At 39.2% G+C, this 288,358-nt stretch overlaps 16 protein-coding genes, 1 long non-coding RNA gene and 1 other non-coding gene across 22 annotated transcripts in view; 8 read left to right on the top strand and 10 right to left on the bottom strand.

The window, feature by feature from the left end:
• rab32b (RAB32b, member RAS oncogene family) overlaps positions 1–1,552 on the bottom strand; it is a 6,435-nt gene extending 4,883 nt beyond the window's left edge. Inside the window, exon 1 of the mRNA XM_036593806.1 lies at positions 1,175–1,552. Within this exon, the coding sequence (XP_036449699.1) occupies positions 1,175–1,391 (217 nt within the window). The 5' untranslated portion in view covers positions 1,392–1,552. The remainder of the gene's footprint in view (positions 1–1,174) is intronic.
• Positions 1,553–4,888: 3,336 nt separating this feature from the next.
• On the bottom strand, positions 4,889–25,919 carry grm1b (glutamate receptor, metabotropic 1b). Of its 2 annotated transcripts, none has more exons than XM_036593952.1 (8): positions 25,211–25,919; positions 23,150–23,399; positions 19,767–20,002; positions 13,350–13,596; positions 12,355–12,523; positions 11,015–11,141; positions 7,132–8,062; positions 4,889–5,793 (listed from the first exon to the last, which is right to left on the bottom strand). In XM_036593952.1, exons 1-8 carry the CDS (start codon positions 25,917–25,919, stop codon positions 4,959–4,961), a joined length of 3,504 nt encoding a protein of 1,167 aa, XP_036449845.1. In that variant the 3' UTR covers positions 4,889–4,958. The 2 variants fall into 2 exon arrangements, with proteins under 2 accessions (XP_036449845.1, XP_036449846.1); XM_036593953.1 differs by having other exon boundaries at positions 5,454–5,758.
• A 1,402-nt stretch (positions 25,920–27,321) lies between these two features.
• Positions 27,322–44,079, top strand: shprh (SNF2 histone linker PHD RING helicase). 2 transcript variants are annotated; one of them, XM_036592936.1, is made up of 30 exons: positions 27,322–27,434; positions 28,348–28,905; positions 29,947–30,076; positions 30,213–30,431; positions 30,535–30,613; positions 30,788–30,938; positions 31,086–31,182; positions 31,365–31,615; positions 32,132–32,818; positions 33,219–33,470; positions 33,594–33,672; positions 34,164–34,327; positions 34,538–34,794; positions 35,711–35,832; positions 35,926–36,014; positions 36,131–36,223; positions 36,562–36,669; positions 36,753–36,895; positions 36,987–37,160; positions 37,327–37,389; positions 37,478–37,703; positions 38,531–38,668; positions 38,766–38,867; positions 39,429–39,500; positions 40,278–40,466; positions 40,578–40,670; positions 40,756–40,842; positions 41,052–41,230; positions 42,373–42,453; positions 42,595–44,079. In XM_036592936.1, the coding sequence occupies exons 2-30, from the start codon at positions 28,357–28,359 to the stop codon at positions 42,689–42,691; spliced, it is 4,971 nt and encodes a 1,656-aa protein (XP_036448829.1). In that variant the 5' UTR covers positions 27,322–27,434; positions 28,348–28,356; the 3' UTR covers positions 42,692–44,079. The 2 variants fall into 2 exon arrangements, with proteins under 2 accessions (XP_036448829.1, XP_036448830.1); XM_036592937.1 differs by lacking the exon at positions 40,578–40,670.
• LOC118823382 lies at positions 40,355–55,557 on the bottom strand. Of its 2 annotated transcripts, none has more exons than XR_005008526.1 (5): positions 55,503–55,557; positions 53,638–53,878; positions 50,267–50,356; positions 41,535–41,675; positions 40,355–40,458 (listed from the first exon to the last, which is right to left on the bottom strand). It is a non-coding gene; the product is annotated as an uncharacterized LOC118823382 (long non-coding RNA). The 2 variants fall into 2 exon arrangements; XR_005008525.1 differs by lacking the exon at positions 55,503–55,557 and adding an exon at positions 55,003–55,060.
• On the top strand, positions 46,403–53,984 carry si:dkeyp-110a12.4 (pancreatic secretory granule membrane major glycoprotein GP2). Its single transcript, XM_036592940.1, has 9 exons — positions 46,403–46,624; positions 47,178–47,266; positions 47,421–47,525; positions 48,837–48,997; positions 49,308–49,443; positions 50,920–51,014; positions 52,721–52,889; positions 53,439–53,553; positions 53,705–53,984. The coding sequence occupies exons 1-9, from the start codon at positions 46,543–46,545 to the stop codon at positions 53,875–53,877; spliced, it is 1,125 nt and encodes a 374-aa protein (XP_036448833.1). The 5' UTR covers positions 46,403–46,542; the 3' UTR covers positions 53,878–53,984.
• Positions 55,097–60,653, top strand: fbxo30a (F-box protein 30a). Its single transcript, XM_036592938.1, has 3 exons — positions 55,097–55,250; positions 56,614–58,752; positions 58,874–60,653. Exons 2-3 carry the CDS (start codon positions 56,671–56,673, stop codon positions 59,075–59,077), a joined length of 2,286 nt encoding a protein of 761 aa, XP_036448831.1. The 5' UTR covers positions 55,097–55,250; positions 56,614–56,670; the 3' UTR covers positions 59,078–60,653.
• A 6,085-nt stretch (positions 60,654–66,738) lies between these two features.
• Positions 66,739–81,171, bottom strand: LOC118823197 (utrophin-like). Its single transcript, XM_036592633.1, has 12 exons — positions 81,020–81,171; positions 80,794–80,854; positions 80,570–80,631; positions 80,318–80,392; positions 79,551–79,752; positions 77,782–77,867; positions 77,412–77,569; positions 72,612–72,772; positions 72,357–72,474; positions 71,383–71,516; positions 69,928–69,966; positions 66,739–66,895 (listed from the first exon to the last, which is right to left on the bottom strand). Exons 1-12 carry the CDS (start codon positions 81,090–81,092, stop codon positions 66,739–66,741), a joined length of 1,326 nt encoding a protein of 441 aa, XP_036448526.1. The 5' UTR covers positions 81,093–81,171.
• A 1,561-nt stretch (positions 81,172–82,732) lies between these two features.
• LOC118823743 (utrophin-like) lies at positions 82,733–94,691 on the bottom strand. Its single transcript, XM_036593529.1, has 8 exons — positions 94,221–94,691; positions 89,696–89,829; positions 88,089–88,245; positions 86,120–86,243; positions 84,316–84,560; positions 83,191–83,331; positions 82,958–83,010; positions 82,733–82,850 (listed from the first exon to the last, which is right to left on the bottom strand). The coding sequence occupies exons 1-7, from the start codon at positions 94,464–94,466 to the stop codon at positions 83,008–83,010; spliced, it is 1,050 nt and encodes a 349-aa protein (XP_036449422.1). The 5' UTR covers positions 94,467–94,691; the 3' UTR covers positions 82,733–82,850; positions 82,958–83,007.
• A 3,642-nt stretch (positions 94,692–98,333) lies between these two features.
• trnal-uaa lies at positions 98,334–98,416 on the bottom strand. Its single transcript has one exon. It is a non-coding gene; the product is annotated as a tRNA-Leu (tRNA).
• Positions 98,417–100,220: 1,804 nt separating this feature from the next.
• On the bottom strand, positions 100,221–103,443 carry stx11a (syntaxin 11a). The gene is made up of 2 exons (XM_036593295.1): positions 103,084–103,443; positions 100,221–102,129 (listed from the first exon to the last, which is right to left on the bottom strand). Exon 2 carries the CDS (start codon positions 102,120–102,122, stop codon positions 101,238–101,240), a length of 885 nt encoding a protein of 294 aa, XP_036449188.1. The 5' UTR covers positions 102,123–102,129; positions 103,084–103,443; the 3' UTR covers positions 100,221–101,237.
• A 16,572-nt stretch (positions 103,444–120,015) lies between these two features.
• akap12a (A kinase (PRKA) anchor protein 12a) lies at positions 120,016–132,631 on the top strand. Its single transcript, XM_036592632.1, has 4 exons — positions 120,016–120,250; positions 124,329–124,428; positions 124,540–131,962; positions 132,132–132,631. Exons 1-3 carry the CDS (start codon positions 120,143–120,145, stop codon positions 131,928–131,930), a joined length of 7,599 nt encoding a protein of 2,532 aa, XP_036448525.1. The 5' UTR covers positions 120,016–120,142; the 3' UTR covers positions 131,931–131,962; positions 132,132–132,631.
• Positions 132,632–133,902: 1,271 nt separating this feature from the next.
• zbtb2a (zinc finger and BTB domain containing 2a) lies at positions 133,903–138,053 on the bottom strand. Its single transcript, XM_036592822.1, has 3 exons — positions 137,336–138,053; positions 136,353–136,541; positions 133,903–135,532 (listed from the first exon to the last, which is right to left on the bottom strand). The coding sequence occupies exons 2-3, from the start codon at positions 136,523–136,525 to the stop codon at positions 134,347–134,349; spliced, it is 1,359 nt and encodes a 452-aa protein (XP_036448715.1). The 5' UTR covers positions 136,526–136,541; positions 137,336–138,053; the 3' UTR covers positions 133,903–134,346.
• Positions 138,054–138,265: 212 nt separating this feature from the next.
• On the bottom strand, positions 138,266–142,663 carry rmnd1 (required for meiotic nuclear division 1 homolog). Its single transcript, XM_036592823.1, has 12 exons — positions 142,477–142,663; positions 141,588–142,050; positions 141,332–141,440; positions 140,883–140,958; positions 140,742–140,781; positions 140,431–140,531; positions 140,192–140,298; positions 140,025–140,089; positions 139,544–139,620; positions 139,322–139,442; positions 139,003–139,119; positions 138,266–138,553 (listed from the first exon to the last, which is right to left on the bottom strand). Exons 2-12 carry the CDS (start codon positions 142,038–142,040, stop codon positions 138,521–138,523), a joined length of 1,299 nt encoding a protein of 432 aa, XP_036448716.1. The 5' UTR covers positions 142,041–142,050; positions 142,477–142,663; the 3' UTR covers positions 138,266–138,520.
• Positions 142,664–143,944: 1,281 nt separating this feature from the next.
• ccdc170 (coiled-coil domain containing 170) lies at positions 143,945–150,709 on the top strand. 2 transcript variants are annotated; one of them, XM_036593961.1, is made up of 11 exons: positions 143,945–144,047; positions 144,735–144,858; positions 144,948–145,204; positions 145,301–145,445; positions 145,516–145,701; positions 146,429–146,746; positions 147,695–147,874; positions 148,549–148,722; positions 148,828–149,070; positions 150,078–150,293; positions 150,422–150,709. In XM_036593961.1, exons 2-11 carry the CDS (start codon positions 144,748–144,750, stop codon positions 150,671–150,673), a joined length of 2,082 nt encoding a protein of 693 aa, XP_036449854.1. In that variant the 5' UTR covers positions 143,945–144,047; positions 144,735–144,747; the 3' UTR covers positions 150,674–150,709. The 2 variants fall into 2 exon arrangements, with proteins under 2 accessions (XP_036449854.1, XP_036449855.1); XM_036593962.1 differs by lacking the exon at positions 143,945–144,047 and having other exon boundaries at positions 144,644–144,858.
• A 585-nt stretch (positions 150,710–151,294) lies between these two features.
• On the bottom strand, positions 151,295–245,076 carry syne1b (spectrin repeat containing, nuclear envelope 1b). The gene is given in 147 exon segments (XM_036593960.1): positions 151,295–152,323; positions 153,961–154,019; positions 154,776–154,868; positions 155,634–155,846; positions 155,958–156,086; positions 156,605–156,805; positions 156,988–157,199; positions 157,444–157,570; positions 157,765–157,907; positions 158,605–158,673; positions 159,253–159,589; positions 160,066–160,257; positions 160,347–160,484; positions 160,741–160,923; positions 161,026–161,176; positions 161,638–161,825; positions 161,931–162,093; positions 163,922–164,088; positions 164,340–164,498; positions 165,570–165,725; positions 166,340–166,465; positions 166,603–166,797; positions 167,763–167,997; positions 168,128–168,222; positions 168,323–168,470; positions 168,696–168,850; positions 169,012–169,158; positions 169,252–169,434; positions 170,363–170,567; positions 170,670–170,803; positions 171,747–171,917; positions 172,021–172,176; positions 172,484–172,639; positions 173,231–173,407; positions 173,551–173,700; positions 173,875–174,057; positions 174,342–174,474; positions 174,571–174,767; positions 175,284–175,415; positions 175,536–175,709; positions 175,838–176,038; positions 176,313–176,432; positions 176,520–176,621; positions 176,726–176,935; positions 178,520–178,678; positions 178,794–178,928; positions 179,051–179,198; positions 179,975–180,075; positions 180,222–180,353; positions 181,095–181,286; positions 182,083–182,244; positions 182,433–182,627; positions 182,799–182,960; positions 183,049–183,168; positions 183,984–184,124; positions 184,371–184,550; positions 184,705–184,848; positions 186,148–186,330; positions 186,431–186,553; positions 187,077–187,262; positions 187,370–187,507; positions 187,692–187,874; positions 187,983–188,135; positions 188,398–188,553; positions 188,690–188,855; positions 188,982–189,250; positions 189,603–189,821; positions 189,926–190,070; positions 190,456–190,793; positions 190,909–193,069; positions 193,154–193,419; positions 194,083–194,259; positions 194,366–194,491; positions 194,686–194,832; positions 194,932–195,108; positions 195,245–195,412; positions 196,101–196,253; positions 197,129–197,455; positions 197,615–197,785; positions 197,892–198,047; positions 198,206–198,523; positions 199,043–199,207; positions 199,305–199,448; positions 199,710–199,863; positions 200,067–200,239; positions 200,332–200,496; positions 201,761–201,916; positions 202,564–202,707; positions 202,855–203,037; positions 203,190–203,367; positions 203,909–204,045; positions 204,230–204,586; positions 205,618–205,782; positions 206,040–206,349; positions 206,730–206,902; positions 207,043–207,334; positions 207,481–207,630; positions 209,247–209,452; positions 209,621–209,733; positions 209,845–210,052; positions 210,580–210,783; positions 210,875–210,976; positions 211,060–211,242; positions 211,343–211,372; positions 211,374–211,502; positions 211,684–211,834; positions 211,926–212,105; positions 212,691–213,316; positions 213,931–214,084; positions 214,193–214,359; positions 214,466–214,589; positions 214,894–215,081; positions 215,210–215,308; positions 215,686–215,913; positions 216,064–216,214; positions 216,458–216,618; positions 216,786–216,926; positions 217,255–217,431; positions 217,544–217,711; positions 217,989–218,153; positions 218,241–218,349; positions 218,569–218,777; positions 218,924–219,082; positions 221,065–221,199; positions 221,341–221,505; positions 221,676–221,834; positions 222,852–223,019; positions 223,126–223,269; positions 223,374–223,526; positions 225,058–225,222; positions 226,029–226,231; positions 226,562–226,582; positions 226,911–227,007; positions 227,105–227,273; positions 228,672–228,784; positions 228,936–229,100; positions 229,541–229,678; positions 231,110–231,217; positions 231,458–231,490; positions 231,972–232,081; positions 232,571–232,767; positions 233,984–234,162; positions 234,264–234,356; positions 236,543–236,626; positions 236,824–236,919; positions 243,851–243,912; positions 244,925–245,076. Coding segments are annotated over 147 exon segments (26,403 nt in total). The 5' UTR covers positions 245,004–245,076; the 3' UTR covers positions 151,295–152,076.
• Positions 245,077–260,261: 15,185 nt separating this feature from the next.
• On the top strand, positions 260,262–262,044 carry myct1b (myc target 1b). The gene is made up of 2 exons (XM_036592935.1): positions 260,262–260,455; positions 260,601–262,044. Exons 1-2 carry the CDS (start codon positions 260,398–260,400, stop codon positions 261,125–261,127), a joined length of 585 nt encoding a protein of 194 aa, XP_036448828.1. The 5' UTR covers positions 260,262–260,397; the 3' UTR covers positions 261,128–262,044.
• A 278-nt stretch (positions 262,045–262,322) lies between these two features.
• tulp4b (TUB like protein 4b) lies at positions 262,323–279,974 on the top strand. Its single transcript, XM_036592933.1, has 16 exons — positions 262,323–262,432; positions 263,400–263,692; positions 264,733–265,002; positions 265,708–265,836; positions 266,039–266,200; positions 266,289–266,469; positions 266,634–266,741; positions 266,940–267,106; positions 268,716–268,940; positions 269,028–269,262; positions 269,375–269,519; positions 272,268–272,409; positions 272,496–272,589; positions 272,705–272,848; positions 272,967–276,391; positions 277,929–279,974. Exons 2-16 carry the CDS (start codon positions 263,672–263,674, stop codon positions 278,043–278,045), a joined length of 5,565 nt encoding a protein of 1,854 aa, XP_036448826.1. The 5' UTR covers positions 262,323–262,432; positions 263,400–263,671; the 3' UTR covers positions 278,046–279,974.
• A 1,825-nt stretch (positions 279,975–281,799) lies between these two features.
• On the top strand, positions 281,800–287,856 carry slc18b1 (solute carrier family 18 member B1). The gene is made up of 14 exons (XM_036592934.1): positions 281,800–281,920; positions 282,234–282,379; positions 282,575–282,670; positions 282,769–282,842; positions 283,322–283,469; positions 283,729–283,885; positions 284,175–284,311; positions 285,076–285,177; positions 285,364–285,455; positions 285,575–285,670; positions 285,898–285,972; positions 286,065–286,158; positions 286,250–286,299; positions 286,530–287,856. The coding sequence occupies exons 1-14, from the start codon at positions 281,893–281,895 to the stop codon at positions 286,609–286,611; spliced, it is 1,377 nt and encodes a 458-aa protein (XP_036448827.1). The 5' UTR covers positions 281,800–281,892; the 3' UTR covers positions 286,612–287,856.
• The last annotated feature ends 502 nt before the right edge of the window (positions 287,857–288,358 follow it).

Raw genomic sequence — 288,358 nt, 5'->3', positions numbered from 1 at the left:
AACAGTGAATATTTTATAGGCTTTGAACATTCTCAAGTGAAATCCTTAATGCAGCTTAATAATGTACTCAAATTGATATAATTGCAAACAACGTCTCAAAATTATAAGAAAACATTCAGAGAGAGTACGCTGGCTCTTGTATTGAGAATGTAGTTGGGAGCTCATAAGTGAAACCAAAACCTTTTACTGGCAAAGGCAATGTCATGATCCTTAAAATCTGTTAAATCTATAAAATCTATAAAAAAAAATACTACATTTTTTTTATTGGTGCTTAAATCACACACAAGCATGATATGTGTGATATATGTCAGGAAAAAAAGCAGAAAAAGAGAAAATGGCACAAAAGTCTCAACAACTAAACATAATATCACTATATAAATGGACTTTAATAAATATCAAAGTATTTAGTAAGTCCATTTTTGCCTTTATTACAGCTTTCATTCTTTTCAGGAGACTTAACTCAAGTTGATAGCATTTTCTGCTTCTCACAGTCCAAGTAATTCCACTGACAAATTTGACTCATCAGTCTGTAAAACTTTACTGCACATCTCAAATTTCTAGTGTCAGTGCTGTAGTGCAAATTGTCTTCTTTTTTTTCCTTTCCTTTTCTCAGAAATGGCTTCTTGAAAGCTACATGTCCTTTCAGAGCCATAGCATCAGCCATAGCATCAGCCATAGCGTCATTTCTGTCATTTCCTACTCATGTGCATTTTAGACGCACATGAGAAAGAAATCTGAATGCAGCTAAAGTGTATTAAGGTAGTTGCTTGTGTGAGAGTTAGTGTCTAGTGAGAGCTTTGGGAACAACTTTTGTTGGGAGGACACAGCTGTAACTAGTTGGTTTTAAGATATTAAATAGACATGATATATTTCATGTTGGAGACATCTGTGTAATTTTCTGTTTTATGCTTTTTCATCACTCTGAAAAATGAATAGTTTGTACTTAATGGCTGTTTTGACTGGAAATGAAATGAAAGATGAAAGGGTGGTCTTTGACTTTTGCACAGCACTGTATATTTGATTAGAAGTTTGCCAATAATTATATGAATTAATTAATACCCATAGCTGAAGGACTGTTCTCATATTGAGATGAAGCATTAATTAATTTACATGAAGCATTAATTAATTTACAGTTTATAAAGCATGTATGCACATTAGTGAATCAGTGAGTTACCTGATATGTCCCACAGTTGTAATCTCACCAGCGTCTTACTGTCCCATTCAATCATCTTCATTGAGAAATCCACTCCAACTGTTAATTTCAGTTGATTTGAGAAATGATTTCTGATGTAACGATGGACAAAACTAGTTTTTCCAACACCAGAATCTCCAATCACCAGAATTTTGAAAACATGTTCAGTAAAAGATCCTTGTTTTAAGCCGCCTGACATTTTCCCTTAAGTGTGATTTCCATAAGTGATAAAATGTGAAGATAAACTCCTGCGTCCTGTTTCTTTATCCAGCCTGCTTTCCATAATCTGGACACCTTTACATGTGGACACTGTGTTCTACTAATGAAAAACAGTAAAACAGAGAATTTACAAGCCCGATGTGGATGACTGATATGGATGAGGCCCAAAGTCCATTGCTGAGGAAAATACGGGACATTATGGCCCAATGTTATCATGTAAAGTGTGCAGACTAGCCTATTTATAGGTGTTGTAAAGTAAACGTAACTTGTTTTGCAAGTGAACTGCTGTAGGTGCGGGGCTGTGCCCTTGACTGGGACAGTACGACAGAAGAAAAGAAGCAAAATGTACATGTTCTTTGTGCACATGGGGTTTCTGTGATTGCTGTACTCAACCAGTAACATGGAATGTATTTAGAAATGACTGCAATTTATGAATGTACAATAACAACAATGAGAACATATTTACAAAAACATACAGTATTTAATTTATCGTAACTAAGAAAACATGTTCTTAAACGTGTGCAAACTAAACAACTCTCAAACATACAGTACTTATGTTAACTATTTAAAGAAATACAAAGTTTCTCATAGCTTATAGCTTCAGTACATCTACTTAACAGTGCAGTAGGAAATGGGAGGATAAGCTATACTGTAAAGCTGGATTTATGGGTTGTGAGCTAACTTTGGTTTAAACCAAAGTTAGGTCAGGTCAGAGTTACCTTAAATAGAAGCTGAAGTTAGTTTGCTAACCCATTAATCCAACATAATAGTACAGTGTAAAAATAAAAGTCAGGTGAACTTGAAAGTTTAAGTCCTTCTGCACAGCTTTTTCTTTTTCTTTTTTCAGCTTAGTTCTTGGTTCAACTTACTTTTGTAGTACTGCAGTTAGGTCCGTAAAAACAGTTTAATTTGAGCTTACTCAGAAAATTCACTGTGTTGTCTCTTTATCTGCTGAAATTGCTTCACTTTTTTTGATGGATTTTAGGATTTCAGATTTTAGTCAATGCCAGTTCCCACCCACAGACCATAACTTCCCCCTATCACAGAGTTTTCCCAGCCTGGGGGGGAAGAGAGTGACCGCAGAGAGTCGATGTTTCAGAGGGATTTGAACTCACAATCTCTGGCTGTCTGACCACAGATTCTTTAGGGCACACAGTGCTCTCTGTCTGAGCATAAGCAACTTTACAAGCACAGCTCATGCTGTTCTAAGTTAATTCACCTTTGCATTCTGTCTTGGACACACAAATAGAAGCAGTTTTGAAGCTCTTGAACAGCACAACTGTCCAACTGCCTAATCATCAAGCGGTCATGAGTTCACATCCCAGCGATCCTTCTGCCTTCCATGACAGGAAGTCTGAGACAGGAGAGGTCTTTGTATTAGGCAAAGGTAGGCAGCTAGGACAGCATGAAAATACATTCTGGGTATACTTGAACTAATTTACGATTGTAGTGATTATATTCTGTAATGTCAATGCAGTCTCACACACCCATTCCTGGTTATAATGTACTATTCCATGTTGTTAATGTACTATTCCCTGTAGTGTTACTGTTAGTACACATAGCTTTGGTGTTGGGGTAATTACTCAAACAAATTCATTACTGATTACTTCTCTCAAAATGTAATGGCTGTGTGTTATATCCCAGAAAAAGTCATCTTCTTACTCATTACTGTACTTCTGTGTTACTCTGTACCAGATTATCTCACTATATTGGCAGATAATTGTGTTTCAAGTATTTTTTTTTCTTAAAACAAGCAAAAACAAGCAAAATTATCTGCCAATATAATGAGATTATTTCATTTACTAAAATTACTAGTAAAAAATTCCAGATTCAAGCCCCACAGTCACTAAATACACCCTCGGCCTGAGAGGAGGGAGCCTTTATCCCCTCTGCCAGGCTGGGTGCACTGTATGACAGGGAGAGTTACAGACTGTGGGTGGAAGTTGGCAATGACTAAACTGGGGGAAGAACTGAGTAAAAATCCACCCAGTTCAAGCAATTTCATCTTATAAGGAGGCAGCTACATCTTTCTGAGATCTTTTGACTAAACTAGGTCTTCAGGTGTTGAGAGCATTTAAAATTTTTGCATTTAAAATTTCATGTTGACCTGACGTTTCACTTTTTACAGTGTATAGTGCACTGCACAGCTCTTTGTTACAGCTATGAATGTTCTAGCCTACTGAATGCTGCTGGCAATATTAGAATATTGTACTTAAATAGAAAATAATTACACACCAATAATAAGTATTTATCTAAAATTTACCCAAATACAACACAATATTGCATATTCACTTAACACTTTAGAACAAATTTTAAATCATTACAAGTACAACGTAAATGGCCATAACTTATACGTTATTTCTGTCTATGTTCTGAAACACATGACATGCTGCTAAGGCTGAATCTTTACCATATATTTTTGATTAAAGCTACATTCTGGAGAAATTGCCGTCGGTGGCCCTGCTGAGCAGAAGTGCTTCCTTAAATACTATAATACTATAATTTATTGACTGTATGTAGAGCACATCACAGATAACAAAGCCCACAGTCCAACAGCGGAAAACTTTGTTATTTATAAGAAAGAACGAAAAAAGAAAAAAGAAGAAAACAAGAAGCAATCTGTGAACACAATGTAATGTTTGAGATTATCAAAATGTGGGTTTTGTACTGAGGTTATGACCATTTAAATCTATGTTTTTTGCCTTTTTTAAAATTCTGACATGATTTTTTGGCTAAATGTATTCATTAAAAACAATAAATAGGTTGGAAAATCCAAGTTACTATGTACAGGGTTGTCATTATATTGTAAACACGCACACATCTCACATAAAAATGTTGATTAAAAAAATCTACAAAAATGCATTGACAAATGAGGATGTCGTATCACTGACACATTGGCACTTAAACATCATCTGCTTTGCTACATTTTAATAAGCATCTGCTATGTATATATATATATATATATATATATATATATATACATATATAATTTCTTAATACCTATGTTACTGCATATATTATTATTAACACTAAAATGTTCAATATGTGCTGCCTGAAGAATATAATGGCAACATATCTAATATTGGTACATTTCCTTATTTCAGTTTTAATGTTGAATTTGAAAAAAAATGGCATTGATAATGTTAATCATGTTTCATCCACATATTCTACTGGCTAGAGTTTCAGCATTTCAAAATTAACATCTATATCCTCATTTACTGCTACATTGGTACATATCCATGAAACTCTTGATGATCTGATGAAATCCAACACAAGCAAACAATGTAAAATAATTAGGCTGATGATCTACATACTGAAAAATCCCTCATTCACAAGCATATATTCCAAATGTGTTCAAGTATGCTTAGTCAATGTTTAAAGTTGATTTAAATGGACACAACGAAATAAAAACCTCTTTTTTACAGGATGATGAGTTTTTTTTGCACAGATTTTTGGCTGTTATTTTACATTCCAAAGACAAATATGATAACAGGTGGAATGATATTGTAATGAGGCCCACATTTAAGGGGTTTTTCATAAAGCTTCTTCACAGAGTAGAGGAGCTTTGTTTGTAGTCTCTGAGGATAACTGACGCATACGTTACGCTGGGTGGGGTGCACAGGATGGATTCAGACACAGGGGAGTTGGGAATGTGACTTCTTGAGCCCATAGGGTCCCGAAAAGGAGAGGGCGGCATAAGAGCCAGCGAGTCCTCCATGGCTAGCTTGATCTGCACCAGCTCCTCCTCATCATGGATTTGCGCATTGTCGTACATGTAGCCATGGAGGAGACCAAACTGCTCATTCTCCATTTCCATCTCCTCCTCCAGTGGAGAGATGGGCTCCTTAGAGTAAGTGCCCAGATGCATGGGCAGAGGGGACGGCTGGGTCTGCAGGATGAGGGGCTGATACGGAGGCCTCAGCCCACTGTCTGGCTCAGGCAAGTTAATGATATCATCCAGATCAGTCACGCTGGAACTGAACGTGCTCACCACCTCCTGAAAGTGGTCTGCAATAACATGCTGGGTAGGAATGCTTTTCTGCGGTTCAGGGTTATAAAACTCCGGCTCCAAAGCCACTTCCTTCAAAGACTCGTGGACAGGCGACTGCCTGTGAGTAATCAAAGCAGGGCTGACCGGGGGGTTGTACCTGACCGGGTCCCCCTCGTCCTCCTCAGCCACATTGTACAGAGTCTTGGTGCTCAGGTCTGAAAACTCCAGGCCTGTGTTATGGTAGGTATTAGTTAGAGGTTTGATGACAGCCGTCTGATTGGAGCCGGCCTCCTGTCTCTTCACATGCACAGACAGTCTGTGCCACATGTGTTCTCCTTTCGGAGGATGTCTTGAACCTGGTTCAGACCATGACACAGACTTTCCATTAGAACTATGAACAAAATAAAGATGGCTGTTATTTCACAGGAACCGAGAAAAGTGGACACAAGAACAACATTTCTGGTTCATGTAAAAAATTGCTGTTCATCTTGAGCAAATATCACTGAATCTATAAACAAATATTTGCTAAATATTTGTTTTCTGATATTATAATATTGCATCTAAGCATACTATGATTGTTTCTTTATGCATTCAGTACTGTGCAAAAGTCAAAGACCAATTTCCACTTAAAACAGCCATAAAGTCATTCAATTTTCAGTGTCAGGAAAAAAGGAGAAAACATGTATTTATCAGACAATTACATAGCAATTCTCAACAACTAAATATTATATATTTTTTACTCAGTATTACAAGTCTCCACACTTTGCCTTTATTTACTTCCATTCTTTTCAGGAGACTTGCTTTCAGTTTTTCAAAGAAATCTGCAAGGAAAGTTCAGTCTTAGAAGTTGGTTGCACTTTAAGCTTTTCACAGTCCAAGAAAGGTCAGGGCTCTGGGGTGTCAGTCCATTGTTCTGAGAACACCAGACACTTCTTTGTTTGATTTGCAAATTTTCATCCTTTTTCTCTGTTTTGTTTTCTAATTGATGGCTACACATCTTTCCAGACTAGCATTGAGTTGTCATCTCACAGTGGAAGGATGGAAAGAAACATCTATGATTTGTTTCAGATCTGAAGCAAGAGAGGAAGGATTTTCGCCTCTCTCTCAAAGATGAAATCTTTGAGTACTGTTTATCTAATGGTGACAGTTTTGGTGGTCTACCAGGTCTTGCACCGTTGTAAGGAGTCCCATTTTCTCTACATCTTTAATAGTTTTTCAACTCCAGTTTTGAAAATTCCTATTTCTTCCACTTATTTTCCTTTGACTTTCCCCTTCATTTAGCAAGTGGACTGTTTTATATCTAATCTCCTCTGAAATATCTCCTGAATAATGAATAATTTGTATTTAATTTGTACTTAATATGCCTGGAAATTAAATAAATGAAGGACAGTCTTTTGAACTGTTTTTGGACTTTTGCACAGCACTGTGATGCTATTTCAGCCATGATTCATGTCATTGGTGATTAAGCATCTATATAGCAGCATATATGGAGCAGAGCCTCTCTCGGCCCTGTTGCTGAGACACCCCTGGGTGTGCGGCTTTTAATTGCAACCGACCTGCAAAATCAGAGATGTCTGCAGAAGCTGTTAATTGAAAGGTGCCCTGGAAATGGCATGACCTAGAGGTCTGAAGTGAAGCATGAATTAAGGGATTGGGCCCATGGGTGCTGGTACTCACGCAACAGGATGGAGAGAGGCTATCCTGCTGCTGCTGAGTAAAGCAGACTTACTTTGCGTTTCCAGGGGCATTTTTCTTGCGTTTGAACATGTTGAGCAGGCTGTTGCTCCTGCAGGCAATTTTGCCATCGCCCACATGCATGCGCACCACGTCAGAGGTGGTGAAGGCGCTGCGCACGTTGCGCTCCGGCTTAGCGATGATGATGTACATCTTGGGCGTGAACATGCAGCCCAGGGCCACAGTCACGCTCAGGCTGACCGAGAAGGAGGTGGTGATGATTTTGTAGTTGGAACCAAAGTAGATGGGCACGAAGGCCAGCCAGATGATGCAGGTGGTGTACATAGTGAAGGCGATGTATTTGGCTTCGTTGAAGTTGGCCGGAACGTTGCGGGTTTTGAAGGCGTAGTAGGTGCAGCTGAGGATGAGCAGGCCGTTGTAGCCCAGTGGTGCCACCATGCCCATATTGCTGGTGTTGCAGATCAGAAAGACCTCCCTGATGCTGGGGTAGGATTTGATGGGCTCTGGCGGCTCCAGGATGATGAGCGTGATCTCTAGCGTGAGCTGCACACTGATGAGGATGAAGGCGATGACCACCTGAGCCCAGGCGCTCATGAAGCGTGGCTTTCGCGTGCAGATTTTCTTCTTGCTGCCTGCAAGGATGCGGGCAATGCGGTTGGTCTTTGTGACCAAGGCTGAGTAGCACATGGAAGCTGAGAGGCCCACCAGCAGGCGCTGCAGATAACAAGAGGCTATCGTGGGCCGGGCTATGAGTGTGAAGGGGCAGATGTAACCAAGGAAGATCCCAGCCAGGATGATGTAGCAGAGCTCTCGGCTGGAGGACTTGACCACAGGTGTGTCTCTGTACAGGATGAAGACAAAGGTGACAAAACTGGTCACCAGGATGCCAAGGCAAGAGAAGACCACCGCCACAATGGACTCAGCATGACTCCACTCCAGATAACGCAGGGGAATAGGCTCGCAGCCTGTAAACACAAGGTCAAACAAAATCTTTAAAAAAGCAGTTTTCTTATTTTGTAGTGCCTACTGTTTATAATACAGGAAACAGATGTGGTAGAGCTGGGCTAGCTACAAAATGTTGCTCTGTCATTAGCTTAGCAGAGGTTTAGTCTCAGTTTAACAAAGGTCCAGCTAAACCACACTCTTCTGGGGTTTAATGCCCAGCTGCACGTTAAATTAAACCTGATCAAAACCAGTATGAGTCTAACTGATCTGTGACTAAACCGCTGCTAAATTGGATGTACTATCAAATTACATCAGAGACTGTCAAACTAAAACAAAACACTCAATAATAATGTACTGTATCTGAAAACACATTAATAAATCCATGTGACCTTAATGAAAACCTGAATGTGGTTTGAAGGGGTTGAAAGATGTTTTGCAGATATATTTTTTACAGAAATAATTTAGCCTAAATGGGTGACTATTGAGGTGTAGTGTTGGTTAGCAATATTAGCCTTGTAGTTCCAGTTCAAGACTAAAGAAGCAAAATTTAGAATACAAACATCTTGGCTAATCAAATACTTTTGGGGTAAGTGCAAACCTAGCTAAATTAGATTTTTCATCACACAATTTTTAAAATATGGAATACTAGAATATCTGAGCTGAAAATGTGCTTCAGCTACAGTATTCCTGGCTTAACCCTTAGTAAAACCATGTTTGTAGCAGTTTTAAGACAAACCTCAGTTAAAACACAGATACAGTGACATCTACAGGCAGATGTGTGATTGTTAAATGAGTTTAGTTTGAACCCCTGAGGCCTCTTTAATAAAACATACTTCTTAAAACATATTTATTTCTGAATTTGTTCTTAAGTTGTCAGCATTTGTGTACAATTGATTTATAAAAACACAATGTTCACAAATCACATACCCTAATGTCTGTAGCGTGTGCACATTTTCACATCAAATTCACTTTTTATAAATCACTACTCAAATGTGAATTTTCCATTCGATCATTTTAAGACCAATTTTGTGCGTACAAATGTTTTATAAATGAGGCCCCACATTCACTTTAAACCACAAACCTGCAAGGTCACAGCAATGTAATAAAAATCTACATGATTCATTTAAGTTCTAACTTCGCTATTGATTTTTGTATGACCGAAGACTTTTGATGCCATAAAAACAGCATCATAATGTGCCATAATTTCTAAATGATTAATCTTTTATAGAAGAAAAACCTTGCTGCACTTTTACTCCTAAAGTCTGTGTATAATTTAAAGTCTAAATCATTGCAGTATGGAGCCAACATACATTTGGAACCCTCAGCACAGGAACTAAATCATTAACAATTTATACCAGTACATAAATATGTAAATATACTCCAGCAGTGTTACTGATTTGAACATACACTGTTATATGAATTTATGAATGCAAAGGATATAAATGAAAAATGGCACAGACGTTTTCCTTGGTTTTGCCTCTTTTTGCTGTAATATTGGCCATCGAAGTGTGACCAGCTCTCAAATGCACCAAGTGCTAAAGTAGGTTTCCAGTTCAACTAAAAATAAACAGACTCTCCACTAAGGGACCGGCCGAAAGACAGAGCCAGGCCAGAGGAAGGAGAAGAAACTGCGACAAGAGAGAGGATACAGTGTCCAGCAAACGCTCTAAAGGTACTGAATCTTGCCACGGTAATAAAGCCTACATATATCATCTTTATGTTGCTTCATATAAACATGTTTATGAGATTTAAAATGGTTCATGTGGTTAAAGTATTTATTATAAGTATATATTATTTTTTTTATTTGGGTAAAAATCTGAAATTTAAACAACAACGTAATTTTGTGAAATTTTTCACATTGGGCACATGATTTATATACATAAACGACTAAGCCATCTATATTCAAATTTGTATGAAAAATTTTCTTGCACCCCTGGTCAAAAAAAACATTTTGTTGATTTTCTAAGTGAGAGTAAGTCAACATATCCTCTGCAGAGAACACACTTCTGCACACTTTAATACAAATTTACTGTTTACTTGCTGAATTTAACATATTGGGGAAAATAAAAGATGTAGCCTGTGCAGTAGTTATGGCACGTTGAGTTGTATGTTTATTTTTTTCCAAGAAATTGTGCACTAACATCTGCAGAAAAATACTACACATAAATTTATTCCCTGTAGTGTTCACTTATTTTCACTTCAATAAAACATGTAATTTGACCAGGGATGTCCAAACTTTGGCATACGACTGTATAATTAAAAACATCTCTAAAAGCATAAATGCTGTTCATCATGTGTTTAACTAACATGTATATACATATAGCTAAGACAAAATGAACTAGCGTTGCTTTGACATTGAACATCAGTGAAGACCTTTGAAAACAGGCCAGAGAAGTAGGAAGTGAAGTAGGTCTGTCACAAGTGCACTTCGAGAGCAATCTGTAAAAATGATAAATGGCCTTCAGGTGTCACGGGAAACCTTTTGAAAATAGGACAAAGCAGCCTCCCTAAAAGCCAAGTCACAATATGAGGCTGTGTGTTTGTGTTTTTTTCGGCTGGATCATCTTTTGTTATTAGGAATTAGGACTAAAGTCCAAACCACTTTAGATTTTACCTTCAAGTAGAATGTCAGTTTGCTAAAACTGGCCAGACTGACTATAATCGTCCAATAACGCTTATCTTTGATGAAGAAGTAAGTGACCCAATTGCTCCACTCTTCTATACACATAGAAAATGCATTAAAAATGTATATACATGTAAATGTAGTGATTGGTATTATTAACGGACACATTCATTTTTATGCAGTGTCATGCAACTTGCAGTCAATGGCTATCACTGGGCAACAGCTATTCAAATAATAACTTTATTGTTGCACTTTAGGTTTTGTTATCACTCAAACTATTGAAGTTTACAGGAAGTTGACTTTGCCCCAAGGTGTGAAAGGCATGGAGAATGAGATGAAGTTTCTCTACCATGTAGCTCTTCATCAGGCCACCAGCCCAGCTCACACGCCTTGCAGGTGAACTCGTCCTGGACGTACTCATTATCCTTACAGGCAGTGCAGATCCAGCAGCAGCTCACCTCCCCTTTCCTGATCACCTGCAGGGACACATTGAAGGAAGGAAACACACCTGCCAATCCCATTTAAATGCAGCAGAAGCACAATTATTGTCATTCAGTTGCACATCAACAAACTGATTAACAGGTCCATGACAGTGTGGACATCCATACATATGTAAATAAAGCCATTTTTACTTAGATCAAGCAGATGTTTCCATCGGTTAATGAAGATGACTTTCAAAACCACTTGAAAGCTTGTAAATCTTAATATTTATGTCATTTACTGTTGGCTGTATAGCTAGGACAGGGAACATGCCCATTAGAGTGTCCTTCAGTGGATAGAAAATCCAGTGTTGGGAATGCTGTTCTGATTCTAACTGTTCTTATTGTGACTGCTAAAGGGGAATCACACAGACTTTTCAAAACTTCTGCATTATTAAATGGCAAAATTATACACAAAGTCATTTGGAGTGGTTTGATGTGAAATGTTATGTTCTAGAGAAACTCAAGAGACAGAATTGTTCACAGTGGTGGTGATGAGAACCTGACATGTCTACCTCACGGCCAGTTATTACATAAAATGGTTATGAATGTGCCGCCTGATGCCTGAGACATTGTTTTACAGTAGTTTTGAGTTCAGATTTTGGCCTTAAACTTTTTCAATTTTAAAGATTTTTAAATTCTTTCATGGTGGAGAGGTACAATTGTTTATGAAAGTTTGGATGCCTTTGGTCAAATGACACGTTTTGTTGACTTTCTAGGTAAAAATATGTACACAGCCTCTACAGAGAACACATTTCTGCACACATAATAAGGACTGCGCAAAAGTTATGACACCTTTTGTAATTTCAGAATATTTTAAATTCAGCAAATAAATAGAAATTATATGCACTAAAATTTGCAGTTTTAAATTTGAAAATGCTACATTTAAGTGTTTTCTCTGTAGAACTTTTTTCACTTAGAAAATTAACAGAACATGTGATTTGACCAGGAGTCTTCAAACTTTTGCATATTTATATATATATATATATATATATATATATACACACACACACATATATATATATATATATATATATATATATATATATATATATATATTTAGAGAGAGAGAGAGAGAGACAGAGAGAGACACTTTTTTCAGTGTCATCCATATGAATACTATGACTATTAGGTAATATTTCTTTTTCCTATTTCCAACCAAATAAACATAGATAGGACATTAAGGCTGTATAATAAATGCCATCCTTACCTTGATCTCTCCTTTAGAGCAGGGCTCACTGCAGACAGAGCGGACCATTTCACTCCGGTTCATCTGGATCATATAATCATCAATGCTCAGCACGCCCTCATGCCAGGAGCCCACATTAATGTAGTCATACACACCAGACTCCACATACTGCAGGTTCATTATGTCGTACCTGATAGAGAAGAAGAGAGCGCTGCATTTCCTTCAAAAGAAAAGCTCCACAATACAGTTCTTTTTGCAACAGACCACAGTCACTGAGAAGCTCTGTAGAAAAACGTCTTTGATCACAAAATAAATGAGTGAACCTTCTATGTTCCCCATGGTGCACAGGACATGAAACGTTCTGCTTGCATTTCATTTAAATATTTCTTACTCGTAGCAGATATTTCTGAGGAGATTAGATATTAAAATAACCCACTTGCATAAGGAAGCAGAGAAATTCTTTCAAAAGGTCTATCGGTAACAAATTTGTGTTCATAAGCAAAATAGGAGACATTTTATTATACTTTGAATTTCCTGAAAACTTAATGTTGTCCCCAAAGTATGTTTTACAGAAAAACTGTCATGTTACAAATAGGAAAAAAAGCTGATTTAACCCCATGGATACAGAATGCAAAGCTTTTCATTATGTAACTCACTATGTAATTAATTGCATATATACTGTATGTGCAGCATAAATAGTACTTTGTAAAATTCTAAAAACACCTTTCATATATTTAACTTCCAGTTAAATCAGCCAAGCACATTTTTCAGCATCAGAAAATGCACAATAAAAAGAAAATTACACATGAGCCTCAATAACTAAATATAATACCAAATTTTTTTCAGTGTTTATTGTGTCTACCCTCTGCCTTTATTGCAGTTTCCATTCTTTTTGGGAGAATGGGAGATGTCTAGGTTTATAGAGTAAAATGGTTAAACAGCTCTTGTCCACATATATTTTAAATGTTATTAATAATTACTTTGGTTGTTTGTGTAAATACTTCAATAAGACTGACCTGCCAGGTGAATCTCCATTCTCGTCAAACCACACGTCCTCCCCAGACACTCCAGCGAATGAAGTCTTGAGCAGGAAGTCCAGCAGTTTGCTGCCATCAATGGGGTCCATGGCCTCGCACAGGCCCACGTAGCCTGGACAAAGGTGCTGATGCATGTCGTGCAGGCCGTGAGCCATGGCATAGATGGCATTTATGACAAAACCCATCTTACTGTCTTGAACGTAGTTGTCCTCCAGACTCTCATAACCTGCCAATACAGTCAAACCAGACAGATGGAAAATTACCACTTGTGATCCTCCACTTTTCAGGGTTATTTATATTACATCATAATTTTCATTGGACTCTTTGGCAGCACAAGGCACATAATTTCAATGAGCATTTTAATCAAATTTACTTAACTAGCATAAACCTGTGCTTTAAAGCATTCATATGGCCACACAATTCAGCAATGGTATATTATGCTACAGTTCAAGACACAGTGTAGTGCAGAGTAAAGGTAATGATAGGGTGTCCAAAGACCCGAGCTATAGGCAACAGGACACAAAGTTCTTTTCTTTCTGTGGGAACATGAATCAAAGGACAGTATTAACACAGACTGTCAAAAGCATGCTTGTTGCCATGGAGAGGCAATCCATTTCTGCAATCCCACTCAGAATTTAATTAGTAATGAACATTATTATTATTAATTGAGCAAGGAAATTAATAATTTACTCTCGTTCTCATTCTTCCTGTCTCTCACATGAATCAGAATGGATCTACCACATGACTATTGCCAACCATAAAAATCACTATGGCTCAGGAGCGAGTACAAATTCAAAGAAACAGAGAATGTCCAAGGACACCCTATCACTGCTTGTGATCTTGTGATCTTTACCAAGCCAGCGGGAAGCAGTGTCAGGCATTATAGCTGATGGTTTTGCAGATAGAGAAAAAAATATATTGAAATAAGTAGGCTCTCATTAAGACATGGCTTTCACTTTCCTCTGTGTCCTCTGTTCATATTTAAGTGGGCTGCAGCAAGCAGTGTGCAACAGACTAAACCAAGACATGCTTGTAAGAAACGCTGCCTTTGTCTGAGCTCCAAACTTATAAACCCCATTAAATAAAACATGCAGAAACTACATACAGTAATAGAAAAGATTACATATATTGTAGTATGTAGTATTGTTAGCACTTATCAAACCTTTGTACTTATATTTATAATGTTTCCCCTACTCTAATTGGTGTTAGTCAGGTGTGTTGTAGAGCAAGGAAAATGCACAAGAATGCTGGGACCAGATTTGGGAGACGCTATTTCAATGTATTTTTTATTATGGGACAAATGGAGGGCAAGGTAGGTCTTCACTTTGTCATTATGTTATTTACAGTGCAAAGACTGCTTGATGGAGTCAAGCTCCTAGTTTTCTCCTTTAAGTATACTGAGGTGACTTTGAAGCATGTTGTGGTTGGGTGAATGTATCCAAAGGGGAATTAGTGGCTGTTGTGGGCTAATAACAAAACCTATTATATGTACAGTACTATGCAAAAGTCAGAGACCACTGTATCATTTATTTAATTTCCAGTCAAAAAGACCAAGTACATGTTATTCATTTTTCAGAAATTCTGAAATTTTCAGAAAATCATAGAAAAGCAGAAAACATATATTTAACAGAAAATTCCAGAAGTGTGTGTCCTTTTTGGGGAACACTGCTTTAGTTTTTTAAAGAAGTTTGCAGGGATATTTTTCTACACCTCCAAAGTTCAGTCTTATTTCAGTTACGTCAAACACGTTGAGGTCTGGGCTCTGGTGTGGACATTGTTCTAAGAACACCAGCAGCTTCTTTATTTGATTTCCTTTTCTCAGTAAGGGTTCTTGACAGCTACACTTCCTTTCTGACAAACAGTCTCAGTCTGAAAAGTCACAGACCTTTTTTTCACTGATTTTTTTTCACTTATTTCCCTTTGATTTTCTCCTTCCTTATGCAAGTGGGTTATTTTATATCTAATCTCCTCAGAAATATCTCCAGAAAAATGCAACAAACTTCTAAGACTGTACTTTGGATATATGGAAAAAAATATCCCTGCAGATTTTTTTGAAAACCTGAAAGCAATCTACAGAAAAGAACAAAGTTATTAAAGATAAAGGATGGATAAAATTGATATTATATTTAATATTATACTTTCATGTAATTTTCATTTTCTGTTAAATGTATGTTTTCTAATGCTGAAAAATGAATATCTTGTACTTATGCTTAATGGCTTATTTTTGGTCATCACTGTACACAAACTGTACTTCTAAGCTAGTAGAAAAACAACTATTATATTGGAACTTATGTATGAAAAACACAAAAGAGCCCAAAAACATTAGTTGCTGAAGCTGCTCTTTGATTTTCTTGTATAATGACATGCAAAGGAAGACAGCAGGTATTGCGATCCCATTGGTAGTCGGTAAAAATATGATACTGTTATTCTGTTGTATGCAGAGTGGGGTAATCCAGGTCCCTCCCCCAGGTGCCTGAACCACCTTTGCTGCAGGTTTGAGCAATCAAATCAGAGAAGCCAATCTTGGGGGGGGGGGATTGCCCATCTGTTGTTTTATGCCAAACTGCATAGTAGGATATTTTTCTAGCTGATATTCTTGTATATTTACAGTATCATGTCAATATACCTTTGTGGTCAAGTTTAAATAGTAAGGAGATATATGGATTAGGGTCAGCATTACCTACAGAAATTCTAAAAATACATTCACACTTAACGTTTTTATTCTGAACTCTATAATTTCGGTCTCAATCTGTGCACAAGCAACCAAAGGTGCATGGTGGCCTGAAACGTTCCCTCAGTGGAACATGCAGCAAAGCCAGTAGGTGTGTGATAAAGAAAGAGAATGTTATTGGGATCTAAAAATCAAATACTACAATACAAAGTGCCCACTGATTATTATCGCAGTCCATAAAACATCCCAATAACTTTATATATATTAGAGGTCTACCGATACACTGCGTTTGTTCCGTTTCGTGCTGTATTATTAATATTATGATTATCAGCATCAACAATCAACAGTAATGACAGGCACGTACTTGCACACCTTAATGACCATGATGATATAATGATTTAAAGATATAGTACATGATTGTGTGATATCAGTTGACCTCTATCTATATTGCTGAAGGTGCCTCCAAGCTATCCATTCAGAAATATTTACTTACCATCTCGTAGCTCTAGACAAAAAAATAATAGAGGTAACAGAACAGCAGACTATGACTATTTCTCTGTGTAAGCATTCATAAAAGGTATTTGTTAATGTGCTTTAAGTTCCTATCCTTTAGGGAAGGTTTACAAGTACAAGTGCATGATATTTGATGGAGAGAAGATGTTGGAGACGATGTTAAACTCTTGACAGGAGAAAAAACAAGAGAATGAAAACATTATGACTTGAGCTCAGCGCTTACACAAAGTAATGAAAAATAAACATATAGGAAATAAATGTAAATACCAACATAAAAACCAGTCAAATCAGATCAGACAGTAACAGTTGCATGCTTCTCATTATATATATTTACGTTTGCCTTCAATATATCTTCAGCTCACTCGTTTGTTTTTTAGCTACCTTAAATTGAAACGTAAATATATTTTGCAGTTTGTGAAGTTGCAGATGGAACAAAATATTTGTGACTTTGAAACCATGCTTGAGCACTGTTTAACATAATCTAATGCATAAGCTAATGTTTGCGAGTAGAAATTAATAGTGTAATTCATTAAGCTGAAGAACCAAAAGAACAAAACAAAAACAATTTACCTAGGTCACCTTTTCAGTCAGCAGAGAAAATGTTTCAAAATATGAAAAGAGCAAAGAAGAAAAAATTGTGTAATGAAAACATTTAAAAGATGTATTCAGACTTTCTATCCAAAGATTTCTTTGGAGCGATGCCATTGAGGAACTACTTTTGGTTCTTTATAGAGCTTTTCAATGGAAAATGTATAACTCAATTGAAAACACTCAACTGAAAGGTTCTTTAGGGAATCAAGAGCACTTCTACTATGGCATCGCTCTAAAAAAGGCTTTTTGGTACCTTTTATTGTATCATTACTAGTATTAATCAGGTTGCTAACACTTTGTTGTACACATTAAAATGATGGTTCTTTAAGGGTTCTTTAGTAAAGAAAATGGTTCTATATAGAACCATGAACACCCTTTACACAATTAATGGGTTCCTGGTATCATTAAAGAGCTCCTCAGATTGATGGAGAATGTACTGTAGATGGTTCTATATAGAACCTTTTTGAACAGGGCTCTACATAGCACAAAAAAGGGTTCTTCTATTGTAACAAGCCTGACATCGTAACAATAGAAGAACTCTTTTTGGTGTTATATGGAACCCTTTTCCAAAAGGTTCTATATAGAACCATCTGCACATTCTCTATCAATCTGAAGAGCCCTTTCTGGATGCAAAGGACCCTTTAATCATTCAAAGGGTTCTTTGAGTGTTCATGGTTCTATATAGAACCATTTTCGTTTCTAAAGAACCCTTGAAGAACCATAATTTTTACATGTGTTGTGCAGTGTTCATAAGGCTACATGACATTTAACATACACATAACATAACACATAACATCACTGTCGGAACATAAACTTGTGTCTCTAACACCTTTCAAACCTTTCTAACCTATAATGGAAATAGATTAACAAAAATGGAGATTGCACAACAACAATGATAAGCTGTAATCATTACAGCTAACATAAACCCGCATAAACTTTTATAAAGGCTTATTTCAACTGGCTGTCATAAAGGCTGCTTTTGTCAACTCTGAAGACAAGTTGACACAATACCTATGATCATATGCAAAAGTTATGGCACATTTTATATTTTATATATTTTTTTGCCAATATTTTAAAACAAAACAGAAACTGTGCACTCAAATCTAAAATTTTGATCCCTGTAGAGAATGTGTACTTATTCACTTAGAAAATCAACAAAACATGAAATTTGACCTAAAGTGTTCAAACTTCAGCATACAGCTGTATGTGAAGCGACCCTTAATTTTTTTCTGATGTTGGCTGGTGTCATGATACTTTTTTGGCCAGAATGACATACAGTGAATAAAACAGTGCTTTTAACTGACATGATTAAAATGTGTAAAAAGGTTGCACATAAATAAGGTGTAATACATTCTCACAATAATTGCCAGAACAAGTACATTTAAAGAAAGCAATAGTGTTCACATAGCAATATGTTCTTTGTGTGCAACCACATGACACAATAAAATCATGTACCATTTTTTTAGAGTAGGATGCTATAACAAATAACGGTAACACTTTCTATGAATGTCACATTTGTAAGCATTTATAAACATGTTTATAAATATTTATAAAAAAGAATTACACTGAATTACACTTTATAGCCATGTTTATTATACATTATGAATTGATAATATAATGCATTATAAATAGTGTTAATAACATGTTATAATGTCAGGGCCAAAGAAGTCAGTCCCAGCTTGGAGAGCGTAAAGACAAATACCAAGCTAACGCTTTTGTACATTACCTTTCCCACACTGGGTAAAACCCTGATGGCATCACTAGTTTAAAATCTGACATTTGAAGCCTGTAATGTGGTTTATTATGTATGTTTTACTGTTTCAGTAAATCCTTCAGTAAATACTTCAACTCGAAGCCTCACTCTTAACACTGGAGGAGGCTTTAGTACAGTACACTTCACTTTACTTAGAGCGGACAAATACGGCTTATGAGCTCTTATAATTTGTTATGATCAGTACTTATAATGTATTATGTTAACAATTCATAATGTATAATAAACATGGCTATAACGTATAATGCATTTTAATAAATATTTATAGCTATGTTTTAATGCCTTATGAATGCATTATAACATGTCATGAATGTGTTTATAGATGCTTACAAAGGTGACATTCATAGAAAGTGTTACCCAAATAACTTTGCAACTTTATACACTATGCATGTATGCATTACATTTGCAACTGCATACATTATGTGACATAAACTCACTTTAGCTATGGGCAACAGGAAATTTTCACTTTTGTTCAACCAGCTTGACTTGGCAAACCATGTCATATTATTGGTATTATGTCACTGTGATATACACTGAGCTACAAAAAAGTGTCATGACACAACTTAATAAAAAAAAAATCCACCTGATATGGTTGTTGAGTCAACTTGACATTAAAGCTGGAAAATGCAACATTTATGACAAATGACACGTATTGAAATAATGAGTTTTATAACTGTTTAGGTCTATGTCAGTTGTTATGAGGGATTTATGTAGGTGTCATGTAGCCTTATGAACCCTGCTAGTAAAGTGTTTCCATGAGGTTTACTGCTAGATCTCTTATTTTCACATGTATACTCATACTTTAATGGCTTGCAGTGAAAACACGTTCCTGTCTCCTCATCGCCCTCACCTGTGCAGTTCTTCTTGTAGTTCATGTTCTCCTGAGAGTGTCCTGGGATGCGGCACTGGAAGCGATGTTGCCAGAACTCAGCAAACCACGGGTTCCTCGTGTTTGTATTTAGGCGCAGCTTCAAGAAATAGTCATCGAAAGACGTGACCTCCTCGGTCTGAAGCTTCACAGTGATGCCTCCTACAGCTTCCTGTTCATAGCCCTCCACCACCTCGTCTCTGTCTGCCCAGCCGTCACTAAAGGAAGCAGGTCGAACAGAGTCTAATTAGCCTCCCAATTACTGTCAGCTTCCTTTTCAGACTCTCACCTGCAACGCCTGAGCAACATGAGCAAAAACACTGACACCCTTGAGTGAAATGACCTAGTTTAGCACAAGCTTATGAACAAACTCAGCACGCACTCCTTTCTTTTGAAACCATGGAACTTCACCTGAGAATGCTCTTTCTCAGAGCTTTTGAGGCACAAGGCCATGGATTATTATGAGAAATAGGCCTTGAACAAGTTTTCAATCCAACCACCTACTGTACTCTTAAAAGGTGGAAATGAATTTATTCTAAAACATTATGTAAATAATGTTTTAGAATAAGTATGTTCTTGATCATTTAGCTTGGTTTAGAAAGGTTTCTGTGAAGAGGAACTTATGTGTTGAACAACAAAAGATTGTACTCAAATGAATAACAGGGGACCTTGGGTAGAAAAAGGCTTTCAATGTTGTAAAATGGTTATATGCATATATTCTCAAAGAGCAAGGGTGTCCAATCTTATCCGCAAAGGGCCAGTGTGGCTGCAGGTTTTCAGTCCTTCAAGGCAGGAGCTCACATGATCACTTACCTCATGAGTAATTAATTAAACGAGTAGAATCAGGCATGCTGCTGCTTGTTTGGAATGAAAACCTGCAACCATACCGGCTTTTGAGGATAAGATTGGACACCTTTGTCATAGAGGATCCATCTTTGATATTAAATTTTGTCAGGGCTTTGATATTAACATCCAAAGCCTTTATGAAGTGGCCTTGAAGCATGATTTAAACTAGGTGCGAAACTATTGGGGTTCTTTCAGAAGTCCTTCCTTCTCAGGATTCAACTTAGCTGTACAGGTGCTCCTTATTCAATGCACACTAAACAATACTTTAATCGGTGTGTTTCCCACACAGCAGATGTGAAGCCTTCTCAGGGTCTCCTTGTACTGTATAGAGACTTTTTAATAGATGAAACTGGACATCATTAGTCATCACTGTAGCTCACCTCTATGATCTGTAGTGATCATGAGTGGAAAGTTCAGGCATTAGTTCAGTATGGGTGAAGGTTTTGGTTTTGTAAGGAAGGAATATTTCAGTGGCTATTCTGTGCCACCAGAGCCATCTGTCTCCCAGCATCCTTTCTGTAATGCATGCCAAGAATGGCCTATTCTTAGGTGCCTGTTCATAGCATGCAGGCAACAATTCACCTCATACAACTGATGCTGTTGTGTTCCAGCTAATTACAAGTTTAAAGTGCCATGAATTCAACCTTCCAGGGTGTTTTTAGGAAAATCTGGACCCTTGTGCACTCAAAATGAATAAGACCTGGGGAGCTCATTTCAGATTCTGGAAGTCCAGCACACGTTAATCCAACTCTAATACACCAACCAGGTCATCAACTGATGACTTGAATTAGGTGTGTTTGAGCAGAGAAATAACCAAAGTGAGCTGGATTCTGGCCCTCCAGAACCTGAGCTGGACACCCCATACACTCTGTAGATCTAGACTCTTCTGAAGACAGTAGTCACCATCCTATTTACCTTTTTGTTGCTGTCACTTCAAAACCACTCAACTCGATTTTTTTAACCTGCTCTTACCATTGCATGACCACTTCATGATGAATAGGCCAAAAGAAATGGTCCAAAATTAAGTAAAATCTTTTACAGTTCTGTGCAAAAGTCAGAGACCATTTTTTCCAGTGATTAGATATAAAACAATCCACTTGCAGAAGAAAGGGAAAGTCAAAGAAAAATAAGTGAAAAAAAAACAGGAGGTTCAAAAAATTATTAAAATATATTAAAAGATACAGAGAAAACAACTGTGCAAGACTTTGTAGACCACCAAAAACTGCCACCATCAGATAAACAGTACTTAAATCTTTGAGAGAGAGAGGATAAAATGAAAATCCACAGGTGGATTCAAATAAGGATTGTGAGAAGCATAAAATGCAACCAACTTCCAAGACTGAAATTTTAAGGTGATTCAAGGTTTGTTTAGACATTGATGATATGTAAAACAAAAACAATACCTGGTTGGTTTAAGTCACTTTTATAGCTAATCTAATTAACCACTGGTGTCACTGGTGCTTTTACTGCACAGCTTTGAGTTAGCCTCTTTTGAAACACTCTCCTTGACCCAGAATAGAACAGCCTTGGCCAATTGATGTTCTCTTTTTCAGTCCACAGAGACTCCACAGGCAGCAAGCGAGAAGAAAAAGAATACTTCGTCTCAACAAGAGGGGTAGCCGACTCATCAGTGAGACGAGTCTGTCAAAGAACAATATTCCATTTACTTCAGAAGCTCGTGAATGTGAAACCACCTGCATCACTGCACTGAAATTACTGTCATTTCTTTATCATTTAATTTCTCTCTCTAGTGGTCTGTAATTTAAGAAAGTATCAAGGCTTAAATTCATGTCTCTCGAGGAGCGTTTCTCTGTATCTCTGAACTGTGAAATAATGAAAAGAGGAAAAGCTTAGAACAGCTTCGGATTCCATTTCCTCGTCCAGCAGACAGGTTATTGCCTTCCACAAGCATCCTTCACTATGATCTGACACAGGACGACAGCTAAGGGTGGATGTATTATGCATGAGAGAATGTTTAAAAAAGGATGTTGGAATATTCTGTTTACCCTCAGGAGGTAAAGATTATTGTATTCAATCTTGTGCTGGGCTACTGCAGTGAATTTTAGAGTGGACGGACATTCACTTAACTAACTTATTGACTTAACCAGTGCTAATGAACCCTTAATTACTACTGAATATTGCATGAATCCTAATAAAACAACTGAATGCACTTCAAAAAATGATATCCTAGCAAGTGAAACCATGATAAATGTCATATTATAAGATTGTTTGACCTATTAAGAATTCAGCTAGAGATGTTTTACTTATTTTAAGTAGTGTTTTCGATAAAATTCGATAAAATCAAAAGGTGGACATAATAAATACTGAAAAATGTTAAATGTAGTTATTGAAGCTTCTGTGTAATTTTTTCCATTAAAATATGTTGCCTGTGTTGTTTCCTGACCCTGGAAAATAAAAAACTTGGACTTAATGGATGTTTTAATTAAATAAATTAAGGGTGTCTCTGATTTTTGCACAATACTGTATGTAGTCTATTAGTAGAGTGAAACGATAGTCACCTTCCGATAAGGAGGAATTCTCCTGCCACACCCAATCGTCTCATCGCCATAAGTAGGCCGCGCACAGTCATGCCTTCACAGAAACACACCACGACACGGGCTTTAGGCAGCCGCTCCCTCAGCTTCCTCAGCAGCCTGTCAAAGTGCTTCTCTCCGGCATTGCTGTAGATCTTGTCAGAGTGGGCAATGCACAGACCCTCCTGAGATGCCAGCTCCTTAAAGGCCTCCATACCACTCTCCCCATAGTTGCCTAAGAGAAATAAACCAATACCAGAGACTCTGAAACATGTGGTCCATCAAAATTAGTACTCTTTATTAACCTTTAAAAGTCAAGAGTTTTGCTGTACTATTCAAATGTAATTGTTGACAGGTTCAAGTCTGCACCTGCAGGAACGTCAAAAACATGGCAAAATTGTAAGAGATGTTTTTTCTTTCCACAAAACAAGACGCTCAACGCTCACTTCTAACAAATTCACATCATAATAAATATATCTTCTTGTCTGCTTACAAACACAAAATGAAAGCTAATAAACTGCACTTTTAACAGAATTTTGCCCATCATTTCAATGAGCTACAAGTGAGAAATAAATAACATCAAGCTACACCATACTTTTGTCATTGCTGGCAACAACTGCATATTCTAAGGGTTTAATTCCTATCAGCTGACCTAAAGCACATTGGAGAAAGCAGTGGCCTTTACATTTTAGCCTGCCCTCAAGTATCCATAGTAATATTTTGATTTTCTGAAAGACTCTTCAGCAAATTAGTTAGTCTTAAGTGACATAAAACCTTAGTACAATTATCATTAACCTTGAGAAAAGCTGGTGTACAACAAGACATCACAGCCTATCAAAAAATCTACCAGCTAATGATGAGAGCAGTGCTGATATAGAAAATAAAAAGTAAACAAACACCTACTATTAATTTTATATGAATCAATTATGTAATAAGAATTATGTCTAAAACTCCTTTCTCTGAAGCAGCTTTAAGCTCATACGTTCAGTTATTTCCCATGCTTTGGGATTCAGCACATTCTTTACTCATTAAAATCAGCATTTATGATCAACCCAATGAACAGGGAAAAGTGAATGAAAGCGATTTTAGTCTGGTTATTTAACTGAGATGATGACTGTTGTCTGCATAGCTCCAACACAATGAAGACAGAAGAGAGTGGTATTTTTAAATGTCCTCTTAAATGCAGCTGTTTACTAAGAGACCCCTCTTTGGGCAGTTCTGACAGGCTGATGCATTACCTGCCAAGCTGTCTGCATCACTATGTAGGGCACTTTTGGAAGTACTAGCACAAAATGACTCACATCAATTCGTTCATCTCTCTGCAATAGTAGTCCCAGAGAATTTGAGGAAAAAAAGACTACAGCACTCCATAAAACTTAGTTAATAGACATGAATATGATAATTGTACTGATCTAGGGTGATACTGTATATAGAAGGCATACTTCATGGAACAATCCCCAGAGTTAAATTAGCACCTACACTGTTGCTTTATGATCTATAAGTCCAGCTTGACCCAAAGTGTAAGTGCTAGTTTAAACCACAATAAAAAAAGTAATGCACTGAATCTACTTGATTCAAATGTGTAAAGCATGAATAAATTATATTTTGTCAACATAGCTGTGTTGATATAATATATGCTAGTATGCATGTTTTCATTCTCTAGAGGAAACACATTTCCAGATATTTTAATGTGCAATTACTGTTTACTTGCTGAATTTAATATATTGGAAATAAAACATAAAATGTGGCTTACGGCAAAAGTTATGTCACATTTAAATGTATTTATTCATATTTATTTCCAATATGTTGAACTGAAGTACATAGAAATTGTGCACTGGAACTTGCAGAAAAATACTATATTTATATATGTTCCTTCTATTGGAACTTACTTTGAATTATAAAATCAACAAAACATGTCATTTGACCATGGGTGTTCATTTTTGCATACAACTGTATGTGGAAATTACACACTTGAACTTGATACATACAAAGCATTACGTTTTTTTCGGTGTGATTTTCAGATAAGGCATGCAGTTGCTTACTCACCTTCAGTGTGAACAGCCGATACATAAGTCCAGTTGTACCGTTTAACAATGTCCAAGATGGCCCTGGCTTGAAGAGTATCAGATGGCACAACCCTGAGGAAATACTTATAGAGAGTTTTATCACTCAGGTCAATGCTAGTGGCAGAGTAGGCGATTTGAGGGATGTTAAAAAGTTGCAACAGGTTTTGCACCTGGATTGCCACTGAGCTGGAGCCAGGTCCAATCACACCTGCAATGGGTTTCTTAGTGGCAGGTGGCTGACTGGATGGAGTCCCATCAATGCACCACTTTGATCCATCCCTTTCATCACGTATTGAAATAAGTGAGTCCCTTATAAACTCAATACTTTGCTCCAAGGCCACTGAGGAGTGCCAGCAAGAGTCCCTGATCTCACAGCCCAGAGTGATGTTGGGTAGAAGGTTGGGATCAGAGTTAATTCTGTCCAGTGTGTGGAACATTGCCTCCACCCTTTGAATCCCATACTGCTCTCTGATCTCTCCACACGTTCTTTCTGCCACGTTCTCTGCCGACGGCTGATGATGGACAGAAAACAGGGCTCCAATAATTATATCACCGTCCATTCGGGCCACTGAGCGGGACGCAGCTCTGGGCACCAGTGACCTCTCATATATGTTACTGGCTGATGCACAAAGCAATAACAGAGACAGGAATAAAACGCTGATCAAATTCATTCTCATCATACTCCACATGGTCTTAAATGCTTCGGTTGCTGAATCATATCTGTAGCCAGGCCTGTAGGTGAGAAGAAGCGACGCAGGGATCTGTCACGTCCATGTCTAATGTATCAGCCATTGTTCAAGATCAACTCAAGATCATCAAATATCCTGCGAACACAGGAGAACAATCAACTATACAAATGTATAAGAAACTTTTCACTAATCTGAATTCTGCATTGCACATTTTTGTGTTATCGCTGATCTAACAGATTATGAGCTTATGAAGGGCTTGATAATGAGTGTGTTCAATTAAGTGTGTTTAAGCACAGAAATCACAAAAATGTGTAGTGCATAAAGACTATCATTTACAACCCATTTAAAATTTATTAAGAACGTATTAAAGCAAGTAAATCAGCACCATGGACAGCATCCAGTCTCAAACTATCCAGGTGAAAATAACTTTTTTATGCATCTAAGTTGGACCATTCTTGTACTTGTAATGTTTATCATATAGTCCTCTTCTAACGTTAAATGTTGCCTGAAAACCACAGATGGAAACATGTTTTATGAAATGGCTCAATTAAACACCAAAAAATCCGTAACACACAGGTTGCGAAAGATCCACGCCAGTAACCCAAAAACCAAAATCAAAGCATCCGACCACTGAGGACATGCACCGCCTTCTCGTTGATCTAAATGATCAACGCACGGCATTATACACGTATAAAGCTTACCTGGAGTAGCAGAAGAAGTCATCTCGTATCGTCCTCTGAAACCTTCCAGTCCCAAACTGCAGTTCACTCTTCACTGCGCGATGCCCCCCTCCTGTTCATCTCATCACTGCATCTGAAAACGGGTCACATCAGCCGCAGTGTGAGAGTCCCACTGAAACACACTGAGCCCCCCGTGAAAATCTCTACTATGGTGAACTATTTCGAAACAAATATTCTTCAAAAACTCCAAAATACATGATGTATGAAATTCTTTTTGATATATTCATTTATTTATTTATCATCTTCATTACCTTACATTGTATTCGAGTCTACTTGGTGCTTAGTATTCTTAGTACTAAGTATTTTTTCTGTCCCAGGTCGGAGAAACAGTCCTTGTCAAATCTGGCCACTCTGATGCTGTGAGAGGGAGGATTCGACACTCACTGGGTGTGATTCCTGATTCCCTTCACAGGAACATAAAACAAATTAGAAGACAAATGGCGACATGTTTTACTACACATTTTAAATCAGAGCTGCAACCGGCAAAAACGCGCGTTTTAAGAAGTAATGTGCTGAGCTGACCCATAAACTAAGCTAATCTCCGAGTATCTTGGTGCGGAGCTGCTGTAAAAGTTGTCCTGCGGCGACATCTAGCGGCCAAAGTATGAACATCTCCGCTCTTTGTTTCGGTCCCTAAACACATCATTTCCTGTTTTTTTAAACATGGCGGATTGCTGGAGGGAATTGGACCACAATAAAGACTCTGGAGCCGCAAGATAGTGATTTTCTGACATTTGTTCTGTTTCTGCAAGGAGGACAGTTGCCCAGCAATTGAGTAAATATTGGCCCATGCTTATTTTATATCGTAAGGCGTTAGTATCTGTTTACCGGTGTCTAACACAGCAGCTAACTGTGGAAAGCTTCTCTAATATTGATTGAATGCTTTGAACCACATTCAGTCAAGTTTCACCTCAGTTTCCCTGAACGGATACAGGAAGCCTCTTCAGGTTTTTGTGTCGGACTTTGTGTGTACACGTTTTGTGTCAGAATGTGTATTTAGATGTGAAATTTGATTATCACGTGTGTCCTATAACGTGTCACGTTGTAATGTAACTACAGACGATGTGACCTGGTAATATATTTAGGTAGGGTTGCCACCTCAGATCCTGTAAAATACCTGGACAGTAAATCGGCGGCTTGATTTGTTTGGCTTACGCTGTAGCCTAAAGGAGACAGACGTCAGTTAAGCTACAGAATCTAATCTTCTCAGTTATCACACTGAAGTACTGCTTAGTGCCTAAACATGTCACCAAACAGTGCAACTTTAAAAACAATTGTTCACACGTTGGGGGTAATCTGCACTAATCAAATCTATTCTTTGTGTACAAATGGCTTGACTGGACAAAAAGAAGAAGAAGAAATATTAACGTGTGAAAATGCTTGGATTCCAGGAATGAAATATTTTTTTTGCCTGGACAGGCAGCCAAAAACCTGGACAATCCAGAGAAATCTTGAACAGGTGGCAACCATAGCCGTAATTGATAAACCAGATTGTTATTGATTGATATGAGAGTTATAAAAATGTATTAACAATGAATAGTTGATTTAAAGATAACGGCATTAACAGTGTTACCAAGGTAAACAGGGAGTGATTACAAATATTCTGTTGTGTACATGTAGTAATACCTGTAAACAGCAGGAGCAGTGAAGGCTTTATTCTTGAATCCCATTTGCCCCCATCTCTGTAGGCTTCCACCATGAGCAGCAGAAGGAAACGCGCGCCACCCGTCCGTATGGACGAGGAGGCCAAGAAGAAGCTGAATTGGAACATGCACGAGGACAGAAGGAACGAGGGTGATATTGAGGGTGATGAGATCTTTTCTGAGCCGTCTGTCAGCTTCCAGCCTAACCCTGTGCTTGAGCAGCCCAGTCGAGATGTGGCTGGCGAATTCTTCCCACCACCTGTGGAGAAAGAGGAGGAACCAGAGTGCTCCTTCCAGGATTCATCCCCAGACACCACTGAGCTTAATGTGGTGCCCTTGTCTACCCTGGACCTCGTGTGGAAAGCCTTGATTGGAGAATTTAATCTGTATCCAAACGTTCCCATTGAGCTTGCAGACATTACCTTTTGCCTGCAGCAAACTGGTAATGTACTGTCACTAAAAATACCCAGTACAACACTGGATGAGCCGAGAAACTGTCCTGTTGAATGTTCCTTTGGTGGATTATCACTGGAGGATCTGGACTGGCTACAGAAAAGGAAGGTCATACAGCTATGCTACTTGTCTGGAGATGGAGCAGTAAAGGTATTTGTTTGCTAAGTTTGTAATGTACACCACGGCTGTGGAACTGTATGTATGGGCATAACGTGTGTTTAAAGGAACACTTCGGCCAAACTGAAAAATGTGACCATTGCTACATCTATTGTAAACATGCCTCCGTGCCTCCTACTATGGTGAAACAAGAGACTTGAGAGTGCAGATTGTTGTTTTAAACCCAACAAAAATCTGTGGGGGTTTCAGATAGCTGCATGATGCATTTACATAATGCATGGTGGGTTTTGTAGTTTAAAAAAATCATTGATGTATAACAACATAGAAAGCATAGAAATCTTTAATTCTGTCCTTAGTTTTGATGAGGCTGAGAGACGCAATGCTGTGCTACAAAATATTACATGTTATGACAAGTAACATATTAAATGCCTGTTTTAGGCCAGATTACCCTTAAAAGGAAGAGTGCACTGAAAAATGAGGTTTACATGATTTTCTTATTACTCCTCAAATAGACTTGCCTATGTAGGTTTGTTGCGCTGTGTGTAATATTGTTATCTATAAAATGGATAAAAGTACAGAAAAATGCAGATCGTACTATTTTTAGCTATGTGACACACTGTTGTCCATTTGTAAAGATATAAAACATTTTATAAACAGCATGTTAAAGTATGACAGCAAGCCTATTAAAGATCACTTAAAACTCGACTCAGTTCAAGGCAAAATGTGTGACGATTTAGCTATGCAGTTTGCACAGTGCTAATTATTTGGGTACAAGCTTCCATTACTTGTTACTTATGTTAGTCTCATAACTTTGGGCTTTGGCTGATGGACTACATTCACAACTATTCCTTTAAGGTTTAAGTTTCATCTACGTATGAGTACTGGTTGTTCGGTCTTTAGTAGATTACAGATTACTTTTTTGATTTAGCTAGACTTTTTATTCATTGTTTAATAGCTGAGGACAAAAGTTTGGTCTGGATTCAGGTAAATGTCTTTATATGCATAGAACTACTTACTATAACAATGGAAGTCACTCAGAAGGCTTATATGTGAATGTTTATGTTTCTGGTGCAGCTGAAGATTTTTCTTTTGGAGTCTGGGTTGGGACGGCCGGAATTTCTCAGTGAAGGAAATGGGCGTATAAGAAGAGCCAATCAGCTCCTGCAGAAACTGATGGAATTGTTCTATGACTTCATTATCCCTGGTAGCCTTTCTTCCCTATTCATATTAGGCACAGTTTTTATTGCCTTTGCAGTCTGTGCTTCAGCATCCCTTTATGCTCTAGCATTAGAGACGTTTTCATGTTCGTATGAAAACAAATGTCACATTTCCCGTTGCAGAGATCATGGAAAATGAAGAGGAAGAGTGTGACACTGATCTCGAGCGGCAGAATGTGGAGGAACTCTATGATTATGTCAGGCACCTTCACCAGAGAGAAGTTCAGGGCCAGAGCTTTGACGTACAGCATCCAGCCCTCATCCCAGTGTTGCGGCCTTACCAGAGCCAGGCTGTCAACTGGATGCTGAGGAGAGAAAGATACAAGACTGAAGCCTCACAAGGTAAAGTTGTCACACCTGCCAGTCTGCTTTATATTTTCTGAGCCTATATCTTGACAGGATTAGGTCAAATTAAATGTTATGCTCTTCTGTCTTTCACAAACAGAACAAACTCTGCATTTCCTTTGGAGGGAGGTGATTACAATGTGTGGAAAGAAACTGTTTTATAACCCGTACACTGGCTGGTAAGAAAGTTGTAATAGATGCTTTATTAAGCATTAGGCTTATTGGCATTGAATGCTGACATCTGTGCATCTCCATCAAGAACACTATAGAAATGCCTGAATAAGGCAGTTAACTGTTAGACTGTGTAGTTTTGTGTACTAAAATTATGTTCTGATTGTTTTATATCTCTGCAGTCTAATCAGGGAGTTTCCTCTGGCTGGGGTGGACTGGCCTGGAGGAATACTTGCTGATGAGATGGGGCTAGGGAAGACTGTGGAAGTGCTGGCTCTTATTCTGTGCAACACTCGTGAAGGTTTGAAGCAGGGCGCTCTCACTTTACCTGTGGTGAGTGGGCTACAGTATGGGTAACATATAAACATTATATTTATTCGTTTGAGCTAAAAAGGTATGTAATGGGTCGTCTTCAAACATAAGTTTAGAGAAATAGGAAAATGATCTCCTGTTCACTGGCTGTGTCTTTGTCTTCTCCAGGGAAAATCAGTGAACTACTACATTCCCCCACCACCATTAGAACGGCAAAGGACCAAGCACTGTGAGGTTAAGCCCAGAGAGAAAATCAACTACCCTGGTAAGGCATCACAGTGCAATTTTTTCTCAGGAATATATATATATATATAGGAGTATATACTATAAATATATAAATAACCAATATGTAAAGGTATGTAAAAGTGTGTGATTATGTGACCAATAAAGCGAAATGTGGTCTTGCCGTTAAGACTGTAACTATGTTCATGTTCTTGTTCTTTACAGCTGTCCGTGTGATGCTTCTGACTGCCATTAAGGAAATGAAGGTTGGGAAAGGAGCTTCAGTCAATGCTGTTTTCACATACCTCCGGAGTATGTACAAGTATGACTGTCTGAAAAACCGCAACCACATTAAGAAGGCACTGGCGAAGCTCATATCTGCAGGATTAGTGGAACAGATCAAAGGCCGGGGATTAGCTGGATCATTCAAGCTGGGAAAAAATTACAAAGAAAAGAAGAAAAAACCTGTTACTCCGGTATGTATTTTCATATTTTTAGCACCACCTAATACATATTGTTGAAAAAATAATGGAAAACCCAACAGATTCATCTATATAACAAAATTGGGCTTTGCCTGCCTTTCATATCAGTCTTTCCTGGAATGCTTAGACATGTTTTGAATCGACTTTCAGGCATTGTTTCTCTTTTCCAGGGCCAGCTTTTCCTGTTTTAAAATAGTTTGCATTTTGGACAGCTATTTTTGCCTCTGCTTATATACTCAATTAGTCAATTTTTTTGCAATCTTTGCAAGTGTAATTTTCAGTGTGCTTCTTGTATAAAAACAAAACGGTATTATTAGGTAAAATCATAAGCAGAGATGTGTATGATGCTTTTAATTGATATTTTAGTTCAGTTCATGTGGTGTTTCTATAATTTTGTCCACCTACTCTCAGAATTTGGGAGGATCTTTTATTAAAAAATTAAAGTTTAGAATGAAGTGTTATAAATTTAAAATGAATGTTGTGTTTTCTGTATTTTATTTTTTTATTTAGCAGAAGTCACCTGGAGAAACAGCTTGCAGGAGAACATCTCGGCGGTCTGCTGGCCAGGACAAAGAAGCCATAATGAACTCATACAGCACAGCTTCTGACTCAGAGGACACACTGAGCAGCATGGATCCTCCACCACTTACAGAAGAACCAAAACAAGAGTATGGGTCTTTATCAGAGCCAGAGATGCTCAGTGACAAACCCAGCACTGACACTAAGCCAAAGAACGTTCATCCCTGTGCTACTTCAGCTGATGATGAGAAAGAGACAGAATGCCCTGTGGCTAATATTAAGCCAGAGCAAATGGAGCATAATGATTGTCTCCAGCTAGAGAGTCCTGAATCAGATGTTGTCCAGAGTTCTCAGCCAGACCCTCCACCCCCAACCAGAGCATCTGTGGTCCCCTTTAACACACCAGATTACCGCTTTGAATGTATCTGTGGAGAGCTGGGCCTGGTGGACTATAAGGCTCGCGTACAGTGTATGAACTGCCTGCTATGGCAACATGCAGAGTGTGTCAACTATAAGGAAGAGAACCTGGAGACTACACCGTTCTACTGCCCACATTGCTTGGTGGCCATGACGCCTGTGCCCACTGGTGCCACTCTCATCATTTCCCCCAGCTCCATCTGCCATCAGTGGGTAGAGGAGATCAACCACCACATCCGCTCTGCTTCTCTCAGAGTACTGGTAAGCTGGTTAGTATAGCGTAATAGGTAATGCTGCTGTCCTCCAGTTCGCAGACTGGGATTCGCTTGAGCAAGCACATCACTTTATACCTACAAGAGTCCTTGGCAAAGACTCCTGTTATATAATAACATATATATTCATATTTGGACATTTTGTTATGCGTTGGAATTTGGAGCTAATTGTAGATATATTCCATATAGCATATATGTACATTTTTAATTCAGGACACATACAGTAGGATATATTTACTTTAGAATATACACAACATAACACCAGTAGTGGCCTCTTAGTACAAATTCAGGGGAAAGAATCTTTGCTCAATGCTATTTTCACATACCTCTGGATTTTGTACAGATATGATCCTCTCTAAAATTAAGAAGGCTCTTTGTTTGTTACTTAGGTGTACCAGGGTGTGAAGAGGCACGGTTTTATCCAGCCCCACATCCTAGCTGAACAGGATGTGGTCATCACCACTTATGATGTGCTGCGTACTGAACTGAACTATGTGGACCTCCCTCATAGCAACAGCAAAGACGGCCGACGATTCCGCAACCAGAAACGCTACATGGCTGTCCCCAGCCCACTAGTGGCCGTGGAGTGGTGGCGCGTGTGTCTGGATGAGGCTCAGATGGTGGAGTGCACCACAGCCAAGGTAACTTGACTGGATAGATCTTAACATTTCTCACCAGACAGTGGAGTAGGAGTAGATTTGGTTGAATTGCGAGGTTTTGGGACTTATGATCCAGAATTTTTTCACGCTCTCTCTTCTCTTTAGGCTGCTGAGATGGCTTTAAGACTCACATCCATTAATCGCTGGTGTGTAAGTGGAACTCCTGTACAGAGAGGTTTAGAAGGTGAGCTATCTCATTATGCTGATACATAGAATTAACTTTTGGGGGTGTATTATTTTGTGCCAGCTGATCTGATATACAGTTGTATGCAAATGTTTGGGCACTATGGTCAAATGACACGTTTTGTTGATTTTCTAAGTGAAATTAAGTAAACATATCCTCCAGAGAGAACACACTTCTGCACATCTTAATGAACAATTACTATTTATCTGCTTAATTAACATATTGTAAATAAATAAAGCATAAAATGTGGCCTGTGCAAATATATGCAACCTTTTTTATATTTGATGTTTAATTTTTTTCAATACGTTAAACTCGGTAAATAAATCAACACTGTGCACTAAAATTAGCAGACAAATGCCATATTTAAGTTTGTTCTCTGGGGACATGTAAGCTTATTTTTACTTAGAAAATCAACAAAATATGTAATTTGACCAGGGGTGTTCAAACATTTGCATACCACTGTGACAGTAACTGATGTTACTGCTCGACAGATTTGTATGGCCTTGTGCTGTTTCTTGGAGTTGATCCATACTGGGTGAAGTATTGGTGGGACCAGCTGCTCTATAGGCCATACCGACGTGGAAACACAGGGCCGCTGTACAATGTCATTGGCCTGCTTCTATGGCGATCAGCAAAAAAAGATGTCATCGACCAGGTTGGCTGTCTGCAATCTTAATCCAATGTCTTCACATACAGGAGCATTTAAACATTCTTTTGCCATGTAGTTTAAGATCATTGATGCATGTGATCATTCATTGTTTTTGAATTGATTTTCCTCAAATGTACAATTGTGATATCTTATGGGTCGATTTCCTGGACAGTTGTGCTACAAACAAAAACTTTTGAATATTTGTGTTGATTTTAGATCCAGATTCCCCCACAGACAGAAGAGATCCACTGGCTCCACTTTTCTCCAGTGGAGGGCCACTTCTACCACCGCCAGCATGAGGTCTGCTCTCAGGATGCCCTGGTGAAACTGAGGAAGATCTCTGACTGGTCACTGAAGTTGGGCAGCCTGGACCGACGCACGGTCAACACCATCCTGTACCCGCTCCTGCGTCTGCGTCAGGCCTGCTGCCATCCTCAGGCTGTCAGGGGAGAGTTTCTGCCCTTCCAGAAGAGGTGAGGAATATGCTGATTGCCAGAAAAGGCCTCTATGTCTCAAACAATTAAAAACAGAGAGTCATTTGAGCAAGTGATGTGACATATACTATCACTAACTCTTAGACATCTAGAGTAACACTGTTTTAGTGTTTACATAATTATTACATCAAACGTTTAGTGTCTGCACTGAAACTCTAGTTTATGCACTTTATATATTATATATAGTACTATATTATTTATTATACATTTATTATAAAAACATTAAAGCAGAATTCGTAATTGCATAAAATTGCACAAGAACGTCTGTATAGTGAAACTGTTAAAATGTAAACAAAGTCACTCTGAGAGAAATTGCTATGAAATAGTGTTCAAGAGAAACTTACCAAGTCAAAATTGTTCACAGTAGTGGTGATATGCCTCTAAAAATTCCTCTTTAAGATTCCTCAAAGGAGGCTATTACAAGAAATTATGATAAACATGTTGCCTCATGCCTGAGACCCTGTTTTCTGATAGTTTAAAAAAAAAAAAAAGGTTTTGGCCTAAAATGTATTTTCTTTAATTACACTCCTGGTGGTGAGGTACATGCAAGGCTTTGTGATGCAAAATAGAACCCAAAGAAAATGTATTTTCTCTGATTTACCACTATTTCTATATATATCACAGTCAATATTACTTATGAAATCAAGAATATGTGTAAGTTCACTGGTCATTTTGTATAGCAAAAAGTGTTGAACATTTGCTGTAGACTTTGCAACCCCTGGTTCCTCTCACCACCACTGTAAAGAAATCCGAGTGCTTGGGTTTCTCCACAATAAACCATTTGCAGCAAAACACTCTGAACGACTTTGTTTACATCTCAAATATTGAATTATGTATAATCTTTGTATATGTTTAGCTTGTATATGATACCGAAAGTACTTTCTGTGTTATTTAGTACAATGACAATGGAGGAGCTGCTGAAGTCTCTGCAGAAGAAGTGTCGTGTTGAGTGTGAGGAGGCTCACAGGCAGCTAGTGTGTGCTCTCAATGGTCTGGCAGGAATCCACATCATCAGAGGTAGCGTCTACATAAACAGCATACTACTCCTGTGCAGAGTTTAGTAGGTTCCGGTTCACAATGTTTAAATGTGCATGATTGTGACTCTGCTAGGTGAGTTTGTGGAGGCAGCAGAGATGTACAGAGAAGTTCTTCGGTCATCAGAGGAGCACAAGGACCGCCTTAAAACAGACTCTCTGCAGGTACAGCACTGCCCACTACCTCTCTGCAGACATATCTGTGCTTCACAGTCATGGCAAAAATAAGTGTTTTTCCAGTGTGCCATACATGACTGTGATGTCCTTCATTCTAAATATAGAGACTTCATGCCACACACAATTTGATGGAGCTGCTAAACGCAAAGCATCCTGGTATACCCCCTACTCTTCGAGATGACCGCCTAAAAGAGGAGGTTAGTTCAGTAATTTATGCCGTCTGAGTTTTAGATGACAGGGATCATTCCTATGTCTGAGATTAAAAGTCTACTATGCTACCAAATGACATTAGTCCAGAACATTAGATTGTACAATTTCAAAGATGCTTATAACATTAAAAAAAAGTGTCAGTTGCCAGTCTGTAGAACGAACACTACACAGGATTGTTGTATTCAATAAAATACTGGAAGTTCAGTGGAAAATCTTACAAATTCCACTGGAAAGGCTGAAAAGAAGGAGCATAAAATGAATAAAAATGCTTTGTAATGAAATTTTCAGAATGGGTTCATCCACTGAAACTGTGTTCTCTAATTAGGCAGAGCAGCTGAAACAGCATTACATGACCAAGGTCAGCTCTGAAGTGTCCGAGGCTCAGCAGAACCTACTGCCCGTCCTTCAGAACATCAGAGAGCTCAAACGCAAGGTAGAATTCCTTGCGAGAACCTCACAGTAGTTTGGTTCAAGATGCATAAACAACCACACGTCACTATGTCTGCTCTGTTTTAGGTTAACCTGCGCTCCCCCTGGTGGTTGGACGTCATCCAGCAGGCCATTCAGTACTCCATGGATGATGACTTGGTCAGCCGCATCCAGAACGAGCTCACCTGCAGCTACAAACAGCAAGCAAACAAACTCTCAATGGCAGACAAGTACAGCAGTTGAAGTTCTTTGGGAATTCTACTTTATATCATCTCAGTCTGGTTGAACATATTTTGAAATGTTCGTTCTGTTTCTTCCAAGGTTCCGGGATGCACGTGGACTCCAGTTTTTACTCAGTACTCAGATGGATGAGCTGATGAAATCCCAGAAAACTGTTCAGGATGCTGTGAAAAAGCTAGAAGCTCAGCCTTCTCAGGAAATCATTGAAGAGGCAACCGCTTGTCACCTCAGGCCTGTTCGCCTTCCACTCAACAAGTAAGTACTTTTCAGTTAACATGTTCACTTATTTCACTTGTCTTTTTTAAGTTTTAGTTATTTTTGGACTTTGTCTTACATTATATCTAAAATCTAATCTATCTTAAAAATCTAGCAAAATACTACAATGTTAAATTTCTGGGTTTGATTCTGTTTCATTTTATAGCTGTGTGTTTTGCAAAGCTGATGAACTCTTCACAGAATACGAGTCAAAATTATTCTCACACACGTAAGTAAAAGGAAAAAAAACACTTCTTTGACTTAATTTAAAAAACAAGAATACTGTTCTGAAAGAATTTTGTCTGCGTCACTGGCAGAGTTAAAGGCCAAACAGCCATATTCGAGGAAATGATTGAGGATGAGGATGGGCTGGTGGACGATAGACTGCCCACTACCAGCCGTGGTCTGTGGGCAGCCAGTGAAACGGAGCGTACTTTGAAGGCCATCTTGTCTTTTGCCAAGATCCGCCGCATGGAGTCCGACCTCATAGAGGAGGGCAATACCTTTATGGAACTGTTTGAGTCCTGGAAAAAAGAGTACAAGGTCTGTGATCATGCACCCAGTATAGCGTGTAGAAACATAAACTGCAAACATAAATCTGAGAGGCTGAACTTTTTCTTTTTGTCTCTTGGAAGGCAGCATGCGAAGTATGTAAAATTAAAAAGTAACGCAGTATTTACATTGCTCTAGAGCAGCAGTGCACCACAACAGATTCTATTTATTTTCTGTCACAAGTGTCGGTTTAGTCAAATATGGCCATGTGACGCATGATGGGTCTGACGTCAAATTTAGGGATTGCTGTGCATGATCCCAGGCAATGTGATGATAAACAGTCAGATACCAGGTTCATTCTGCCTTTCAAACGTCCCTGTGTGATATGTAAGAACGGCAGAAGAACAGATATTGCAACACAACCGATTTATCTCTTGAAATCATGGATGTTGACTGCAAGTGATAATCAACCATCTCTGCTCCCCAAACCCAAATCTGTCCAGTTTTAATCTAATCAATATTTTGAAAATTATGAGCTTAATGATACACACTGTGTTGGCTTTTTGATTATTCAGAACAATCAAAGCATTAATTACATAAACATTGATTTAGCGAGACCATTTCAATTGGATTTCACAGGTGACCCTTCACTGCCCTCGTAACACCCATATGCAGACAGTGGAAGAGTGGGGCTGCATTCACATCCATTGCTGTGCTGGACCAATGTAAATGCAGTGTAAAGCTGGATTGGGCCCATTGATACACCTTGAATGATTTCTGCTTGATCACTGACAATATTTTAAATATAAATATGTATTTCTTAAACTTTTTTCAGTGCCTGTTATACAACATAAACAAATATGATGTGGCTCTTTCAGGTGTTGCATGAGTACTGGATGACGCTGAGGGATCGTGTGTCAGCAATAGATGAGCTGGGTATGGCTACAGAAAGGCTGCGTGTGCGTCTTCCTGATGAGCCCAAACCTAAAGTACTGCACATCATAGAGCCACATGAGGTGAGCAGAACAAAGCCTAGACAGTGGCACTCTGATAGCACACTATATCTGTGTGTTAACTGTTTATGTCTGTGTTTGCCCATTTGTTTTTGTTCAGGTGGAGCAGAACAGAGTGAAACTTTTGAACGACAGAGCTGTGGCAAAATCTCAGCTGCAGAAGAAACTTGGACAATTGCTGTACCTCAACAACCTGGAGAAGGTAACCACTAAACATTTGTAGTATTGACTAAGCTTTTCTGAGTTGGTGACACAGTAGAGTTCTGGAATTTTGAAAATACGTAACTGTTAACTGTATTGAATTTAAACGTAAAGAGTATGAGAATGCACTGTGAAAGGTAGTAGATGTGGAACAGACCGTGATAATGTCCATGTGAGCTTACAGCAGTCCAGTTTTCTTTCTATGCCATTGTATGACAAGTAAGATGTAAATCATGTGTCAGGCTCCAGTCCTTGCAGGCCAAAACACTGCAGACTGCAGCACACTGCCTCATAAAAGGCACCTGATTTAGCTCATCACCCAATTAGCAAAGTCTTTATGAACTGAATTCAAAGCGATAGATGAGGGAAAATGCTAATCTCGATAATCTATTCATGTTTGTAATATAAGTGCAATTTGAATGGGTCACTTATTTTATCTTTATATTAATTGCATTTTATTTAAATTCACTTTCAAAAGTTATAATTTGAATATAGTTGGTAGGTTTGACTGGCTTTATGGATAGAGAATTATACTAATATCTTTGCTAAACAATTGTTTCAGTCTCAGGATAAATCCACAGGGGGTCTGAACCCAGAGCCATGTCCTATCTGTGCCCGCTCCCTGGGTCAGGAGGTAAGATGACCTCCTACATATGAAGATTTAAATGGAGGGGAAATAACATTTTTTATGTCTTTTAAAATTATTTGTCAACATTGAATCTAAGAGAATATTAATTTAATCATTCGAAAAATGTGTCAGCCCAGCACAGGAAGAGTGTCACAATTTTTTTTCTTTGCTGATAGTGCTTAAAAGAGTACCACAATGGAATGTGACAAGGTTGTGTTTTAGCAGACTTAGTAAATACACAAAATGGTGGTTAACTAGCATTACTGCTAATTGAATGAGAACATTTAAGGACATTCTAATTATTTACTTAAAATTAGTTTTTTTTTATTAATAATTTACATTTAATCCGTAATGTGGAAAATATGGTCATACTTTGAGTGACCTCATCAGTCAAAATTACAATATCACTACTTGTCATGACCAAGGAGGTTTGGATGATGCAAATTCCTGTTGAATATGTGACTTGTGGAATATTCTAAACATTTCATGGGGGTGAATGTGTTCAGGTAACAGGGCTAAGTAAACTAAAACGTACATTTTCTTAATCTAAAATTGATCACTCATAAGTAGGGACACAGGTTGTTGTAACGGACACTTTATGTTTAAAATGTCTTTTACCGTTACATTCATGTTTGTAAATGTGATATCAGTGAGACCCAAAGGGTATCCCATTTTTGGAATCACCATTTTTAAATTTAATATTTTCATACTTCATAAGACTGTTTGGAAAGCAGTCATGTCTTTGTATGGCACTGTGTGAGTTAATGTGTTTGTGTTTAACAGTGGGCCGTGCTCACCTGTGGACACTGCTTCTGCAACGAATGTATTGCGATCATTGTGGAGCAGTACAGCGTTGGCAATCGAAAGAGAGCTATAAAGTGTGCCATCTGCAGGCAAACCACGTCCCACACTGAAATTTCCTACGTCTTCACCACCCAAGCTGCAGACCAGGGCGAGGAAATCCCTGTCAAAGTGAGAGCAATACAGAGTCAATTACTGGAAAAGTACAAACCTGCCGTTATTTAAAACTATGAAAATGTCAGGTATGTTAGGTTGTTTCTCTGGAATCTTGACCCATTGTAGGGAAGTCACTCTACTAAAGTAGAAGCTGTTGTCCGAGCCCTCAAGAAAATCCAGATGATTGACCCTGGAGCTAAATCCCTTGTGTTCTCCACGGTAACTGTTTTTGAGAGGTTTTAATGCACCTTTATGAGTTTATGAAGAGAATTTTACCATGTTTAAATTTCCATTTGTCTCTCAGTGGCAAGGAGTTCTGGACATCATTGCAAAAGCGCTCTTTGACAACAATATGGAGTTCGCACAGATCAATGGAATTCATAAATTTCAGGTTTGTAAAACTATCACACTAGACTATTATGCCTTTGCTGCAATTCAGAATGGAAATATGGAGGCCAGTATGAGTTTTATATTGCTCATGTATATTGCTCATATGAACAAGTTTTTGATGTACCTGTGAGCACAGACAGAAACATATATCATACCAAGCCTGTAACAGCAGCTCCCGCTTGATAATATATTCATGATTCCCTTTTTTAGGAGAACCTGAGTTCTTTCAAATATGAAGAGAAGATTAACATCCTGCTATTGCCTTTGCACACCGGCTCAAACGGCCTGAATATCATTGAGGCTACCCATGTCCTGCTTGTGGAGCCCATTCTCAACCCAGCCCACGAGCTGCAGGCCATCGGCAGAGTGCACCGCATTGGCCAAACAAAGTGAGCCAGTTAGGAATTCATATTGCACTAGGGTTTGCATAGATTAGCTGTTTAGTTGACTAATTTATCCACTAGCTGGTACAGTAAGCAGTTGTCAACTAATTAGAGACAGTAACCAATTGTTGCATGAAAACTATCAGTAGCTGTAATCAGCATGCAGGAGGGGCCCGAAGGCAGATAACTTTGTTAATCTGGAAATACAGCATAAGAGATTAAACCAGTTCCACTGTCAACTGCAAGTTGTGTAAGACACTCTGCCTGTTTAAATACCAGTTTTAACAAGCCTTCGTCCACTCGTCCTCACCGTTTCCCCTCATGGGAAGAACACCACCATATTAAGCTCAGGTGAAGGGTGTTAGGTAAGGCCTCAGAGGGTCATTGGATTGCGTGAACTTGTGTCATCTTCAGCAGCAGAACTTGCCCTGTTGTAGATCCCTTTTCAAACCTAAAAAAAAACACAGCAATAAAATACTTTAAAATGTGCAGTGTTTCAAAACATTCAATTTGCTGGGCTTAAGGTTGCAAACTACTTTGTTATATGTTACTTCACTTCAAGCCAAAAGCTACATGGCTAACAACAACAAAAAGAAAGGTACTGCACCACATTTATAGTCAGACAAAGCAATCGTTCACAAATTTTATGTACATTATCTTTGCTTTTTTCAAAGTTTGCGTGGCCAGCTGATTAGCTCGCAACCTGTCGAAGATGAGCTTATTCCAACTGAAAAATCGGTGCCTTGTATCATGTAGTAATGTAGGAGCGGTGAATTGAGGTTGGCGAGGGCACATTTAAAAAAAAAGTGTTGAACTGGGGCCAGTGAAATACAGCAAACTTCTGCTATGTATAACTACCTTAAAAGTTGTGCAAGATCATTCTGAAATATAGCAAAATACTTTTGCAAAGCATGAACACTTTAAAATGAACATAAACCACCACTAACAAGGTACAATACCCTGGACATAGGCAGGCTAGCATCACTGAGTTTAAAAATGCCCAGTTGTCCAAATGAAATACTTTCCTTGTTTTTCTATGGTAAATGACAACTAGCTGACTAGTGAAACTTAATAGTTGTGTAACCCCTATATTGCACAAGAGGATGTGTAATTTTCAAGAATAAACCATTAATCTTGTCTCTCCCTAGACCCACTTTTGTGCACCGGTTCCTGATTAAGTCCACTATTGAGGAACGCATGCAGGCTATGCTAAAAACAGCAGAAAAAAGGTGAGTATGTGTTACAGAAGCAGAGAAATACTTTTAATGAGTTACTTCATAATAATGCTTTTGTTTAATTTTCCTCATCATAATGGTTTATGTCTGCCAAAAATCTCTAATAATCACCTGGTTCTTCCTGTCTTCTTCCAGTCATGGTGCCACAGCCATGAAACACTCTGAGGCCTCTGTGTTCACAGTGGCAGACCTGGCTGAGCTTTTCACTGAGGATACAGACACACTGGAGTGAGACTCTGCAATCTCTGCCACACATACTGACCAGTGAGCATCAGGGCCAGCAAGGACGAGGGGAGCACAGAGGACCACTATTATAACAACCAGCACACAGGCTCTCCACTACTCTCAGTTATTTTGCTTTGCACTTTGTATGGCAATTAATTATGGTAATTCAAGTGGTGTAGTTAATTTATCATCTTAATGTCAAGTTATGTTCTCATCATACTGATTATGTTGAAACTGCTTTCTGATATCTGACATTAGATCCACTGCTACCCCATAAGTTGCCAGCTTAAAAAATGATGTCAGTGACTGACACAGATTTTATGGGTGCTAAACAATGAGCTTCATCCTTGCAAACTCCAGTGCAGATTGCACTTCACAGTGTGATTAGTTGCATCAGCTAAAAGCTTTTTAGCAGTGTGGGGGGGTTAGTCCTACCGCTGAGATTTGGAATCAGTGGCTGCATATGGGTCCTCAGGAACCCAGCTGACCCCAAACAAAGGTCACAGCTGTCAGAGAGCTGGTTCTTACAGCAGTAGTAGGCCTTAGGCATTTCTAAGGCTTGGCCCCTGCTAGTTTTAATTGACCAACAGAATAGTAACCCTTTTTATAAAGCAGTGCTTTTATAAACAAGTATTTTAAATGGCCTCTTAGAGGTAGCCTCTATTGAAAATGGAAAAACCAAATATTTGTGAACATAAATGGAGATGCACCTTCTAGGAGGAATGGCCACGATTATGTTTTCCCTACTGGAAAGGTGTGGAAGTCTTGGGACCAGTCACATTACATTTCATTCTTTTCCAACCTAGTAAGATTTCACACCTATCAATACAAAACCTGAATGGCCTCAGTAAATGAACTTAAGTTAGTTTCTGGCTAACTTTACATATGGCATTTTAGTACAGATTTGCACTATTTCACTGTTTATTCCAGAGAGGTGTTAGTTACATTTTTTGTCAGTTTCAAAACAGTTAGTAAGGATCGCTGCATTCTTTGTTGGGAAATGATGGCACAGAATGCTAAGGGAGATAACAGCACTTGCTGAAGTGAGAACAAGAAAGATTAAAAAATTAATAACAAAATGCTTAAGCCAAAAAAAAGGAAAACCAATTTGATTTTTTGCTGGCAAAAGAAATTCTCATGTGTCTCATGAAATTGTCTTTTTTTTGGTTGAATAAAAAGTGATGTATTTTGATGTAAAGTTGTAAAATGTAAATGTTTAATAAGAAACCATTGGTCTTTACAGCACTGGTCTTTGCTAATCCTTTTTTCTTATTTCTGATTGGATCATGATAGAATTTGGTGGTGAAAAATCATGCAAACCTTTTAGCTATTTGTATGACAAAAGACACGTTATTCATATGTCCATAAATGTTTTCCTATAAAGCTAAAAAAGTAGAAAAATGTGTGTTCTTTCTTTCAAGCTCATCTGGAATTTTTAGATCATAGAAATTTTCTGTAATCTATCAGATTATTTATAATATAGGAGAAAAAAATCAGTTGTGAACAAGCCAAAAATGTCTTTATAAATCATGAAAATACTACTGCCATTTTACATAGTTATTGAAGAAATAGTCAGTTCTGGCTTATAGTTCTAGCAAAATTATATAGTTACATTTCCATTTAAACTTCATTAAATAAAATCATTTTTTAGCTATTGATACAGTATAAAAGCCCTTAATAAGCCTACCTAACCAAATATGCCCACTTGCACTTTTACTGTGAAATATTTTTAACAAGTTTAGTTGAGATATTTGTGTGAACATTCCTGATCACAAGACAAAATCACCATGAAGCTTTGCTTTAAAATGTGCTCTTCTCAGAATTGTGTGGGACAGTTGAAGGTTAGTAATAATGACAAAATAGAGATTAAAGAGTAAATTATTTATATAATCGTGTTGCTCAAGACTTACATATGTTAGTTCCCATTTTGAAAGATGGCTTTATTGAGTTAGTTGCTAAAGTCAAAAGTCAAGTGACCAACAGCAGTCTGGACAGTTTGAGTTATTACTTAAAAACCAAAAACTCAACATTGCGGTTTAAAAACACTTCCATTCCATTCCAGCTCTATACTTTTTGAAACACAAACATTCAGACAAACCCTTTGACTAATGCAAGTCTGTTTGTTTTTAATATAGGCAACCAGTATCATTTTGTTAATTACTGAATTTGTGTGCAAAATATAAAATGCTTGAATTCCTACTTGGCACTGCAGGCTCTGATCAGCACACTAACCTCTTTGCATTTGATTTTGAATGTAAGCCAAATATCTATAAGCAACAAAAGGACACATCATAAATCGAGAGAAAAGGAATTACACCAAGAAGTACATCATTTTTGACAGACCTACATCATATTTGTGGCTGTGCTGTAAAAAAAACCATCATCTGCAGAATTCCACCTTTGACGTGTGGCCACATGAACTATTTTTAATGTCCTTTTTCATGCTGCATCTGCTTTGCTCTCCAGTGTTATGAATAAACTTGCACAAACACTCACTAGCTACATGACTCAAAGATCCATTTACAGAAATATACACAGCTTTATAAGAAGGAACAATAAGTGAATACATAAAAAACAAAATAAATGTCATTGACATGGCAGATTGACGGTCTTAACTAAAAATGGCATGATTAGTTAACTTACAGCTTACAGCTCCAAATTAAGTGTAATTGTTTTCTTTTTTTTTCTTAATGGTTTCCAATTTTAACTGGTTGTTATTAATCACTCTTAAAAGAGAGTCTCTGTTGTTCATAACCTTTTCAAGTATTAAAATAAATACTTGAATGAATGAAATAATAGAGTAAGTAGGCTTATTAGAAACACAAGTGGGCTTCAATGGTACAAGGGGCCTATTTAAGCCCAGTCCCGACTTTTCATCTTTTCTGTTTTTAAATTTTTTTTTTTTTAAATAATTCATATAAAAAATACCTGCTCATGTTGAAAGGGGGATTAATCTTCATGTTATTATAAGATATATCACTAAAAATGTAAAACTTTCGCTTTTTAGTACTACATGAATAATTCTGGAAATCCTTCAGGTTAATGAATCCCTACAAGAGAAATGTTTAATTATCAATTGGCATTACTTGAACTGAAATACGACAACCTGTTCATAAATGTGTGAGCTTAAGCAAGACATGTTTTACACTGAAATACTTTCAGGATTTTTGCACTGTGTGGTGAAATGTCATTTACATGATTCAAGTTTTATCAGGGTTCTATTTTTTGTTGCTTCAGCTGGATTACTGGAACATCCACATTCTCTGTGTCCACATAATTTTATAGTCAGACACCAGCTCCTCAGCCAGTGTGTCAGTGAACTGCCCTTGACTCAATGGTAGGGCTTCTTTTCATGCGAGTGATTGGAGTTCCCGAAACAGTAAAGCGTTAGCTGTGCCCTTTAAAAAACTTACAAACAAAAGAGTCAGACAAAACAGGATACCACCCTGCAACTCTCCATTCCTTTTACATGATAAACAGGCAGCTTATTGGCCAATGTATTGGGACATCGTTGTAAGGTGTCTAAGTGGGCTGTCTGTAGTATTTTTTACTCTTATTACCCCAAATCTACTCAGCATGCGTTACCTTGGACTCCCCCCAGCTTGCCCTATTCATGTGTGGAATCTCATTGTTGAGGTGGACATCATTCAAGCTGGTGTTTTAAGGCCTGAGGGAGGCTCCTACTTCATTAGAGCCGTGTTTCGAGGGCTGGGGTGAGTGCAAGCACGACGTCTGGGGCTGGCGGCCAGTCGGGGTGAATAGTGGAGAAGATTCACCGATTTGAGGGAAACGGCCAAAGAGGAGCTTAGGAGCAAAGTTTCAACCGTTGAGAAGCCAGAGCGAGTGAAGCCTTTCAAGATGCCACCTGCCCCACTGGCACTGACTTTGTGTCTGCTCACACTATGGACAGTTACCTCAGCTGCATATCTGGAGGAGGATGGTGAGTCTGCTTTCAGCCAACTAAATCTGAATCACTTAGAGGCTCATGCCACGTCTCTGATGGCAGACTAATAGTCTCCAATTAATCTGTAAATTTATGAAAGTTTAAGGGGTGGTCACAGATTAACACTGAAGGTTTTCTATTAAGAACACTTTTAAGAACACTCTTAAGAACAGTTTTAAGAACTCTTAAGAGTTTGCATTTTGGTATTATTGCTTATTTCTTATTACATAAATTTTGCAAAATAAGTTTCCCTTTACTTTTAATATGGTCTTTTATAATGAGGATGTGAGCAGGTTCTGGAACTGAGTTACTGTCTAATAAACATATAGCTACTGATCAGTATGCAAAATCAGATAACTACATTAAGAGTAGTCTAAGTGATGATATGAACTGGTGTACTGAATAATATTAGTGTAGATATGTAGGTATATAGTAATGGTATGTGCTATACTAACATCTTACTGCTAACTAATAGCTTTGGTCTGACACTCCAGATAATATCATATATTTGTTTTATGTTTTTATGTTTTATTTCCGTCTTTTCCCACAGAGCTCAATGAAACTGTTATCTGTACCAATGACCAGATGCAAGTTATCATTCCCAGTGCTTTCTTTCTCAGCAAGGAACCTCCTGTTTATGTATGTTTGTATTAGACCCAAAAAGCTAATAAGCAAATAAGTTATTTTTGTGATGAATATGTGTTTATATGTATTAATATATTCAGTCATTTCTATTCTCAAATTGGGAAGGAGCCATATTATGTGACGCACTAATCTTTACTTGTCTATTTAGATTTGGGATTTGCACCTAAATGACCCAGAGTGTCGTGGTGTTGAGATTGGGGATGATTATGTCTTCAGTATCAAGACTAATCTTACAGATTGTGGCACCATCACAGTAAGTTCAATGACTGTCATTTTATGCAGAACACTTTTAACTGAGTATATTCCTTATGATCAAAGGAATCTGTAAAACAATACAAATAGTTAAAACTAGACTTTGGTTCCTTTCTTCATATCTGAAATCATTTGTGGTTATTACACTGTATCTTTGTTGGTTAAAACGTTCCATTCATTTCATAAAACTCCTGTGGGAATTTTGTGACAAATATCCTAATTCAGTGAATTGAATAATACTTCTGCGGAAAATTGAAATGAAATGCAGCTACACTGATTGATGATTATGCGCATGACAAACACTAATCTGGGGGCTTTGTTTGCCTCAGGATAATTGTTTTATAATATGCAGAGAGGGAGAGGCAGAGAGGGAATGAGCAAGTGTTGCTTCTTTCCCTCCAAATTGGATGGCCTGAGCGCTTTCAGAGCTCAGAGGGGAGGGCCAGTAGCCACGCTGCTTTAAATTACCTTGATTTATATGGAAATGATGACTGTGTTTTCAACAGTAGTGAATAGGCTAACCATAATTCAGTGTCACAGTTTGTAGTCCCTCTTTTATTCAGCCCTGCAGCCTATCTCATACAGTCGTAACATTGCCCAGAGGACAAGTTTCACTCTGGCAGGGTATAAATCTGTACTTGAGACCATGAGGATCATTGAGAGGCTCACTCAGAATGCACAGAGGCATTTCTTGTAAAGCCAGCAAAAGGTTAACGCAGCTTTAGGGGGGTAAAATCCCTCCTGCCCCCCTCTGGTCGTTTAAGAAGGCTTTTTTCATACTGCTTTGTTGAAAGTAGGCCCGCTTTGGATTACACGTTGTTTCCAAAGGGTCAAAAAAGCTTTAGTTGCTGCTTTCATTTCCATGATATAGCAATTTCTGTTCGAAACACATCTCTACTTAAACATACAAATGAACTAATTTAGCATGGTGTAGCACAAATAGCTATTTTCATTAAGTATATAGATTTGCACTGATGTACCATACATTTAGTGCCACTCCAGCTATCTTTAGCATTAACCTAAAACAAATAACAACATTCTAGAGGTGGCCCCTTTCTCTTGAATACAGACTGGCCCTGTGTGATTTGGGGTTTGTCGTTATGGTGAAGGAACAGTTTACTGACATGCAATAAAGCCTCCCCGGATGGGGTGGAGAGCAGTTTGTCCTTTTCAAAAGCATAAAGGCCATTTCCAATGTCTTTTAATCTATTGCATTCACTGCCTCTTCAGCAGTGTTTGGGTTGGAATTATTCATATTTTAGCAAGAGAAATGGCATCTAAAGTCTAATTTTTTGCATTTTTTTCCCTTCAGGCATCTGATGACACTTACATCATGTTCACCAACACCATCCGCAACAATGAAACGGACGTCATCACAAGAAGCTTTGTCAACATTACATTTGGATGTCGCTACCCTGTAAACTACATGGTCCAGCAGCCTAATGGAGAAAACATGATCCGAGTGGACGTCAGGTAAGATTCTGCTTTGCATTATATAGCCAGTTCATTAAGGACTCAGTCATGCCGACCAAGCTATCTTGTTTAGTGTGAAGCTAATTGTGTAGGGAGAACGTATATAATAATGGGTTTAATTACCTCTATTTGTCCAAGCTTAAAAGGGGCTGAGCCTCAGACTAATTATTTGTTTTGCTGTTCAACAATAGCGGTAACCAATGGTAACTAAAGTGCGCCCTGAGGTTTATCTGAAGTGTCTGCTACAATATTCATTGAGAGTGCCCTTGAGCCTCCTTCAGAAGGTCTTTTAACATTCTCTGCCCCGCAGGACCATCACTCTGAACACAGAGGATGGAAATTTCTCAGTGTCCATGCTGCTCTATAAAGATGAGGACTTTGAGGACAAATGGACCACTGTTCCTTCTCTGACACTTGAAGACAACATCTATGTGAAAGTTTACATGGTTTGTATGAAGCAGAATAGATGGCATGACCTAAATTGTAAGCTATTATGGACCAATTCGTTTTCACATGACCACTTTTCAACCTCTCTTTATGCCCTTTAAACAGGCTGTTTTTGTGACTGTGCCTTTTCGACTGACACATGTTAATTACCTCTGTTCTGATTGGCTATACTGCATTGTGCCTCAGTTAAAAAGCAGACCATGCTGAAACAATCCTTATGACTTCAGCAGGAATGGGCTGCAAACTAAATAGATGGATGTATGCGATTACGTCAGTTTTCATGACCTCACAAAAACAGTACATTCAAAATAGGCTGTTTCTGCAGCTTGGTTTCCATTATTTAACTGAATGGTCTGAGGAATGTAAAGTAAATTTTCAACAGTGTTTACATACTATAGCAAACTCCCATAGACATTCTGTAGTCAGTGTCATGGCAAGAAACGGAGGGTCTAAGCTGGTTTTGCTGTAGGAAAAATGAATGGTGCTTCTAAAATCGCTGCAACCTCACCAAAAAACCCCAAACAAAGCAGCAAGGTTTGTCAAACGTGGTAAAGTTGGCAGTGGTAGAGTACAGCAGGAGTAACTGATGTTATTATATAATAGTATTTAAACATAGACTTACATTCAGGCAACATCATTGTAATGCCCAGAAGTGTTAGCTTGCTTGTGACATGTATATAGCATTACATATATTTCAACGTCTAAAGGACCTTGCAATTCAGAGGATCCATAGACATTCTGGGGGAAAATGTCCCAAAACGTATCCAGTTTGGAACCGTTTTGTTTACCACAGAGCAAAATAGCACTGATTTTTGTACCCACCTTTAATTTCTCCCATAGAGAAATCTGCTGGCGCAGAGTTCCTAATATGTGCAGAATGCTGGCTACAGAATGATGCATGACTTCCGAGGTCTATTAAAACAAGACAAGAAAAAAAATCAGTTTTCCATGATATGGGCCCTTTTAACTATAGAAGGAATTTTATAGGGATGGTCCTGTAAGTAATAAAACACTGTTTGTGAAGGTCAAAGGGAGCCTTTGTGTCTACTTCCAGGCTTTTTAATAGTGGCTGCTATGATTTTAGATGTTTAAAGGTTATCAACATCTGCCTTAAGCTATGAACCTCAGATCTATCCCTGCGTAGAGACCTGAAGAACAAGTCCTCATAAATATTTTGAGGGGTTATTTACAGGACCTAACTAAAGTCACAGATCACTAAATACATTTATAATTCAAAACAAAGTTAAGTTCCCTGTAGATGAGATTAATTCATCCAATAAGTCACAATCTCACATGATCTAGGGGCAAATCATTGATTCCATTTCTCCTTTATCAGACCCTTGGCACACACTCTTATTTACTCTCATCCTCCTTCTACATCTGCTGACTGCTTGGAACACTGTTTGCTCAATAAGTTGCTCCATTGTGTATATCTGCTGGTTATTGACAAGCCTGTCTGGACTCTCCTTGCGCAGATACCAGCTAATCTTATGCTCCGAGTGGAGAGATGCTGGGCCACACCAAACAATGATCCATACAGCAACATTCAGTACACTTTCATCAAAGACAGGTTTGTGCACATTCATATTCAGCTTGTGTTAATTTGGCTCTAAAGGAAGTATAGTATTCATGAATGTAAATGCCTTTTAAAAATGTGGCTTACCAGTTTGAAGTAGAAGCCAAAGCACTTTGTACATTTGTACATTTAATCCATTAGTAAACAAACCTTTATTGTACTGCTAATGGTTATTTTTATTCTTCTTCTAATGGTATCAAAATATTTACAGAAAACTTATTTTTATACTCTATTTATATGTATACTTTTACATGTATGACAACTTATAGCTCATTTTTCTAGATTTATCTCTCAATACTTCACTACTTCATGGATGTCACCTAAAAGGATGTTGTTGAGACACACTGAACAGTTGCTAAGAGAGCTGATGACAAAACAGCTTATATGACCCGTGTTCATGTGACCCCACTCTCAGGCAGTATGCATTTCACCACGACAGCTGTGCTCACCCATGACAACACAGACGTATTTCTCTTCTTTCAGCAACAGCAAAGCTTTTGAAATGTGCTGCGTGCCAAGAAAAAATACCTCTTTCAACATATGTATATCGCTGTTGTCGGAGCAAAACCTCATATCTCCAAAATGATAATTTTACAGGAGAAGGAAAAAACCTACTTTACTTATTTCCAATTCATTTTGGGTCATTTTTGTTGGTTTACCCATCATGAAATTTACACACAATGTAAAGGGTAACAGGTATTTTCAAATTATGTCAAAAACTAAAAAAACTTCAAAAATGAAGATACAAGCTTTTGTTCCAACAACAGCGATATGTATTGATTCTGCTTTTGTAAGCTAAAACATGGTATGGAATATGTTATCATTATCACATTAGCATCATTATTTTAATTAGTACTAGTTATTAGTACTATGTAAGATTCGTATAACATTTTCATTATTAAAATGTATCCCATCATAAATAAATACCAGTTGTCAAGTTTCTTTAGGTCCTCAAGCCTTTCCTGTATGTTAAACCCACTATCTATACCACCCTTTGAAAATTTCTGATGTCGCTCCAAGACACCTACGTACATTAACTTTCTGAGAAGGCTTCATTTAATGATCGCTTTCTATCACTGTGTTTCATATGGTCAAAATGTTAATTGAATGTTACAAGATTTAACTTTTAATTGATAAAACCATTTAGACTTTTAATTTTAAAAAATCCCAAATTGATAAAGTACGGTGCAAAAATCTTAGACACAAGGACATTATTTAAAACCATTTACTTTGACAATAAATGTGTTTGTGCTTGTAAAAAACAACATATACCATTAGAATAAATGCAGATCAACATAAATACAGTAAAAAGTGACAAGAATATCTTGTTTGATTTCTTGTGTGCTAGTTTGAAAAAGTCTCTCATTGAAGTTTGTCTCTTCAGTGCCTCCAGCCATCCCATGGATTTGTTAAATTCCGTCAGCAGCACATTTGATTTAACATAATGAAGCACTGATTAAACACACCAGGGATTGGACGACAGCTACAAATAATACTAGGAATACTAGGAATTTAGGAAATAGTTAAACAAACGCTTTAACATGATAAAATCACTATTCACTGTATTGATATTATTTATATTCATTGTAATATTAGTCTTGTTCTGAGCAAATAAACACTTACTACCCAGATAAACAGCTTTTTTAATTCTAATTTTCTTAAGTGCCTAAAACCTTTGCACAACCTTTGTCTCTCTTTAGTTGTCCAGTGCTGGAAAATGACCAGACGCTGGCTGTGATGAAGAATGGACGAGGTCCAGAGGCTCTGTTCCGGATCCAAATGTTCAAGTTTGTGGGCAGCTCGTACACAGACGTTTTTCTCCACTGCAATGTCCAGATCTGTCACAGCACTGCAGGAGTGTGCCAGCCTGTGAGATTATCCTGCCTCTACAACTCTTATACCGATGCACATTCCATCATCACTAAAAATGTTTTAATACCAATAATGATAACTTAGGGAATACTTTTCTGCTACCTTTTCTTTTTTTAATATAAACTGATGATGTGGACTAGTGGACTAATCAAGAAGTACTGACCTCAGTAACTTTCATGCAGAGCACAATGTAGACAGCCAATCACATGTCTAGATTTTGGAACAAGCATGCTTATTGGCTCACAGATGCTGATGACAGTGACCTCTTAGGTACTGTAATTTGGTCCCAAATGACACAGAATCATCTGTAGTACTGAATTAATTCAGTCCGTACCATCAAAGTAGCCCTAGGTACAGACCCTGAAATGCACAGTTTATGAAATGTAAGACCTAGTGGAATGGTGAAAAGCCCACACACTACACTACAATTATATGTAAGGTCTCTATTTCAGTCTAATTGAAATTCCTTTGTATTCTGTTCTTCTGTCCTGATTTTTCTGATTTTCCTCAATTTGCTCTTTCATTACCACCTTCAACAAATGCCAGAACTGCTCGAGTGAGGATGCGTTAGCACGAACACGAAGAGACGTTGCACTGTCCCACACAGTGTCTTATGGACCAATAAGAAGACTCCCACTGAACTCTGACCATACCAGCCTAAGTAAGTTTCCTCTGCTCTTCTGTGTGTTGGCTTTACCAAATGTTTCAATCTTATCTGTGTATGAGCACATGTGATTTGACTAACCTGTCAATACCTCTCTCTTCTCCTCTATGTGAAATACTCCATTTCTCTATGTATGTCTCTATTCCAGATGCAGGTATGCCCCCCGTTGAAACCTTTGTGCTGGGTGGTCTGCTGGTGGTTCTGCTGCTCATCACTGGTGTGTTTGGAAGGCTGTGGCTCAACAGCAGACGGTCCTATCCCACTCAAGAGGCCCAGCTCACCCTGTCCAACATCCACCACATCTCAGAAGTGGCCACCTAGCCTGGAAGACACATCTCTCATATACATACATACACATACACCATGAAATATATATTCTGTACAGAGGGCATCTGGTAAACTTTAGTGTGTTGTTTTAAAGAAATAGAGATCGAATTTAGGTCACACTGAGAAAACTTTGTTTTAAATGTGTACAAATGTCATTTTTATGATTATTTGTTTTATTATTTTATGGTTGTTGGTTGTAAAACACAAGGTTAGGAAGAAGGAGGAATGTTTTAAAATAAAAGAACTTTCACATCACTCTTTCCTTGACTACTGTTAATTTACTGGGTTTCTTGTTAATTTACTGGGGTGAAATTATGCAGTAAAGGTTAGAATACAAGGTTTATGACCCAGCAATATTGAAGGAGAATTCCACCATATATTTCAAAATTTCTTCATAATTTAATGGTTAAGATGTAAACAAAGTCATTCAGAGTGGTCTGATGTGAAATGCGCTGTTGAGGAGAAACTTACCAAGTCAGACTTGTTCACAGTGGTGGTGATAGGAACCAGACATCAGAGATGTTTAATGCCTCTAAAAGCTACCTCACACAAAGCCTTTACATAAAATGGTACAAACATGCAGATTAATGTCTGAGACTTTGTTTTACGATAGTTTTGCAATAAGATTTGTCCTAAAATGATTTTTTTTTTTTAAATCCGCTGATGTTGAAGAGGTATATGCCAGACAAAACAGAATTTTTTTTTCTGATCTACCACTACTTTACCATTATCAACATTTTACATTACTTATCTAAATAAATGTGTTGTTGTAGACATTGTGTCCCCTGGTTCCTATCACCACCACTGTAAAGAAATCAGAGTCGGTAAGTTACTCTACAATGAATCACTTAACATCAGACTACTCTGACTGACTTTGTCTACATCTCAATGATTAAATTATGTGGCAATTTTGAAAAATCAGTAGAATTTCCTTTTAATTATCCCACTTTGCAATCAGTGTAGCACAGTTTTTTTACAGGCCTAGAATGAACTGTTATGTACTGTAGGGTTGGTATACTGGTCCCAAAACAAACACATAACATTAAGTCTGATTTAAAGTTTAGTCAAATGCTTGTGTCAGTCTGTTGATGCTCTATAGCAGGTGTATTAGTTGAAGACCGTTTATTTGCAGAGCTTTATCGTGGGTTTGGTCTGTACATGTCAAATCTCCGCCCATGCGATGCAGGCAGGCCTGTTGAAACAGCGTGTCGTTACTCAGTCAGACAACGTAAATAAACACAAGGAGCAGACTGCATTAGTAAAGTGGGTAACGTTAAAACATTACTGACTAAATAAGTTTGACATTTACGTAAGCCTGTGAACAACAACAGAGCCACAATCAAAAGTACGCCTACAAGACTGCCACGGTAAGTGAGGTTAACTTTGTTTGTTGTTAACGTAACTAACGTTAGCTAGCTAACCTAGCTTTTAGATCTAACCACAGTTAGCCTGGCTAGCTTAGCTCGGCAGCAGCATCTTATCCTGTCAGACCGCAGAACAAGCCAAGTAAAATATACCGGTACATTAGCAGTTTGTTGGTTGAATAACCAGATATTACCAGTGTCCGCACCATTAAAAGTAGCTTTAATTAAGTCAGCTAAGAGGGGTAGCTAACTCACCTAGGTTGGTTAGCTGATTAGCCAGCTGGCTTCCTTACTGAGTGCCGTAAGCCGGTCTGTGTGAGCAGACTTCTGTTCTAAAATTAGGTCTACTGCCTCCTTTGTTAGCTTTGTTAGCTAATAACGTACGATGTAAGTAACATTTAATATCAGCAGAAAATTGTTTGGGCTGGTTTAATTATGTGTATTAAGTCAGTGGCTTGTCTTGAGACAGGTAGCTTAGTTAGCTGTTAAATGTTTGTTTAATTCCTCCTGGAGAAGTAGCTACATAAGCAACAGTTAGCTAGCAAGCTAGCTACCGAAATCGCTTAGTCAGATTTGGCTCACCTGCCTATAATAATATGCATTTAGGCATCGAGCAACGTGGTAAAACATGATAGTTCGGCGTTTAGCGTGCAATCATAGCTCAAATGGTTGACTGAAGATAAAGCCATTTATTCGTAACGTATGTTATGAAATGTCACTAAGTTAACGTTAGATGGATATAAACTGCTTTCGAAATCAGGACTACCTAACAAGGTGTTTTCATCTGCTGTGAGTTTCGCAATGTTTATGCCCTGCTGCAATCACGTGTGGTCTGTTGAAAGTCTCGCTGGCATTCATAAATAACTATCACAAAGCCGGCTTAATGTAGGTACTGGAAGTTTGTGAAACCACGGTCTTGGGCCATTGGGAATAAAACACAAGGACAAACATAAAAGATCCAGTATCTCTTGTTTCCTATTACTGCAGCGCACATTCACCTGCTCAGTCAGTCAGGCCCTGTCATGGGTTTCAGTCATTTTTCCTGAATGCATATGCATGGAGAGGTTTTAGTTTTTCATTGAAAGCTGTGATTGCTTTTCAGTAACAGATTGTTCAGAAATGAAAGGTCAGTTTTCCATTTGACCTTCCACTTGTCTTGGAAGAAGCAGTGTGACCATGCAATTTAAGAGGTGTTGTGAAATGACATGCAATAGCATGGACATTCAGTAAGCATACTGTGGACCTGTAACATGGTCAGGGTTTTTATACAACACAAATAACAAATGTGGTTAACAGCTGCATTTTTTGAAGACAAGATGGGAAGTTTCTGTCTTTAATCATGTACTCTCTTTCCCTCATTTTGCAGGAAGATCCTGTGGCATAGCCCTACTGAAATAAGATCAGCTTCAAGTTAACATTTATAATGGAGGAGCTGCATGTCCATTGCCAAAACTGTGTGAACAGAAGGTGCATGGTAAGGCCAGAGACTGGTATTTCCTGTGACCTCATGGGCTGCCCACTTGTTTGTGGGGCAGTTTTCCACTCATGTAAAGTGGACGAGCACCGTTTACTGTGCCCATATGAAAGAGTGCCTTGCCTAAATAGTGGTTTTGGATGCCCCTTTTTGATTGCCAGAATCAAAATGGCACAGCACTTGGGAATATGCCCAGCCAGTGTTGTGTGCTGCACCATGGAATGGAACCGATGGCCTGTGAGCTACGCTGATCGAAAGTCCTATGAGAACTTAAGTAAAGAGGTTTATGATGTTGAACAGCTAGATATGGCATTGGCCCTACAAGATCAGCGTATGCTACTTGAGTCTCTCAAAGTAACGACCACTGTGACAAAAACAGTAGATGAGAAAAATGAAGAGAATGAAAAGATGAACTCAAGCATCCAGGAGGTAGAAATGACAAGTGGCCTCATTGAAATGGATGGGGAGTCATACAATGAACTTTACAAGGCTTCAGTAGAGACAAGCAGAAACTTAGCAGCTGCTTTGGACATTCTGAGCAGTGCAAACAAAGGTATTGACTTGATCATGGAAAACCTCAGTGGTGCAAAAGCTGACAGAAATGGAGCTTGTCACGGTAATCTAAATGGGGATCTTTGTTCAGAGGAATGTAAGAATGTGGTAATGAAGGAAAGTGACACAGACTCTGAGTGTGAGTTGGGAGCTGTAGGTGGAGTAGACTGTGCTTTTCCTGCAGCTTATGAAGGAGAGTGGATGGAGGAAAATGGATTTGATGTATGTTCTGATGAAGAGGAGGAAATAATTGGTAAAGTGGAACTTGATGGACTGCTGCTGTGTAATGAGTTTAGAGATGTGGAGGATCACAAGAATGGTGATCTTGAAATGCATGTGGAGAGAGCTGAGGTTAGGGTCAATGGTTCCTCAGACATGAGGCCAGAGGTGCCTTATCATTCCATGCCTGTTGTAGCTGAAGAGCCAGAAATGGCCCACCCACCACAGTTACCACTACCTCTGCCCATACCCCTACCTGATTTGGTACAGAACAATGTTTTGCAGCAACTGCCTGTTGAAATCGAGGACCGGTGGCTGGAGCGCAAATTGCAGAACCTTCAAGTGCTCAGAGGTATGAGTGTGTTTACGTTCAATGGACGGCGAACTCTTCTGTCTAATCCTTATTTACTCCGGGCTAAGATGGAAGATAAGGCGGTGGACACGTCTGATCTAGAGGTTGCAGATGATCCAATAGGCCTTCATGGTATTGACCTCATCACTGCTGCTTTGCTCTTCTGCCTTGGAGACTCACCAGGGGGCAGGGGGATTTCAGACAGCCGTTTTGTAGATGGCTATCGGATTGATTTTGGCACACAGACTTTTTCCTTTCCATCTGCTATACTAGCCACCAGCACTATGGTGGGCGATATCGCCTCAGCATCTGCTTGTGACCACGCTAGTCCTCAGCTGTCCAACCCGAGCCCCTTCCACACCCTCAGACTGGACCTAGTTCTGGAGTGTGTGGCTCGGTACCAGACCAAGCAGCGCTCCATGTTCACTTTTGTGTGTGGTCAGTTGTTTCGCAGGGATGAGTTCTCTTCCCATTTTAAGAATGTTCATGGAGACATCCACGCTGGCCTTAATGGCTGGATGGAACAGAGGTGCCCTTTGGCATTCTACGGCTGCACCTACTCCCAGAGGAGGTTCTGCCCCTCCGTGCAGGGCTCTAAAATCATCCATGACCGATACTTGGGCTCATTTGGTGTGCAGTCTGGTTTAGCTGCACGTCCAGGCGAGCCTCTCTCTCGAAACACCTGCCAGTATGGCTCCCACTGTGACCACCTCAGCAGCTTACCCTTTGAGCTGCTGCAGCACGTTGCAAGCTTTCTGGATGGCTTCAGTCTCTGCCAGCTGTCTCGAGTGTCTCGTACCATGAGGGATGTTTGTGCTAGTCTGCTGCAATCACGTGGTATGGTGGTCTTGCTCTGGGCGAAGACGAGATGTGCCAATGGATCCTCCTCTTGGCAAATTAAAGACAAGGCAAGTTATTATTTGTAGCATAAATTAGCTTAATTAATGTGATATTTACAAACAGTTATTCCCAGAACATTGTGTTCTACAAATGACTAATAAACTGCTGCCTCTCATATTTGGCTCTTAGGTCTGGAGATTCAGCACAGCCTTTGGAACAGTGAATGAGTGGAAATTTGCCAACATTTCCAGCATGGCTGATCACTTAAAGACGTGCAAGTTCAACACAGTAGCTCGCCGAGAGGAGGCCATTCCCCTGCCTTGCATGTGTTACACAAGAGAGCTTACTAAAGAAGGACGTTCACTACGCTCGGTGCTCAAACCGGTGTTATAGGCCAAGCTCAAATGCAAATAAATGTGCTGCTCTAGAAGCTTCCAGTTTTTTGGTTTGACAGACGAGTCATTTGACAATACTTCAGATATTCTGACAAAATACCTTTTGATTAGTTTTTTTGTTTTTTTTTTCTTTTTCAAAACACTGTGCAGTGGAGCCTTAATTATTGGCACTTGACTTATTAATGTGTTTTCTTAATAAAAACAAGCTAGGTTTATTGCTTATATTCATATTTTCTATTTATTATTATTGATATTCTTTTGCACAGCTAGGCCCTAAACATATTGTGGCATGCATTGAAGTGTCATTGCTTTGATGTGTGTACTCTTACTCCAGAAATACTGCATAGTCAAATGTTGATGACCAAAATTAGGTTATCTTGCTTATCATTCTGCTTAGAATGAAACTGTTAAGTCAGTTTGTCTTCAGCTCTTTGTCTCTAATTTTGTGACTCACAAGGTTGTATACTGTAATTTTTCATTCGCGTCAGTTAAACAAGCAGTCTGATTTTGGTTTTAATATACAATATGTAGCACTTTACTTTGTACTGCTGATGTTTACTTTTCACAAACAGATATTGAACTGAAACTGAATTGTTATGTCAGTTGAAATATCTTGATGCTAACTCAGCACTGTCATCATTCATTGTTGTTTTAGTAATGAGCACCAACGATGCTCGTCTGCTGTTCTAGCTGTTAAATTTGTTTTGCTTTCTTATAGTTAGACATGTCTGCCAATGCTTTTTGGTCTTTTGCCGTTGACAACGCTACAACCGCTATTTTCTCTTGACAAAATGAGCCATTAATGAAAGCCTGCAGGACAGGTATGGGCTCCTGGTGTTCAGATAGCACAAAATGGCTTATATGTTGGACAAGTCACTTCATGACATTTTCTACAGCTCTGCATGACACATTTCCAGAAGTATCTTGTATGCCTCTCAGGGTTCTAAAGATAAAAAGCTGACTAAGAATGGACATTACAATCTACAGAAAGAAACTTGATAGAAACTCTTAATTGTACTTGAGTATTTGAGTTGTTGGTAATGTTCATGATTAGAAGATAAGAAGGGTGTTATTCTGTTTTTGATATATTTTGGTAAGCTAATTTCAGCAGTTCAGGGCCCTAGAATTGTTTTTGGAAATCCCTACTCATAAATACGTTCATTTTCATTGTGCAGAGTTTTCAGGAATTTAACATTAAACTGCATGTTGGAGAGTTCAAGTATAATTGTTTATGACTTGTAGATTTGAAGAACTGTAATTCTGCTGGACTTGGAGTGAATGTCAGTAGATTTGCATGGAGTCTCATTACTCCATTGTTGAAAAATGTTTTGAATATTGACCTTTTTTTGATAAGGATAAATGAGTCTTTTTCAGTTATTTTATACCTGAAGATTTAGCATTAATGCATTGTGATGAACCACCAGCAAAATGACTGTACTGTTGTGGAGAAATGCTTGTTTCTCTTATTCCTGATGCATGGGATGCTTATTGTTGAAAACCTTGGTTGCCCTTAAATGGTTGTCCTGTGTGTATCATTTAATGCATTTTGACTACATTTATTTAATAAACAATTATGAAATCCACAGCTCTACAGATTTATTGGAGCTTTGAAACAGGACAGTTTTGTGGGCTGATGTGCAGGAAAGAAAATCTTGTTTTCATGTTCTAAAATGATGACGTGTCTCAAAAATACACATGTATTTATTGTTTAAGTGCATTTGGCTATATACTTAAATATTAAAAATGGCCAGCTTTCCTAGTATGTAAGACGCTCGAAATAGATCTTGTCAATTATGTAATATTTCTCAATATGATATTTTTGTAATATTCTAAAATTATTTTATTTATTTAGCCCCAGCACTATGTGTATGTGAGTTTATTTTTATTATTATGTATTTTTTATTTATATTTCTTTTTTATAGCTTTTGACTGATACTGTATTTCATCTAGATTTAAGAAGATTTCACTCACAAAGATATTTTGCAGTGGAGGCCTTCATAGTCAGGTGTTAAGCTGAATCAGCTTTGTTAAAGTAGAGGAAACACCAAGGACCAGTTTCCCAGACCCAAGTTAAGCCTAAACCTAGACTAAAAAGAATTTTCAGTGGTGATTCTTTGTTGGTTTGGCAGTTTAGTCTGACCCATTCTGGGAGGCCAGGCCTACATTCTGCATGGATAATACAGGACTAGACCAGGGAAGAGTTTATTTTCTACCACAAGGTGGTACTAGTAGCTTGTGATGTGTTAAGAGACATGATGAACTTCATCTTGGTGGGCCACAGCTCTAGCTGATGTAGGGTTTTGGTCTGATCATATACACCAGATTTAACTGGTCAGTTAACAAGTTATTCAGGAGCTGATGCAGTGCTGTGGTCTTTCAGGACTGGTGCTTGACCACTGCAATAAACAGCAATGTTTGGCTTCACACACAAAACATTGTTAATATGGATGTGATCCTAGAAAGCAATCTGCAAATCAGAGGATATCACATTTGATATGTAAGGTAAACAGGACAAAATTGGTAATTAGGCTGTTTTAATTAAGCAAGCATTAACTTGTAAAATAGCGTAGTGTGATTTTTAGCTCTACCATGAAGTTTGAATCCTAAATAACAAAACTTTTGTTGATTGTAAGCTCAAAAAGGTATTGTGTTTGTACGAGTGGAGTGCTCACACTTTTCTAGAGAATTTGAGTGGAATTATTAAAGTATTATATTAATACTTCTCTGAATGACATTAATAAGCCAGCTTCCGTTTAAAAAGGGCCATGTTTTAAGAATATTTCAGCAGAAATTTCTCAAGGGGCTTCAGACCTTTCATATATTAAACTGAGCTGACACCATATACAAAGTGCCCTGATATTCAGCATTTTAATCATACATTTCTGAGTCATCTTACCTGTGAGCCTGCAAAAAGGGGAAGGAGAGGGAACATAATAGGCCAATAAATCTTCTGGACAGACCCAGAGGATGGGGGGGATGTATGGTGAGGCCTGACAAGCTCATATGCTCAAGTGAATCTCACTGAAATTAGCTCCTGGAGCATGGTGGCTCAGACATGGTTCCACTCCCTCATTCAGAAAGCTGAAGAAAAAACTGCACTGAATTGGATTCTGAACTTCTCCCAAAGAACTTGGAGGACACAACTTGTTTGTCTAAAAAACACACGACATGCACTTTCCTAATGGATTGTTCTCTAGCAATGTTGTAAGGGTTATGATCATGTTGGGTTAGGGTCTTTTCTTCTCTTTGATGGACTTTCAGCATCACCCAAACAAATGTATCCTCCAAATGACTGTGCCAAGGAGTAATTACCTTTAATGTGGCACTGCCTGACAACCTTTATCTGCTGAGTGATGAGGGCTTCTTAAATACTGGCTTTGGCTCAGCAAACATTTGCACTTTAGCCCTGCAGATTCAGGGAAAAACTTTGGAGAACTTCTAAGTGTTACTTAGAAAATACTGATATATGAGTTAAAAATGATTTTATGCCCATTTGCTCTGTGTCACATACTTTCTGACAATGAGTACTGGCACTGATTCTACAGTGAAAGCGGACAGGCTGAGTTTGAGCTAGTCACTTACGTAGAAGGGGTCACATGCTGTCAGGTTTCGATTTTGCATCTCTTAAATTGCTTTCTCATAAGAGCCCACTTATGGCTAGAAGACTAAGACAGGCTTTAATCTCACTCAATCAGTGTTTTTAATGGATGTGAAATTGATGAAGAAAGTTGTTCCTCAGTAATATGACCGAGAGGCTGCCAGGAACCAGAGAGAAAATTAAATGAATGAATCGCTGGTATGAGCATAAACAGGCCGAAGGAACAAATCATATAATAAGGAATAAAAGCGTACGACTCATTCCCCGCGACCCAGAAGGATAAGCGGTTGAGATGATGGATGGATGGATGGATGGATGGACTCATTCCTGACAAAAAATCTCACAATGGTGAAGAAAAAGTGCCATTAAATCTGGTTTATTCTCAAAGCAGCATAAAAGTATGGAGCTATAACTTTTTGACTGTATTACAAACAGTGACAAACACATCCAGTACACAGACCATTATCAAAAAATCTAAATAGCTTTGTGGCTTTGTGTTCTATTTTCAAGCTTATCTGAGGCCTACACAAGCATGACAAGCACAATCATAGAAGAGACGTGTACAATACTGTAAGGCAGAAATAAAACATTTTAGATAACTTAAGGAAAGAAAACACAAAAATGTCAGTGCACAGCTGCAGCACCACACATTCAGAACAGATTCAGAGAGAAGTCACAGTTCCTGTCCTTTTCACTAATACAGACATCTGTTAACATGGAGAAATCTAATTAACAGGACACAGATACTCCAGTGCGACATTATTCATATAAAGTACTAAAAATTACAAATATATGGTACTTTGTTTTGGTCAGAGTACTTACATCACAACACCTGCCTGGTTAGCTATTGACAGTCTGTGACAGCAAAAGATATTTTCAGATGTTTTATTTTATTTTTTTCTTTTTATTAGAGACATTTTTTATATATTTTTTTCCACGCTTCAAAGGTTGTGATGACTTATTGGAGCAATTAAGGATGGGAAAAATAGGGATGTCAGAGGTATTACAGCATTAAATGGCCATGTGTGGATGATCCTTGCTGTGAGCTTCTGCATAGCCAAACACTGTCCAGCTCTTCTTAAGTCAGCGATACTACATATATGTTTATATATGTTTACAAATTCTTCCAATTTCATTGGAGCAAATGCTCCAAAAAATGCTTTCCTGAATTCAGCAAACACAATTTCACTCAGCTCTGCCATGTGGGACAACACATGTTTTTTTATTCCTGCAAACCCACCTAAATTGGCCACCAGCTACCTCGTCTTTGTTCATAACAAAGACACTTGACTTGTTTACCAAATGCTGTGTCACAAATAATGCATGCACAAAATAACTACCCACCCAAAACAGGTAATTAAGACTCTGTGCTTGTCAGAATGTATGAGAAACCTGCAGCGGTCTTAGGTACATGCTGGTTATCATCTGGTGAGAAGCTCAAGGATAAATGAAGGCAGACTGACTCATAAAGAGCTGGGGGGAACTCTTACCAGGAAGGGGTGATGAGATGACAGCACTGATGAAAGTTCTGCCAAGGCTGTAACAGCATTATCTCGCTGGTTTGAGAAATTGTATTCACAAAAACAATATTACAAGAAAAACATGCAGAGACACGGATGATGCCTCTGGCAATAAGGTGAAAAATATGTTCTCTGCAGAATCTTTGTCATATCGGAGGTTCATTTTTAATTCTAGACAGCTGACATTTTATGCCACCGGATTTTTTAATGGAAGCTGAGATTGTCATTCAAAATCAGGCTTTCAGTGGCAGTAAACTGAGCTCTGTGAGAGTTTTACCCTGCTACTGTGGACGCTCGGCCAACACAAACAGCACTATCAGTGTCTGCATATCAGAGGCCAACAGTATTTTACTAGATGTGGGCTCCTACTGTGCTGATAGCCAGTGGGATTGCTGTGTTTTCTGTCAGGGGATGCTTTTTAGCATATGATCTCTCCTGATTGGCCTGTGGCAGATGACTTCTGTGTACGGTCAGACAGGTCTGGAGGAATGCTCTTCTCTTATTTCTCTCTCTCTCTGTCTCTGTCTATCTGATAGTATTCAAGACGTTTTCTCCATGCTCTATTTGTTATTTACAATAGGTCTTATACAGCCCCATCAAATTATTTTCTTACTCATGACATGTAATGATACCATTTGCATACAATTTGCCAAATCCCAAGATGGGATTTCTAACACTGCCTAATGTGGCTAAATGCTAATCCACTGCAGTAATGTAAATCACAGATTTTTTAATGTGTTCTCACATTGATTACTGGCTTCCCTTTTACAGTGCTGGTTAAAAGTTTGTGAACCCTTTATCATTTTATAAATTTCTGCATAAACTTTAAAATACGATCATATCTTTATTTAAGTCATAACAATAGATAAAGAGATTCCAATAAAACAAATAACACAAACAGTTATACCGATCCTACTAAAAAACATCAACCTCAGTCTTCACCATCAAATTCTGGTCTTTACCACTTATTAGTGTATGTCATTTTCAGTCAAAGGAGATTTCTGATGACGTAGTAAAATTATTTGCTAATGCTCATTGGGCTGGAAGAGGTTCTAAAACCTTTCTTATGAGTTTGGACTTCACCAATCCAACACCATTGTACCCTTCTTTGGAGTAGTCATCCAAGACTCCAAGACTAAGGTGGAGAATATTCTAGGAGATCACAAAGAACCTCTAAGGATCTGCAGGCCTCTCTTACACTGACTACTGTCAGTGTTCAAGAGGCCACAATCAGGCAAACACTGAACAAGAACAGTATGTATGGAATGCTAGTGTTGAGAGAGCTCTCCAGGAATAACATTTCTGCCTGTTTAAAGACCACCTGGATGAGCCAGAAGACTGCCAAAATAATGTTATGTGGATAGATAAGGGGAAAATCTTTTAATCTTTATCTTTTTGGCTTAAATAAGAGATGTTTTGTTAGGCAAAATTGAACACTGCATTCCAGCATAAGAACCTCATCCCAACTTTGAAACATGGTGGTGGCAGTATCACGATTTGGGGCTGGTTTGCTGCTACTGGACCAGGACAGCTTGCCATCATTTAATGGAGCTATGAATTCTGGATTGTATTAAGTAATTCTCCAGGACAATGTTAGGCCATCCATCAACTAAACAACCTCAACAGAAGGTGGGTCCTGCAGAAAGACAAAAACCCTAAAAAGTCTACAAAGAATAGTTAAAGCAAAAGAAATGTTGTGTTTTGGAATGGCTTAGTCAAAGTCCAGACCTTAATCTAATAGAAATGTTGAGACAGAACCTAAATTGTGGTGTTCACACATGAAAGCCCACCAACAAAATAAAATCAATGCACAGGGCTGATCAACAGTTACAGGAACTGTTTGGTAGAAGTCATTGCTGCTCAAGGGCATCACACCAGTTACTGAAAGCAGAGGTTCACATACTTTTGCCAACAAAGACATTAAACGTTAGATTACTTAGTTCAATAAAATAAAGAAAGATTACATCATTATTTGTGTTAATTGTTTTATTGGGTTCTCTTTATCTATTGTTAAATTAAGATCTGCTCATGTTTTAAGCCACATTTATGTGGAAATTCACAAAATGATAAAGGGTTCATAAACTTTTAAGCAGTACTGTATTGGTAGACTGAATTCACCGAGTTGTCCTTCAGATACAGGCACATTTAAGAGGTGTCCTTCAGGAACAGGGCATAAAGTAAACCCGCCTCAACAAGTACAATATCACAAAATCTAAAGGGAAAAATGAGGATAATAAAATGAATGCTCTTTATTTGTAGACCTGTTAAAGTGACCTTGTTTAAAGAGATCTAATGCATATGTATTTCAACAGTTTACATGGAAATAAAATACACCATGTAAAACTAGTCCATTGCTAATTCCGACAAAGTCCATTTCTACTTTATCTGGGTCACTTTGCAGTCAGCAGATGTTCACATCTTTTCTTGTTTGTTTAAGCATTACAGCCTTCTGCCCAAACACAGGCCCGCGGTTATTCTTGCAAGCAAATGAAAAGTGGGAAATGGCTGTTGTTATGGGAGTTGTTAGGAGGCAGTGACTGGCTACCTGCTCGTTTCTTCCTCCTGAGAGGTCACATTGATGGGCAGAGCTTCTCCCTGTTTGTCCACTGCATCCAGTGTTTGGCAACTACTCTGCTGCGTGCATATTGACCAGTGAGGGGATTTCAGATACGCTTGACTGTGTGTGTGTTGTTCTTTCCTGTAGGCATAAGTTCAGTTATTTTAAGACTTTTGCCTATTTTTGAAATACATCATAACAATTGAAACAAAATGGCATCTTCAGGTTCACATTCAATGCCAACTACTTTTTGTTCAAGTTTAAATGAAATTTAAAGAGCCCATGTCATGGAAATCAAACATTTTTTTAAATAAAATAGTTTGATGTAGTAGATTTACTCCTCATGTCATACAGTCCACTGGTTAAAAGCAGTGTTTCAGCCTGGAGTGTGTTTTGAATGAAGATCCAATGCAGGATAGCCAATCAGAACTTTTTTTCATTTACATACAGTCTTATGCAAAAAGTTTGAACATCCTGTTCAAATGACATGTTTTGTTGATTTTATTTTATTTAAGTTAACTCATTTTCTATAGGAAATGCACTTAAATATGGTTTCCCATAACTTTTATACAGGTCACATTGTGTTTTAGTTTTTTCCAATATGTTAAATTCAGTAAATAAGCAGTAATTGTGCAATTGTATGTGCAGAAATGTGTTCTCAATAGAGGATGTGTTAACTTATTTTTGTTTAGAAAATCAAAAAAACATGCAATTTGACCAGGGGTGCACAAACCTTTGCATACAACTGTATATCAGTCTTAAAGGCACAGAAGCACAATTAACTTATTTAATTCTAAGAAAATTGTCATGTAAGAATTTAAACAATTACAAAAACATCATAAGTGGACCCCAAAAAACAATAAAATACAAGAACAATGTAGGATATGGACCCTTTAAATAATCATTCAGCATCTACACAGTGTATTAGAATAGAATAGAATAGAATAGTATAGAATAGTATAGAATAGAATAAGATTTCCTTATTCTATTCTAAGTTTCCTCTTTAACAATCAAAACCCGATTATATATGCTGAGAGGTTAGAGATTTGCGGCAGGCAGTCTCATTGTCACCGCAAGAGACAGACTGACATGCTGTCATTGACCACGAACAGAACTGACAAGAATGACTCATTCTTTCCTGTTGACATGCTAGAGTTTGGTATGGACAAAGCATCGTCAGATTCATTTTTCATCTGGGTGAAACTAGGCCAGCTGAACAAGAATAGCCATTAGCATGAAAACATGCTCTAATACATAAGCTTGATTAGTACATGCAATGATATTTAAAATGCAGAAAGTTTATGGACAAAATTAGACAAGTTTCAGTTACTTACAAAAAGTAATGTTGGTATCTTTACAATAAAAAAAAATAATAAGGCAAATGCACTGGGCAGGCTTTTGTCACACAGACATATAGCTTTGTGCCACCTCAAACCATAGCCTTTACATGCACAGTTTCAAACGTAATGAAAAGTTAATCCCAGTGTGTTGTAGTCACAGTTTCATCCTCCTGGTGATCAACAGTTAGACCACTCTGTTCTCTGCTCCACCCTGGAGACCTCCTAATTTTTGTTTCCCCGCTCATTAGTGGACTGTTTGTGGCAAAGCTTTTCATTTTCCCCATGTGGATGTTTGCCTAGCTGCTTTCCTTTTATTTGTGTATCTTGTTTTGTCCTTAGCTATTGTCTTGCCTAGCCTTAGTTCTTTGTTGCTGCCTAGTCTAGGCCCTTTGTCCTGTGAGGCCTTAGCCTATTTTCCAGCTAAGCCATGTGCCTGCTCTTCACCATTTTCCTCCTTAATTTTCCTTTGTGTTCATGTTTGAATGCATTATATTTTGCCTTGTCTTGCCACTAGCCTAGCCCACAGTATTAGTTTGCCGTTAATTTCCCTATTATTGCCTGTCCTCTTTATCTTGTTAGCATTTGTATTAGCTTAGTTTAGCTTAGCCAAGCCTTAGTTTTCTGGGCCTCAGTTTCTTGTAAATGTTTTTCCCTCTTACTCGGTCTTCAACTTCTTTGTTGATCAGTAAACCCTACTGCACAGTTCCCTGTCCAGCCTTAATTGTTATAAATCCCTTGGATCAGACTATTAATTAGTAATATTTTATGGAATTAATTTTGAAAAAATCTAATGGCAGATGAGTGTACAAAATGATTCAAATATGATGCTTATATTCTAAAGGTCTCAAGCTGTAATAAATAAGACATTATTCATGATGAACGGAGCTGTAGGTGATTCATTACTAATTGAGAAAACTGAACATTGGGCCTTATTCTCCAACATATTTAAAAGGTTATGAATCTGATGTAGACTTTATCTTAGGACCTTTCTTAAGAACACATTCAAGAACAAACTTAGGAAGATATTGGAGAATAAGGCCCATTGAGAATGAATTTATAATAAAATTAATGTTCAGAATGTCTCATATTCAAAACGCAGTGACCAAAACTCACTGATCAAATAGCTATTGACAGTTATTTTGTTAAAAGTAATTACTATATTGTTTTTTACCATCTTACAACTTCTTATTGTTCAAATATAGATTAGATTGTGAATACAACATCAGTCAATGTTTAGGTGTCTAGTTTTGTAGCATTTTAAATTACACTGTGTAAGTTATTATTGAGTAACAATTGTTAATATGACAGAAAGATTCCAAACTTTTGAATGGTAGTGAATAACTATAAGTGTAAACTGCATGTGGAAACAGCAGTGGCATTGTTTCATTTTTCAGTGGCTGTCATAGCTGAGCTTACGGAGAGGAAGCAGATGCAGTTGTCAGGGAAAAACCCAAAGTCTTGAGAAACACTGTTAAGAGCAAATTTAGAATTTCCCTGAGAAACACTGAGTGTTTGTAAAGCTTTGTTTGTTACAATGCAGAGTACCGTAGACTAGAACTTGCTTACAGGCACATGCAGATTGCAGGCACAGCAACAAAAACAATAATGGCATCAGCAATTCAAATTAAAATACAGCCTTCTCTACTGTACAGCCTGCTAAAAATTGAATAATCCACTATAAGATCATAGGAGACTCTTATAAGAGCCTTTATTAAATATGGCTCTTCGACCTTTTCAAATATTGGATGATTCATACAGGTTGTTTATTCAGCACTAAATGGTGGGATGAGCGGAGGAGTAGTGTGAGGAACAGCTGTGGGTGTGGATACTCACTCATAGTGCTCTGGACACATGCTCAGCAGTGTGACTGGGCTGCAGGAAAAGTCGGCAGTGCAGGAAAACATCATTAGGTAAGATTCAGGTTATTGGCATGAGAAAAAGCTAGAGAAGGCTAATCAGCTCAGTCAACAAACACATTTATTGAGCCATTCTGCTCGGCATACAGAGCGGTGTTTCTAACAAGAGCTCCTGCTGTAAAAAATGTTTATAAAAACAAGTGAAGGTTGAAAGACAGAATGTTGAGAAGGGCAGAATGATGAGAGCAGAATTGGACCAGTGTGGAGAGAGCCAGAGAGAGCAGCTGGTGTATTTCACGATTAAAGACAGCTGAGCAAGTGATGAATGCCCTGTCCTTTCATTTCCCTACTGATGTCACTAAACACAGACCAGAGATTGCTTTTGTAATTAAATACAAAGCCATAAGAGGGGGGCACTGCATCTTTGTTGACATGAAAACATAGGAATGTAGGAATCAGGCTGACGTGAATTGATGTGTGCTTGTATCTACCAGTGCAAGACATCACCTCTAAAAAAATGTGATTAATCATCTCACCAACATACAGGTAACCAACAGTATAGAAAATAATCTTACAGCTGATTACATCTGGTTTGTTCATATATAATTGTTCATTTATATATAACCAAAAATGGATTTCTGACTTGTACAACAGGAGAACTTTTGGTGCTACATAGAACAATTTTTCTGCCTTTAAATAACTGTATACAACAGGTTCTCCATCATATAAATTACACATAATAATAATAATAATAATAATAATAATAATTATAATAAAATGATAATAATAATAATAATAATAATAATAATAATAATAATAATTGATGCAAGAGAGCATCTGTATTCTTGTGGAGGCAAGAATGTGGCACACTCCAAAGAACCATTTAAGCATTCATGATTCTATATACAGTACTGTGCAAAAGTCAGAGACAACTCCTCCTTCATTAATTTCCAGTAAAAAAAAACACAATTAACTTAAGACAATGCTAAAAGACAAAAGATAAAAGACGAAAAAGAAGAAAATTTGCAAATCAATTAAAGAAGCTGCTGGTGCTTTCAGAACAATGGACTGACCACCCCCAGAGGTCAGACCTCAACATCACTGAATGTGTTTGAGGTTGCGGAAGATGCAACCAGCCCCTAAGACTGAACTTTATCCCTGCAGATTTGAAAATTGAAAATATGACACTTTGTTGTTGAGGCTTCTGTGTAATTTCTTGTTAAATATATATGTTTTCTGCTGAAAAATGAATAACTTGTACTTAATAGCTGTTTAGAATGGAAGGTAAATAAATCAAGGTGCTCTCTGACTTTACACAGTCAATACCTTTTCTAAAGAGCCCTTGAGAAAAAAGAGTGTATATCTGAAATTCATATAATGTATTTAGTGCGAAGCTGAGTCCACAATAAAATGCATTAGCCTTAATACTTACACGTCTAGATCACTTTCTAGGATGGCCTGGACTGGCAGGTATCCAAGGCGTGGGTGTTTGGTGAAATACTTCTTTGACCGGAACTTGTTCTTCAGCACCTTGGTGAAGTCACGCACATCTTCCCCAGAGGTCGTCTGAAACAGAATGTTGTCGGAGTGATGCTCGGTTCCGTTCGGGTGGTAAACACATGCTGCAGCATATGTCTGGACTGCCTCTGTTTACTGGTGTTCAAACCTGATCTGCTGCTGTTCACATGTTGTAGTTGTGTCTTTACAGAATTTAGTATTGTTAGAGCACTGAAATTGTATTATCTACTCTTTTAACCCCACTCTTGTTTTGGTCTAAAGTGATCTAAAATGACTGTAGCCATTTAGAACAGTAAAACAGATGAAACATACACTATATGGACAAAAGTATTGGGACACACTTCTTAATTACCGAATTCAGGTGTTTCATTCAGTCTCATTGCCACAGGTGTATAAAATCAAGCACCTACCCATGCAGTCTGCCTTTACAAACATTTGTGAAAGAATGGGTTGTTCTAACGAGCTCACTGAGTTTGAGTGTGGTACTGTAAAAGGATGATGAATAATTAAATATAAACCTGAATGATTTAGTTGATTTTAAATTGATTTTATGTAACATTTTCCAATTTAAGTGATAAAATTCTCATTACCCCAATGCAGTAAGATCTGAAGATAAATCTGTAAACTGTTGTCAGACTACTTTAAAGATTATTAACAAGACATACAGTATTGTGCAAAGGTTTTATATACGTGAGAAAATTGGATTTAAAAAGCTGTTTTTTTGGGCAGCTTTTTAAAAGTTTTTTTTTAAGTATTTATTTGCAAAGATAAAGCAAGCGTATTTGTGATGTCCAGGTATAAGTGAAAATAAGTTTATGTATATATATATAAAACTGCATGTGCTTAAATAAGAGAGCAGCACTGAGACTGAGAGTACAGGATACTCACAGGGGTGCAGTATTCCACCATTGGATAGTTCAGTTTGTGACCCTTAGTGGTTCTTCCAGAGAAAAAACACCTCTGGCACACATCATAGTTAAAATGCTTTAGACTACGATACCTGAAATATAAACAAATCATTTTTATTCAGTACTGGTCCCTTATCTATATGCAGTGGAGCTGACATAACAATATAACATACAGCAATGTAAAAAGAACCATGATCTATAGGATTAAATATAAGCTCCATGCTTTACCTGAAGCCCACCATAGGGGCACTCTTTACAGATGTTACATTTGGCCTGATGCTTGGCGGTCTCAGCTGCAGCCACTCTGTGCAGCACTGGTAACCACACCATCGACTGGGGCTCCAGATGCATCCACTCTACAAACTGATCCAGCTCAATCGTCTGCTTACAGCCCACCTGGAGCACAGCAGCACAGACAGATCACTGATTCATTATGGCAATGGGGGAGACAAGGGAGAAGTCATTCAGTGTTTTGACGTGGAATGTTCTATTTCAGAAAAACTTGCAGAGTCAAAAGAGTTGAATGCCTTTAAAAGCTACACCACAAAAAGTAACTGCAAGAAATGCTTACAAATATCCTGCCTGATACCTGAAATTGTTCAATGATACTTTTGTGATAAAGTTTTGGCCTAAAATATCTTTAAAAAATACAATTATTTTGGAGAGGTACATGCAGGGTGTTGTGAAGCAAAATAGTATCCAAGGAAAACATTTTTTTTTTCAGATTTACTACTATTTTACAATTATCAATATCACATAAAAACTCAGAAGGCACATGCAGTTTCACTGGTCATTTTGGACAGCAAATAAAATAGCTATACTTGTGTTACAGACAATGTGAGCCTCGGTTCCCATCACCACCATTGTGAAGAAATGTGAGTTGGTACGTTTATCTACAATGAACTGTTAAACATCAAACCACTCTGACTGACTTTGTTCACACCTGATTCAATTATATAGCAATTTTGAAAAATCTGTAGAATTTCCCTATAATAATCCTTTTTTGCAATTATTGTAGCAATGGCCTTTTACAGGCCTAGAATAAACTGGTCATAGGCACCAGAGCAGGAGTCTCAATTGTCAACAAAAAAAAAACAGTTTTGTGCGTAAACCTTTGTATGTTTATGCACAGAATATGATTTATTAATTTTCCCCTCAAAATAAAGTCACATGAGTTTTCGCATGTAAAAAACACATGTGGTTTTTAAAATGTAATGTTCAAATGTGAAAAACGTATATATATGTATATAATGTATATAACATTTCTAACACGGGTCATGTGCATATATACAGAACTACTCCTAACCATGCATATGCAGAAACCCTTACTACTAGAGAAGTGCATTCACAGGTAAACTGGTTATGAGACTCACAAACTCCCATTCATTTTTCAGCCATTCACTGGTGATGTCCTAATAAAGTTGTAGCCTACTCTGCAGAAAAAACAATATAAAAATGACTTTGCTGTAGATTATTTATCATTTCAGAGACATATTCATCTATTACGAATGTCTGTGATATTCGTCCACAACTTCATCAAAAAAGGCATGATGTATTGTTGGTTATGTGGCCTAAGGGAGCAGTACTGGTCATTCTAGTTTTCCCTGTGGCATTGGACCTGTTACTACATTTATGGATCAATTAGATCAGGCCAGTAAAGAGCAGGGCTATCAACAGCACCTCTTTCATTACATGGAACATTAAATAAAATGGCTTCAGTGAGGCAGACAGGGGACAGTAAAGAGAGATGGTAGTTCAGTGGCAGCAGAAAGAATGGACTGGATTTAGAAATCCATTATATCTGTAGATGCATTTGATGTCATAAGCACTCCATCATAATGCATTACAGGCACAGATGCCCATAAATCAAATGGATTCACTTCAGTCCTTTCAGAACTTTTGACAACAAATGTATGCAAGAAATGTTTTACCATGTTTTTCATCAAAAAATGCAAATGTTATACGTGATTCAGCTTCCACAGTTACATTTGAGTCTGCACTCATTTCAGTTCATTATTAGAGTGGAGGAGGAGCCCCATGGCAACCCTGAAAGTTATAATCAACATTTCCTTCTTATTGATACAAAAAACAAAATACAGATGATAATGATAAACTCCTTTGGCTAAAGAAACAAGTCTAAGCTCTCGCTCAAGAACGGTTATGTCTATAAGCATTTTTAAAAAAAAATGTATAGGTGGGTGAATATGCAGTGCAGTCTGAACTAGGGCTGCACAATATATTGTTTGTTGATCATTATTGCAACATTGGCTTTTGCAATACTGATATCATAAAAGGCTGCAACATGCAAATGAGCTCTTGCAGAGGTGGAATGTAACCACTGTTCTTGTTACAGTACTTGAGTACATTTTCTTCTGTAATGGTCATTTTAGTACAATTAAATCACAGTATGTTTGCATATCAAATGCTAAAACACACATCTTCTACACACATCTTCTAAGCCGCTTATCCTTCTGGGTCGCGGAGGATGCTGGAGCCTATCCGAGCAGTCATTGGGCGGAAGGGCAGGATACACGCTGGACAGGTCACCAGTCCGTCACATACTCTTTTTTTACCCAGTGATGTTACTGACCTGTTGCCTATTAACCTTCAGATGTTTTTTAGCATTACACAACTTTACCAGTCTTTTGTTGCCCTGTCCCAACTTTTTTGGAAAGTGTTGCTGCCATCAAATTCAAAATGAGTATACATTTTTCAAAAAACTTTATTAAATTTCTCAGTTTCAACATTGGATATGTTGTCTTTGTACAATTTTCAAATGAATATAGGGTTTAAATGATTTGCACATCATTGCATTTTATTTTCATTTACATTTTGCACATCATCTCAACTTTTTTGGAAATGGGGGGCTATTTAATTTACAATAACCATCACAGAGAAAAAAAATGTGTATTTCAGCTTGTAAACCAATGAGAAGAAACTATGGATAAAACTGAAAAGATTCAGTTTTGGAAGCCAATCATAGCAAAGTAGGCAATACTAGCACATGCAGGCCATCCAAATCGACTCAATATTTTTAATTAATATAAAAAATATATATTTTCCCTAATTCATTTTTGGCTCTGTGTGGGTGAAATATTGTGATTCTGTGTTGAGCTGCTAGTGAGCAATGAGGGGTGAAAGCAGAGGGGTAAAAACAACTGACACCTCTCCACACAGACATAAAATGTGATAAAATGGTCAGCACGACTGCAGCTTTCCTGATATCACAAAATGGTACACAACTGGCAAAATAAGAAATATAACATTCAAACACAATAAAAACACTTTTATAAATGTTCACTTGCTTATCCAAGAAGACGAAATTCCAGTTTGGATCCAGTTTTGTAAATCACACAATAAATAAATAAAAAAATTAAATATTTTCGCTATTTTTCCCAATTTTCTCCCGAATTTATTTGTGTCCAGTTCCACCACACAGCTAGGTCTCCCCATCTAAATACTTCCACTGCTTGGAGGGTAAAGGCTATAGCATGTTTTCAAATGGCCAATTCTGTTCTGTCAGCAAACAGCTAGCATTGGCTAGCATTGCACTAAGTGATGGGTGGAAAAAGAGGGCAAAGTAATTATAGGAAAGTCTGTCCACTCTGTGGCCATCTTGGCAATGCTGCCGGGCAGTTATTTCCAGTTATACAAGGCCAGATTCTTATCTCTTTATGATAGATCTCTCTCTAATGGGGAAACTTAAGGCCAAATTACCATTTCAAGAACATATTTGAAATCACCAGTAAAATCTAACAAAAATCTCATAAACTGAGGGGAGCTTTTCCCACTTGCAGCTTTACCAGCAGGCCGACTGGCTCTTTTTAGTGAAGGGCAGGACTTTCTCTGTAAACAGATGCCCTGTTGAGCGTTACAAGCTTTCCCATTCATTTTCCAACCAGTGACCTGTCTCCTCCCTTTATAATGTCTCTGGGGAGGGCCACCCTACCAACCCAGACTGAGCAAGCGCTTTTTCGAACTGCTGCTAACGCCACTAATGTCACTGGACAGCTCAGTGTGCTTGGAGCATGTCAGCTAACATCAGCTATGCCAGCTAACATTTAGCATTTGCTAGCATTGCCCTAGGTGAACTGTCACTAAAATATTTGTGCCCTTACTTAAGCAGGATTTTTTTTGTACTCTTTTCATGCTTTTTTGTGAGTTGAAACAATCCCAAAAAAATTCTGGACCTTCTGGATGACTGAGTGTGTGTGTTTGGGAATGAATCATCACATTTACATGAAAAAAAAATATTTTGGTCAGAACAATGAAGACAAATATTTAACCACACCATATTCAAGGATCCACCACCGTCTTTTTAAGATATAGCACAGCATATCACAATATGTAGCAGCAGAGGTGGATTTAGTGATTCTGGGGCCCTAGACAAAAGACCGGAATGGGGCCCACTGGATGTATATTTTTATATTACCTCACTAATATAGAAAGGTGTGGCTTTATGTACCAAAAACAGTCATTATTAATTTCTACATGACCATTTTCCAACCTCTCTTTATTCCTTAGAATAAATCAGGCTTTTTTTACTGTGCCCTTAAAACTGATATATGTAAATGAGCTCTGTTCTGATTGGTTTCCCTGAACTGTGTCTCATTTAAAAAGCAGTGTGGTTTAAAACACACCATATAACTTCAGCGTGAATGGGCGGGGCTAATTTTAAATAATTTTATTAAGTGAAATTCTCTCACTATATTGGCAGATAATTGAACTTGTTTTAATACATATGCGAAAGTATCTGCCAATATACTAAAAATTAAAATAATAATAATAACGTCTACAAATAACAGCTATTTCTAAAATGTATACATATTTCAGAATAGGTTATTTAACATCAAGATGTACAGTACATCTCATTTTATTTTCATGGGACCCTTGGCTCATGGGTGCCCTAAGCAGCAACAGTCCTAGCGCAAAGACCACCCCTGTGCAGCAACAGCAGTGTAACATGGTATTTTGTGCATATTGTGCAGCCCTAGATGAAGTGAGTCCGAGTGGTGGCTGACAGTGCTGCACTCACATGCCTAAAGCAGCTGCGGACACTGGGCTCCACGTTGCTCCCTCCGAAGGCGGCAGCCTCACCCAGCTGGTGGGGGATTTGCATGGTGGTGTGCAGCAGCACAGCCAGCTGCCGTGGGTTACACACTCCAGCAGAGCCAGCCACCTGACTGAACAGGTCTGAGGAGAGCACTGTGAATCAGGACTATTAGTGATATTTGACTGCAATCACAGCCTATTACTCCTGAGGCCATGTGAGTAAGAGCTCAGAGGAAACAAATTAAGGCAACTTAATTCTCTAATATGTCAAACATCTCTCAGCCTCCAGTTAGGGACACCTTAATAACCTGAATGTGAAGCACCACAATCACTGAGGAAAACAAAATACTTGCATTTATACTTGTCCTCAAGGTGTCCTTTCGAAAGAGAAAGCAGTCCAATCTTCATGCTCAGGACTTGAACCTTCCCACTTCTGCCACTATCACACAGGAAAACAGAGGTGCTTAGATTAAAAGAGCATTGGCTGTAAATCTCATCTTAAACTTTTGGAATCAATGTGGGAAGCAACCATGTAATATCCTCATGAAAAGATTGCATCGAAAATGTTCTCTGGGGCAAAATCAAAAAGAATTCTTTCAGACTTGAAGAAATTAGCATATTTTAATATGTATAAGAATTGTGATTACAACCTAGAGCTCATCTTTATGAATTTTTGGGATACTTTAATAGTCACAGTCCAATATGTATTAAAGCGATAGCTCAGCAAAAAAATCTAATTTACACAAATTTCCCTTTACCATAAATGTAGTTGAATAGCCAAGACATGTTTGCTGAGCTTTGCTTCTTTAGTTTTGCACTGGAACTACAAGGCTAATGTGGCTAACAAATAATGGAAGCTTATGTAACCACCAGTTAGCACTGTGAAAACTGCAAATAGACTTGCGTACAGACAAAAGTAAAGAGAAAATTGTTTTTAGCATTGCAACATATCTTTGTGCATTTTTTCATATGACAGTATGTCGTTCAGGATCAGAAACCACATAAACAAGTCCTAAAGTCTATTATGTTTTATCATTTGGGATAGGGGAAAAACTGGACAGTACGACTAGTTAATATTAATAAAGTTGATAAACTTGCTGCTACTCTGTTCTAAATGAATGTCTTGCTAACCTGACATGGTTTGTTTTGATTGGACTGTTTTCTTTAGTTTTCGTTCCTTTTAAAGTACACCAAGGGGAACCTTATGAATTATTGTACATGTTAAACAGACACAAATGACATTTTCAGGAATCAAAATAGCTATTTATTTGCATTTTATGGATTTCAATCTACTGTTTCAAAACAATCTGTAGCACCCAATGAACGACATGCACAGCAGTTGCAACTGTCAGATCCTCGATACCAAGAGAAAGTGCACAAAATACAATTAAAAACTAAAAAAAGGATCATGGTATTAAGCTCATTATCAAACATAGTACTGTACAAAAGTCAGAGACCGTACTTCATTTATTTAAATGTTGAGGTCTGGACTCTGGAGTGGTCAGTCTATTGTTCTGAGAACTCCAGCAGCGTCTTTGTTTGATTTAATTTTTTTCTTTTTTATTTTTCTATTTTCTTTTCTAGTAAGTGCCTCTTGGCAGCTACACATCCTTTTAGACTCATAGTGTTGAGTTGTCTTCTCACAGCAGAAGGATGGACAGAAACACCTGTGGGTTTTTTCAGATCTAAGGCAAAGGTGGAGCTTGATTTTCTCCTCTCTCAAAGACGAAAGTACCGTTTATCTGATGGTCACAGTTTTGGGGGTCTACCAGGTTGTCAGGCGTCTCATGTTCTCTACATCTTTGAATCATTTTTGACACTCCAGTTTTAGTTTGCTTTGACTTTCTCCTTCCTTATGGATTATTTTATGTATAATCTCCTTGGGAATACCTGCTGAAAAAATAATAACTTGTGCCTAAATTCTTAATGCAAACTAAATAAAGTAAGGAAAATAAAGGAAGGGTGCTTTTGCACAGTGCTGTATATTGCTAAAATATTGCCAAAACTGAAAAAAAAAATCATAGTATGACCAGTATAGACAATCTATCACCTAGCCCTATTGTGCAGGGTTTTTTTTTCCCCAAACAACCACCATAAGTCCTTCATCAAAACCCATACACACCTGTCATAGACATTTAGAAGCCAGTTGAGACACAGGTCCACACACAGGGGGATATTGATCAGATCTGGATACGCCTGCTGAAGTTCAGTGTAGATTGTGAATAAACAGGTTATGATGGCTGGAACCTCCAAAAGCCGTCCATTATGAGTTAGCCGATGTTGGTCAAAGACACCCTGAGCCACGGCCAACTCCAAAAGGTCCACTGAAAGAGACAGACGGTGTTCACTTACGATTTCATCTCCACTCATTCTTCGGCCCACAAGGGACACATCTTTAATGAAATCCATTCAGTGCATATTAATGGAAAGCAGCAGAGCATAACTCATTTGCTGGCGTGTAATGAAAGTTCCAAACTCCAAAGGCTGGGGAAAAATTACACTAATTTCCTATCCAGACTCATCAGATTTGCAACCAATTATATGTTCCATCAGCTTCTTCCCAACCCTGTAAGGTCCATTACTACAAACATTCGCCTTCCAACTCACTTGACAGAACACCATTTCTGTACAGCTTGTGCTACACTAATGTTGTCATTAGTTGCATTTTGGCCCCAAAGCACTTTACACCCCTACTGTGACTGAGAGATACTTACAGATGGTGTTCAATAAAGACCCCCAGTACACGCAAATAAAACGGCCTACGGAAAGCTGCCTTCATCTTCTACATTAATCACTCTACTGTATGAGCTTTGTAGAACACCTTCATAGGGTTAGCATTCAGATGAGTGATCAGAAGCAGACAGCTGCAGAAAGTGAGGAGGCACTCACAGCACAGGGCTTTCTGCACTCGGCGGCCCTTCATAGCTGTGCGGTAGGCAGAAAAGCGGACGTGTCCCAGTTCAGCTGCAGGGAAAAGGGGAAAATGTTCTTACTACATACAAAACACACAGCCGTCTCCCACTTAGCGGGGCATTCTCTTACATGTCAATAGTCCAATAGTGCAAATTGTCCACTTTTTGTAGAATGACCCACACACTATGTTTCTCAGTGTCATCTAGAGAAATTAGGGCTGGAACTCACCCAGTGACTGAAAAAGCTGAGTCATTTGTGGATGATCCCATGACGTAGTCTGCCACTCATGACTGAAAGTTCAGGGTATTTAACAAATCCAGTGCAAACAAAAACCAAAAATAACAGTGCATTAGCAATGCTGCATGATTTGACTGTAGTATGTTAAGAGATAAAGAATGAGACTGAGGACACAGTGTGATTAGAAAGGTTAAGGTATGAAAAATAAAACTCACTTGATGTAGTAAGGAACACCGTTATGAAAAACTGCCCTCTGCCACGGAGACTGAACAGAGGCTGTTGAGGTGACATGAACTTCTTTATATCTTGTGGTGTAGCTGTATCTTTAACTTACTATTGTACTTTGCAGCACTACTGCTGCGATTAAGATGAGAATAATGCAAAATAGCCTGAGCACCAACAGGATATAATAAATGCTCATGTTTTCCGTTCCCACTTTACCAGATAAGAAGTCCTGGGAGAATGGTCTGTTATCATCTCGAGCATCTAGGAGCTGTCTGTGCTGATTCATCATTGCCCCCTGCGAAGAATTGATAAAAGGCAACAGAGCAATCTCGGCGCTTTAAGGCTTTGACTGTGCAACATAACAAAGGAACAGAGAAGTCTTAAATCTCACAGCGCTTTCAAGTCACAGAGTGCCATAATGCAGTGATTGAAAGTCCAAAATAGACAACTACAGTGGGGATACAGCATCAACCTGGATCCCTGAGAAACAACAATGCTTTGAAGGTTCTTTTATCTAAGGAGAGGCGCAGTACAAGGAGCAGAGCATGGAATAATGAAGACTGTATGCTCTGGAAAAGAAGGACCAGTTTCAGTTGGTAAAGTCCTGAAATGACCAGACAAGATTATCATTTAGATTCTCTGAAGAGTCTACTGAGAAACACGATGGATCTACTGCACTTATCGCTGCCCGCTGGCTTCAACAGACACGTTTCATCAGACATTTAGTGATGCAACCTTTTTTGTTCTTAATAGTAGTGTTGTACACTCTTAAAAACGATGGTTCTTCAAGGGTTCTTCGGTAAAGAAAATAGTTCTATAAATAACCATGAACACTCAAAGAACCTTTTGCTTTTGATTGAAGTGTTCTTTGCATCATGAAAGAGTTCTTCAGATTGATGGAGAATGTGCTGTAGATGGTTCTATATAGAACCTTTCTAAAAAGGGTTCTATATAGCACCCAAACAGGTTCTTCTGTTGTTACACGCTTGACATCGTAACAATGGAAGAACTCATTTGGGTGCTATATAGAACCCTTTTCAAAAAGGTTCTACATTGAACCATCTACAGCACATTCTGAAGAACCCTGTCATGATGCAAAGAACCCTTTAATCATGCATAGGGTTTTTTGAGTGTTCATGGTTCTATTTAAACATTTTCTTAGACATTAAACATTTGGCAGCTACTGAGTGCTGGTTGTCAAGCTGAAGAGAGGAAAGCTCCAAAAAGTTCTGGCTCAGTTCGACAGGTTTAGATACATATTATAAAAAAACAAAAACTTCAGTTCCACTACAGCCCGCTGGGGCTCTGCAGCCACCAGGTTGAAAACAACTTTTGTTTAAATAAGATCTGTTGGTTAGAATCTAATTGATCTTTTTCAGGATAGATTAACTGAGTATTATTTGTTTGTTGATGTTCATTGGTTTGAAAATTCAAACATCCCTTGAGGGCAGATTGGAATGTTATCATTACTATGTTTTCATTTTAGAATAAAAATGGATGTATTTTAGTTTATGTACACTTGACTTAAGCTGGTGATTTTGAATAAGCTTTAGAGAAGAACGACAGAGAATAACTTCATCACCGCTTCCAGTTACAACACGAAGTTTGACTAAGACTATAATAACAATAATTACTAATGTTTTTGGCTACATATTATTTAATTATATGTATTACATTACATGACTCAGACTCGACTACTAAAAGACTTGAGGTTGACTCGGACTCATGTGTTCCAGTCCTAGTTTTGACTCCGACACTACTTAATAGTGTTATGATGAAATCCCCAGACACTCTGAAAATTCCTTTTGGTTACAGGTTTTCGTTTAAGTCTTGCATTGTTTTCGAAATGGACAAATACAGTTTTTTGTCTGAGAGCTTTTTGTCTGACAAACAATACAAGAATGTCACGCTGAAAGCAGAAGCTTAATTATCAATGTCCTCCATCGGCCCAGATCAATAAAGAAGGTCAGTATTGTGGTCCAGCGGATCCCATGTGTGTGTGTAGTCACATACTCATACTCATCAAAAGGCAGGACAAGGACACAAACTGCAAACAAAGCAAGGGGTGATGTGAGTGCTATTATTTTAACTTTAAAAACAATCAATTCTGCCATACTGAAATATGAATGCAATGAAAATGTCAATTTGGTGTACCTTAATGTCCGGCTGACTTATTGTCCATGCAGCCCATGTTAACGTCTGAATCACTGCTATGTGGACAAGCAGAATTATTTTACATGACATTTGGTTGGCAGGCCACCGTGTACTGCTGATTTGGCATTTAGACGTTTGATTTTCTACTATACTTGCTTGTGACCTTTCACTAGCAAATTCATATTTGCAGCATCATTCAGCTTTGAGTGATGGAGCCCCGCAGAGTCTCTCACCTCTGAGACGTTTATTTGTGTACCGAGGCTGTGAGGTGGTGCTGATGAAACCGGAGTCAGCTGAATGTCAGGAGGTGGAACCAAACTGGCGTTGACATCCGTCGCTCTCAGGTGGTGTCCTACTGTCCCATCAATAAAGCTCTGGTGAACAAACAATAAGGGATGGGTGATATGCCAAAAACGTAATATTGAAGACATCTTCATGATACACAATACTAGGGTTGTATCAATACAACTTAGGGTATCATGTATTGAGTCAATGTATCATCACTAACATATGAGCTTGTGGCTAACATATTAGCTTGTGGGTACAGCAATAGATTGGGGCACTATTAAGAACAACTTTGTATTTGTTTATTTCAAACACTGTACTTTTGCAATGTTGAATGCTCTACTAAACTGAAAATTGAAACATAACATAATAATGCAAGACACATTTTCAGCCACTGCTCTTGTATCGAAAAATGCTTAATGCGTTGCTGCCATCAAGTTCTAAATGAGTTAATATTTTTCATGAAATGGTAAAATGTCTCGCTTTCAACATCTGATATGTGTTCTATGTTCTATTGTGAATGAAATATGGGTCTATGAGATTTGCAAATCATCACATTCTGTTTTTATTTACATTTATTTACATTTTACACAGCGACCCAACTTATTTGGGATTGGGGTTGTATTTATTTATGTATTTATTTATTTATCATATCATATGATATATATCATATGATATGATATATATTGTCATATTACCCACCCTTAGATATATAGTCGTACACAAAAGTTTTGCTGCCTCTGGTCAACTGATATGCTTTGTTGATTTATATGCTTATGCACATTTTAATGTACAATTACTGTTTCTTTGCAGAATTTAACAAAACATAAGATGTAGCTGGTGCAAGAGTCATGGCACATTTTAGACTGTATATTTTATTTGTTTCTTGGCTGAGGTTGTGTATGTTTGCATACAACTGTAAGTTAAGGCATGTAGTACATATTCTCCACAGTCAGCCCAGCCACTTAGAAGGCTTATTTAAGGCAGGTTTGTTTTTAACCTGGTCTGTTTGAGGCCATTTAAAAATACTTATATAATAAAGTTTAGAAAATAAACACCCTGCACCCACACACCTTATCCAGCATACAGTTGACCAAAGTGCGTCCATCTGGGTGCCAGCCTTGCCCATTACTATCCATCTCTGTCAAGCTTAACTCCTCTTGATGCATGGAGTCCTGGAGCTTCCCCAGTGCCCAGCTGACCTGCTGCTGCCAACTGGCCGCATGAGCACGGAACTGTTCCCAGTGCTGTTGGACCTCCACTGCCTGATCCTGCATGACTCGGGCCAGCCACATTATCCTCTCTGGCACAGCATGCCCTGGGTTTGAGTGACAATTCAAAGTTCAGAGAAGATCCAGTTAAGAGGAGATGACCCATACCAGAGAACACTGAATGAAAGGTACAAATGCACGTTAGTAGTTACACGAATTCAAAGTCCATGTGTCTGGAAATAATCTGTGAAGTTGGAAACCTTTAAAGTAGGACAATCACTGTCAATCTGATACTTGAATGAAAGTAATGTTCCGTTTCTCTTTCATCTCATCTTCCTTTTCTCCTTTTAAATTTTTTGTCATTTGTACTGATGTATCACTAGTGCAATCTCTAGAGCTAAATTACTCAGACTGAACCTCCTCAATATCTCAGGCGATTTGAGGCAAGAAGCATAATAAATCTAATCTCATCCTGCCTGCATGTCCCTGGCCAACCTTAGACTCGTCACAAAGGCTGGAATATACACTGCCGGTCAAAAGTTTAGGGACACATTGTCTTCTTTTGAATTGATTTTCATGGCTCCTTTTCAATAGTCCAAAAAAATACTTGCAGAGGTTTTGTTAACACAAAACAGCTATTTGCTAATCCTTTGGCTATGTTTAACCATCCTCAGCTTCATGTCGACACTTCAAGTGTCTTCCTTGGTATGAAGAACAAGTTTTGCCTAAATGTTTTGACAGAATTTCCCCAAACTATTAATTGTTAAATCTGTTATTCCTGAAAATCTTTTGGTTCAAAGGTGGTGAGTGAGTGAGTGAGTGAGTGAGTGAGTGAGTGAGTGAGTGAGTGAGTGAATGAATGAGTGAAATCATTAATTAGTTATTCAGTTAGTTGCAAGCCAGGTCATGAGGTGCTTTGCATCTGAAAACACACTGAAAAGCTAAGAGTCCTCAAACATTTGATAAACGTTGTACAACTTAAACGTCACACATGGACATATATGAGGTTCAGTTCTATGAGGTTTGAAACAACTTTCATGTGAGACGAACCTGAACAGTTCATAAGCAAGTGTAAGAAATTCAAGATCCAAAACTTCCAAAACGACATGTTTAACAAATTCACAGCACAGAAGGACAATGGGAAGATACGGTCATGAATTTCAGATCAATAATTCTTCTGAAGAGGACCTCATATGACACCTCTCTCCAGGCCAGTACCTGCCTATGTGCTGCTTGCATAATAATGTGATCTATCCTCTGTAAGCAGTTATAAATCCAGCTGAGATTTACACCTATCCCTTTCATCACTTTCTCACTCAGGGTCCTATCAGCTTTACTGTCTCCACTCAGCCATAAAAGTGATATATATATTTCAACTCTCAACGATGCCATTGGCTTGCAATAAGAGACAAATCCAGAAAAGGAAAATGCAGTATAAAAAGCAGTAAGTGACAGGTGCAAGCCAATGATTTACCTTAAAAAGATAAAAGATATGTTTTTCACTGGGTAACATAAAATGTTGACAGCTATTAAGGTTGCATCGCAGTTGCTGAGCGACAGCCGAAATGGCGAAATTGTAGAAGAACACTGAGTAAAAACCACCTCTCCAGCTGTTATAAGAAACAATTTTGGGGGTATTTGAGGGTATGGGGAGGTGTCCTCTGACCTGCTGCTGATTCCATGCTGACTTCACTCAGAGAATCCACAGGCTGTAGAGCCAAAGACAAGCACACCTGCTTCAGTGTGTGGTCAAAATCCTGTCTTCTACTGGTCAGCTCGCTCTGCAGAGCCTGTGTCAAACAATAAATTGGTATACTGCATTATAGAATAAGGGTGGATCCAGCTCCCTCAGAGCTGGACCCACTGACCTTGAAGAGTACATGAGACAATTCTAAGAAATTGAACTATATTCAGAATTGAACTTTTAAGTAATTCACAAAACAGGTATTCTGGCGCTTTTTAAATAAAACTGGAGTAGATCTGTTGTGGGTTATTTGCTCTTAGAGGACACATAAACATCTTGGTCATAACACCAAACAATGTTTGTAATTAATATATAATGTAACAGTACTACGCGAAAGTCAGAAATAACCTTTCATTTATTCAATTTTCAGCCAAAACTACCATTTACTACAAGTTAGTGATTTTTCATGAGACATTTCTGAGGAGACTAGATATAAGAAAATCCATTTGCATAAAGAAGGGGAAATTCAAAGTAAAATTCCAAATGAAAGTTTAAAAGAAAATGATCAAAAGATACAGAGAAGATGTGACTCTAACAATGGTGCAAGACCTGGTAGACCACCAGCACTGTCACCATCAGATAAACCTTTCATCTTTGAGAGAGAGGAAAAAAATCAAACTCCATTCTCGCTTCAGATCCGAAAAAATCCACAGGTGTTTCTGTCCATCCTTCCACTGTGAGAAGACAACTCAACACAATGAGTCTGAAAGGATGTGTAGCTGTCTAGAAACCCTCGCTGAGTAAAAGAAATGGATAAAAAAGAAGAACTTTTGCAAATCAAGCAAAGAAGCCTCTTGTGTTCTCAGAACAATTGACTGACCACCCCAGAGTCCAGACCTCAACATCACTAAACGTGTTTGAATTTACTTTGGAAGTGTGGAAAAATATCCCTGCAGATTTCTTTGAAAAACTAAAAGCAATTTTTCTGAAAAGAAGGCTTTGGGAGCTGTAATTAAGACAAAGAGTGGACACACTAAAAATACTAAATAATGAAAAACATGATATTATATTTTGTTATTGAGGCTTCTGTGTAACTTTCTGTTAAATAAGTTTTCTGCTTTTTTCTTGATGCTAAAAAAGGAGTAACTTGTACTTAGTGGCCATTTTGGCTTGAAATTAAATAAATTAAGAGTGATCTCTGGCTTTAGTACAGGACTGTATTTTCTCAGTTTAGTTGAAAGTCACCTTGAGCACCCACTCTTTCAAGCAATGAGAAATTTAATTTTCAATATTAGTAGCAAAGCTCTTGTATCATTCACTGTGTGTTCTCTACTGATAAAGCCAGATGGCCGATAATATCGCAGTTTGACGTGGCTATTTTTAACCTTTAGTATCATTACACTAAATCACTTCATAAAGATGGCTCACTGGCTGCAAGCTGGGACTGCAGATGTGATTGGATTGAAAGTCTGAAGGACAGATTTTGGTTTATGTCAAAGCAATTAATTAACAAAATAGAGTTGAACTGCATTTTTGCTTTGCAATATATCACTAATTTATACTGCCACTGAAATCATGATCATAAATCAGTGAGCAAAGCATTAAGCACACAGCACCTGATGTGGAATTAGCCAAACAAAAATTACAAACATAGCATAACATGGGTTTTGTTAGCTTCTTGTTTATTGAACTGGAAACGTAGAGTCTTACTAACAGAGAATCCCAAATATGGATCTGCTTTATGAACAGTAACACTGATCTGAGAAAGGCAGAACATCAAGATAAAACCAAGATATGAGAAACAAAAGTGGGGCTAAAACCTTCCAAGGAAAAATTCTGTTTTGAGCTTTATTAAAGCGTATGTTTAAAGTTTTATTCCTACTATCATATGATGAGGTAAAGATTACGTCTCTGTATCTATCCCTATTGATGAAAATAGATTGTAACTGACCATACAGTAGCCTTGTTGCTGCAGTAAAGTATGAACATCCTCGCCAATGGGACTTTGGCTGGTCAGCTCCTCATCCTTCATCTTCACCCAGAACCAGAGCTCCTCCAGCAGAGCTATCAGCCCAGCCCACCTCTCACTGTGAAGCTCCACACGCTCCCTGATGGAACAAAACATCTCTTTATGCTGCATGATCCCCAGAGCTTACAGTGTTCATCTATGTCTAGCTAATGAGAAGCCGTTTCAGCTGTTATACCACAATTTCTTAATGTCAGAAATTCAGAAAGTTGAATATACTAGTAAAAACTAAATCTGACATGCGAGCATTTCACATTTCAACCTTTACTGCTAGGAATAGGAATTTTATTAAGCAATCTGTTTTATTAAGTATTCGATTACCACTAGTAAGAACCCTTAAACTGGCTTTTCCCATTTCATTTTAAAGCAAGAAACAATTTGTACCAGCATTACTTAATTTTTAATAAGTGCTAATTCAGTTTTTACCACTAAAAAAACATGAAAAACTGACATTTAAACTTACAGACTTAAAAAATATGATTATTTAGTAACCATGGTTCTTTAGTAAAGGCAATGGTTCTATGTAGAACCATGAGTTCTAAATAGAACCATTAAATGGTCATGCTTAAAGGATTCTTTGCATGGTGAAATGGTTCTAAGATAAGATAAGATAAGATAAGATAAGATAATCCTTTATTGGTCCCACAATGGGGAATTTCACAGCACTACATCAGCAAAGTGATAGCAAGGCACACAAAAAAAGAAGTAACAATTACTTAGAATTACTTAACAAGGTTACGGTTTGTTACTTATTACTGTATAGACCATATATATAATACTAAAGATATAAACATTTGATAAAAATATAAACTTTAACCTTCACATAAACTCTATTCACAAATATTAACAAAATATAAACATTACGAATAAAAAAGCAAAAAAAATCTTTACACAGTAAGGATATTTTACCCGAATTGCACATGGAATATTGATTATATTGCACATGGGAATTGTGATGAATTAATTCCCATGTGCAATATAAGATTATATTATACGTTCTTTACATTGATGTATAGAAGCTTTTTGAAAATGGTTCTACATAGCACCAAAAAGTGTTCTTCAGTTGTTACAAGCTTCTATATAGAACCACATCCAACACATTCTCTATCAGTCTTAAGAATGATTTCACCATGCAAGAAAAACATTTAAGCTTGAAATGGTTCTACATTGAATCTGTGGTTCTAAATAGAACCATTGCCTTTACTAAAGAACAATTTTTGTATTTGTGTAGAATTGTTACTTGTCACTTGAAATTAAACTTGTCACTTATAATTAAATTGTCACTTAAAATTAAACTGAGCAATTGTAGCATATGGCAAATTTGTCAAAATGTAGAGAGGAAATGTAGAGTTATTCATTTCAAACGTATGGGTCACTAGTATAAAGTTTCCAACCGGAATTCATTTAGCTTGATGGGATTTTGCCAACATTCTGTAAAGTTGCTCTGAAGGAACGCATTTGTGGACCAAGCACCAATATAGGTCCGAGAGTGAGGTGCAGCATGCTTGGACGTGTCTGCACATGCACAGTACCTGTTGGGAAAGGCAGTGGTCCGACAGTTTTGGTCCATATTCTCATCATGGCCGATTGCCATGACAGCCTGTGATTGGTCTCTGGAGCCCGCTCTGTAGGGATCACTGTGGGCATCAATCTCCGCCTGAATATCCTAAAGACAGAACGCAGAAACAAGGACAAGCAGAATGTAAAATGACATCAATTCATACAAGCTCAGTGGTCTCTGATTATGTGAACTTACCCTGATCAGTGCTGTCAATGTCTAGGACTGAAGCCAAAGCACACAGTCTGAATAGCCGGCTGATGAAAATGTTAGAGGCGAGAAAGGCACAGAAGTACATTCTATAGAGATGGAAATTTCAACTTTTTATCAGGCCATACCACATAAATATGTAAATGATTGGCTCCCTATGTGCTCAGTGTAACAGAACTATTTTACCCATTTCTACATCAAACACTTTCATTTCTTCGCTAAAGTGCAATTCATTATAATACAAAGTGTAAGATTCTCATTTATTCAAACTTGCTGCTGCTACTAAATGGCAACACCATTGCTTTTCATCATGGCTCATTGCCTTGATGTAAGGACACATGAATAGTGCCACAGGTCCATTGAGTCAAAGCCCCTTCTGCAGTTTAAATTGAAAAGATCTGGTTGAAGGATTTTTTTTCTGTTTGAACTTTTAAGATGTAAGCATGTGGAATGACCAAGTCCACCTACATCAAAAATCCAACCTTGCCCAAGTTTGACAGCAGCCATTAGTATTTCAGAAATATTTAAATCCTTAAAAGACATGGAGCTCTAACTATTGTGTTGCCCAGCATCATTCTGACTAGCCACACTGTGGCATTTTCCTTTACAATAAAAGACCCTGAATGAATCAAACAAGTCTGCAGCCTCATTTTATATGCCTGATTTATAATGACACATTCTCAGTAAAACCTCAGACTTTTTTTCTATCAGCACCAACTCATTAGGTGGTGAGAGGAATGGCCTCTCTCTCTCTCTCCCTCTCTCTCCCTCTCTCTCTCTCTCTCTCTCTCTCTCTTATCATTTACAATGGCTAATATGAGACCGGACAATGATATACAGCCTCAGCAGAAGCCTTCTCACACATACTTTCTAAATCTCTGAGGGAGAGAGATGATCCTCCAGCCACACATACTTGACCAGAGACAACCCATACTGTCTGTGCTCTGTATAAGCTGAGCTAAGTCCATTAAACTGCCAATACAATCTTCCATTCATTGACATGAGTATATGGACAATGCACTTAATGCTGGGGAGGCTGAAGCTAATTTACCTGTGCCAGAATAGCCATCGTCTTTTAAGCTAATAAGGAAATGCAGTAAGAAGAACACTGCTGCTAAAAAATAAAAAAACTTTGTGGTCCATTATTGTCCTATCATAAAAATGAAAATATGCTATTTTCGATTTTCATGATATGCTACCAAAAGCACAAAACCCCTCCTGGACACAAAAGGTTTCTTATCTTGGCTCCTCAGATTTTGTAATCAAGACAAATTACAAGCAGTGGAGCGGCTTCTGCTTATTGTTAATCTATGAGAGTAATTACAGTCTTGTTGTTGCTGGAGGGCTAAATCATTAGGAGCCCGTTACAAGCATAATTAAGGTTATGAAATTAAAACTGTGTCATTCCTTCCAAACATGCATTCAGCAAGAAATACTGTGGGCACTGAGTTCGCCAGGCATAATCCATTTTGAAATAAAATTAGAACTTGATGTTCTAAGGTCTACACTGCTTAATTGTTTTTGAATTGGTGTCATAATTTCCTTGCATGGACATTAATCAGTTTACCTAAAAGTCATGACAAACACCGCACAGGAGAAATTACACAGCGGAAGGCAGTGAAGAATGTGCAGTTGACATTTATGGGCTGGCTTTCTTGCTTTTTATTTTTCGTTGAAGCTTGTACAGAGACAAATGAGATTGCTCAGCTTTGGCCTTTTTAAAACTACAATAGCCAGACATGTGGAATCATTGGATTAAACCAGTAGCATTGTAAAGCAAACTTCTACAACAGAAAGCAGAATGTGCAATGCACTATTATCTTCACATCATCTGCAGCTCACGGCTGCTGAATGGATTCATAATCATTACTGATTATTCAAGGTAATAACAGTAATTTACTACAGATATCTCAAAAAAAGGTTTAGAATATGTGCATGGGCATAATGCTTTATTCACCGGGTCTTTAATATCAAAATATGGGCACATTTTCTGTGTGACTAGATTATTCAGAAGACAATTTTCTCCATTTCTATCCAGGCAGATGATGAAAGGCTGATCAGATGGCTGAGGGGTGTCACTGCAGGCAGTTTTTCTTGCTGCTGGGCTAAAACGTATGACTTTCCCGGTTGGCATGCTTCCTTCCCAAAGAGTAATGAAAGCTCAGAGTCCGCAGCCACACTGACTGACAGCGTCACTAAACAGTTCAATGAGGATTTACATGCATGCACCGTTAAAAGCCAGGACTCTCTTTTGTTTTTGTTTCACTGTGCGGACTTGGCTTCTCTTCATCTGATTAAGAAATAAATTATACTGTATCATGTCATCAATACATCCACCACTGGAATGGAGCTCCTTGAGTAAATTGCTCTGTCACTATAAGGGCTGAATAAAACCATGATTTGCAGTAGAGCAGCTTTTTGCTAATTGTTTGTTCTTCAGCACAGATGCATTTTCAACCCTTCTACAGGTTAATGAAGAATACTTAAATAAATTAACGTTCCAAGCCAAGGGTCTCCCTGCTGCAAGTTACATGCACAGTCTTATGTAAAAGTTTGGGCACCTGTGGTCAAATGACATGTTTTGTTGATTTGTTCTAATCACAACTAAGACTACTTTTTTTTTTTGAAAATTCAATCAGATGTAAACAAAGTCATATAGAGTGGTTTGATGTGAAATGTTTCAATGTAGAGAAACTTACTCGAATTTCTTTACAGTGGTGGTGATAGGCACATCTTTAGAGTTTTTATGTTTAGTGTTGATAATGATAAACTAGTGGTAAATCTGAGTAAGTTTCTTTGTGTATTATTTTGCCATTCAGTGCCTCGCAGCATGAATGAATTTCAGAAATATGTTTTAGGCCAAAATCAATATTCAAAACTATTGTAAAACATTGTCACAGGCATCAGGTAACATATTCATGATCATTTCAAGTAATAGCTTTCTATGAGCTTTTAGAGGCATTGAACACTTTGGACGTCTGCTTCCTATCAAAACCACTGAGGCATGGTTTACCATCAAATCACTCTGAATGACTTTATCTTAATCCTTGAATTATCCAGAAAATGAAAAAAATTGGTGGAATTCCCCTGTAACACTGTACAGGGAAAACATAGTAAATTTATGCACATTGTAGTGCGCAATTTCTATTTATATGCTGAATTTAACACACTACAGGGCACAAGCCATGTTTTATGCTTTTGTTTTTCCAATATGTAAGATTCAGCAATAAAGAGTAATTGTGCATTAAAATTTGCAGAAGTGGTTTCCCTGTAAAAAATATGTCATCTTATTTTCACTTCGACAAAACATTTGTGGTTTTAAACTTTTGCATAACACTGTAACAAGAATTTAATAAACAAACCAAAACTCTAAGTTGTAACCTTGTACTTAGTGTGAAAAATGCTCAACAGGTTAGTCAAGCAAGTTTTTTTGTATCTGATCTTCAATATAACATCAAAAACTAATTAGTTATTTCTTTTATGTGATTGAAAATAGACATAGTATCCAATTATAATAAACAGTAAAGTGGTATATGTACATATATAAAGAAACTGTCCTACTGTCACCATGCATAGTAAATTATGCCCTGGATACAGCTTATATCTCAATTACATCCCAATCTTTCCTAAGCTCATATCTCAGAACACCAGCAGGCAATGCTTTCATTTAAATTAAACTAATATAGTTTAATGAAATTCATAAGCATTATGATTTTGTTAATCTCATTAAAGTTAATTCAAGTGAGATGAATGCATTTCATTTGCGTGAGAAACTCCAATAACAGTGCAATGAGAGTGTGTCATGTTTATGACAAATGATACACAAGAGGATTTCTTACAACTTAATGCCTTCATGTTACTGGAATCTAACTCACATCCCAGCTGGCTGTAACTCCCATAATGAGGCTGACTGTCCATAACTCTAAGAGGGGATAGCAGGGAAGGCAGTAATCAATTCTGGCTTTATTTCTCCAGCAGGTGTCTGCTAGCAGGGAGTTCCCATTATAGCTTTCAAAACTGCTATATCAAAGTCTCCAACTAGAACAACATGGCATAGAATGAAGGAGGGAAATCTTTAAGATATTATTTGTGATAATATGTCAGTTTTTAGATTTCACATGCATGCCAAGTACCTGGCCTATTTGAATTTGATCTAAAGAAAGTGTTCTTCAGCAACTTGAGATGACAATCAAAACACAACAAACTGTACAGAGACCATAGTAAGGCTTACTGCCTACACCATTAGATCAAAATAATAGATCATTCAAAATAAAGTCATCACACCTTACCTTACACAGTTTCTGATATCTTGGTGATGTGAAAGCAACCCTTTGGACTCTGTGCAGAAAGAACATCAATTTCTGTAATGAGGACCTCATCATAGCCATTATCCTCCAGCTGCTGGAACTTTGGAAGCTCCTCAGGATTCTCATCCTACAGATGGAAGAGCCACCCTGATCTCTCACAATGTGCAGTGAGTATGCAATCCCCAAAGTGTCTGTACTAGTCCACTTCCACGCCTCTGAACAGTCCATCTCTGGAGCTGAAGGTCATAGGTGAGTGTAAAAGGTGGCGGAGAGGCAGAATCCAAATCCAGAGCACAGACAAATGGAGAAATCCAGCTCAGCAGCAGTCTTCAGCCATGAACGCTTACTGTGTACAGAAGACCATTTAAAATTTAATGGAATACCATTACCACAAGAATCTGAGGAACGGATATGATGCCTCTATAGTGCAACAGCCGGTTCCCTTGTCAGCTAGTCTCTCTGCTTGAGGATGAAATGTGAATGAGGGAGAGACTGAGAAAGGGAGGGGTGAGGAAAGCACATGGCAAGGCACTCCAGACATCCAGCCTTATGAGAACTGTGTCCTCAACTTGCCCTTTCTGTCTAGTAATTGAGTTTAGTGGAGTCATCCTTACTGGAGTGATTGGGGACATTTAATGACCTGTATAAACTTCATTATTAACTTCATTACTCTGTGCTTACCCTCCAACACCACCCTCTAAACTTGTTTCTGTAAACGTCAGAGACTGTATTGTAGTGGCTGTCGTACTGCATGGCTTGTTGTGACAACTGGCAACTTTACAGTGTGCATACAGTGTACATTCAGAATATGCAAAAAGTGTATGGATATTATGCTATAATTAATTTGGCTACTGCGCTGAAACATTACACTTGCCTGACTGTTCATCTTCATTATAAGACAAGCACCAAAAACCTTTTTCCTATTTGACACTGTTAGAAGTGTAAAGCCTGGCCTCTAGTGGAAAAACAATGCAACACCATAGTTAGTGACAAACTGAAGACAAAATGAGATCTTTGTTAACTTGACAAACGCATTAAACATTATATAGATTTTGTCTTCAAGGCCGCAATGTTGTTGACACATGAGATAGCAATGGCATTGTGAATGAGAGTAAAAGAAAAAGTGAATGAGATCATTTATGGTCATTTCAGGTCAGACAAGTCACAGAGTATGGCTTCTTCTAAACTCTTCTAAGCTCTTTTCTGGACGCACCACTCCCCAGAGAAATAATGTTGCAAGTGTGTCAGTTAGGCTTTCTGTGTGTGAACTCTACTCATTAAGCTGCTTAGAATGTAGAGTTCCTTTCAAAGACGTCTGTACTCTGCTAACATCTCTAATATCTTGTGTGGAAATTATCCTATTGCAATGGAATAGAACTCTGAAGTCACGTAGTCATTCTGTAGTCACTGTCATGCCCACATTAGGAATTACAGGTCTAAGCTGGTTATCGCTATGGGAAAAATTAATGGCGGTTTCACCGTGGTGCCCTGTGGTACACAAAAATTGCTCAAACATTTTGTAGTATGCATTGTAGTGTGTTCAAGAAATTAATTGTTGTTATACAAGTTATTGACATGTTAATTCTGGGTTATTTGCTCTAGCATACATGTATTATTCATATTTTAACTGCTAAATGATCTCTAATCAATATTCCTATGTAAACTATTCAAGCAGGTGTGTAAGCCACATTTTGTAAAGACACTACAGAATGATGATTACTGTGGGCGGTTTCCACTCTAAGTGCCCTATATAGGTTCTATTTCTCAGGCTTAGAGTGCATTTCTGCCTATAACCTTTCCCATGGCATGATAACAGGGCATATTTTGCTTAAATATAGGCCTTTTACATCAATATGCCTTCACCCCTTAAGCAGAGAAAACACTTAACAAACCATTCAGAAACACTTACTAAGTTACCCTCAAAAATCACTGCTTATTACCAGGAGCGGGGTTGGAAGCCACAGGGGCATATGTCAAGTCAAGTCAAGAGGCTTTTATTGTCATTCCATCTATGTACAAGTACACAGTGGAGCGAAATTACGTTCCTCCAGGAACAGGGTCCAACAAGGAACAAAAAGTACAAAAGCACAAAATTACAAAGTGTGAACGTGCAGTCATAGTGTGCAAACAAAAAAAGCTAGAAACAATACAATAAATACAATAAATTAAACAGTCCATTGGATCGTACAACACCTGAACCATTGCTCGGCCATCCTGAGTCCTAGACAGCAGTACAAGAGGAGGACAAAATAATGGAAACACACAACAAAGACTTTTAATTTTAAAGTAACAAAATCACAATTATACAAGTGAATCCTATAGGCTGAATGCATTTAGGAGAGACACTCAGTTCTTCAATTCAAGTTTCGATCAGGGTCAAACAGCAAATACACATGCACCTTTCAGTGAAACTGTGAAGTTATTTCATTTGAGCAGTTCCATAAGCATGACAGCTTCACCATTATTCTCAACAGAAAAAGTGGAAAGAGGACAGTGGTGTTAACAAGATGTTTATTAATAAAACACGAACGTTAAATCAGCACCTCTATGACTCAGCAACAACTGCCTAAGTCATGAAAGCTGGATTCTGGCCCAGGCCATTGCAGACTCCACATAATCTCTATTGCCCCCCTGATAAATGGAAAAGGCATTACGAGACCGTCTTAATTTTCCTGTTGGTTGGAGAAAGCCGAAATATTCCTTTGAACCACAACGTCAGCTAATGTTTCTTTGTGATGCTACCAGTTTGTGTGAACTCTTTTCAGACCGCTCGATATTTTATTTGTTCCATTCATAAGTGATCGTGAATATAGTCCAGCCCGCTGTTCTTGTCCATGTAACATCACAGCCCTGATGAGAAAATATCATAACCGTAATGGTTAAAACCCAATGGTTTTGCTTTCTGATGGGAATTGGCTTAATTAGAGACCGCGATAGTGTCCTGTAGGCCACTTTTGGATCCCTTTAGGATGTCAACAACCTGATGAAAATCTCTGTTTACATGCACACTACAAGTAATCACGGCCATAATTACGCGCATGCGTAGAGTACCACCTATGCTCGGGCGTTCGGGGGTTCGTCGGAAGGTTGATGGCTAACCAGTCAATGCAGCTTCACCCCGTTTGGCTGCTTGTTCGTAAATACGCCCGTTACACAAGAAAGAAAGCATGTAGATCTGGAAAATACATATTCTCATGTTTCTTTGCTGTGTTAAAAAACGCATACATCTAATAGACGTGCGTCAGTTATATGTTTTCGCACATTCACTGCAAGTTTAGCATTTTTAACTCACGTAAAAGGGGAAAGGTCGCGTTATACGTCACATCTCGTAAACTCGTGCTTTACAGCCATTCATTCTGCGAACTTCTTTTAAGTCCTTTAAAGTTTGAAGAATAAACTTCGTCTGCAGACCAGCTTCTGGCTCTCACCATGATGAACGTTACAAACTTACGTTGCGACGCACTTAAAGTTTCCAATTGGGAGTGGTATCAGATACAGGCTCATTCAATTGGTTACAAATTATATTCGGAATAGCCTCGATCAGGTCAGTCTATTCCGATTGAGGTGTCTACATGGACGTATTCTATTCCGACTGAGCTGTGGTGGGATTATTAACAGATTGTCAGGCTGCACGTAAATGTGATTCAGTGACTTCAACCCGTCAGGAAAACACAAAATGCCATTAGTGAATACTGGACACCATAAGGAACCAAAAGAAACCTTCCATGATTTGTATGATTTTTTTTCAGCAGGGAGGTTTTTCAGGCTAAGTATCCCACTGAGGATTTACTTCTCATTATGACCTTACCAGAGCAGAAGAGTCTGAGAGACCTGTTATTGCAATGCCACTACAAGATGTTGACTGGGGGCGTTTTTCACTCGATCTGTCCTGCGTCTTCATTTATTCCTTTTGGCTTACATTGCAATTGTCCAGATACTGCTTATGACCTTTCCTCGGGCCCAGATTAAGTTAACTTTTTGCTGCTGTAGGCTATAGCTGTTTTGATCCTCATGCTCAGGGTGCAGATAGCGCCCCTTATCGAAACGTATGTCGAACTCCTCGTTTAAATATTCTCCTTAAAAGGCACGGTCCATTACCAGGAGTGGGGTTCGAACCCACGCAGACATACGTCCATTGGATCTTAAGTCCAACGCCTTAACCACTCGGCCATCCTGGTTCCTACGCTTAGCGTTTCAGTGCACATCGTCCAACAACACTTGGCTCATGAGCGTCAATCGCTCCAATACTTTTCCCAGTTGTCCACAGATAGTAGAGGACAAAATAATGGAAACACAAAAACAGACCTTTTACTCAACAAAATCACAGTTATAAAGCTGTACTAGTGACTCCTCTGGCTGAATTCCACCTAGCCGTACTTGGCAAATATAAAATAAGCCCGAAGCATCAAACACATTTTAAAAAACTGATTACATAGATGGCTGAAATATTGCAGTGCTCATCATTCACAAAAACTGCAAAGTTATGAAATTTGAAAAGAATGGCAAACAGACAAACTGCATCAGCATGGTTCTGCTTAAGAAATAAGATATTTGTCAGATGCAACAAAACCAAGGCCTCAAATGGAATCAGTATGTCATTAGCTTCAGAACGTTCAATTTTATGGCCTAGGTCAACACACTAGTCCCAAATCCACATAACCTGGTGTTAGGTACAAAAAAACATTCACCCCTGACCCCTGTCTTTCTGGTACCTGTTTTCCTGTTTTGTCTGGACTACTCCACAGGACCCACAATGTCTCATGGACATCACAATTAAGTTGAATGTTTTCTCTGGACTCTCCAGTCACCAGATCTAGCTAAACATCATTGAACATGATGGGTGAGTAGAGTGCTAAGTTCACTTACACCTCTTTCACACCTGAATTGGAGACTGTTTCTCTTTAATTAGAATAGACCATTATTCCACTGTGCACTCAGGACTTGTATGACAGCATTTAAACTTGTTTAAAGGCAAGCTTCTTATTAGCTACTTATGCTTAGAGGGTTCAGTTTGACAAAAGTATAGCTCTGATTTAGTGCCCTCCAAATTAACAACACACTTAGTCCTGGGAACCTTGTTACATTATGAACATTTTTATAGAAAAATCTGACTGCTTCTGCTAGAAGGCTTAAACTAGGTAAGAAATAGATCTTCCAGGAAGACAAGGACCCAAAGCACCCCCCGATATGCAGAAATATCTCACTTGACTATAGAGTCAAGTTTATACAATGGCCCTTACAATCTCATGATTTAACAAGCAGTTAACATCTGTGAGACGAGCTGAAGTGAGAACTTTAGGGTTATTAGAAAACGTTTCAGTTCCATTTTTTGTCCTGTAAGTTGAAACAGACACCACATATATAACATGTGGTTGTTTGAGCATTTCGTACTTTGTAAGGTCTCTGTATGACCTTAGCCATTGTCATGCAATTTCTGTACTTTTTGCTGGTTTGTGTAACTATCACCATAATTTATACTCATTCTACTGTACAGGTTGTCACAACAGGCCATACAAGCATTTAAAATTAATATTCTGCTAATTAGAAAGGAGGCTTGTATTAGATCAAACGCAACAAAAAAGTATTTAGATATAAATTGTGTCCTGTGTTAACCTGAAATAGAGACATGATTATAGTGCGTTTCCCACATGCAGTGTACAATGCAATATGCTTGGTCAGTGTGTCATCTTAATGCCAAATGTGGCAGTATCAGTATAAGGTCCAATAACTATGCTGTAGCCACACCCAAAACAAAGGAGAAGTACACAGAGTATTTATATTTATGCAGACTAACTCAAGATATGTATTTCTAGGGGTGAGCGATACACAATATGTCCCACAATACAGAATACAGTAGTAATTTTCACAATATGTATCACAATATTTAGTTTTTTGAGATTGGATAAGATGGAACAGACAGAATGCACCAGCACTGCCACATTAAAAAAACACTATCAGAAAGTATGAATACAGTGCTCTTTATTCAACATTTCACATACTGTGCTGAACTAAATTAAAATAATTATGCTCTCTTTGTAATGAAACATGCAGCTGATCAGCGCTCTGTAAGTATTGACGATAACCGAGATATGCAGAGTAAAGCATATTGTGGTGTATTTCGATGTTATTTAACAGAATACGATAAAATACTGTCATATTATCCACTCTATGTATTACTTATTGTATTAGCAGTTAGGAATTTATTGGGAAAATATTTGTATAGTGCATTTTTCAGGATCTGCTACAGCTACCATTGCTGATGTAAGACTGTAAAGTACTGCATTCTCCTCTACTATCAGTTATGTAACAGAAACTAGAATAGAGAAGTTAAAAGAAACCAGTAAAAGTAACTTCTTCCAAGACATAACACTAAAACTACAAAGTAAAATTATTTATTAAATTAATGATAACAGTGAATATTAACAACAGGTATTATTAATTGGCTGCACAATGTGCCCACTTGACATAAGACATAAAGCTTTCTTGCTCTGCAGACATAATACCCTTTAGATACTTTTAAAATACACGGACACAAGTATGAATACTTTTTTTTACATTACTACAATTCATGAGAACTGTTCACTGTTCAACAACTCATCTCCACATGCACCAAATAAATGTTCTCTAACATCTACCCAGCACAAACAGTGACAGAACTGTATGAAGATAATATGCACTGCTATTTTTGTGGTTAACAACACAGTGAGCTTGGTCACACCTATCACGCTCAGGCCACTGGCCTACAGCACTCTCTATATGCCAAGCATGAGGAAGTAAATCAAAATGCAAGAAAGAGGTGAAAGAGGTTAAATGTGCCTGCCTGTTAATCATGGGACCCTCATGCAACAACAGCACGCTGCTTTGCATCCGAGTGATCAACCGCACAGTTAACTTTATTGTTCTTTAAAGCCACTATGCCTTTAGTAAACAGGCCTATTATTGTGAAAGGCATGATTGTGAAAGGGTGAGACATGGGCGTGCATTAACGCATGTTATTCATCACTTATTGCAACACGGGAAACAGCAGCAGAAGAGCTGTCTGCATGGGTTTTTCTTCTTGTATTTCACAGCTTTCTTTATCTCTGTAGTAGCTCTGCCTACAAATTCCTGTGTCGCACACACATTGGCCTCAATGTTGTCCACCATAGCCCCTTGCTGCTCTACTAGCAGAGCCAGCTGGAAAAAGAGATCGTGAATGTCCCGTATGCGGCTCTCCAGTTCCAGAAGCTCCTTGTGACGGTTCTCAATCTCATTGAGCGCTGAGCGGAATGTTCTTCCATCTGTGACCAGGTCATCAGAGAACACGTTCCACTTCCCAGTCTCAATCATCTCTTCAATCTGGTCCCCAGTCACCTCCTTGCCCATGATCTCCGCCTGCCTCTGGATGCGCATCTTGCAGCTTTCCTTCTGTGCCATCTCAGCCTCATTATATTCAGACATAGCCTCATGGAAGGCGCTGGTCAAAGAAATGTACTGGGAGCGAGCCATGCGGACCACCGCAGAATGAGCTCCATGTTTTTCCTCCAGATTTTTGCACTGCGCATCCATCTGCTGTAGCTTCGCATACAGCTTCTCTCCTTCGGCTTTGATGTTGCGTGCAATGGCATTAGAGTCACGTTTGATGCTGCTGATGCGTCGGACGGAGGTGAGGAAACGAGTGTTCTGCTTGCCCAGCCTCTTCACCTCCATCCTGAGGTGAGCTATTTTTTTGTGCATCGACTGGACCTCCCTGAACACGTCGTCCATGACGTCCTCACCCTCGAACACCACCGCATGCTGCTCCAGCTCGCCATTGTCTATGTTCTCTCCATTTTCTGCTGAAAGATGCTCTTCCTGCGAGAGTTTGGTTTGAACATCACTAAGGTCACACAGTCTGTCCTTCATATTTCTCCTAGAAGATAACAAAAGGACAAAATTAGTTTGAAATCTGACTTGATTTCACAGGTTGTGGCTCAGGGTTTGCTGAGACACATACCCAGATCATGTTAAACCTCAGTGATGCTGAGAGATGACATATTCCAATGCAACCAGCTACAGATTCTTGTGACTTTTGAATTGAGAACATAGGCCTCTTGACATTATTCCTGCGTAGGAGTAGAGTTTTTGTTCAGTCACCAAAACCCCCTTCTTGTGAAACCCCTTGCATTATAAAGCCATGCCAGTACTATTGTGTGACAGTTATGACTTGTATTTTTTTCCGAGTGATGGAAATCATGCACAAATCATGATGCTTACTTCCTATAAGACCAAGTATAACCAAACAGAGAACCACCGGGTGGGGACTTCCCTTTACTTAGTAACAAGGACACCAGTAAAAAAAGTAATATGCTCAAATCTGTATTTGAATCTCTACAGAAATCCTTCAATATTAGTGGATAAAAGGAACTAAATATAAAACTGTGTAATCATGGGGTCTGTTTGGTTAAAGCAGAAGTGAGATATTTGAGTGAGGTATATATACAATGTCAGTTAAATACACCTCTGTACAACGGCATCTACACTTTGACATTAACTTTGACAAGCAGCCCATATTTAAGCTCAGTCACTAAAAACAGAGAAGATGGCTTCCACATGAATCAAACATGTTGTCGTTGAGCAGGTTTCACAGTCTAATTAGCCCTTACATACTGCTAACTCGGTAAACACGACAAGCATCAAACTTCATGGTCGAGAACATCTCATTTCTTGTGTTTTCTCTGACCACCTGCCAGCGACTCAAAGCTTTAGATGCAACCACTAAAAATTTAAATGAAATAAGGTACAAACCCAAAGAAACCTGACGCTGTAAAACTGTAATAAAGAACTCTTACCTTAACAGAACAGAACACCTTAAAGAACAGCTTACCTTATTTCATGATCTGTCGGCTATCCAGAATTTGTTGGTTTAAAACACAACTGAACAAAGCTTTTAAACTTGCTCTTCCTTCATCTCACATCGTTGCAGGAAACAGCAGAGAAGCGACTTAGTGGGAGTTTCCGAAAGTAGCAGTGGTCGAGCTTTCTACACTCAGCCTCGATATGGCTGAGCTCATCGAGACCAGACTTTGCTCAGCATTACAACAAACTCTGAGCTCTGACTGAGGGAAATGTAAAGGCGGACTAAACGTCGTGATCATCTGTGGTCACAGAAGGGTAAGTCGTCGGTGAGGTAATAATGGAACCGCACTAGTTAGCCAAGCAGGCGCTTTCCTAAAGCACAAAGATTTAAAATGTTGAATCTTTTGAATTCTGTACCTGCCCATGCCAGGTTGCCAGATCCCGCCAGCAATATCCCATACTATCAATTAGATTTATGTTCATCTGAGTCAACTTTTGGAATGAACTGTAGTCATTATATGTACTCTCTAATTAATCCAATACCAGTGTGGTTTAGTAAAATTTAATTAAAAAAGCACCTGATACATATGGTTAGAGGAATGTGTAGTTGATCCAGTGGCCTGATTTTGCCATAATGATATACAGAGGGAGATATAGAGTTTTATTAGATTTTATTAGATAGACAGGGGGTCCAAAAGAGACCACTTTGACCACATGACTCTTTTTGCTTTTAAACCTGGAAATATACAACATAAACAAAAGTGTGAAATTGACCATGTTGGGGCCTTTGCACAAAAAAGGTCAGATTTTGACTGCAGTGCTGTGAATGATCTACCACCCAAATAATACCTGCTCAGCTGTGGTCCTGAGAGAGTTCTCATCACTAAGCAGGATAAAGAAAGCCCAATACATTATGCAGAGAAACAGATGAACTACAATCTGTAATTGTAGAACTACAAAGTGCACCAGTATGTTAGGTGGAGCTCATAAAATGGACAATGAGTATAGATACAATATAGGTGTACCTAATAATGTGGCCAGTGAGTGTACAATACTGTACAAAAATCTGAGCCAAGAAAATTGTTTATTTATCTTGACAGTATGTGTGTTATTGCCAAAAATCAAAAATGCTGTGTAACGGAAGTATAAGTACAAATAAACAAAAAATATAATACAATGTAACAAGAACATTTTGTTTTGTATTTATCTCGATTAGAAAAATACAATTAGAAGAACATGTTTGGTTCCTGACCTCTTGCTGCACTCCAGCCATTGCATGGATTTGTAAATTCCACCAGCAGCGCAGGTGATTACATTTAATGAAAGATGTAAAGACATGCAATCACAGTGTGTGATTTACATGTTTATATTTATTTATTTTAAAGTTAGTTTTTTGGATAAATAAATGTTTTCTTCTCCTCTAAACAGCTTTATATATAATGTTCTGTTATGCACAGCACTGTAGGTTTAAAGTGTGATTCCACATCTGTACATGTATTGCGATAGATACTGTCTGACCTCATGTTATTGGGTCATCCATGTTCCTCATTAATTTAAAACCGAAGTGTTGTTGGTATATCATGCCCCTGTCTCCTCCAGTTTCACCACATGTGATTTTACACTAAGCTTCTTCTTTTTTCACATCTTTAGCCACAAAATCCAGCAACCCATTTTAATGGAATTCATTTTAGTCATTATATGTACTATATATATATATATATATATATATATATATATATATATATATATATATATATATATTATTTTTCAGAAATATTATTTTTAGGGTACTTGTAAATAAGTGTAATTTGAATTCAATATTCCACTAATTTGGTTATCTTTAGATCAATACATGGTTTCAGAATCAGTTTTATAAACATTTCAGGTTATATGTGCAGATCTAGTAAGTGGAGGCAGTTACCTCATAGTTGGCCTGCAGAAATTGACTGCACAAGGATGGCTTTACTCTTTCCTCCCCTGCTAAAACAGTAGTACATTCAGTATAATGTTCTGTGGAGGTCATCATAGCATTTAAGCAGTTCCTTATTTGGGCTTATATCTATTAGCACAATGAACAAAGGACAGTTTCATGTACAGATATCAGTCATAGGTTGTAAAGTGTAATCAGTGTGACCGAGACTGAGACAAGGCCTGTCTGTAGTGGTTGGCTGTTATGCCTGAGAGGTGAGTGCTGTGATGATGTGAATGGAACGGGTCAAAAACAAGTTCAAAGCAGCGTTTGAAGATCCAACATCACCTAATTAAATATCTACAGTAATTGACTGAATCCTATAAGGAGAAGTGGAGTGTCCTTTCTAGAAGTGAAATGAACAGTATGGTATTTTTACATGAATACATACATAGAATAACTAAATTTGTAAATAAATATTTTCAGATAAAGAGGTTATGTGTACATGCTGCTATGGAAAGTACAAAAGGGAATAAGTCTGGAAGGTCTACAGATGAAAGCCTTTTTAGCCAAAATATGTGACACATTGCTGGAAAGAGTTCTAAGAAATTGTTCTTGTACTGAAGCAAATAATTAGTTCTATTAGAGTACAATACTAATTTGAGAAAATAAAGTACTGACATATCTATCCATGGATTTTTCAGAACCTAATTTTCTCACTTATAGCTTGTTGCACTACTGCCTTGTACCTAAACATGTCACCATCAGGGCACCTTTCCAAGATAAGTACTCCTCAAGGTACTTTTCATTGATATTTTGTATAGTTCTGTTGTTTATACTTACACCAACGTATACAACACAATGAACTACTATGTACAAGGTAACTTGGATTGTACGGGAATGTGTGGTGCTGGCCAGTAGAAAATCACCAATGCATGATTTTATGTGATTATATGATGCAGTGCAAATTGATACAGAGTTTAAAATCAAGCAGGCCTGACTGCGCCATTGCACTCAGTAATCGCCTGCTTTGCAGACTGCAATCCACCCCATTAAATATCCTAGTGGGTGTGAACCATCAAAGCCCTGAAAAGATCACATAGCCTAGGCCTTAGCAACTCCTCTGAGTTTGTTTACGTCATTCAAAAAAACACACTGGTCTTCTATTCAGTCAGAAACCTGGCCGTTAAAAGTTGCCACACAGGATTGAGACGCAAGTAGCTGCATGCAGTGTGTGATCATCTGTATTAGTACAGACTTGTTTCTTGGATATATTTTAAATGCTTTATTATAACCTCACCACATGGTGGCAGTAGAGCTGAGAGTAGGTTTTACCTCACTATGGGTTGGTTTCCCAGACAGGGATTAAGCCTAGTCCTGGACTACACTTTCCGTTCAGTGGAATCTCCAGTGAATCTACATTCAGACACAGAACTATGTTTAATGCCTGTCCTGGAAACCAACCATATAAGTCCAAAAGTTTGTAGACACCTGCTCATCAAACGTTTCTTCCAAAATCAAGGGTATTAATAGGGAGGTTGTTCTCCCTTTGCTGCCCTAACAACCTCTACTCTTCTGAGATGGTTTTCACTTCATATTGGATCATTGCTGTGAGGATTTGATTGCATTCAGCCACAGGAGCATTAGTGAGGCCAGGTACTGATGTTGAGAGATCTTTTCACAAACAGCACTCTAAACCATCCCAAAGTTATCGGATGGAGCTCCATCACAACTGAGAACACAGTTCTGCTGCCCCACAGCCCAGTGCTGGAGGCTTTATACCCATCTAGCTGATGCTTAGCATGGTTGCTTGTGCAAATGGAACACCTGTGTCAGTGATGGACGTGTCTTAAAGTAGCTGAATTTAGTTATTAACACTGCTGCCCTTCATGCTGCATACTGGAGATTGATTTCTCTGCCTGGGCAAGTACATCATGCTACACCAATAAGGATCTTTGAGCAAGAATCTTAACACTACACTAGGTGTTCACCCTACCTCTGAAAACAGGATTATACTATAAGTGTCTGAATATTTTTGGATATGGTGTACTTTTAATTATGAATTGTTGCAGATAGATATATCGGATTTTACTCATTGTTCAGATGTTGGGTTCATGCCTGTGTGAATCAATGAATAAAGCTCTGAAAGTGAATGTTACTGGTTATTTACTTGGGTTGATTTATTACGCAGCTACAGCCATGGTCTGTTTTTGTGAAATGAACATTTGCCAACAATTATTTTTACAAGGCTGTAACTCATGTTCACCCTGCTGAGATCCTACATCCTTAAGGTCAAAATGTCATTATACAGCAGGTTTTATTTGGGAACATGCCCTGAGCTATAATACGGTCTTTTTTTTGCAGTTGTTTGCACTTAGAGGTTATTCATAAAATAGGCCATGACTGACAGGAGCACAAGACATCCACAGTCAGTGAGTTAATCCAGACTCAGTCGATGGTAGTGGTGGCAGGAAAAGTGCCTTAAGAGCTTGAAGAAGAGCATGAAAGGAGCCAAGACTCAAAAGGAGAACACATCCTCCTCTGAGCAACACCAGACATCCTATAAATCCAGCTTAAAATAGGTGTATTGTACTTAGGAGATGTCACCGATCCAATACCAGGTATGGGTATTTGACTGATATCAGCAGAAAATGCGTTTTGAAGAATTTAAATAATTTCAAAGCTTAGTAGATTTTAAAGAAACAATTTCAGATCCAAATCAATACCAGCTGACAACTCAGCATTGAAAAATTGGTATGTGTATTGGAAAAGAAAAGTGGTACATGCAGTCTCTAATTATGTGGTTGTAGGTGGTATTACCGTCATTTGGGTGCACTGTCTCTCGGTTCTCACATAAGGTTATTAAAACATACAAGACGAAACGTCTCATTACCATGTTACACCCTGAACAGGTCGCCAGTCCATCGCAGGGCAAAAACAACACACGAAAGGGAAAAATGTTTTGTTGATGGAACCTCCATTGTACTGGGTAAAATTATAGTTCTCTCAGTGCTCTAGCTTCTTGTTTCAATGTTAACACAAACAAGCCTCCAGAACAAAGACAGCCTTACATCATATAGAGTACAAGAAAATTCCAAGAAGTTACTTTGTTGTACTTTCTTATCTGACTGTTATGTCATGCTTTTATTACATTAGCTTGTGGGTGTATTTTTGCTGTATGCTCAATAGCCTGTTCACTCTCCTCATTGAATTAGCTGTTCTTGCTAAACTTCCTGGCTGTGGTTTTGCCAGAGAAAGTGTAGAATGCTTAAAGGGCCCATATCCTGCATTTTTCTTGGATTTTATTTTGCCCCCTTATGGCATTTATGTTGTAAAAATAAACCTAATTCATTTTAGCATGACCATTTTCCAACTTTTCATTGATTCTCAGAGTAATTATGCAGGCGAAAATATCATTGTGGGTATTTAAATCAAATTAAAACTATGACAAAACGGCAATTGTTTATTTTCAATGGATATATTGAGAGATTAGCTGTTCTGATGGGTTAAAATCCAGTATAATTCATTAAAGTGAATATTTTACTTTTTGTGAGAATAAAATTCTACTCTGTGTCTACCACAAAGTCCTGTTCAACGAGGAAGAGCTCAGAATGTAAATATATAGAAATAATGATTTTCCAAATAGAGGATCACTCACTTTTGTTTAGCTGGAAGTGTATGGCCTTTCCAAGTCAGACCATGCAAGGCAGGCTCAGATGAAAAACCTTTGTATAAATGGATAAGCCAATAAGAGAAATTGCATTTTAGCGTTTCCACACTAATCACCGCGTACAGCTGCCCTCGTAAGGGTTTGTGGCTGACTGCACCTTGTGATAGATAATGATGAAGGATGAATGACAAACATGGTACCTGATGAAGAATCAGAAACCAGAATGTGAACTTTGTTTCACTTTAAATGAATGCCTGAATGTATTGTGTGAGCAGTTTGCCTCTGTAACATCTGTCTTGTTTATGGTACATGAAATAAAGACAAAAGCAATGGATTTGTTACTTATTCTACTGCTTTATTAACTTGTTTACAGACAATACCAAACTTGCAAAGATCCAAAGATGTGAGAAGTGAACGGGCAATGTGAAAGAATATTTGAACCGGTACTCTGCTCTCTCTTTGCTGCTTTTTAGTAACTGCAGTGGTCAGAGTTAAATTCACCCCCAAAATAAGTGCCGTTGATTTAGTTAGTGTTAAGCAGAGGAAACCAGAGGGCACATTATGTAATGTATGAGTTCTTGGGAAAGTGGACCATCCCTATTACTCTATTACTAGCACTTTGAATGGCCTTTTTTTCCTTTAAATGCTACACTGACGTAGTGCATAAGGCACATTAAACTAGACAAATACCTCCCATCCTTAAGACATTTTAAGACACCTTATAGTCCCAAAGATTCCGTGAGAAACATGTCAAAAGGAACCATGATTACCCAACACAGAAGCACGCAGAGGTCCGTGTGCAGTGTTTCTGTACAGAAGTGGTTGTGGGCATAACTTGCCACTTGTGTATAGAGCTTTTGAACCATGTAATGTCTGAAAAAACATCAGCTGTTTTTGGTTAGCCAAGCTGTGAGTTGTGACTTAAATTAACTGATCCCATTAACTAACTATGGGAGGCTGCACAGCAACATCAGTGTTTCAGCTTCTTTTATAGGATTAACTTTTATGTTTGTCATGTGTTTTGAAAAGTGTCTTTAGCTCAGTGCTGACTACATATTTTTCTCTGTTAAACAGCAAACAAATGTTAATTACAAATAAAATTGATGTACTTGTTGGTTTAGTAATTAACCTGTTGTTTTAGAAAATACAGAAGTAAAAGGCTTTATTGTGAAGAATATTTTATGGCAGCTACAGTGGCCCCAAAAAGTATTTGGACATTTGTGCCATACTTTAAAATGTACATTTGGTGTGTTTGGAAACCAGAATGTCAGAGCAAGCGGTGTCTGTTTTAAAGAGACTATTTCAAGACCTTTCGAAAGGCGGCTGGTGTGTTTCAGATCGTTATCATTTGAGCAGTTTCTACCCAGACTTCTGCAGGTTTGCATCTAGAATGCCTTTCTGCACTTCAGTTCATGAGCCCACAAGCTCACTGACACCACTGTAAGAAAAACAGCCCCAAACTTTGACATGCTTTAGAGGACCCTTAGTGCAGTCTGGTTGGAATCCTTCTCCAGGCTTTCTCTATACAGAGCCTACCATCAGTCTGATGTTGTGCTAAAAGTGTTTTTCTCTGAAACAAATATCATTTTATGAAGTAACCTAAAGAACTTCAGTAACCAATGGTTAAAACGTCCAAATACTTTTTGGAGCCACTATATATTTACCTCTGTTAAGTGCACAACATTCCACATGAGTGGAGCTAGCTGGACTATACTTTACTCACAAAATGCTTGCAGATTTGTTTTCCTGTACATTTTCTATCTATACAGAATTATTCTCCAGGGTTCATATTACAGAAACTTCTTAACTCTGAAATCTTAGATGTTTAGTCGTTTATGACAACTTCAGTTGGGACTGAATTTGGGACAGAAGCTATTACAGAACAACAGTTCTTAAGTTCATAATCTGATCCTCCAGATAAGAAAACAGTATTACGGAAACATCCTAACTAGACAAAACGTGAATGTGTGTCTGTTTTATTAGGATTTTTACGTCAGTAACGGTAGCTAACACAGCTGTCTGGCTAACTAGCTTGATTATTTTGATTACTGTAATAAAAATTTGTAAAAAATCTTGTGCTGTCAGCTCTTAACTTTTCTTAAGTTTCTGCAATACCAGCCCAGGTACCTGTTGCACTTTTTGCATTCTCACCTAACAAATTATAAATAAACTCCACATATTTAATGTTTGCTTATAAATATACAACATTCTGATTATTTTAATCTATACAAGGCCTCAGATTATAGTCCTTGGTCTGCAAAGTAGCCTGTTCTTATTAGTTACTGCCAGTGGTAACAGTAGATGTGTTGGAAATTGCCCAGTATCCAACAGGAACCAGAGGAGGTTACGCAGCTCGAACACTCCGACCTTCATCCTCATCTGAGACTCAGTTTTCCAGTCACTGTGGTACATTTCTATGGGATTCTCTAACTCATATTCCTACACACAACACATGTTCCATTGCGTTTCCTGTGAAACTGCATGGGGTTATGAACTCTGGGGAACGTGACCTGACCAGTGTTGTACTATTTATTCATTGTCCCCCAGGGTGGGTGATGGCCTTGACTTCCAGTGCAAATTCAAAATCAGTGTATCATGGTTTACAGCAGACATCATTTCACCTTTTATACTGATGTGTTTGTTTCCTGCTAGATTAGGAATTGTGGTCAAAAGGCCTACCAGCAGACCAGAAGATGGCACAGCTCAGGTCTGGCCAGCTGTCACCTAATAAGTGACTTTGACCCATTTGATATAACGTTACATTGTCTGCTTAGTTGTTCTGTCAGTTGATATCTCCTGAATATGTCAGACAATCAGTGAGCCAAAATGGTAGTGTGAAATAATTGAAATAAATCTGTTTTACAGCATAAATCACTTTGGATTCAACTTTGTAAGATCTAAATTGAGATACTCTCCTCATAACTGATAGGTAGAATTGACGTTGATATACCACTGAGTGCTATACAGCTTTTAAAAAAAAACTCCATTCCTAACTTAAAAGTAAATAGATTACAAAGATTTATGTGCTATGAAACAGTGCTTTACTTCTGGTTCGAAATTGAATAATCAGAGAAGTCCTTGAAGGACTAGGTACATAAGAGAACCATTTCAGGTCGTTTTGAGGGAAGTTGTTTACCATGCTCGTGATGCCTGGTTCACATGGCCTTGTTTAATCTCAAAATTTCATTATGGTGAAGACTGTTTCTCTCCAAAATAACATTTGACCAGTCACTTGATCTCAATTCACTCTGTGTCCAGGGGATCATGTCTTCCCTTTTTAAAAATATTTTCTTTTGCATACCAAAGTTTGCTGTCAAGATTTTTAGCCTCTGCAGGACTGTTGGTCTTCCAAATGAGCAAAAGACCTCTGACCAATTAAGCTCTACTCTTAATGTGAGAGCAGGCACAGAATGGCTCTTATAATGGGACTCATTTCCCCCACAGATGAACCCAATAACAGGCCACTCTCACAAGCCTATTACATAATATGTTTACAAGAGATATTTGAAGTCTTCACCCTTTTCTACCCCAAGGGTCCAGCTGAACAGTTCTCACCAAAAACAATAGTAAAAATCAACAGCCTTTGTTATTTACTCATAAAAAGTTCTGATGTTGTAATATAATTTGCCTCTAGGTTTCTCTTGACATGGATCCCACAACATTTGCCCATATTAACTTTCTAAAATGATTCTTCCTTGACTATGTTTTGCAAACATAACAATAAGTGAAAAGTGATATATTAAGACATTATGCTGCTTTAGCTGTACTACATTAGCTAGGAGTTACTACCATATTTTTCATTTTCTTCTGACTATATTAAATGAGATCTGTCCAGAGTGTATCCTGCCTTCTGCCCAATGACCGCTGGTTATAGGCTCCAGCACCCTCCGCAACCCAGAGGATAAGCGGTTTAGATGATGTGTGTGTGTGTGTGTTAAATGAACAAGGCAAAATTAATTTAGTTATAACACCTATCTGTGATGTGTACATAGGCTACATTTACTTCTTTGAGTGTAAGCTGTAAACTTAACTCAATGCAGGCCTACTTTGCTAAAAGGGGAATTCCACTGATTTTTCCAAATTTCTGCAAAATTAGATGTCTAAGAACAAAGTCATTCAGGGTGGTTTAATGCAAAATGCTGTGCAGAAACAGAGTCAGGATGTTTCACAGTGATGGTGATAGGAACCAGACATCTGAAGAGTTTAATGCTTCACAGAAAGATATTACATGAAATGGTTATGAATACACTGCCTGATGCCTGACACATTATTTTATGATAAGTTTTGAGAAGATTGTGACCTAAAATAAATAAAAGTAAATAAATAATAGATTTTTTCGTACTATTTTACCATTATCAACATTACACATGAAAAGAGACGGAAGACCCGCGTAGGTTCACTGGTGGTTTTGGATAGTGAATAAAATGTCTATATTTGTGTTTGCGATTCCTGGTTCCTGTCGCCATCACTGTAAAGAAATCCATGTCAGTAAGTTTCTCTAAAATGATCCATTTCACATCAAACTGCTCTGAAAGACTTTGTTCACATCGCAATGTCGGAGCAATGCAGAAATTTTGAAACCTGGTGGAATTCCTCTTTCAGGATCTCTCTGTGATTTGTCCTTGTAAAGTGTAATTGAACATGCCTGTGTTTTTACAGCAGACAATTTAAGCTCCACAATTTTCCTATAGTAACATCTTCAGTTTCCTGAGTGCCTGTTGTGCAGACGTTCCCAATCCTGGTCACAGGGGCACCATGTTCTGCACATGGTTGTGTTTCCCCTACTCTAACACACGTGACCCAGCACACAAAGAGCTGATTCATTGAGCAGATGAATCAGGTGTGCTAGATGAGGAAAAGCAAAAAAGAAAAAATGGGCAAACTGTGGGGTCCCAAAGAATGGGATGTGCAACCCCTGCTGTAAGACATATAAACAATTCTTTCAGAGATTCAGGTTCAGAATCAGTTGTCCAAATCAGTGTCTGTTAATTGTTATTTAGAATTTAGGATGTGTATACTGATCCTTTATCCATTATTAAGAAAAGAAAATCATCACCAAAAACATACCCATACAGAAATCTGATATATTGCAGAATACACACACACACACACATCATCTAAACCACCTATACTTCTGGGTCGCAGTGGGGTGCTGGAGCCTACCCCAACTGTCATTGGGCGGAAGGCAGGATACACCCTGGACAGGTCGCCAGTCCATCGCAGGGCTATTGCAGAATATGGACTTCAAATATATGACATACATTAGCATTTGTGGATCTCTCTTATATATAACTTATATTCATCACCAATGGACATATTTGTGAAATACACTATTTTGCCAAAAGTATTCGCTCGTCTGCCGTCATATGCATATGAACTTGAGTGACAGTCCATTCTTAATCCATAGAGTTTAATATGATGTCGGCCCACCCTTTGCAGCCATAACAGCTTCAACTCTTCTGGGAAGGCTTTCCACAAGGTTTAGGAGTGTGTTTATGTGAATTTTTGACCATTCTTCCAGAAGCGCATTTGTGAGGTCAGTCACTGATGTTGGACGAGAAGGCCTGGCTCACAGTCTCCGCTCTAATTCATCACAAAGGTGTTCTATCGGGTTGAGGTCAGATGTTCTATCAGGTTGCAGGTCAGTCAAGTTCTTCCACACCAAACTCACTCATCCATGTCTTTATGGACTTTGCTTTGTGCACTGGTGCGCAGTAATGTTGGAACAGGAAGGGGCCATCCCCAAACTGTTCCCACAAAGTTAAGAGCATGACATTGTCCAAAATCTCTTGGTGCTGAAGCATTAAGAGTTCCCTTCACTGAAAAACAACCCCACACCATAATCCCCCTCCACCAAACTTTACATTTGGCACAATGCAGTCAGACAAGTACCGTTCTCCTGGCAACTGCCAAACCCAGACCCCTCCATCAGATTGCCAGACGGAGAAGCATGATTCGTCACTCCAGAGAACACGTCTCCACTGCTCTAGAGTCCAGTGGTGGCGCTTTACACCACTGCATTCGACGCTTTGCATTGCGCTTGGTGATGTAAGGCTTGGATGCAGCTGCTCGGCCATGGAAACCCATTCCATGAAGCACTCTACGCTGTTCTTGAGCTAATCTGAAGGCAACATGACGTTTGGAGGTCTGTAGCGATTGACTCTGCAGAAAGTCGGCGACCTCTGCGCACTATGCACCTCAGCATCCGCTGACCCCGCTCTGTCATTTTACGTGGCCTACCACTTCGTGGCTGAGTTGCTGTCATTCCCAATCGCTTCCACTTTGTTATAATACCACTGACAGTTGACTGTGGAATATTTAGTAGCGAGGAAATTTCACAACTGGACTTGTTGCACAGGTGGCATCCTATCACGGTACCACGTTGGAATTCACTCAGCTCCTGAGAGCGACCCATTCTTTCACAAATGTTTGTAGAAGCTGTCTGCATGCCTAGGTGCTTGGTTTTATACACCTGTGGCCATGGGAGTAATTGGAACACTTGAATTCAATGATTTGGATGGGTGAGTGAATACTTTTGGCAATATAGCGTATAAACTAACATTTGAAATTGGCCATTTTCGAATATGGGGCATAGATGTTAGTCATATTCCAACAAATACAAACATAAATGTACAATACATATATTTAAAATGAAATGACAGAAAACATTATTCATATATGGATGGCCTATATTACCCATATATCATAGCTTCATGTTGTATAAGGTTTTTATGCATCTTCTTTGATTCTTCCACATATTTCCTAATGAAGTAAAAATTAGTTGTAACTAAATTCTAAAAACACACATTGTAAGCTATAAAAACATGAAATAATTGAAAACATTTTTTCCTGACTCATTTAAATAATTGAATATTTTAAAGAAAACAGATAAAATATCAACAATTATAACAGTATTGGGGTGTTTTTAATTCATGTATGTATAGTTAATATATTATGCAATATTTGATATTGATATCCAATATTTGATACTTACTTATATGTACGCAACATAAATATACATATATTTTACAATATATGCCTATTCCTTTATGACATATGTGCATATAGGGCCAAACATCAGATTTCCATATGGGTACAACCAGTGACCAGCAAGAAAAGTAATGTAACATTAGTTTTCTGAAGTACTTTCTTGACCATAGTACAGTGGCGTCCAATCTTGTGGCCAGTAGGGCTGCAGGTTTTCATTCCAAACAAGCAGGAGCGCACACTTCTTTAATCAATTATCAATCTTGTGTGATCCTACTTTGTTGGAATGAAAACCTGCAGCCACGCCAGCCAGTTGCGGACAAGATTGAACACCCTGCTCTAGTAGATCGATTGAAGTTACAATACTTCTGATGTTCTTTAACATAACACAAAAACTATTCAGAATTGTTTTTCACAATATACTTAAACAGCTTTACAGTGATCTGGGCCCAAACCCTAAATGAAGAAGCTGAGGACCAGGTAAAGCTGTTGGATGCTGCTAGTCAACAGGAGGGTGAACAGCAAATGCAAATGGGCTACAGTGATTTACACAGATAAAGAAAGGCAGGTCCAGGAAAGCATGCGAACTACAGCAGGAGCACCACACTGATATTCAGCACTGCTGTACTGTAGTGGCTGCACTGGACCAGGCAGTAACAGGAGCACATACACAGCTCAGAGAACGTGCTTTGCTAGTTCTGTTCTACTGCAACATAAATGCAAGTCCTAATGACGAAAACAATAAAAGAAAAACACTGTTAAAAAGCTAAGTCCAGCTAAAAACGTAAAGCCTACTGATCAGCCTTCATTCCTAGCAGGAAAATGCACATTCAAACTTCTTTAGACACCGATAAATCCCGAAAAAATGTTGATTTGTTCTAGTTGATCTACTGTGGCTAGAAAATAGAAATAAACAACAATATTCAAGACAGTAGCCTAGAAATAATCACAGGAAACCAAGCAAGTAGGACTGGATGCCAAGCTTCAGAATGTAAAGCATTTAGTCTTCAGCTGCAGAGAGAAATCTCTAATTTTGAATGAACACCTACTGTTAAATGAACTCTTCGTGGTCATTTGTGTCTAGCTGGACTTATAAATCCAGTAGGTGTTAATTTTGCTGCATGACAGTGAAAGGGCTGGTTTTCTTCAGTTAACCAGCTGATACAGTTAATCTTCCCTCCTCTTTGCAGCAGTAACTGATTCTACTCTTATAGGAAGGCTTTACATTAGATGATGGAACATAACTGTGAGGATTTGATTGCATTCTGCCACAAGAAAATTAGTGAGATCAGGTACTTATGTTGAATGATTAGTTGTGGATCACAAACAGCACTCAAACTAATCACAAATGTTTTACATAAATTGTTATGGCTGTATTGATAATAAAAAAACAATAATACGGTGAGTCTACCAGACCCACTGAGTAACAAAAACATGAACACCTCACAAGGGTTAAATGAGGAAAGATAGGAGGCATCCCAACTACACTTGGGGAGAGCTTTCCATTATTTGGGAGCTACTACACCAAATGATCGACCATCCATAAAGATCTATTTAAACCTTGGAACATGAAGAAGGCCTATATTACGTGATCTTAAGGTACAGGCTGTGACATATAGATGAAGAAACTCAACAAAGTATTGAGAAGCCAGGCTGTGCAGAGCTTTACCTTTAATAAGAAGAAGCTTGTACTGCAATGTAATAGGTAACCAGTGAAGAAGGATAGGGGTAATATGGTCAGATTTCTTAGAGTAGGTGAAGATCCTAGCAGTCTTTGACAGGGAGGCCAGATAGAAGAACATTACGGTATTCTAACTGTGATGTCACTAATTCTTGCACAAGCATTTCTAAATCTGCTAGACTGTGGCATGGCTGGAGACTAGCAATATAATGATGATGGAAAAATGCTGTCTTAACCAAAGAATTGATATGAATGACCAAGGAGGGGACAAAACAACTCGAGAGATTGCGGATGTAGAAGGAAGGCATTACCAGAATCCCATCACTATTGAAGCCAAGTACAGATAAACTAGATATCAGTGCTTTGGAGTTGATTAAAAGCAAGCAAGTTTTGCTAGCATTTAGGTTTAAAAAGTTCATACTAATCCATGACTGTATGTCATCAAAACAGTCAGATAAAGCAGGTGGTGGTGTAGTCTGAGCAGGGCTGATGCTGACATAGATCTGAGTGCCATCTGCGTAACAATGGAAATTTAAACCATGATGCTGTGTTAGATGGCCAAGTGGCAGCATGTATGTAGTAAAGAGTAGTGGACCTAAAACTGACACCTGTGGGACACCCCTAGTAACGCAGTAGAATATTTATGATTCTAGATTACAGTATGTTGAAAATCCTGCAGCTACAATTCTCACATACACCAAACAAAGCATCCATATCACCTCCATCCTCTATATCTTACACTGGCTACATGTACAGTACAAAATACTTCTTTTTACCATTAAAGCCCTTCATGATTTTACCCCTCATTATTTATCCCAGCTACTCCATCCTTACACCCTTGCTTGTACTCTCAGATCATGTGGTCATGGTCCAAGTTTCAAGACTCTTCCATGGGTGGGAAGTCATTGCAGCGGTTGCTCAACTCTAGAACTCATAGCATCTCTTCCCTTTCAGTCTTGAAGTCATACATACATACATACATCATCTAAACCGCTTATCCTTCTGGGTCGCGGCGGGGCGCCGGAGCCCATCCCAGCTGCCACCGGGCGGAAGGCAGGACACACCCCGGACAGGTCACCAGTCCATCGCAGGGCAGACAGACAGACATACACATTCACACCTAGGGGCAATTTTAGCACGTCCAATTGGCCTGACTGCATGTCTTTGGACTGTGGGAGGAAACCGGAGTACCCGGAGGAAACCCACGCAGACACAGGGAGAACATACAAACTCCACACAGAAATGACCCTGGTCGCCCGGCCAGGAATCGAACCCAGGCCATTCTTGCTGTGAGGCGACAGCGCTACCCACTGCGCCACCGTGCCGCCCAGTCTTGAAGTCCCAGTTATATATTTTTATCTTTTCTCTCTCATTCTGTTATGTTATATTATTGTGCCCTTTCCCTGTATTATGCGTTACGTTTTCCTGTTTTCCCCATGGGTGTGTTCTTATTCCCTTTTCTGACTGAATGGCACTATTTTTGTTGTTTTATCCTAATAGCTCTGTTCTAAAGAAATTTTTTTCTCTTCCTACATGTTCTATTATTGATTTGTAAGGGGTATTTCACAAAGTAGTGATAACTTAAGCCCAAAATCAAGTCTGTCCAATAAGAAAAGTGCTGACATACATCATAGCATTATTTTCTACCTTCGATCGTGGTTATAATGGACTTTGCTATGATGACACAAGTACATAATCACACACTGTTATGAACAAGGCAACTAAGAAATCATCTGCATTATGAAGAGGAGGTTCTTCGGTGTGATTTTTTTGGCTGTTGAGAGAGAAAATCAAATAAAGATATCCTCAAGAAACACAAAAAGAAGGAGAAAAGCAAAAAGTTTGTTGCTTCACTACCAAAGTTAACTGTTTTTTTTTTCAGTCAGAACGTAGTGCTGCACAGGCTCAGCAGACCTACATAATTCTAGCCTTACTGTTAGTATGTGTTGTAGTACTAACTCAAAAAAAGACATCCATCAAACGTTCCTAATTCTTCTCTCAAACCATAATGGGATTATGTTCTGTTCTGGGAAAAGTAATTTCATTACTTCAGCATTACTCTGTACCGGATTATCTCACTAAAATGGCAGATGCTTTCATTAAATAAAATTACCAATAAAATATATAGAAATAAGTTAAATAATGGCTTATTATTTTTACAACAATCTCAAAATTAAAAATAGAAAATATATATCGACTAGTTTTGTGTTGATTTTACCTGCCAAGATATATTTATTTCGCAGTGTAAATGATGGTTGTGCCACACAGAAGCCCAGAGCCTTGACTATTTTAAGTAATAGGGGGACACAATCCTGTCTTTTGCTTCAAGCCCCAGATTCACTAAATCGGCTCCTATCCACAGCCCAATGCTGGAGGCTTTATACCTCTCTGGCCGACACTTGGCATTGGGCATAGTGGCCTTAGTCTCATGAGCAGCTGCTCCACTGACAGTGCTTTTCTGTGGAGATTCTGCGAGCTCTCTGTGCAGCTGAATCACTGGTCAGAAGGGGTGTCTGGTTTTTTATTTACACTTTTTGGGGAGACAGAGGAGAAGTTTCCTGCAGTCGTGCAGTCCAGGCCCTCACAGCCAGCAGCTTTTCTCTGCAGTCATCTCGGGTCACCATCTCCCCCCTGCCGATGTTGCTGCTGAGGCGGGACACTGCCCTGTGCATGTGATAGCGAGGGGAGGATGGTTTCTAAAAAAGCGCGTGCACCGAGTCAGCGGCACCAGTTGGGAGTCCGACCGCGCTGGACGAGGCTAATAACCACGACTCATCCCTGGATATTCCTTCCTTCCAGCGGCTAACGCGTGGATCTCGTCTCGGGACAGGGGGTTGAAGATGGGGGCAATAAGCTCAGCGCAGCGGGACAGCAAACAGGACGGAGACACGGTCACCGAACCCAGCGCGGGACAGGACGAAGCTCAGGAAAGCGGAGCGGAGGATAAGGTAAAGCACGAGTCAGTATCAGAGCCTGATGGTTTGGACTCTGCGCTCGTTTCAAACGGAGGTACAGGCAGGGAAACGTTCCTGTGGATCTGCTGTTAAAACTGCGGTTAAAACTGCGAGGGAAAAAAAACTTACTGGGCTTTTTTTCTGCTGCTGCAGCCACTGCAGTGGATGGTGCTGTGATGGTGCCAGTTAGCCTGCATGAAAACGTAGCCTAGACTACATACAGTCTTCACGAATACTTTCAGTTCAGAAACAGTAAATATATGAACGTTTACTTACAATATGAATGAACACAGTGCTCTATTTTTGATATCCTACTCAGATGTAAGCTTTAAACTGAGCGGTTACCCACTAAAGCAGAATCTCTCTTCAGTTTTGGCACGTGTTCAACCCTATAAGACCGGCTTAATTAGAATGTAGTTCTAGATAACTGTCAAATTATTTATTTAAACATTTAAATGAACTACTATAAGTAACTATAAATACTAACTCATCTGTGGATAGTCATCAAAACACTTCATATATATAATATATATATATATATATATATATATATATATATATTCATACATACATATATAGTGTATGTATGTTACTGGAACACTAATTTCCCTTTGGGGATTTATTAAGTGCTATCTTAAATATATTATTTAATTATTTCTAAATTTTCCTTTTACTTCAGTGTAACTCCATCTCTACATAGGCATGTTTGACAAAACCCATATGCACTCTTAATGTACCTCATTAATGCAGTGCTGTATTTCTGGCAGTCTTCTCCCAAAGGAAATATAGAATTTCCTCCAGCTGCAACCCCAAATAGCAGTTTCATTGATTTTTTCTGTGTTAAACTTGATGAAGTCAGCCACAAACAGGAAGTCTGATGGCTCTCCATGTCTTCAGAGATGACAGCTATTTCTATTTCTGATTGATTAATTCATCAAGTCATTTGAATTATTGCAGAACCTAATGATAATACTATACATTATATTTTGTTTTCATATTATTCAGTGAGGTTCCAATTTATTACTCATATGCAAACAATTTAAAAAAAATCACCTTGAAAAAGTTTTAAACAGGATTAGAAAAGGTGAATCACCACCTGCCACTGTGAAGTGAACACACATTGCATTATCTGCACTAAAGCACACTTGAAATGGAAATCTTGCTTTTGGACTTAAATAGCAGGTTTCCAGCTACAGTATAAATTTATTTTCAACCATATCTAGATAACCAAACAGAAAGTGTAGTACATTTTATTACACCGCCCAAATTTGGAAGCACCAAAACAGTTTTGTTCAGTAACTATGTTCGTGTCTGGTGCTTAAGTGTGTATTTTTTGCATGTAATAACATCTACAAAGTTGTGGTACATATTTATAAACAAATGCTGGGAATCTAAGCAGAGAGCATTTATAGTCACCTCTTGCTGGTTTGTAGGCCTTTTAAGTTTCATTTTCGTCACAAAAAACATTTTGATTGCCAGGACAGCACATGATCAACATCTATCTAGAGAGTTTTGGCACACTGGGTTGGTATCAAAAATGTTTCTGTACGCTTCTGGATTCATCTCTGCCCGTCATGAGCAGCTACATCATCAGTGAAGATATGTGAGCCACATGTGCCATTTATTTCAAACACTTCCTTCCACAGCGTTTCATAGTCAGTGTTTTAGGTTACAGTGCTGTTACTCATTACTTCACATATTCACCATCACACTAGAACAGGCTGACTCCACCCATTTTAAATACCACCTTGTTTCCATCCTTTGAAGTGCAAAGATGAGCTCTATTGATTGACCTGAGTTCATTCCACCACAACGCCTCCACTGTCCATAGAGTCTACAAGAGTAGAGCTGTAAATGGGTTTGAAGGATGTTTTTTTCTCAATACAGATGAGAACTTTTATATCACCAACAAAACTGAACACTGAAGCAATTGTTGACACGTTTTTCCAACATAAATTTCAGAGAACTGATTGAATGCTGTCAGTCAAGTTGAGCAAATGGCACTTTTCTTTCTTAGTTGTAGGAAAAACAACACACTTTTATTGTACTTCTGACTCTGTACTATGACTCTACATGGCCTCACTTTATCAGCCCCAAGAAAAGCTGTGTGCACTGTAGTGAGATTTGTGATCTAAACATAAAAATTGACTACTTGCAGTTCAGCTTCAATAGTCAATAGGCTAGTAACCACAAAGGGGGTAACAGCTCGAAATAATTCAGCAAGTTAAAAAAATTTAATAATTCTTGCAGTGATTTTTTTCTTTAGTCTGCCGTTGTTTATGCTACATTTCTACAATCTGCTACATTATCTATTTAGGCTTTTCACTCTGAGATCTTGGATGACCATTTGATGTGGTCAGATTGGATCACTCCACAACCCAGCGCTAGAGAATTTTATACCCATCTAGTTGTCACTTGGTGTTGGGCATGCTGAACTTGAGCTCATGTACAGCAGCTCCAGAGTGTCTCTTTCTATTGGCAATGCTTTGCTATGGACATTATACAAGCTGTGTTTGTGTGTAAATGAAAAGGATGTCTGGATACTTACTTATCTAGTTTTGAGTGTTTTAGCTAACTAACTGTGGTTGAAACAGCCAGCGTCAAGCTCATCCAATGAAAAATTCTCATATAAGCATTTATACAGTTGCACTCAAATTATTGAACCCCCTCAAAGTGCAAGGCAGTTTGTAATATAAATAAAATTTATGAAAATATACCAACCAATGCTTCAATAAACAAAGTAGGTTCATTACATGTTCATGTGATTTTGAGAACATAAAGTTGAGTTTTCTGCTAATAGTTGAATCATTCTCTCCACAAATGCCCATGTGCAAAATTATTCAACCCCCAAATTCAGTATTTTGTGGCACATCCTTTACACTTTATAATCTCCAATAAATGGTTCCAGTAGGTGCTCACAAGCTTCCGACATCTCTCTATTGGAATCTTTGCACACTGCAGCTCATTAATGTTCTGTGGTTTCCATGCCAGAGATTTGCAATGGGATTTAAATCCAGGGATTGACATGGCTACTCAAGGACATTGCAGGACTGATCCCTGGATCAAGCTTTGGTCGACTTGGACTTGGAAATTCAGTAATCACCAAGATTCAATTTTCACACTGAAGGCATCACATTCTTCTACAAAATGGCCTGGTATTTCAAAAAATCTACGATGCCAGTCACCCAGTTAAGATATATGTGCTTTTTGGTCGAGAGTGGAGTACAGCAAGGTGTCCAGACATGAAAGCTTTGCTTGTGCCGTGTTCTTCTTATTGTGTTCACCGATAGTTTTGTCCCTGTCTTCATCATGTCATACTGCAAGTCTTTGGCAGTAATGTGATGGTTTTTCTCAGCTATTCTGTTCAAATGTCTGTCACCTCTTGCTGAAATTTAGCTTTTTCTTCCACATGTAGGTGGGTGTGCTGCTGTACCATGAGTTTTAAACTTAAATATGATATTTCCAACTGCCTCTTAAAACTTTGTGTCTGGGATATCTTCCTGTATCCATTGCAATTTTGGTGCAATGAAAAAATTTCTTCTCTTTTGTAAGAGTTTTTTTTTCCTTTGCCACATTTGCTGCTGGGTTTGAACACAAGCATGGGTGGGATTTATATATGTATCAAAGCTTAAGCAAATCATTTGCCATTATATTCACAAAGACTTTTTTGTGTTGTAGAACAATTTTGCTGCTTTATAGACAAGCAATGATTTAAAAACCAACAATATTAAATAAGGGGTTGAATAATTATGACATGACTGTTTTAAGAAAATATCATCATACATTTTCACTATAAATTTAAATGCCACTCAACTGATACATGGATAATTTAAAAAAACTTTCTGGTCTTCATCAAAACTTGAATTTGTAAAATCTTACAGTCTCAGTAGGGGTTAAATAATTTTGAGTGCAACTGTCTCTCTTATAATATTTGATATTATGAACATTGGACATTGAAATCACACCGAAAAATCCTTGATTCTCACTTGTATTTGAACACAATGTTTTTATTTGAACAAATAAAGTGGCTTTATCTAGCAGTATCTTTGTTGTTTTTTCACCTTTTATCTAGCTGCTACAGAAGAATGGACAGATCTCAAGCCTGAATGAGAAGACAGAGAGCGAGGCTGATGAGTCAAAAGGCCCCCACGAGGAGAGGGTCCTTGCAGAAGGTATGTTCATACCCATTGTTTTATTTGAAAATTACTTCCTTTGCTGTTACATTTTTGATTATATAAAAGTGTGTTTACAATGTTTCAAACTGATGTTTACCATAATTTCAGTTGGTTCTGGATATGTAACACTGAAAGAAGATGACACTGAGACCACTGAAGATCTTCAAGAGGGAGATACCTCTCAAGAAAACACTGAGGAGTTGGCCAAAGAGATGGTTAATGCAGATGGTGTGGCAGTAAAAGAGGACGAAATTGATGACAAACAAAATGACATTGAAGTTGGCTTCAAAAAAATCTTTAGATTTGTTGGATTTAAGTTCACTCTGAAAAAAGATAAGTGTGACAAAAGTGATACAGAGGAACCACTCACAAATGAGCAGGAGAAAAAAGCTGCAACCTGCTCAGAGGATTCTAGGGACACCACAGAAGACAGTCCTGTCAGCACAAATGAGCAGGAAGAGATGCAAAAGGACATAACAGGGGATGATGGACAAAATGAGTCCAAGGAAAGTAACACAACTCCTGAGACAGACAATGAAACAGCAGTGAGTCAAATCTCAGAGATTACAGAAAACAATGAGAAAATCACTCCTGATGAAGAAAAGACTGAGGAAGTTACAGAAAGCCCTGAGCCTGAGGAACCCATGTCACCAATTAAGCGATTCTTCACACAGGGAATTTTTGCTAGCTTAAGGAAGAAGAGAAGGGATGAAGCACCAAAAGAGAATAAAGAGGAGGAACTCAAGAGAACTGACAAAGAGGAGGGTGAAAAATTGGGTGAAGCTGCACCAGAAGACAGTACATGCGTATGCCTTGACATCTCTAACATTACACCTGAAGAAGGTAGAGATTTGAGCAAGCCTTCACCTGAGAGAGAACTAATGAATTCTCAAGAACAAGAAAAAGTACCAGCAAGTCCACTCATAAGGCTTTTTAGGAAACTTTCCACAAGAAGACAGAGAGAAACAAAACCTACTGAAACAAAGCCTACTGAAACAAACGTAATTGAGCCTGGGGAAAATCTAAATGAAAAGCTTCATTCCTCCACAGAATTAATCAAGGTTACGAAAGAGGAAGAAGAAGCAAAGATGGAAGAACCAAAGTCTGCAGGGGAGGATCAGATCACAGATATTAGCCCTGAAGAGTCAAAAAAGAAGTCAGATTCCACTGTTTCCTGGGAATCTCTGATATGTATTGGGTCTAACAAGAGAAGGGCCAGAAAAACATCTGACTCTGAAGATGCAACGCAAGATAGAGGTGAAGAGCCCAAAAAAACAACTGAATCACCACTTGGAAGCTCAACTGAAGGTGATTATGAACATCTTACATCCTCCAACGAACAAACAGGGAGCCCTGCAGAGGAAGAAGGTGGATCTACATGGAAATCTCTTAAAAAACTAGTTACCCCGAAAAGGAAGGGCAGAATGGAAGAAAGTGGTTCATCTGAGCAGATACCTTCAGACACTGAGATTACCAAAGATGAATCTTCATGTTCTATAACGAAACTTATTCCAGGGCGTAAAAAGAGGAAGTTTGATGATCGGCAAGAACAAACATCTGATGAGGCAGGCAAGGATGCTGGGACAGACAATGAAGATGATGAAACACCAGCGGTTGTTCCACTATCTGAATATGAAATAATTGAACCTGAGAGTTTGAAAGAAACAAGAGAAGAAACAGAACTAGAGAAGAGGGTGCAACCCACGATTGAAGAGGACAAACCTAAAGAAACAAGTCCTTCAGTGAAATCTTCATATGACGTGAAGCCATCAGTTGTGCCCATTTCCTCTGATTATATTGAGGATTTGACAGAGTTCATAAGCAAACATCAGCAACTCAGTGACATTCCAGAGGAAGGAATTATTGAGGAAAGTGTTGCAACACCAGTATCCTCTGCAGAGTGGACAACTCAAGATGACACATTAGCTGAAGACTTTGTAGAGCTGACAGCTGATGCAGTCACTGCCCCTGAGCCTGGAACTGAGCAATTTAATGGGGATGAAACTACTGAGATGGTATCAGCGGTCTCCCAGCTAACAGAATCTCCTAAAACATCTGGAAATGTGACACCAGTACCACTTGAGTATGATATGAGAGAAGCAGACGTGATCATTCAGGAAGTTGTCGAAACCATTTGCATGACTCCAAGTGTTATGTCAATCACTTCAAAAGACAAAGACCCAGAGACTCTAGCTGTGTCTGTTTCTCCACATATTGTAGAGTCAACTGTAACAGCTGAAACTAAAATTTTAGTCGCCCATGAGAAAGCAGAAGCTACATCCATCTGTACAGGCCTTGTTTCTCAGGAAATTGGAGATGTTGAAGAGGTTTCTCCTTTAGCCTTAGTTGAGGGAATATCTGAGTCCATGGAAGCTGTATCAACAGAACTCGTCTCTGAGGACTTAACAGAAGGACACGAGTTAGCAGGACCTGCAACAGATGATGTCTGTGCAGCTGAGGTCAAAGAAATAAAAACTGAGTTGCTTGAAGCATTTTTACCAGACAAGCATTACCCACCTCTTGTTGAAACTGAAAAAGAGATGGAAGACATATTTCAATTACATGCAGATTTGATGGAGGAAAGCAGAAAGGGTGAAGTTTCTACAGTGGAACAGGAAGAAGAAGTGAAACATGATACAACAGAAGCAATAAATGGAAATCAAGAACTTGCATCAGTTCAGATGGCAATTATCAGTGCAGTACAAGGTGAAACTCTGCTTCTTGAGGAGCAGGTTACTGCAAAGAATACAAGTGAGGTTCCTGAGACAGAGGGTCCCCTGGATATGGCATTAAAGGAAATGGAACCAGTGCATGAAGAGCCAGCAGTCTACGCCAAAGAAACTGCTGAAGTTGAAAAAGAACAAAGTGTTCCACATGTTGAATTATCAACTACTGATATTGAACAGGTCACTCTAGCTGAAGTAGTTGAGTCAGTAGCACAAAATGTCATAGTCGCAGTACCAGACAGTTCTATAAACAAAGCCTCAGAAATCACAGAGGATGTTGTTCAAGTCACTGTAGTTGAAGTAGCTGAGACTCTAACACAAAATGTTGTAGTCTCAGAGCCAGTGACAACTCTGGATGAAGCCTCAGAAATTACAGAAGGAACGGTTGAGGTTTTTGCATCAACTGTAGAATCTCTGGAGACCACAGAGGCAATTAGTATAGTAAGCCCAGTCTCCAGTTCTATCAAAGTTGTGGACGTGGAATTGGAAGATGAGGTTCAAATGAAAAATGTTCCTTCACTATGTTTTGTGGATAATCATGAAATACAAGTGGAAGTGAAAGACACTGAGTTAGGAACGGCAAAGACAGCTGTTGAGACGGTACTTGATGTTGCCACTGCAGTAAATGTGGCAGATATCTATGATAAAGTAGAGGAAATCAGAGAAGGAGTAACAGCACAACAGATTGAACCTATAACTGCAGAAGGGAATGGTGAAATTTTTGCAGATGAGACTGTTCATGACATTAAAGTGGAAATTGAACCACCATGGAAGGAAAATGAGCTGAACCTAGCAGTCGAACAAGATTCTCTTTCATCAGTTACTAATGATGAAACTAGTGCAGTGGAAGAGCCACAAGATGTACCAGAAGTTAAAGTGGACCTCGAAAAAGAACATCCAGAATCAGACGTAACTTCTGTAGAAGATCACAAAACAAAGCAAAGCACAGAGGATGAAGTATACACAGTAACTCCTAATGAAGCTGAAAAGCAGGTAGAAAATATACAAGCACCTGTCATCTTTGAGCAAACAGGTCTCCAAGAGGAATCTGCAAAGGAGGGATGCCAACCATTAATAATGGACAGTACCGAAGGAACACAACCAGATAATCAAAAAACTGAACTGAATTTAGATGCAGCATCTAAAGAAGCAGCTCCAGAGTCTGTAGAAGAAGCAACAATGACAGAGACTAAAAGAACACATATGGTTGATGAAGCTGTTACTTCTGGCACACCTTCAGAGGATGGACACACACAAAGAGAAGCAATGTCTGAAATTACTTCTGAAATTGCTAAAGAATCTCAAGAAATTATAGAGGCAGCTGCACCATCTCTAAAATTAACACAGCCTGAAATTAACACAGACCAACAACAAACGGAAATAAATACATCAAAACAAGAAGCGAGTCAAGAAACTGAATCAAGTGTCCAGATTTGCACAGAAGACAAACAAGTAGCTCAGGATATTGTGGAAGTGACTAAAACAATATCAGAGGTAGCTATCGTGTATGTTGAGGAAACAAAACAACAGATAATTTCATCTACTCATGAGGGGTCTAATGAAATTGAACAAATATGTGAAGTAGAGAAAGGTACTATAGCTAAACCTGAAGGACAGGGGACTGAAATATCTGAGGAACCAGTGGCAACGGAGCAGCATGAAGAAGCAACATCAGGCGAAGACAAAGTAGCAGTGACTACAATAGAGGCTGTGAAAGTTGAAGCTCCACTGATAGTTAAACAGGAACCAGAGGCTTTGGTCACACCAGCAATGGAAGTGAGTGAGCCTGCCGTTATGGTAACAAAAGATATGCAAGAATCCAGTGAAGATGTAAGGGACCAGAAGGCAGACACTCCGTGTGTAAGCATCCAGGAACTGGTAAGTGCACTGGAGGTCGAAAAAGCAGCGGCCTCTGAAATGGACACAGAAACTCCGTCTGTTATGGAACAGAAAGAGGAACCACCCACAACCTTTTCTGAAGCAGAGACAGCAGTATCAGTTGAGCTGGTAACAGAACCACCAGTGGTCACTGAAAATCAAACTGAGACACCAGCAGTCACACAACCTGAAGTGCAAACACAAGTAATGAACGAACTCAAAGCAGAGGCACTGGAGGTGACAGTACCAAAGGTAGAAACACATGTAGTAACAGAGGTTAAACTAGAAACAGCAGTAGTAACAGAGCTTGAAGTACAGACACCAGTAGTGACATCAGTGGTAAAAGAACTTGAAGTAGAAACACCAGTGGTATCATCTGTAGCAAAGAATACTGATGCAAAAACCACTGATCTGCCATCAGTGATAAAAGATACAGAAGTGCAGCCAGTGTTGACTGTCAGTCTGCCTGCGGTAGCTCAAGGGACCACTGTGGGGGAAATGCCAACACAAGAAGAAACACCAACAGTGGCAGAAATACTGGTGCCTCAGCTACAAACAACAGTGTCAAAAGAGGAAGAAACGCAAGTTGAGATTTCCAAAGAAAAGGATGTAAAGGTCATGGCACCAGTTGCAGTTGACGTAACACAACCAAAGCTAGAAACGCCTAAAGCAGAAGAGACAATCATACAAGCAGCAGTGCCAGAACTGGAAGCACAAATACCAGCTGTGACATCAGCACTTGAAACAGAAACTCTGGTGGGGACATGCGAGGAAAAGAACCTTGATGCACAGAGTCTTGTTGTGACATCAATAAAAGAAGTCCTAGAAGTGGGGACCACATTTTTGACATCAGTAGTCAATGAACCCCAATTAAAAACAACTGTGATTCCAGTGGTACGAACACCAGTAGTGGTCCCAACAATACAAATGCCAGAAGTGCCAACAGTGACACTAGACATCGAAACAAAAGCTGAGACATCTGCATTTTATGTTACTGCCCCAAAAACTGCAGCACCTGAGGCAACAGAAATAAAAGTGGAAACAGCAGTAGTACCTGAAGTGGAAGTAAAGACGCCAGCTGCATCATCAATGGTAACAGAGCTTAAAGTGGCACCTGTAAAAGAAGAAGAGAAGGCAGAACCAGCTACAGCTCCTATTATAATCCCACTAACAGCAGCACCTGAGGTAACAGGAGTAGAAACAGCAGTAGTAACTGAAGTGGAAGTAAAGACACCAGCTGCATCATCAGTGGTAACCGATCTTAAAGTGGCACCTGTAAAGGAAGAAGAGAAGGCAGAACCAGCTACAGCTCCTGTTATAATCCCACCAACAGTAGCACCTGAAGTAACAGGAGTAGAAACAGTAGTAGTAACTGAAATGGAAGTAAAGACACCAGCTGCATCATCAGTGGTAACGGATCTTAAAGTGGCACCTGTAAAGGAAGAAGAGAAGGCAGAACCAGCTACAGCTCCTGTTATAATCCCACCAACAGTAGCACCTGAAGTAACAGGAGTAGAAACAGTAGTAGTAACTGAAATGGAAGTAAAGACACCAGCTGCATCATCAGTGGTAACCGATCTTAAAGTGGCACCTGTAAAGGAAGAAGAGAAGGCAGAACCAGCAGCAGCTCCTGTTATAGACTCATCAACAGCAACCCCAAAGATAACAGGAGTAGAAACAGCAGTAGTAACTGAAGTGGAAGTAAAGACACCAGCTGCATCATCAGTGGTAACCGAGCTTAAAGTGGCACCTGTAAAAGAAGAAAAGAAGGCAGAACCAGCAGCAGCTCCTGTTATAATCCCACCAACAGTAGCACCTGAAGTAACAGGAGTAGAAACAGTAGTAGTAACTGAAGTGGAAGTAAAAACACCAGCTGCATCATCAGTGATAACAGAGCTTAAAGTGGCACCTATAAAGGAAGAAGAGAGGGTAGAACCAGCAGCAGCTCCTGTTATAGACTCATCAACAGCAACACCAAAGGTAACAGGAGTAGAAACAGCAGTAGTAACTGAAGTGGAAGTAAAGACGCCAGCTGCATCATCAGTGGTAACAGAGCTTAAAGTGGCACCTGTAAAAGAAGAAGAGAAGGCAGAACCAGCAACAGCTCCTGTTATAATCCCACCAACAGTAGCACCAAAGGTAACAGGAGTAGAAACAGCAGTACTAACTGAAGTGGAAGTAAAGACACCAGCTGCATCATCAGTGGTAACCAAGCTTAAAGTGGCACCTATAAAGGAAGAAGAGAAGGCAGAACCAGCTACAGCTCCTGTTATAATCCCACCAACAGTAGCACCTGAAGTAACAGGAGTAGAAACAGCAGTACTAACTGAAGTGGAAGTAAAGACACCAGCTGCATCATCAGTGGTAACAGAGCTTGAAATGGCACCTGTAAAGGAAGAAGAGAAGGCAGAACCAGCAGCAGCTCCTGTTATAATCCCACCAACACTAGCACCAGAAGTCCAAACTCTAACAATGGTTGAAACACCAACAATTGTTCCAGCAGTTGAAAAGCCAACCGTGGTCCAAACACCAACCGTTGTCCCCATGGTACAAACACTGACAGCTGACAAAACAGTAGCAGATGCAGAAACATCAGAAGTAAAGGAAAGATGTAAGGAGGCATTAGTTACAACTGAGGCTGAACCACCAGCTCTGACTGAGGCAGAAGTGAAAGTAACAGGGGCAACTAACAAGGTCACTCAGACCATACAAAGTACTGCAGAGTCAAAAGAGGACGCAGAGAGTCTTGAAACAGTTAGCAGAGTACCAAAAGAGGTTGTTGTCTTCATGGCGAAGACAGCCGAACCACTACCAGATGCGGATGATGATGTGTGGGAGGATGCTGTAGATGATATCAGAGTTGATGATTGTTCCACCGCCAAAGCAGGTGTCTGATTGCAAGATGGCAACGCATAAAGCAAGAGCTTGTAAGTGGTCAAACTACATACTTCAGAACTGTTGAGCACAATGAGACAAACATAAACATAACATTACGTTAGATGCTTTAACAAACCATTAGTAGTTACATTTACTTTTTAATAGTAAGAAAATTGATATTACAGTGACATCTTTTTCATTTTACTGTTTCTTTTACAGGTTGGACAGGCAAACCTTTCAAATGAAGGTCTCTAGAGGCTAGTCTTCAATTACTCTATATGGAAGCATAAGTATTAGTATTACTTCTAAAGGTTGCGGGCACATGGTACCCCACATGAACAGCTCACCAAGCCCTAGAGGAACAATGCAAGGTCAAATTCTGTGAAGTATCGCAAAGCATGTCTACAAGAAAAAACGCAATGCTTGACTGGCCCAAAAGATAATACATTTTCCGTCCAGTCTGGAAGTATTTTATTTTACAAACCTGTATGAAAACAGGGTACTAATACCAAACCCTTGAAATAGAGCAATCCAGTACAACATTTTGTCATTTAATATTGTAATCTGATTTTGCGTCTTCATTTTCCTGATCACCACCCATGAATGTAAGGGGAACTATCATATTGCATAACAATATGTTTGAATATATATATTTAACTACATACAATCTAATGTCTTTTTTCACCTCACCCTCTCATATCAAGAATTACAAGCCTCACAGACACTTCCATCTTTCCTGAAAACCACAACTTCTAGCACCATTATTCATATATGTTCAGTATTACTATTTATTTATGAATTAAGTTTAACCATTTAAAGGAACATGTATCTAGAACTATGATATACCTCTGGGGAAACAGTTTCTCTGCAAACCCAATGCACAGAATAGGCATACCTCGCTTTACAACTAAGTACCCATCATACTGAATCAAACTCAAATGCATTTTAGTTATTTCTCTGCTGTTTGGATTTTCTAAGTCTATGGGAATTTAGATATTGGGAATTGTAATACCTTCTTTGCTACATTGTAAATGCATTTAATATTAATACTCTGAATGTACATTCAATCTACCTTGCAGCTTACACATCTCAAATGCTTTCAAAGTTTCAAAGACTGCTTGTGCCTCACTTTAAATCACCATAATCATTATTAGACATGATTTAAGACTGAGTGCATTAAAGCTTAACATGTAAGTAAATATGTAATTTACGATGATGGAACAGATACAGAACACTGAAAAGTAATAAAGAACATAGTTATCAAATGCTTTTACCATTATTGCTACACTATATGTTCAAAAGTATAGACACTCTTTGTAATTAGTGAATTCAGCTACTTTGAGGTGCACCCAGTGATGACACAGGCGTTCCAACTGCACACGCACCAATTGCAAAAAGCACTCCAGTATTGGGCTGTGGAGCAGTGGAACTGTGTTCTCTGGAGTGATAAGACTTCATCCAATAGCTTTTAGATGAGCTGGAGTCACATTTGTGATGTAGAACTGATCATCCAACATCAGTACTTGACCTCACTAATGCTCTTGCAGCTAAATGTAATTAAATCCTCACAGCAATGTTCCAACATCTAGTACAAAGCCTTCTCAGAAGAGTAGAGACTGTTAGTACAGCAAAGAGAGGACATTCAACCAAATAACTCTGATTTCATAAGGAACAATAGATGAGCAAGTGTCTGAAAACTTTTGGACATACAGTGTATTTGTGTAACACATATTCTGTCTTTCATAGGAGTTTGAACGTGGCTGTTTGGACAGAACTTTATGAACATTTTAGGTGCAGGAGGTAGCATCCATTTTAATTTAGCCTTTTCATTCAGCTAAGCCTTGTACAGAGGGTACAGTCTGTGCATTTATAAGAAACTGTATTAACATTTAACTAAATATGTTATGTGACTGCAATGGAGTTCAAAACTTTTTATGAATTATTACAAATGATTATTTTCAATTTATTTAAATAAAATAATCTTAAAGGGTCTGTGGACTGATTTTATTAATGGACAGTGCAGATACAGTCTATTAAAATAGTGAAAAAACAGCATCTTCCACACAGCACTTAAATAAATAAATTAAGTGGGTACAAGACAGTTTCCTTATAATTAAACAGGAAAAACAGATTCTCTTATCCAGTCAGTACAGAAATCATAACATTTCTGGTATACTTGGTAATATTCTCCTGGTATACTTGGTAATATTCTCCTGGTATACATATAAAATCTGGTATTTGTGGTATTCCACTGCAGACAGAAAACAGTACCTTGTACACATAGATGTTTTTAAAGAAAGAGAGAAGGCTGTGCTGTTAATTGCATTTTTCTCAGGAAAATGTGAAAATACCTTAAGTAAAAATGTTCCATCAAGAAAAATTAATACTTTAATGTTAGACTATGCAGTTTCTGATCAATAAGGCTCCAGTTCTGCTAAACTTCCTCAGTGGAAATTGTCACTGAACCAGTATTTGGGACAGATTCTTCAGCTATTGAAGTGCCATTTGCATGTTCACCTGACGGGTCATCTTGCATAGGTATTGCTGTACCCTGAGTCGGACACTGGTGTTTGAGGACCTCAGAGGGGCTACAAAATGGCAATGCGCACACACTGCATTTGTAACGTCTGCTTGATGACAAGAAAAGCGCTTCTACCTGGCTGTTGTCTTCCCCACCACACAGCACCATGCTCTGTTTATTCACCATTGTGTATGACTCTGCACCCTGAATCAGGCACACATGTCTAGAAGCCTGGCTTGCTCTGCAAAAGCTCTTCCCACAAGCACTACATTTGTACGGCTTGCCTGTGTGGATGTACATGTGCTCCCGCCAGTGGCTTTTCTGGATGAACTTGCGGCCACAAGTTGGACACTCAAACTTGCGCCGTTTTACCTCACGTTCCAGGGCTTCCAGGTTATCTATATCAGCAATATCTGAAGGAGGCGGGGTATTATCCCTCCTCATCTGTAGCTCCGTATCACTCACATCATCACTGTCAACACGGAGAACCTCATCTTCCCCATCCTGACCTTCCAGTTCCATAGCATAGCTATCTACCATAGGTGACACATGATGTTCAAAGGACTGGTTAGCATGGAAAAGAAGATGCTCCTTTAATTGACATCTCTGGCTAAAGCGACTCCCACAGTGATTGCATGTGTAATGTTTTCTAAAGGAAGAATTTCTCCTCATAATACCAGATGTGATATGTTGGATGGAGGTGGTTGCAGGAATCTCACTGGGGGACTCCTGGTTGTGAACATCTACAGAATTGGTTGATTTTGTTTCAACAGCTTCAGAAAAGTTTTGAGTCAAAGCCTCACCACTGTTTTCAGGACAGATGTGGCGCTTGCATGTTGTATTCCTACCAGGCAAACCACATGGCTGATCAGAGATCTGAATCCCATACAAAGAGTTTGTCAAAGGAACACATTGTGCCTCTGGGTGAATCAGGAGGCTTGCCTCTTGTAAAAGAGGATATGCATGCAGGAATTTCACTCCCTGCTCCAGGTGATGAGGATCAATCATCTGTGTGGTCAGTTTTCCCGTGTACATTAGGTTAAGCAGATAGCTGAAGATTTCTGGCTGTATGTCTGAGGGCTTCAGGCGAACACATTCACTGAAAAACAGAAGTTGGGAAGTAACCTTGAGGTAAAATTAAGGACCGCTTGCTTTTGCTTTCACTCACTTGTACTGTAAACAAGACAACAGCAGACAACAACAACACAGTTAAAGGGGAATTCCACAGATTTTTCATAACTTCTGCATAACTCAAAGGTCAATATGTAAGCAAAGCCATTTAAAGTGGTTTGAGGTGAAATTTACTTAAAGAGTCAGAAACATTAACTGTGGTGACATGAAACGTCTGAGGTGTTCCATGCCTCTAAAATCTTTCTCACAGAAAGTTACTACATGAAATAGTTGTGAATAGGCTGCCTGATGCCCGCGACACTGCCTTACAAAAGTTTTGAGGTATGATTTCAGCCTATCAGGCATTTTCTAAAAGCTGTTCATGGCAGAGGGATACATGCAGGGTGCAGTGTTGCAGGGAAAACAGTCTCCAAAGAAAACTTATTGTTCAGTTTCAGCACCATTTCTCCAAGTTCATTACATACATATTAAAACATTACATATACAAACTCAGAGGACACCTGTAGGTTCACTGATTGTTTTGGGTAGTAAATAAAACGGCTATATTTGTGTTGTATACATTGAAGTTCCTACCATGTCAACTGTGAATAAATCTGAGTCTGTAAGCTTCTTTACAATTAACCATGTCACATCAAACCACTTTGACTTCTACATCTCAAAGACTGAATTATGCAGAAATTCTGAAAAACTGGTAGAATTCCCCTTCAACTGCATAACACATTTAGTTATTATAAAGCATAAGAATGCAAACCACACACATACATATTTAGATATTTGGGTTTAGGTACCTGTCTTGGTGAATGAACAGCATACGAAAATAGTCTGAAAATGCAGCAAGGACCGCCTTGTGAGCTTTAAAATAAACATCCCCAATAGCCACCGTGCAGTCACACAGGAAACCATACTCCCTCTGAGCACTGAGGCGCTGCAGAAGAACGAGACCGTGGTGGGCCAACTCCATTCTTCAACCTATGCAACTACAAAGGAGACAACATGCAAATTAAACAGTCTACTCTAAGAAAATCCCAACTGGTTGTTTGTAGTACCGAGATGTTTATCATTCGTCTCGACTGGGTGTAGCAGACAAACACTTAGTTTACGGTGCCGCTTTACGTATTATCTCAACTAACCCTACATTCTCGTAAACATGCAGGACGAAAACCTAATTAAAATGTACGCATGATACACCAGAGAGTCAATTATAATGTTCTGTTGTAAAAATGCAGTGCCAGTAACTTTTAAAAGCTGTAACGATACTAAAGTTATTTAAAATTTGTAGAATAGTAGTTAGCGGCTGCCCTAGCGGCACGAATCTCAAGTCTGCTACTTACTCACCAGCTGCTTGTTCGAATTTTCCCGTTCCACCTTAAATGGTGGAACGCCGGAGTGTAACTGCTACACCGTTTAAGGTGGAACGGCAAGTTCGAATAAGCAGCAGACTTTCAGCCTCATCCTAGCGGCGCCAAACAGGATCTGCTTCAGACGTGCAACTAATAACTTTAAGTTAACGCACTTTTTCTAGAGTTCAGGAAGATAAATTTACTTCCTTCGAAGTTTAAATGAGTAAATTAGTTATGATAATAAGTGAGCTGGTGTGGAAAAACAGACAAAATGCCAAATGCAAGTCGCGAACAGTTCACTCGGAGTTTGACTGAACTCGGCAACACTAACCGAGCTAGGTTAGCTAGCGTTAGCCAGACAGTTACCGGGATTCGTTCATGAATTCACTTTCTCTGTAGCTAATTAAATGGCGATTTTAGATTTTACTTACCGTATTCTTTCTGTGTCCCTTAAAAGATAAGCCGTGGCCGTCTTCATACTACGACAGCTAGCTAGGTTAGCGGAGAACGGCAGAAATTCTCCCGCGGATGTAGTCGGTGTTTCCGGAGTCTTACTTTGAATCACATGATACAAACGCGAGGCTGCAGCTTTCAGCTAGCATGAGCTAATCGGTTCTTTGGAACACGTTCTTTTCAATACATCGGTCGAATCGATTCACAAGTGCAAACTGAATCAAACTTTTTTCTTGTAGCAGCTACGCAATGTTTAATTCCATGTTATAGGCTCAAGACTAATAACAAAATCGAATAATTATTCTTCACATCTCATACATTCACAATGTAAAATGCTACACTGTGACATATTCAGAACAAAGTATTTGCTAAATTTCCTTCGGGATTAATAAAGTATCTATCCATCTATTTCAGTTTCTTTTCTCCCTGTAGACTGTAGCTAACTTCATTCCCCTGTGCTATGGTCATTAAAGTCTGATTCCATTAACGCGTAAAAACTCATTCGCTGAACGTCGCTGTGTACTGAAATGAGAATAAAGTTGATTGGACTAATGATCGTGTAAATGAATCACGCAATCTGATGATTGGTTCATTCAAATGGAATGTTCTAAAGAATCGGTTTGATCAACTGAATCGGACAATACTACTATCAGGCATACAGCGCGGGACCTAGCGCGGGACTTCCCCCAGGAGCCTGAATAAACATGTGATATGATGATAAGCCTTTGTTTCACTTCCACTTTTTGTCTTATAACATATAACATGTAATCAGTAATATGACTATCGATTTTTATATATGCTACTTTCAAACAGAATATGAAAATGCGTTCCCATGAAAGTGCAGTTGTTTATAGAAGGCTGTACAGCAACGTGGCAATAATGTTTTTTCCCATTAGTTGCAGATGATGGACCTTTTTTGAGATCTGTGCACTTTATTTATCTAATTAGGACTCATAACATTATACAACTATATTAAACAAATAACATCATTTAAATTACACTTTCAGGAACGTTTTAAACATCTGACAATACTGAGATTTGAAAGATTGAGTCACAATATATCAACTCTACTCAGACTTTTTCCATTTGGAATTTTTTTGTTGCCTTGCTGGTTTCACAGGTAGTCATCATTCTTCATAACTCGTGCATCTTCTCCCACCTCCTCAGAAAATCACCCGGGCTAGTTCAAACATCACCTTCAGACAGAAGACAGCGAGATAGACAAAATTGCTGTTACATTAAATTACAACCTTTTTTTGTTCTTTTTGCTATTTGTGGTTTCTGTGGTTGGCAAAGTTCAGGCACCAGTTATGTACTCACTCGATTACTTACTAATGTCAACATTAAAAATTTGACCTGGATTACGTAATTACTGTATTACTATTATGCACAGATACACTGGTTATAAAGCATATATTAACTCAGATGATATATATTTTCTTTTAACTGAGAGTTAAACAGCTCAATTTTCATTAGTAATTTTGTTTACTCTTCCTTCTACTGTGGGCAGCAATTTATGCTCAGGTTGAACTTATGAATAATAATTTAGTACAAATGGCAAGGCAGGTTCAGTACAATGCTATTCAACCAAGAAACAAGTTAATATTATCAGTGAGATCTGAAAGCAGCACACACATAATCTAACCTCTATAGTGATGAGAATTACAATCATCCACTCCAGCCGCAGACTGTGCTTTTCACCCAGATGATTCCTCATAAGGTCTGTTAGTTCAGTGCAGTGCTGCAGCTTCTCGTTCACAACCTACACAATACCACATGTGACACAAGGCCATCAACGCTTATACACATCATATCAGTGTTAACTTTCTTTTTTTACTGTTCATTTGTTTGCACAGGTACAGGATGTATAAAGCTAAAAATAGGAATGTTTATTATAATCTTGTGCTTCTCCTTTCTGACTGAATGCAAACAAAAGATGGAAAACACAGACAAAATATTGTTACCTTGACCCTACGGTTGATATTGAGAAACTGACAGGTTTTGTCATACAGCTGCTCCAGGTCTTCTCTGTCCCAGTAGAAATCAGGTGTGATAAGCAGATCAGAACTGAGGTTTATGCAGTACCTGCAAAGTTGACAAATGTAAAGTTAAAAAACATTGAACAAACCTCTACATGAAAATGTTTATCTTATAGTTTATTTGCTATTCTGTAGGTGGCTTCTTACCTTAGAGCAAACAGCTCTCCTATTTTTTGCAAGACCTCTGCCCTGGACAGTTTAACTGTTTTTCCGGATTTCAGTGTCTGTTAGGAGAGTATATGACTGTATTGGAAGTGTGACCACACAACTCAGATAATTTTCTTTAGATATTTAGAACGATTTCTTAAGAATTAAAGACCTCTTGTGTTTCAGGAAAAAATTCTAAATGTCAAATTAACTGCATAGTAGTGCTCATCTCAAAATGAATTTGTAGTATACTTAATATACAAGTTAAGTTAATGTATGTCTCTGAAATTAGGAGTATTAATATGGAGGTACTGATCATGCTTTTCTATGGATTACGCAAGCAACGGTTTGACCAATTAAATTTCTCAGCAGTGTGTGCACCATAAAGTAGCTACATTCAATACTTATCTATACTTACATATAGTATAGTGTGTATATTTATATCTAAGGTATATATATGTAGTGTATAAATGAGGATTACCTCAGGAATTGACTGAATAGATTCAACAAAGTTATCCAGAGAGACCTCCCAAATAGCCAACTTAACTGGAACAAAAACAGTTTTTTGTTAGTAGAAATAAAAAACAGACTAATGTTAAAGAATGACTTGAAGACTTATGCAACAACGGGAATAAATATCGAGCCCACCTGATAGAGACAGAGCATTGGAAAATGCAAATTTCTCTAGAAGTACTTGGTCGTAGTCCATCTCACTATTAAATATGAAATTTCCTCGATGTAGCTTTGAATTCCCCCTAAGTGCATAAACAGTAAAATGTTTATCCTATTAGACCATGGAAGCAATATGAGCTATCATATACAATAAAACAGATTTGCATTTGCATTGTATATACATTACAATTATGTACTGTCACGTTCTGACGTACTCTCCTACTGCGTAATTGATCTCTTCATTTTCCCAGTGAACCAAGGCCACCTCATACGGCTGAATCTCATGCTGCTCCAATATTCTCATTGCTTTCTTTACCTGTAATTCAATATTGCATAGATACACAGACACATCTGTTGAACATTTAAAAATGTTTGTTTTTTATTAAGCAAATATATGAAACACATTTTTTACACTGAGATTTGAGATTTTTGCATTTGGAAAATTTAGAAAATTGACTCAAATTAGACAAAAAAAAAATCAATAAATAAAAAAAGAAGAAACACACAACAGAGCACTTTTACCCACAGCTGTCTCTGCAACATTCCAGAAAACCACTGAGCCTTCCCTATGAGGACAAACTCTTTTAAGTATGTTTATTAAATAAACATGCACAGTCTGTGGCAAAAAGAAGCCAGGTGGCATGAGAAAGTGAGCTTTTTGGCTTACCTGAAAAAAAACATCAAAGCGCCATCAGTGGGTTTTGCTGCCATCTCTGTTCCAATCACCAAGACATTAGAGGCATCTAAAACACAAATAGTTTATAATCTTCAATCATAATGGCATTTTATAACTGTAGGCTGGAAATAAGTGGTTCCACAGTAAATTCTGATACTTGAATGAAATAATGACTAGGTAAAGAAATAACAAGGTTTATTGCCACAACATCACACTTGAACGAAGATCATGTGGGCAAGAGATTGTTACAAGACGCATCTTCTAACAGTGCGTTCACTGAGTGAAACTAAATAAAGTATATAATTACACTTATTCACATTTACATTCAATGCAGTTTATGATACTGACAAATTTTACATTATTTACATTAATTCAGTTACAAATCTTAATATAAACATTAAATAGTTAGACAAAGAAGATAATTCTACAGTTCAACTAACCTCTGGGCAGGTCTCTTATTTCAAAAAAGCCATTGGCCATTAGATCATGGCAGAGGGTAGGTAGATGGTACTGGTCCGCAGTTGCATAGGCAATACACTGCATCATATCCTGTAAAATAACAGATCAATGCATGCACAATGAGTTTACTCATTTCAACCGACTGCATGTTTTATGGGAGCTACATAGACAGACAGACGGTAACTCTGATTTTATACGAGTTTTTCCACCTGAGATCTGATTAAATAGAAGACTTGCCTCTTCTGGAGCAGGAAGATTGGCTCTGGAAGGCTGTTTTGTCCTTGGTCCCTTTAATGTTCTTTTGCCAGGCAAGCCTCCTTGTTTCAGCACAGACATGGTAGCTGTTGTGGTTGATTGCAATCTCGTGTGTATATTCCATGCTTTGGATCTCATAATTAAGACAGGTGGTGTTTGATTGTTAAGAATAAGAGGTCCTTGAAGTGCTCCTCTCTGCAGTCCAGAAGACCGCGAAGGATAGAGTGTGATGGAGGGACTGTTCTTGTGGTCTGGGTAAAGGCTGTGTGATGAGGCGCTGCGAGCCAGCAGATTTGGTGGAAAACACCTGACCCCGGAGCAAGAGCCATTTTCCACCCACTCTGCAATTCCTGGACGTAATCTCCAAAAATGTCTCCTCTCCAAAGGCTGCTGCAGTCTCCACAGTGCCAGCGCTGAGATAGATCTAGCTAGCATACCTAGCCACCTGTGTAGATGATCAACATTATGAACCCTTCGTTAGTTCGTCAGGAGTCAGGCAGTTTTCTCTGCTATGCTAGACTTTCCAGCCCGCTATTTCTGCTCACTGACCTTGACTGAGCCAACAGCAGTAAGTTAGTTACGTCAGCTGGCTAGCTGTCAAACTTCAGTCCTTCATAGTTAGCTAGAAAGCTAGTTAGCTAACTTGTATCGTTTTGAATTTTCAGCATTTGTTAATTGGGTAACTGATGATCTCAAAAGCTCGTCAGCGACTCTTTTCATATCGCCTCATGAAACCTCAAGCAGAAGTCTGTCCAGTGCACCATGCTCTAGGCACTGTAAGCTAACTAAGTTAGCCGACAAGGCTAAACTGTAGCTACTCCAAAAAAAAACAGACAGCAACAGCTCACATACAGTTTAATTCAGTACATACCGCGTGTTCTCTTACAGAAGACACAACAGCTGGCAGTCATCGCTGAATTTAACAGCGCGTTACTTTCTGTAGACACATTATTTAGGATTGGGATCAATTGGGATAAAGTTTATCTTCAATAAACTGAGCAGCGTGGGCGTGCGTGCTTCGTGTATCAGTGACATCACGCATTGCGTTTCATGTCACGTGATAGAAAGAGAGCGCTTTGCTTTCATAACCACTCGCACTGTTCCCTAAACCCTACACCCTAAACCCTAAACCTTACAGCATGCCCCCTAAACCCTACACCGTAAACCCTAAACCTTACAGCATGCCCCCTAAACCCTACACCATGAACCCTAAACCTTACAGCATGCCCCCTAAACCCTACACCGTAAACCCTAAACCTTACAGCATGCCCCCTAAACCCTACACCGTAAACCCTAAACCTTACAGCATGCATGTTAGCACAACGATAGGCTGAGAGCATGAGGCTATCAATCGGCAGGCGATGGATATTTAATATAGCATTTAATATTAAACAAAACGAAATAGAGCTATGTCTATGTAATGTCCAATACTCAATATCTTATTTCGTCATGTGTTTGAGAAACAAAATGAAGTTTGACCTTCCTACCCAATGTGTTGTTCTTCATGTAAACCTTTTTTGTTTTTGTTTGTTTTTTTGCTTGTTTTTTGGTTTTTAAACATGAACTCAAATAACACATCACCATTAACCCTAAACCCCACAGCATACCCCAGACTAAGCCTAATATTGGAATACATCTACCCTTCAGTGGAGAATCTCCATTCAGAATGCTGTGCAGTCCAAGGCTAGGGTAACCTTAAAGGCTACAGCACAAAAAATAAACCCTAAACCCTACAACACAAACCCTAAAGTACAAACCCTAAAGATAACATTATAAACTATAAAGCACAAACCCTAAACACTACACCATAAACCCTACAGAACAAACCCTAAACACTACACCATAAACCCTACAGAACAAACCCTAAACACTACACTATAAACTCTACAGCAATTATTACATTAAATTCGCCCTAAAGCACAAATCCCTAAACACTACACCATAGACCCTAAACTCTACAGAACAAACCCTGAACACTACACTTAACTCGCCCTAAAGCCTACGTCAGTGTTTCAGACCTGTGAAACCCAGCACTGGAAGTGGAAAACTGACATTCCTGATAAAATTCTGCTTGGCAGCCTCAGTTCCTCACAAAGAGCTGCTAACGTTATTTTAGCATTCATCTAACGTAGCTAACGCATTTTCTCTTTCTATTCATACACACGTGATGTGATTCTGCGCTGAAAGTGTAGTTTTATTTTATTCAATGATCCTGTGCAGTGTGTCCCACCAGTAACGCAAAAAAGAGATTGAATCTGATCTTTGCAGACATGTTGGGAAATCTCTGGTCTGGTCCGCTCACTAATGCCCCCTATCGGCGGAGTCAACAGCAGGCTTGTTGCTTAGAAACGCTGGAAACACTGACACTCCTGTGCTCAGGACATTCAGTATCAGAGAAAGCAAACTTTACAGATAAAAGGCTCGAAGAGATAACTGCGTGAGGTAAGAAATTACAACCCATTTCATAGAAATAAACATCGCAGACACTTCATTTCCGAACGATCATGCCTACTAATAGAAATTCAGCTGTTAACTTTAAGGAAGCTAATGCTGCTTCAGTCTGCTTATAGTTTAATTCTTGGACCAGATCTGATAACTTCATAGCCCAGATGTGCACAGTGACCCTATATAATTTGTTGACAACATAAGTTTGCATCTTATACATGTATATTTACATATAACTAATAGACCTATTGAAAGAAGACCATTAGAATGATCAGGATTAAAAACTGATGTTTTTGCTGTCTAATGGGGATTGGCTTAATGGTTACTATTAGAAACCACTAGTTTTCTGTAGGACACAGTCAGATCCCATCAGGAAGCCATCAGATGTGTCTGGAATCAGTCCCAGAACACCTGTTGAACTATTAAAATCCTTTAAAATGTTATATAAACCCACCAGGAAAACACTGAATACCATTAGTGACTTATTGGACCCCAGAAACTCACAGAAACCTTTGATGGTTTCTAAGATAAATTTTTTCAGCAGGGAGTTTATAAGGTACTGATATACTGGTATTGTGCCCTGATCTGATTGTTAGCAATTTTAGGAGAATGTATCCACAACTTTGAAATGTGAAGAGCTGTGATAATAGTACATATGTAGTTAATCTGCACCCATTTAAACAGAAAGGCCATTGCAATGGATGATTCTGTGATGCAGCAGCACCTGGTTCACTACAAACAGGCCACAGAGTCTGCACGAGAAGAGCTAGCAGCTCTCCAGACCAAACATCAAAGCCTCCATTCACAGGTCATCATTTTTTATTTGGACTTTTCTACTAAAGAGCGGATCCTCTCTGAACCAGCTTTACAGACAATGTATATGTTTCACTTTAACAGCTGCTGGATGCTCGGTCAAAGATTTCCTCTCAGGAGGCTTTGGTGCAGGACCTGAGAGAGGTGATCGACAAACACAAGGAGACAGAGGCCCGTCAGGCATCTCTCATCAGTTCCCTCAGAGAACGCATTCACAACACAGAACAAGAAATGGGCTCCATCTCCTCCTCCAAAAGCATTATGGATATGAAATTACAGGCACTTAACAAGGAGAATGAAGAAATGAGAGAGAGAGCACAACAAATGGAGATCAAGTCTAAGTGAGCATTGGTTATTTACCTGCTTTGATAAGTCTTACATAACTACATTCTTGATTAAACTCTAAATAAGAAAAATATTGACTGTATTTTTTCTAGAAACTGTCTTAGTAATTGGAACAAGACAAAGCAAGAGGCAGGTGATTTACAGAGGAGGCATGAGGAGTTTATATCTAGACTATCCAGCAAACTCTCCACTGATTTGGCTGAGAGTGATGAACCCATGGAGATGATCATCTCTTTGGTGAGTGAGAGATATACTTTCAACACAAACATTTAATATTTTCCCTGTTACTAAATAATCTGCATCTTAGGTTGGCCAATGCTGCAAAGAGAGAGACAGACAGAGGACTCAAATAAGTGCATTAGAGGAGAATGTAAAGTCTCACGAAGTGGAGTGTAAGGCCAGCAGGGAGACTGTGAGGAGACTAGTGGCTGATTTGGACCATGAACAGAAACTCTCAGCTGGCCGTGCTAGTGACCTGAACTCAGTCAGACAGGTATGCTCTCTTTATTTTATCTGACACAAAAGCCTTTAACATGTAAAATACAGCAAACAGGAATGTTACAGTTAAGATACAAGCAAACAGGGGGGTAACTTCTTGTCCTTACCTGAGCTCACAACAATTACAATTTTTAAAGAGTCAAATAACGAGAAATCTGCACTTACAGATCACAGTCTGCAAGGATTTGTTTCTCATATTTAGCAAAAAAGAAGTACTGGCAAGCTCACAAATCAGGTCATTTCTCTTTATTCAATTCTTGCAACATTAAATGAAGTTGACACACTGGAGATTACTTATTTTGTTAGCCAGCAATTCTTTTTTGCTCATTTCAATTCTTTAAGAAATGATTAAGTGCATCATGAAATCTCATATTTCTTCTTAATTCAATTTGATCATTTCAATCCGATTAAAATAGACTTATTTAAATATACATAGATTAAAATATACACAAATGTGACTGGAGGAAGTCCTCACACAGTAGTGGAAATGTGTTGAAAATGAAAACAACACCCAGTACTGAATATCATTATTACCAGTTACAATCAGTTCTAACATTGCAAAGTCGAGTTGAATTCCGACCTTCAGATCGATACATTAGTTCATTTTTATATCCCGACAAAAACGAGGGCCTGTTTTCGGTGCCTAATTCATGCAGATGAGAACGATTTTGACACTTTCGGTCGTTTAGATCCTTTTTCCTGTTGCGTGTTGTGACTTTCAGGAGCTTGATTGTGTGCTGTTGAAGAAGCAGAATTTGGAAAGAGAGAATCAGAGCCTGAAGAGCAAGCTGCGGGAGAGAGAGCTTGCCCTTACTGCTGCTAAAGAAGATTCTGACAGCTCTGAGAAGCGCTCGGAGGATCTGGAATGCAGGCTGCACAGGAGCCAAAATGAAGCTCAGGCATCACACAGCCGCATGGAGGCCTTTCTGAAGGGAGTGGAGGTTCTGCTTGGGGATCTGCCTGAAAGTGCTCTGCCTAAAGAGGAGCGTGTTCTGGATAAGCTCAGAGAAGTCTGCAGAAGAGAGAAGAGCAGCAATGTGGTACTGTTAACACCTCAACAAGAAGTTTTAAGATTTCCTACGCTCTTAAAAAGGTGGTTCTTCAAGGGTTCTTTAATAAAGGGAATGGTTCTATTCTATATAGAACCATTTAAATGGTTCTTTGCATGGTGAAATGGTTCTTTAGATTGATGGAGAATGTGTTGTAAATGGTTCTAAATAGAACTTTTTTGAAAATGGTTCTATATAGCATGGTCCTTCTGTTGTTCCAATGTCAAGCTTGAAGAACTCAAGGTTCTAAATAGAACAATTCCTTTTACTAAAGAACCATTGAAGACTCTTATGTAAGAATGTATGGTTTAGAAAAAAAACTGCCTGCCATTGGTAAATCATCACGTCTTACGTTGTGCAATAACAATACACTAAAAAATTCAACTTCAAACTTTCAATGACTTTTTATCAAGTTGATTGAGCAGAAAGCCTTTAAAAATTCAGAGGAATGATGAAAAGTATTTAGAACTTATCTAAAGATCAAATTTGGTGAACAATATCTAATACGTTCATTCCAGATTCCTCTACCAACTTATCACCTGAGTTGAGTCAGCTCTGTGAATTTTTGCTGATAGTGTTATATTATCAAATGACATTATATTAGATAGATTAAAATTATGTTTCCTAGCAAAGGCACAACAGAACACACCACATCATGCTAGGTGTAACCATCTGCCTTTTTGCAACAATCTGAAGGCTGTCTTTACACTAGACATGTACTAGACGTTCAAAACTCCACAATGTACAAATATCAAAAGTCTCATTACATCTTTGTCACACCAATAGCTGCACTGAATCTGCATAAAACAGTTACACCAGACAGCTCTCATCAGTAGCATGATCAGACACTGTAGGGAGGGTGAAAGCAGAAGGATCAAAGTGTGGAGGCCAAACGAAATCTAAATTTTCCTGTGTATACTGTTGTAATATATTCTGAAGTCTGTGAGAGAGCTGGAGGTCAGGCTGGCGGAGGTGTCGCAGGAACTTGCCAGGCAGACAGAGCTGCTGAGAGCAGCAGAGCAAAGAGAACAGCAGATCCAGTGCAGGGCTTACAAACTGGAGTCTGAACTCCTCACTGCAGGAGTCAGCAAGGATGGACTGAGTCATGAAAAACAACAGGTGAGCTAACATGGAATATGTCGCTCTTCTTTTTGATACATCGAAAGTGCTTGTTTTCTCACTAACTTGAAACAGTTCATTTTTACATTTTAAGGCCCTCCTCAAACTGGAAGAGCACATAACTACATACATCACATATTAGTTGCATACCTTGTAGTAATGCCTGAACAATAAGCCTGCATTATAAGCTGATGTGGGTAGTAACTAGTTACATTTCCTCTGTTGATGCACTTCAGTGCAGTTTTGATGGATTTATACTTGCCTGAGCATTTTCAGGTAATGATACTTTTAATTCTTCTGAAATGAGGAACGGAATCTACCTTTTTATTCAGTTACATTAAAGTCATTCACACTTTAATTATTAGTTTTTTTTTTGTACTTGTGCTTTGTGATTACACCTCTGGTTGTTTATCACTTCATTTTGGACAATGAGTGCATCAAAACAGAAAACTAGCTCTTAACAAATTTCAGTTCCTATGCAGATTATTTGCTTTTTTATAAGTTACTTTTGTACTTCTACTCAAGTTATTTTTGAAAATGTACTTTTTAGTTTATTTCACTGAAGTAGCAAAACTTTTAGGCTACTCTTCCCACTGGTAAGTGTAGGTGGTTAATACTGAAGTGGAGTAGTCTCCCATAGCCTTCCGTTGTCCGTTTTGTTATTTCTCATGCAGTACTTGCAGTTTCTGGAGAAGCTCTCTGAAAAAATGAAGATTGAACACATTGCCACTGATCTGGGCTTTGACATGAGACTTGAGGCCATACTGACACGTGCAGAACAACTGACCAGACAAGAGGGAACTGCGTTAGTGGAGACTAAAACTTTGACCTACAGCCTTCAGAAAAAGGTTTGTTGGTTATGCCTAAGAGGATAAGAGTGGGCTTATACATGAATGGGCTGAGATGTAGGTCCTGAGTTCTGACTGAGGTAATATCTGTTGTTATGGGTGCAGGTGAAGGAGCAGAAGGAGAGGTTGGAGAGTAAGGAACTGCACATGGAGCTGCTGAGGAGGAAGGTGGCCCAGCTGGATGAGGAGAAGAGGAGCCGCTCGGCTCTATCTGTGGAGCGGGACGATGCTACACTGGCCAACAAGAAGCTGCAAAAGAAGGTTGAGCGGCTTCAGGCTGAGCTTAGTGTCGTGCGTTTCTCCAACACTGAGCTAAAGGCCCAGCTCGCTGACACCAATGAGCTCAAGGTAGAGGGAAGGAGAGCGCTGGCTCACAGGCCAAGCAGAGGCAGAGTGATTTAACTATATTTAAATGGAGATCAATGAATACGAAAAATTATTTACAATCTACACTGAAAAAAGGGATGCACTTTATTTACTCAATTCAGATGTGTGCAGTATTTTCTCACAAATGTAATATATGACATATCAGCATAGTTTTGTCTTTACTTTTGGCAGTAGTTGTGTTGACTGTAGATCTTTATGTCAATGCATTACTTTTTTCGATGTGTGAAAATTTAGTTACAACACTTATGTTAATGCACATACTACTATACTATAAACAAGCGGTCAAATGTTTGGCTTGCCATATTAACTTATTTTATATACAGTGTTCACTTATACAGGGTGGATTTTAAAACTGCAAACTATTTACTAAAAGTATTTTTAGATGTTTCTAAGAATATTTCAAGAATTCTGTGAACAAGACATTATCTGCATTGATGGCACTTTTGAAATATAATAATTTCTGGATTTTAACATCCTTTTTTGATTCTGTTCAGCTTTTTTAGTCATTTTAGTAAGTGAGTAACCTTTATTTATATATGACTTTAATACTACAGGCTACAAAGTATTAATAAAATATTAAATCATGTAAGAGGAAAAACACCAATAACATTAAGGCACAACCTAAAACACAGAAACTAGACTACTGTATAATATTGTACAGCTCTGTTCATCATTCTGGAAACATCTACTTGTCATTAAAGACCAATGAAGTTGCACAGGACTAACATATTACAATGATTTTATCGTGTTTGTAATGAAATTGGTTTTATATTGAAAACTGTGAATCCAAACTTTTGAACAAATCCAAACCTTTGAATGGTATTGTGCCTAATATTATGTGAAATATGCTTGTGCCACATGAAATTGTACGGGACTCAAACTATACTGTGCCACATTTAAGAAAATATATTTTTTTAAACATGTAAAGTTCAAAGTAGCTCAGGTTCTGCTGTGTTTGGTGCTATAAGATCAGAGTGATGGAACAGAAGCAGGCCATTCAAGAGCAGATTAAGAGTCTGGGCAAACTTGAGAAGAATAAGGCCAAAGTGGAGAAAAGACTCACCACAGTGAAGACAGAGTTACAGAATCAGGAGTACAGAGCCAGAGATGAACTCCTGCAGGCACAGATGCTGCTCCATAGCCAGGCCAGTGCCATGGCAGAGCTCGCCCACAGGGAGAAAAAGGTACCGTAACAGATGGCTTTGTATTACAGCATTCCATTGGATTTCAGCACCGCATAGGTGTCTCTCTTTCTGACGTTATTTCAAAATAGATTCTGAAAATTAACCACTCACCTTGTTCTACATTACAGCTGCTGGACTTCTGTACTGTGGTGTCTCAAATGTTGGGAGTGGACATGCCAGCATCTCTCCCCAGTAATGAGGTTATTAAAAGGCTGGAGGTTCTGATTCACTCCTGCCATCATCATTTCCCTCTGGCCTGCCATTGTGCAACACCACATCATCCGCACCTCATGGCCTCTGCCTGCTCCAGCCTCACAGCAGGCTCTCTAGGGCCTGAAGTACAGGCCCTGCCCGCACCTCCCATTACAGATACGCCCTGAGGGGGATGACCTTTAGTGCCAACAAGTGGTCAATAGATAACCAGCAGCAATTATGTATATGTGATGATTGAGACCGCTCATTATCCAGTCATGCTAAATCAGGTCTGTTGTGGTTTACATTGTGAGGCATGTGCACTGTGAGTCAAGGTCATCTTTGTCTGTTTGAATTAAAATGTTTCTACTGACAGAGATACATTTTAATAAAAGGTTACTGGGTTTAAAGTAGAGATGGGCAGTGTGACAATATTCACTGTTATCATGATAAATTGCATCAATTTATGTCACAATATGGTTTTCCGAGCATATCATGGATATCGTCAGTAAAAAGCACCAACAAACTGCATGTTTCATTATAAAGGGCATAATTAATCTGTGAAACGTTTCATAAAATCTAATTTTACTCATAGTTCTTGATCGTATGTTTTAAATGTGGCACTTGTCTGTTATTGTTATGTATTATGCACCAAGAAAATGTCTTTAATCATCCTGATATTATGTTTAAGTAGTAAGGTGGGAGTGGAATTACATGACTGGAAATAAGTTACTAAAGTAAAGTTTTGATGGTTAAAAATGAACCGACTGTTGTTTAACTCTGTTCACACCAAATGAAGAATCCTCAAATATCAATGCCATTGAATTTAATTTTTGTTTGTATACTTTCGCATTATTACAAAAAATACCACTAAGCACATTATGTGTATACTGTCTTTGTTTTCAGTGCAAAGGTTTCTTAGGCCTTAGCAAACTGTACATGGATAAATATCATGATAGTGCTTTTCCAGACAATACTGTATTTTTCATTACATGTAAGTTGATTACAGTAAGTTAGTTAAAATTAAGATCAGTCTTCAACAATGACAAATCCCATAAATGATAAACAACTTTAAAAGCAAAAGATTACCACATGCCAAAAATACATATAAAAAATAGTTGCAATATATAGTTTTAAATGTTATTTTACAAGTTTTCATTTGTTATAAGCAATTTCACCTTATATTCTTTGCATTAAATCAAATGTCAATACTTTTCATGATATAAAAAAACAAAAAAGAAACTTCAGGCCTGGTGACATGAACGACAACTGCTCAGTACCAGTTAACATCCAGTGCCATCCAGTAAAAAATACAGTTAAATATCTTTTTGTCCTTTTTTTGATACTGGAAGAACTTCATTAGTACCACTAGCAGCCCACCTGTCTTATAGTGTATAACTAAGAACCACCTGTCTTACAGTGTATTAGGTTTCAGTGCAATAAGCTTCTTTAGAACATCTACAGAGACACAAGCAGACTCAGCAGCTAGCTATACAAGGACACATTAATGATTGGCTTTGGCTGCTAATGTAGTGGTACAAGTTAGTTGTCCAGAATGCATCTGTGAGGACTCTTTAATACAAACCCAAGCTCATATAGGTGGAGGCCCATTGGTGTAGCTGAGCATAGGGTGGAATGAGCGGGCAAAGTTGTTAGACTGGGCACATTTGTAATCCTCTGCAGACATAGGCACCAGGCAGGCCAAGGCCACCAGCAGCAGCAGCAGGAGCTGCACAGGCAGTGAGGCCCAAAGGACTCGTCGGAGGAAGGTTCTGCACCAGGAGCGTGGCTCTCTCTCCTCAGAATGGGAGGAAACGGATCCAGCGACGCTGGGAGACCTGCTCACACAAGGGACAGAACAGATCAGACAGCACTTTCAAATACAACATTTATTATGTAAGCTGGGCTACCTGCACTGAAAACGGTAATGCACTGAACTTACATGATTCAAATATATATGCTGATGTCAATAAAATGTATTACTTTAACCCAAATGTGTCTTAATTGTGCTGATGTATTACATTTTATTCAAGCGGAAATGACAAACATTTGAATCAAGTAAATGCATTAACATTAACAGTGCACAGAGCCTTATCCCTTGGCACCACTTAAAAGTGTACAAAATTGTGTCCAATTTAAACATCTTTTGGATTTCAGAGAATATTTAATATGCTTTATATTATAACTATTTTTTGTATTTACTATTTTTTGTACTTAGTATTCATACTTGCCTGATTAAATATAAAGTCCATGCACCTTCATGTAGAATTCATTACTGCCTTTTTGTCTTACCGAATACATCAGTGCTACTTTTCATCAGAGGACACTTTAGCTAACATAGACAGTTAGCTTGAGAGAAAGGCAAGCCTTGCTGGTATTAAGAGCAGAGAGGACCACCTCAAAAAAGTGTTCCTCTTGCCATACTGTTACAGAGCTATTACAATGCATGCCAACAGAAGAGAGCGCTGCCCAGAAGCTGCTCTACTGGGGAAGCAGCTGAAGTGCCATATGTTGTTTGACTGCAAGAATTTGATCTAATCACTGAATTAAGGGATAATTCATGTGCATTATTTACATTATATAGTAAGTAGCAACATTACAGCCATGTTCTAGCATCTTGCAGAAATCTGAAGTGGATTGTTGTTCAAAATCTCAGTCTAGCTAGTAAATCTCTACATAGCAAGACTGAGATGCTGAACAATAAGTTCAAAAGGAGGCTTTACTTTTCATTCTGTGCAGCTTAAACCTGCATTTTGGGACTCGACTGAATGCGGCTTTTTGCAAACTCTGCATTTGAGGACCTCCCTTTTCACATGCCCCAGTCACTGAGCCTTTTTTTCTGAATTGTGATGACTGTTCACCACTCAGGTAAGCTTAGACTGAATAAAATGTGCCCTCCTACACTCCACAAATGGAGACTTGAGAGGAGCAAACCACAGATGGCAGATTGGAGGGGGAAGAAGATGGTGGATTAGTTATTGAGATGTGACACACAAGAAAGAGAGGAAGAGAGCTGGATAGAGCTGCCAAGGCTTTGTTCATTGCAGACGCTTGCTGGCTATGCGCACGATGAAGGAGTTGCTCAGCAGCAAATAGCCAATATTAATTGTTTTTTTTCAGCCACAAAGGATAAGCAGAAAACTCTGGAAATTAACTGGAATAAGCTCCTAGAGCAGTATAAAGTCTTTCTCTGGTGCATGGTCTCCCACTCATGTTAGCTGTCTAAAACCCCTAGCCTAAGTGTCTAGAATCACAGAAGATGATGGAATCCATTGACATGAGCCTAAAGCTTTGTTCTGTCACTGGCCTTCAAGTTGATACTGGAGATCTGGCTGGGCAGCGGGCCTTTAGTCAATGGCATGGAGCTTTGTAAAACTTGGGATCAACCCAGAACCAGTGATGCCAGCGTCTACAGTTAGGTCATGGGTTGAGTTCCATTATCTTCCAAGTGTTCTAGAAACCAGTAGACAGGTACCTGCGGTGTGGACTGCTCACAGAGGGTCCAGGCTGTGACAGACTACTTTTGCCCCGTGGCTGTTTGCAATGAACAGGGGGGTAAAAGAAAGAAAGAATGTTTCAGTCCAGGCAAATAAAGACAAAGCTACCGATGAAAGAAACCCAAAAAGAAGACAGCAACAAAATCAAATGGGGTGGGGGGGGGATGGGGCAGAATTCTGTGGAGAAAAAGAAACTGGTTCTTCAAAGCATATTATGGCAGAAAATCCACCTAAATTTCTAAGAGGAATGTATAAAATAAATTCATTATGAGCTCAAATATTTTCAAGCTTTCATATTCCATACATTTTAGATCTCATCACATGCTCATCACATTGAGCTCAGATTTGACCAGCTTTGAGTATAAAAACATCAGAACGAACCAGTATTCTTTGGATATTACAGGTGTAGGAATCTAGAGGGACTATGAACAGAAGGAAAATGTGTTGAAAAACTAAACAAAGTGGAACATGGGGTGTGGTTCACATCAGATGAGAAAATCACTTGAACAGAGGTGTAAAATGGGATTGAATCAATCAAGGTAGGTGAACACAAAAAGAGGAATCAAATCTCAAGTGCTAAACTGCTCTTATCTCTGAAGGAGGAGGGCATGCGGGATGGGCATATAGACTTGTCTGAATCTGGAGGGGCACTGAGCAAATATACTGAGGTGTCAAGCGTGCCTGTAGGCCAGGTTCCAGGGACACTGGGGCAAAAGTGAAAAACTATCGCCTTAACGTGACAAAATACTTCCATCCTTGCAGAGCCCCACAGAACATTAGGTTGATTTGTTACCGATCGCTGGCGACTTGGAGTGCTCCGTCCAGACACAGGACTCAGAGAACCAGACGTGTCCAGTTCATCAGCAGATGACCAAGATGACAGATCCTGAAAAAAGATAAATAAGAAAGAAGGTAAGAATGACTTTTATATTACACAACCTTAACCTAAACCCTGATTACCGGAACAAGCTGCAAGGTCTCCCTGACTTGCCGCTGCCACGCCCATCTCCTATCCATTTGGTCATGTTTTTATGTTAGTCCTTCTGCGTCTCCTCTTGTTTCCGCCCTAGTTCCGCCTTATCGTTAGTGTGCCCACCTGTTGTTACCCCTCCTTTCCCAGCTGCATTTAGTCTAGTTTTGTTCCAGCGCTCCTTTGTCTAGTCTTATGTCTTTCTTAGTGTTTTTGCATGCCGGTTATTTACTTTGCCTCAATTTTCCCTTTCACAGTCTTGTTAAAGTTTCTGGTTTATATTCTTGTGGTCCTTGCTGTGTTTTGATCTGTGTAGTGTTTGTACCTTTTAATAAACTTTAAAAACTCACCCTTACATCCTGCTTCCAATGCCTCTCTCAAATCAATAAAAAGTAGCCTTTAGTGGACAGATGTAAGTAAGTAAATTATCTTTAGATTATACAGATTTTACTAGATTCTAATATAAGTTTATTCCTCACAGAACAAGTAATATATGAAGGAATCATACAGAATTACATTTAGATTTAAGTATGTCAAAATTCTGAGATATTATTATGATTACAGTTTTGCTTATCAGAAAACAGGTAATACATGTATTTAGAACTTTATGACATCATGGTTCTGGCTCCCCATTATTAATTCCATTGTCTAATATTTCACCAGCCTAGTTCATGCACCAACCTGCTGACTGCTGGTGATATCCAGGGTCTTCTCCAGCTCTCGGATGTCTCGTGTCACCTCTTTCAGCAGCAGCTTAAGTCGGTTCCCTATGACATGCACCTTCTCCTTGGCCTCTAGGCAGTCACTGCCTTCTGAGTGGACCAGCAGCTGCAGGGACATGTCCTGCAAGGAGGCCACCTTCAGCTGGGAGTCAAGCAGCTCCCGACGAATTTGCTGGAAAGACAAATCAGCAACAACCCATAGCCAGTGCTTCAGTTTGTCCTGAATTAGATTTACAAGAACACATAAAGGGCACATCAAAATTGAAAAATGAAGGACACGTACTGTGAGGGTTTTGTGATGCTCCTGCAGGGTGTCAGCATCCTGACTGTAATCGATAGGTACAATTTCATTCCTCCTGCGGTCAATATTCTCTAGCCACAGCAGTAGACCATGACTCATTTCATGGAAGTCCTGCAGAATAAGTGGGTATAGAATCCACTGTCAGTTTTGAACACAGTTAACTTGATAATGTCCTTAAAAAAGAGTTATCATTGGGAACAACAACAACAACGTTATATATAACATTCTAATTATTTCTAATTCCAACTAATAGGTATATTAATAATTTCTCACTTATAGCTTATTAAAGTAAGCAGACAAATTCTACTGAAAATTTGGCACCCCATTTGTGTTTGTAAACAAAACCAGAAATTTTTATTATTTGAATTGGATCAAAAGTTCTTTGTTTTTGTCATGCCACTATTAGTGTCCGACATTAAAACCGATGCAATTGATCATGTACCTAACTATGCACTTAACTGTGTAATCATGAATTATAAGTAATAAAATAACAATAATAGTTGTATCATTTGAGATACCTCCAGTAAGAAAAACCTCCTTTGTACCTATTAAAATCACGTTTTTATATATGTTGTGAAAAAGCTTGTTGAAATATCCCGTAAGTCTGCAACAACAGCTAACAAACTTGCCTGGCACTGCATTAATGCATATTGCAGAGAGCTCCTCCATTCATCCAGAGAGCTGGTCAGCCGCTCCCAGCGGTTATTCATCTCTTTCAGTCGGCCCTGCAGCTCCCGTGACTCATCAGTGTCCGACTGTACAAACTCAGAACTGCACAAGTTTATGGACAGCACTATGGCCTTCCGCTTATCCACAGCCTTCTGCAGCTCCTGGACAGGAAGGTAAAACTCGGTTACAGACAGCATACTGGAAGATCAACTAGATGCTTGAAGTCTCTTTTGTTAATCATGTCTAATATTACTAAAAATGAGGAAAAGGTCTAACGTAATGTAGCTGTGTTACTGTGTGAAATAAATGGTTGTTTCCAGCAGAACAGTCTAGCATGGCTCACCTTGAGCTTCTTGATGCGCAGCTCGATGGTCTGTATGTCTGTGCTGACGTCCAGCGTCCGCTGTTGCTGCAGCTCCTCTTCAGCCTGACTGAGCCAGCTCCATATGCTGTTCAAGTCTGAGTTGAACTGCTGCCACTGCTGCAGGTTCTGCTTCATGCGCAACTCTTTACTGAGAGCCTGAGCCTGCAGTAGCTCCCAGCGCTCAATCACACCTGCAGGGCACAGACAGAGAGGAACAGCTTACAGCACAGGCCACAAACCAGAAATGAAAGTAGATGAACAGGTGCACAGCAGACTGTACAACACTATACAATATGACTTAGAAAGCAGCTGAATATTACTGATTAGGCATAATGCTAAATCATCTTAAACCCTTAAATCTTAAGCAAATAACTGATAAATAAAATAGAAGCATTACTTCAGAGACTATGGTATGTTATAGCATTTTATGAGTACCTGAAGTCTGCGATTCTGAGTTGTTGGGGTTCGCAAAGCCTGCCAGCTTGTCTTCCGCGTCCTTCAGCTCATAACCGACCTTCTTCACTGTGTCAATACTGCCACGGCACTCCCCAAGCAACCGCATCTGCACAAGCCAGACAAATAACTCATCCACTTCGCTAAGAGAATTCAAGACAAAGTTTAGATAAGGTGCAGCAGACAGTGACAGACCCAGTCAGCTATCTAGATAATCTTACTGTGGTTTATTACCACTTTCAAGAACCAGTAGCTACATTTCTTAGACTCTGCACTCTTTGCTAGAGACCCTGAAGGACTCACATAACCCATGTAGGAGGCATCCAGCTCAGGGCCAGTGGGCGTGCGGCTGCGGATGATGTTCTCGGTCTGCTGCAGGTGGAAGCGGCTGGTATCCAGGGCTTTGGCCAGTTGTCTAAAGTGAGTCTCCAGAGACGCTGCTTCCCCTGCAAAAACAGTTACCATCTGAGTCTAAAAGGTATCGGATCTGGCACTGGGACAGTAACAGCCCACTGAAGCCTCTATTGATCCTTTCAAAAGAATTGTGCATTACTTTCACTGCTGCAAGTCATGCTTTGTGAGTTACATGGAGGAGACACTTAATCTCCAACAGAAGTCACATAAATGTTTATGGGCATTATTCAGAACAGTTCACCACCAAAGCAAATCTTTCCTTTGGAAATTTCTTAGAATTCAATATTTAGATTTGTTGTCTGGTTACCTCTACCTGATTGTTCTTAAATTTGAAGTTACTTTAGATGTAATGCATTGTGAATAATACCCAGGTATTAAAATACAAAAACACACATATATAAAAGAAAAACACCCTTAGAAAACAGAAGACTCAGTGCTCTCAGTTACCAGTTACTAATGCAAAATGTAGTCAACTCAATATAAGCATCAGTCTATTCTAATTACAAACTACAGCACTACATGCATTAGACAGAAGTGTGTAAAGCAACCCAGAACAAAATAAGTAAAGGAGGTTAGAAACTGCTGCAGGTAACGGCAGTGACTAGATTCTGTGCCAGCTGGTGAGTAGAAACTGAAAATAGTCCCAAGCAGCAGGCTGTGAGTGAATCTCTCATTTGGAGGGGGTTATGTGCCTCAGCATTATGGCATGCTGTGGCTACTAGTGCCTACCAGATGTGGACCTCAGTGTTTGCTCTGTTAGTTTTACATATGCCTCAGGGCTCTCTGGAATCTCTACATCTGGAAAGAGACATATACAATGCAATACATACAGTATAGTTTTGGTGGCATATCTTAAAATGTTCATTTTAAGGTACCCTCCTTTTTGTTTATCTGACACAAATCATTTCTGAAAATCCACCTACACTGGATCATGCAAGTAACCTAGCACTAAAGTTTTAAATCAATTACATTCAAGTTCTTTAATTAGGCTTGGTCTGAGAACTGGTTTTATTACCATTCCTATCTCCAGCTATATGGCAGCCACAATTATGAATCTCTGCAACTAGCACTAGTTCTTGTATTTTAAAGCAATAATAATGTAAATAAAAATGTAATTTTGCCTTTACCCCAAATGTAGAAAACCACATACGCCTATCTATTTTGAAAGATATTGCTAAACAATTTGACAACTAGCTGTATAAGCTTAAATTACTTGCTAGCTACATTTGCCTCATAGCTAGCCCAAATAAAACATCATACGCCAAACATGCCTTTGCTGATCTACTATAGCTGGAATAAAGGGAAAATAACAGTATTATACCTTAACACATTTGTTGAAAGGCATTTGTGACTGCAGGCTATGGGAGAAGTACTGACCTGAGAGTGCAGAAGCTGACCCCTGAAGGTAAGCTCCATCTTCGCCCTCTTCTCCATGCTCTGAAGCCAGAGCCCTGCTGGCGCTTTCCAAGCCACGACTCAGGTCGTAGTCATGGTCCCACTCCAGGGGGATGGAGTCCACGCTGGCTGGGGTGTCTCGACCTGAGCGTTCTGTCCGTAGCGGGGCAGCCAGGGAGGCAGAGCGGCTGGAGGAGGGCAGCGGAGAGAGCAGACCGTCTCCCAGACGCTCACTCCATGGAAGGCTGGACACATCACACGGCTCGTCTAAATCAAACTCCCGATCCGAGTAGGAGACATCTTGCTCATCGTCAGTGAGCTGCAATACAAATGAGATACATCTTTCTAAAAGATATGATTCAAGATACCGTGAAAACTAGAGCTTGAAAGAAATTTTGTCACCAATATTAATTTTAAGGAGTTAAAAATTCTAACAACCAATAATATCAGCTTACAGAATTTTATATGGTCAACAATGAATCAGATATGCTGATGATTAAAAAAGTATGGTGGTATATTATATATGGTTTTCAAGTTATGAACTCAAGAAGAAGGGTTGTGAAAATACAAACTGCTCTCATCAAATATGAATATCTATTGTTGATCTAGTGACAACAGTTCATGAATGCTGTCACTTTAGGGTCATTTGAAAATGCTGTACATTGGTCAAGAAAACATGTACATGTACTAGTTGGGCCCTTGTAAAAACCGCTGAAGACACAACAAACTAAAACAAAACCGAATCAAACAGTTATTTTTCACAACCATACAAGAGAATTAAGTTTTTAGCTGTACCGGTAGGCGGATGAGTTTCTTATAGTAGCGTTCCACTCGTCCAAACACCTCCTGGCAGTAGCGCTGGAGCTCCTCTAGCTCCTCTTCAATGACAGCAGCATCCAGAGGTTCACTTTTCTCTATCAGGGCCTCGCCTTGGTGGAAAATGTGCTCAATCTTGGCTGTATTCAAAGAGATCTCTTGCTGGAATGCCTGCACAGGTGAAAACAAAGACAGTGTAGGTAAAATCAATATTTTCATAATAACTATTCCATGCAGATAATGACTGAACAGAGGCTCACCCTAAGTTGTTTAATTTTGGCCTGGACATCACACTCAGAGAAATGCTCGATGTTAGTCAGCTGGAGGTCCATCTCAGTCTGCCACACTAGTATGCTGTCTCGAGCTGTCTCGAACTCCTCCCTTTGGCTAATAAAGTGCTGCAGAATGAATAGGAAACCAAAAAATGTAAATAACAAATTAAAGTTGGCGCAGCTCTAAGACTGACCTTTAAAATTGAATTCCTCAATATTATGCTAATATTTAACCTAAAATGTCATAAGTGATATTTACATTAATATTTAAATGTTATTTATTACTGTGTTGTAGTTGTACGCAACAGAATTATTAATTATGTAAAATTAAAACCTATAGATCATGGGTTGCCACCTAAAAAGACATAATAGTTATATTTACCTTGAGGCGGCGAAGAATAGAGGCCACTCGTCTTTGCAGGTTATCCCAGCGCTGGTTTCCGTCGTGGGCCATCTCCCGCAGCCGACATGCTGCATCAGTGCGGTTCTCGCGGGCCAGCCGTCTGTACTGCTTATTTATCAGCTCCAGCTGGGTAAGGCTCTCATGCACCTGCCGCTGGAAGGCCTGTTAAAGAGAATGGTGTTATTATTAAATGCCCTTGGTTAATGAAGACCACGGAACAAGGGCATAATAAGATACAACACAAAATATTGGTCTGAGTCACACCTCAAACTTCTTTAGCTCCTCCTTGGCCACTGTGTACAGCACGCCAGAGGAGTTTGGCAAGGCAGCTGTCCTCTCTGACATTGTCAGCCACTCATCAAAGCGAGAGAAGTCATCAAGAAACTTCTGCCAGAGTCGCCATGTTTCCTCAATCCTATGAGAAAGAAAGAAAAAAGGAAAAAAAATGCATTAACTCCTTAAGCTTCTTTGCCCACATTCTAAGGTTTAATATTCAGGCACTACATGCAAAACAAGGAAAAATGCCTGAGCTTTTATTAAAGTTTATGGTTATACATGCTACCCTGTAACTGCTAACGCAGCTAATTCCTGATAGGCCTGTGATAAACTCAACAAGAAGTCAAAATATAATTCATTTGAAAAGTGCATATCCTGAAAAAAATGCAAGGTGACTGCGTAGCTCAAGTATTACTATGGTGTTGCATGGGGTTGCCAGTGAATTACTAGACGGTATTCCAGGCGATTGAAAGCGTGTTGCTAGTTGTTTTCTATGGTATTATGGATGGTTGCTTGGTTGCTGCTAAGCAGTTGTTATGATATTTCAGGTAGGTACTAGGTTTTTAATATGAAGAGAGCTCTCAGGTTCAGCAGTCATACTTCAGCCTTCTCTCCATGGACATGACGCAGATGCTCCTCCAGCGGCGGTCCAGGGTGCGTGTGGCCTGTTGGATGGAGTCACACTCCGCATCTGTGGCACAGGCATCACAGTCATGCAGCAGTACCTCACACAGGTTCAGCACAGAAGCCACACCTGTGCTGTGCTTCTCTATGTCCCTCTGCAGTTCCTAAACAGACAACACGCAGAATATGATATGAGCGAGCATGTTATCAGTATCACCTCAAGGGGGGATGGCAGGTGTGTGTGTGTGCAAGAATCCATGTGCACACACCTGTTGCAGGTCTAGTTTCCTCTGGATCTCCTGAAAGTCGCAGGTATCATAGACAATCGGACGCGACAGTTCAGTCTCAATGTGGGCCAGCCAGGAGCGCAGACTGCTCATGTTCTTATCCAGCTGCTGCACAGCCACCAGAGTCTCCCTCAGTTTCTTCGCCCTGATAACACACAGAAGCATTGAGCACAGGCATGTTGCACCATGCAACACCACTAGAAGAGTTTAACCTTCAAAGGTCAGAGATATTAGCAGTAATTAGGCTGGTCACAATTGTGAAAAGTTAGCTTGCGATTAATTGTCATATAAATAATTGTCTTTTAAGCACAAGCCTTAAGTCATCAATAAAGCTGATTAGGTATCTTGCTTCACAGCCGTCAATTTTAGTAGTACCCAATGGATGACAGACATAGCTCGAGCTCATAAAAACATTCTTACAGCTTCACTCTAACGGTGTTATAGTACCAGTCAGGCGTTAAAACTTTTGTTGTTTTTGTAAACCTGTGAAGTGTCTTAAGTGTCCTATCTGTTTTCTGCTTTCTTTATTTACATGTCATGTGATGTCATTAGGAAGCATAGCATAAATTTTCATAGTTACGCTGATGACACAAAGCTATACATTTCTATTCCTTCTGAAGATCAAGACTAACCAGCTGTGTGTCAGATATTTCTCAGTGGATGTTGCAAAAGTTTCTACAACTAAATCATGAAAGTAACTTTTTATCATTTGAGAAATATCGCTGAAGTTCGGCCTTTTCACTCTCAGAGCAACGCAGAGAAACTTGTTCATGCATTTGTCACAAGCAGACTTGACTACTATAATGCTCTTCTTACTGGACTTCCTAAGAAAACTACACATCCCTTACAACTTGTACAAAACGCAGCAGCGCGCATCCTAACAAAAACAAAAAAGAGAGATCACATCACTCCCGTTTTAAAAGAACTGCACTGGCTGCCTGTATCATTCAGGATAGATTTTAAAGTTCCGCTACTAGTTTTTAAAGCTCAAAATGACCTTAACGCTCCGCTTACATCACAGAGTGTCTGTCTGTTTATGTTCTGGCACGTAATCTAAGATCTGCAGATTGTGGCCTTCTACAGATACCCTCTGTAAATTACAGAAAACATGGAGAGACTCGTTCAGTTATTATGCTTCTAAACTGTGGAACTTAATTCCACCTTTTATTAGACAGTCAAGCTCAGTGCTCACTTTTAAGAAGCATCTAAAAACGTATCTCTTTAACTTAGCATTTAATTAAAACTCTATGTCTCGTGGTGTTTATCTTCTAATTTGATCTTTTTCATTTTGTTCTGATTCTAAATAAATACTAATGATTTCTTGTATAACTATGTTTTATCTCCTGTCTGTAAAGCACTTTGAGCTGCCACCGGCATTAAAGGTGCTATATAAATAAAAATTATTATTATTGTTATATTATTACATATATTTGCCTCAGCCCAACAGATAAAAACGTACCCAATTCACATTCAGTTTGTTGCAATGTAAACATAGGACCATGAAAGCTAACAAATTTGGAAAATAACTGCACTCAGCTTTAAATAGTTCATTTGTTTTTTGCAGCTCACTAAAAGTGCATTTCAGGTAAAAGTGCAGATTCTAAACTTTCAGTCAATAGTAAAACATCACAGAAGGCGTTTTATTGCATTTTGGCTTTGAAAAGTTCTGGTGCGTAGTATTGTTTTGTAGAAAAAAAATGCTATTGCTTTTGGTGTTAAGACAAATGGTAAAAAGTCTAATGTGAACACAAACTTGTTGATACAGAAAATAAAAGTAATTACTATATAATTAATAACGTAAATGTAATGTAAATTAAATGTACAGCAAAACAACAATAACTGCAGACATCTAATGGTTAATGGTTCTTCTACTGTAGACATCTGACTACTTTGAACAAGCATGAGAAATACAGATCAGTGCCAACCACAAGTACACCCACACGCTGAAGGCTAAGAGAGGCCTGTGTTGATACCTTGCACTGATGAGGTCGACGAGGTGTTGCCAGCGCTCACTGACTTTGCTGAGTTTGTGCTCTATCTCTGAGGCTTTGCTTTCATGGCTAGCCCTGACCAAACGCTCCCCCATCTGCTGCAGCTGCTGCTTATCCTCCTGTGCCACCGCTAGCTCCTCCTGATAGTCCTGAGGGGAAAAACACATAGAGATAAACAGAAGGCAACACTGTTGGCACTGTTAGGAGCTGGGACTGTGCCAAGGCAATAAACTGTGATCACAAGTAGATAGCTGAAAGCAGATAGTGACCGATAACAGCAACAGTAACAGCTTCTTTACTAGGTGTGAGTTCTGGCCTTATAACTGTATCACTGCTGTTTTTGCTACAAAGGAAATGAATGCCATTTTTTTTTAATATGCCAAAGATTCTTTTAGCTTACCTTTCTGAGTTTCTCGATCATCTCTTCAATGCTGATGTCGCCATTCTGGGAGACCTTGCTCTCCATGTGAGTGAGCCACTCACATAGCTCTTTGTATTTCTCATTAAAGATGGCCCATTCATTCAGCTTCTCACTCACCTGCTGTCTGCGCAGAGATAACTGCACACAGAGACACAAAAATAAAGGCATCTACATAAGCAGTACAGTCTGTACAGTCACCAATGTGAGGCCTGCTTCTTCAGTGACATATTATTTCTGCATTACTGTCCAACATACATACTTATACAACGGCAGCAAAGAAGCAAAAGAAATCAGAAAAAGCAGGTACCGAAAGATTTGAGACAAAATGTACTCGTAATTGTGTAAGAAAAAGTGAAGACGGCACTGAATCATTACCTGTTCTTGCCATGATATGAAAAGCTTGCACACATCCTGTGGTCTATAGACTCACGCACAGGATGCGGCGCAGGCAAACTGACAGGAAAGCCTTCTGTTTTGCATATGAGTTTCAGTCTCAGAACTAATTACTCTTCTAAACACAACCTTTACAATATTTAAACTCAAACTTGATGGCTGCATTCGACTCACACAAGAGAGAGGCATTGTGTCTCCAGTGACGACACATTTCAGGAAAATCAAAGCTTCTCTACATTTCCTTACAGTAACTTTTCAATAATAAATATACAACACAGTCGATAAACAGATCACAACTATTGTGCGACAGCACCACCAACTGACAACTCAGACTGTCAGACTGTCACTGAAAAAACACGTTCTTTTGATATCTAAAATCATTTATACGTTTACATATAATTTCAACTTTATAATACTTGTATATATATATATATATATATATATATACATAATGTTTGTAGGGCTTTTTTCACAGCATTAAAAAGCATACAAATGTGAAGCTTCCACAGTAAGCAACATTAAAAAAAAGCTGAAAACAGAAAACATTTTTATTTTAGCTTTTCTCTAGATTCAATTGTATCACTGCCCATTTTATTATTTATAATTATATTTAGATTTATTTATATTATATAAATACCCTGTTTTGCTCATTCCATTATTATTATTATTGTTTTACTATTTGTTTGTTCTTCTCTTATGCAGTTTTTTATTCATCTCTTTCTTTGTAAAGCACTTTTAGCTGCGTTTTAATGAATGTCAAATTTATTATTATTCTCATTGAATTTCTTACATAAGAGAGGCATGTCAGTTTTGTACCTGGTGGCAAATCTCCTCCCACTGGCGATGTAACAGTTCAATGCGTTCCTGCAGCACACACAGGTCCTCAGGGCTAATGTAGCTGGAGAGAGACTCTCTCAGCACAGTCAGATGAGCCAAGTCCTCTGTCCAGCCATCAAAAGTGCTCTCCAGGTCCTGCATTTAAGAGAACAACTGGAATATTATGGATATATTTACTACAAAGCAATGCATAATGTATTTTGCAAAATATTAAGTTTTTGCAAAGAGAGTTTAGGCATTTGATATTGTAATTCCTCTGTCACTGTCGGTGTGACTCAAAACATCCTTGTCTCATTAGATCATAATTGGGTCCTGTTTCCATGGTGGCATCAAATATCCTAGCACTTCTACCATTCTCACTGTGGTCAGTGTCAAGATATGCAGGAATACTGTAATACAGTTTCAACACCTGCTTAACTAAATTTCCATCTAACTTCAATCCATTTAGAGATTAGATATTAAAGTAATAAATAAGTAATAAGTATTAAATTTGTAACTAGATTTACTTAAGATTAAGATTCCATCTAACTTCATCATGCCCTCTCAGCTTAAGACCATAAAAAGACACCAAATTAGTATCCTAGACATAACACAGAGCACTGTATGTACGAAAGGCATTCAAAAAAGCAAGCAGACCTCTAATTCATTTAGTAGTTATAATATAAATATGGAACTATGGTCACACACTAACACCAGCTGTGTTCAGACTGAATTCTGTGAACTATCCTTCATATGGTAGTGTGCACTACCTTGCATCGCATCTGTTCAGCTTGCAGTTCCTCATGGTGATCTGGTAGAGGCTGAGAGAGCTGCCGCTTAAAAGACCGCAGTTTCTCTAGAGACCCACCAATGCCTTCTTCACATCTCTCCCAGTCCTGCACATAAACAACCAAACAGCCTTAGTTTGGCCTATGCTCTTTCTGTTTTATGACTTTCAGGAACTTCAGGAACCTTTCTACAGTGTAATATCATGAGAATAAGCAGAATAATATTATAACTTATAGGACTGTACCCTGAGCAGGACAGCCAGCTCTCTCTTCTGCTCCTCCAGGCAGAGGTTAGCATGTCTCCAGCGCTCCTGGATGTTGAGCAGATCCTCCTGCAGTGATGCCTCAGCTCGGCTGTCTGCAGACAGAAGCAACTGCCTGCCAGCCTCCACCGTCAGGATGTAACTGCCTTGCTGCCTCTGCAGCACCTTCTCCTTCAACTAAAAGGACAGAGATAGCAAGCAGGGGGCGCCAAATCATGAGGTTAAAACATGCATATATTGCATATGAATGCATATATTTTTGTAGTCATAAATTGGGTATATGTGAAGTAAAAGGCCCAAAACCACACATAAGTATGCAAGTACAGGCAAGGGGGCTGAAATTGTGCATTCATGACTAAACTTATGTAGTGCTAACCAGATCCAATATGGTGGTGGCTGGCACAATCAATCAATCAATCAATCAATCAATCAATCAATTAATGAATGAATGAATGAGTGCATAAGAACAATGACAATAAGAAATACAAAACTTGGCACTTTAATACTTTTTTCTTTTACTGCATTATTATGGTACAGTACTGAGTTTGAGTTGTTAGTTAGTTTAATATTCAGTCCGTCAGTCAGTCAGTTAGTTAGTTAGTAAGTTAGTATGCTATTTAGTATATGTGCAGCATTTAATGTAAATAAAAAATGGTTGTGATGTGCCAAACAACCCCACCCACAACTCTGTATATTCTTCATGTTAGGTAGCTAGCAGTACCTATCACCTTATTTTTTTTTTATTTTTATGCATCAAAATATAACTGAGTGCCACTTCTACTAACTAAAACTAATAGATTTTCAATAACTCTCTTTAAATATTTTTATGACCTTCAGAGCTCTTGATAAAATAGATGAATGACGGTTAAGAGGGCAACCATTTTTCTGTTATGCTTTTGTTTGTTTTCCCTAATGACCCAGAAATGAACACTGTGCCTACTAACCTCTGATCAGAGTAACAATGTTTTAGGTTGTGGAGATGACAACAGGCAAAAAAAGCACCAGAGGTCTGAAGAGTGGTGCTTCATATCAATGAAAGTGTGTGCTTTTTAAATGATGAAATGAAACATTGAGGAATAAAGCCCAACATTAACCATAATGTGAAAGCACTTTGAACAGGCATGAGGTGTGATTCTGTTTACCTGGACAGCATCCAGCATGGCTCGGGCCTGCTGCAGGGGTACTGGAGCTCCAGGCTGTAGAGCCTCAGTCTGACGTGAGACCTCTGCCAGCCATTTCCGTAACTTCTCCACCATCTCCCTGTAGCGCTGCCACTGGCGGATTAGGCTGTCTATAATGCCCCTCCGCTGTTGCGCCCGCCGCACCACCCCTTGCCACTGGTTACTCAGCAGAGCCAACTTCAGCTTGAACTCATCTCTGTAAAGGAACACAGCATATGCTGGCTGAACAAAATACTACCTGCAAACCTGAACGTCCGAGCTTCAGTGCTGACGAAATTATTCCATAAAACTAAAAGTGAATATGATATTCTTATGGCTGAACTTACCTGTCATCCACCTGTCCTTGCTCGAGCATGCGCTGTCCATCACTGATGATGGAATGAAGGATCTGTTGTCTGCTGAACATCTCTGCCTGGAATAACTACAGTGCAAAACATAACCACATAAAAAATTCAGGACACAATCCAAAGTAAACAGTCTGTGTCATTAGATATGATGCCGCTGGCATTATGCAGATGCACCTCATGGGCTCTTTGCTGCTCCATCAAGCTCTGGAAGTTTCCAGAGATTTCCACAGCCAGCTTCTCCTCTGTCTGTACCAGAAACTCCATCCACGTCTCACACTTCTCCAGGAATGTCTGCTGCTGCAGCAGAGTGGCCTGCAGCTTACTACAGATGAAAACATAATTTTTGTAAAATCATAAAGCTAGACTAGACAGGGGTTCTGAGCAGACACTAGCATTAACTAAGAGATATAATCCAACTTTACAACTTAACAATGCTACAAGAAATCGAATCACCTGCTGTTAAAGGTAATAGCATTTTTACCTTTTTACGGAAAATAATAACTATGTTTCACTACTACTACATTACAGCTTGGTAAAGCAGTCACACCTGAATCTCTCAGTGGTTTGGGCTGAAGTGGTGGCCCAGCTCCTGTTCAGGTTCTGCATGCGTTTGATCTCTGAATCATTGAGGGGCAGTCTGTAGCCCAGTTCATTGAGGCGCTCCAGGTCTGGTGCCATGCTGCTGAATTTTAGCATCTGCCTCTGTACAAATACATAGACACAAACTGATTAAACTGCTGCATTATGGCTGAAATAATTTGCATCTTGACAGGAAAATATTAATTAAATTTGAAACATATGAATAATATTTCTGGTATGTGAATAATCAATGGTCTCTTTTTACTAAGGCTGTTGTGGAGTACCTTTAGCTCTTCCATACGGTCTTGAATAATTGACTGGTCAGAAGAGCCATTCGGATCCTGACCCTTCAGAGCCTCCTCAGCCTCAACTATCCACCGGCCCAGAGTGTCCAGCTGCTCATTGAAGGTCTCATAGTCCTGCACTCCTGCCTGTGAGTAAAGAAATACGCCCACAGAACTTTTACAACAGGTAACGCCTACATAGCCTTTTATTACTACTTTCTTAAGCTTAAAAGGTCTGACCTGGAGAGCGGCCTGCTGTCGGCTGAGGCCCTGCTCCATGGAGCTGAGGCGCTGGGACAGAGACAGGTGATCTGACTGGATGGATGCTGCAGCTGAAGTGTCCACCTGCTGTTTCAGCTGCTCACCCAACTCCAGCAGGACCTGCAGAGAGGCCTGCACTGGGGCTTGTGAACGCAGCAATTCCTGATGGAAGCAAACCATATATTCAGCACATAAAAAGAGTTAACCCTTAGAACTAAGTTATAACCAAGAGCAATGACAAAAGCATGCCTTATTTAGATGTTAGTTATTTCTCACAGGTAGCTCAGTGAAGCAAGTGGAGAAACTCTGTCCAAAGTGCACATTTTCTAAAATCCAAACCAGGATCACCCATCTTATCCACACAGGGCCAGTATGGCTGCAGGTTTTCATTCCAGCCAAGAAGAAGCACACCTCATACAACCACTCAACTCTTACAAGAATCAGACCAACAGACTAATCAAGGGAATCCTCTGAGATATTGGGGGATTTTAGCAGTTGCACCACTCTCTCCTCTGGGCTCTGGATGCTGGCGCTGCCCTGCTCATACAAATTCTTATTGATTGGAATGAAAGCCTGCACTCACACTAGCCCTTTGTGTTAAAGATTAGTGACCCCTGCTCTAAGCTTACATTTTTACCTGTTTCCTTGACAATTAAACAAAGAGAAAAACACCAAAAGTGCAGACTTGAGCCTATTGTTGTAGAATTTAAATTGAATATCAAATGTAATTCATTCCATAACTATGTAAGTAACTATGTACTTGCATTTAAATAAGTGTAATTACAATTAAATAAGTGTAATGTAAATCACGCAAATAATAAAATAATAAATATCTCTAGAGTTGTAAGGATAAACGGAAAGAGTCGTCATACTTAGTGATTTTAAGAATGATTGTATATCTGAAAATTTTTACCTACCTACTTAACATATTCACAAACCTACCTACAGTTTTGAATCGCAACAACATACTTATGATATGTACTATAGAGAAAAAGATAATTACGACCACCAGTGAGTTCATCATTAATCAGAACTATATTGATTTAAGTACAGCTAGACAAAAAAGGTAGAGGAGATATGTTTCTCATACACTACAGTCTTGAATCCAGGTGGATACTTCCTCCTCTGAGATGTCCTTCCTGCTGGCAGTTTTTAGCAGCTGCTCTGCTCTCTCCTCCAGATTCTGGATATTGCTGTTGCACTGTTCATACAGATCCTTATAGCTCTGCCACAGCTGCAGTAGAGCTTTACTGCTCTTCAGACGCTCCGTTATCTCTTCTAATAGGCTGTTCCACCTGAATAACACACACACATTTACACATATAGCACATATATATATACAGATACAGGTCTGCTCTGAGAATGTTACAGTGTCTGATTGGTCAGCAGTTTCCTACCTGGCATTGATGTCTTTGAGAGCATTATTGAGTGAGTCAGACACAGATGGGTGGCATTCCTCTAGCAGTTGATGGGTGATGGCTCCAAACTTTCTCAGACTGCTCTCCTGCTTGTCCAGCTGCTCTTGCAGATTCTGACACATGGATAACAGAAACCACAATGCATTTTTTCACAGTATTAAAGCCATGCTGCAATAAGGTAGAGATAGGTGGAAGTACGTATGAAGCAGTTGTATTGATGGGGTCTCTACAAATCTCCTACAAGAACAGAAACAAAGGTGCTTGTCAATCTAGCACCAATTTTGCTGGCAAATCGATAGTTAACTCTTTAATAATAAAGGAAAAATAGGAGGATTTCTGCATTTAATCAGCTAAACTGCCAGATAATCTAATATATAATTAATAAGCTTTCTCAATGCCGTTATTACATTTGATGTGTAAAGAGAAGACTCCACAAAAAACAAAAAAAAAAATGTAACTGAAAAAAGTTAGTTGACAGATTGCCTTTAAAATTTTGAGTTAATTTAACTTTAAATAATAAGATGACACAAAGACAAAAAAACTTTTTTTAGTTAAAATTGCAGAATCAGACAAAAATTTGTACATTCGTATCTTGTTTGTCACAAACTACCACCCTGAGCACACCTATGAATACAAATATACATCAGTCACCTTTTACTGTCACTATGATTGAACAAATCACTAATAATCATTTATCTGAATTATCTGAATTTTCTGAATGTGCATGCACACTTGCTCAGAAACTGTTGCAGTACAACAAACAATAAGGGGCAGCATGGCACTTCTTTTACAAAGCGAGAGATTTATACAGTGACAGATACAGATCATTTACATTGCAACAAAATGCTACATACAAAGCTTATTGTACATACTTATATATTTAACATTGCTGAACACGGACATGCACTGTTCCAACTACTCTTTGGGAATTAAGAAGACATTGTCAAAGTTTCTGAATGTACCGTCAGATGACTAACCAAGACACAAGTCAGAATAATCAAATAGGGCAGATCCAGGATGGGGTAGAGCCCAGACAGAGGTTTCTGTGACATATACCTGTAGACTGTCCACCTGGAGCTGTGCTGCCTCCAGAGATCCAGTGAGCAAGCGGAAGCGAGACACAGAGTACCTCCCCTCTGTCAGGTAGCTGTTAATCTCCTCAGCTGCCACTTTGTACTGGCTCCACTGATCCAGTACTGACTTCAGGTTGATCTTCAACTGTCCTATCTGTGAAGCACACTTGCTAGTTTTATTATAACACACACATACACCAATCACCTATAAACATTCTTAAAAGACCGTAAAGTTAAATATCAGAAAAATAACATACTAAGTGATCAAGGTTGGCCCAGGTGTGATTCAGTGCCTGGAGAATTTCCATCACAACAGCACAGGCCTCATCTGTCTTGTTCTGGACAAGAGCACAGGCCTGCTCTTCTACTCTTTCCACCTCTCTCTCCTTCTCTTTAACCAACTCCTCCATTTCCTGTGTGCATGTGCACGTAAGAGAGACAGCGAGAGGACATACAAATTAACACGTTGTAGTAGAAGTGGGAAATATATCAATATACACATTTTTTAATCATAATTAACTACATGCTATTCTGACTATATCATATACATGTATATGTATGTGAAACATTAAATCAAAATCCTTGTACCCGGAGTTTCTGATGGCTAATGTAAATGTAGCACAACTAGTGCATTGCGTGTCAAAATATTGCATACGTATCGTAGAAATTGTAATATGATATGTTTGCATAATGTCACTCATCTACGACGGTTGCTCCTACCTGGCAGTCTTTCAGTGCATTTTGCACTGAGGAGACATCCTCAATCCTGTGTTTCCTCTTCAGTCGCTCCTCCTGGGCACAAAGCCAGGTCTTCAGGCTCTGCACATTGCTCTCATATTCCAGCCAGGACTCCAGTAAGCCCTCCAGGTATTGGACCTGAAAAAATCCAGCAAAATAGTCAAGGAGCTTATTTACATCAACAGATATTATGTAAATAAAAATTTATATCACAATATATCCTGTGTTTGAAATGTAACTGCCTTCAATAGATACGTAATATCAAATAAAAGTTAGGGCTGAGCAATGTAATCAGAAGCCTGAAAGGCAATAAAGTTGGGAAAGAGAACCGACAGAAAACTAGAATCACTGAATTGCTAAATATATTTAAAATATTACTACATTAGTATAAATTTTAAAAAATGCCAATAAAATATTATATATTATATTAAAATAATGTTTTATATATATGTATTTACCGTTATTATTTTACTGTTACTAACTAAGGCTTTTTTGTTTTGTGTGTGTGTGTGTTTTTTTTGTGTTTGTTGAATTAATCAGCCATTACGCTACAGTACAGCAAATTTATACTGAGATTGGAGCATACTGTCTGAGAAAAATAAAAACTACACCAGTCAGTGGTCATATGGATGGTTATGTAATGGATAATCTCAATATTTAAAGAAAATATTATTAGAATTATTTATGAACACAGCCCAGCCCTAATGCAAGTCCCAGCAAAAGTCTCACTCTCTCTGTGATGTGAGCCTGGAGTATTTGCCAGCGACGGTTCATGGCTCCCAGCTTCTCTGCAAAGTCTGTCTTATCACTCCTCTTGCTCTCCACATCCTGCCCACTGATCTGTAGCACTGACTGGTTCACAAAGTCCACAGTCAGCTGCTTACAGTTCATATCCACACGGAATCCCTACAAAGAGAAAGGAAGATAGACAACATTGCTGTCATAATAGAGAAATGGTGACAAACCCTGAACAAAATATAAGGGAAACACATTTTTAGTTTTTTTTTATTAATTCTAATTTTATTCATTGTCCCAGGGGCTGAACCTACCTTGTATCGATGCAGGTACTCTTGGATGACCTTTGACCCCACTGCTCCTTTAAGGTTTTCCTCATCCTCTTCGATCAACTTCTCCATCAGTGAGATCCAGTTCACCAGCTCAGTGATGGCATGGCGGGAGGCCAGCTTGTCCATTTGTGACTGAGACAAGAAGCAACCATAAAGAGAAATTAGGAAAAGGTCTCTCACTTAATACCACAGAAAGGCTTCAGTGAATCCTGACAGCTGAGATGAGCCTAAGGAATGGCAATAATCCTACTTAGGAGGGCAGATAAGCCAGTTTAGCAAGTGACATACGGCCATGCAGTCCAGTACCTGGTGGAGTTTCTCCTGCACAACTGGGATGTGGGTAATCAGCTCGGCCCACTGTGCCTCCACACGGGCCAGCTCGGATCTGAGGATGCCTGTATCTGCCTTCTTCAGCTTCAGCAGCTGGTTACCTTCATTCAGTACTGAGGCCTTCAAACAGGAGCGACCCTCAACTTCCTTACTGAACTCCTGCAGGGGAGAAAAAGTTGTATGTATCACATAAACCACAAAACGTCTATGTCACTGTTTCTTAATCGTGCACAGTTTTAGCTATTCCTTGCCCAAACACAGCTGATCCAATTCATAAACTTATGATTACACCCAAATCCCATTACTTGTTAACTATGATAGCCCCATAGCTCCAGTTCAAAATAAGAAGCAAACTTTGAAACTTTGAGGTAAAAAAACTGTAAATTTGCTTCAACTATTTGCTTCAACTTTAACTAGATCTGGCAAAAAAAAATCATACTAACCAGGAATGATGAAAGGTGGTCCCTAACTGTCTCCACATCTGCAGGCACAGCCACTGACTGAGTGCTCCAGAACTCCAGGCGTTCCAGAGCATTCTGCAGCCACTGGTTCAGTTCAGCGGATTCACTCTGATACCTGTTACCACACATCATTATCCATTATGTAACTTGATCTCTAAGGGCCATAGTTTTTCATTAAACTCAGAATAAGACAATCACGTCAGGTCCTGACCTGGTCCAGTGTTTGAGGATGGACTCCAGCCGCTGCAGCTCCTTGCTGACCTTGGTGGTGTTGTTGAGCCAGTGCTCCCCCAGCAGAGTGAGTTGGTTTTCCAGACTGTGGCAGGCCACAGAGAGCAGCAGGCGCTTGCCCTCCTCCAGCACCTGATACAGCTTGTGCTGGTGTTCAGTCAGAATGGACTTCAGACCCTAGGTGAAGATCAGGTGAGATTATCAGACCAAATGATACACTTCCTAACACTTATATCGATTCTGCCTCATATTTAATCCTTTAATTCAGAGACAAAAGTGGTTATTTCTACTATTCATCTTTAAAAACAATTTCTTAATGCAGTTACATTTCTATTACTTGTAAAATTAGTAGGAATATACTTTAGAATTCAGTTGCATTTTGTTGTTACTCTTATGAAACCAGTAAATAATAAGCCCTTATTGGTGCATCCAACAACAAAGGAAGCACTGTGCTTCTGTTATATAGTGACTGAAAACATGGTAGCACACAGAAAACTCCAATACCACAAGGTGATACATTATAGCATGCCAAATGTGGACATGCACACAGCCCAACTACTCTGACAGCAGATTTTAATTAGTTAAAGGAGATACAGCCAGTGTTGCTGATAACACATTAGGTGAGACAAGATTAATAATGGCCGCATGAGCACAGACAACACTTTGGTACGTACAGTGGGACGAGGACAGTACCTGATAAAGTTCTATTCTTTCTGTCAGCCTCTCCACTGTCTCTTCTAGCAGGGGGACAGCAGGCATACTGCCCTCCACTGCCTCCAAATGCCTGTACAGACATTGGTAGTCCAGCACTAGGCGGCTCCATGTCTAGTAAATAAACACATACACCAAACACATACATACAAGGATGCAGAGAAAAGCAGAGAGATTAACATTTGCAAGTATTAAATTACATTACTCAGTATGTTTATACAACTTGTTACTGACCTCCAGGATGTATTCCAGTTCTACCCCTCTCTTGTGAGCCTGCTTTAGAACACTCTGTGCTTGGGCAAGAGTCTCCTCTAGAGCTTGGCTCTCTCGTGGCACAACAAAGGCACTGATTTTCTTATAGAAAGTCTCAGTCAGGACCATATGCCATTCCAACCCTTGAAAGAATTCCTGGAAAATGAAGTGAAAGCTACTGAAACACAACCCAGACCCTTTATAATGGGCTACAAAAAACTGTTGCACTTAGACTGTATGTGCTACAGCATTTAAACAATAAAGTGTCTTAACACTTAGCTTACTTTGTGCTTGTCTAACAGAGCCTGGACTTCTTCTACTGAGCCAGCAATCATCTTTTGGTCAGCGGCCATCTTATCTTGAGCAGTATCTACCAGATCCACAAGGTCTTGTAGTGCTCGCTCATACTGGCTCTTCAGAGCCATGTTCTGGTTCAGCCCACTGCGCCGTGAGCCCACTGTCATCACTAGCTCCTCATAAGTGTCCTATACAATACGCCATACAAGGAAAATGCTATAACATCTTTCTGCACAAAAACACAATAACCACTTAAACTCTAAGTACCCACTGGAGGCTGCACACTTCTCACATTCTCATAACATAGCTTACGTATTTATTTCACATAACTATATGGTAACCATATAGTTACTATATGTAACTATATGGTTACTATATACTTCACAGTTCTGGAAAATAATCCTTACGATTAATAACTGAAAGCCTAGAGTTTAAGGGGTTTATAAATGAGTGAATACGTACCTGGAGCTTCAGCAGTTCATTGGTAGAAATCTGATCTAGCTGCAATTCTGCTCCTCTGGATTTCAGATCTGTGATTTTCTGCTCAAATTCTCTCAGGGTTTCCTCTGCTTCAGCAATTGTCTGTGAAAAACAGCACAGATCAGGTAAGCAATTTTAAATGATATCCCCCTGTATCCATGTAAATGAATAGTGACGCTTTCCCTCCACCTCCAGCTGTTTTGCTGCTGGCTGATCAAGGATTCCTGCTAGCTTCTGCAGAATCTGGAACTTGCTCTCAGTGAGAGCAGTGAAGAGCAGCTGCAACTCATTCTGTGAAGAACAAAACAGACAGTAATGCATGAAAAGAAGCACTTTTGCTCTTATGAGCAGAGAAGCTCAATATTCACTGGTACCTCAGACTGGCCTTGCATTACCTGGAAGCTAGTGAGCTCCTGCATCTTGCTTCTCATGGAGTCACAGCGGCGCTCCACTGCTGAATCAAGGGCTCCTAGTCGCCGAGACAGGCAATCAAGCGTGTCCTCCATCAGGACCTGCTCTTGTCCCTGCAGCCCTGTAGTGCTGTCTAGCAGCCCCCGGCTGTGGCTCACCACTTCTGTCACCTCAGCCATATCTTTCCCTAAGGCCTGTGAGACATGCACACAGAGTAAAATTTGTCAAATGAAACAAACATTTGAAATGCTTTCAGGTTCCTTTTTTTCACGAAATTCAGTCATGTTAATCCTTTAAAGGATAGTGAACAAAACTGCATTTTCCTTGCCAATTTACATATACGATACTTGTCATTGGAGAAACTGTGAAATGTGAAGTGTCTGCCATTTTAATGCATTTCCCTTTTAGAGAAAGCATATAATTATACAAGCTGTTAGGATTTGTTGATTGATGCTGTGTCACACTGAGCAAGTGTCCCTTCTAAGTGGCCACTCAGCCATCCTTCACATTTTCTCTGTTGCAACTTCCGTTTCACAAACAGATGTCTCGGATGGACAGGACACTGTAAAACATTGATGTAATGTCACATACAGCAAACATGACATTTCTGTTGGTGACATTCTTTTAGTTAATTTTTGTGGGAAAATCGGATTATCTTTTTCCCTTACTAGAATAAGCTGGGCCAGTTAACAGGCTCCAATAATACCCAGACACAGGCTCTCTATTGAAGGAGTCAACATCAAAACTGCCTGGTGCTAACATAACATTGAAGAGCCAATTAGCAGGCTATCAAGAGTTAGCATTATCTTAACGGTCGCAAAACAGCTACTTACAAAGCAAATTACACATTTCTGCATTAAACACTGGAATGACATGCTTGTCTGGCATATGCTCATAATTTTTGACTATATCTGGCTTCCAGCTTAAGCAAGCAATAAAAGTTGAACATGTATTGTCTCACTATACTCTCTTCACACGTCTTCTGTTAAGACAGCCAGCAAGAGCAACGTTTAGCACAAAATCAACACCCAAAAAATGTGTTCACAGAAGACTAAGAGACAGGGTAAAACACCACACAAAGACTGAATTAAGATTTTATACATTTCATACTCTTTACAGTTCCTCAAAGAGCAGAGGGAACTATGTTTAATTGAAAAAGAAGAGTACACCATGTTTCCATTAAAAGTTATCACTAGCAGAAAGATGGTGTAACTTGACTTTAATTCTATCGTTCTTAACTCATATATCCCCTTTCTGCAGGCATCCTAGTGGCCATTCTAGAAATCAGATCCTTCATTAATATAATCAAATGAAATAGTTTTAACTCAAAATATAATTAAAATGGGATTAAAGTATAAAATATGTATGTCTAAAAATATTTATTTAAAAATATTAAAATTCAAGGATGAACTAAGGGACCTTCAACACAGGCTAAATTGCATTTTATGGCTACTGTGAAAACAGGTTAAACAAGCAGAGATTCTGTTGAAAGTGCAAATTCAGACTTTTCAAAACAATATCATATTTGGAGGAGTTGTTATATTATAACTTGTTCCTACGGACTTGTTTCATGTAAAAACGATGACTTTGCTGTGTTTTTGTCATTGGCTTCAGAACAAATCGAAAGACGTCTAAATTGAATGCAATTAATTACACAATTTCTACATAAAATAACAGTTATAAAATCCAATTCATTAAATAATTATATTTGAATAATCTAACAAAAACAGACCCATAAATAACAATTTTAACATACCTCAAAACAAAAAGTCACTGACCTCATGGTTGAAGAGCTGTGTCTCTGCATTCTCTGTCAGAAGCACTGGTCCAGAGAACAAGGTGTTCTCCACATTGTCCAGCCAAGATGAGGTGGCTGTGACCGCTGAATACAGCTGCTGCTCCATCTGAATGCCTGGCCTTTCTGCTGAACTTGCAGCCTGCATGCCCAACAGTAAGAATAACTGTAACAGTATTTCTGCATTCTTAAACACACAGAGGTTGTACCAGGACCACAGATCAAGATATGAAGATGGCCACTGTGAGTGGTATTACCTGATCAGTAGCATCTTCCACAGCCTGACTGAACCCACTGTATAATGACTTCAGTGTGGACTTGTCCTGGACCTGCTCATCTCCTTTGTAGATTGGAGCAGCAGAGGCATTTACTCGAGCAGTTCTGGAGTAAACCTGGTAAAAACAGCCACTATCACTACAAACCAATCAATACTGTAGGTGTGACAGAAAAGCAAAGAAACTAGTCTTTATACAGATTTTCATGTATGATTAGAGAGGCAGTGGGATAACAGTACTGGTTGCTTTGTGTCTTGCTCTAGGGTGCTCTGCAGAAGCTGCAGTTTGGTGGCCATGTCTTTTCTCAGGCTTTCCCATCTCTGCCTCCTCTGCCCCAGTGTAGCCTGGCTCTCTTGCTCTGGCTCTGGAGTGACCGCCTCATTCACACTGCAGAGAATGTGTAAGGGGTGTTAAAGATAGGGAGAATTATGGTCATAACACACTAGAGAAACATAAAGGTCAGTCTCAAGGCTTAAACGAAGGGTGTAAACTTACGGCAAATTTAGTTGCTTCTTAGTGACTGAAATCTAAATATGGCTACACTGCTACATAAGCTACATCGCATTTGTCAGTCACTGCAGACTCAATCATTAAGTTAAAGTGGAATTCCATGCTTTTTTGAATGGTTAAGATGCAAACAAAGTCCTTCAGAGTGATGAAATGCTTCATGCTAGACTTATTTGGCTTTTTTTCCCTGAATTTCTTCCATCCGTGGTCATAGGAACCACAGGACCCATACAGGGCATTCTAACATAAAACAGCACTCAAGGAAAATGTTTTTTTCTTTCAGAATTATCACTGTATTACCATTATCAGCATTAGATATTAAACTCAGAAGACAAAATGTGAAAATTCACTGTCCATTTGGGTAATAAATAAAATGGCTACAAGTTTGTGCTGTGGACAACACAAACCCTGGTTCCCATCACCACCACTGTAAAGAAATCTGAGTCGATAAGTTTCTGTATGGTGCCCCATTTCATATCAAACCACTCTGAAACCACTTTCAACAACTGAATAATGCAGACATTTTTTTAAATTGGTGGAATTCCCCTTTAAATGCCAGTTAACTGTAGTAAACCCAAACTCAAAGGTCACAAATCTGGAACCCATCATTTGACAGAGATAGAATTATTGTCCAGAAATGATAAATGGCTCAAAACCTGGCACTGATGGGTGAAGCCTGCTGGGTGAGGATCTCTTCTCCACGGCTAGCCACAGATTTCAGTAGCTTCTTCTGCTCAGCCAGCTGCTCCTCAAGTTCCTTATTACACAAAGAATTGGATATTTTTATCCTAAAATTCTCAAATTGAGGTGATTAATTAAAATAAATTAATTACAAACTCAAATATTAGCTATTTATGGGATTTCAAACAAGTAGATAGAGCCACAACACGAAGTCTACTAAACCTTTTGTCTCTGGAGGGTGTCCTGGTGTTGCAGGCTCCGTGTAGAGCGGGCCTGGGCCAGCCACTCCTGTACATTAGGACTTTGAGAGAGACTGGAGTCCGACTCACTGTCAGACTGCTCCTGTTGCAAGCCCTGCAGTCAAAATGTAAAACCTGAAATCACTTTTTATTCAGTATCAGGTTTAATAAGTACATCATAATTACTTTCACCAAAGTAAACAGCTGGCCAAAAGATGAGTGTAGAAGGTGATTAATTGCTCAGACTAAATGCAAAAAAAAAACTGGGCAGATCATTAAAAAAATCACCTATATTATGAATTAGAGAGAGCTCTAAGCTTTCACAGCAACTGTAAGATCATAAAGCAATGATCATTTTGTTCATTGCTGGTCTTAAAATGAGCAGAATAGAGAAAATGAAATGTCATGCATGAAAAGATGCAATTCCTTGTCCCATTCACTAAAGAAAACACAATGACATTCAATTTTATTTGTACAGAGAGAAATGCCACAAGAGCAGTGATTCTGAATGGAGCAGAAATTATTACATTCATTACATTCAGTATCTGCCATTTCAGCTCTTCCCATGCTAATGTAGCCTGCAGGACACACAAGGGTAAGGTTTTGTGAAAGGTGGCCGTTTCAAAACAGTTGCATTATCATGGATTATGAATAATAACATTGGCCATTTGCAAGACATTTAAGAGAAATAAAGGGTTTTCACTTTGAACAATCACTAGGCATCATTATGCATTTTGCTAAAAGTGACTAACTTACAGTGTTCATGACAACATCTTAAGATATTCTTCTACCAGGTGCTAATTAATTTTGCTTCCATGAAAGGCCCAATACGACTGTGGCTGCATGGAAACCGTACCTGGATGTTGATCTGTTTGTCCTGGAGCATCCGCTGCAGCTCCAGCAAGCTTCCCTTTAAGGTGCGCAGCTTCCTGGCTAGCTGCTCAGCCTCGTCCCTGGTCTCAGGCCGGCCCTCCAGCAACAGAGCCTCACTGTGCATGGACAGCTCAGAAAGTGCCAGTACCTTCTCTTCAATCTCCAACAGCATGTTCTGCAGCAGCAACAGGAGAGACGCCAGTTCAAACATGGCTGAGAGCAAGAGCTGAGAGCTACAGCTAGTGGTGTCTGTAGTTCTGCACGGACTGCTCTCATCCTAGGCCCCTATCCACCACACCTTGAGCACAATACATTAATCTTAATCCTTCACGTGCCATGCTCCCAATACACATCCATTCTATAGAGTGACGGTCCAGTGTTCTAATGTGGTGCTCCTTTCACTATTTTTAAATGTTTTGTTTAGTGTTTACAAATTGCAAAGGTAGCCAAGAACCAGCAGTGTTGCCCAAATGAGTAGGATCCTATCAGTTTGTAACCTTCAGCCACTCCCTACAAGGTAGGTACTGACACTCCCACACTTTCTTCTAGCCAATGAGCAGCAACATGATACATGAATATGAAAGCAGGGCTGGCCAACTTTGCTGCCAGCACCAATCCAGTCAGAGGAATCCGCTAATCACCTGAAAGCCACCACAACCACCAGTGACCATTTCACTGAGACATATGCATAATCTGCTTAAAGCTCATGCTACAGCAGCTTAGGAACCTAACCATCTGAGTGCTCTGAGGTCTTCTAATACCACTACTATTTCTTTAGTTCTCCTTTTCTGCAAAGAACTGAGGAAATAATATGCACTGTACACCACAGTATGCTGTATTATTTTTACTGGGTCTGTAGAATTGTGTGTGAAATAAAAAAATAAGGTCAAGCAATTAATTGTGCTGCACAGTGGACATTTTTGTCCATAAGCACGTCTGTCCTAAATGTGGCCAGTAGAGAACGCTCTTACCTGACAGTCTGAGAGCTGCTCGTCCATGTCTGAGTCCTGAGGGGTGGAGCTGAGCGTACTACGTGTACTCAGGAGCCATTGGTCAAGCTCGTCCACCTGACTGAGGTAGTGCTGTAAGGCCTGTTCCTGCTGCTGCTTCTCCAGACGATCACTCAGACGCTCCTGCACAAGCCACACCACAAATCACCTCTTATTACACACTTTGAGAATATTACTAAATGTTTACTACTTTTTCTAACTAACGCAAAGGGTGATTGCCTAATTAAGAAAAGTGTCACAGACTGCAATAAATGGTGGAGAAAGGAAACTGAATTGGCTACGATTCTGCACTAAATATGGTAATAGTGTACCTCTAGAAGCTGTTGTTTTCCAGAGGCTTTCATTTGGATGGTGGCCATACGCTCAGACAGCACTGTGAGGGTAGACTGCATGGCTAGCTGCTCAGCTGTGTCAGAGTCCAGTGCATCAGAAATGAGCTCCTCTGCAAAGCTGGACTGGAGATCATCTATTTCTTTCTGCAGCTGGAAAATGTCCTCCATCATACTCTGGAAGGATCAAGATGACAAAATGAACACTTCATAGAGAATCCAGTAGCAACTTGGCTTGTAGAAACCAATGATATGAACTTTTTCAAAACACATCATATGTAGAATATGAACAAGTCAATTATTTGAAATGGAGAAGCACAGAACACGTCTGCGATATGAATCTCTCACCTGATGCAGGATCATCTGTCTGTCTGGACTAAGGTCAGGCAGAGGTGGCTCACTCAGTTTGGCCTCTATAGACTCCATCTTTGTGGAAATGGACTGCAGAGAGCCTTGGTATCGCTGCTGTCTCTCCAGGGCCTCATAAAGTGTTCTTTGCTTTTCACTGATCTGTGACATGGATGAGGTGCAATCTAAATTGCAATATCTAGTTCAATATTAAAAAGCAATCTTTACTCTCAGCATTTATATCACATACCACATTTTTCAAGGTCTCCCATGAACGCTGAAGGTCTTCTAGGTTAGCAACGGACTCCAGGGTAGGATCATACAGCTCCTGTACAGGAGCTCTGGTGAGAGTAGCTCGACCCATGGATGACTAAAACAAGAAAGTACCCAAAACCAGTGAACACCCAGTACATGCAATAAAAAAGCTCTCATTAACATTTACATGTATGCATTTCGCAGACGCTCATGCTACAGATGTAGTGTTAATAGTCTTGCCCAAGGACTCTTATTGGTATAGCATGGTGTGCTTGCCCAGGCAAAGAATCACTGAGCCACTGAATGCCATGTGAAGGGCAGCTGTCTCACCCACTTTCACTACACCAACCACTGTTCATTAAAATATAAAATTACTTCAACTTTACAGCAATGTAAAGGTGTAAAAAACAGATGTCAAACTCAGATCCTGGTGGGCCACAGCTCTGCAGAGATTAGTGTTCTCTTCCTTCCTCTTACAATCTTCTTACACTCTGAAGTTAACTTACAACGGCCTTTGTAATTAGCAGATGGGACTACTGTGTCAGAAGCTGAATGTGTTACATATGTCAGACTTCTGTCCATGCGCTCACAGTACCGTGGATCTTAGTGTTCTGCCTCATTACACACACCTTTATTTAACTCATCAGCTAATTAGCAAGACATTCATGAATTGAATTCAGAAAAGTAAATGAAGGATAACGCTATTCTCTGCGGAGCTGAAGCCTGAAAAGAATCTAATTTGACATGCCTGATTGAGATGAAGAATCAAGTCATGCTCAAGAATTTCAGTTAAATATTATACAATTTAATTGAAGCAGAGATCTACTGAGCTCAGAAGGAAAATATTAATTAAATAAAGCTGTAAGTAACCAACCGTTATTAAAGAAAACAAAGTGCATGCAACAAGTGCTCTGCCATTAGCAAGAGTACCTTGCTAAGCGAGGCCTCAGTGTTAGTGATAGGAGAAGGAGAGCGACAGAAAGGAGGAGAAGAGATCTCGCTGTTGGTGCCCTCTTCTCCAGACTCCTCCGTAACAGGAGACAGGAGGGTGTGACTGCGACCAGCTGTCATCTGACACCACACAGAGCAAGGTTGAAAGACGACAGAGGAAAGAAGCAGAAAAATGTTAATATTCCATTCAGATATTTTGGCCTGGTCAGTTAAAAAGGGTCCTGTGATTGGAAAATCAGGCACAGTTCAGAAACGTGTGAATCTGGAATTTCTCAGTAACTGTCAGTGCAGACCGTGCACACGTCAGTTTGGTGCTCTGCGGTATGTACCTTTCCCACAACGCAAGACAAATGGACTGCTGCTCACCATGACCGTAGAGGGCTTAGCTTGTGCAGCTCTGTCCCCTTCTTGCACATCAGTCAGGTCCTCTGCATCACTCACAGTCAGCAGCATGGTGGCATGTTTGGCTTTGACTGTCAACATTTTACACTTAGAGTTGAGAGATGCAATCTGCTCCTGATAGCCTTTGATTTTCTGTGCCAGATCCTGTTTAGGAAACCAATTAGTTATTTCAATGGACCTAAAATGTTCACACAAAAACCTCTTCATATGGAAAAAAGCTGAGGTGAATTACAGAATGGTAAGAAATCACAGCATAAGCAAGTGTGCAATTTCTTATTCTGTGCTAGTGTGTGCTTACCTCATGGTGGCGTATCTGTGTTTGTAGCTCCTGGATATTGCTGGTGGGAACAGGTCTGTCCTGGATGACCCGGTGAGCATCCTCGATCAGGCCCTGCAAATGCCTCACCTCCTGCTCATACTGCTCATACTGGACCACCGCCTCCTGACAGTGAACAAACAGTTTTTTTTTTTTACTTTTTTTGAAATATCACGCAGGTATATCATAAATATAGTACTTTGCATATTTCTGTAACTGTTAAAACTGCTTCCTAATATCTTCACAGACAACAAACTATGGCAAGACAGTGGTATTATAAGTGAGCTTTATAATCCTTACAATGTGATTTTTCCTCAGCTATAATTGAGCTAACATTCTCAGCATGGTCTGTCTATAGATGTATGAATGGAGAGCCAGAGTGCTAAATGAAACAAAGCCGTTATGAGCTGACTGCTCAGAGGGCAACCGTCAGGGCCTCCAGAGAAAGCCTAATAATTTGGCCTAATAATTTCTGGAAACTAAAAATTGTCTGTAATTTTTAGTTCATTTTATTTAACAGAATTTTTGTGCTTGCTGTACTGGAAATCCATGTTTTATTAATACTTAATAATTTAGGAATCAACCAATCACCAATCAACATTGGTGGGAGTAATTTTGTGAGAAAAAAACATCATTCTGCAATCTCAAAATCATAAATACGCCTTAGATACATTCTAAAAGCCCTAGATAAGCGGTAGTCTAAACAGGTTTCAGTAGGTTGTAAGACTTTAAAACAGCTGCTACAGCTCTATACCAGGACACACAATATATACATACATACAAGGTACAATATATGCTAATGTCTGTTACAAGCTTCAGATATAACATATTAAATGTCTTTTATAAACTTCAAATGTCCATGTTTAATATAAAACAGCCAAAAAGGTTAAGGTGCACTAGCATTAGCTTAGCACCATGATACTATAAGAAATCCCACAGCAGAAATTAGCGTTTTTGGACAGGTGTTTTTATTTTTTCTTGTTTCTGTTGACCAAGATTTGACATTTATGTCTCAGACTAAAGATCTACTTCTAACAGCGACACTTTGCCACTGGTGCAACTGTTAGATGAATTAATAATAAACACTTAAAAGACAAAAAATTTACAAATGTGTTTTCACGTGAAATAGCTGTGAGTTTGAACCTGTACAAGTACAATGCTTAGCTAACAACATGCTTGCTAAACTATCAGTGTGTGTCACAGTAACTACATGTACTTGGCCCTTTTAAATCTTATGAATCTTTAATGCCAACTAAATTTGAGAGAATGCTTTTGCGAAATTTGAGAGATGCTTTTGTGAAATTTGAGAGATGCTTTTGTGAAATTTGAGAGATGCTTTTAGGGATGCATGACAGAATAGAAGACACAATGTGCAGTCTGATAAAGAGCTGAGCATTTATAAACTTCCCCTGCAGTGGCCCCTACCTGTAGGATGTTGCATTGTTGAATGGCAGTGTGCTGCAGCTGGCTGGCCTCCTGCTGGAGGCTATGGGCGGTGCGGCAGATAGACAGGCTCATCATCACCTCCACTGGCACACGAAGAGCACTCTGACACGCTTGCACTGCCTGCACCTGCTGCTTGAAGCTCTCCATGTCCGACAACAGACGCTGCAAGACAGAAGTTCCTCTGTCAATAAGCGCCAACTGTTTTTTCAGTCATTTATGTAAAAGGGCTGGATTCACAGAGCTTACTGGAGAGAAATGTTACCTGTCTCTGGGCTAGCTGTTCTTTGAGGCTCAGGCGGGCCAGTTCAGGCGAGGTTAGGGTGGCCTGTACCTGATCCAGAGCTACATGCAGGGTTTTTACTTCAGTCTCAAACTTCTCCATGTCCTGAAGAACAGAATTCAATATGTGATCACTATGCTGTCTCACTACTACCTAGTTTTACTATCTACTTTTTTTCTTTAACAGGCCTTCAGTAAACCCACAATGTATGCAAAGGAAAAAAATTGACAGAAACACCAAAAAATAGGGGTAGGCGATATGGCAAAAACATATAAATGATAAACATAAGCTGTAAAAGATACTACTGAAAACTGAGTATGGGGGTTTTTATTCAGCATTTCAGTGCACAGCACTAAATCTAATTAAAAAGGACCAATAGTGCTTTCAATAACGAAATGTAGTAAGTTAGTGTTCTTTAAGTGATGATATTTTCAGAAAAGCATATTGTGATGACATTTATCGATAAAATATCACCAACATACACCTACATTTTTATAGCTCTTTTAAAATTACTTGAAACTTACAATCTGCACAGCAAAATTGGTTTTGGAATGCTTATTACACATTTTTGAGCAGCAGTGCAACGTATAACTGCAGGGGCAAAAGTAGAAAGCTGAAGCCACAGCACCTTAGCAGCATCCTGTAGGCTCTGCAGACGTGACCTGATGGCCTCCTCCAGCTCCTCTGTGTGTCGGCTCAGCTCAGCCACCTGCTGGCCCATAGCTTCCACCTGCAGAGACTCCGACAACAGCTCCACCTTCTCCTGCATGGCTTCCAGATCACCATGAAGCTCCTTCGATTCACGCAACACAGACTGCAGAACAGGGCCAAGAGATCACATTACATTGCTGCATTAAAATCACTGTCACTGTCACAGTAAAATGATCCTTTTGTGCAAAATGAGTGTGCAATGTGACTGACCTGATACATTCTGATCTGCTCCTGCAAGTGAGAGGAGGAGTTCCAGATGATGTTGGCCTTAACAAGGCTTCTGGCTCGTTCTGTCCACTTTACTATAAACTCCAGCATCTCATTGTACTCATCCAGATGTGCATCAGCCTGGTGAACAAACAATATAATTTCAGTCAATCCTTTTTTTAGTTTAAAAACATAAATCATACTAGTACGCAAAACTGTCTCATAAGAGCTTCTTTTAGCTTGAATAGACGTTATTTTTAGTTTAAAAGCAAAAACAATCACTATATAATATATAAAAAAAGGTCTGTTTAATGCTAGTCCTTACCTTCTTCAGCCAAACTGTCCTATACTCAGCAAGGCGGAGGGTGTGGTGGTGGATCTCTCCTAACTTAGCAATAGCATCACCAAGTTGTTTGGCCAGAAGTGGATTACGCCGACCAAAGTCCTGCACAGCAGCGTCTAGTTCTGCAAGTGTCCTCCCACAGCTCTCTAGTTCATCACAGAAACCCTATATAAAAACAATGGTAGGGAGGAACACATGACATTAGTACCAAACAGGACTTATATATGTATATGTATTTAAATATAGATAATACACAACAAGAAAACAATATACTCGTGTTTCTTCTTTGGCTTGATTAATGTCAGTGGCCTTTTCTTTCAGTGTTGCAGAAATGTTTTTCATTTTCTCAGACACATCATGGATTCTGGAATTAAACTCTTCCTTTATAACTCTGGTCTTCTGAATATCTCTTTCCTTGGCTTGGACCTTGAACAGGAAAGTGAAAGAATTCAACCATAAAATCACACCATTGAAGTCTGAAGGTTTTTTTTAGTTATCCAGGTCATTCAACAGTCGAATAATAAACAAATCAAAACAACTGGTTTGATCGTAAATATTACTGAATATTAATCCTCAAGGTTATGCAACAAGTCCACATGCCTTGGTGTACTAAATCATGGCAGAATAAACAAAAAAAACAACACAAGCAATTCAAGCTATTGTGAGAGACCTGGGACTGATGACCTACCTGATCTTCAATTGAGCCTAGTGCCAAGGCAACCTCAGCCAGCTGCATGGAGATTTCTGACGGCAGGATCGTGTACAAGTCCAGATACTTGCTCTGCTGCTGCTCTGCAATCTTATCGACATTCTGCCGGTGGATGATGAGTTCTCCATGCATTACCTACGCACAAAGAAAATATTCCATTCCACCTACACTTCATGATCTCAAATAGAAACGTTTGTTAGGGTGTTTGTCAAACAAAAAAACTATGCCTACAATTATGAATGTCTAAGACTCAAACTAAAAAATTAGTCACCTCCAGCTCTTGTGTGAGAATGTCCATATCAGCAGTAGGGTTGAGCAACAGCTCTCTGGAATTCTGGATCCAGCTTTTCACCAGGCTTAGGCTTCTCTCCACATCTTCTCTGTCTTTCAGTTCCTGATAAACACGTGCTCTACCTGCCCTGGACTTCTGCAAAAGGCTAGGACAGACACAAAACAAACCAATTTATGAAGTATCTAACTGATGCATATCAACTGTAGATCAGAATCTTCAACTGGTTAAGAACAGCCCAATATGGAAAATCTTACACTGTTTTGATCTTTACCTCTCAAACTGATCTTGCACAGCTTTGATCTCCTTCAGACTGGGCAGTTGATCAAGGTCAGCAGTTGGCACTGCCACCTCAACATCGTGTAACAGGCTGAGGGCATACTGCCGCAGGAGTGTGAGTGAGGACAGTTCCCTCTCCAGGTCCTGAGTGACCATTTCATGCTGCTCCAGATGTGACTGCAGTGTGGCTTTAGATGCTTTTTCTACAGCACATTCAGGAACACGACTCCTTAGATCTTCTGCCACAGCCCTTACTTTCATCATCTGAAAAAACAAAAAAATTAATAAGACTTCAGCACAGTAAGCAAATGCAACACTGGTAGCTTACATATCGCTGTTGTCGGAAGAAAACCTCTCTATCTCCAAAATGGTAACTTTACAGGAGAAGGAAAAAACCTACTTTACCTTTAATGTAAGTTAATGGAACCAGATGTTTTTCCAAGTCATTTTGGTTCATTTCTATTAGCCCATTCATCATGAAATTCATATACCATGTAAAGGGTAGCAGGTATTTTTAAACTATGTCAAAAACCGAAAAACGTCACAATTGGAGATACAAGGTTTTCTTCCGACAGCAGCAATATGCTCTATGCCTGTCCTACATATAAGAGGGTACCTTTTCTCTGAAAGTTCTCCACTCATGAGCTGTATCCTCCAGCACCCTCTCTTGGCCTCGAGCCACACTACGCAGTCTAGTCCAGCGCTGCCATACTGTGGTCATTGATCGACTAATGGTGGCTTTGCTGGCATCACTGCCTATCAGCTCCAGCTGAGATGCTTGCTCTTCCAGACCAGTCAGCTTCTCCTGGAATCCATTCACCATGGACACCAACGACTGCAGGACAAAGAAGGAATTGCCAATGGTCAAATCTTTTTATTTATAGCAAATATAAAGATTATTTCATTAAGTCCAGATTTAGTTGTACATGTTCTCTTTACCTTATGACTCTTGAGTTTCTCCTCTGCCTCCTGACTAGTTGCAGCCTTGGCTGTAGAGAACTCAGTCAGTTTTTTCTCTACCTCATTCATAAGCTCAATGACTGTCTGTCTGGCCTCTTGATAGGTTTTCCATTGTACTACACAGCTGGCAACAAAAATATGAAGAATACTTACTGGATAATCATGCAACCTGCACGTTTCATTGTGTGTGGGTAGATTGTTCTGACACGTACATTTTCACCATTTGATCAAACAAAATCAGCCTTTATGACAAAAATGATGTATATTGGAATAAGCCTTTGTAAATGTTTTATGTAGGTTTTTGCCAGGTACGTCTTAATGAGCCTATGCAGGTGTCAAGTAGCCTTATGAACACTGCCCTACAGTAAAGTGGCACTTAAGATGCTTATGTTCTTCTCTCATAAAATGCTTAGGCTTTGTTAATCTTTAAGATTTAATCATGTCAAGAAGCCCAGCCGAGGTACACAATGTAGGAAAAAGCATTTTTGTAGACTTTTAATGCCCTGTACCTGTTCAAGACATCCTGGTGACACTGAAGCTGGTCTCTAACTTCTACTCCTCTTTGCTGAGCAGACTCCACACTCAGCCTCAGCTGTTCTTTGGCTGTAGGGTTCACTAGGCTCTCCAACTGGGGTGGAAGTGCCTCAAGCTCTTGCAAAACACATAGGAAATCCTGCTCAGTGGCCATGATGTCCTCCTGTTGCCGCAGGCATTCTTCATAGTTCTCCACATCCACCCCCAGACTGGCCTGCTGCAAAAAACCTACAGCATCTTCAAGCCACTCACATGCTGCCTGCATTCGTGAATGGTACTTCTGACACAACGCCAGTGCTTGCTCTAGTGTGATCTAAAAAACAAGCAGAGAAATAAGATGACCACTTTGAAAAACACTAAACTTCAAAGTAGAAAGTACAGTATGATTACGCATAGATTCTAAACAGTCAGAATGCTCTTATACTTACCTGCTTAGAGCTGAGGGCCTGTTGTACATCAGCTTCCAGTTTTGCCATTTCTTGCAGACTAGAGTCCACGTGAGCTGGGACAAGTTCATTAGCACTAGTATACTTCTGCTTCTCCATGGTACTCAGAGCAGCCACGATCCTAAGTCGAGACTGCACTTCCTCCTGCATGATCTGCTGTTTCCTGATCTCTTCCTGAACCTTCTCCACTTTTACATCTACGACCACAGCACAGCCCAGCTCATCTCTGATCTGCTGTAGCCAAGTCAAAGTGCGCTTTACTTCAGTTTCAAAGTCCTTACTCTGCACAAACCTGTTTTCACACTCCACTATCAACTCTCCAACAGCTGACTGTAGGGACTGGAGTTCCTCCTGCCAGGATATCACCCGCTGCCTAGAAGCCTCATGGGCAGCTGGGTCCATGTGGGTAGCAAGGTTGCCTATCTGCTCCATGAGCCTGGAGAGGTGAGCGCTTGCTCCCTGAAGACTGGCAGCGAGGGCATGGTAATTCTTCAGTCTCTCTTCAGCTGACTGAGTCTCAGCATTGACTTTGACGAGTTGTTCTTTAGTGGCTTTCAACTCAGAGTCAACTTGCATGGCCATTGCTTGGTGGTCCTCAAATGACTCCAAAGTGTCATCAAGGTGTTCAACTCGCTGTTCTATCAGCCTCTTTAGACCATTATAGAGGCTGACTAGCTGAGTCATTTCCTCAGGTTGCCAGGGTTGACCAGTACTGCGAAAGCCCTCTTTTTTCTGGTTGAGCTCACTAACTGCCTGGCCAAGATTTGTCAACTCCTCAAGCAGTTCTTTATAATCACGCTGCAAACTGATGACTTCCTCTGTCTGTAGGCCAACAGGCTGAGTACCAAGGTTGTGGAACTGTTCTTCAAGTTCTTTCAATGCTTTGTGGGTTACATCAATGAACGAGGCATATTCCTGACGTGCAAGAATGGCTTGATGTATTTTCTCCTGTTTTTCTTTAGCTAGTGCCAGGACGTTGTTATATTGCATTGGAAGAGCATTAAGTTTCTCATCTAAGTAGCAATGGTCAATCTCATTAAGAGTAGGCAATATGTCTTGACCTGCTCTTTGGACAATCAGCAGGAGATTCTCATACTCCATTGCTTGATCCAATATTTGTTGGTATTTTGTAAGCTGTGCACTAAGTTCTACATCTCCATTCATGAGATTTATTTCTGGAAATGTCACAATATCTGCTTGTTTCAACCACTGACATATTTTCTCTAGATCTGCCTTAAAGTATTTTCTAGTTACCAGTACTTTCTCCAGCTCCTGAAGCCTTTGGCTGCACTTTTGCAAAGCTACTTCAAAGATATTTTGCAATTCCTGTAACTTGGTTAGCATTTCAGCTTTCTCGTCCTCAGTAGCATCTTTCATCAGATCTCTTCCTTGGGACCACAGTGAAGTTAGCTCACTCTGATAAGCTCTCAGGCTGCTCTGGATGTTCCTGCAGGTCCTCACCTGCTTCGCCAAGTCATCTGGTAAAAGGGCTATGTAGTCTTCGGCCTGTGCTTTTTTCTCGTTCTGTTGTACCCAGGTGATAGCCTGGCTCACGGCAAGCAGGAACTGGGTCCTTTCTGTGAAAGCCTTACTAAGATGTTTCCTTCGCTGGGCCACTTTGATACTCAGTGACTCTACCTCAGCCTGGGTCTCTGAGATAAGCTGCTGCAGCCGCTGCCTTTCACTGAGGCCTAGGTGCGCTAAAACTCTGTCTGCATCACTCATAGCCTGGGAAAGCAGCAGCTGCTTTGCTTCAAGCTCACTGCAAATGCTGAGGTGGTCAAAGAGGAAGCTCTGTGCCAACTCTGGGGGCGGACTCATTTTCATAGCCTCAGATAGAGCAGGCTTCTGCTCCTCAGCCCATTCTCTTGCCTCTTTAAGCCGAGCCTCAACTTGGCTCATGTCCTCAAGTGTTAGGATAGAGTCCTGGATCTTTCTCTCAATGAGGCTCTCTAGATGGGCCCATCGCTGCTCAAAGTGACTGATCTGTTCCTTCACCAGCTCTTTGTCATCCAGATTTAAGTAGTACATCACTTTCTGCTTCTGGTCTTTAAGGTCATCAAGAGTGCTCTTCTTTTCTTTGAGGGTAATTGACAGTTTCCGGAGAGCCTCTAGATGCTCAGATGAGCTTTCAGCATCGGTTCTGTAACAATTAAAGTTGAACTGTAATTTCACATTACTTCTCACGAAGCAAAGACATGTTTTTAACTCTGGATTAAGAGCCTACCTTGCTAGATTGTCCCACTCCTTGGAAATCTGTTCAAACAGAGCTTCCATGGCACTAATGCAGTCATGGTACTCCCTTGTCCTCAGCAGATCCTCTTCCCTCTGGGCTTGTAACTTGTTAGCCTGATGGCACAGCTCTAGCCATGCATGACTCAGACGATTAATCTCTGCATGTTCTGGAGAGTCCATGCCTTCTGTAAGCTTACTCACACTCTCTGTCATCTTAGTCAAAGTACTTTGCCTGCTTTGCAGCTGCTGGCCAAATTCCTGTTGAACAAGCGCATCCGATCAGTAAAAAATCTTAGATCAGTATACAATGCATAGGAAGAACGATACTTAAAAAATGTTCATAGTGTCGTGTGAATAGGCTGCTATCTTTTCCAAGCACATACAATCCATTAATATATTGACAGTTTTTGTTGTTGGATTTGAAACAACTGAAGCAATAACTGAGTTTAAACTACAGAATGTCAGCTTTAATTTGAGGGCATCCTAATTGATAGGATTGGTATATTGTATTTAAAATGATCTAAAGATCCACAGCCACAGACTCCAAATGCGAATCCCACTACAAATACAATCCCATCTACAATAAACTCTAGACATTTTATTATCTCTCTTGTGCATTAGCTAATGGTGCAATAGTTCTGGACAAAAACAACTTAGCAGTCATCTATTCAATGTATAAAAAAGGCTCCGATACCTAAATAATTTAATATAGATCTCTCCCCTGCGGCTTAGAAAATGTGTGTGTGTGTGTAGATTTACCCTTGAAATAAAGTTGACATTCTCCACCTTAACCTGTAATCATTGCTTTATTTCAAACCCACTGTGCCGAAAAGCCAAAACTGTTTGCTGCCAAACGTCACTGTCCTAATACTTAATAAATTACACTGTATGTTACAACATGTATGGCACAAGTGGTCTTACTTTTGCTTGATCCAGCATGTTCTGGGCAATCTTAGGCTCCAGTTCAGCAGGTCTCCTGGAAAGGCTTTGTAATTGCTGTTCCAAATCTTGGAATAGTGTAGACAGCTCCTGCTTTTGTTCCTTAATCTCTCTCCAGCTATCTGACAGTTGCTGTGCTCTGGCCATTCTCTCTTCAATCTGTGGCATCACAAGAGACATCAAGAGGTGTTAAAGCTATGAAATAACAATAAAACTTGGTTTAGTTTAAGTTATTGAATGTATTAGTCCAAGTTACCAAACTCACCATAGTTTTGATCTGCTGAATTTTAGCAGCAGTGGCTCTCACAGATTCATCTGATAAGTCACACACTGAGCAAACCAGATCAAGATAGGTACTGGCCTGCTCCTGCAGAGCCCTGAAGTGCTTCATCTGCAAAAAATATATATTATTAATAATATTCACTAAAAAATGACACATATTTTAAATACATAGAGCATTAAGTCTTCAAGACCTCATTGTTTGGAATATCAAAAAGACACACAGATAAATATCAGCACAAAATAAATATTAGAATTACTTTTTAGACTATAGGTTGTGGAACGTCTATGTGGTCTTTCACGAACCTGTTTTAGTGCTTCCTGAAGGCCAAAGGGGGTCTGTGAATGTTGTTGTATCTCCTCTTGAACAGTGGAGAGCCAGGTCTCACACTGCTGCAGAGTGTCCTGGTGACTGACATGCTTCTGTAGTTCCCGGTCAAGACTCTGATACACCTGATGAGGTACAGATTCAGTGTTCAACTAAGGTTTCTTATAATAGTACTTATAATACTTAGAATAGGGTTTGAACAGTAGAATGGGTAGGATGCTGACCCGCTGAGCTGTGCTGCAGATAGCAGAATAGCTGTCTTTGGTTCCTTGCTGGTGAGCCTGAATCTGCTGGCTGATCTTAGCCTGAACTTGCTCTGAACAGGAACTGACAAGACCATCTCCTTTCTCTTTCAGACTTGTCAAACGCTCTTCAAAGCCAGCTATCTCTTCCATTATTGCCTGAAAAAGAGTGACAAATTGTATTATGTTAGCAAGGTAACTTGAGATCATTTAAGTTTTGCTCAGAAAACAAATAAAAAAGTAACAAATAATCATTATTATGTGGTCACACGCATATGATTGACAGAATACATACTTTGTGTCTTGCTAGCTGCTGTGTGGCCATCTCTAGATTGCCACTTTGCATTGAGTCAGAGGTGACCAGTCTGCTAGACATCTGCAGCAGCCATTTCTCCACCTCTTGTAGTTCACTGTTGTAGTCCTCATGCTCTTTCACCCCCTCCACCAACTTCTGTACATGGGCCTGTAAGCAATACAACTCTTTTTGCACTTTCTGATATTCAGCTCACTTCTATGAATGCTAGTTATGAACAGTAACTGTGCACAGTGGGACACCAACAAAGATACACAGTGACATAACATGATACAGCTAATAATACAAACGCTACGCTCACGTGAAAGATACAGGAATATTCTCACAAATTCTGAGTAACAGCTTTACTCAGGCTGCAGGAAAGCCAATGTGTCTGACACAACTTGGCTCTTTAAGGAGGAATGTACAAACCAGTGCACCAAATAGGAGAGAATGAGGCCTGTTGCTCTCAGTAGCTCTAATGCAGTATGAATCCTTGGAGCTAATGACAGCCAGAAAGGCAGAACTTTAAACTGATGTGCCCCACAGTAGAAAGCAAACCAAAGGAACTTGGGGCAGTAGGCATGTCAAAATAAGCGTCTTTTTAAACTTGTCTGGAAGTACAGGCTGAAGAACACTGGCCTTTTACATTGGTGCAATGTGTAACATTACAGGCGCTTTAGATAAGATCTTCAGCCTGCAAAAATCCTATGGGGCAAAACTGGCCACCTTCTTGGGAAGGGCAACATCAAAAGACAACTGCTAAGCTCCAAGTGCATTAGTAAGCTCTCTCACATTCTAAGTGTTTTATGCCAAATTATGATGTAAACAAGGATTCAGTACATGCTCAGGAGAATACCTTGGCCGTGTTGCATAGATCATGATAATCAGTCTGCAGCTTGGTCATGTTCTCACTGATAGTGGGGTCACGCACGGTTTCCAGCAGAGCTTCTCCTTTCTCAATGACAGACTTTACAGCAGGCTCATGAGACTGCACAGTTTGTTGGATTGTCTGTGGAAAGACAAGAGAATACTAGAATGAAGTTGCTGTTCATTAGTAAGGTACACGTATGGTTCCCAATATTAGTCCTGTGGTAGCCTTGCATTACACAGCTTACTGTTCAGTTTCCTGCTCTAATGCAACTTATTAAACTAAAGAATGGTGTGATAGTTAGCTTGTTAGATGAATCAGCTGTACTATGCACCAGGAAATGTCATGAGGAGACTAAGCTAATTAAATGTAAATTATGCTTCAGACAAAGACACAATGAATGTATACATAAATTATGCAATATATGTCTTGGGGTGCAATGATTTGATTCACGATACCGAGTACTAGATCTGCTAAGCAGGAGGAATGCTGAATTGACATGCTGATTGGTGCTGATGCAGTTGCATTAATAGCATGTCCATTTTCCCAGGCACACTGTCACATTTTTGCATGGAGATATCACATATCATTGTGATATTACATATTCTAATATCCTTTGTTACACCCCTTATATTCATAGCATTCCAAAGGCATCATGTAATTGCACGGCCACCACAGCTTTAAGTTCATTTGGCAGTGCAGTGGTGGTTTGAGACAACAATGTCACAATCAATCCAGCAAAAGCAGTAAAACACAATTTTGGAAAACTCAGTTTAAAACTAATTTTAAAAGTTGATTTTATTTGATTTGTTGCTGTAGTCATCACAAATGAAGCTTTAGAAGAGTTTTGAAGAGTTATTTATGCTGCGTCCCAAACTGCATACTAGCACACTAAATAGTATGTAAAAATAGTACACTACCATTAGAAGTGCCCTCATTAGTGTAGTAGGCGAAGTATAGCTTTGGGACGCGGAATTAGATCAGCCAGTGAGACGACTCTATTCTATGTGACTCACCTTGTATTTGGCTAATTGGGCCTTTTTTTGGTAGAGTTCAGCTTTAAGTTCCACAGGTGAGGCCAGCAGAGATTTGGTCTCTGTAAGCCACTGGCTCTGAGCCTTATACTTGTCTAGAAAGTCTTTAGACAGCTGAATGCATTTCTCCTGAGCACTGAGTTCAGCCCGCAGGGCTCCCATTAGCTCCTCCAACTGAGAGAGACGGGTGTTAATCTCCTCTTTCAGCTGCTCAGCTTCTGACTCCTCCAGAAAGGCCATGGCCCGTTCTGTTTTCTCCCGCATGGTCTTCAGGAAAGTGTGACCCAGCTCCATATCACCTTGTAGAGCCTGAGTCATCAGATTGAAGAGAGCAGAGATAAATATGAATATGTACAGATACTTGCAGCTGATAAGTTTTTTAAAAGCTCTGTGGGTGAAAAGCAAACTGAGAAAGCTTTAGGGACACTGTTCAAACTGCTAGGGGACATGACACCATTCTTTCTGTACCTCTAGTTTTTTCATTTTCTTCTCCATAGCAACACGATCTACAACATCAATACTGATGGCCACACTGCTGAAGTTCTTCTGGGCGGTGCTCAGCCAGTCAGAGAAGGTGCTGAAGACGCTGTGAGCTTCTTCGATACCAGACACTTCCTCCTTCAGCTGTTTGATTGTCTCCTAAACCATGGAACAACGGAAAAGTCTGTATTGTGTTTGTGTGTACCATATGCATATTCACATGCACGTGTGTGTGTGTGTGTGTGTGTGTGTACATGGATCATACCATGAGGTGCAGTAGCAGGGCATGATAGCGTGAGGTAAGCTGTGTAGCTCTTGTGCTGACTCGACTGCTGATGTGAGTCTCCTCTAGGACTTGCTGGGCAAGATCACTTAAACCCTCTATCTCGTCCTGATAGACCAGTACCTCCTCATGCCATCCCTACATAAAACAATGAACATCACTCCACTTTAAATACAGGCACAGTGCACATACTACACCATATTCTACTCAAGTCTAAAATTCACATATTTGTCTTCTAAATCAGAAACGTAACATCCCAAAGAGTTAGCATCTGCATGAGATAAATTGCAACGCACCTTCAGCAGCTGTAGCTGGGCCTCCTTGGTGGCTCTATCAGAGCGCCTACAGCTGCGTAGCTGGCCTTTACTCTCCATTCCCTTTAGCCAGTTATCAAGCCGCTGGAACTTCTGTTCAATCTGCCGGAGCTTGGCTAGAGCGCTGTTCAGCTGAGATCTGGTCTCACTAAGCCGGGCCTGGTAACTGCCCCACTCCTGCTGCACTGTCTCCAAAGTGCGATCCTCCAACTGAGGTGCTCCCCATGGGATAACCTGCTCACGACTCACTACCAGCGTGTTGAGCAGAGCCTGTCCCTCTGTGCAGTGTACCTGAAGCTCCTATAGATTGTCAAATACAGATTATACCACAAACTTAATGCATCACAATAACATGCTTCCTATCCTGAAGGAAAAATGATGGCAACAAAACTACAAAGCAGGGATGCACAGATATAGGAACTGTGGGCCAGTGCCTGATACGAATGCCGATAAATAAACATTTATAAAATGCACAATTTGTTACTAGATCCAACTGGAGTACAATTACAGAGAACTAAAACATTTATTTCTACAGGGCTACAAATGGAGTAAAATCAATAAATGCAGACAGGTTAGTGGAGTAGCCTATCATTACATAAACTTGTTGCTCTTCCGCAGTACAATGATCACATCATCAAATATCGGTTTTAAATACTGGATAAATCTAAGCATCTGCCCAATGCTGAAATTTTAAAGCAAATATTTTTAGGCAAATATTGTTGTACACCCCTACTACAAAGGCCTATAATAAAACCTCTACTACACTGGAATCTCAATCTGTATGCAGCTAATGAGCAATGATATGCTTTGTGTTCTGACCTGAAGTTTTTGTAGAGTTTCTTCCAGGGTGTCAACATCTCCCTCCAACTGTGTGTAGCAGCTGAGTTTCTCCTGCTGCTGCTCCAGCCAGTCCTTGAACTCATGCAAACAGTGCTGGTACTCCTGATGAGCCAGCACCAGCTCCTCTGCTTTTCCTACTGCCAGCTAAGTAAAGAAAAAAACAGACTTGATTCATTAATATTGTAACACGCTCTGATCATAAGACTGTAACTTGCAACTTAAACTGTACGTGTGACTGTACCTGGGCCCTCTCTTTAACAGTGTTGTACCGCTCCTGCAAGTCTTGAATCTCCAACTGGGTCACATAGTGCTCAGCCATGTTGGAACCTTTCATGGAGATGGTGTCCAGGACAGAGCTATGACTCAGCACCTCCTCATACAACAACTAAAATAAATAAACATTAGTTTACATTAGATGCTCTGTTCAGAATGCATACTGCCACCTATCATTCCACAAGATTCTCTTTTAAGACAAAATCAGACTCAAGACTCATGGCAGCAGGTCCTTTGTTGTTTGCAATCGACTGCTGCAAGTAGGTAAGGAAATATGGTATATGCTATGGTAACTGTATTGTGTACAATACTGTACATGGTATGATGGTTTCATTGTGGTGTTGCTGACAAAGCATTGACACATTGACAGTACCTTGGCCTTGCTTAGGTTGGCAGTTTTATCTCTCATCTCAGAGCACTGCTTGTCTGTGGAGTTCAGACTCTCTTCCACCCGCTCAATCCAGCTCACAAATTGCCGCACATCCTCCTGATAACTTGTCCACTGAGACAGAGCTCCCTCCAGCTGGCTGTGAGATCACAAATGCAACAACTTTACATACAGTAGCCCCAGAACCATATTCACACACATTCTCCTAAAGGTTTGAGTGTCATGAGTTGCTCCTCTTATGTTGTGAAGATATATAATAGCTTTTTGCAAAAGGAGGGAAATGCATCTTTTAATCTTTAATCAGGTGGAACTGATTAGAGATTTTAATAGCAGTACACTGACCTTTTGCACTGAATGGATGCAGACAGCAGGGCATCCCAGGAGTCTTTCAAGTCCTGGATCTGTTTACGGACCAGAGGAACTCCCTCAGCAGATGTGTTCCTCTGCACAGACTCACCCCTAGTGACCAGCATCTTCAGTTGGATCTCCTTCTCCTGGCGAGCTGTTAGCAGGGCCTAAAACAACACCAGAGTAACCAAAGTTAGCAGAGTTCAGATATAAGCAAATCTAGAGCGGAAATCATATAAGGCACTCTCCGTTGGTATACCTCAAGTTTGATCATCCTGCTGTCCAGAACATTCTTATCTGCTGTTGGAGTGCAGTAAGTCTGCAGCATATGACTGGTGTCTGCCACCCAGTTCTGTAGCTCCTTCAGACCCTGAGAGAAAAGCTGGTGCTCTGACACAATCCGTTCAATTCTTGAGGTTTTTTCCTGTTGGACAAGTATAGCATATTACAAATCACACCTGACATATTGCCTGTAAAAAATGAATCACAGTATAGAATTATATTTAGTTTAATAGTTAATAATTTGCCAAAGAATAACTTAACTAAAATGTTAAAACTGTTAAACAGACAAAATCATTCTGTTTATTCTCAGATAGATCTTTATAGTTAATCATTGTGAGTTGTCCTTCTTAATTAGTGGTCGAGCCTGTGACAAATCCACACTTACATTGCCCTACTCATGCACAACAGACTGTGTGAGAAAGAAAAGCCTTAATGTCACATTGGTTTTGAGGAAAATATAACAAACAGAATAAACATTATAGATACACTATACACAGAACTGCGCAATATTCAGTAACCACCCTTCATTTATTTAAAATCCAGTCTAAACAGCCATTAAGTACAAGTTTTTTCGATGTCAGCAAAAATTACACAGAAGCCTCAACATCTAAATCAATCAATTTTCTGGTACCAAATTTTGCATTCTTTTTGGAAGACTTGCTTTCAGTTTTTTCAAAGAAATCTGCAAATGTGCATTTTTCCCCACCTCCAAAGTTCAGTCTTACAAGTTAAGTTTCATTTTGTGCTTCTCACAATCCAAGTAATTCCCAACACATTCTATAATGTCTGGGGTGGCTAGTCCTTTAATCTGAGAACACTAGCAGCTTATTTGTTTATCTGCAAATTTTTTGCTTTTTTTGTTGAAACCCTTTTTTCAGTAAGGGCTTCTTGACAGCTACACATCCTTTTAAACCCAACAGCACTAAGCTGTCTTCCTACAGTTGAAACATGGACAAAAATCTCAGATCTGAAGCAAGAGTGGAGCTTGATTTTCTCCTCTTTCTCAAAGATGAAAGCTTTAAGCACTCTTTATCTGATGTGACAGTTTTGGTGGTCTACCAGGGTCTTGAACAATTGTTAGGAGTCCCATTTTCTAAATACCTTTTAATAGTTATTTGAACTCCAGGTGTGAATACCCTTGTTTTTTCACTTATTCTTAAGCTCCTGAAAGTGAATAACTTGTAGGTAAAGGCTGCACTGACTGTGAATTACATAAATTAAATTATATTAATTAAAATAAATTTACTTTTGCACAGTACTGTAAATCTGTATCCAAAATACACAGTTTATGGATGCTGACGTATTGACTATGAAATGTCAGTTAGAGACCTGTTTATGTTACAGTATAACAGTCTAGCCTTCAGGCAGCAGTAGGGTCAGCCTGGCAGCAAGCAGGCTGACATTACCTTGGTCAGGTTGCTTAAAGCTAGGTAGTGAGCGGAGAGCTGCGAGACGCGGTGCACAAAGCCCTTTCCGGCCGTGTGTCCGTCCCACAGCTGCTGGGCCTTTTCTCTCAGCCTGCTCAGCTGAACCTCCTGAGAGGCTAACTCTTCAAGCACTGACTGTAAATGCACAGGCAGGTTAGCACAAGCATGCAGCTTAAGACACAACACAAGGACTCTTCACCTCCATTAGTAAGACTGAAGGGTTAGCATGGCTACATGAAAGCAAGCAGAAGAGACTGATGCGGTTAGTGCTACAGACACACTGCAGCAAAATGACATGCAGCTTGCAGCAGCGCAGATTAATGCATGATGCAAAAGTAGGTGGCGTCTATACACTATGGACTTTATTAAACATAAGTAATGATTACCATTATTACATTTACAGCGCATTTATCAAATTCATTGATTACAGTTATATAAACCAGCATAAACCAGTGTCTATGCCACAAGTCTGTGTCAGGGGTGCTGGGCAAAAATGAGTTTGGAGCAAAAAGGATGAATGATGGATGAAAGGATGAATAAATGGTTAGGTATGTGTATGGGTTGAATACTTTAAAGTATAAGTTATAGATGTAAAAACCTATGTATCTGACTGACACGTGTATGTGGGAGAAGACATATGGGAAATGTTGAAATGGTTTCAAAACAAAAAATCAACAAATAAGTAATAAAAATGACAACGCGATGATTATGCTTAGCTGTGACAGACATATGGCTTTGTCTGCGTTTGTGAACGGTCATGACAGCTTCACATAAGGCCATACCTGGAGCCTCTGAAGCTCATGTTTCTTGGCTGGGAGGTCATGCAGACGACTGCTGCTGTCTTGCACTGCTGCCTCTGTCTCATTCAACCAGTCCTGGAGAGGCTCCACACTGGCCTCGAAATCCCTCATCTGAGCCTGCAGGTTCTGTCAAAACGCAGCTCTTATTTATTTACATTTACTTGAGTAATCGACAGGTGGTCACATTTTATGTAAAGTCAATGCATAATCAACACATTACTAGCTTTTGGAACAGGATTATTCATAGACAATTACAACATTTGAGAAGCATACTTGTAAAGCAGTCTCTCTCTGATGCAGGTTTGTCATTAGTGTCTTCCAGTCCTCTCTGGTACTGCTCACTTTAGTTCGGACTGCTTCTACTCGGTCTTTAGCAGCGATGCTGATCAACAGATCTCCACTCACTGCTACTGCATTTAGTTTACCATGCCCTTGTTCACGGTCACTCAGGAACTCCTTCACATCAATACAACATAGTTAAACTTGAACAATTCGCTACAGGTCATTCTCAACCAACTGCAACACTTTATTGAAACTTATAATCACTTCTTTTAGATATAAGAGGTAAAGGCATTTAAATAAAAATAGATTTTGCTGGTAAACAGTACCTGTATCTTCTGCAGACTAGATGAAGCCTCAGTGAGGTTTTGAGGGACATCAAAACACTTGGCTGTGTTAATTTTAGCATTAACCAGCCACTGCTGAAAATCTCGAAAAGCTGTCCGGAACTTCTGCTCCAGAAGCTTCTCTTTTCCCTGGCATTCCCGGGAGGCCTGTAGACTGAGACTGCAGCAGGAAAGAGCCAGTTCTAACTACTATGCAAAACAATACAAATATTTATGCAGGCACACAATCTATTTGACAGTCATAAGCAAAAGTTTGGGCATGCTGGTCAAATGACATTTTGGGTTTTGTTTTTTTGGAGGTGAAAATAAGTACACATTCACTCTAGAGAACACACGTCTGATACTTCTCATACTTCATATTTTAATGCACAATTACTGTTTATTGTTGAATTTAACACATTGAAAAAAATCTAACTATGGCACAAATATGGTGCAAAAGTAATGGCACATGTTATATTTACGTCTTTATGTTCCAATATGTTAAACTCAGAATAAAAATGAGAAATTGTGCACTAAAATTTGCCAAAAAATGCCATATTTAAGTTTGTCCCTGGCAGAGGATATGTTAACTGCTTTTCACTTAGAAAATCAACAAAGTACGTAATTTGACTGGGGGTGCCGAAACGTTTGGATACAACTGAACTCATCATCAGCCTTTGTCTCATACAAATTAAACCTTCAAAAAGCTTTGCTGTACCCACCTGTTATACTCCTTGATGAGGCCAGACACCCTCGCAGACTGTGTTCCTATGTCTCTAGAGAAACGACACAGGTCATTCAGCTGCGACTTCAGACTGTCTGACATGGGCTCCACGTTGAGTAATGCTTCCAGGGTGTCCTAATTCACATAAGAGAATTTTGGTCAGATGCGACACTGGGCACACATGAACACTGAGGTGCTCATGACTCTTATTTTGTAAGTATAGTGGTGATTTTGGTGTTCCAAACCTGTTATCTTAGCAATGCGTCATGAATGTGTTGACATCGTGATCTTGTTAGAAATTCTGTATTGTGCACATTACCTTGGCAATCTGCCAGCCCTGCACAGCCTCCTCACTGGTGTTCATGGCCTCCACCTGCTGCAGTGTGTCACGGCACTCATTCAGCCGGCTGCTGAAGTCCTGCAGGTCCTGCTCCAGCTGCAATGCCAAACTGTTGAACTCCTGCTCTGAGCTGGCCATCTGAGACAGCGTGGCCTCCAGGCCCGAGCGCACGTGCTGGGCCCCGCGCTCCCACTGCTCCCAGGCAGACAGCAGGCCAGCCTCCTCTCTCTCTAACACCTCACAGCCCACAGTGGAGGTATGGTCCCGCGCTGCAGACCCACAACGTTGCACACGTGACAACCGCTCGCTGCCCTGCTTCCTGGAGTCCAGCAGCTCCTGCCATGAAACAGGCAGTGAGATATCACAGAATTACAGTGAGCAGATTTCTAAGACGTTCACTTCTTATACTAATACAGAATTCTGCAAGTAGCACCCCTTTTTTGTCTGCTTTTAATATACTCTATAAAAAACCTTTAGAGTCAAGTATTCCAGGACAAATTAATAAACATAAAGGTGTATAAAACAGACATGTGCAGATAATAAAACATAAACATCTTGTCTCCAAAATAGTAACTTTTTTATGAGAAGGAAAAATATTCTTAAATTTTTGAGGGCCCATCTCACATAAAACCAATTTTTTCTCACCTTTTTGAAATGATTTGATGTAGTATGCACACACTGTTAAAGTTTCAAAATAGATAATTTGTTCCCCTGTTCATATAGTTCATACATGGGAACTAAACTGCAAAAACAGCCTGTTCTTAATTCATTGCTTTTGTGATGTGACAAAAACCAGCACACTTAGAGATTTTCAAACATTCAGCCTGCAGCAGTTTACCTCTGCCCATTCACACTGAAGTAACAAGGCATGTTTCATCCCAGATTGTTTTTTAAACAAGGCACAATAAGCCTTTAAGAACAGAGATCATTTACATATATCTGTCTTAATTCAAAATAAAGAGGGGTTGAAAAGTAGTGAACTACATATTAATTACTGGCATTTAAAACCACACAAATGTTAATAATGAACCTCAAGGAAAAACATATAAAAAAATACGAGAAAAATGTAAGATATGGGCCCTTTAATGTACTAATTACTAATTCGTAATTAGTAATATCGCACCATTTCTAATGTCCATTTGTCATTTTACAGAATGTGAAGACACTTCCCATTTCCAAAGGCTGCAAAAAATTTTAATAAAAAATTAAAATTAAATGGTGATACAAGGTTTTGATCTGACAGCGATGACATCCATATTACACAGATCATATTTAAGCAATGAGACTATAGCATGCAATATGAACTGGCTGTTAAGCATATACAATGCACTACCTCTGTGAGAACAATTCTACATAAGTATTCTTACCCGCACTTTGGAAAGCTTCTTCTGAATAGAGGCGGCATCCCCAGACATGTCAGACCAGCGCTGGAGTTCCTCTTTAGCAGAGGTCAGCCAATCATTCAGCTCCCGCACAGCTTCCACATACTGTTCATGTTCTTTCACTATCTCCTCCATCTGCTGCACCTTACTCTATAGCACATTAAACAAAATGGGAACCCATCAACACTGCTTCTCTCCCTGTTTAAGCAGGTTTTGATGCACAATAAGCAGGAAAAACATTTGTTGGAAAACCACAACAATATGAAGGTATTCATTTGCATTCATTTTATCAGGCTCAGCATCCATAAGATCATGCATATTTGGTTTGTACCAAGACTATAATTAAAAAATGATCATATCAAATGTAATGTAATGCATGCAAGAGAAAGGAAAGCCATCATCTTTACTTTGATGACTGTTGTGATGTCAGAGAACTGGCTGTTAAGTTCTTCTCTGGGCTCTTCAGCAAAGGTCTGGTCTCCGGTCTTCTCATGAAGCTCTGCAGCTTTTTCATTCAGGCGACTGAGCGCTGCTGAGTGGCCTTCCACATCAGCCTGTATGGCCCGCAGGCGTTCCAGCAGAGAGACTTTCTCTTTCAGGCCAGGCTGCTGAGGCAGAGCCACTCCAACCTCCTGCTCCACCGACTCCATCCACTGCTGAAGCTGGCCTTTCCCCTCCTGATAGCTGCTCCACTGAGACACCGTCCACTCCAGACGACTGAGCAGTATCCATACACAGGGTAGAAACAAACATTAGTAATGATTAACCATGAGGTCATTTTGTATTATTTATTATCAATTACTACACAGACTCTAAAAATGCTAAATGAGGCAAGACAAGTGCACTGACTTATGAGAGATTTATGAACACCCCCAAATCACGTTAGAAAACAAGTTAACAAATCCTCTAACAAACTTAAATACTGATATAAAATGATCATAGAAATGTATATATGATCATTTCATATGATAATAAAAAAATGTCAAAATAAAAATGTAAAAATCATTTGGAATTGTCCAAAAATAATCAAATTAAATTGAATCTAAGCAATAAACTTGAATTATGTTATTACATGTGCTGAAGCAGATTAACCCTACCTGTGACAGCTCATGGCAGTCATGAGCATGTTGGCCCAGGAATCTTTCAAACTCTGGAGCTGAGAGCGGATGGCCTTCTGTTTGTCCTTACTGCAGTTCTTCACAATCTGTTCTCCCTTCCCTACTGTCATATTCAGCTTGACCTCTCCTTCACCTTTCATCAACAGGATATCCTGCAACATGACAATCAAATTTTACAATGCTACAGCATCCAGTAATGGAATAACTGATCAACGATATCATTAATTCCACTAATCCTTCTGTTTTGAGAGCTAATGGCTTAGAACTGAGTGATATTAGATGGTTTACCAACCTGTACTAGCCCCAGCCTCTTCTCCAAAGTTTCTTTGTTGCCTGTGGTGCTATTGAGTGCTGTGAGTCGTTCTTGGATGCTGTTGAGCCAGGCCCAGGTGCTCTGCAGTGTCTCCTCGAAGGCCTGCTGCTCCTGCAGGCTCTGCTGCCAGCTGCGCAGGCGTTCCCTCACCGCCTTCAGAAGACTCTGCTGCTGCATCTGCAGCTGTGTAGAAACCCGCAGCTCTGACCCACTGCCATGACCTCCATCACTCAGAGCCTGAGCCTCCTGACACAGATTCTCAAAGGAGTCCCTGCAGGAAAAGAGGAATACAAAATCAATAACATCAACAGTTACACAGCCTCTATATATTTCTGCATGTGTTCATCTTTCAATATACTCAGTGCTTATTATATATAAGCAGACAACAGATATCTGTTCACATTAACAGTGTCTGACCTCTCTTTTAGAGCTTCCTGGTAGAACTCTTCTACACGCTCTAGTGTTGCTTTCTCCTGGTCGCCGTGTTTGCCCTCTGGAAACTCTGTGCTCAGTCTCACTTCCATACGCTCTAACCAGCGGCTCAGCCTCTGCAGACTGTTCTCAAAGCTGCACAGACAAGAACATGCACATGTGCTAATTCCAACCCAGGATGGCTTAAGCAACAACCTGTACATTCTCTCTCCAGGCCCACCATGCATTATCTCTATAGAAATCATCCAATGCTGTTAATTACATAGACAGACAGACCGACAGCAGATAGATATTAGACAGACAGTAGATAGGAAAATATTAGCCATCAACTATAAAATAAAGAACAGACAAGATGCTTACTAGACACATAATACCATTGATGTACAAATGTGTGCTATAGCTGATTTGCATATTTACATGTAAACTGAGTACTTAAAAAGTAAGCACTGTACTATCCTAATACTATACTACATAAATGTTAAACTTAATCACTAAAAGGGCCATTTTAAAAATCTCAACAAATCCATGGGCCAGAAATCACCTATATTTCTATTTCATGTTTATTCAAAATACAGCAAACTGTCAACAGCAAAATTTAGGCACTTGTAGTAGATCTTGAAATATTTAATGAAAACTTAATACATTTAAAAAAAAAAACTCCCCCTAAGCTATTTGCTTGATCTACATACCTGTCAAGTTTATTCATTGTGAGCTGAGCTGCTCAGTTGGGTGTTTATAGGGTTTATATTGGTTGAACTGCAACTGAAACGCAGCTAGTATGCTTGGTGGTATGACAAGTGTGGTAGAATTGAGGTGTAACCGCTGTCCCATAGATTGTTGTTAGAGGAGGGGGGGTGGGAACACACATTGTTTTGCAGTGCACGCTGGGGATTGTAGTGCAGTGCAGTGTGAAACAACTAATATTAATAGAAAATTTAAATAATACCGCAGGCCAGATATGAATGTGTCAAGGGCCTAATCTAGCCCGCCTGCCTTGTGTTTGACATATGTGCTATACTACACACACATGCATAATTTTCATGATGAGATAATGGGCAGCAAAACACCATGTGTAATTAAAGAAACACTAAGATCAACTACTGTTAAAAACGAATTCCACTGATTTTTCAATATTTCTGCACATTTCAATCGCTGAGAGGTAAACAATGTATTTCAGTGTGGTTGGATGTGAAAATGATGCATTTTAAAGACTTGTTGACACAGATATTCTTTACAGTGATGGTAATAGGAACCATGGGTCACAATTTCTACGATGCAAATCTACCATTTTAGTTACTATCCAAAACCTTCGGTGACCCTACATGTATGTGTTTTCTGAGTTCTTATATGTAATATTGCTAATGGTAAAATTACTGTAAAGCTGAAAAAACAAGTTTTTTTGGATTTGCATCTGTCTCTCTGCCATGAATTTGTTTTAAAAAAAAACACATTGTAGGCTAAAATCTTATGTCAAAACTACTGTAAAGCAATGTCTCAGGCATCAGCTAGAGTGATCATAACCATTTAATCTAACAACTTTTTGTGAGTTAGCATTAAAAGGCATTAAAAGCTTTAGTTGTCTGATCACCAGCACTGTGAACAATTAACTCTGTAGGTTTCTTCACATTAAACCACTCTGAATGACAGATAGAAATCAGTGGAATTCCCCTTTAACTAGGAACAACACCCATGTTATGCAGGTGAGAAAGCTGAGAATATTCAGTGTGATGTAAGTAAGGTTGTGTCCTCACCCACTGAGCAGAGCTGCACTCTCTTCCAGGCTCTGCTGGTTCAGCCTACACTGCTCCACATAACTGTCCCAGTCCTGCTGGATGGCTGAGAGGTTCTGTTGGACCTGGCCAGCAGAAGCTTTGGGAAGGTGAAGCAGCAGCTTCTCTCCCTCCTGACACACCTGCATCAGACGACTTTCTCCATCCTCAACCCGCTCCAGAGCCCCCTGCAAGACACAGGAGTTTTCTTACAATAAGGCAATGGAAAATGTTCAAATGTTCAGAAGTCAGTATAATGTCACTACATTTGAGTTGATTTCTAAGGCAAAATCCATTGTTATACAAACATGTACTGTAGGCTGGTTTAGGCCAATTATCCTTTCACTTAACAATACCTTCAGCTTCTGCAATTTACGTTCTACAACACTGGTGTCCCCAGAATGGTCAGAGCATTCTCTCACTATGTCCTTTTGTCCAGCGAGCCATGTGTGAAACTGCTTCACAAGATCTAAAAAAAGCATGACATGAAGAAAGAGGGGTGTGAAACTGGACAATATCTACTTACTGCATGGTAATGCATATATCAAAGACGAGCAAGTCATTTTATGCTAACTCTCACCATTGAAGAGCTGCTGTAGCCCATGCTGCATTGACCCAAGTCTTTTAACACAAATCTGACTGACAGTTTCATATTTTTTGATGAGATCAGTTAAAGCAGAACCAAGGCTAGTCAGTTCTTCTGAGGGGTACTTCCTACAAAGGGTGTTCAGGCTCTCTCGTGCCGAGTCTATGCTGGCCTGCTGGTTTTGCAGTTCTTTCTGGATATCCTGCAAAACAGTACATATATAGTTAGAGATTAAGCTATAATGAAACCCAAAAAGCACAATTAAACAGTGATATTAGGCTCATATGAACAACTTCAGCTGCTAAATACACCCCACTAAAGAGCATAAAATATGAATCTGCAGATGATTGCTGTGCTATTTATACTGTCTCTTACTTGCTACAAAGCCCAACTTCAGTTGTCTATTCCACCTGAACCTGTACAGTGCTACAGTTTGTTATTAGTTGTGAAGCAACTCATGAACCTCACTCAGTGTTTAGCAGGCTGAATACTCTCCACAAGAGGGTGTTATTAGCACTCAAATAGCCTTTGTTGCTTCATGCTGCTTTGCATCAGTAACACTGTGTGTTCTTTATTTTTAGATAGGTATTTTTATTTTTATTACATTATGTGTATTTTCTTTTATGTTCTCTTATTATTTGTCATTAAGAACATATGTAACAAATTCTTTGTATGTAAAAACATACTGGACTAATATATGCTTTTAATTACGGTTCTGCTTTTCTGTACCTTCACTCTGCAGATCTCCTCTGGAGGTGATGCACACTGTGTATCCAGCAGAGATCCCTCCACCTTTTTTAGCCATTCAGTCATCTGAGAGAGGAAGTCTTCCAGTTGTTTTTTCTGAGAGCAGAAATCTTTCAGATTGTTCTTGGATTGTTCACACAACTCCTGCACATTGCTTATCTTCTTCCTCAGATCAGCCTCCATGACCTGGCAGAAATTTTAATGGTTAAGGTTTATAGGTAACCATGATGATGACCAAACTTTAATACTGTTCTTGACTTTGAATTGGAAACCATACCTGCAACGCCGGGGGAATGTCTTGGGAACCACTAAGCTGTTTCAGCTCTGACATTTTTCCCTGTAGACTGTCTAACCTCTTTTCCTTTTGTTCTACCTCAACCTATACAGATAAACAGAGACTAGATCAGACACCAATAGTTTAAATACAGTATGAATTAAGTACTGTATGCATCCATCACATGCCTTGACTTCAGCAAGGCGGTTTTCAGTCTTCTGGCTGTCATTGAAGTTGTTGAGGCTGTCTGTGAGTTCCATTACAGAGCTATTGGACCAGCTCTCAATCTCCTCACTGATACTGTAAATATTGTCCCATATGGACGAACTCTTTTTTAGATTCTCAAGGTTGTCCTCGATTCTCTCAGATACCTGTAAGTGGAAAGGAATTATCTAAGATTGTGCTAAATTACACATTCTCAGACCTTAGTTAATTTCATATGGGGATCATGAATGTGTGTGTCTCACTCACATCTAGCCACTGGTCCACTACAGAATCCACTTTCCGTCTTTATCACTTGAGTTTGACAGTCTGGAATCCTGTTTAGTTCACTCAACAGCTGCTTTCCTTTACTTGAGAAGCGATCCAGTTCCACCTGATTACTTGTGAGTTCAGCCTTAACTGATTCATGCTGAAAAAAATGAAAGAAAGAAACCCATCAGTTCACATTTTAAAAAGTGCAAATTTCAGAAACATGTAGCAAATGTATGTGCCTCAGTAAAATTATGCCTACATTATTTTCCTTATTGCAGTAGAGCACAGAGGAAATGCATTTTGCAAGGACAGGTTTTGTTATGAGGAATGTGTCTTACCTTAGATAGTGATCTCTTGGTGTCTTCCTGATCCTTTATAACAAATTTAATGTCAGCCACAGCCTCTGCACTCTCCACTACTGCAGTAATAGAAGATTTCATACTCTGGTAGTCCCTCATGAGTTCTATCAGTGCACTGCACTGCTCCTGCCTACAGCACAACAAAAATGTACAGTTGACTTTCAATGTAAAGAGAGATACGTATCATGTTCAGATGAATGTGGACAGAAAGAGCAGGCCACCTTTCTGTGATGAGTTTCTTGGTGTCCTCCCAGGTGGTTTTAAGGAGGTTGATCTCCCTCAGCACCTCTCCAGCAAGCTCTGCATCTCGCTGGGCCAGCTGCTGGCCTTTATCCCTCAGCCACTGCTCCTCATGCTGGTGGGACTGAAGCTCATCCTCCAGCTGGTTAAAGCACCGAAGCCTGTACATCATAAAAACGCAGCATTTTACAATAAAGTATTTAATACACAATACAGTGTTACACAGTAAATCTGATCTGATATATGATTATTCTGGTGCACTTATTAGTGAAGTAATAGTGCTTGGTGGCTTTATCTCCAACTTGAAGAGTAAAAATTTGGCTAAATTGTCATTGGCTGATTACTGGACTAAAGGCAAATGGAAAAAGCACAGTTTCAGTTTTCTAGTGCCAAGTATTCCAGTATTTTCGGTGTACTTAAAGTGAGCGCAGAAACGCTCTTATTGACTCACACAATTACTTAATTTAACATTCAATTTACACTGTATATTGACAGGTTGATTTATTTTGATGAAGACTGTATGAAAAACAATTTTCTTTAAGCAAATACAAATCATAATAAAATATCTAACAAACTTTTATTTCTAAGCAAATATTTAAAATCCTCACTTTCCATAGAACTTCTGTTTCAATGAGTTATAAGTAATAGATAATTAATATAGAATTATGACAGGATTTTGTCATAGTTGATTTTAAGTGTTGATTTTAGCAAGTTGTTATATTTCCTACGTTTCAGTATTACAGTACCTCTGTTGTAATGTGAGCAGGTTGGGCTCTTTGAGGCTCTGCTGGTCAGCCTTTTCCTCAATATCCTCCACACTCTTGAGCAGCTGCTCTTTGCGTTGTCTGAATGAGCTCCACAGTGCCCCCAGAGCCTCAGCCTCGCTCTGTTTGGAGCCTAACAGGGTCCTTACCCCGTCCAGCTCCGCACTCAGAGAGTCAGCCAGTGAGCGGCACGAGGTGCGAGCCTCCTTGCCATCAGTTAGGTGAAGGTGAGCCTTGCATAGGCTGCTGTCTAGGCTGATGGCCAGCGTCTCAAGGCGGCTGATGTCAGGGACGATGCCCTCTAGGTCTCTCTGCAGTTCGTCTACCCGGCTCTTGTCCCAGCTGCCTGCACTCTCTACCGTGTGTCTGAGGCCCCGTAGGACACCTGCCGCCACGCTGTGCGTCTGCAGAAAAGCCTCCAGCTTCTCTACACTCTCACCTCGCAGCATCACCAGCTGCTGGGCTTCTAAGTAGGGTTGCAGGCTGTTCTCCAGCCTGCTCTGCAGGAGCTGCTGCTCCACAGGCTCACAGGTGGCACAGAGGGCATCAGTCTGCTGCTGTAGATTCTCTTTCTCTTTATTTTGGCTCTGGAGAACCTCTGCCTTCTCCTGCCGAAGACAAAACCCAGCTGACTCTCAGTTAATTAAACAATGCAAAAATAACTTCAGTTAGTATGGAATCACTGATCGAAGGTTTGAAATCAACTTTTTCATTATTATAAAAATAATTTCTTGGCATGAAAATGTGTAAAATTATTCTAACATGCAAGCTTTGACTCATAATGATAGTGATAAGATCAGAATGACTGCCGAATTGAACATATTGGAGAAAATAAAACATAAACTATAAAATAAGTGACAATTTTCATACTGGCCACAATTTTCCATTATGTTAAACCAAGCAAATAAACCAATAATTGTGCTTCAAAATGTGTATAATGTATATCAACAGCTATGACAAAACATAATCGGGAATAGATGATTACAGTATGCTATTCATCTTCTTCATGTTCTCAAAATACATGAAATATTGAATAAAACATCTAAAAATATTTAACAATATTTATAATGTTTATAATATTGAAATCACACATTGTTTAAATTATTATTATACCTAAAATAACAAAAGTCATTAATACAACAAGTGACAGCAAAATCTTGAATGATACTGCATGACTGATATGAGGTTTTTGCACACATCCTATACCGATGACAGGACGCACCTTTATTTCCACAGCAATTGGCTGTAAGTCTGTGAAATTCACTTGGGAGAATGGGTGAAGAGATGAGAGGAAAGATTCTCCCCACTTAAAGAACTTCTGCAGAGCTTGGTCAAAATCTTCCACCTGAGACAGGTGATCTCGAAGCACCTGAATTCTGTGATGAGAAGACAAATAAGGGCCAATTTCTCCACTACAGAAAGACAAAAACTTAATCCTACTAAACAATGGGCTCTATATTTTTGAGTCACTATAAGTGTCTGACCTGTGGGGTATCGCTGTGCTTTGTGAATTCCATCTTTTCTTCAGCTGCTCTTGATCTTCTTCAAGTGCCTCCACTCGTTCATTTGATGCCGTGGGGTACAGGACTGGAGCTTGGGTCAGCAGTCCCTTATACACTGACCCCAAGGACTGCAGCTCAGATTGTAGGTGCTAGTAAACAGAAAAATAATTTCATTTAATTTCATTAATTATGGGTAAAGTGCCAGGTGCCCATATTTTTTATATCAAAACTTAAGCATTCCCTTTTCTGACTTACATTCAGTTCCATCAGCTCTCCATCCAACTTTGATTTGTCAACACTGAGATACTGGTTAGCAGAGACAGACATGGACTCGCATCTCTCCAGGCAGGATTGCAAAGACAACCAGTCTTTTTCATACCTGAGACAAAAAAAAAATCAACAAAAGACTGAGATATCCTAATATCCTGCATCTTTTAAGGGTATAGTGTTGCAAATGGTGTCACAAATGTACACAATTTTCTCTTTATCCCAAATGCAGCTGATCAGCAGAGACATGTTTGGTATCTGACATTTGCTTCTTTAGTTTTGCAACAGAGCAAAACACGTCTTGACTGAAAATTGTGCAGCTTAGTTTTTTCTCATAATAGGGCAGATGTATATTAATAATAGGGTGGATTTGAGGATAGATGTCTGAAATGAACACAAAGTGAAAGATAACATACTTCTGCCAGAGTGACAGCAGATTCTCCATTTGGCCCTGCTTGTCTTTGGCCTGCTTTAGGCTCTGTTCATAGCTGTGCTGTAGAGCTGTTACTTCTTTCTCTGCCTTCTCCCTCTCACTTAGCCTGCGGGCCCCAGCACATAGAGACAGCAGGGTGGCCTTCAGCTTCTCCAGGGACTGGAATATATCCTGAAAACAAAAAAATGACATCATCAAAAAGAACAGAAGCATATGCATGTTCAGTTAAATGTACCTCCATTGAACATGTCGACAAACTCAAATACTTTGTCGAAACACGTGAGTCACAGGGAAAATACCAAGTGGTCCTGTAGAGCTTTGTAGGTCGCAGATGAGGATATACAGGATGTAACAGGTGTGTCCAGTTTTTTCTGCATGTCATCAATCTCTGATTGTACCTAAAAGGAAGAATCACAGCAAAGCACCAAGCAAATGAAACAGCATTTTGTATTGAGACCTTAACAATCCTGAATTCCAAAATATATCAGTAGCTACGTCTCTGTCCATAGGATTTTTACAGAAAAAAAAGTCTCCAAAATGGTTAGTTTATAGGAGAGGGGAAAAAATCTTAAAATAAATGTATGCCAATGTAAAAAGATTTTTTTACGTAATTTTGGACCATTTAATGTTCCTTTCTATTCTATTCATTAACCATGAAATCCTCACACAACATAAAGGAAAGCTGCAGTTTTCAAATGGTGAAAAAAAGAAATAAAAAAAGGAGTTTAACATATAGAACATTTAGATATGACAGCGACAATAAAAGTAGACCTACTTGTTGAAGGTTTGCATTGAACTTTTGCTGGTGTGAGGAGCTCTCTTCCAACTGTCCATTCAGATGCTCCACGCTCTCCCTAAGCTCCTCCCAGTACCTGCCAATCTGTGTCAGACGAGCTTTGATTCGTGCAGACTCTCCTGATGACACAAACTGGGCCACTGCCTGAGCCCTCTCTTCCAGATGGGACAGGGTCTCTGCTTGCTCTTGCAGCTCAATTTTCACAGCCTGGCCATCAAAGAAAACACAAGGGAAGACTGTATTATCTGATGATATTAGGAAAAAAATTATGTGTATCAGTTTACTGAGATATGTGGATCTACACGCAAACATATGGTGCTTGTTTCAGTATGATACACTTAAATCCACAAAATGTACCTTCATAGAGCTTATCTGCTGCTCCAGTGGTGCATTAGAGCTTTTTATAACCTCTACTTCCTTCTCCTTCTCAGTGATCCATGTGGAAAACTCCTCAAACTCACTCCCAAATGAGTCCCACTCAGCTTTCATTCCTTTCAGAGTCTTTACACTAAGAATGAGACAGTTATGAAAATATGAGAAACATGAAAAACTGTTTACTCATTTACAGATAACAGAGAGTAATAATATAAATCCTGACAGGGCAGAGGTCTTTAACACAGCACTTAAAAATATTGTGTATGACAGCTTTTTTGCTGAATTCTGGATCTAAAAACACCTAATACAGATATCCAAGAGCTGCAGTCTCCAAATGGAGTTATAATAACATAGATGTAGAAAAGTGGTATGTTACTCTTTCTTGAGGCCAGCCTCAACTTTGTCCATTTGTTCACTAAGAGAGCGAGCTTGACTCTGGAGCAGAGACTGATTCTTAGGACCGAGCTGGATCTCTGCTGCCCTCTTCAGGAGGGTGTTCACCAGTTTGGCCTCAGTCTCACTTTGTTTCAGCAGCTCCTGAAACAGTAATATCACATATGGCACATCAAAATATGGGTAAAAACTGTATACATGAATGAAACATACCTATTTCAATATAAGGTATCACTGACTAAAAAAACTTTATTATTCAACGAAAACTGACAAATATAAATGCTTTTTGGAGGACATAATTTTGCTGTCACCTTTGCTTGCTCAAGCTCTGCAGTCAGGCTCTCTGGGCTACTGAAAGTCATCTCTCTCTCAGTAAATGAGCGCGCTCGGTTCACAAACTCCCCTACTGCTGCGTGCTGGCTATCAAACTCCTGCCATGCAGCCAGCGTTGCCTGCCAACACAGAGAGAAAGAGCAGCTGTGGTAAGACTATTTCTATTTCTCTTTAATTTATTAAAGCGACAGTATCACATTCAGTGTCAGAAACCACATTAGCAAATGAGTCACTCAACAACTTAATGTTTGTTATGTAATGTTAAACCTTTCTTTTACAACGACTACACTGGTAGTAAGAAGAAAACTAATTTTTTGTCAAACTGCTTTAACTGTGTGAAAAATTTGTGTGTTAAAAATATGTGTTTTTACACATAAACTGCCATGGTAACAGAGAAATGAGAGAGGGCTCATCACAATGCAAAACAGACAGGATGCACTAACTGACCTCCAGACTCTGCTCCTGTGTCTCCATGCTTTGGTCCATCTTGCTCAGGGTGGTCTCCAGTTTCTGCAGATCCTCTTGTAGACTCTCCCCAAGGCCCTCCTCACTCTGGAGCTGCTGGCCTCGGCTGAGCTGCTGCTGCATGTCCTTCCTCTTCAGCCGCAGACGCTTGAGCTGTTGCTGCGTGATGGGAGATGGGAAACATAAAACACAAATCAAATACCCTCAGATCTAAGGGAGGCAAATACAAGTATCCCCATGATTCTACACATCAGATTCCAGGTGGTGGTACCTGGTGAATGAGCAGCAGTTGCTGGGCTTCTCTTGCAGACTCAGAGTTGAGAATTTTTGTTACTTCTGCCTGCAACTCCTGCTGCCCCAGCATTAGCTCATCCAGAGTGCTCCTCACCTCTTCCTGGAACTGAACACAGTCTCCAACTGCCAGTACCACTTTCTCAGACTATATGTATACACACACACACACACACAAACACATACATGCACAATTATTACTGAATATTTATCGAATCAATGAAATAAATACCTCAAAATATTTTTAATAAAAATCCTGATTAAAAAAAATTCAAAACATTTGTGCAGTCATCTGGAAAAGCTGTGAATTTTCAGCCTCATTTACTGACAGGAAACATTCACAGAACTGATAAATAATTTATTAAGCGTTTGAAGGAACTACTTTACTCTAATAGCAAGAACTCATCTCTCTTGCTGGGTCTTACCTCAGAGAGGGAGGTAAGCAAGCTTTTGAAGTCAGTCGAGAGTTTGCTGAGGGCAGCTGCCTGCCTTTGAGCATCACTCTCAGTGCAGATCTCTATCAGCACAGCCAGGCGAGACTTCAGCCAGCCCATGTTCCCTTCCTGCAACTCAGCATCATTCCTCAGGCTCTGTACATCAATAGTAGAGGGCTATAGAGATCTTCCGTACTTACACATCTACAGTCTTCACATCCTGCTCTCTTTTTTTTTTCTTACCTCTATGGTGGATTTGACCTGGCTAAATTTGCTGGGGTCACCGGCTCGGTTTCGCAAAAGCCTGAGTTGGCTTTCCTTTGAAGTTAACCAGGCATACAGCTCAGAGAATCTGTCACAATAACACAGGAAAAGCAATATTAGAACCAAAACACATCATTCAACAGCAATAAAACATAAAACATTTGGTTAGCTTATTTTACACTTAATATTAGTACTCATAACTGCATGTCTTGCAAAGACTACATGACAAACTACAAGGTGATGCATCAAAAAGTAAAACTCAATTCAAAGACTTATTTCATGTAGCAGATGTGAAGAAAATAATTACCTGGTGTTAAACTCTTTCCACTTGTCTGGGTGCTGCATGAGTTTCTGGTGAGTGCTCTCTATGTCATCTTTAACCTCAGCAAAGGCAGCTCTGGCATTTTCCAGGGTTTGGTGGGCCTGCTCACCCTCTGGCAGCTTCAGACAGAGCTCCTCCATGTGCTGCAGCCTCTTCTCACACAGCATCTGAGGGCCTTTCTCTCTGAAAAAGGCCTACACACAGACATCAGAATTAACCAAACCACCACTGAATATTGAAGCTGCACCAAAAACGCAGATTAAATAAGGTACCCATGTGCTGTGCACAGAAGTTAATCAATCATATTGCAGTGTATATGATTTTAAAGAGTGACTCTCACCCTGTGCTCTTTGACCAGTCTCTCGCTACCCATGCCTGGCAGGCTGCGATTCTCTCGAGCCAATTCAGCCTGGCACTCCTGCAGAGATGTCATCAGACGACTGCGCTCCACCTCCACCTTCAGATTCAGTAGATGGTAAGGAATCTCTGTCTGTACATCCTGAGGAGAGAAATAATGGTCATTAGACGAGAGCCCATCTTGACCATTTCATAGTACATTTCCATTTGCATACTTTCCTGATAGATTCTATTCTAATAATTCATGACAATTATACAGAGCTTTTCACCCAAAGACGCTTACAGATTACAGTTTGGATGCCTGAGAGCAGCAATCTAAGGGGCTATAAATGAGCACATTTTTCAGCAGTTTCAGCAGCAGACTGGGAAAGAGATGGTTGAATTTTAGCAATTTTGCACAGATGAAAGAAAGAGGTTTTAACAAGGGAGCTGATGTGAGAATGTGAGTTTAAGGCCCAATCCCATTTCACCCCTTGCCCCTACCACTTACCACCTCTGTTTTGCACGTTCAAGTCTAGGGTTAGGGTGTCCCAATTTTTTGCTGAGATAGAGGGGTAGGGCGAAGTGTTAGGGCTATATGGCCCTCCAAACGGAGGCTTTTCAGAGGCACACTCCAAACAGAGTGTCATGAGAAAAAACGAAAAAACGGCAAGATGGCTGCTCGAGCGACCAAAAAACCCATGAATGTAAGTATTTTCTCCGCTAAAAAATTACAGTAACCATTGTATTATCTTAGTTTAATGTTGTTTCAATGTATTATGGGTGTTTTCTTCAAAACAACCATTAAAAAATCGCTAATAGCATGCTGATGTCTCAGTAGCTAGCTAGCTAACTTCCTCGTTCCACCTTAAATAGTCCAGCAGTATTGACGCCTGAATGCAACTGCTGCACCATTTAAGGTGGAATGGGAAAATCTGACAAGAAGCTGGTGAATAGCTGACTTCAGCTTCGTATCACCAAAGAATTAGTTGTGGGCGATAATAATTAATCATTTTATACCCCCTCTTTGAAGGCATATGATTCTCTAAATGTAACTAAAGCCCAGCAGTGAGGTCGATGAACTTTTCCCTTCTCTGCTATCACTGAAGACGGGCCGGGTCACCAGAGCACCGCTAGTAGCCTGTTAATGAAGCAATGTTTTTTTTTTTGTTTGTTTTTTTTTAGGGTTGTCCCATTTCATAGGGCAAGATTTCAATGACTACCCCTTGTAACTCAGTTCCAAGGGGTTAGAGTGACACTCGAAAACAAGGGGTAGGGGTAAAAAGCAGAAATGCGACTGTGCCTAAGTGTAAAATCAAAGATGACACCCAGATTTTAAACAAGAGACAAAATAACAGAATAACTGAAAGAGGAAGAGAAAGAGTTTTATTGAGAGTAGATTTAGAACCAATGAGGATGAGTTCAGTCTTATCACTGTTAGCACCAGTGAGCTGTGTCTCATCCGGTTTTTAATTTCTGAGAGGCGCAATTTTAGGCTACCAAGAGGTGGTTTACTAATGGAGTTTGTCTAAAGATAATCTGTATGGCGTCCACATATCAATGAAAGTCCAAAAATTACTCTAAATTGCTTGACCTCTACAAATATGTCTAGTGGAAAAAATATAGACCTATTTACACAACATTAGAAGTGGGTGGGGGGCGGCATGGTGGCGCAGTGGGTAGCGCTGTCGCCTCACAGCAAGAATGGCCTGAGTTCGATTCCCGGCCAGTTGACCGGGGTCATTTCTGTGTGGAGTTTGCCTGTTCTCCCCGTGTCTGTGTGGGTTTCCTCCGGGTACTCCGGTTTCCTCCCACGGTCCAAAGACATGCAGTCAGGCCAACTGGACGTGCTAAAAATTGCCCCTAGGTGTGAATGTGTGTGTGTTTGTGTATGTCTGTCTGTCTGCCTGTCTGCCCTGCGATGGACTGGCGATCCTGTCCAGGATGTATCCTGCCTTTTGCCCAATGACAGCTGGGATAGGCTCCAGCACCCCACCGCGACCCAGAAGGATAAGCGGTTTAGATGATGTATGTATGTATGTAGAAGTGGGGGACAAAATACCTAAAAACATTTCAGCAAATAGGCTAATTCTTTTGAACGGTGAGAAATGTTACAGGGCTTGCATGTTGAAAGAGTCACCTGACCTTCCACTGTTTGTGCAGTTTCCTGACTGTTTCCTGTAGATTCTGCTGTTCCTGCTCAGGCAAGATGTCAGTGAGCTCATCACAGGCCTTCAGAAATGCATTAAGGACTCGCTGATCAAGCTGCCCAAAGAACTCCTGCAGAAATGTAAACAAACAAAAAAGACCCCATGTACAACATGTTTATCCATAGGGAACTACTGCATGTATTGGAGAATGAACACAGTTCTTAGCCTACTTTAAGTGTATTAGAATAGATTGTTGAAGGTTTCATCTTACGGTGTGCTTTTTGAGCAGGTCCTCTGGGTTTCCTCTCTCTGTCATAGAGCTTCGGGCTATTTTAAGAACTTTCTCCAGCTCTGCACGAGACTCCTCAAACCGCTTCAGCAGGCTGCTGTTGGCCTCTACATGCTTCTTCCAATCAGTGGTCTCTTTTACCATAGCCTTTAGGCACATGAATACATATAATTACATACAGTACATAAATTATGCATGCACAGTCACACAAGTGCTGTATTAGCTTGGAATATATAATAAGCAATATACATGGTCCATATGTTTTATTAATGACAACGGCTACCCTCAGCCCTTTGTCCTTAGAAAGATTAGCTCACTTGCGAGGAAGCCTGAAGTTCTGCCACTCTCTTCTCCAGTAGAGCTGTGTCCAGGTGTCTCAAGGTTTTACTGCTCTCCAGGGCCTTCGTTATGATCTGATGGTTTTTGTCAATCACTGTAAGACACTTTTTACAGCTTTGCTGGTATGTCACAAGCTCCTATACACAGAAACAGAGAGAGAAAGAGAGAGAGAGAACACTGGTGACAAAAGTCATTTCCAGACATAAATATGACAGTGTAAACCTTTTTGTATAATCCATACAATCATATGCAAAAGTTTGAAAACTACACAGTGATTTTCTAAGTGACAATAAACACATGACATCTACAAAAAAGACATTTCCGCATATTTTAATGCACAATTCCAATATGTTATACTGAGCAAATGAACAGATTCCCTGGAGGATGTTTTAACTTATTTTTACATAGACAATGAACAAACATTTGACTAGTGGTGTTCAAACTTTTGCATACAAGTACATATATCGCTGAATTTTCCTGTAACTATGACAATATTCACATAACAGCACTGATGTGATTCAAATCAGATTTTTGCCTGAATGTAAAACAGATCTGATTTCTTTTAAGAAATCACAATCTGACCTTTTCCTTTTAGATTTGAGCCACTTTCATATGTGATCTTAGATGAAACACATATCCAACATGAGACGAATCTACTGTTAAATATGGCTCTACCTAACCAAAACAAGTGAAGCTGACTTGTCTTAACCCTTTTCAACACACATTTAAGGGCAAGTTTCCCAGACAGGCATTACGTCTAGTCTTAGAGCACACAGGAATTTGAATGGAGACTCGCTACGGACTTGTTAATCCTTGTCCAGGAAACCAGACCTAAATGTTCAAGTACATTAAGTGCAGAGAGGTCAGATCAGAATTCATGAGTTTTTTTTTATATGTGCTGTATTAGCAGTGGTTTATTTAATAGGTTTAATAATATATGAGCATGTGGGTCTTTTCAGAACAGAGGTGTATTCACACTAACAACAGATTTGTCACCTACGAAACAAACGTAAACTGTTAGGAAAGTAAGCTTAGATTTGAGCACAAACTCAGAATTGAGCAATATGGCTTGTAATATCAACATAATCTAAGATAACATCTGTATTTTCATGCTTTTTATACTATTAACGGTTCTAACTCATGACCTCAGTCACCTGACACTTCTGCTTGAAGTCTCCTGGAGTCTCAGAGTCTCGTGCGCTGGTGATGCGGCTGGCCTTCTCCAGAGACTGATAGAACCCAGTGATGTGCTTCTCCATCTCTTCTAAAGGAGGCAGCAAGGCCTGGGAATCCCTCAGCAGAGGCAAGGCCTTCTCCCTTATCTAACACAGATTGAGGTCATTCAAGTCATGTTAATCAAAAGAATGAAAAGTGACACTCGTCTCTTTGATGTGGCAGAGCAGGTTAGACACAGACAGAGACAGGCACCTTGCTAAGCTCCTCTTTGATGGTTGCCATGGCAGCCAGCATCTGTGTGATCTCCTCCTGAGGAGTGTCTTTGGTCAGCTGCTGGGCGTTGCGTGTCGCTGTCTTATATACTGCCTCCATTGCAGGTACTTTGTGCTTGATGTCCTGATGATGATTTCAAGAAAGGTAGAATTGAAATTCACATTAAATGTTTATTTTTAGAACCGCTTTAAAAACTGTATGAACAACTCTTGCGTTATATTTTTTACCTCAATATCTTGAAGAAATGTCCTTATGTTCAAGAAGGACACTTGAACTGGCGTATTCATCCTCTCATTGGATGTGTCCAAAAATATCTTTAAAGCTAAGATACCATCCTCATAGTCTTTCCTCAGCTTGTCCACCTCATCTGCTCTTGCATACTGCATGTGGAGAGACAGTGTGTTATTTCCACTGATCCTTTTAGCGAAATAAATGAGAAGATTTAAACTTTAAAAGTCACATTTATAGACAGCAATATGAACAGCATTTTGCAATTTACATTAATTATTTCCCAATCGTAGCTCAGTGAAACAAGATGAGAAACTCATATGCTGTCATAAGTAATGATAACAGACTAATATAACAGTGTCCTGCTACCATTACCAGTAATTGTCCTGACAGATGCCATCAAATTTGACGTCATGACAGCTTATGCCACCTGCTAATTTTACTCCAGTTAACCACCATGACATCAAACATTATACATAATGACAAACACAGGTAATGGTAACATGACACTGTTATATTACTGAACAAAATCCATCTTGACGAGTCATGACAGCATATTATGTATGCAATGATGTGGTTATGTCAATGTCATGCAGTGTTCAAGTAAAGTGTTAGCAGATTTTTTTTCTAATTTGAATTTGGTAAAAAGCTATCATTGCCATTACCATCTTGTGTTATGTAAAGCAAAAAAAATAACCTTTACATATTTGCCATATTTTGGGAAAAAAAGTCAGAGGTGCCAGGCGACAATGTAAATCCAATGCAAATGTAATTGACTATGTGAAGTTGCTTTTAAAATCGCACCCTTTACAAAAATAGTGCACTATATAGTGTGTCGACCATGTTATAGTGTTGTTTAAATTTTCAGTGATAAATCCTTGTGTCATTCTGTGCTCACTGAGTGCGTATACATGAACTCAATAATCGGATCATATTTAGATTTCTGCAGCTATCTGATTATTTAAATGGTCATGTAAACACCGTACTCCAATCTAGAAATCCGATTAAGAAATCCAATAAAGAGAGCTAGATTTTAGCTCAGTATTCAGATTTCTCAGTGAATGTATACTCGTACTTCGATTTCTATCGGATTTCTCAGTCTGCATCTGCGCGAGAACAGATGGTGGATATCGCAAAATGGCAGCAAAACACTTTTGGAGAGGCGCTGAAACCAAACACGAAATAAAGTATTTAAATATTCTTCATCTTCTAGATGATGTACGCTCATATTTTCAGGTGAAGTAGCGCAATGTTCTTGAAAAAAAGCCACGGCATGAAGTTTGAGTTTTAAATAATGTTTACGTCAGGTCTTCTGCTGTGAGTTTATTGGTTGGTTGCAAAGCAGAAATCTGATTACTGCCTGACTCATGTAGACCCAGAGTTTTTCATTATCTGACTACTCAAGAGCATGTAAAAGCGTTGATCGGATTACTGACAAAATCAGATTTTCTGCAGTTATTATTGGATTATTAAGTGCGTGTAAACGCACTCACTGACCAGACAGTTCACTATATAGTACGTGCTATGTAGTGAACAGTGAATGTGTTAACATGTGAACCATTCCAAACACAGCATAACTCACTACGCAATTAATTACAGAATTTTGCAATTACATTTAAATAAATGCATTACGTAAATTGAGCGGATAGCAAAATGACAACAACAAAGTTGAATATCACACACATGTTTAACTTTGACAAAAAGCTCCCTCCATCTGCCGTTGAGAAGGAGCAGCTGTTGCTTCAGGTCTCTGGACACAGTCTCATCACAAGTCTCGATCAGGAAGTTCCCTGCATCGTTCATGTCCATGTGCTGCTGTATCCAATGTGGAAGGTTTCGAAAGAATTCCTGCAAGAGACACAAAACGGCAAAATCTAATTCCTTACAAGATTCCCACAGTGTTTAATAAGTTTATTATTATAATTATTGCCATTTGCACTCCAAGTCATCCTTGTAAAATGAATAAAACATATACAAAAAAAAAACAATTTCTTTCTTGTATTTTGTGTATAATAGACTATAAAAAAACACAATAAACATGGAAATAGCTAATATATGCTCATAAATACTATAACATGACATTTAAACAACCAAACGTGTATCTGCAGTTAATGTGTCCATGTGTGTACTTATGCTACTGTTTATTACTCTAACTGCCTGAGAGAAAGCACTAATTTGCTGGATGGATGGACTTAAAAATAAAACTTTGGACTTTCCTCCTACAGCAGGTAGAGTAAATGTCTAGTAGCTGTGGCAGTGCTGTATAATTTTTGATGCCAGTCCTTTCAATTGCTAGTGCTCTTGGGCACTCAGGTTGAATGGCACCAAAATGTGCCCACTGAGAATGTTTTCTATAAAGGTTTGATAAAAGTTAACCAGGATTTTTGTAAACATTACAAATCTACATGACCAAGGTTAATCTAAAATTATGTGAGATTCAGGCACTGGCCAGAAAAATGTATAAATGCTAGACCATGCATCAGTTTGCAGTTTAACATTTAAATATGATAGCAGCATAAATACGACTGTGGTCACAAAATTTTCCACTGACAATAGCAGAAATCTGCAAATGAATAAGCCTTGTTGAATTGACAACAGACTGTTTGAATCTAATGTACAGAGTATATCTGAGCCTGTGCTCTTGTTGCACTCACACGTTTGTCGCTCTCTGAGTGGTTGAGCATCTGCTCGGCATCCTCCAGCCAGGCCTGCAGGCTGGCCACCGTGCTACTGTACTTCTCCCAGTTGGAAATGACCTCCTCTAGCATGCTGCGAACGCTGCGCACCTCCACTGACAGGTTCTTCCACTGCGCCGTCGCATCACTTAGAAACTTATTCACCCCCTCACGCTCCTCAGCTGAAAGCACAGGCCACCTTATGAGCACATTTACACAATAAAGGAGAATATTCTTCCCAGAGTAAGGGAATAAATAAAGTGAAGAGACATGCAAAAACTGTAATAGAGCATAAGAGAGTTACAGCAATAGGGGATTAGAGTTATATCATAGTCAGTTAACAGTAGTTGTGAGCATGTGTGATTGTCAGATATGGAGAATCAAAGGAAGAGCGTATCAGTACCACTGAGCTGTGAGATTAAACATTAGTGCACAGTCAATCACAGAACAGTGCACACTGACCACAGTGCCTAAGGGTCTAGTAGCAAGTGCCTAAGTGCTTCTAAACATACCTCTCCTGGAGATCTTACAGCCTAGAATATGAGATGAACAATTAGGCCCTCACAAATAAAAACCATCTTCTTATTAGGCTAAATGGCTGAACATCAATGAAATGGTTAACTACTACAGTAGACATTTGTGGATGCAGTTAAAAGACCTGGTGGGTCAAAAAATAATTCCTGCAGTAAGTCAGTCTCCTTTAATAGAGTCACGACTAGGAAAAAAAAGCTGACAGAATGAGGCTGTCACGCTGTCCACCACAAGAAGGAAAAAAATAGCACCTCTAGAATCACCCTGTGATTATGAAAAGAAGCATAACTCTCCTGCAGTAAGGGAAAATAAAAGCGAGATGGGCTTTACCTGAGCCATCAGACTTAATATAGATGTCTGCAGCTTGTTTAAGGGTCTGAAATGTGGTCTCATACTGCTCAAAGAACTTGTGACCTTCAATGAATGCCTGTAGAGAAAAGAGGTACAGTAATGATGTGTTATTGATATGTGATATGGTATGTGGACTCAATCAGTCTCATTCTAAAGGCACAAAATTGACTCACAATGTAGTTCTGCAGAAGCAGCTCCACAGAGTCCCGCCGGCCATATTTGATGATCCAGGACTTGAGCTTGGACTCAGCCAGGATAAGAAACGCCATGAGACGATACTTCATTTCCCAGAATTCCAGTTTAATTAGGTGAACATGAGACGAAGTGCACACAAAATTGAATCTGCAGAATATAATAGTTTAATTAGATGCCACTGAACTGTAGCTTTTATTGCATGGCTTAATAGTGCTCACAGTAGGGATGTACGAATGCATCTGTAGGCTGAATTCAACTACATTGATTCTGCAATGTTAAAAATCTAAAACAATCCAAAATCTAAAAAAATGACAAAAATTTAAACAGCTGTCTTGACTTGGTGGATTTTTTTGCTAGCGGCACCGTAAAAAAAAAGAACTAATTTCAAACCTGTAATTGTGCTGCAGTCAACTGTCATCCTGACACTCTTCACATCATTTCTGAACATTTGCTTCATTGTTCCTTGAGTCACTGCCTAGCAACTGTCAACTGTCTGCCATTACCTCGGTCAAGCCTAGTTTTTTTTTTTCTTTCAGCAACCTTGCGTTCCTGTAAAAGTACTATAAATTTGAAGCTCCAACCCATAAGGGATCTGAGACCTGCGATCCTGACAGAGCAGAGGATGCCCATTTTCCAAAGCCAAACATATATGATGTCAGTCTGAGCTAAAGTAAAAAGTTAGACTGTCTAACATCAGAAATATTTAATTAGTTTAGTTTGTTTCTAGAATCACTTAGAAACTTGTTTATAGTGGTGATGTGTGTCCAACACTGTGGTTACTATGCTACCATCGTGATGCTGCACAACTTGCTGTGATTTCATAAAAAAATTCTCTGACCACCAAAAAAGATAGCCAGGTAGGGGCCTTCAAACATTCGTGCCCAGTGGAAAACATGAAATACGAAAATTCTTTGGCCAATACAATACTGTTTTAAAGTGGCTAAAAATTATGATAACCAACAATATCAGCTGGTATACTTTTGTATACTATTGCATACTGGTTTACTATTTACTAGTTTTTTTTTATATATATATATACTTGAATAGCTTTAGTTAGAAGTGATTTACTAACATATGACTGGCAGTTGTCGATCACCACATTTCTTGAATTAACAGCAAAAATTTATAAAACAGTCCTAAACAGTTTCAGTATTATAGCACTGGGAGTCGAATTACCCAGAATTCTTTGGTTTCTGTTGATTCTCTTATTATATTTTTTAAATCAGTTCACTCTCCATAAAAAGGTTTAGATAAAACCGACAAAATCCTCAGTATCGTCTGACAAGCATACTGGTCATGCTCTAGTGTGCCATTATTTTTGGCCAAAATAAAATTCTTGGGCGTTTTCAAATGTAAAAATCTGTAACTAGTTACATTTGTGTATTCAAAATAATTATTGCACCATATCATACCAAATTAAACCATGATGAAATTTCATTTAAAAGATTTCATGGTGCATTGAAGTGCTTTCTAAAAAAATCAATTATAATCTAATCAAATTGTTATGATTTACTTCTGCTCTGGCTGCAGAAGATTAAAACTGACCTTTCTGCCATGTCTTGGAGTTGTTCAGCTGGGACAGGGACACCGTTTACTGATCTGTCTCTGTGAATCTGCTGGAATGTTTGTCTGTGCCCTTCCAAATTTGTTAGCACCTCCTGCAGAAGTGAGAAAGATCACATCAGCACTTATTCAACCCTGTAAACTTTCAGCATAAATTTGAGTGTAAATTTATGAATGTTAACCTGTGAGGCTGAATCAAAGAGGAAAACAGTAGATAAAACAAGTGACATTTCCAGAATAAAATACCTTGTGCTGCTCCAGCTTTCTGTGGATGATGTTGGCCGTCTCCTCGTGGGCCTGCTGAATTGGGATGTCTTCTCTGAGAGCAAGCTCTGCACGATGCAGCCAGGCTCCAATCACTCCTAGTGGACCTGGTAATGACTTATCCAGATGGATGTGCCAGTCCAAAAGCTACAAAATAAGAACAAGTCTGTTTTTAATAAAGCGTCCAAAAGGCCCTCTTCTATTTGACAAGTGCCTTCTCCACATGATTGTGCTCTGCTGGCTGGTTGATAGGGTGAGTTCAGTGGAGCACTGTGTTCCTCTAGACAAAACCCCCTCTGTGTCTGCTCTCCTTCCCCATTAATGAACTCAGAGTGAATGGCCTCCGCTCCACTTCACACTTCACCTCGTAACAGGCGATGACGGCTCACCCACTCAGCAACAACCAACAAAACCATTCACAAATTATATGGACAGAAAAAATAGCCACTGGCTACTGGATCATTTGATCAGAAAGATACACAAACAGAAGGAGAAAAAGAATCCTCAGGCTCTTCCCACGCCACTTCAAAGAGTGTTTGTGTGCCCTTAAACAGATGAGCTATGATCATATCATGGTAGATGCGTACCCTGACAGACACATGGTCCCAGGCCTGCTTCACCACCGCCTGATCCACAGACAGTTTACCATCCTTGTGCACAGGCTGCAGCAGTGACTCCACCTGCTTCTTCCTCATCTCATACTGCACACGGAAGCTCTTAAAGCCCTGCGAAACAAAGTAAAAGAAATAAGCATGCTGTAGATTTTTACACTGTAACTAGTGCTGGACAGCCCTGATAAAACTCTCTCTCTCTCTCTCTCTACATACAAAAGTCAGAGACTATTTTACTTAATATCCATAAAGGCCATTAAATTTTTCATTTTTAGTGTCAGAATAAAACCAGACAATATAATTAACAGAAACATTAATAGAAGCCTCAACATTAAAATTTCATTTCAAATATCATTTCACTGTGTAAACCCTTTGCCTTTATCCTTCCATTCTATCTGGGACACTTACTTTGAGTTTTTCAACAAAATCTGCAGGAATATTTTTCCACACCTCAGTCTTAGATGTTGGTTGTATTTCCTTCTTCTCACAAATCAAGTATATTCAAACACATTCAATGATGTTGAGGTCTGGAATTTGATGTGGTCAGTCCACTGGGTCTTATTCGCTAACCGTTCTTAAGAAGAAATTTTTTCTTAAAACCCACTTACACAGTTTTCTGCAAGACTCTGACATTTACCAATGTTTTCTTATTTGGGATTTGTTCTTAGGTAAGAACAGAATCTACGCACACTCAAGAGAACAAAGGTGCAAACAACTGTGAGATTTAAAAAAGACTTTTTCTTAGGAATTTCTCAAGAACTACTTTAAGAAAAATTATGAAACATGTTGGTGAATGAGGCCAATTGTTCACAGACCACCAGCAGCTTCCTTGTTTGAAAATGTACTTCTTTTTTGCTTCTTTTTGTCAGTAATGGCTTCTTGACAGCTACACATCATTTCAGACCCACTACACTGAGTTGTCTTCTTATACTGGATAGAAAGAAACAACTGGATTTTTTCAGATTTAAAGTAAGAGTGGAGCTTGATTTTCTCCTCTCTCTCAAAGATGAAAGCTTTAAGTGCTGTTCACCTAATGGTGATAGCTTTGGTGGTCTACCAGGTCTTACAATGTTGTTGCGAGTTTTCTCTATATTTTTAATAATTTAAATATGCCATACAGATGCTCAACAACTCAGTGACAAAAACTCCAGTTTTACACTTATTATCCTTTGACTTTCCCCTTTTTCCTTGTCATTTGACCTTCCCATTATTTCCTTAAACAAGAGGATAATCTAAATATCTATTCCTCTAGAAATATCACAGGAAATTTTAATAACTTGTTTTTAATGGCCTTATTGATTCTAAATTAAATAACTGAAGGGTCTCTAACTTTTGCACAGTACTGTATATATATTTACAGTGGTAAACAGGTCCCTGTCCCAACTTTTTTGGTAGGTGTCCCAATGTTTTTGTCCATACCCCTAAAGCTGGAAATCTATATTGTAGCGGAATATCAATATCAGTATACCAGAATCGACTGTGAGTAATTAAACGAGAGCAGCAGAAACACTATGTGGCCCAGCGGTCTGTTGTTTGCTGTGTTACCTGATACTTGTCAGTGAGGTTGCCCTCTGCTCCCTGTGCGCGAAGTATATCTCTTTCTAGCTGATCCAGCCAGGCCTTCAGCTCCCGCAAAACCTTCCGCTCTTCCCTCTGGACACATACACATTTACACTTACATTCATACCAAGCCCATTAAGTGGCACCTTAGCGCCCTCTTTATATCAGCTAAACTAAAACACCATCAAAACCCACAGCACACTGACAACAGGTCAAAAGATCTGGAAAGGCTGAAAACAGTATTCTTATTCCTAGAACAAAAAGGCAACCTGTCAATTCATTAGACATCTGCAAAACACAGTGTATGAACGTTATTCAAGAACATACACATACCTCAAGCATTAGCTCAATATCTTGAGGATCATACTGTCCAGGGGAGCAAAGCACACAGAGAGATGCAAACACAACACAATCAAGATGTTAGCAGAAAGCGAGAAAGAGAGACAGAGAGAGAGAAAAGAGAGAAAATGCAGAGAGAGTCCACCACAAACAGCCACTACGCATGCGAACATGAGGTGACGTCAGCACTTACCTGCAACGTGGGGACAGAGAGGGCAAAAGTTGGAATGGAACGAAGAAGCAGCTACAAATGCACATGACAGGTTAACAGATGCACGTGACAGGTAACAGAAAGACAGAGTGAGCATGTGAAGCACATTATGGAGCGTGGAATTGAAGAATGAATAGCTTTTTCTTTGGCTAGATTTTTCACTGAGACTAGCTTGCACTACATGGTGAACAGGCACTGCAGCAAATGATTAAGTAACAGCAAGTACTTCCACATTTTTAGCTAGTATGCGAGCATGCAGATATGAGGTGACATTTGGTAAGGGACTCTGAGGCAAACCTCCTCTTGCTGTCCATCTGTCTCTGATTGGTGGGGGTCGGGGTAGTGTTTAAGGAACTGAGCCACATAGGTCATTATGGACTTCTCATCAGGTTTATCCACATCCACATCTGCAGAAACACAGAGAAGGAAAAACCTCTAAGGTGTGTGCTGATTATATAGATAGAAGAGCACAAAATGACTCTGAATTGATAAAGATCAAGCCACATGATCTAAAGAAAGAGACGGTAGATTCATTTATGCAGAAAATGCAGTGTAGTAGGCGTAAAAACCTCTGCCCCTAAAGAATTACAGTATATTTAGCCTGTCCCCAGAGCCAATGGCAGCTCCAGTAATTATGTCAGCCTCTATCTGATCTCCATCCGTGTCGTGCTCTCACAGCGGCATGGCCTATATTTGTGGTCGCTTCTGCTTGTAATGAGGCCTATGATGTTCAGTCATAATACCATGTCTGCTTGTATTATCTTCACTGTGTATAGACACTTCAAAAGTCAGCATGCATCTAAACTATATACAAAACCTAGCAAATCTGTTGTGTTACTGTATATCTGTAAATAAATATTATAAATAAGGAATAAGGGTTAATAAAGTAGAAGCACCTTCAGGATCTAGAAGGCGTGGAATGCCCAGCTCGTTCTCTGCCACTGTGAAGGCTTCCTCCAGATTCTCACGGTTGCTTCTTCTCTTCACAAGCTCCATGTCCACCAGGTCTGGGCGAATGGCATATATGACAGAATGGAAGGCCACCCCACTCCGCCAGCTGGGACCAAAGTCTTTCACCTCAATCCCTATGCGTCTGTCAATACATCACACCATCACTCTTTAGGTGCAGCCTTAAAGCATTTGTTCAGCAAAAAAAACATGTATTATCATTTATTCATTTTTTTTTCCCTTATATCAAACGCAGTCAATCAGTTTGGTGTCCAAAGACTGCTTCTTTAATTTTGCACTGAGGCCATGAGGCTAGTTTAGCTAACAAGTAAGGAAGCTTATACCCCACTAATTAGCACAGCTCCTGCCAAAATCATTACCTAAAGCTGCTTGCAAAATGTCCATGACCAAGGTTGGTATGCAGAATTGGTGACAAAAAATATCTGGTCTTACTATGTTGGAGCAGTTAGCAAACTAGCTAAATCACTAACTATAAACAGTAACAACACAAAAGTGAACACAGTTATGTCATACGATTATTTACGTGTAGGACTAAAATGCTACACACTGACTCGTACCAAAAAAGATAACTAGACATATAGTTAGATAACTGGTATAGTTGGTGGCAGTGGAGTGACATATGTCCAGCTACAGGAGGAGCTAATATTGCGCAGCTGAACCTGATGCGAACTTTTTTTTGCCCCAAAATTGTCCAATGCAGCGAATTCTATTAAAAGTATCGTAATTCCACTTACGAAAATGCATTGGCAAATGCAAGCGTAAGTGTGACTGGGACTAAAATGATCACTTGCTTCAAATGGCATTGAATCAGTAGATAACAGCATGTTATACAGTGTCAGAAACCACAAAATGTCAGTGTCGGAACAAAACTTCATATCATTCTTAACTTTTATAGAAAGTTAATATAACAATAACTTATTCCAAGTAATTCTGGGCAATTTCTATTGGTCCATTCACTTTAATCTATATATTAAATTTTGTTACAGTTGGTACTGATAAGTCTATTATTTGAGAATACTTAACAACTTGTTTTAGGCATGTAGTTTACATGATCTGCATTGCTGGGGTATAAGCTTCCATTACTTGTTAGATATCTTAGCCTCACAGCGCCAGTCAAAAACTAAAACAGCAAACTTCAGACAACAAATGTCTTGTTTGATTAACAACATTTGGGGTCAGGAGGAAACTGTGCAAAAGTTTTCACCAGACTTTTCACTCTGAATAGTCACACATTTGCTGAATAGTCACACATTTGCAGGTTAAGAGGTGCAGTTAGATACTGTATGCCTCTCCAGTTTTTACATCAACATGTATTGCAGTTTAGTAAAAGTATGACATACTTAGCTGCTGTGGATTGCACCCATCTGAGCAAAGCTCTCTTAGCACCACCCTGGACCTTGGGGACAACTTTTCTCTTCATAGGTGGGCTGCCTGTCTCAGAACTGGCCATGCTGTCAACAGAAGATGCACTATTGGATAGAGCCTGCAGGGCTGGGAGGTTACTTGTCAACTCCTCAATCTGCAACAGGTACCAGAAAACGAGGGAACAGTCACTGGTGGAAGAAACTGAACAAATACAATAAAGTTATGATTTTATATGTATATACTTTGCTAGATTACCTGAAAATAGAGGATAATGGTCCACATTAACCCCAAGACTATGGAAGGCCTTCCATCAGCAATATCAGTGGCATTTATATTGACCAGTTTGATCTGCAAAAAAAAAACAAAAAAAAAAAAACACACTGAATTTTTTCAGCACACTGAATAATGAACATACGAAAGGGTTGTTTCCCTTTTCACGCATAAAAAACACAAGTCTGAGCAACACCTTTGTCATCACCGGCCATCAGTGACAATAAAAGCAAGCCAGGCAAAAAAAGCAAAGCTCATTCATTGTTTTTCATATGCCCCATTGAGCCAGATACCAAACAAGCAAACTCTCACTCAGACAAGCACATTTGTCTTTTGGTTCTTCTTCTTCATTATTTGGAATAAAATATAACAGGAAATACGAATATGTTTTATATACAGTCAATTTCTCAAGTGCTTGTTGTGGTAAGACTATAAAGGCAGACTATTTTCTGTAATGGCATATTTAATGCACTGCAGCAAACTGATGAGACTGAAGCAGAGAATAGATACATTAGAGAAAAAAATCAGCTAAGCGTGAACAAACGACTATGAGCAAAAAAGTGAGGTACAGCTCCTGAGTGTACTGACCGGAGATCCCCTGTACACAGACTGAGAGAAGGCATGCCAGGAGAGAGGGCACAGTAAAAAACAGGCTTTACAAGAGAGAGATTTCTTGCACCTTACCTACTTTCTCCATATCTCCTTATGATTGAGCATTAGTGCAATCAGAATGCAGCTGGGGACGGGCATAAAGCTAACTACACAGCACCAGTCAAAGTCTGGACACAGCTACTCACTGAAAGATGTTCTTTATTGTTACTACTGTCACATTTTATAAAAACAGTGAAGATATCAAAACTATAAAGTAACACATATGGAATGGAGCTGTGACCAAAAAGTGTTAAATGAATCAAAACTATATTCTAATTTAGATTTGTCAAAGTAGCCACCCTTTGCATTTATCCAGCTTTACTCTCAGCATTCTCTCAAGCAGCTTCATGAGGAGCCACCCGGGATGCTTTTCCACATGCTTGAAGAAGTTCTACATATCACTGCTGTCGAAACAAAACCTCTTATCTCCAATACGATAACTTTAGAGGAGAAGGAAAAAACATACTTAAATTTGAATGTAAGTCAATGTAACCAGACTTTTGTCCAAGTAATTTCGGGCCACTTCTCTAAGTCAATTCATCATGAGATTTACAAACAATGTAAAGGGCAACAGGCATTTTCAAATTACATCAAAAACTAAAAAAATGACAAAAATGGAGATACGAGGTTTTGCTCCAAAAACAGCAATATGCCGAAACCTTGTTGGTTGCTGAAAACTACTGGTTGGGGCCATTCAAAAATGTAAATAAGCATAAACTTAATTATGCATAAACTTACATACGCATAAACATAATTAATTTTAATTAACTTAACAATTTTAAAGCATGAAAAAAGGAATCCTTTGTCAAAAAATCGAATTTACACACGTAGTTGATCAGCCAAGACATGCTTCTATAGTTTAGCACCGGAGCTACAAGGCTAAAGTCGTTAACAACCACTAGAAGTGAATAGTCACCCAAATATTTTCCATTAATACATTACCAAAACTTCAGTCTGTAACAGCCACATCCAGGTCTTAATTAAGGTCGCAGAGACAGTCTGGTTTAGAGGGACGGTATGGCTTACTGTGAACTGTAAAAATGAGCAAAAGTAGACTGTGTAGCTGCGCACTGCGAGCAGCCATGTTAGACAAAAGGTGCAGTGCCTAATTCCGACTGCCTTTCAGAATCCAACTTCTCTTTATGTGCAAATGGACGCTAAGTTAGGTTTGTGGTTCCTGTCGCTTCTGTTTATTAACACATGTCTCCAGTCTGAAAATTCAAGATTTAAGAACAGTTATTTATTTAAGAAAAATAACTAAGTTTATCATTTTTATAATTCATGCTGTCTTAAACCACATCAACAAGTTTGCACTACCTTAATGAAGACCTGGATGTGGTATGATCAGGTTGAGAGAAGTTTTGGGTGAAAGATTTGGGTGACTATTGACTTGTTACTTTTACCTCCAGTAAAAAATTTAGACGGAAAATGTGTTTTGGCTGATTGCATAAATCTGCAGTAAGTGAAGAATACTGTAAATTAGATTTTTTGCCAAACTATTATATTCTAAACGTTTGTCTGGTACTGTATCTTCTTTTCTGGTGAGAAGAGATTAAGACAGAGAGGCCAGACAGAGACAGAACAAGGCTTAAACCTGAGGAAAGATCTCTTACCCTTCGGCCTTCCAAAAACTTCAGCGCAGTGCCGATGTTAGACACCCAGTGGATTCTCTTCAGCTGCCGTCCCTGTTCACATGGCTGTGAAGGAACAGATGGATTTGTTTAAACCAAATTTAAATCACCACTGAATCGAACAGGCTTAAATGGCTGACAGTGCCCTCAAGATACACTAAATTGCAGCTCTGCTCACATCGTCAGATGCAGGATGTTATTCAGAGGGATAATCTGTAGATTTGGTGAGACAACATCAGATAATGCATCACAGTAGCACTTACTAATCTCTGCCCAGACAGCACCTCCAACAGAGCCAGCAGTTTCACCCCATCCTTGATGTCCTCAAAAAGGTCATTGATTTCTAAAGGAGGGTTACGCTGCAGGGAAGAACACAAAAATAGAAGGAGAATAAATAACATAAAGTAATTATTAGTGTGATGTGTTTAACTAGAAATGCATTCAGAAGATTTCACCGTCTTGGCACCCATGTTAGGAACGGGAGCACCTAAACAGCCTCTTTGCTTTCTACACTATAATTACAAAGCCATGCTGTTCATGCTGTTACAGGCTGAACTGGCCAAAGTATACAACAAGCTCCTGGAAAGCTGAGGACAAAGCCTAACAATGGCATGATGCCAACACCTGCAGAAAAGCTATTTAAAATATTTTTAGATTAATCCCACATCCACAGTCTTGTTTCTTTGGTTGCAGTGACTATAATGACAGAAGTTATTCAGGTGCCTGTCTATTCCTTGTGGATATTATGATGGTTAACTTGAAGCCATAAGCGATAGGAACGATGAATGCTTTCACTTTCGAGAAAGTCTTTAAGATCTTTGAGTGATGCATTACAAATGAGCCTCCAGTCCAACCATGCAGTACAGCTTAACCGTCTGCATGTAAAAAAAGGAAAAAGGAGGTTTTTGAGTGTTTTCAGAATGCAAACAAAGCGGCATCTGTGGTACAAAGAGAAATGGACAAAAAGCAGCTAAGTCTCTTTAAAGAGGCTTTTCAAATGAATTTTTCACGCTGAAAGCTGGGCGCCCGTCACAGCATCAAGGTTTTTTTTTTTTCAACCAAGATCCTGCTGTGTCATGGCACACACCCATGCACGTGCACACACACATAGGAGAGCTGTTAATTTCACACTGATGCTGAAACAAAGCAGGAGACTACAGTACAGATACAGAACCAAAAGCGTGAGAAAACTAGGTGAATTAGTCACATCGCTATTGGGTCTAATGTAACTGGTACCCCCCCATACATTTCTTCATTTATATATAACTGTAATAACAATACATATTCATTAGGGCATTAGTTGTGCATGTTTTCTTGCTGTGGTCCTTGTCCTTTATCAACGTATGACCACACTTATGCAATATTGCATGCTCCTATATTAAGACCACATTAGTAGCAAGAAAAAGGAAGGCTTAAATGAAAGTCCCCATATTCTATTATTTCCCTGAGGCCCACTTATGACATTTGTGTGGTTTTATGTACCAAAAACAATCATATTTAATTTTTAGATGACCAGTTTACAATCTCTATTAATCCCTTACAATTACAAGTGCTGTTTTTGATACTTCACTACTAAGACTTATATATGTCTTACGCAAAAACAATGAATTCGAGCTGTACGGATTCACTGTTTTTGTAATGACACTCAGCCCATAGCAAGAAATGAATTCAAGTTGCATGGATTGTGGAGTGAATAAGCAGTACAAATTAAAATTTTAAGAGTTTACTAATTCAGGAGTCAAAAAATAAAATAAAGGATTATTTTATATGTGATTTGCTGTTCAAATTATGCATTCGAATTAACGTAAAACTGTTGATGATGCTTCAAACGTGACAATTACCACGCTAGGAAAGAGAGCTAACAGAGAACTAGAGGACTACAGTAATTTTAAATAATAATATTAAAAGTTGTAAAGTTATGAAAATATAATAAAAGGCATCTATGGCATCTAAAGATGAATTCAAGAGCTTTTCTGCTATAATGAAACACCATAAGAAAACACCTTGTTTTTCAATATGTAAAGCCCGCAGACATGGCTTTGGAACTCTCAACTATCAGTCTGAGGTTTTTTCAGCAGGGGGCACTATTAGCATCAAGTCGCTTTAGAGTTCATCATTTACGGAATAAACAGCCATAAACCTCAGCAGGATCTAACAAACACAAGTGCTCTCAGTAATAACTTTCAAAATCAGAGGTAAAAAGCGTATTATCAAAAGATACTGAATAACTTTATATTAGTAATGTGATTTCCATTAAGTCATTTCATTAAACGCTGATACAGAGGACTGTGTTTGAGTTGTTTGCTGTTGATCTGCTGCTGCTCAAAATGTCTGATAGTGTTTTTTTATCACTATTTCTCATTTTCATTATCATTAAAAATTATTTGTTAAGTGCTCAATTTTGAACTTTCATTGTAGACCTATTTCATCTTTTGCTTTTTTCAGCCAAAATTTTCAGTGGCCATTTTTTTTCTTTTTCCTCGTGTTTAAAAACTACACCAAATTTTATTATTTCAGAAAAGTGGGGAAAATAACATAAGTCATTTTTAAGGCAGGGCCTCTCTGTCATAGTGAAAATTCTTTATTGAAGCCACAAAATTCTAAAGGAAATGGGAAAAATGAGAAAAGGTGCTGAATCAGAGCTCATCTAGAACTTTTTATGGGGACTGCAGATAATCATGCGAGACACTTTCCTTTAGATGACAATGACACACAAATAAACATCATTAACTGCTAAGGAGTGAATGAGAGAGATCACAGAGCCTGACAGCAGCAGTCTGTAAGAACCACAGCTGGATACCAAGTGACAAGAGAAATGCCTTTTCTCAGTGTATTCCCCAACTTGATCAGCATGCATGGAGCAAGCAGCACGTGAATAGCATCAATAACGCTTAACTGCAGTGTCTTCTCTAGCTGACCACGTAACAGAGTGTCTTCCAAACTTTTCAGTGCCCTCAATGCACTGAACAGCTCTGAGTCTGATCCAGCTGAACAAAAAGACCCCTCAGCTCAATCTGCGCTGACCGGAATACTTAAACCCCCCATTTGTCTGAGATTATCCTCTCTTTGTGGGCAGCAAAGTGCCTCGTCACCAAAGCAACCTATCATGAATAATAAGGCGACACTCTTAGAGAGAAGCAGCAAAGCAATAAATTCGTCATTAATTTTCAATGTCTTAACAAAATTCACTGGTACGCTGGTAGAATATTTTAGCACAAATTAAAAGACCATCATCATACATCCATTATCTCTTAATGTTGTCTCATGCTTGTGTCAGGCAAATTCATAACACATTTTGCCAAAAGGCCTTGGGAGCAGACCTTCTCCTGCTGAGAATTGTTCCAACCCTTCTTGTCAACCATCTGCACACATGCACAGTTTCCAAAACACATACACACAGACATTCCACTGGATGCTGGGAACCTGAGAGCATCAGTGAAATCAGCATCAAAATAGTCAGAGACAAAGGGCAAAAACACCCTCATCTTCAACATTTTTGTCCCTTAAAACACAAGCATGTGAGCAAAACTGCACTTAAAATGTAAATAAATTTAATATTGCACAATGATATCAGAATGATATCAGTATCAATGGACTTCATTATTTCAAACTGTGACTTAACGATGCATTTACTGCAGTTCAGAACAGCAGGCTGTTTAGGTTATGCTGAGCTACTGTGCTAAAATTTCTTTGCTAAAAACATCTGCAATAATATTAACGTGTTTGTAACCCTCTACAAACAAGTGTTCCATCTCTCTGTAATGTTAATCCAGGCAAATGTAGCCCCAATTCACACAATGTTTATAAATGTTCATATATCAGCAGAAGTGTACATGAAAGATATCGGCATCAGCCCACAATTCTCATATCAGTGCATCCCTACAATCTATACAAACAGACTTATAAATATGAACGGAAGTTCCTATGGTACAAATAAAATAGCAAACAATTTGCTTTCATCTACAACAACGTTATGCATTGTTTTACCCCCCTAATGGTGACCTGGCAGTGTAAACCAGGGCATTACAGTATTGAGATTTTCTTCTGAGTTACTGTTTTTGAGTTTTGAGTTGAGTTTTTTAATTTTCAACTGCAGTTCAGTTTCAGTTATTTTAAGTGGGCATTAATAGCTTTATTTTGATTTTCTGAAAAGTTTTTGTTTTATTTAATTTTTATCTTAGCCTTGTCTTTAGTATAATAGTGAATATTTTATCAGAAAACAGGGCACAACTTGCAGGTTCAAGTGGATTTCTTCTGAGTTTCACAGAAAACAATGCTAGCTAGACTGCTCAAAGACATCATTTATGTTACTTGAGGACATAGTTACCAGCAGTGTTAAAGGTTGGTCATAGAAGAAATCTACTTTTAAACCATCCTTTCTACACTGAAAATATGATTTTCATGAACATTTTTCTCTTTGTAATATTACTTAGTTTTCACTCTTGCTCCAGCAGACATTATAGCTCTTTTTCAACACTGCTGTGGGGACAATATAGAGATTTGTTTCCTTATTTATAAGTTCCTTTCAAAATTACCCACCACAATTCACAGACTTTCTCTTCTTCTTACGTTTCTTAAGTGATTTACAGCCTTCATTTGCAGGCCCACCAGGTAAACAGTGGTACTATAATACAGATCCTCAAATAATTGTGCGTAAGAAGTTTAACCTTTTCAACTCCTTGAGACCACCGGTGGTTCCAAAACGCACTTCGTCATATTCTTCATAACTTTCAGATTTCATAAGCTACATTCAAAAGGTGGGTGTCATATGAGAGCTGTAACTGTCTTCTTTCCAGTCAAATAGATGGGTGATGTAATTGTAAACCCTTATAATAGAAGAAGCTGAACTCACAATTTTTTTGTCTACTGAAAGTCGACCCATTTTTCCACAAATCTGAGCCATAAACTATAAACAGACGGTGTTTCTTCAGAGATCTGCTCTGTAAAAATTATTTTTTTTATAAAATAATACAAAGCGCGTCAAAGATTTTTGGCTTTCAGCAGTGAATTGTAAGCATATAGCAATATGTGTATGACTTAAAACACATTTTCTGTTAATTTGAGGGGAGCTTTTAAAAATAAATACATAAGTAAATAAATAAATAAATATTTTTTTGTATTTTAATTTGCCTTATGTAGGTAAATTAATTCTTGCCCATACAATTAATTAAGTGAAATTTATTTGAAATTATGTCATTTGACATGATCAGGTGATACATTATCTGCATCTTGATGGACTTGTTTCATGAAGTTCAGACGTCTGCAGCTGTTGTGGCTGCGTTTCAAACAAGTACGCAACTTAAGTGAAATTTAGTCTCATGTAAGTTTCAAACAACTAAAATTGCATGGCGGTTTCACTGTGTAAAGCTATCCTTGGGTGTAATACAGAAAATATCACTGATAAAAAAAAAATAATAAAATTTACATTTATTTCATGCAGTTACTGAATAATCTGCCTTACGATTTGGTCATGTAAATTCAGATGGAAAACGAAAATATACCCTGGTATAAGAGGGAAAACTTTTAAAAAGGTTTTTCACACTCTGATTTACAAAGTAAGTTCCATCCATTGAAAGTCTCTTCTATGGCATTGCTTCAAAGAAACCTATTTGCCATATTTATATTTTTATTTATATCATTTAACCTAACATATTCTAATTTTGTTCAAACGTTATTTTGTATATTTTGCAAAGTGCACATAAAATGTCCATGAATTTTAGTCAGAGGTCAAAAACTAGCCATTAAAAATATATTGCTTCCTGTCCTGAGTAAAATGTTCATGCAGAATGACAGAGATTCCCAGCAGTGCAGCAAAGAGTCTCTCTCCTGTCAACCACCATTTACCTGTTCACAACAGCCATGTGTATCATGTCTTGGCAAAATGTTCTCCATGCATTTAAGTGAACTCTAGCAAACAAACAATAAGGACAGTCCCCTGGAGGGTCATGCTGTGTCTCCCCATTGTTTGAAACTTGTGTGTTTTGAAGAAAATGTCTGCATAATTTTGGCCTGTCCCCATGGACCTGTTATGCTGGCTTTCAAAACCAACTGCTCTCTAAGGAAACAGACACAACGTCACTGTGCTCAGATAAACAGCACAAGCAGAGACCACCACTCTGGCCAAAGCAGTGGGAGGTGTGCACAATACACTATTCATTCAGTAAGCATGGAACAGCCACTCTTCACGCTACTTTGTATTATAATGTCACACTCAAGCACTGGCCATCTACCCTGAACTACCATTTACTGAGCTGCAGAAGATACGACCTTCGATCATTATTGCTGCTTCTCTTGATTACACGCTCACTTGCCTCTAAGAGTCACCAAGATGGCAGGTCACAAAGCTGATCACATGGGCTATTCTCTGTCCACGCATAAATAAACAGAGCAACTGAGGTGCAGCCCCTGTTCAACTGACCCACACAAGACCCACAGATAATAGCACTATGTTATGGCACAGTGAAGCTTTCAAGAAACTAGCTGCATAATGTGAGTTGACAGTTACAAAAAGAAATGAAAAAATTACCAAAGTTGCATGGATTTGACAACTCCTCTCATATTTTTTAATATTTCGTACCATTCTTGCTATATAAATTCATCAGTATTTTTATTGTCTTTATCATTCAGCTGTCATCAGCATTCTTTTTTCTCTATCTATCTATCTATCTATCTATCTATTTCTTTACTGTATATGTGACTTTAATCTGTTCTGTGTGCATTAAGCCTTTGAAAATTAATGTTTAAGAAGCCATTACTGTTCTACTTGGTGTCTGCCACATCCTGTCCTAGAAGCACCTAGAAGTTCTTCAAGGACTGCATCTCACTCACCTCTTTTGCAAAGTATCTAACTTTGATATTGCAAAAGTGTGAGAGTCTCATGAGAGGAGAAAATGAATATTCTCATTACGTACATTGCAATAACAGCAGGCTGAAGAAAAATAAATGACAGCGGCCGTTTAAACAGCTGTTACTATTCTTGTCCATACCATTAATTAAGTGAAATCTATTTGAAATTATGTGATTTCAAATGATGTCATGATCATGTGATACATTATCTGCATCTTGATGGGCTTGTTTCATGGAGTTGAGATGTTTGCAGCTGTTGTGGCTGCGTTTCCAACAAGTATGCAGTTTAACTGAAATTTCGTTTCATGTACATTTCAAGCAACTAAAATTGCCTGAAAGTTTCACTGTGCAAAGCTAGCCTTGGGTGTAATACAGAAAATATCAAACACTGCAGGAACAAAAGCCATGACCTCCATAAGAAAAAGAATCAGAAAACAATCTCACCTTGGCCAAATGTGAATTAATCCACTTTGTGAAAGTTCTTTTCTGGACTGACTCCTGTTCATCTGGAAAAGAAGAGAAAACGAGTAAACACACGAGCCAGGCCATAAACGTCAACTTGTGTCTATTTTTGCCACATCCTCAGGGAGATGTTAAAGGCTCACCCCTGTGTTCATCCTAACCAGCAAACATGACTCACCACGGCTTCTTCTGATATTGCTAAGATGCATCCAGAAAGAGTGAATATTTTACATAGTAAAGAAGCCAATGTGCTCAGCCTCAGTTAATGAATTTATAATAGCAGAAATGAAACTCTAACTAATTTAGCATTAATGACAACACTGACATTTGAACGTGAACAAGTACACTGATAACTTCAAATGACCAAACAAATCATTACTGGACACTAAGTAACCTGAGCTCTTCACTGAGGACAGGCTATACATTGCACACTTTTTTGCATACATAAAGCTTGAATACATTTATAGCAGAATGTTTGCATAATGAATGAATACACAGCATTTCACGCAAACTTCCCATGACATGTCAGGCCATTCAGATCGCCCACAGACCACTCACATTTATACAAGAAGGGCTCAGACAGCTCATATCAAATGCATTCACAAGAGACAATGTCCTCTTTTTTCATGCATTCAGCTGCTGCAAAGTATGGGACGCCATTTCAAAAAGCATCCGCGTAGCACATGATCTGCTATAGCAAACGTATACCAGCGCAGCTTTGACACGCCGAGGCCTTTTTTAACCCAACATGCGCACTTCATATGCAGCTGCCGTCAGCGCACACGTGCAGCAGAGATGCTGGCTCGGCCCCGGGAGCGAGAGGCGCGCCGTGACACCGGACGGTAATTACCTCTCTGTGGAGGAGGATCTCAGCTGGCCAGTAATGTCTAGTGAGGCATATGACCCAGTGCTGTGCCACTGCATACCTCGCTCATGCATCTGCTTCACCCTACATATGGCACAGTACATATAAACTACATATAAATCCGCTCTGCTGGACTCGCTCGCACACACATGTCCTGCAGGATGACGTGACATGTCCACTGGTCTACTTACCGCGCAAATACTGAAAGAACCCAGTCACCAGATTGAGAGAGGTGGTCTTTTTCACGGCTACGTCCTTAAACTGAGCCATTGTAGTGCACCCACACTCCCTCGCTTTCTCAGAGGCGGTCAGTGCATGTACGTGTGCGCGTCTGAAGATGTCATCCAAAGAGGAAAAGCAGAGTGGGGAAAAAATCAGCTATCTTTTTTTCCCTTCAGGAAGCGAAGCAGATCAGGCAGTCAGTGCTGTCCCAGTAAAAAAAACACAGGAGTGCCCTCCCTCCCTCTCTTTCACACATGCACGCCCCTCGGCTGTGGCGAGGCCCCTAATGGAGGGCAGTTTATGTGCGGCAGGCGGCTTCCTGTTGTCGGCGGCGACGGAGCCATGCTGGAGTGGAACAGTGGATGTGCACAACCCCCGCTGCCCAGCTCCGCTCCGCTCGCTCAGCCTCCAGCACCATCCACAGCATCTCAACATCTATGGCGTCTCTCCTCCAATCAGCACGCAGGCAGCTGTGATGTCACAGGGTGGTCTGTATTATCCAGGTTTATGCACGGGGGGTGGGGTCAGATCCAGTGCTACACAGCTTACCATCTGACATGCCACCAAAATAATAAAGGCAGAACCCCCATACACAAAGTGGCTTTGCAAATATATTTACTTTCCCTACACTCTTAAAAACGTTGCTCAAGGGTTCTTTAGTAAAGATAATGGTTCCATACAGAAACATGAACACTCAAAGAACCCTCTGCATGATTAATCTGAAGTACCATTTTGCAATAAAAATAATCTTTTAATCATGCAAAGGGTTCTTTGAGTGTTCATGGTTCTATATAGAACCACTTTCTTGTAGCTGTATTGATCAAAAGCAAAAAATTAACTGCAATTTATGTCATTTTAGGTGTATCAAATTATTTTGAAAGAACAGTTTGAAATTCAGAACAAAAATAAAATATTACATTTCATTTCTAGAAATCTGGCTTCTGTCCGACTAGTGTGTACAATACTGTGTAATGTTCTCCTTAGTGTTATTTAAAACGGACCAATCACAACAAGCTATGTCAAGACATTATTTTAGCATAGCATAAAAGTACACTGGAAGCATTGGTTCCATACCTTTATGCTCAGACTTATTATGGCCTAAGCCTTTCATTCAGGCTCTCATATATCATTTAAGGCTCATTCACTAAATAGAAAACAGTGTAGACTGACTGATTTAATCTCAAAGGAAAATAAAAAAGCGTGCATAATCAAACAGCCTAGACATAAACAAAGTCATTCAGAGCTGTTTGATGTGAAATGCTCCATTTTAGAGAACCTTACCAAGTTAGAATCATTCACAATGGTGGTGATAGGGACCAGACATCTTAAGTGTTAAAGCCTCTAAATGCTAGTTATGAATACGATGCTTAATGCCCAAAACATTGTTTTACAACCATTTTGAGATTAGCTTTTGGTCTAAAATGTATTTTTTAAAATATATTCAGGGCACCGTAAGGTAAAAATGCTTATTTTTTCACATTTATCATTATTTTACCATTGTCAACATTACATATGAACACTTAAAAGGCATGTGTACGTTCACTGGTCATTTTGGATAGTTTTTTTGATTTACTGTTGCCAGACACAGACACTCTACGCAGATATAATAAACAGCACCCTGCAAAAGATTATGTAAATCGTGATTATGGCAAAAACTTCCTACATTTCAAACCAAAAATATCAGCAAATGCTCATGAATTTCATACAACTTCTTACATAATTCAAGCACACATTATTGGCAGCAACTAAAGGAGGCATCAGCCAAAAGAGAGCTGTGAGTGTGCTGTAGGTCATTCCACACAAAGCCAAAGTCGAAGTACTGAATCATTTATGTTACAGCCATTGGTAAGCATCTGCCACCTGCTGCCTTACCGTCCACACTACTACCCAGATACTCTTACTGAGACCCCTCAGCAGCCCACAGTCCTGCCTCTAACCTAACTAAGCCATTAAGCAGCACATTCACTCATTGTCTTCTCATGACAGCCTCTTAATGTCAGTGAAATCTTAATCCATTTTGGCTGCAGAGTCACTGCACACTGTTGCTGTGAAACCAACAGATACATGCCCAGAATTCATTGTGGCTTTTTAACTTTTGAGGCATGAGTTGCTTTAAAAGTATATTTTATTGAATTACACATAATTTAATCTCGTGTTTTGTGCCTCCAAAACATTAGCAGTGCGCCTCCTGCACAAATCCACTTAGCTGAAAAATGCATTTCTCCCTTGCCCACTGTGTTGCATAGTTAGGTATTTTTATTTGAATCACTCTTTTGTACTTTGGACTCGATACGGAAAGCCACCAGGAAAATGGCAGGCTCACATAAACTAATGTAATCTAATGTAATTCTCTGCTGTACATTGTTACTGGCAGCATTTGTTGATCTTATGATGATACATTAATGCAACTTAGCTGAAAGTTTCTCATACTGTAAACAGCAGAAAAGAGAATGGTGACAGACATGTTGGCATGACATATTTTCTGCTAATTGCATGATACCATACTGTTAGATGCTCATCTTAAGTGAAATGGTTCAACTTAAAATAGCTCATTTTAAAGCTTAGTAATTTTTTATTAAAAAAATGTAATCTGTATCAGCATCAGCTGATACTCAACACTTTAATATTGGTATTGGTACTAGAAACGTAAAAGTGGTATCAAGGCATCTCTACTAATGACTAATCTTTTAATTCTTGCTAGGGATAACAATGCACAGGGATAATCCCTGTGAACATACATATGCAAGATTACAACTCATGTTTTCATGCATTACCTGTGAGTAAATCCATAACTGCCAATGGATTTGACAGCTTCTCAAACACGCTTACAGTTATGATTCTGTAAGGGTTCTTTAGTAAAGAAAACGGTTCTGTGTAGAACCATGAACACTCAAAGAGCCCTCTGCATGATTAAACGGTTCTCTGCATCGTGAAAGTGTTCTCTGGATTGATGGAGAATGTGCTGTAGATGGTTCTATTTAAAACGTTTTTTGAAAATGGTTCCATATAGCAGCAAAAGGGGTTCTTTTATTGTAACAAGTGGTGCTATACAGAACACTTTTCCAAAAGGTTCTATGTTGAATCACCTACTGCTTGTTCTTCATCAAGAACACTTTCACAATGCAAAGAACCCTTTAATCATGGATAGGGTTCTTTGAGTGTTCATGGTTCTATACAGAACCATTTTCTCTACTAAAGAACCCTTGAACAACCATCATTTTGTGTACAGCAGAAATAAATATTCTTAAATTTCTCTTACATCTGAATTAGAACATTAAAAACAATTTCTATTCAGACAGAAATTTAAGAATGCAGGGCAGTCACTGACGATCACTCTGTATATATAGAATTTTTTACTGGGCAGAATACAACAAACCAACAAAATGAACAGGTGATGAGGTCAAATTAGTCTAAAAAGGTGCCCATCCCTGAAGCTAAATCAAGAAGAGATACACAAACTAGTTTACACAAATATAAGACCCTTCTTTGCAGTACAGCAGTTCGCAAACAAAACAGGGGCATCAGCTTTGATCAGTGTTGAAAACCACAAAGCACAAGATATGAATTTGGTTTAATTAAAAATCCATCAAACATGACTTGTATTTGCAGGCAGAACAATTGTGAGCTCTTGAGTTACAGAAGATGAGCCTCAGGACTGAGCACTAAATGAAATTATGTCCTGCTGATCATTTGCAATTCTTATGAGTGCATTTGGTACTTAATGTAAACTAGAGGACAGGCAATACCTCTGGCAAGAAGTCAAATGTAGATGTAGTCCGCTGACTGGGGCTGCTCACATTAAGGTTTCAGGCATAGCCTAGAGGTTTCAGTTGCCCTCCTGGGACCACTGTAAAAGCTAAGACTCTTAGTTGCAGCATTTAGTCTCAGCACATCCACCTTGGTGCTGTCACCAACTGGAACATATCAGTTCCACGCTGCTAGTGCTAGAGCTCCACAGTGTTACTGCAACTGGCCTTTAGCTTCAGACTCTGCTAGGCCAGATAACCTGGTTATAATATATACCACATCCTGACGTATTGAAAGGGATCTCATTAGGTAACTACTTACAAGATATAAGCATACGTAATCAAATTTAAACAATCAGCATCTTTCAAAAAAGACTCCAATCAAAGGCCTGGCTGCACATCCTCCACAGTGATGCTGAAACATTGCCATCTAGTGTTTAATATTACAGCAATGGTAAACACTGCCTCAAAATACAGCGATGCTTTATAGTATAAAATGTGTACAACTTGGTGTAAGTGTGGAGTAGCATATAACATACTGTCACTTTTACAACAAAACATTGTATCTCTAAAATGCTAACTTTTTAGGAAAAATAAAAAATGTTCTTAACGTTTAATGCACAGTACTGTGCAAAAGTCCACGTTTAATTTATGTAATTTCCAGTTTAAAACAGCCAATATATTATTTTTTTTGCACCAAAAGAAAAAAAAGCATCCATTTAATAATTTTAGAATTTAAAAATTTACACAAAAGCTTCAACAACTAAAGGTAATATATATATTTTTTATTAGTATTTAGTGTCCACCATTTGTCTTTATTACAGCTTTCATTCTTTGTTTTTCAGTTTTTCAAAGAAATTTGCAGGGTTATTCTTCCACATTTTCAAAGTTCAGTCTTGGACGATTGCTGCATTTTCTGCTTCTCAAGTTCCAAATAATCCCAAACACATTCAATGACACTGAGATCTGGACTCTGTGGTGGTCAGTCTATTGTTCTGAGAACACCAGCAGCTTCTTTGTTTGATGTGCAAATTTTCTTCTCTTTTGTCTTTTTCCTTTTCTTGGTAACGGCTTCTTTACAGCTAGTTTTACCGGGTCTTGCACGTTTGTTTGAAGTCCCGTTTAATTTGTACCACTTGTAAATGTAAGAGGTACAGTTAATGTCAAATTTATTTATAAGTCATTTTTGACCATTTCTGGTGGCCCATTCACCATGAAGTGTTCACACAGTGTAAACAAACATTATCAATAAAAATACATAGTTTTGATATGAGCAACAATGTTGCTGATAGTTAAACTACAAATCGTTTAAAAGTCAGTTCTCACCTAGCAAGAATAGATAAAAATATATGAATAAAACTTTCATTATATTTTCCTCAGTTAACCTCTTACATTGCCAGGACTGGTTTAAACTTTGATTATACACATCAGTAACATGTATAACCTAGCTGGTTTGTATTGTAGTACAGGCAGTTACTGCATAAAAAGCTTTAGGACATAACAGGCTTGGAATTTTAAGTAAGTAAACAATCAAACAGCAGGTACTGTAAGGCTTAGTTCAGCAATTACCATTTAAAACAGGAGGTGTTAATCAGTATCACATATCAAGTGTGTCTGTGTGGTAGAGATGGAACTTAGGGAGAACTGTGTGGTTGGCAGCGCATTGACAAAGATAACATCACAGTAAGCTCTGCCTCTGATGTCTCTGGCAGCTGCCCCTGACATCCTGAAATCTACTTTCAGTAAATAAGTACTGGGCCTTCTTCTTTTTCTACAGCATGATAACACACCTGAACATATAGCGTATTACAGTCTCACTAATAAAAGCTGTTCTATAGTGCACATAACCATATAATCATAATTCATTACATTTTGATTGTTAAAACATCAAAGCAAAGTGAAATGTCTGATTGGCATGCGAAATGTGGTGGTGGCAGTGGAGGTACGTGGATGGCACGCTATTTCACCATACACCGTTAACTGGAACACATCAGTTACCACTTGGAGGAAACCACACATCAGCTCTCATTCTGAAACCAAGAAAAGCTGCACTAACCACAGCCCTTCCCTCACGACACCAACACATACTCTTATTTATTACTGTTTTTGCCATGGCAACAGATCAAAGTTTTTCTGATCTACCTTTTCACCGCAGCCTCGCATTGACCACATTTCACCTTAAATGTCAAACATAATGTATCAACTGTATATAAATACAATGCAAGTTGTGCTCCACACTCCTGTTGGTCCAGATAAGAAAGCAAAGGGTACACTATTATGAGTCTATTTTTGAATGCAAATGCTAAGCATGTCAGTCAGACAACTCACTCAATTTGCATTTTGCTTTCGCAAACTTTTTTTTATTTCGGCAAATTGCGCTAAAACTGGCCGATATCTGCAAACATCACTTCCTTCCTGGCTTGTAAGAGCACCAAGTTAGTTCCTCCCTGACTGTCACTCACTGCTGAAGTTTAGTTTAAAGCGTTCTGGACATATGGGCGTCTCCATGGAGATCAGAGCCACACATTAACCCACTGACTGCAAACAAACTTACTTCTCTCTTACTCACCCCACAGGAAACCCACCTGATTCAACTTATTAAATAACTACCAAGCCTTTCATACGCTAAACCAGGAATGTTAAGTTAGGGAAAACATTTAATTGTGCAAGTCAGGGAGCCCCCAGGGCAGTGAACCACTTCCACAAATCATTACTGAGAGAGTATTACTGAGAGTCTCTATGATATCCATCTGAGAGCTTATATGTAGGTTGTGTATACTGTATCCAAAGCAACACGATTATAATCTGCACTGCAGAGCAGGGCAGTATTAATGTATACTGTGACACTGACATACCATACTAATGAGTTTCAGTGATACTTTTCGTGATATTTTTGGCAATATATTTGAGTTAATCTACACTATATCTATGATAAAATATCACAGGCAAACCGTGACTATTAGAAGTAGGCCTTCAGGTCGGGGCATAAATGTCAAAAACCACCTCCACGATAATAGCAATTTCTGCTAGCTCTGCCTACGGGATTTTAAACGTTTGTTAACCCTAAGCCTACAGTTTACCATCAACATTTTTTGGCCATTCAAGACTAAACATGGACATTTGAAGCTTGTAACAAACACTGAAATATATTTTACCTTATATGCAGCAGTTTTACACTGACGCCTTCAGTAACAGAGCTGCTGCTGTTTTCCTTCTCTGACAACTAACTAAAACAGACTTTCAAGACTATAATTCGTACTTGCAGTCAGTGATGTACGTAAGACTTCCAAAAGGCCTAGAACGGCATATCCAACTCCTGAAGTCATGTGCAAGCTCGGTTGGCTATATCTACCTAATATGCTGTTTTAAAGTTTGTAAACCCTTTATTATTTTGTGAATTTCTACATAAATGTGATCTAAAATATCATCAAATCTTCATGTAACTCATAAAAATACATATAGAGAAAACCCAAATAATCAAAAGTGTATAGTTTTTTCATTCATTTATTGAACTAAGTGATCCAATATTAAATGTTTTTGTTGGCAAAAGGACGTGAAAGTCTGCTTTCAGGAATTGGTGTGAACCCCTTGAGCAGCAATAACTTCAACCAAATAGCTCCTGTAACTGCTGATCAGCCTTGTGCATTGACTTTAAGCAATCTTGGCCCACTCCTCCTTACAGAAGTGCTTCAACTGGGCTTTCTTGCATGAACACCACACCTTAGGTTCTGCCTCAACTTTTAGGTCTGGACTTTGACCACGTCATTCCAAAATGCAACTATCTATTCTTTGTAAACTAACTGGTGTTTTTTAGGGTTGTTGTCTTTCTGCCTGGCCCTAAAGTTTTCCTGTAGAATTTCTTGATACAATCCAGAATTCATAGCTCCATTAAATGATGGCAAGCTGTCCTGGTCCAATAGCAGCAAAACAGCCCCAAACTGTGATACTGCCACCACTGTGTTTCAAAGTTGGGATGAGGTTCTTATGATGGAATGCAGTGTTCAGTTTTGCAAAACATAACATCTCTTATTTAAGCCATAAAGATACATTTTTGCCTTATCTGTCCACATAACATTATTTCGGTAGTCTTCTGGCTCACCTAGGTGGTCTTTAGGAAAGTTTAAACAAGCATCAATGTTATTCCTGGAGGTTGGAGGCTTTCTCGATGCTATTATTCCATACGTATTGTTCTTGTTCAGTGTTTGCTTGATTGTGGACTGACAAACACTGACATTAGCAAATGTAAGAGAGGAATGTAGATCCTTAGATGTTACCCTGGGGCTCTTTGCGATCTCCCAGAATATTACATAGCTTAGTTTTGGAGTTATTTTTGTTGGATGACCACTCCAGGGGAGGGAACAATGGTGTTGAATTTCCTCCTTTTATACATCTACCTGACAGTGGATGAGCCCAAACTCATCAGAAATAGTTTGGGAAATCTCTTCCAGCCTAATGAGCTTTGGTAAAAGTTTGTCTGAGGTCCTCAGAAATCTCCTTTCACTGAAACATGAAATGCACTAACAAATGTGTGTGGTAATGACCAGATTTGGACGGTAAAGACTTGATGTTTTTCAATACGGTAGGGTCAACCACTCACACCTGATTGTCATCTGACTGATTTAACCTCCTGAGTTATTATCTTAATCATCTTATTATCTTAATTATCTGAATTATCACCTATACCAAATTGATAATTCTAGAGGTTCACATACTTTCACCAACATTTAATGTTGGATCACTTTGTTGAATAAATAAATGAAAAACAATAGAATTTTTTGTGTTATTTGTTTTATTGCGTTCCCTTTATCTATTGTTATGAGTTAAATGAAGATTAGATCAGGTCACATTTATGCACAAGCATAATATTAAATAAAATTAAAAATAGAACAAAAAATTACTGGTACGTATTTTTATTATTTCACAGAAATCATTAGGCTTTCTCTGAAGGCCTACAATGTCTTGGTTGTTTCCCATTACATAATACCCATAAATTATCAGTGTTTTGGGTTGCAAAGCAGTTTGTTTTTGTTTTTTTTCTTTACTCTATTTTCTGCACTTCATTCTTGTTATCCAGGATGACAAAGTTAACTGCAATGTGTCTCATTAACTAGGTGTTTCAGACTGTTTTGAAAGAACAGTTTACAATCCATAAAAATTAAACAAAAAGTAAGTTTCCTTTCAGGAATTGTGTAAAAGTATTCTGTTTATTACTAGTATGTTGGTGTCGTGTTATTTTAAAGATTTTGCCCATATCCTTGCCATTTATCAAACTGAACCCAGTGACAGAGAGCATTATTGCTTTGTGAAAAACAAAAAAGTAGCATAAGAGGGGCTCTTAATATCGATTTGTTCATGTCCCAAGGACAGGAGGGGTATCAAGTTCTATCTGTTTCAATACACACCATCCATTTATCATGGAGCCTCTCACGAGACTTACTACATTGAGAACTGAGAGAAAACTAAACAATCACTGAAAGCAATAGGAGAATGAATAAATCTATTAGTATCTCCTCCTTTCAGTTCCCAGCCAGGCGACCAGGGTCGTTTCTGTGTGGAGTTTGCATGTTCTCCCCACGTCTGTGTGGGTTTCCTCTGGGTACTCCGGTTTCTTCCCACAGTCCAAAAACATGCAGTTAAGCTAAATGGACACGCTAAATTGCCCCTAGGTGTGAGTGTGTGTGTGAATGTGTATGACTGTCTGTCTGCTCTGCGATGGACTGGCGACCTGTCCAGGGTGTATCCTGCCTTTCACCCAATGACAGCTGGGATAGGCTCCAGCGCCCCACCGTGACCCAGAAGGATAAGCGGTTTAAATGATGTATGTATGTATCTCCTTTCAGGACACAACGCCGAGTTTTTGCAGAATTATCGACTTGCCATTTATTACATGTAATAAATAGAATCAAGGTGCGTGTATAAGAGGTATTTTTTGTTCTGAAATGGGTGGTAAGTGGAAAAATGCATATATCAACATTAGCTGCACCTGCAGGATCGACGTCACCGTCAGGTCCTTGGAGAGTAATCATTGCTAACTTTCTTTCCTCTCTCTCTCTCTCTCTCTCTCTCTCTCTCTCTCTCTCAAACGAAGCTCGGAAAATCCATTTGGACAATTTATTGTGACAATGTAATGAGTAATACATGACCATCTCTACATATGGCTGTATGCAAACGTTTGAACACCCACAGTCAAATTACATCATCTGTAGTAAAAATGAGTAAACACATCCTCTACAAAGAACTTAATAAATAAAAAATAAAACATAAAATATAAATTGTGCCATAACTTTTGCACATTCTACATCATTTAATTTTTTTTTCCGATATGTAAAACTAAATAAATAAATGGTAATTGTGAATTCAAAATTGCAGGAGTGTGCTCTCTGTAGAGAATGTGTTAAACTTATTTTCACTTTAAAAATCAACAAAATATAATTTGACCAGGGGTGCCCAAACTTTTGCATGCACCTGCATATAACTGAATTCATGGGACCAGTCGCATAGAATAGATCTTGTATGCAAGTAATCAGTTTTACACTCTTGACAAAAGAGTCCTTGTGCAAACTGTGACATTGTGACAGAGGATATGCATGTCAGAGTCATCAAAGGAAGCTTGGGCAATGTAGGTTTGTCAAAGCTTGGCTCTCCATGGTGACCAAAGTGTGAAATGAAAACTTTATACTACTTCCTTCGCAGCACAACTTCGTAAACCGAAAGTAAGCAAAAACACGGCTCACTGAGCTCAGAGGGAGGAGTGAAAAACTGCACTCGGTGCTTAAGCTAAACATAGAGGAAATGAAAGCGTTGCCTAATAAATAAGCGCCATTCCTTTTATTAAATATGTTCCTTAAGCAATAACCTCAGTGAGATTTTCTTCGAAAAAGAGTCTTATCTGGGACAGTTCAACAGAGCAGTGCACTGTAGCTTTATGAGTACAGCTTCTTGTGATCCACCTCTGACTTAATTCAATTGAATCATGCATTAATCTGGCAGCAAGAACACATGATTTTGCCCAGAAATAAACTGGAGTCCTGTCCAAGAATAAAACTGAGGCCCCTCACACCTCCCAACACCTCCCTGTGTATGCTGGGACTTGAAGCCTGGCGTGTCCTACAGCACTGCAGCACAGACAGCCAGCACCAGTCAGTCTAGACACCTTGCTGCTGTGCCACAGGGTCATCTTTTACAGGAATATTTTAACAAAACAACGTGATAAAAGGATAGCATGGTCTTATTTGCGTAATCCCAGGTGACTCCAAGTTTTCATTCATTACTAACAAGATTATCATTTGACTGAGAGTTAAGAATTCTTGAAATCAGGTTTGTCAATCCCATCTCTCCTTTCTAAACTAAATTAGCCACCTCCTGCAGAGCCCATGGTCAGCGCCAGTGCTAAACAAATAATCAAATAAATATTAAATATTTATTTGCTTAAAAGCAAAAGAATGCATTGCCAAGTACCTCACTGGTGAATGGACAATGCAAAAAGCCATTAGCCCTGTAACCTGTTCCCGGAGTACCCCTGCCCTGCACATTTTAGTGCTTTCCATGCTCACACCGCACCTCATTTAAATCATCAGATGATTAACTAGCCTTTCGTGAGCTGAACTGGGTGTGTTAAAGCAGAGAAGAGTAGTAGTACTCCAGGACCAGAGGAACCACTGCATTAAAAGAATGCAGAATGAATGAACAGAGTAATGTCAGCCAGAGTAGTTGTCTTCGCTATGGATCAATAACTGCTGAAATGTCTGTCACTATTACACATATGGGGTGTTATATGAAGGGTATATTCTTGTCTGCGTGACACAAGCATCTGGCAAACCTCAAGCCAGGAGCCACTGAATCAGCAAAATCTCACCCTGACCAACCGAATCAGGGATTGGTTACAGTAGATAAAAAACAGGAAGGCAGCATCTCCTACCTTGCAGTCTTTGCATCACATTCATAATGTCCTTGGCGGACCGTCCAAAAGGGCTGAGCGAGGCCATGGCCTCGTCTGCAGTAGTGGGTTACCCGGGTCTGTCACACTGGATCTCTCAAGCAGTCAGCAGAACAGCTACTGCACTAGTTTAAGAGGGCATCCCCACTCAGTCTTCCTGCAGCGCTCGCTCTCTTTCTCTCTCATGCAGAGTCCAGGAAATTGATTTGCTGCAAAGGATCCAATGAGAGAGTGAGTTTCTTTTAGGGGCCTGGCTGTGTCTGCTTCACTGTCGAATCACAAACCTTCTCCCTTTTACTGTCCTTAGCACAAGAGAAAAAAGTGATCTGCATATGACTTTGAAAATATAGTACAGCACATATACAGAACGCCCAATTTGAAATATCCACTAGCCGTTCACATTACAGCTGAGCACTACTGACTGAACTGAGTAATGTAGATCAGTAGGCACTGAAAAGTTGATGTCCACCAATGTAAGCTTTGCTAAATGATCATTTGATCACATTATGTGAATGTAGGACGTGTAGCTTACTTTCCTCATTACAAACATGAACGACCACTACTTACATACACATGGGCATGTGTTGGAGAATTCAGTCCCCCCTGGTCCATGTTATTCCACCGCACCCCTTCATTTCAGATATGAAGTTAGTCAGCTGGTGGTGGTGAACGTAGAGCTTGTCACAAATTCTGAATCCTTGAGGGCAACGACAGGAGTCTGAGTCTGAGCAGTTAACGTTACATTAGCAGAGTTCAAACAGAGCGGTTCAGCCTCTGGTAGCAACTAGCGCTGCAGTTGTTCGAACTGTAATAACAGTATAAAACGTATCTTGTGAGAAGCCAAAACTACTAATATTTTAAAGAAGTGATATTATTTCAGCACTGTTCACCTTTTTCCAGACGTCGAAATGGAGGTGGTGGGGGTCCTCAGTCTGTTTTTAGGTAGTTATTTGTTTAGGTAGTTTGGTCTCGGGTCCTCAGTCGTCTGTGCGTAGTTGCCAATGGAAACGCTATAACAGTGTTCAGTCAGCCGTCTTTACGTACATTGTCGCCACCTAGCGGTGCGTCCATGTAATAACTTCATCAGTGGTTATCTGAGTAGACTGTGGCAGTGTTTTCCAGTCCTGGTCGTGGAGGCCCACTGCCCTGCACTTTTTAGTCTTTTCCCTTCTCCCAACACACCTGAACCAGCTAATCAACTCATTAATAGCCCATTATTGAGTTAAACTATGAGTGGAAGCAGGGAAAGCGCTAAAATGTGCAGGGCAGTGGGCCTCCAAAGCCAGGGTTGAGAAACACTGCACTATGGGTCGGTTTCCTTAACGGTGATGAAGCCTTGTCCTGCACTTTTTCTATTAACTTTTTTTCTATACTTAAGAGCTGTCTAAAGCTCAATGGGCTATGGAGGAGTGGAGCTAAGTGCTATGGAGAGATTTAGCGTGAGACAGAGTGGTATTTGTTATCCAGAACTAATCATCCAACATCTGTACCTGACCTCACTGATGTAACTGTGGCCCTCATAGCAATGTTCTAACATCAAGTGTAAAGCCTTCCCAGAAGAATAGAGGCAGCAAACTGGGGAAACTCCCTATTAACACCCTTTTCTTATGAAACGTTGGATGAGCAAACTTTAGGCATATAGTGTACACAGCTGCTCTAAGCACAGAAATTCAGCATATCCCCCCAAAGGTTCTCATTCCAGCCTATCACACATCTAAATTCTATACATCAGCACATAGCTTACTTTGCAAAGCCTAGCCTACAATTTCTCACTGTCTCTATAAAATAAAACAAGCATTCAGCAATACACCTATCTTGTACACTAGCTGTGTTATCAGGTACACCTATAGTTCCACCTTGTAAATATACAATTACTGACTGTAATCATTTGTAGATATGCATAATTTGATCTCCACTGACCAGGACATAGCATGGGACATGTTTAAATGTAACAGATATTGCATATTTGATGACAAGTTTATTGTACATTTAGAAGATGCTGGGCTAAAATGCATTTTATTCATTTTGCCACAACCATACAAGAATGTTATATTTGTCTGTAAAGCGAATACATATTCCCAATGTACGCTTCTTATACATGTTTATTTTTCAGCATTAACAAACTGATGAATATCAGCATCAGCCCACAATTCCCATAACAGTGCATCCTAAATTATTTGGGTTGCATATCATTCTCAGCTTTGCTACCGACATGGTAGTGTGTGTTGTGTTGGTAAAAATGTATCATTACTTGAATATTTAAATGTCTACATTTAGGGCTACTGCTGGGAATATACTGCTTGGGAATATTCCGCCAACCAAAAATATCCAGCCAACAGGTCTGAAACTGACCACTGATGAAGGGCTAGAGGATGACCAACACAAATTGTAAACAGAAAAACAAGAGCTGCAGCTGCTAAATGTGACTAAAGTGACTAAAGACTCCAATAACACCACCGTACCTGATACACTCACAGCAGCACACACACTACCATGCCACTGTCATGTTCTTCTGCATCGTAATGTATTACTAAGTGAAACATGCCATCAGGGAGGGTCTCTGAGCTAGGTAAGTGATTGTGCTTGATGATAAGTTGGGGTGGTGTGAGGAGGTGGTATTATTGATTAATATTACTCATTATTGATTATGATTGACTAATATTATTTTTCCTTGCCTGCTGGTGCGCGGTGATAAAATACATTTACATTTTGATGGGTGATTACTGGAAAACAAGACGTGTGTCTTTTAAATGGTAAGCTATGATAAGGAACTACCAATGTAAAAAAACATCAATTTCAATTTCAGGTTGACTTTAATTAAACAAAAAATTACATTAAAATTAAGATGGTTTGTTCCCTTGAGAGCATCACAAAAATATGCAATACTTGTAGCTGTAACTTAAGCTGACCAGCTCAAGACAGGATGGAACAGAGGCAATTTATTGATGGCTTATAGTGTATTGCACAAAAAATACATTAAATAAGACAGAGTTGTTAAATCTTATCCACAAAGGGTTGGTGTGGCTGTTGGTTTCCATTCCAACAAAGCAGAAGCACACATGATTAGTTCTTTGAAGACTGAGCAATTAAGTGAACAAGTGGAATCAGGTGTGCTCCTGCTTGTTTGGAATGAAAACCTGCAGCTACAGATGCAAATAAGATTGGACCCCCCTGATATAAGACAATTAAAAGAGTTTCATTTTGTAGATACTAAAAATAAAGGTATTCCCAGAGAACACCAGAAGCAAAAGAAGGCTACACACTCAATAGTAAGAAGATAGTTCTTGGGCACTCTCAATTTCTCATTGGCTGTAATAAAACAGCAAGAGTTACACTGGAGAAAGACTGTGGTTATCCAAACATCATTCCAAATGACCATTTTCCAAACTCCTAGTAGCAGTCAGTCTAGGCCGACTCTCTGTCTCAAACACTGTTCAGTTCCAATCAAATGAACAGCAGAGAAGATGTAATCTTCCTTATAACATAAAGCAGGCGTGAAGCCATTGTATTGTATGGAGTGAAACGGAGGAAATGATGTGAAAGGAAGCAGCTCTGTTCCTTTGGATTTCTGTCCCACACAGATAAGCCAAGGGTTTGCTAATTTTAAAAGCAGAGAAGCAGGAAACATGACGGCAAAGTTTCCGTTTTTGCAAACAAAAAAGAACCAGCCCCTCTGAGAAACAGCACAGAAAGTGTTTGTGGGTGCTCTGCTCCTCTTGGATTTGACCACATGTGATTTGCCTTTCTGTTCATTTATGCCATGGCTGCAAATGAAAATGACAAGGACATTTCATGGATACAAGAAATGATAGACGTTGGTAAGTCTGAGTAACATCTTGAATGGATTTACCTTTACATACTAAAGAGGAAATGCAATGTCATCAGTCCAGTTGTATCAATATCTTCCAATCAAATTCTTTCAGACAGCATTTACTGAATGTTAAACCGTATTTGTTCATTCAGAGGAACTGACCCTGGCCTTCTGCTTATCAATGCTGGTTGGTCTTCTGATTGGAATCCTGATTTTCATCTTCCTGACGTGGATGTCCAGGCGCAGAGCCTCAGTAAGGATTACCACACGTCCTAATCGATGGTTAAGAGCTGCCAGGTCTCGCAATCTCCATGGTCAGATGGGTCTCTACAGCAGTAATGGCTTCAACCTAAACGAGAGCACAGGCAGAGCCACGTTAAATCTTCACAGACAGACATCTGTTGACCCTAATGAACTGCTGGGCCGCAGCCCCAGCTTCCAAGCTTCCACCTTTCGGCCACCGCCGAAGAAGGGCAGCAATGGATCAGAGGACGAGAGCGAAACTGCACTGCTTCATAATTCCACTGGCACCAACTCAGCGGTGACAGATCCTTACAGCATGGGCCAATCAGAGTCCTTTTGGTTGGGGAAAGGCAGTCTCAGAGGCTACCTCCCTACACAAACCCCTCCACCTGCATATGACAGTGTTATTCATATGTTTCAGGAAACTCACACCTGATTGTACTGTGTGACAAGAGACTTGAGCATTTGCGAAGGAGTGCTGATGGAGTTCATTTGTGCATGAGTGCATTTTTACTTTTCTGCATCATTTGAGCTCAGTAGATGTCCTTTACATTGTGTGAAAACTTCATGATGATTGGAGCAATAGAAATGCTCCAAAATTGCTTAGAATAAAAACTTCTCCCATTAACTTACATTGAAAGTAAAGAACGTTTTCGCCCTCTCCTGTAAAGTTACTATTTTGGAGATACTTGTTTTTCGTTGTACAGCGACAATATGGGGCCCACCGCCCTGCACTTTTTAGTGTCTTTCCTGCTCCCAACACACCTGATCCAACTAATCAGCTCATTAACAGCCAATTATTGAGTTACTGTGGTTGTGTTAAAGCAGTAAAAGCACTAAAATGTGTTGGACAGTGGGCCTCCAGAACCAGGATTGAGAAACACTGTACTAAGGAATACTACCCAGGTATTGTAGATTACTATAAAACGGTACTAAATGACTATTACATTGAATTGAAGCAAACATATAATAATTACTATAAAAGTATATACAGCACTATAGCAATCTTACAGTTTCTGATAGTATTTCTATAGTTCTTTTTTGTAAGTGATCTCGCCTCCTGCTTATTTCCTATGTAACTTAGATGTCTGAAGCAAAACCAAGCGAAGACGATCATGACTGTATATAGTCTGTTTTGTGCAATTGCAAACATTTAATTTAATATGAACAATAAAATCATGCCACTAACACTTGTATTCAGACTGCTTTGACACATCTGAAAATATGGACTGAAACAGCAATAAATTCCATGCAATGATCACAACCATTTCTGCTGATGCTTCCACATTTCTGTCCTTTTTACTAGAGTAGGCTGTAAGTGTCTCGGTGCTAAAGCAGAGGTTCATACCATCTGCAAATGTGTAGTTGCTCATCAATAAACGGAACAAACATCATGTCCGACCTCTCTTTCCGTGTTCCTGCATGGCCTATCTTACTAGTGTGGAAACAAGGTAAGCAAACGGGAAAACGTCAACTCCTATCAGCACAGTTCCCTCGCGCACCGCAGTGCTAATCCGTAGCCCCGTACCCCTCTGGATGGGCTTGCCCGTCACGTGGTCTCATCCACTACTTCGTCAGAGTTTGGGTTGCCTTTACTGGGTCTAAAATCCCTCACGCAGAGGTTGTTTTTTTTTGTGTTAGCGCGCTTCATCCATCGGCTATCATTTGTTTCCCTCAGAGGTTTTAATCCATGCTGTGCACTTGGCAACCATTTAGACGCATTGAGAGCGACTTGGATAAGGTGAGTTCGCTTATAAATTTATGGCAGGTTATAACATTATATTAGGTTTTGTACCGATATAAAATGGCTGTGTTGGTTATATTTTCCATACAGGTTCTTTGCTCGGTGGTGGTAGCTGAGCGATAAGGCCAAAGGGGGATAATATTTGATATGCTGTTTGATTAAACCGCCTCCAAACGAGTCTAGATGGGCTTGTCTTTAACACAGCGCTGGTTAATTACGGTTATGTGGCCCAGTGCTATTTCGCCGTTATGAGGCGGTTATAAATACCCCGTACAGATGATGTACTTTGACACGGCTTCATCGTGACCATTGGTTATAAATACACCACCGAGCCGACAGCATAGCTATAAATGTGGGCTAGAGCGTGTAAATGTGGAACATTTTAGTAAGAAAATCTGGAAAAACGAGGGGACAGGGTGAAATGTCATTAAAATTCAGCGATCATCGCCTTCGTGTTGCCATGACGGCTGCGGAGCAGCTAGCCTGTCCTCATCCTTCATCTGCTCCTCGAAGCTGAAGTCAGCTTCTTATTCGCCAGCTTCTTGTTCGAATTTATTCCCGTTCCACCTTAAATGGTGCAGCAGTTACATTCTGGCGCCTCAGGTCCATTTAAGGTGGAACGGGAACATTCGAACAAGCAGCTGGCGAATGGGAACCAACTTCAGCCTCGTACCTGCTCTCATACACATTCACAGGCCCTGTGTGAGTGACCCGAGGATTTAAATAGGAATTAAATGCCCCAGACCGACTGAAATGAGAAATAAAACAGCAGCAGGGATTTTGCAGTGATTTTTAACACTGCTTACCCTCTCGTGACGTAAAAGCTGGGAAACGTCAACAGAGAGAGGACACCGGCGGCTTCATCAGACCCGATTTTTCGTGTCTTTTTCAGCTAATATTCATGACCGGTCACGTATTGTTTTGTCCGCTCACTGATGTGTTTTGTTTTGTTTTTTTTCTACAGAAAACCTGGCCTGTTAAAAACTGACCGTTGAATATCTGCACACTTCGAAATTTTAAAAACACTATGCCTTCCAGAGACCCTGGCATTTTTAAATCAGGAAAATAAACCGTGTCGCTCATGACTTCGATGCAGAGTATAATGGCGTGATATCTTGTGATAACACTAACAAATACATCTCTGCAAGTCAGTGCGGACTCCTCAGGTGCTGCTACACGTTTCTTGAATCAGCAACAAAATGGAAGACACCTTCAGAAACAAAATTCCAACTAATAATGTCCAGGGACTATGAAGAGGTCAGTATATTCTACATGGTGGTTTCAGTTTACAGCAGTGGCCTAATATTACACTTCATTTCATACTTAAATGGTTCTTTGGTGGTGAAGTGGTTCTTGAGATTGATAGACAATGTGATGTATATGTTTCTATATAGAACCTTTTTGAAAATGGTAACATTGACATTGTAGCAATACAAGAACTATTTTTGGTGCTATATAGAACCATTTTCAAAAAGGTTCTATGTAGAGCCATATACAACACATTCTCCATCAATCTAAAGAACCATTTCACCATGCAAATAACTACTGAAGCATAAAATGGCTCTAAATAGAACTCATGGTTAGAACAACTGCCTTTCTTAAAGAACCTGTTTTTAAGAGTGTATAGGTGGGCAATATGATGATGTCTTTCGTTATTGTGATCAATTTTGTGGTTTTTCTGAGCATATTGTGGATATCATCCGTACCTGAATGATGTTTCATTACAAATGGAGTACATTAAACATCTTTTTAAAGTGGCACTACTTGTTTTTTTGTGCCAATTTATCAAACTTCAGGAAAAACTAAATATCATGATACATATTGTGTATCGTGAAAAGTGTCATGATGTATATTTTTGCCGTATCGCCCACCTTTACCTAAAATGTTTTTTTGAACTGCTGTTTTTAATCAGTTCTTGCAGAATTTGTGATGTCTGTAAGTATTTTGAAGGAAAACTCAATCTAATCTTTATTCGTATCGTTCAGTTAATCACCAGTGACAATAATTTCAACTTGTTTCCTTGTATATAGTTAAACAACCCACTCAAGACACACTTACAATAGACATACTTACAGACACACTGCCTGTTGCCGTCTATTGTAGGTATGGTTTGAATAAACAAGGTTTTCTGTTCTTTTATGTGGAAACGTTAAATTTATATATATATGGTAATCGTCACTATGCTACAGCTGCAGCATATAGAGATTAGATTTAAAAACAACAGCATATTCCTTTAAGTGTTGATACTTTCAGGTGAACAAAAGGCAACTCAACACACTCTCTTCTTTACTATGTAGCCTGGTCACTCAGTAGGGATGTTGGCTGCGGTGGAACATGGTCCCGTCCTCTGCAGTGACTCCAACATCCTCTGCCTCTCATGGAAAGGACGAGTTCCTAAGAGTGAGAAGGAGAAGCCGGTGTGCAGGAGGCGCTACTACGAGGAAGGATGGCTGGCCACCGGAAATGCGAGGGGTGTTGTTGGCGTGACTTTTACATCCAGTCACTGCAGGAGAGACAGGAATACTCCACAAAGGATTAATTTCAATTTAAGAGGGCACAACAGTGAGGTTTGTGTTTCACATTAGAGGATTTGCCTTTTAAGAACTGATTCTGCCTGCATCTTTTTCTAAAAGGTCATATATAAGGGTAGGCAATATATTTTTCACCGTTGTGATAAATGACGCCGCATCAAAATATGCTTTTCTGAGCATATCATGGATATCATCAGTACTTGAACAACACTGAACAACGTTTCATTACAAAGAGAGCACATTTAGTCCTTTTTTGCTTGGATTTCATGGAGCACAAACATTGAATAAAAATAATTTTATTCATAATTTTGGATAGCATTTTTAGATGTGTGCTTTTTTGTCTGTTTCAATGTCATGATGCATATTGTGTATCGTGAATATGTGTCATGAATTATTGTGATGTAATATTTTTGCCATATTGCTCATTCATTAGTCATATATCTGTCATTTAGTCTCTTGCATATTAGAGAACATCATCACAGCAACACGCAGCTGTTGCATGCACACTGGGCTGCAGTATTTATAAATGTTGTCATAAATAGGCATGAGAGGGTGTTTAAAAAGCATTGTTTAATTACGCATTGAAACAGGTATTCTATTAATGGACTATAAATTGAAAAGTTGTGGTTATTATTTGATTTAATACTGCAGTATATCATTAAAACCATGAACCTTCCCGTCCCTAGTCATGTCATAGATTTCCCTAAAACAATAATGTAAGAGCTGTCTGTGTCTACACAGGTCGTCCTCGTCCGATGGAATGAGCCATTTCAGAAGCTTGCTACTTGTGACATGGAAGGGGGGATATTTGTGTGGATACAGTATGAGGGAAGATGGTCTGTGGAGCTGGTTAATGATCGGGGGGCTCAGGTACTCTGTCATATTTAAGGAGTCATTTTTCATTGTACGTTTAAAATGTCCATTATTAAATGGCAACGACAATGATATAACTTATGAATGGCATTGCATATTATGTATCCCAAGACACAAAATAGAGTAGTGCCCCACGTTTGGCCGTTGTGTTTATTTACTGTTTTTGGAATGTATTAATGCCTAATATCATGTGTTTTAGGTAAGTGATTTCACTTGGTCACACGATGGCACTCAGGCCCTGATTGCCTACAGAGATGGCTTTGTCTTGGTGGGCTCAGTCAGCGGTCAGAGGCACTGGTCATCAGAGATCAACCTGGAAAGCCAAATCACCTGTGGGATCTGGACTCCTGATGACCAACAGGTAAATATGAACGATAATACACGTGGTGTTCGAATCAAATTGCTGTCTGGAGATAATGAGTATGCTTACTTCCACTGTATGCGCGTAGGTGTTGTTTGGAACAGCAGATGGTCAGGTGATTGTAATGGACTGCCATGGTCGCATGCTTGCTCACGTCCTGCTGCATGAATCGGATGGCATTGTTGGCATGTCCTGGAACTGCCCTGACTTCCTGGTGGAAGACAGTACTGAAAGTGATACCGACTCTGATGACAATGCCCCAAGTCAAGGTACAACTTGCCACATTTGCATGATTATAAATACACTGCATTTCGTTAGTATTTTTGCTGCTATTCTTAACCACAGATAGATTATAAGAACACAGAGTCCATTGAACTGTCTATCTTATCTGATCTGTGACTTCAGCTCACTGTAAACTGTCTTTCCTTTAAAGTGCGTAATGTGAAGCCACTTCTCACAGTCAGCTTCATTTCTGGAGACATTAGTCTGATGAATAACTATGATGACCTTTCACCCAACATAATCCGCTCAGGACTTAAAGGTACAACAGTAGTGGCCTCAAGTAATGGCTGTTTTGCACACGCATGAAACACCGATACAGAGTTGTGACTATGCAACAGTGATGTTGATTTATTTCTCATTTTTCACTATTCTAAAGCACATGTAATAGAGTAAGTCAACATGAATTTTGAACAGATTGTTCCATACAACATAATCCACTTAAGCTGTTCTTATACAGACGTGGAGGTGCAGTGGTGCTCTCAGGGAGACTTGTTAGCCGTAGCTGGAATGGAGAGACATGGACTCACTTCTGAATCAGCCTGTGCCTCCATAATGAGAAATGCCCTTGTCAAGTTCTACAACATTCAAGGAGAACACATATACACTTTGGAAACACCTGCACAGGTGAATTCACCAAGTCATATGTCATTCAACATGAAGTCTTGTGGTATACTGATAGCATCAATTATCTGTGTCTTACTGTTGTTTTTAAAACATAAATCTCAGATTAAAGCAATGGTTTGTTAAACAATCAGATTTGCCCAGGTTTGCCCTCAACCCATCACGCAAGACAATCAGCAAAGTCATTACACAGATATGGGAATTCTGGGCCAATGCCAGCATTCAATAATTTTCGTGTACATATCTGCTGATGCCAATAAATATGCCCATAAATGTGCATTTATAAAATGCTTATACCCTTACACTCCACAAATTAGCAAACTGCATGCCTCAAACTTTATGTTGATCTTGTCAGTGATTTTACTAATGAAAATGCTTGTTGATAAGTGCTTTTTCATTTTATCAACAGTAGTAATAAAATCGGCTCCATGACGATACTAAAATTATTTAAATTTCAGCTTGATAAAAATGTGAAGAAACATAAATAAGGTTATATAACAAAACATATGCTTTATTTCTACTAATAAAAAATGTAAACATAATGAAAACATTCAAAAATTAATAATCTAGTCACAGACATACATGATGTCCAAAGTAATTCTCATCACTGTTTAAAGGCTCAATGAGCGAATGTCACAGAAATGATGCTATTTAGTATTAGCGCTCTTATGGCCTTTTCAATGTTATGTCAGCACCAAGCTAGTGGTGGTTTATGAACGTTGTAGTACATTGAGTTTAATACTACTTATGGCAAGTCTTGTCTAAAAACAGATATGTGAAGTTGGTAACAGCAATACAAGCTGGCTGGCAAAAACAACTTGTGTATGGTTACACAGCAGGCAACAGGCGACCAGTCATCTCCTCTGGCAGTACGCAATTTGTAGCTGCGATTTAGTGGCAAGTGACACAGTGGCAAGTCGAGTTGAAATTTCCTGCAAATTAACTATACTAAACTATGGACCAGCTGTAGACGTGGGGTCCGAGGTCCCCAGCCTCTGCTGTCTAAACTTTTTGTTCATACCAGCATTTCATTCCTATTCCCAATACTATTGAAGAAAAATTGTAAAGTAGACTTATAAACTTATTACGTTATACCTGCAGTTCATATTTTAAATAAATGACTAAGGTGGTATTATTTTAATCTACTAAAACTATTTGCCATTTTAGTCAAAGTGAAATTAAATTAAATTTGAATGAATATTGCACTTTGTTAGGATTAGAATATTGAGTTGTTAGGATTTGCTTGTGTGCTTTCTGATGCTGTATGATCTGCTGTTTTCTAAAAACAAAGGTACAGAAGTGGCAGCTATTATGAAGCCCGAAAGTGTGTACTTTTGTGCATTTTTGTATATAACATTGTCATATGTATGAGAAAACACATAGTCTAGGTCCAAAACCCCCTTCTCCAAGCATTTCTTTGCTTATCAACTATTTGGGGTAAGGGTAAACTCATATAAATTTGATTTTTTTTACCAAACTGTCAAATCAAGTTTGAATTGAATTTCATATAATAATATAAATAAATGCATTACTGGGTCACATAACCTTTTCCACTCTGTCAGGATCAGTGGTAGATCAATTTGCAAATGCTGTGTGGCTGTTCTAATTTCAGAGGCCTATCACTACTATCTGCTGGGGTCACCGGGACTCACGGCTGTTTCTGGCATGTGGGCCAGCACTGTATGTCGTGCGTGTGGAGCACCGGGTGGCCAGCCTCCAGCTGCTGTGTCAGCAGGGCATAGCCAGTGCCCTGAGAGAAGAGAGAGATGTGGGCAAACTGAACATGCCTTCCCTCCTCTGTTCTTATGTTACCAGTGCATTCATCCCAACTATCAAGGTAACTAACAATGTATACTGCCTCCACAAATGTCAAATATTTATTTAAAACAGCAGTTCAGTATGAATCTTCCTTTTATATCTACAGCCTCCAATTCCTGATCCAAACAACATACGTGACTTTGTCAGCTACCCTACGGCGGGGAATGAGAGACTGCACTGTACTATGAAGCGTGCAGAAGAGAATCCTGAGGCCGGAGGGCCATGTTATACCCTGTACCTGGAGCATCTGGGAGGCCTGGTGCCTATCCTCAAAGGCCGTCGAATCAGCAAACTGCGTCCAGAGTTTGTTATAATGGACCCCAAAATGGACAGCAAAACAGGTAGAGTTTTAATCAGAAACCATTTTTTCAGTACCGAAAAATGTCATGGATCTTTTCAGATGCAGCAAGGCAGCTCTTTCAAAGCTAACGTTAATTTATCATTGAATTACAGATGAAGTCTGCGTGAACGGTATGATATCTTACATGACTGACAGCTGCAACTGCTCCGACTCTAGTGATATTGAGTTGAGTGATGAGTGGGTTGGAAGGAAGTCGCCAAAGCTTTCCAGAGGAAACAGGTCCCCTAAACTTCCCAGGTACAATTTTGTCATTGCCTGCACTGACATTATAAAATATGAATCTGTGAGTATAATATAGACTGGGTATTGTATAATATAATTTGAGTGCAAAAGCATACTCTGAACTACTGTTAAACATAGGGGTGGCGGAAAAATCGATTCTTAGATGCATCGCAATGTGGACGTGGACGAGTCCGAATCGATTCACAAATGTCAAAAATCAATTTTCTAAATTTTAATTTATAACGTAATGTTGACGTAATGCAAAAGGTGGAACTTGGAAGTGCGGAAGTTCAGCGCACAGTTCAGGACAGTCTGTGGCGGCACATAACAAAAACACAACTGGATGAGTGAGACATCCGACCGGCACCCTCTGCATTAAAAGTTAGATTAGGTCAGGAGTATAGGCTAAAAAATATAACTGAAAACGCAGACTTACTTTGCTCTCCTTTAAGATTTAGCCATAGCCGCTTTCCTCCCATTTCCGACAGGAAACCTTTCCTCAAAAGTTGAACAGTTTATTGTAAAATGTCTCTCAACGTTCGACTGTTTTATGAGGCTGAAGTCGCTTCTCATTCTCCAGCTTCTTGTTCGAATTTTCCCGTTCCACCTTAAATTCTGCCTGAGGCGTCAGAATGTAAATGCACCATTTAAGTTGGAACGGGAAAATTTGAAAGAGAAGCTTCATCTTCGCAACTTTTTAGTGTTTGACAGTCTCTCGTTGAAGATTTATCGTACTAGGAAACCAACTGCAGTGCTTATAAATGCAAATAAGTTCTTTCAACTCCAAATGTTCGCCTTAAATCTTTCTCTTTGCCTTTTCGTTAGCGACTAGCTAGGCGAAACTGTCTGTGTTGCTATGTGACCTGCAGTTTGCACAACTGGGGAAAGGGGCCTGGATAAGAGCCTGTTATACTATATACAAGTTGTGTCACACTAAACTAAAATATTTTGGAAACGACGAACATGAGAAACCATATTACATGTTTCCACCCATTTTCCTTCCGGTTGTACCTCCTGCCAACCAGAGGACCATCGATCAAGCGATGTCAAAGGTTCCACCCATCTCGGAAAGGGATACAAAACTCTACATACAAAATACAAACTCTATCGCAAATTTTATTGCCAAGGATTTGCGTCCATCTCAGTCGTTGAGAACCAGGGCTTTCGCGCTATGTTGCACACTTTGGAGCGGAGATATAGCGTCCCGTCTCGAACATATTTTACTGACACAGTGATTCACCCCACTCTCTACAACGAGACCAAACCGAAGTCATAAAATCACTAAAGAAAACGGGTAGGACGGCTGTAACATGTGCTGCGTGGACATTCATTGCCACAGAATCTTATGTCACTGTAACTGTACACTTTATCTCTTGATGACTGGCAGCCTGCGTCTCACGTGCTCCAAAACAAGAGCAGTGAATGAGAGCCTTCCAGTTCACTTGCCACATCACTTCAATTTGTTTTATTAATAAAAGATATTGGAAGGAAATTCATTATGGATCATCACAAATACTTTGCTTTAAAAGTACCAAGTCCTCGCACAGTGAGAAAATAGAAATCCTGTATAGAAAAAAGGATGCATCAAAATGCATCGATAATCGTTTTATAATTGCATCGCAGCCTCTGAATCGTAATCGAAACGTGTGGTGCCTAGAGATTCCCACCCCTAGTCAAACACATACAAAATCCATTATAAAATAAAATGAATATGAAGAACTAGGGTCTTAATACATATAGATAGTATTCGATTGACACCATTCTTGTCACCACTGCCATATTGTTGACATACCACCAGTCAAAGTGGCGATGACAGTGGCGCTTACAAAGCCACTGTTAGCACACTGTTAGTTAATAAAGCATCCTGACAGCTAAAATAATGGCCATGGTGCGTTGTGAGGTTAATGACTGTAGTAACAACAGCAACAAAAAACAAAATGGTGTAGGACTTTGAGAATCCTGGATGTTTGATGTCATAAGGGCAAAGAAGCTGAAGAGTTGAGCCACCAAAGGAGAAATCTTCTGATAGTGATAAACAAGAAAAGCTTTTTGCCATCTCCCTATACTATATAGTCAACTCTCATCATTCTGTCATAGGTACACAATTAGGTGAAGAATGAATTCTGTACTTTTGCTCTTGATCATTTTTGAGTGTTGAGAATTGTTCATGATTGACTAACATTGCTTATCCTTTAGCTAGACAATGAACGCAGCTGAGAAAAAGCCAGAGAAAGCCAAAATGTTAGCGAGGCTCACGCTAGCTTAAGCTAACATCAAGCTAACACTGATTAACCACATCAAACACAGATATGCAGCTATTATTCACTTTTCCAATCACTATGGCATTTGAATGTATAGTTAAAGGTATAAAAGACAGAATATCTGACCCTTTCACAGACTAAATAATTACGAATATTTTTACAAATATTACAAATATTTAAATATTACAAATATTTAAAGATGTCTGGATATGTTATTGTGGGCAATAACGCATAGTCAGAACTCAAAGCTAACCTCTTGATTGGGTATGGATCAAGACCAGATTGACTTTTTCTTGCTGTCTTTATTTGGAAGCCATAGCTGGCATTGACTGCTTATACATATTATACTAGCGGATTGTCAACAGTATTGCTGCAGGCGCTTCTTCTGTGTTTTGTGAACACTGTCTTTTGTGTATCATGAAAATGGTTTTTACCATATTGCCTACCCTTTATTAGAATATGCATATTTCCTCAGCTGTTCTTACTGTGTTTTATTTACTAGAATCAATATGGAATCAAGAAAGTCTCCCAAGCTTGCCCAAGCATCTCAAGAAATGTCCAGGTCTCCAAGGTTACCAAAGAAACCTACCATACGGTCTCCAAGTCTGACTCGCAGAGAATTTCCAGTAGATGGAATGAGTGAGGTATGAGAATGGAAGTTTTTAAAAATGGAATTCTATCCTTCTTTTTTTTATCAGTCAGCTTTTTAAAATGATTGTTTACATTGCAGCATAATTATCTTGCTCAAGTCACCTCTAACATTTGGGGCACAAAGTTCAAGATTGTGGGACTTGCTTCCTTTTTGCCAGCAAATTTGGGTGCAGGTAAGAAAACTTTGTCAGAGAAAATCTCAGGTGTTGTTTTCATGATATGTTGTGCTACACCGAGTTCACTATCATTGATAATGTATCATACTGTTATGTTTTCATTATGTTACAGTTATCTATAAAACCAGTTTGTTGCACTTGCAACCACGTCAGATGACAATCTATCTACCAGAGGTCCGTAAAATTTCCCCAGACTTTATGAGTTTACCAGTCTTCAATCCTAATGTATTCAGTGAAGATGAAGATGATTTACCAGGTGAGTGTTTATAGAATACATTCTTTTTAAATATTAAAGTATTAAAGAATGTATTAAGTATTAAATGTCTATATATGTGTGTAGGATTAATGGCCTGGCACTATGATTTTCTTTTCAGTGATGGGACCCTCTGGTGTGTCAGGTGATAATCCTCCCTGCACAGTTAATATTCCAATTGCTCCTATACATAGTCCAGCTCAAGCAATGTCACCCACACAGAGCATAGGACTTGTCCAGTCTCTCCTGGCCAATCAGAATATTCAGCTTGATGTCTTGACCAATCCTACAGCCACTGCAGCCGCAGCTGCTGCAGCAGCAGCGGCAGCAGCCAACACAACAGTCCCTGATCATAATCCTGACAATGTGACAGCACAGTACACTGTGCCGACAAGGTACTCCAGCCCTGGACAAGTAATTTTCAGTGGCCTAGAAATGGGCAACCTTTTAAGTGGGACACTTCCACCACCACCACATCATTTACCACCACAACCCCATCAGCAGCGTCAGCAACAGCAGCAACAGGAAGATCATCATCAACAATTAAAACATCAGACTCAAACACAACAGCAGCATCTGAAGTTGCAGCAGCATCAACAAGCACAGCAACAGCACCAACAACCAATGCAGCAGCATCCACAGCACATGCAGCACCAACAGCAAATGCAAACACAGCATCATCAACAGATTCAACAGCACATACAACAGCAGCAGCAACTGCAACAGCATCAACAAATACAGCAGCAGCAACTGCAACAGCATCAACAAATGCAGCAGCAGCAACTGCAACAGCATCAACAAATGCAGCAACTGCAACAGCATCAACAAATGCAGCAGCAGCAACAACTGCAGCAGCATCATCAGCAAATGCAGCAACAGCAGTTACAGCAGCAAGTGCAACAGCATCAGCAGGTACAGCAACAACATCAGCATCAAATACAGCAACAGCACCATCAGATGCAGCTCCAGCATGAGCAAATGCAACAGCAGCAGCAACAAATTCGGCAACAAATTCAAGAGATGAGGCAGCAGCAACAACAGCTTCAGCAGCAGCACCAACAAATGCAGCAGCAACATCAACAGATGCAAAGGCAGCATCAACAAATGCAGCAGCAGCTCAAAATGCAAATATCTTTACCACCTCCTCCTTCATCGTACACTCCTATTTCCATGCATCAGCTCCAGATGATGCCTCAGATTCCTCACCCAGACCAACCACCAGACAGAATAGAGCAAACACATACTCTGAAGGTCCCTTCTAGGCCACAGTCATTTATTGAAAGTGACACCGCTCTTGAAATTCAAATGCGCAAAATGAACCCTCCACCACCATACCCAGGTACAGTGGTGTCTGCAGCAGCTGCTGTCCCACCTACAGCCCCTCCAGGCCTCATTGGTAACAGTGAGAATACTAACACATTGTCAGCAGACTCATGCTTAACTAAGGATGAGTTCTCTCTTCACCCAGTGACCATCCAGTACCCAACTCCACTGGGTTATGAAAGGATCACAACTTTTGACAGCAGTGGAAACGTAGAAGAGGTGTGTCGGCCACGGAGACGTCTCATACGGAACCAGAATGCCTACAGTATGCAAGGAATGGGCAGTTCGGCTACATTAAAAGTCACCTCATCAGAAAACAAGAAAGTCCAGCTTCCCTATAGCTCAGCAACTCTGAGCCGCCTTTCAGTGCCTCGATACTCCATACCAAGTGGAGATCCGCCACCATACCCTGACCCTGCTAACCAGATTAATGTCATTAGGAGTCCTACACAAAGGATTGACAGCAGTCTTATCCATGCTACTATGCGACGGGATCGCAGAGAAACTGCTCTGAAAATTTCTCAAATGGTGGATACAGTAAGGACTTTACCAACCAAATCTAAAGTTAACAGTGCCCTTGCACTTTCTTACCAGCCCAGGATCCCCACCGCTTTGTACACTTGCACTCAGTGCAGCAGTAACAGCAGCAGCTCTAGTGTAAGTGTCAGTGGTGGTGGGAGCAACAGCAGTGGCATTGCAGGTGGCACTGTAGTGCGACAAGATTTTCCCCCTGGCAAAGGGGCCCAACACAGTACTATAATTGTGCACTCCAAAAGTGCTTCACCCCTGGCCTCACAGTCCTCTTACAACCTGTTGAGTCCAGTTGACAATAGCCGAGATAGGACTGTGTATATCAACTCTGCTTTTACTGAAGATGAGACACTAAACCAGCAGTGCCATTTGGAAAAATCTGTGCGGCATTTAACACTCGGTGATGTCAGTTTAACAGTGAAACGGCCACCACCTTACCAGTGGGATTCTCCTGCTTCAGACCAAATGTGGATGCCCCAGGATCAAAATATATTGACTAGTCCACCAGGACCTCACAAACCACCCCCACTTTTACTCAGCCAAGCACAGCACTTAGACATAACCCGAATGCCTTTTGTTCTCTCAACAAAACCTCCCTCCAGTCCTAGTGCTATGACCTTGCCATCAGCTTATCAGATCTCTCTCTCTCCCTTTCCCCCTGGTGTGAGCCATGGTGGACCTCAGCTTCAGTCTTTGCAAAGTCCTCCACAGGCATGTGGGACAAGTGACATGGTAACATCAGTTCCATTTAGTCAGCAGGATCCATCTCTGGTTTTGCCTCCTGGTTATGCAAATAATATGGCCAATCTAGCTTGTTGTCCGCTACCACCCATGTACCCTGGTGCCAGCTCATGCACCAACCTTCAGCTGCATCCAATGGCCTTACATCCCTGGAGCACATATAGTGCTTGCCCTCCCATGCAGGACCACTCAGCGACCTTACCAAGTAAGATGCATCAGGGTTTGGAGAAGCCTGTTCTTTCACCTCCGCCACCACCTCCTCCGCCACCTCCTCCACCACCTCCTCCCCCTCTCCCCCCTCCTCCTCCTCCAGCTGAACTCCTGAACCATCAAAGCACCTCAGAGGTGTTAGCTGACTCTGGTGAGAGTTTTCAGGAACAGTCCTCGCTTAATGAGAGTCCAGTACCGCAGGGAGCAGACAGGTTCAGCAAAAAAAGTCGCAAGAGACTTGACAGCAGGGCAGAGGAGGCAAACATGTCCACTGTTTCTGAGAGCAAATCAAAAAAGGAAGGCCGTGCACTGTCTGACTTCAATTCTCTCATTTCCAGCCCAAGGCTTGGAGTACGAGAGAAAAAGAAGCCTAAGGGACAGAAGGAGCAGCTGAACAAGGCCAAAAAGTTGAGCAGGACCACAAATGAATTCCAAGACAGCTCAGAAAGTGAGCCTGAACTTTTCATTAGTGGTGATGAACTAATGAATCAAAGCCAGAGCAGCAAGAAAGGCTGGAAGAGTAAACGCAGCCTGCGCACAGCAAACGAACTGGAGGAGATTAAGTGCCGCAAGGCAAACGAGAGAGAAGATCGGGGCCTTGGCAGCCAGGGCTTCGTATATGTCATGGCCAACAAACAGCCCTTGTGGAATGAAGCTACCCAAGTCTACCAGCTTGACTTTGGAGGAAGAGTGACGCAAGAGTCAGCCAAAAACTTTCAGATAGAGCTGGATGGACGACAGGTAGGTCTTTGTTTTTTTTGTTCGTCTTCTTTCTTAATTTATACCACTATTTCACATTGGTTATAACAGTTCTTACAATAATTTATTGGAGGAAGCATATTTTCCCAAGTCTTACACATAGGGGTGGGCAATATGATCATATTTTTTATGATCCACTATATGTCCAGATGTTTTTAGACATGCTCATCCAGAGCTTCTTCAGAAATCAAGGGCATTCAAGGAACTTTGTTCTCACTTTGCTACAATAACAGCTTCTACTAGACATTGGAACATCGCTGTATTCAGCGACAAGAGCATTAGTGAGGTTAGGTACTAATGTTGGATGATTAGTTCTGAATTACAAAAGCCACTCCAGCTCATCCCAAAGGTATTGGATGGAGCTCCATCACTCCAGAGAACACATTTCCATTGCTCTATGGCCGCCCAATGCTTTATACATCCTGATGCGTTGCATTGGGCATGGTGAACACAGGTTCATGCATGGCTGCTCTGGAATGTCCCATTTTATTGGCAATTCTTTTCTTTAAGGATTACATACGTTATGTGAGTGCCACTGATCCCTAGGTTCACTATTTCAGTAACTGAATTCACTTATTAGAAGAGGTGTCTGGATACTTTTGGACATATAGTTTAAGTTAGTAGTGGTATCAAAGTTATTGATAAATTCTGATAATTTTTTTTGATGTCCATTAGCATATTTTCCTAGTTTGACCCTACAAACCTTCTGTAGCTCCAGTCTAAAGCCTAGCTGCTTGGGTGCTGTTGTTAAGACTCCGCCACTGTAGCCCTCTCATTCACATACAGCTTTGTAATGGCATCTTCTATTAATAGCTCTCTTAAGTTACTTTCAGCTTTTGCTATGCAGTGAATTTATCACCAAAATACATTGAGTCTGAAGTATCAGCAAAGTACAAGCAAAATACCCAGGTGATGCCAGCAATATCAGTAACATTAGCTCAGGAGGACAACTTCTGAAGACTATACTGGACAGTGCTCACAGGAGACTTATGGATAAATCAACAACTTGCAAACTAACAAAAGGAAAATTCTTGAATAATAAATCAAAATGAGCAAAGCGACCAAAGACAATGTGATTATTCATGATTATTTTAATTGTTTGACAGCCCAATAAATTACATCTTATTACATCACAGTATGCGTTTCTCAGCATATCATGGATATTGTGAGCGTAGACCAACTGCATGAGCCATTACAAAGAGACCATAATTCGCCCTGTTTAATGGATTTTGTATTGGACAAGTTTTAATAGTATTTTTAAATGTGGCACTACTGGTTCATTTTTGTCTGTTCCAGCTTATCAAAACTCAAAACCAAACAAAATGTCGGAATGCATATTGTGTGTCATACAAATGTCTTGAAGTATTGCAACATTATAATTTTTCCATATTGTCCACACCTACTTAGACATTCTTTTGGTGTTTTGTACAAAGCAGTTTGTTTTCAGTAATATTTGGTTCATTTTAAATTAGCACATGCATTATACATTTTATAACTTACCTTTTATCTTCTATTTCAGGTGATGCAGTTTGGCAGAATTGATGGTAATGCATACATCCTAGATTTTCAGTACCCATTCTCAGCTGTGCAAGCATTTGCTGTCGCCTTGGCCAACGTGACTCAGAGGCTTAAATAAAGACAGCTCCAGCCATCACACATCACAGCACAGTTAATGTTTGCTGACTGCGCATTGTGAAAAAGGATGCAAAAGAATGCTTTGTGTTGCCATAAAATGGTAGGCTCCTGCTTGTCTTGTGCTGGGACATACAGTTAACTGTCAGGGGAATTCGGACAGTCAGAGACGTAGTACACTTTAGAGGTATTTAAAACATACAGAAATTGTCAAACCACCCATATATTAGTGTTTTTTAAGCTAAAGAGACAAAAAAATGTAAATTTGATAGACTGCTGGATGACTTCTTGAAAAAAGGTAACTGAATGAAAAAAAATAGAGCTGGTACAGATGAGTTCCTATTTATGTTTTTTTTTTCGTTAGTGTGTATGTGTATATGTTTCATAACATTGATATATGAAAGGCTAAAAAAATGCATGCAAGACAATTACCAAATCCGTTACCCTGTGCTAATAGGATTCCCTTATTGAGGACCCTTACTGCAGGTTGTTTTCCAAGTGTAAACTGCGTTATGAAATTGGCAGATTATTTACCATTGCCTACAAAGGGGATGATGCCATGAGTGAAAATACATTTAAACTTGTGACTTTTGTCTATTACTGAGGTGCCTGCCCCATTCCTGCACCCTACAAAGTTTAGTTCCAGCACTAAAGTAGCACACCTCATTTACCTAATCAGAAAGGCCAGGAACATGCAAACATTAGTTACATGTGTTAGGTTGGGGCTGAAACTTTGTAGGAGGGTAGATATCCAGGAGTAGGGTAGCCCTATGAGGAGTAGTCATACATCAGACATTACTAACACTCACTTTAATGTGCCATTACATCCACTGTTTTCATAGTTATGTGTCTTAATTTTTGTATACAAAACATGTCTCATCTTATTTTAGTGTGTTATTAGCAGTGTGTTATGGTAGCAGTTTTCCCCTGTAGAACTCTTAAATAGATGTTTGGAGATGATGAACCAGAGGGTATCAATATCATGTGAATCACTGTAATGTGTAGAATTCCAATAGTACCACCACATCACTGAATATCACCACTTGTTATAGAATTGTAAACAAAGGTACATAGTGTTTGGTTTTTGAACAGTATGTTCACAATGACACAAATACAAAATGCATAGAATTTATTTTGGACAAAGGAAATTTAATTCAGTCTAAACGCATATGATTCATTTGGCCTAGTAATATATTAGAATGTATAAACTGAGGTAAAGGGTGAAAATGAGAATGCACATAAAACTAAATAACAGCTGCACTCATGGGTGGGATATGATTTTCTCTCATTCTTAAAAGACATCATTTTTTTTGTATTGTGTTTCATCAAATGTAGACAAAAATACCTTATGTATCTATTTGATGGGATTTATGTTTAATTTATTTGTTAATGGGGCAGCTTTCTGGCTACATGTTAAGAATACATTACACTGGCAAGCCTTTTTTGGTCTGTTTGTAGGTTATTCCATGTCTGGAAAACTGTCTCTCTATATATAATCAATCAGTAAAAAAAGTAAACGTTTATTGTTTTGTTTAATTAGCAATTACATATATTCATGCCCTTATTGAATTTTATCTGTTTTGTTCATTTTTATATTTCTGGTGTAAGCTAAAACTTTGCTGAGAGTTACTGTGTCGACAGAAGATGGCTGATATGAGCGTTCTCTTGTTCTTGGTGTTGTATATGCTTTGATGATTTGCAAATGCAGCAATTTCTAATTCTATTATACTGGATTATTCAGGCCCAGTTTGAATTGTGTGGAATGTGAGGCTTTAACTGTGCTACTGCTTTATTATTGTAATGTAAAATAAACCATGATAAGCTTGTCATATTAACTCAAGGATGTTTCTGAAGCATTAGGAAAGTGTGTGCAGTAGCCGACGAGCGAACAGAACATGCGTCACTAGAATAAAGTCAAACTAGTTTGAAGAAACGAGAGATGTTTATCGATTTATATCTATTTCATTTTTCCTATTTGTTCTTAACCTTTGGTAAAATGTTTGTAGTCAGACAGACATGCCATATATATGGTGCTAGTTGTGAATGTTACTTTGGTTCTCATTCTCCGGATGCCTGTCAGAGGGCGTGCAAAAATATAGTGGATACTCATCATATACCTACATCCAAGTCACGCAACAACATGCCATGTGATGTAACCAGTAATATAAATGCTGTTCTCACACTAAAACCCACTACTGAGCTCACTGTATGAGGAGGGTTACTGTAACTCTGTGGAAGCAGGAGTATGCACAGTGATAACCATGTTGCTACTGCACAGTATCCTCCAGTGACGGATGTTTTAGCAGTGCCTAGGATGTGGAGGAAGATGACGTTTACCCTGCAGGCAGCCTCTGGATGAAGCTATAGGCCATAAAAAACAAATAATTGGCCTATCTGACAAATATCAGTGGTAAAGTCCACAAGCCTCAAAGCCCTGGTGTAGCAGGGAATGAATGGCAGTTACCCTACTGTGAAGTACACCGGTTAAATACACTCATTCATGAATTTAGGGTAAGATCTTGGGGAAAAAACTGGATGCACAGCTTGGGTCCATCGGCCATGGCTCCAGCCTAGTCACAGCCGTAACTGACGGAGACTTGGGTGCAGGTGCCACACTCATGGCCTGGCAGAGACGGTGTCCCTCCTGAGTGCAGATGAGAAAAACTTTCTAAAATTAATTCACATTATTCCTCACTGTTACTGGTTGGCAGTTTTCTTCATGCCATTTTTCCGTTAACACGCTTCATGAAAAAAAATACATCATTTACATGAAGTTCTGAAAATTCTTAACTTTTTCTCACCCTCTCGCCGCCTGATTTAGTCCATCGCTCTCCTATAATCTTCCGAGAAGGAGTCCAGTACCACACCAATGCTAAACTTATCACTTGCAAACATCTTCATTACTGAGGAGATTATTAGCGTGATCGTCCCAAAAAAGAGCTCAGTAATAGTGAGAGTAGTAACTGATCATCACATTGATGTATCAGTCTACTCAGGCTTTAGTAGGAACTTAAGCGTTTTTAAAGAAGCCGCTAATCGAGTTCCTCTTAAGCATGTCTAATGAGCATGTTTGCTACATGCGTGCACTGATTCTAAAATATTATAATAATATATTGTATGTTTTTTTTATTTAGTTTGTAAAATATTCCAAAAGTATTCTCCTTAAAATGCAAAAGTTAACTGTATTCTGCACACTGCCTTTGCAAAATGTAACCTGGACTAAACAGAACCTTACTTTTTGTATTCTAACTACGCATTCCCAATACCCGTATTCCGTAACAGCCCAGCTCTGGAGACTGATATAGTTTATGCTAATACACTGATTACATAAGAGTTAAAGTCGTATGTGGAGTGAGGCTTCGTCCCTGTATGCTACAAAGTCTACGTGAATGAGCTCAGCCGGGCCCACAGTGCCCTTTCCCCCTCTGATGGTGCACCGGGGGCACACATAGCCTCGCCCACATCACCCAAGTACAGCATTAGGCAAAGAGTTTCTAGTTAACAGTCTTCTCTCTTCTGCTTTTAGCTGCAAACTCACCACAAAGGCAGTGTTGTCGTCTGTGTGGGAAGCTACAGGGAAGTCAGTGAAGACACAGGCCATGGCTGACTTTTTGTGCGGCATATTTTGTTTGTGTCGGCCACGCAAATCCCGCCTCCTACTCTAGGATTGGCTGATAGGTACTAATAGGACAGCGCCATAGGACCGCCTATGTGAACTACTAGCCAATCGGAGCGCAAGAGGCGGGATTTGTCAATACGCTTGGGGAAAATATCTCATTTACTCACTTTCCTTCTGACAAAGCAAACTTCAAGCTCTGTAATCTTTTAGTTCACTGAAGAGACCCGGCGATATGGCTACAAGCGTAGACCAGCTTACAGGTATGTAAACTGAGTCTTTCTGTTATTTTTTCGCATGTAGTGCTAAGGTCTGAGTGTTCATTCATATTTATTCACTGAAATTAGCCTACCTGAGACCCAAGTTAGCCTGTGCTTCCTGTGGAAATGTGGGAATTCGTTTCGGTGCCGCAGATAGCCTAATGTGCTTCTTCTTAACTGACGAAAACATGGCCTTTCATTCAGACACCAAGTAAACGAGTGCTGCATCGCATAAGTTTGCAAATTACTCCTTTATCTGTCTGGAAACTTGTCCTGTATTGCTTGTCCTGACCTTTTTGTCAACTATTACACGCAGCTAATCACGTGGACTGCCCTTGTCCTCCTGAGACGCCTGGTCTAAAGATGACCCGACAACAGATCTTAACTCTTATTGCGATGGCGTCCATAAACTTCAGCTCAATGATATGCTATTCGATATTGGGACCATTTTTCCCTCATGAAGTAAGTGCTTAGGTTATCTAGGAATGGACAATATGACATCATTTAACGTTTTGGTGATGATTTGCGTCACATTGCGTTTTTTAATATTTTTTACATATATATATTTATCCCTTTTTTATAATATAAAATAAGTATTATTAAATTGTCAATTTTATTACCAATTTAAATATTGTCACTCAATTTTATTTCATATAGGCAGAAAAGAAAGGAGTCAGTCAAGCAGTCATCGGTTTGATATTTGGATGCTATGCTTTCTGCACTTTGGTTGGATCGTTAATACTGGGCAAATATGTAAGCTATTCACCCATTTTGAATTACAAAGGTGGTTACAACCAGCCGTCCAGGTATAAGCTGTGTTTAGCTTTATCCATGGATTTCATTTCATTTAGATTGTCCAAATTGGGGCCAAGTTTATGATAACTGCAGGCTTGTTCATTTCAGGCGGATGCACTGTAGTCTTTGGGTGAGTACTGAGTTGTTTGTATGCTTGTTATTAGCTTAGACATTGGGGTAGCATTTCCATTATTAATAAACATATCATCGTTGTCAGAACAATACCTTGTACCTCCAACTTTTATCTTTTACATGATTTTTGAAATCATGTAAAAATACCAGCTGCCCTTTATATTGTGGAATATATTTGAAATATGTGGAATATGTTTATATTTATATTGCATGATAAATGCACCAATAAAGTGGTCCAAAATTGCTTTGAATAAAATCTTGTTGAACATGAACTCACACTGAACGTTAAGAATGTTTTTGTCCCTGTCTGTAAAGTTACCATTTTGGAGACACAAGATTTTTTGCAGCATGGACTTTTAAAGTTGGCTGAAGCCATTTTCAGACATAGTTTTAAAATGACAAGACAAAGAGAAAACGTATGTTCTAATGCTATTAAAACCTTTTTGTTTTTGTTTTTTTCTTTCAAAACATCCACAGCTTCCTTGACAGAGCTCCCGATGGAACAGTTTTCATAGTGCTCTGTTTTGTTATAAGGTCTGCAAACGCAGTGGGCTTTGCTGCTGCCGTAACATCTTCTTTTGCCGTATCAGCAAAAGTTTTTCCCCACAATGTTGCGACTATTCTGGTGAGTTTTAGTCACCACTTGTTTTCCAATGCAGTGGTATTTAGGAGAGAACTGCCCACTGTTTTGCTCATACAATAGTGCCATTAAGGCTAAAGTTAGTGGAATGTTTTATCGTACTGGAGGAGCATCTCTAGACAAGACCTAGACAGGGTTCTCATGAGATCAAACAATGTTTATCACTTATACTTCTACTTCTAAAGTCATGTCCAAAGTTATTGCAGCATATAGTTTGTTAAATAATGTTATTCCCATTTTACAGGGCTTTATGGAGATATTTACAGGAATTGGACTCATACTGGGACCACCATTGGGTGGATGGATGTATCAGTCATTTGGATATGAAATTCCATTTATTGTTTTGGGATGTCTTCTGTTTTTGACCGTTCCCTTAAACATGTGGATTTTACCCAGCTTTGGTTGGTGAACTATTTAACTAAAGTGTGATGTCCTTTCTTTGCTCAGAGACTCACTCTGTTTAGATAGTCACATTAATAATAATAATAACTTACAGCTCATTTTAATTAATCTCTTTAAACCTGGAAGAAAGTGAGTACATGTTAGGTTTTCCTCTAACTGTTAAATGGATATAACAGTTTTTAATGTATGATTTCTGAAGTGACTGAGAAAATATAATATAAATTATGATTGTTTTTTTCATTGTCTAATGCAGAAATAAATATGTCTATAGTCGTGTTCCTTTTTCAGATGCGGTTGCATCGCAGGCCTCTTTCCTCAGGCTGTGTACCCGAGTAAAGATCATGCTCATTTGCTTTGTGGTATTCACTCTCAGCTCAGGCATTGGCTTCCTGGATGCAACTCTGTCAATATTTGCCATGGAGAAGGTAATGAAGATTTTCACTCAGACATCACTCTGGATAACAGGGTCTGTAAATGGTCAGAATTGTTTAAGGAGGTGGTGATAGGAACCGGATGTCCAAACTGTGTTTAATGCCTCTGAAAGCTCTGAAGAGAAAGTTTTACATCGCAATTTAATTATGCAGAGATTTGGAAAAATCTGTGGAATTCCCCTTAAAGCATGTACTGAAATGTAGGGGTGGGTAATATGAGGATATTTTATTGTTTGTTTTCGTGATCAATTATGTCACAATATGCATTTATAAACATATTGTGGCTGTTTTCGGTACTTAAAGAACACCAACTACATGTTTTATTAGAAGTGGGCATAGCTAGGCCTGTTTAATAGGATTTAGTGTGGTGTGGTTTGTGAAACATTGAAAAAAGATTGCAGTTGTATTATTATTATTATGATTATTATTATTATTGTTTATATATGTGGCACTACAGGTTCTATTTTATCTATTCCAACTTGTTAAATTTCTGAAAAATTGAATACTGTGATGCGTATCATTTATTGTCAAAATGTCTTGAAGTATTGTGATACGTTTTTTTGCTATGTCCCCCACCCCTACTGAAAAGATACTGTATATTAACATATACTTTATCCTTGTGTATGGCCTAAAATGAATTTTTGTATTTAACCAATATTTGCATGAAAGCAGTCACTTAAATTGTCTAATTTTTTAAACGATTTAATACTATAGTAAAAAGTGCTATAACTGATATTCATCAACTTTTCTGTGAGCAGTTTAGCATGAGCACTGGATCTGTGGGTCTACTCATGATCGGGGTGTCATTACCTTATGGTGCTGCGTCCCCTGTCTTTGGAATAATCAGTGATAAGTATCCAGTAAGTAAACCTATAGCTTTACCACTGCCGAGAGATGCTACACATGGTTAGGTGCCTTTGAGGTGGACCTTATTTAAGACTTTTACTGATGTTGCTGTCTTTTTGTATTCTTTATGAAATTATGTTTTCATGTCATTTAACATGAAAACATAATTCTTTATGTTTAATTTCGGTTTTGTTGTGCAGTTTATAAGGAGGTGGATGATGGTGTTGGGAGGAATGGCCACAGCAGTTAGCTTTTGTTTACTTGGTCCTGTTCCTGTTTTGCATGTTAAGAGGTAAGCATATAACACATCAGTGTGGAATCTATGATGCTGTTTCAGTATGAAGCTCTACCTGCATGGGCTGAAAATGGTATATTTTAAAGTCTCATTGTTTATTTTTTTGGTCTTTTTAGTCAGCTTTGGCTTACTGTCGTCATGCTGGTGGTCATTGGCTTTTCTCTGTGTATGACTTGCATCCCCACCTTCGCTGAGATGTTGATATGTGCTCAGTAAGGGACTGTACAAGTACACCAATCCTTTACATGCTTAGTTTGCACCAACACGTACTACAGTACACGTGACGCAATAGAGAGGCTAATTCATTGTGTTAAACCCAAATTTTACTTTGATTGAATTCACTTCAATCTAGCCAATCATTTTAATCAAATCATAATTTAAATGCATTTAGAGGGGACAAAAGGGGACCAAATATTTAGGTTTTTTTTTCACCTTGCAGTGAAAATGACTTTGAGGAGGGTTTAAGCACGCTGGGTTTGGTATCCGGCCTCTTCTCAGCTGTGTGGTCTGCCGGGTATGTGTGAAACAGGGTCAGCTTTTAAGCTTTTACTAGAATTTCTTAACTCTTTTGTTAAACCTGAATTGCTGTTTTCCATTTTGTGAAAGGATGTTCTTTGGGCCCACCGTTGGTGGATATATCACACAAAAACTGAATTTTGAATGGAGTGCAGGAGTTCAAGGAACACTCGCTTTTTTTGCTGTAAGCACAAATAACTCATGAGTAACTTCATCAGAGAAAATACTGCATTACTTAAGGTGCTAAGCATTTTTTTTCTCCAAACTTCCTCCAGGCATTTCTACAAATAATATATTTCACCAATGAAGAAATACAGAAGAGAAGGTATTTTTATGTTTTTCTTTATCATTTTCTTCACTATCATATCAGACTTTGAAGAATGTTAGTTCTTTTTCCTTTGTTGTTAAAAACCTGGAGTGCTAATCTAGATGCAGTGACCAGCTTTTACAATTTATATATCATAATCTTAATAATACAGACATCAATCATTTGATACATATGAACCCTGACATCACAATTGCCTCTGATTTTTTTTTTTTCTATTTTGATAAAAGGCTACAGCAGAGCATTCGGACTGAATCCACGTTGTTTACAGAAGAAAAATCCCCTCTTCTGTCTTCTGCTCATCATTTATAGGTACTGAAATATGATATGCAAGTGCATTGCTACAGTGTACCGCTATGAGAAACGGGGAAAAGCATCATGCCGACAAGAAAATAGTTGATTTTTCTTAAGAATACAGAGAACGTTAAACACAATTTTGCCACTTTTTACTCAATGTTGTGGCTATTTTTCAGGACAAAAGGTGCTGTTATTCTGTAAAACCTTATTGGAGTCAAAGCTCACTGATGTGTCAGTACCTCAAAAGATATGTCTATTTACTGTACATGCAATACAGGCTCACTTGAGTTTGCACTCAAGTGAGCCTGTGCCTTAAATAAATTAATTAGGGAAGCACAATGTTATTGGAATTAAATCAGTAGGGGCAGATAATTGCTTGGAAAAAATATCAGCATCGAACAGATGTTTCGATTTCACAGATGCTTCAAACAGATATTTGATTACATATGTATTATACTGTGGGAGAGCAGAATGTTTAGGATGACTCTGTAAAACATCTGCATTTTATTAATTTTAATGCAGTAACACTAGAAATAAGTTATATTATTCCGTAATGGTAATCCACGTAGATGTAGTCCAGGTTTTTGTACATTTTACAAATGTCTATAATATCGGCAGAAGCATACATGAAAAATACAGGATGTCTGCATTGACCCCGAATCCCATATTCCTAAAATGAATTATACATAAGACATAAGAAGCACAGGCTATAAATGGGAAACATTTTTTTTCTACTGGGTATCTTTTTATCTGTATACCACTCTTTCTCTCTACAGAGACAGTGTAGAACTTCTTAGTAGTACTTTATGTATAGAGTGTATAAAGATATGTGTGTACACTCTTAAAGGTGCTACAAAGGGTTTTTTTTGCCACTTTTGGTTCCCTAAAAGACCATGTTTGAAAATGAGTATTGTGTGAATAATCTTAAAAAACCTTAACATATAGGTTCTATACCAATTTAAAACTTCCTAGATCTTTAACATTATATGGAAGGTCCTTTATACTAAAAAACTTTCTTCACACATCTCATTTACAAATCTCTGCCACCTTTAAGAGTATAGTGTGTAATGTTGATGTATAATGTTTTATAAACATGCTTAACATTTCAGATTTTCTGAACACATATTTGGTAAAATTTAAATATTAATGAATCTTGAAAGATTCTTATATCTTCATTTATTGATGTTCACTAGGGAACATATCTCTGGTACTAAATGTTGGTATGCTATTTCAAAAGGAATGCTGGAAAATATGTTTATAATGGCTGTCATAAAATAAATATTTTTACCAAAGTGGTACTGTCACTGTCTTTTTTCAACCCCTGTTGTAAATTGCTCTGTACTCTGGGACTGCCACTTTAAGCATCTGTAGTTAGCTGAGAGCTGGAGGTTTTGAAATAAGCTGTTCCTCTTGATCAATTAGTGTGTGAACACATTGTTAGTAAATCAATAGAGGGCCTTTAATGAGGCTTATTGCTCAACATGGTCACTAAAACAAAGCAAGAATGTGAAGTAAACGAGAATTAGTAATTATGCCTGGGCATGATCATATGCTGATTTATCAGATTCAAAATAGGTACGTTTCTAGAGAAGATCTTTAGTTAAACAAGGATTAATTGGTTGTAAATTGTAGGTGTCCAAGTCTGGTCATGTAAGACACCAGCCCTGCATGGTTTTGTTGTTACCCTAGTCCAATCTACAACCATTGAGATGTTTTAGAGCAGTCACTACACTACAATAGTCTGTTTCTTCACACAGTTTTC

The sequence above is a fragment of the Colossoma macropomum genome, unplaced genomic scaffold (assembly GCF_904425465.1).
Source record: "Colossoma macropomum unplaced genomic scaffold, Colossoma_macropomum, whole genome shotgun sequence".
Taxonomy (NCBI): domain Eukaryota; kingdom Metazoa; phylum Chordata; class Actinopteri; order Characiformes; family Serrasalmidae; genus Colossoma; species Colossoma macropomum.
The sequence above is the reverse complement of the archived record's forward strand: the minus strand, read 5'-3'. Positions and strand labels throughout refer to the sequence as shown.

Excerpts from the sequence above, each read along its gene's own strand:
- grm1b (XM_036593952.1), bottom strand. The coding sequence starts at position 25,919 with ATGTGGAGTATGATGAGAATGAATTTGATCAGCGTTTTATTCCTGTCT. Across the intron at positions 20,003-23,149 it reads GAATTCCTCCTTATCGGAAG|TGACGGCTGGGCAGACAGAG; the intron begins GTGACTATCGTT and ends TGCTTCCTTTAG. Across the intron at positions 13,597-19,766 it reads CTACAAGAAGAACTGCACAG|GTTATGAGAGTCTGGAGGAC; the intron begins GTGAGGGCGATG and ends CTGTATTGGCAG.
- shprh (XM_036592936.1), top strand. The coding sequence starts at position 28,357 with ATGAGCAGCAGAAGGAAACGCGCGCCACCCGTCCGTATGGACGAGGAG. Across the intron at positions 31,183-31,364 it reads AGAGAAAATCAACTACCCTG|CTGTCCGTGTGATGCTTCTG; the intron begins GTAAGGCATCAC and ends TGTTCTTTACAG. Across the intron at positions 36,015-36,130 it reads TTAAAACAGACTCTCTGCAG|AGACTTCATGCCACACACAA; the intron begins GTACAGCACTGC and ends TTCTAAATATAG.
- si:dkeyp-110a12.4 (XM_036592940.1), top strand. The coding sequence starts at position 46,543 with ATGCCACCTGCCCCACTGGCACTGACTTTGTGTCTGCTCACACTATGG. Across the intron at positions 47,267-47,420 it reads GCAAGGAACCTCCTGTTTAT|ATTTGGGATTTGCACCTAAA; the intron begins GTATGTTTGTAT and ends TTGTCTATTTAG. Across the intron at positions 49,444-50,919 it reads TCTATGTGAAAGTTTACATG|ATACCAGCTAATCTTATGCT; the intron begins GTTTGTATGAAG and ends CTCCTTGCGCAG.
- fbxo30a (XM_036592938.1), top strand. The coding sequence starts at position 56,671 with ATGGAGGAGCTGCATGTCCATTGCCAAAACTGTGTGAACAGAAGGTGC. Across the intron at positions 58,753-58,873 it reads CTTGGCAAATTAAAGACAAG|GTCTGGAGATTCAGCACAGC; the intron begins GCAAGTTATTAT and ends TTTGGCTCTTAG.
- LOC118823197 (XM_036592633.1), bottom strand. The coding sequence starts at position 81,092 with ATGATGAATCAGCACAGACAGCTCCTAGATGCTCGAGATGATAACAGA. Across the intron at positions 77,868-79,550 it reads CTTCTAAATGTCTATGACAG|TGGCAGAAGTGGGAAGGTTC; the intron begins GTGTGTATGGGT and ends CCTGTGTGATAG. Across the intron at positions 72,475-72,611 it reads AAAGAGTGCCCCTATGGTGG|TTTCAGGTATCGTAGTCTAA; the intron begins GCTTCAGGTAAA and ends GATTTGTTTATA.
- LOC118823743 (XM_036593529.1), bottom strand. The coding sequence starts at position 94,466 with ATGGACTGTTCAGAGGCGTGGAAGTGGACTAGTACAGACACTTTGGGG. Across the intron at positions 89,830-94,220 it reads GATATCAGAAACTGTGTAAG|GATATTCAGGCGGAGATTGA; the intron begins GTAAGGTGTGAT and ends TTCTGTCTTTAG. Across the intron at positions 84,561-86,119 it reads CAGCATGGAATCAGCAGCAG|GGCATGCTGTGCCAGAGAGG; the intron begins GTCAGAGGACAC and ends ACTCAAACCCAG.
- stx11a (XM_036593295.1), bottom strand. The coding sequence starts at position 102,122 with ATGAAGGACAGACTGTGTGACCTTAGTGATGTTCAAACCAAACTCTCG.
- akap12a (XM_036592632.1), top strand. The coding sequence starts at position 120,143 with ATGGGGGCAATAAGCTCAGCGCAGCGGGACAGCAAACAGGACGGAGAC. Across the intron at positions 120,251-124,328 it reads AAAGCGGAGCGGAGGATAAG|CTGCTACAGAAGAATGGACA; the intron begins GTAAAGCACGAG and ends CCTTTTATCTAG. Across the intron at positions 124,429-124,539 it reads GGAGAGGGTCCTTGCAGAAG|TTGGTTCTGGATATGTAACA; the intron begins GTATGTTCATAC and ends CCATAATTTCAG.
- zbtb2a (XM_036592822.1), bottom strand. The coding sequence starts at position 136,525 with ATGGAGTTGGCCCACCACGGTCTCGTTCTTCTGCAGCGCCTCAGTGCT. Across the intron at positions 135,533-136,352 it reads CTGTTCATTCACCAAGACAG|TGAATGTGTTCGCCTGAAGC; the intron begins GTACCTAAACCC and ends TCTGTTTTTCAG.
- rmnd1 (XM_036592823.1), bottom strand. The coding sequence starts at position 142,040 with ATGCTAGCTAGATCTATCTCAGCGCTGGCACTGTGGAGACTGCAGCAG. Across the intron at positions 140,959-141,331 it reads AATAAGAGACCTGCCCAGAG|ATGCCTCTAATGTCTTGGTG; the intron begins GTTAGTTGAACT and ends TTTGTGTTTTAG. Across the intron at positions 139,621-140,024 it reads CTATTCAGTCAATTCCTGAG|ACACTGAAATCCGGAAAAAC; the intron begins GTAATCCTCATT and ends CTCTCCTAACAG.
- ccdc170 (XM_036593961.1), top strand. The coding sequence starts at position 144,748 with ATGGATGATTCTGTGATGCAGCAGCACCTGGTTCACTACAAACAGGCC. Across the intron at positions 146,747-147,694 it reads GAGAGAAGAGCAGCAATGTG|TCTGTGAGAGAGCTGGAGGT; the intron begins GTACTGTTAACA and ends TATATTCTGAAG. Across the intron at positions 150,294-150,421 it reads TCGCCCACAGGGAGAAAAAG|CTGCTGGACTTCTGTACTGT; the intron begins GTACCGTAACAG and ends TCTACATTACAG.
- myct1b (XM_036592935.1), top strand. The coding sequence starts at position 260,398 with ATGGCTGCAAATGAAAATGACAAGGACATTTCATGGATACAAGAAATG. Across the intron at positions 260,456-260,600 it reads ACAAGAAATGATAGACGTTG|AGGAACTGACCCTGGCCTTC; the intron begins GTAAGTCTGAGT and ends TTGTTCATTCAG.
- tulp4b (XM_036592933.1), top strand. The coding sequence starts at position 263,672 with ATGTCCAGGGACTATGAAGAG. Across the intron at positions 269,263-269,374 it reads CAAAATGGACAGCAAAACAG|ATGAAGTCTGCGTGAACGGT; the intron begins GTAGAGTTTTAA and ends ATTGAATTACAG. Across the intron at positions 269,520-272,267 it reads AGGTCCCCTAAACTTCCCAG|AATCAATATGGAATCAAGAA; the intron begins GTACAATTTTGT and ends TTTATTTACTAG.
- slc18b1 (XM_036592934.1), top strand. The coding sequence starts at position 281,893 with ATGGCTACAAGCGTAGACCAGCTTACAG. Across the intron at positions 282,843-283,321 it reads GGATGCACTGTAGTCTTTGG|CTTCCTTGACAGAGCTCCCG; the intron begins GTGAGTACTGAG and ends AAACATCCACAG. Across the intron at positions 286,300-286,529 it reads GAAGAAATACAGAAGAGAAG|GCTACAGCAGAGCATTCGGA; the intron begins GTATTTTTATGT and ends TTTTGATAAAAG.